At 37.4% G+C, this 288,358-nt stretch overlaps 5 protein-coding genes and 3 long non-coding RNA genes across 27 annotated transcripts in view; 5 read left to right on the top strand and 3 right to left on the bottom strand.

Moving 5' to 3' along the window:
- The window catches only part of TRAPPC13 (trafficking protein particle complex subunit 13), a 26,022-nt gene extending 18,442 nt beyond the window's left edge, over nt 1-7,580 (top strand). For 2 of the 3 annotated variants that reach the window (XM_067315488.1, XM_067315485.1), the window contains 4 exons: nt 2,426-2,624; nt 6,020-6,120; nt 7,015-7,162; nt 7,260-7,580. In XM_067315488.1, coding sequence (XP_067171589.1) covers nt 2,426-2,624; nt 6,020-6,120; nt 7,015-7,162; nt 7,260-7,367 — 556 coding nt within the window. In that variant the 3' untranslated portion in view covers nt 7,368-7,580. The remainder of the gene's footprint in view (nt 1-2,425; nt 2,625-6,019; nt 6,121-7,014; nt 7,163-7,259) is intronic. The other variant, XM_067315489.1, reaches the window with a different exon arrangement.
- SGTB (small glutamine rich tetratricopeptide repeat co-chaperone beta) overlaps nt 1-33,127 on the bottom strand; it is a 47,775-nt gene extending 14,648 nt beyond the window's left edge. The window contains exons 1-11 of one of the 2 annotated variants that reach the window (XM_067315491.1): nt 33,043-33,127; nt 31,818-31,944; nt 26,439-26,542; nt 25,565-25,634; nt 21,700-21,799; nt 19,088-19,192; nt 16,455-16,593; nt 16,305-16,367; nt 14,207-14,244; nt 13,897-13,980; nt 8,792-12,379 (exon numbers count right to left, since the gene is read on the bottom strand). In XM_067315491.1, coding sequence (XP_067171592.1) covers nt 12,268-12,379; nt 13,897-13,980; nt 14,207-14,244; nt 16,305-16,367; nt 16,455-16,593; nt 19,088-19,192; nt 21,700-21,799; nt 25,565-25,634; nt 26,439-26,542; nt 31,818-31,917 — 915 coding nt within the window. In that variant the 5' untranslated portion in view covers nt 31,918-31,944; nt 33,043-33,127 and the 3' untranslated portion in view covers nt 8,792-12,267. Of the gene's footprint in view, nt 1-8,791; nt 12,380-13,896; nt 13,981-14,206; nt 14,245-16,304; nt 16,368-16,454; nt 16,594-19,087; nt 19,193-21,699; nt 21,800-25,564; nt 25,635-26,438; nt 26,543-31,817; nt 31,945-33,042 lie in introns of those variants that run through there. The other variant, XM_067315490.1, reaches the window with a different exon arrangement.
- Nucleotides 33,128-33,266: 139 nt separating this feature from the next.
- NLN (neurolysin) lies at nt 33,267-77,013 on the top strand. Of its 2 annotated transcripts, none has more exons than XM_067315870.1 (13): nt 33,267-33,362; nt 46,936-47,192; nt 49,682-49,830; nt 55,945-56,052; nt 57,539-57,641; nt 58,375-58,535; nt 59,965-60,100; nt 63,236-63,602; nt 64,986-65,187; nt 68,341-68,527; nt 69,970-70,098; nt 72,024-72,160; nt 75,632-77,013. In XM_067315870.1, the coding sequence occupies exons 1-13, from the start codon at nt 33,331-33,333 to the stop codon at nt 75,764-75,766; spliced, it is 2,103 nt and encodes a 700-aa protein (XP_067171971.1). In that variant the 5' UTR covers nt 33,267-33,330; the 3' UTR covers nt 75,767-77,013. The 2 variants fall into 2 exon arrangements, with proteins under 2 accessions (XP_067171971.1, XP_067171973.1); XM_067315872.1 differs by lacking the exon at nt 33,267-33,362 and adding an exon at nt 45,935-45,986.
- Nucleotides 77,014-84,315: 7,302 nt separating this feature from the next.
- Nucleotides 84,316-99,144, top strand: LOC136995273 (uncharacterized). Of its 3 annotated transcripts, XR_010886818.1 has the most exons (4): nt 84,316-84,470; nt 96,562-96,791; nt 96,907-97,243; nt 98,358-99,144. It is a non-coding gene; the product is annotated as an uncharacterized lncRNA (long non-coding RNA). The 3 variants fall into 3 exon arrangements; XR_010886819.1 differs by lacking the exon at nt 96,562-96,791; XR_010886817.1 differs by having other exon boundaries at nt 96,562-97,243.
- Nucleotides 99,145-105,774: 6,630 nt separating this feature from the next.
- On the bottom strand, nt 105,775-110,644 carry LOC136995274 (uncharacterized). The gene is made up of 2 exons (XR_010886820.1): nt 110,231-110,644; nt 105,775-108,568 (listed from the first exon to the last, which is right to left on the bottom strand). It is a non-coding gene; the product is annotated as an uncharacterized lncRNA (long non-coding RNA).
- A 253-nt stretch (nt 110,645-110,897) lies between these two features.
- LOC136995272 (uncharacterized) lies at nt 110,898-116,296 on the bottom strand. Its single transcript, XR_010886816.1, has 3 exons — nt 116,050-116,296; nt 112,330-112,788; nt 110,898-111,566 (listed from the first exon to the last, which is right to left on the bottom strand). It is a non-coding gene; the product is annotated as an uncharacterized lncRNA (long non-coding RNA).
- Nucleotides 116,297-117,026: 730 nt separating this feature from the next.
- On the top strand, nt 117,027-235,039 carry ERBIN (erbb2 interacting protein). Of its 12 annotated transcripts, XM_067315208.1 has the most exons (30): nt 117,027-117,078; nt 117,475-117,559; nt 137,144-137,257; nt 158,728-158,784; nt 167,317-167,514; nt 171,841-171,958; nt 185,057-185,135; nt 185,956-186,045; nt 195,138-195,194; nt 199,938-200,001; nt 201,873-201,947; nt 203,266-203,410; nt 203,878-203,950; nt 205,020-205,149; nt 205,562-205,677; nt 206,792-206,861; nt 207,929-208,028; nt 210,088-210,209; nt 210,417-210,587; nt 211,311-211,493; nt 211,785-211,913; nt 214,024-214,141; nt 214,969-215,152; nt 216,002-217,526; nt 225,614-225,757; nt 226,609-226,740; nt 228,477-228,683; nt 229,611-229,703; nt 230,293-230,367; nt 231,782-235,039. In XM_067315208.1, exons 5-30 carry the CDS (start codon nt 167,326-167,328, stop codon nt 231,890-231,892), a joined length of 4,500 nt encoding a protein of 1,499 aa, XP_067171309.1. In that variant the 5' UTR covers nt 117,027-117,078; nt 117,475-117,559; nt 137,144-137,257; nt 158,728-158,784; nt 167,317-167,325; the 3' UTR covers nt 231,893-235,039. The 12 variants fall into 12 exon arrangements, with proteins under 12 accessions (XP_067171309.1, XP_067171315.1, XP_067171316.1 ...); XM_067315214.1 differs by lacking the exon at nt 117,027-117,078 and having other exon boundaries at nt 117,373-117,559; nt 214,027-214,141; XM_067315215.1 differs by lacking the exon at nt 117,027-117,078 and having other exon boundaries at nt 117,373-117,559; nt 228,477-228,563.
- Nucleotides 235,040-251,577: 16,538 nt separating this feature from the next.
- On the top strand, nt 251,578-283,201 carry SREK1 (splicing regulatory glutamic acid and lysine rich protein 1). Of its 3 annotated transcripts, none has more exons than XM_067316041.1 (12): nt 251,578-251,887; nt 256,897-257,030; nt 264,705-264,820; nt 269,840-270,004; nt 271,046-271,224; nt 271,859-271,989; nt 273,417-273,531; nt 276,073-276,186; nt 276,899-277,465; nt 278,785-278,880; nt 279,588-279,723; nt 280,916-283,201. In XM_067316041.1, the coding sequence occupies exons 1-12, from the start codon at nt 251,727-251,729 to the stop codon at nt 281,066-281,068; spliced, it is 2,067 nt and encodes a 688-aa protein (XP_067172142.1). In that variant the 5' UTR covers nt 251,578-251,726; the 3' UTR covers nt 281,069-283,201. The 3 variants fall into 3 exon arrangements, with proteins under 3 accessions (XP_067172142.1, XP_067172141.1, XP_067172143.1); XM_067316040.1 differs by having other exon boundaries at nt 279,585-279,723; XM_067316042.1 differs by lacking the exon at nt 251,578-251,887 and adding an exon at nt 264,290-264,413 and having other exon boundaries at nt 257,013-257,030; nt 279,585-279,723.
- The last annotated feature ends 5,157 nt before the right edge of the window (nt 283,202-288,358 follow it).

Raw genomic sequence — 288,358 nt, 5'->3', positions numbered from 1 at the left:
CATACTAGTTTTATAAAATTTAGCCCACACCTGTTTCTGACTTGTTCGTTTATACATCTTTGTCCTTACAGGACCCATCTGACTTGTCCCTACTTCCTTCTAAGAGCCTCTTGCTAATTTTCACTTGTTCTGATTAAGACCCAGCATGCCAGCAGTCCAGGTGGAGCAGTGGTGTGCCCTTACAGGATCTTAGAATATAAAAATTTGTCACACAGGGAAATAAATTAAAATACCATTTATCATTGATCAGTAAAGCACAAAATACCAGAAGAATTGTCTACCACGCTCAGTAAACCGTTATGGATGCAGAAGCTTGTGATGTCTCGATAAAGGATAACTTAAGCTGTTTGTGCTTTGCAGTTTCCTGTTTTTTCAGAGGAGGTGTAGTTTTGGTGCTGCTCTAATGGGCTATAGTGGAAATTCTCTCCTCTCCCTGCCTGTCCGTGCTTTCAGCTCCAGCATAGCGGAGTGTTGTTCTTATGACATGTCAAATATGCATTTGCTGTAATGTTTCTTGTCCTGAATCAGAATCATGGGCTGGTGAGATTGAGAGAGATTCTCTGAGATTTACTGGGAAGGAACCAAACAGCATTTTGCATAGCAGAAGTATTTAGAGAGTTTTAGAATGAGTTGGTATTGTATATTGAGAATTAACGAATGCAGTGTATAAGATGCCTTTCTGCACCAGTGGATCAAATTCCACTTGGTGATCACTGCCACAGTGTGCAATCTAAGCAGCTGAGAAAGCCTTCTCAAGGCTGGCGAGAATGGTGAAGAGGAGATTAAAGAACAATGTGGTGGAAAAAAGCCCCAAACTACGGGTTGCTGAAGATACTGGGTGAACTGTTAGTCTTGAAGGCAAAAACTTAAAGGTCTGTGCTTTGATCTAATGGAAAAGGCTATAGTGATTTTAGAAAATTGTAATACAGTAGTTCTTGTCAAAAGTAGTTGGAGATAAACTGGACTTTAAAGCCAAACTGTGTTCTATAGCTCCTGGCAGTCATTAATGAAAACTTTGTACTAAAATATTAAAAAGCTGCTAGTGTTAGGTATATTTGTGGTTTATGGGAGGGATTGGATTTTTAAGTGTACCATCCCTATATGCCAACTTTCCTCATGCTCTGAAACATACTGTTGGTTCTTAGTATCTGAAATAGCTTCGAGAAAATGGTTAAACTAGTGTTGGAGAACTCAGTTGTAATAACTCTTGAAAAAGAGGAAAATGAAAATGAGTTTAATCCATATTTACTGTTGTCCTTGCCTTCTCATTATTATGTGATACTATCTTAATTTGTTCCTGAATTTGTTAAGTAATATTTCAGCACCTGTTGTTTCAGGCAGTAACACTTAATCTTATTAGTAGCTCCATTAAGTTACTGGCCTTTTTACGCAACTTCTTCGGCATTTTATTAGCAAATTAATGATTGTGTTCAGTTTTGTAAAACAGACCATTTCCCTTTGCTGTAATATCTGTCTCACAAGTTGCGGAATAGTAGTTTGGTAGGTACTATATAGGCACCTCCTAAGTGTTTATTTCCTGGATTATTTCATTCCATGAATAAGGCTTTAAAACCTTGTCAAATACATTGTTAGCATGAAGAACTCTTTGCTTCAAAATGCTAGTAATTCTTAGGTAGCATTAACTCTAGCAATTGCTTTTTCCTACCCTCCTCTGACTGGGTAGTCTTCAAACTGATCTGAAAAATCAAAGCAGGCATCTGGATCCGTTTTTGTTCCAATATTGGTGTTTGCCCCTCCCAAAATCAGATACCTGACTTAAGTATAGCTGTGTTTTCTTATTTGTATCTGCTTCTTCATACTGTTAGGGTAAAAGATATATATTGAAGTTATTTTGCATGTTGTTTTACATCTACTCAATCTATGAATATCTCAGGCAGAATGCAGTACAAGTTAAATTTAATTTATATATTTGTGGTAGATGGAACATTGCTACGATTGGTTTGGGTTTTTTTTTTGAATTGTAAATAAATCAGTATTTGAATATACTATTCTAAAATATATTTTGCTTTACTTTTATCAGAGCTGTATGCAAGCCTTGACTAATGAGATTAGATTGTCTTCTCAAAATTACCAGCACTGTTTTCCAAATGCTAAGAGGCTAGATAATAAATTATAATTCAACAAAGCTGATTTCTGCTTCTGTTCTTTCTACCTCAGTTGCATCAGCTGTCTTGTTGTGGTCTAAACATGCTCCTTTACAGGCATTACAGATCAAGTATTCTACATAAATTCTAGAGTTGTTTTCTGTTGTGAAAGCACAGAAATATAAAGTGTGTTTTATCATGAAGAAAACATCACAAATGTAGTAAAAGTGCGGAGGGATGGGGAGAAAGGTTGGATTCTTTAAGTCCTCTTAAAAATAACTTTAAATCAAGGCACTTTTTTTTTTTTTTTTTTTTTTAAGAGCTTCTACTTTTGGTGCAAGGACTTATTTACAGCCTATGGATACACGTCAATATTTATACTGCCTAAAGCCAAAGCAGGAATTTGCAGAGAAAGCTGGAGTAATAAAAGGTGTAACAGTGATTGGGAAACTAGACATTGTATGGAAAACGAATCTGGGTGAACGGGGAAGGTTGCAAACTAGCCAACTCCAAAGAATGGTAAGTCTTTAACTTAGACATCCATTTAAGTTAGTCTCTGTTTTAAGGTAACTAAATGAACAATTGAATAATGACTTGAAGGAGAAGTCCAGGCTGCTTACTTTCTGGATCTTATTCTGAATTCACATGCCTTTATACTTTGTACAAATTTGGGAAAGTTATTTAATACAGATACTGAGTACACACTGCTGTGTGAAATGTGAAAAAACAGTATTCTGAGAGACAGTGTAGCTGAGAAAAAAGATTCTTATCCCTTTTGATGGCGTGAATGGCAACATTTTGGGGGGCTTTCTTGAGGATTTTTTTTTCTGGCACATAACATGCCTTTTTCTTTTTTCACAGCACAGAACAACATAACTTAATAGATTGTACACTTGAGTGCCAGAATCAAGAAACCTATGTAACAAAATACGTTGGTTAGAGTAAAATTAGCTTGTTGAATGCCATCTGGCAGCAAACTACAGAGCACTGACAAAAGAACTTCTTTAAGTATGCCAGCTGTTGACACAAAACTCTGCTCCCTAATTCATATGGATTTACATGAGCTTCTTTGAATAACAATATTTATGTATAGTATGATAATATTTATCTTTCAGATCCACAGTTTTCAGTTCAATCTATTCACTTCTGGTTGATTTATAAATTGTTCATGGATTGTAAGTTGTAATTACTGGGCCGATTAAATCACCTGCCCAACCTGTCTACTTTTATGCCTAAACTTGACTTACACCATCTTTTGAATTGATGGTGGAAGCGAGGAAAGAAGTAAAACTGTTTTGATGATTGCATCTTTGTTTACAAAACTTGCAATTGGGTTCTCTCTCTCACGTGCATGCTCTCTCTCGCTTGCTTGCTTGCTCTCGTTCTCTTTCTCACTCACTCTTCCCCTTCCAAATCATCTAGTAAATTGAGCAATTCTGTAGGGAAATCAATCACATGAAGTTGGAACCAGGCAAGGAAATTTTGGATCACGGAAATTCACAGCTAAGTCACTAAAATTTGTTTTTAATTTAGATATCAGGCATCTCTTTATAACCACATCAGATTAGAAACTGGCCTTCAAGTACTTCTGTTACTTAAAACTTCTGGTACTTAAAACTCATTTCCAACTGACCTTTTCTATCATCCCTCTTAAGACAGATTTTCTCTCCCTAAGTCAGTATTCTGTCACTCTGAATCCCTTCTTGTTGAACCTTTGGGAATTGCACTTGAAATCCACTGGTGATTAGTAAACTCCACATTCGAGTATTAGTTTTATTTACTCACCCATCATTGTTGTGTGCTAGTGATTAACTGAGAGCTATATTTTGTACTTTGAGCAACACCTACTTTTGAAAAAGCAGCATAGAATTGTTCTTTTCCTTTGAGGTGCAATGCAGCTCCCTCTTCTCTTCCCCTGATATTTTAAGTGCTATGCCATTATTTCATTTCTAGACTCTTTTCATCTACCGTCATTCTTCTTTTCCACTTACTAGTTCTATAACCGGTTTCCCTCAGCAGGCCCAGAATTTTACCTGTACTGTGCCTCTACATCATCATTTGAGTTCAGATCAGGAATGCATTTTTGAAACAAAAAATTGGATCATCCCTACTTACCATGCTTTGGTTTGCTTTGTGGAGTGGTCTTGGAATTCACAAACTACATTCTTCTTGGATGACATTAAACTGGATGACCTATGTCCACAGTAGGCCAAGGGTGCTCCGCCTGCGAATGGGCATTCAGCTCAGGACTAGACTAGAGTTTGTCCAAAGTAAAAATCCCAGAACACATATGGAATGGATGTCAGGTCGTGAGCATCAACTGTTCTGCTGTATGGCCTGCCTCCTGCATTACTTGTTAACATAGATGTAGTCTTAGTGAATTAAGGAGGATAAACTATCACCAGTGCATGGCATTCCTTTTTGTCAAAATTTCCTTGACTTTGCCATGTTTACCTTGTAACAATTTTTTGCTGAACACAGCTGTAGGAGAGATGGTGTTCTCATCCCTCTGCCAGCTTCTCCTAGAATAGCTGGCTTTGTGCCTTGTCATACTACTGAGGCTGTCCTTCCTCATTGTTGCTTTCTTATAAGGCTTTCCCCTAGCCATCTATTCTTCCACTGTATCTCATTGTTAAGGCCAACAGAGATGCACTGTTTTAGACTTTTAACTCTTTTTCATCTGCTCTGATCTTATCTTGATTTTGCCAATTGCTGCTAAATTATTCTATAAAATACTGCTTTTATTGTATTTTTTCTTAATCTCTCTCTTAATAGAATATTATGGCAAGCTACCTCTTGTTTAGAGAATCGGATATTAGTTTTTCCTGTAGATTCCTTCCTGTCATCTAATACAGCTGAAAATGTCTGTCCTTTTCCAGTGCTGAATAGTTAGATGTCTTCCTTGCCAGTCTCTAAAGTTATTTTGCTCCACTGGTGTGAAATCCCTCTTCTAATCAGTTCAACACCCCTCTGCTCGCTCTAGTGTCCAAGTTAAGATTTCCTTGCATTTGTCTTCATTCTGTAATGAAGTGTGTATGAGTGAAAACTGTTTCCAACTTGTCAGTCACTGGCTTTCTGTGCTTCTTTAGGGAAATCTTTTTAAATGGGTTGTAAATGTAACTCTTCCTGACTTTTCCTACAGCACCCTTCCATCAGCAGCATTTGAATATATCCCACAATTAAGCCTTGTCAGGCAGACAAATTTTCCCCGTTTTTTCCTTCTGATCTATCATTTGTGGGTATTGAAAATGTAAGGCTTTTTATCTGCAGGTTACTGGCTTGAATCAGTGTGAATTGGTAGTAACTAGAGCTTTTTCTCATAGGTTCATTAGTAAATCATATGAAATGCGTTTGGCTCTTGGCAAAATTTGATAGTTGACAAGTGTTCATATCGTGCACCATTTTAACAGGTGGCGATTAACAACTATTTTGGCAGAGGCTTGGAGGACTGAAATGGCAAGGAGAAGGAACAGTCATTTCTTGGGAACAGTGCCTTTTCTAAGGATGTGGAACAATGGTGGACTAATGCAGGAAAATTACACTTACATTGTTATCCATGTACTATCTTTAATAGAGAGCTCTTAGAATGAAATTTGATCTTTTCAGGCACCATTTGTGGGTATGCAAACTTTTAAGAACTTGGACTATCTGGAAAACCTAGTAATAAAGAGCATATTGTTCCCTGCACAGATCATCCTTGCCTAACGAATTGTTGAACATATCAAAATGATGGTATTCAGTAGTGGATGGAGCACTGCTGTGATCTGAGTACAGATAAAAAGCATGAAGAGTCAATCTTCTTTCTTTAAATTCCTCTTATATCAAGGTTGTTGCAGTAAACAAAAACCTGAGTAGTAAAAATTTCAACTTTGTTGGCCAGCATTTGAGAAGTATGCATTCTTGTACGTTCTCAGGCTCCTGGTTATGGCGATGTAAGGCTTTCTCTGGAGACAATACCAGACACTGTAAATTTGGAAGAACCTTTTGACATTACATGTAAAATAACAAATTGCAGGTAATGATGTCAGGTGATTCTTGTGCTTTTTCCTGAGCGGGTAAGTTGTGGCTATTTTGTTTAATTTTTCAATGCTTTCTCCTGAAACAACTCAAACCTGCTCTTTACTATGAGTTGTAGCAGTACCAAACTGATGATTTTTGGAGTAAATCTTTTTAGAACCTATGGAATAAAATGATATCTTTTGGAGTAAAGTGATTTTTAAAAGTTTTTCCATCATTATCTGCCATTACCATTTGGCTTAGGAAACTACAAAAATATGTAATTGGAAGTTCATGGAACTGGCTGCAGTATCACATAAGATTCACCCCACACTTAAATCACATATCATCTTAATTCTTAAACAAAATTAGTGCTTATACATCTATTTTAAACTACAACTAACTTTATAAGAATAAATGATGCTATTTGTACCTGTTCTGACCTTACTGCTAATTCTGCAGCACTGCTAGAATGCCTGCTAAACATTGTCTAGGTAGTCTTTTGTAACATCTTTATCTGTATTTTGATCTACAATAGTACTTTATAAAGGGCTTGTAGAGGGAAATTTATGTAATGTAATTATAAATAGTATTTGAAGCTAGGGACTAAAGGTAAAGTATTTGGCACACCTTTGCTTCTTGTGAAAGTCTTGTAGCCTATAGTCCAAAATATGAGCAGTATTATGCCATCAAGTGTAGTTAAATCCCTGACAAGAACACTCATGTATTGGATGAAACTGTGTCCAACTGAATTACTGTACATCACAGTAACTCTTAACTTCTTATAAATTAATTATAAATGCTTGATTAACAATAACCTGAGTAATAATCAAGCTGTTTTATGTCTGCAGTCCCTGAATGCTTAAAAAAAACCTCCTAGGTTTATTCTTGTTTTTCCAATTTCCCCTCACAGTGAAAGGACTATGGACCTGGTTTTAGAGATGTGCAATACTAACTCCATCCACTGGTGTGGAGTTTCAGGAAGGCAGCTTGGAAAGCTACACCCAGGTTCATCCCTCCATCTTGCACTTACATTATTGTCTTCAGTGCAGGGACTGCAAGTAAGGCTTCATAGCACAGCTTTGTTATAAAATACCCATTTTATAAACTTAGTAATTCTTTTTAATAATGACTTGTATAAACACTTTTCCTTTCTAGAGTGTCTCCGGCTTAAGACTTACAGACACATTTTTGAAGAGAACATACGAGTATGATGACATTGCACAAGTCTGTGTAGTTTCTTCAGAAGTCAAAAAAGAAAGCTGAAGAAAAAAGTTCTATAAATACTTCTGCTGGGCTTTTTTGGACCAACCTTCTATGGTTTTGCAGCTGAATCCTATTAAAACATGTAAAAACAAAACCCTGATATATCCATAAACATAAGCATGTTTATTTAATTTCTCTGAGCATTTTTGGAATGTTTTAAAATCTTTTAAAAAGATGTGTTTACATTTTATCTATTGAAAATAAAGCCTTTGAAAAAGAGCAGCTCTGGCAAATTATATTACAATAACGTCACCTTGCAGGGGGAAAGATATTCATACGCAGTTTCTCTGAGATAGTAGTACTTCGTGTTACTTTTGTTAGTCATTTTAAATATTCTTAAATTATTCAAACATTTAAAAACTAAAAGTTGTGGGTCTGACAGAACTGTTTCAGATGAAGGAATTGGTCTTTTACAGACAAGTTTCTAGAATCCAGCCCCCTAAAGAAACACTTCTGGGCAGCTGGAGCGTCAGGGTATTTGCATGGTACATGCATAGCCATGAGGACTAGGGCAGCATAAAGGCATGAGATGAGAGAGGTGTAGCAGCTGGCACTGTTGCAGTGCTAGTAGCAAGAAAGCAGTGTATCCACCAAAGCACTTGCTGCCTGTGGCTCAGTCATTGGGAAGGGCAATACAGCAAATCTGTCCCAATTAGGTGCAGTCTTGTGCACAGGTAAGTGAAGAAACTTTACGTGGGTTGTGCATCCTTGGGATATAGGGCATGCTGTAAAAGGGCACACTATTCACAAGTATTTGAGAATTAAAGTATGAGAACTCATATTTTTAATTGTTAAACTGAGGTGGTGCAAACTGCTCCTCCCACTCCAGAGGCATTGGGGGCATTTCCTTGAGGGAAACAAGGAGGAAAACCCTATGTATGTGCCTTAGATCAAGTTTCTTCCCCAAAGCAAATGCAGGAAGGAATTCAGGAGTTTTAATTAAGCACTGAAATGTACTCTGCCCTAGCTTTGTTTTGACAAAAGACTGAAATATTTTGGCTGAAGTATCCAAGGTCACCCAAAGGTAGCCACTTAATACAGAAAACTAGAAAAGTTGGTCACTTTTAAGTAGCATTTACAAACATCCAATAATAAAGATTCTACTCATTAGCCTGTCAAATTTTTCAACTGCCATATTGGCATTTAGCAACCTCAGTTTTGAAAGTATTTACTTTAAAGATTTTTTTTTTTACCTGGGAAAATTAAGTGTAGAACCCATTTTTAAAATATTGGATAAATAAAGGAAATGTGCGCATATAAAACAAAAAGAAAAGAACTAAAACTATATCCTACATATCTAATAAAATACATAGCAACTAACATAAGCAGGTATTTAAAAAAAACTGATGTAAACCTGTTAAAACGTGTATTAAAAGCTGGTTGTAGATACACCAATAGACTAGAACAGAGCAAAACCACAACTATCCACACAAAAAATGTAAATAACTTTATTTATAATCTGTTTTCAAGTTAAATGACAAGTTAAAGGAGATTAGCCATATGGTGGTAAGAGGTAGGAGAGAGACAAAGGGCAGACAAACTGCATTTTGCCAGTATGACTTATGACTAGCTGTAGCCCTCAAGCAGTGTGGGAAGTTTCCTTCAGAAGTTAGACAAATTCTTTCTCAGTATGAATGAGTGATTTTTCAGGCAAACTACTATGCAAAAATTACAGTAATTAATTACAGTTAACATAGGTTTTTATGAACAAAAACAATTGCAACCTTGACTATGGAGAAGTTAACTTTTTAATTATTACAAAACCAAAAGTACAACTGAAACTATTTCTATGCTGAATATTTAATTAGATGTTTTTCTGATCAGGTACAGTTAGAAGAATATATTTCCATGCAAGCTAGTTACAGGAGTTTACAATTCATGAGTGCAAAACATTTTCTTCTCTAAACATTTATCACACTTATTTGCTGATGGAACAGTAACAATACAAAAATTTAAATGCTTATTTATTCAGTTAAATGATAAACTGCAATTGGCCTCAAATTAAAACAGTGTTTACTTGGATTGTTGTTTACCACTTGATCTACCAGGATGAAAAACTTTAGTGCAAAATAAGGTGCAGTTATTACACAGGAAAAGATTCCTTCCTTGCCCTGCGATTAAGACGTGTTGCATGACATTGTGAAACAAACTAGCCTATTCAAGGCAAAATAGATTTTAGCATAAATGGTCCCTCTGTTCCTGGCTTCAGATGGAAAAGCATGTAATGACAGCTACTGTTACTAGTTTTCTTCCACTTTTTTTTTTTTTTTTTAAATTCAGGCTATAAAGCCCTTTCTGTTACTATACAGAAAACAGGATGTTTACAAGTTAAGTATTGTGTCAATTGTAGCATATTCCTAAGGATTAGCTAATGCCATCAAAGTTGTGGTAAATATTCTGGTTGCATATAATCTGTACCGGAGTAAAATGTAAACTTGACAATATTATAGTATGTGAAATGGAAATTACCATTTTATAAAGATGATCTCAAGAGTAGTTTGCAGCATAATTAACCAATATTTCCATTTTACCTTGGGGATAAGTTCTCCCATAAATCCATCAAGCTAATAGGGCTGTATGTATGAACAACAAAAATCAAAGGAGGAAAAAGTATATTTACCCAAGACAGAACAACCTCTACAGACAGTTGTTTATTCTCATATTTTGCAATTCTTAAGGAACTGTCAAGGGGTTCTTGACAGTGCTGCTAGTTTGAAGTAGAAAGATAACCAGCTACATGAAGATTACTTTCAGAAAGAAAGGGTAAAGTGAGTGTGATAGCTCAAGTGCTGTCCAGTCCACCCTGTGTTCATTGGTTCCCCTTATCCAAGTTAGAATTCACTTTAAGCAGTTGAAAATATAAAGGAGAAGTAAGAGGAAAAAATGAAATTTAACAGGATTCATGTGATAGGAGTGATGCTGCTCTCTCCTGACAGAACACACTCCTCCAAGCTATGTTTATACAATAGTTGTAGCTCACTTACAGCCTCCAAAGTTCGTTCTTATTAAGGGTATCCTGTCTATTGAGTGTAACCAAACAGGCTGAAACTGAATTAATTTTTCAAGTAGCAGTTTTCTTGAAGAGATTACATACAGAGTCTGAAATACCTCTGAAAAAGGATTAGGGTTTAGGGATTCTCTTCTTTGTCATATGTGAAGTCAGAAGTTGTTATCTGGAAATGCATTTAATCTTTACATAACTATTTCTACAGCATCAAAAATGCAGCTACAGCAATTTTTATAGAGAGTAAAAGAGAGGAGCATTTTAATGAGAATTTAATAGTTTAGGCAAACTATGGAGTAAAGTGTCTTAAATTTAAGTCATTTTATTAAGATTTAAATCTTTATTCAACAGATGTTATTATGGATTTCCTATTTTTCTTGTTTTCCCCCTGGATCCAGTTCCATTTTTTTTCCTGTCTTAATAGCTGCAGACTCATACAATAGATGCAACAACTAGCATCTGTTAGAGTCAAGTGTCTGACTTAGCCTCAAATATTGCATTTGCTTCTACTCTATATGCTCTTTTTTTGACTGCGAGATGAATCAGATAAAATGTATGAGGTCCGGGAGTTCCTGGGTATTTCTCCACTTGGGAGTCTCTTGCTGTCACTCCTCCCCATACTCCTTTCAGGCTGGCTAGCCAGCAGAGGTCACTTTGTCTTAGGCTCCTCAAATTAGTTTTGATATACAAAAAGGAAATGGTGCATGCTGAGAAGCTCCCTGAAGTAAAAACAAATGTACCTTGCAGCAGAAAGCAATGTGAACAGCAAGTAGAATAAAAATAGGTAATGAAATAAAAATACAGAAAAGCAGTAGTATCTGAAAGAGTAAGATTAGGCAAGCAAGAAACGCCAGGGTGGAGACAGAAATACCAACCATAACCATCACTTAAGATACACATGTATAATGAAACTAAAAATCCTTAATTTTTTTTTAAGTCCGTGATTTACCACATGAGATTATATAGAGAATCATTCATAAATTTCAATATTAATTATTTGTACAGTCGTGGGACCAGTTTTAGCTCATTACAGTTAAAGATTTTAAGCTTATGTTAAATACTGCATACATATAGAATGTACTACAGTTTGCCCTGCCTATGCAAATAGTGCCATAACGCTGACCTCCAGGGCTATCATGATGATTTAAGCATATACATGGCAGTAAAAAATCCTAGAACTTCTCAACACTCCTCCCTTTTCCCAAGCAAGTTCCCTTTTGGTTTCTGTGCATTATCCTACCTAAGATTAGTATCTTCTCTTTCTGTACATTTTGTGGTACTCATCTGTATGCAATCATCTCCCTCCCTCCTGCCAAATGAAGTCAAAAAGTATTTCATGTTACCATTTTCAGCCCCGCCACGGTCTTAAAGAAACAAGCTTCCCAAGCATTAATTTTTACACTCCTTACTCCAACACTGATTTATGCTTGTTATATGGGGCATGTCAGATGTATATCAGAAGGGCTGATTAATGTATTGTTTCAATAGCACATTTGGCAGGGAATACAGCCATAAAAATTTTCACTATCAGGATAATATGGCATTTACACTAGGATTTTAGAATTATGCTATTATGCAAGCTTATCAGTCCACCACAAAACTGCTTCACTCAAAAGCCCTGGAGATCAATCTAATGCACATACTGAAAATGACATGTATGTTGGGATTTTAATAAACCACTCAGTCTATTTAGTGTATTAATTTTCAGAAGAGTAACTATACATAAACGATATGTTCCAAGTTATCTGTTTAACAGATTTATTCTTGTTTGCAGAACACGCACAAAGAATTTTCTTTCTTCTATTCAAGCAGAAGAGTTACAATGGTGCTTTTGCTACTAACTATGGTATGCATTTTGGGGTTCTACACCATTCCAATTTATAGGCCTCCTTTAAGTCAGGAATGCTCTTCAGTGCTGCCACTGAATGATCTGCTCCGGACATGATTTCTCAGTTGCTCTATGAGCTCAGGGTTCTGCTGCTGTATCTGTTGTGCAAACTGCTGCCCCCTGTGTTGAACAGTTTTATGTAAAACAGCAGGTGAAAAAAACCCTGACAAGCAGCATTTGTAAGAAAATATGATATCCTAATATAACTGAAAGCTGCATTATAAGAAAGCTACGACTAAAGATAAAGACTAAAGATTAATACTATATACTAAGATGACATTCGTGGTATTTGGGGTTTATCTAATCAAAATCTCTCCAAACAAGATCATCGTCAGGTCTTCATTTTCATTTTTTAGGACTATTACTTATAGTTGATAATACTGAGGAAGAAGTATTATCTTATTTGCTAAGACTAAAATTTAGCAAAACTGTTCCAGTCATTTGCTCCCTTCTTTTCAAGGGGCTCCATTATAGTTGTTTAAGGAAAATACTCTTCTAGCTGAAGGGCAACCTTTTATAAGCTTTTGCAGAGGTAAAGTATGCTGCTGCCAACTTGTGCTTGTGGGCAGGTCATTAGTAAAAAGCATTCCACCTGTGTGCCTCATAAGGCTGCAGTTAGGCCAGATCCACCTCTACAACAATTGCAACTTAGAGTAAAATGAATAGGTATGATTAAGTCTATGTAAAAGATAAGCATGACACTAATTTATTAGGAAAAGCAAGTGAGTAGTAGACTCCATTACTTCCTGAACAGCCTGGCATGGGATTCTCTGCAACTTCTGCATTTTGCTCAAGTAGCAGAGGTTATCAAGACACCTTTAAAGCACAGTGCAGGTTGAAGAAAAGCCACCATTTTTAGAGGTAAATGCATAGCAGACAATTTTTGTCAGAACAGCCCTTGGTTTGGTGGGGGTGGATTCCTTCCCATAATGTGAATTATAAATTACTTTTGCCCTGGAGGGGCAAAACTTAAAACATGGTTTGAAACAGGCTAGAATTCTGGAATAAAGTAAAACTGTATAACTGGTAAGAGGACTTGCCATATAAGCAAATTGTACATGTTTTTGTGCACTGTGTTCCAGATGGATTACCATTATCGTATTATAAATGAGCTGGGTCCTGGCTTTTGTAAAAGCTGCTCCCCTCCTTATTAGATACTGAGTTCCCTGAAAGATCAGCCCTCCCACTCTCAATGTAAGGATGCCAGAGCATGGTCAGTCAGAAGTCAACTTTGGACCGTGTTGCAACCTGTGCTCAGTAATTTGTAGCTTTTCAAAATAGTATCTGGGATACTAGGTAGTAATTTGATCAATGCAATATGAAAGCAAGATGCAGAAGCACCTGAAGGTTTAAAGTAGCATTTTTAGTAAGTGGCATTTAGAAAGTAAACAGTGCATGAAAACCAGGAAGTGAAACTGGGCGCACAGTTCTGCCATTGGCATTGAAATGTACAAAGCAAGCAAACAAGATAATAGAAAGTAAGTCTTGGACTTGTCAGTTTTAATAATAATCAGGCATACAATGGAGAGAGTCCACAGTATATTTGGCTTGACACTAACTCTTTTAAATAGATGGCATAAAATGCTGCTTCTAAAAAAATGTAATAGAGTTAAAACTATGTGATTCATAACACTTACGCGTGGATCAGGCTGGACAAATCTGACAGGCCACCAACACCTGCAGCAGGGCCACCGATGGCATTTGACATCATCCCCGACATCCTGGAACAGTTAGCACAGGGTTGGCATTGGGGTATGTAGGGACCTTTAGAGTAAGCAATAAACTGCTAGGAGGAAATAAGATGCAAGAAGAAGAAACTGCAGTAGTTCTACTTACAGTATGAAAAATAAAATTACATTTTCAGAAAAACAGCACTATCTACTTTTTCTCTGTTAATTCAACCCCCTAAAGACATTTGTTTCAATGATAATCCATATTAATACTTACAATTGTTGAACTTGAGGATTCTGCATTAAGCTTGCTGCCTAGAATAGACAACACACAGCTGAAATTATAATACATTTACTACTTAGGTATCATTGAGGAAGATGTGAAAAAAACACAAGGTGTATCTTATGTTTTGTTACAAATTATAAGCTAAGTTTATGTGCATAGGGACATAGGATCCCGAGCAAAAAAATCATTACAGGAAAGTATTTCTAGGATATGAAGCTGACACAATTTGTTATACTTTAGACAACAAATACCAATTACAATTTATTACAGTTATTCGGAATCAGACATGAAAAACAGAATATCAAGACATGAAACATAAAAACCCAGTACCTTAAAACCAAAAAATTAACTTAAGACTTCTAGGGTCTAAAGTTTGCTTTTGGGCTTTATTGGGAAAGGTCTGTATTTTATTGGTTCCCAGATTATATAAATTAGTTTTACAGCTATTATTACTAGAGGGGGCACAAGCTGTTAAGGCTATGGCCACATGAACAAAATACTGCAGAGTAAACCAGGTTGTGGATTTACTTTGTATCATGGTTTTGCAGTACCGTATATCTTCTGTGGTAACTTAAATATTTTCTTACTTTGTAGTAAGAATAAAGCTATTAAATTTCTTATTAATAAGATACCTCAAAAATCACACTGTATTTACCACAGGGTAAGAGTGCATATGGACAGATACTACAGAATAAACCAGATGATGCTTTAAAGTTAGTATTGTAATTCCCACAGAAATCAATGGCTGTATGAACACAAGACTAATAGGCACAATGGAGTATCTGCTCATTCACTGATCTTGTCAAATGTAAAAATAGAAATGCACACTATTTATTTTATTGATCAAAATATATTTCCACGAAACATCTCCAAAGTAAATCGGCTGTTTTCTCTAGTCTACAGTTGAATATAAAATGCCAAATTCAGCTTTTGTTCTCTCTCTAGCATCAGCAACAACTCTGATCTAGGTTTCGGCACAAAACGGCAGTCAGAAATAATTTTCTCAAGGTCAGACAGTGAGTCAGTTAAAACAACAACAACCACCACCACCACCCCACCACATTCATTCTTGACTGAATGCCCTCTGTTCTACTTACTTTGCCATGCATCTTCTGGAAATGATAGAAAAAATTCTTGCCCCAGTTAGCTCCATATTGAAGAATACATTTTTGACTCTAAACAGATGCAGACTGACTAAGTAAGTCACGTGGCCAGCAAAGCGCTACATGGAGTTCCAGTGCTATTTAATCACTAATGCCATTGGAGAACTCACTCACTCACTTCTTCCTTGCTTACCATGTCTATTATCTAGAATGCAGTATTAGACCAGATCTATTGATCTCTCTCTCATGCAGTGCTTTTCCATGCTGAAGCACTGGTTGAAATGCTCTGTCCTATAGGAGGTGCCAGAGAGGTAGTAACTTTTAACTGGGTCCTCAAAGGGAACAAATATTTTTTGATTTTTTTTTCTCCCAATCCCATTCTTCAAAGTTAATCCATAACATTTTGCTGAGAAAGCCATGCATGGAGAAAGACTGAGGGAGAAAACCACAACTTTTCAGTGTATTGGAAGTAAAGGAAAGCCGTTTTATATTCACTGTCTGCACATCTCAAAGTTTTGCACACTTAGGAAAGTCAGGGATAACTTGAAAGGGTAAGAAAAAAAGGTGTATTGGGTTATTTTCATCTTGGATAGGTTGCATCTGAATCAACTGCTATTCATTTAAGAGGCAAATTTTTTGTATTCATTGCTAACTGCTTATGTGGGGAACAAAAAAGACAGATGTTTTCACCATGCTGTTGACAGTGTTTTGCTATTCATGCCATCTATAAAAACAGCATAGCTAATCTATGCATATTTTTGTTCATAAGTAGTAGAGGATCAATTGGAACTCAGTCAAGCATTAGACTAGATGTAAGTTTCACTTACTGGTATGAGTGTAAAAGCACTTAGAAGAAAAGTTTAAATTCAGTATAATGAAACAATTGCCCATTATAATAAGCACTAAGATCACTTGTCTTATTGAACAAGAGTTCTTAGAATTTCAGTCATAAAAACAACATAATGCAAAGCTTAAAATACACTCACCATACTAATGAAGGCAGGATTGTTTATCAAGCTTGCCATGTCAAAACTCAGTCCAGTTCCAATCTAAAAACAAATTACATTTGAAAATTAATTTACCTACAAAATCCCAGTTAAAACCACTGTAAATAAATAAATGCAGAGCTAACTTACAGGACTGGACATGTCTCTTAGTTTCTGTTCTGCTATTTTCAAATTTGACTTGTAAGAGTCGTTTTCTGGATCAAGATCGAGTGCTTTTTGGTAACTGGTAATTGCTTCTTCATATTTATTCACTGAAGTCAGAGCCAACCTAATGTGAAATAAAAAAATCCTGGCTGGAACATAAATCAGCATCAAAAGATAATGATATTGACATTTTCTGCTCTAAGTAAAACACTATCTCACAACTAATTTTTATCTTCAGCACAAAGTTAAAGCAAGATTTTCTATCATACTACTACTGCTTAGTGTAAGCATTTATTTTTGCAGAGTAGAGGATCCCTGAAGAACTCATCTTGCATTGTCTGTTTCACAAACTTGCAAGATTCTTTAAAAACTCTTTGGCATACCGTGATTTAATCTGAGAGCACAAGCCAGATCCAGCATCTCTGACTGCTCACATGAGCTCTGAATTCCTCTAAACATTTCCTCCAGTTGTTTTGATCCAAGAGATGATTCAGAAGGACGCACTGGTAAGTAAGGTGAATGATACTCTTCACATTAGTTCTGCAGCTTCAAGGAACCAAATATTGGAACCACAAGTTTCAGCCTGCCAGATCTTTTGTCTCAGGCAGGAGAGCTCAGTGTGTTACTTGCATCAGTCCCAGTCATTACTTCCAGTGATTACAAACTCTGTCATGAGATTTATTGATAATAGTTTGAAACTCACTGTGCTCCTGAAGGAACCCATGCAATTTTCATGTTTCCTCCCTTAACATAGTTGCTCTCAAACAACATTCTCCCTTTTGGCCCATTAATTTGCCAAAGTAGTTGTTTCTGATCGGGGAGAAATACAAACAGGTATTTCTGAGCTGCAATTATGCTTATTTACAAAGAAAATATGTAAAATCCTGCTTCTTGGAACACAGTATGAGTCAGAACAGCGGACAACAGTTTCTTTGTTCACAGTTCCAGGCCCACCTCCTAACTAGACAAGTGCTTTCTCTGGGTCATGCTGGAGGCATCTCTGTCTACATGGCTCTCGCCTCTGCATTTTTCTGTGGCACCTGTTTTTTTCTGTGACACACATACAGCTTCTGTCAAATCCTCAGAAAAACTGATGCACCTGTGTAATGCAGTAGGAAAACATAACTTTTTCACAGGATTTTTTGTTGAGATGGTGGCTTCTGCACTTGTTTCTTTTTAGATAATACGAAACAAGCACTGTTTCCTCATTCAGCTTATGCAAATTATAGTATTATATCCCTCTACTGAGTTAAGCAACAGCCTGTAGCTCAAAATATATCCTCTATCATAACAACAATATATCAGCCTATCAAATAAGAGAAACTTGATCCCAAGAATGATTCCACTTACACTGTATATCAACAAGCACACTGGTCTTACATCCAAAACTCTAAAATAACCTCCAACTTCCAATTAAATCAGCCTGTGTTTTCCCTCCATCTCACTGAAATTTGGGGATCTCTAGATCACGTCTCCATATAGCAAAACCAAAGAGTGTTAAACAAGACAAAACTAATTCAACAGTCCCTAAAATTTCAAAGTGAATTAACTATGGGTTAGACCACCTCAAAAGCCAATCAGGCTACACCAGTACTAGTAAAATAAACTCTGTCAGGGAAGATTTTCAGGTAATAGAATTCCATTATCTTTACTCTTAGATAAATGGGCCCTGCCACAGTTTTGTCCCAAGCCAGCTAGCATTATCCCAAACAATTCTGGGGCATGGTTCAGAGGTTAACACAGGTCAAGGCAATTTAGCAATAGGCAGTTTGAATTTGGCCACTCCATAATGCAGACTAGCAGAGTTTAATAATATGAACATAGACCATTTTGTGCCAGCTGACCCCCAAGAATAATCCCAAGCATTTTTTAATTTACTAGTATAGACTTAACCTCAAAAGCCAAGAGTCTAAGGCAGTGTTCAGCCCAGACCCTCACAATATCTCTGATTATTGAAAATGCAAAACTACATGTCTCCAGACAGAACGGCCCTTCACTCAAGTAGATATTCAATTCAGGAGAATATTCCTGGCATTATTGTTTGAGACAACACTCAATCAGATCCACCGCCTAAAGGGATAATACCGTTAATCTCTCACACATGATTCAGAAAAGTTACTAACGAGATATAGCATAGTCTTACTAAAAAATCTGCTTCATGAGAGTTATTGAACAGAAAAATTAAGTCGCTACTCCTGTTAGCACTAAAGCCCCAATACTTTTAGGATTTTGTTCTCTAACAGCATCATTAGCAGAGTAGACTCACTGTTCCAACTGCAGAATTCTTATTACTCATAATGAGGTAGGAGGTAAAAAAAATATAAATATAAATATAAATATAAATATATCTTGACTTCCTAAAATAAATTTGCAAAGTTGGTAAACTAAATGAAAAAAAAGAAAAAGCAAACCGACTAGAACTGATACGAAATTGCTGAGATCAACAGGCTCTATAAAGCTTAAAGCTGACAGCTCAATAGTATCATTTTCAGAGAATTGCAACACTTTCAGGCTAAGACTGCCAGCTGAAGTAGAACAGCATAGCTCCATTGATTTCAGAAAATCTATAGTGATTTACACTTGGTCTTCAGTGTCTACTCAGATTTGTATTAGCTTACCCCATTCTCCCATATGCTTTGCTGTATTTTGGATCTATTGCTATGGCTCTCTCACAATCCTTTATTGCTTCACTGTAGTTGCTGAGCTTACTTTGAGCTGCGGCCCTAAAAGAAATTAGAGAGGGAAGAGAGAGAACTTTGTCAAAAAGCAACACTAAGAAAAAAAGCTCAGAGATTTACAATTCCATCACTAACTTCAGATGTGTTTAATTTTACTGACTTTTTATTCATTACATAGAAAATGCCTCAGCTCTCTAATTCAGTGGGACACGCAAATGTTCTGAATTAAATATGTGCTTAAGTGAATTGCTAGACTAGGGTTTTGGAGGACACAGGCTCACCTCTAAGGACACAAAGGATAAGTAATTCTAAGAAATTGTTTTAGAATCAGCACATGATTATGCACAAAATACATCACAAAACCTATTGTAAGAACTGAAACTCTCACATAGTAGAATGTTTACAAAGAATCATTGTTTAAACAGAAATATTTTATACAATTGCCCTTTTCCAGTAAGAAGTATATTTTCACTGCCATTTCATAACATTCAAAGGATACCCTCATTTTTCACTGCTCTTTTCTCTTTCTGAAACATCAGAACTGCTAAAATTTCCTTTCAGTAAGGGCTGCTTCACTTGCTTGCAGAAATTGGCTTCAGGATAATGATTATAAAGGAACTAGCAACTTTCCACTGAAAACCATATTTCTGTTACAGAAACATGGTTGTACCGAAGAGGCAACTCATGCTTACAGCTAAATGAGGATAGCATCTCTTAGTAATCTCTGAATTACTAAATTATAATTGTGTCTCTACACCAGAGAGACACAACTAAATGTTGTGGACATTTATACTTTAAGATTAAAGACTTGCCCAAACTAAATAGGAGATTGGAACAGATTAACCCTCAAAATTTTACCAGCTTGAAAGGTCTCAAAAACATTCTAATTTATGTTTTTCCTTAAAGAACTATAGTAAAAATGACCATTTCCATTGCATGAAGCATTTTTCTCTTTTATTAGGGATGCTAAATATGACAAAGATCATTCTATTTCATCCTTTCTCCTGTGATGCCCTCTGAATTGCATGTTTTGTCTGATTGATTAAAATCTCTTCTGAACAGGACTATTTACAGTATATCTTTCAAATACCTGTCCAGCTTCACAGACATCAGTGAAGATGTATGGATAAAATCAGGGACAATGCTTAGTCTTGCATTGTTTGAACGGAAAATGTTTATCCATGTTGGCAGACAATTTATATGGCCAGTTAAAACTTTGAGTGATTACAGCTTTGTCTTCTTCTCAGTGCTATGAATAAAAAGCAATACTGTTGGAGGCAGTAACTCTCCACTGATTCCAAACTAGCATAAGAACAAGGTCTATGTTTATTTGCACACTGCATCACCCTCAAAATTCCAAGCAACTGCCTGTCCTTCTTTTAAATAACTTTGCACAATACTGTGCTCACTGACATCAAGATGCATTTTGGTCCCCACCCATTTAACGTGTGATGATGTTGCACATACAGTGAAGTATTTCTTCTCATTTGACCACTACAGATTTGGTGCCTAAGCACAATCTAATGAGGAAACTTCTGATTTGGGGAGGTTTTGGAATCACATACAGCCACTGAAAACCTAAAATCACTTCTGTGACCAGTTTTCTCAAGGAAAATAGATGATTTACATTCTGAACTGTCTTGAATATTTAATGTAATATTAGTAAACTGTGAATTCCCTGCCTCTTTATGCTTGTCACTAAACACTGAATCATCCACTTGTATTTATCGCAAACAACTTGAGTAATGGAAGCATAGCTCAGAAAACAGAAAAATCCACTAGGTACAGTGCCACAAGGCCAGATTAACTGCACTCAAGTTGTCAAGTCCTTCTGGTAACAGATGCACTGAACAGTATAGAGCAGAGAGGCTCTACACTGACTGTCTAGAGACAGGTCACTTCCAGGAGGGCTCATAGGCTATACTGCTTATCTTCCTATACTGGCCTTCAGGACAGTATAGCTGAATATTTATGCTCCTGGCTCTTGGGATAACATACTCTGTCAGACTTCATCTGGTCCCATATCAGTAGCATGGTGAAGAATTGATTACACTATGAAACTACAATAACATAGTCTTGTTACTTTTTCAACAGGTCCTACATAAAGATGCTGAGTACTTAAACAATGCTTGAAGTCCCCCCAAATGCTATACTCATGTTAATGACACTTTTTCCAGGGAAAGTCAATACTGTGAGAGAAAGAGATGGCAGATGATCCACTGGAACACCAGGGGGGGAAAAAAAAAAGTTCTTATTTCTAACAGACTTGGAATCACGATTTAATATAGAGATTCTAACTCACAAAAACCTGATCTCAAGTGTTATGAATGGCTTTAAAGTCCATATTACACATGTATCTAATACATATAGACTCGATCAGCTCATTTCTGATATTCATATTTTTAGATAGATTTGTTTACAAATTTAACACGTTAGTTCCTGAACAGCAGCTACTTTTAACCTCATGTTGTTTTCATCTACTTCATAATTTATCTTTAAAATTATGTTCATTAAGTCTGAGGAAGGAAAAGGGTGTGTTATTTTGTTTTTACCTGTTGCAATAATAGACTGCATTGTTTGGATCCAGTTCTATAGCTCTAGTATAACAATCCACTGCAGCACCATAATTTTCTTCTTTCATGTGATTGTTACCTGAAATAAATTACAGAAAACTCTTAAGTAGTTAAAAGATATGGTGCTATGTATGAAAGCAAAACAGTCACACTATAACATCCATAAGACAGCTATGATTTCTCTTTTTCAGGATATATTCTTTTAAATAGAATTGGCATGAAATAATTCAAATAAAAGTACCTACTATGTATGTAAAAGTTTGTTATGTACAGTGTAGTCCACCACTTTCTAGGTAGTTTCTGCTGTTAAGCAAAGACCAGTTTGTTGAGAAGTGGTTCTAAAGCAATTCAACCACAACACCTCCATTGTAATTTAGATTCATCAGTCTAAATATCTTTGCAAACCTCATACTGCAGTAGGCTATATGTTAAATCCCTTTTGGTCTCATCTTCTCACATCTCCCAACCACTTGCCTCTAGCTACCCATATAACATGGTAATGTTAAACAAAACCAAAACCCAAGCAGCATGTAAGCCCCACTTCTGTGCAACTCTCACATAGTTTAGTCATTAAGATAATGTAAGAGCATGTATAGCACAGACAGCCTAAAATGATTCAGATGTAAAATTTCTCACCATAAGAAGCCATCAAAACTCAAAATTTCTGGTCCATAAGAAAGTTTGCCATTTCTCAACCTTTGTAGCCTAGTACAGTAAAAAACTAGAAACATATTTGCCTCTTCTATGGGAAGAAAATTCGGGAGTGAGTTCATTCAAAAGAAAATACATCTTAGTTGCATTCTTTCTGTCCTGACACAAGGCAGTGCAGGTAGCTTCTTTCTTTCCCCATGACAAAATAATAGAAAAATGAAGCCCTAATTCTGAGTTCCCAAAGCCTAAGGTTGTCCCTGGTCTCTAGACCCCTGAAGCCCTGGCTCTCCAGCAACGTCAAGAAATAAGCTGGCAGGAGAGTGACAGACTTGATTGTATTTTGGCAAATTATTTCATCCCTCTCCCAAAATAAACAAGAGAAGGAAAGTGTCAATAGGTTGCTACAGATGTAAATAATTGCATAAGCAAAGGCTGAAGCTTTCAGTCAGTGCAGCATGCTATCTCTGATGCAAGAGACTGTGCAGCAAGCAGCCCTAGATGCCAGTACTAACTGAAAACAACTATGCTTGCAATTTGTGAGCGTTGGAGAGCTTAAAAACACAACCAAATTTAGGTAACTAAGTATCACCAGTGTAGTACAAAATTACCTCTATTCAAGAGTGATATAACAGAGACTGTAACTATATTCAGCAATCTCTGGCAGTGAGAAGGTAAACTGAAACTGTAATCACACATACACCTGCAATATGTACACAGAATGTAACTACGCCTGTACCATATTTTAGAAGCCCATCTTTGATTCAAGGTAAAGGTCTGCTGCACACTATATCTTCTTGTGAGTTGCAAGATTCACAAGTTAAAAGATAACAACTGATTTTTTTAGCCCAACTAAAATTCCAACTGCAACCAGTAAGATTGAAGTAGTTAACATTTTTGTAGAACAAAACTGCTATCAATGACCACTAAAGTTGGAATTTCTGATACTGCTCTGAAACAGCAATGACCTGAGATCCAGGACTAAGTTGGAGCTAGTATAAATAGGTACCAACCTTGCTCTCTCCAGCTCAGAATTTGGCTAAAGGAAAACAGGAAAATAGCGAGACCAACCATTTCTGCTGAGACTATGCAATTTGGGACAAAAGGAAAAGTAACTGTAATATTTTATTCTAATGCCAGGCACAAATTCTTAAAATGAAAAAAGAAACAAAATAGTTTTAATTTAGGAATGAATGTGTGTCTTTTTATAGTGAAAATACTAACTATTATTAGTATGTATACTGTGGTAATACCTGGAAGCTCTATTTAGGATCAACCCACTGTTATACTATACAAACCCACACACATTCTCTACATAGCTTACATTAACACAAAGCATCAAGAGATACACAAGATTAGGGAAACAGAATCAAGCATTTACTAGTCTGGAGATTATATTACTTCCTGGTTTTCATAAATAACGACCAAGAAAGAAAATGAGCTATCTGATTTTGTTTCACCGTTCATCAGCCAATTTCTACAGGTAACAAGAAAGATTTGAGAGCAGAGGAGGAGCAAGCTGGTGGCAGAAAAAGTGAAAGGAGTTATTCACAGGTAAGGGATCACACAGATAAAAGCCAGGAAGTGACAGAATTATAAAAGATATGGCTCAGATGGACTTTAACAAGTCATCTAATTCATCTCCCTAAGCCCAGGGCAGAAAAGTACTCAAAACTGAAAACATGATACTGGTGACAGATAATACATGTGTGAAAATCAGGATTGATAGGACAAAAGCAACATTATAAAACAGGACAGGAAGCTCTAACTTTATTAAGGGAAATCAAGCAAAGCATTTTAAGCACTTCTGAACTCCTTACTAATGCCTCTAATGGCTGACCTATTAAGTGGCCTTTTGTTGAAGCACCCACTCCTTCAAATTCTTCAGTGGAGACATGAATTGCTTTAGTAACAACACACAAAGACTAACACATAGCATACACTAACTTCATTTTCTTAGTCGAGTTCACAAATCCACAAAGGTTCACAGATGACAAGACAGAAGTCACTGACTTAGATCATCCATTGTTACGGATTGGACTAGAAAGTCCAATAATTGTACTGAGTGCTGCAGGTATTCTTCACTGCACGAGGTGGCAGTAGCAGACAGTAAAATGAAAAGCTAGCATGCACAAAAGGTAGGTTACTACTTCTTTTCACTTGTGAACTAACCTGGTTTAAACTCATATCCTCAGAAGTAAAGAGGTAATGACCAACTTCAACAACACGCACAAGCAAAAGGTTGTTTGGTGTTTTTTTTTCTTTAGAACCAGTAATGGAGTCTGCATTCTTTTTGCCATTCATAATGACTGTAGATGGCCAATTTTAAGACAAGAGAGTGAATTCATTCTAAAATACGGTCTGATTTTTTCCAAGTCATTATCCTGACTTTTTTTTTTTCCAAGAGGATTACATCTGCCTTGCAAGTAAAAACATATTTATTTTTTCCTATAAAACCCAAATAAGTGTCAGGAAAACCAAAAGGTCATTAAAAAGGTGATTTGCAAAGCATCAATCCATCTGACACCAATTCATATCAGTAATCAGTTCTATTTTCTTTTTTTTCTGAATGAGGAAATAAAATGGATTCCTTCTCGGTCTCAGTGAAGACTTCTTCTATACAGCTGTCTTTCTTATGTTCACTGCAGTAAAACTTATCAAAGGGAAAATAAACAACTGTCTTGTCTGCGATTTTTATAAAGTATACAAATTTGCTTTAAAAACCATGTGAAATACTATACTGACGCTAGTAACCTGAGAGTAACCTTACCAATGTTATAATATTCAACTAGCATATAATGCTTGATATCAGATAAACCTTTTCAACATGAAGCAGAAACTGTATAGAAATTATGTGGACAGAGAAAGCCATTATATTCTGAACAATAATTGTTCATTCTTTAAAGCTTCTACTAAAGAATGTTGACCAGGACTTCATGTGTTATCTGCTAGTTTTTAGCAATCTCCTGAGCAAAAAGCAGCAAGGTAGAGAATAGACTGTATTTTATTAAATCCCATATAGAGCACATCATTTATCCCTCTTACAACATGACAGTCAAAGAAAATAAGCTCAAGTTTTTGTGTGGGATGTACTGCCCAGCTGCTATACTATCACAATCCATGATAAACCAAAAATCTTAATATCCCCAGAAGCCAGTAAGAGTGTAACATGTTTATTTCTTTATTAATTACAAACCTTCATCCTTCAGCTGGTCAGCCTTTTCAACATCCTCTGGTAAAGAATCTGAGAGAGGCAGCATGTCATTCTGCACATTAAAAAAAAAAAAAAAAAAAAAGGTTTTCTTCATTAAAATATAAGTCCCGATTATATTAAAAAACTTCTTTCATCCTGGGAAGAATTATTTCACCATTATACCAACAATCAACCAGATTTTCTGTAGTGCACAGAAAGCATGAAAGAACTAAAACATCCTTAAAAGAGAAAGATAGCTTTCTTTCCACTACTAAAGAAACCTTATAGCTCACCACACATTTTAAGGAATTCAAGGGGAAGAGAGGTAATTGATTTGTTTCTACAGTCTTGGTTTTCCTACTTCTGACTCTCTTCTTTGCCACCTGGTGGTTCGTCTGCTTCCTGTACTGGAGACTGCTATATAATGTGAATTATTAGTCTGCATTTTAAAAGTTCACATTTTAAGGGTAGTGTTCATGGGGCCTTTTTTGAAACTGAATGACTCTATTTCCACATGGGAATCAGGAGCATTAGAAAACTGTGGATGACCTCAAGCACTTTCCAGACAATTATCTCTGGGAAGGGCAAAATGCTTAACTTCAAGTGAGAATGAGACATCCACTGTTTAGTAATATTCTATATGGAATTGTCCTTGCCTGACTGAAATTAATTCCTCCTACCATCCCAAAAGATTCTCATTCTGCCAGCTTTTATGGTAATTTCACTTTTTTTCATTTTTTCCGAAAGTTTCCACATTGTTTTGACCTACATAGCACTTTAAGGTTGTGAATACAATATGAAATCTTATCACGTATTGGCAGAGTAACTCTAGAGTAGTAATTCTAGAGTAACTCTAGAATCTAAATTCAATGCTTACCTTGTGAAAAGAATTTGTGAACATCTCTATCAAATGCTGTGGAGGTGCAAGATGAGTATCTTCCAGGTTAATCTTAAAAACAGTCTCCAAACATTGAATTGCAACTTACAAGAGAGAAAAGAGAGAAAAAAAAAATTAAGTTAAAGTGTAATTTCATTAATTTATTTATAAAGCTGTGATTCACTTCCTTTTTGAGCTAGTAAGGGCAGCTCTTTGGAACACATCATGAAATAAACAGAGGCTACCTGATCCCCACAGAACTGACTTGCTAGATAATAGTATAAGCTATACAAAATCTATACATAGTTCTGCCATTATTCTTGAATCAGTTAAAAGCTTTTATTTCAATTCTCTCAATCATTTGATATGTCTTTTTTTACATAAAAATATGAGTATTTAACAAAAGCATCACAATACATAATACAACTACGCATACATACCCCACTCCCAAACACCACAACCAAACTGCAATCCATTTGTGTGGCATAACAATAGAAGAAAATGGCTCATCTTTATTGTAAAGAATAAATGCAAGATATACACAAATACTTACTATTTCTCTCTTTTCTGAAGTAAAATATATTCATTTGAAGTCATTGTTCATTAATAAAATGCTTCATCAATCACAAGACTTTATAGTACAAAGAAATATATTTGCAATACCCTCTTGCATGTTCTGTTGCTAAAGGATTAAACAGCCCTCCCAATCCTGCAATAAGTACATTCACAACTTTTCTTAAGTGAGCAATTCTAAAAGGAAGCGGAGACAAATGCCTAAGTGAAGTTTTAATTGTCATTTATCAACTTTTATGTAAAAATGTGAGAGACTATCTATTATACAAAACTGTATGTATATATATATATATATATATACACACACACACACATATATATTCTGTTAATTATAATATCTTGAGATTATAGGAACAATACTGATATAATTGGAGTATCTAGTAGTATGCTTTCATTAAGGTATATCACCTAGACTGAAAACTGAGAAGTAAAGATTCTTCTCTGTTACAAAGTCTGGTTTGCATTCAGCAAAATGAATTTTATGTTACATTTTATTTTATAGATATGACTTTTTTAACCTGAACTAGAGATAACCAGGAGTAGGTGAATTCAAATTAAATATCATTAAAAACTGAATGTTGAAATTTAGTTTGAATTACATATAATTTGAATATTTATTTGCATTATAATGAACCTGAATACTGACCCAAAATTAGAAATGTAAAATTATTGAGCATTAACAACATAAAGACAAACATGAGGAGCCTGTTTTCCATGTCATAGCTGGGAAAAAGGCAAAAAAGTATACTTGTAAAATAAATAGTAAAACCTGGAAAATGTATTTTTTTTAAATCTTTGATCACCTACAATAGAAATGATTCAGAAAAAGACAAGTACGATAAAAAATTTATGTTAATAGTTTGTAACACTGATTGAAAACACAACTAAATATACATATAACTTGCTCCTGTAAGTGTTAAAAATTTATCATTTTGCCAGGTTCTAAATTACCGAGTAAGAACACTGGGGGACCTGGGTTAAACTTCCTTGTCTCCTGGCACTAAACTGTTAGCAGGAAAACTTAATTATAGTAAAGTGAGCATTGATTATTCTGAATTCTGAATTATATATTAATAGCACTTCTTATAAAGCCTACCATAAAATCAGTGAAATTAGATATCTAGTTTTTCCTTACATTACTTAACAGGAAGGCAGTGCCCATCATATACTTACCAATTGTTCCCTCAAACTTATTTTCACCTGAAGGTGTTCCCTTTCCTGAATGCCTCACCTCATTTTTAATTTTGTATACAGTTAAAATATAACCTCCTCCCTTTTCTTTCTCTAGGCATTAAGTCTGTTACACCAACTCTTTATCATCAAGGAGATTTCTGCAAAGTGCAATAGTGATTAAATTTTGCTTAAACAAAGTAATTCTGAATATATCATTATTACTGGTAGACATTTCCGTTAAATAATTAGTTGTTAAAGTGAACTCCTACTTTTCTCCTTTAACTGAAAAATGGAACACTGACTCCTTGCAGTCTCTCTATCACAGGTATAACAAAACTAAGAGCCCTTATAGGATAAATCAGTAGGTTAAAACTATTTTACAGCATAGTAGTCACTGGTTAATATGCAAGACAACAATGTAAAAATAAAAACGCAGACAAAGCTCAAACTTTTTCAAATCAGAAGATGTTTCAGGTTGTCAAAAGATCAGTAACTTCCTTGTTTTCATGTATTGCAGTAAAATCCTGGCCCCAGTAAGGTCAGTGGAGTGAAGACTTGTTTTTGTCTGAAAAGCATCTCAAGAGACTAGACTGCCAGTCTCTCACCACCCCAAAGTACAGCACTGTTAACCATGCCATAACTTCTAGCTGTGCAAGCTAGAAGTAATCAGAAAGATGGGAGAGACTTGCTGCACCGCTCGAGCTATTAATGCAAAATTTTTCCTGTGTCTGATCTCAAGAAACCAAATTTATCTGTTCCTCCTATTCCTTCCACTGTCACACACACTTTCCAAGGCCTAGGCAGCTGCTGAAGCTTGTACTGACCACCTTGCCAATCGGTGCAGGCACCCACCTCCCTTCTGAACTGCTGGGGCTCACACCAACACCTACTACCTGGAAACAGAAGCACATGGGCTACGGTGGAGTCCAGCTCAGCATCCCCAGCGCCACACAGCTCCAGGATCTTCTGCTGTCCAAGCACAAGCTGTGAGCAACGTCAAAGTCATCACAGCACATATGCAGGCTGTGGATCACTGAACGATGAAGAGTGATTGGGCTGCAGATGCCGCTTTAGTACCCAATGTCATCTTGCTTCATCTTACACATAACATTTCCCCATCCCAAGAATTACATGCATCCCTTGCCTGAAGGGTACATCCCACCGTTTTGGAAATACTGCCTTAGGGAAATTCATTGCAGTACATAGATCTCAGAAGAAAGAAAGAATCACACCCCTGTGCACTTTGTAGGGAGTTTCTGCTTTGATCCCAAAGCAATAGGTGCTATAGACATAAAAAAATTTAGAAGCTGTAAAAAGGGAAGGGAAACAACTGGCATTTAAATACACTGCCTAAAATACAGCATGAAAGTAAATTTGCTAATTCATACAACAGGGTTGAGAATTAAACACCAGAGATCTTTACGCCTATTCTAGATCCTGGATTGTAGGGGAATATATTATTTCTCCAGTCTACCTTCTGGTTACTCTGCTTTCTCAAATTAATGCATTTTTACTCATCATGTAAGTACAAAATTCCTAGAAATTTATCCTATCATTGACATAATTTTATATGTCAAACATGCAGAATGAAGGTTATCAATATAAATAAAGTTCAAATGCATGGCAGACTTCCCTTTTGATAAAGTCTCAGTTTTAGTTTGTAATGTTCTAGTCCTTTTTGTTGTTTCTTAGGGAATGGTAACAATTTAAATTACCTCTTAGCACAGACATTTAATCATATAGTGTTTTATCCTTCCACAGAAACCAGGAAGGTACATAAGGTAACAATGAATAACATCAGTCAAATTCTTTCATCCTATATGTCTCCACCTGACACTGACCACTTCAGTGAGTGGGATTTAGGCTATGGTTATTCCATATGCAGTAAAGATATTTTGCACAACTAAAATGAGTCAATTATTTAGAATGCCTGCCTCTGATCCTCTAACACACAGCATATGGTACCATACTTTTGGCAGGATGAAGCTCTAAAATTAGGATTTCATATCTGTATTAAAATGCTAAATTTTACATCAGTATTTAAGCACAACTGAAGTGTTATAATGTCTTTTTGTTCAGAAAATAGAATCTTAAAATTGTTGATTCCTTTGTGCAGACACTGGCTAAAGCTGCTCTGAGACAAATAATCACAACCCATCAATGTTTATCAGTTTTATAAAAACAAAAGGAATATACTTCAACTCTTATATGATTTCTAAAAACATTGCTTTCTTTCACAGCTGAACAGAAATTCCTCATTAAATACTGATATAGGTTAAATTCATAACTGACTATCACTTTTCAAATGTACAAATATTCCAGATTGTGATGTAAAACCAAATCTGTGGAATATTCTTTGAATAGCACCCTACACGTTCTTCTTTCTTGCTTATATTAGTGAGCAACTGCACTGTAAAACCAAAAGACACTGGAAGGAAAAACATTTCAGGTTTATCTTTTAAAGTGTATGCCTCTGAGAAGCAGGACTTGCTTCTGTACTTGTGGAAGGTCCACTCCCCATTCCTCAAATTTCACATAACTCAATGTTCATCTGCCTGGATATTGTTTATTGCACTGCTGGTCCTAGGCTTCCTCCTTTTACTTCCAATTCCTCCTCCATACAACCAAAGACTGCTTGAAACAGTGCACAGGTCTTTCAAACAGATGATATGAAAAGCTAACTGAAATTAAAAATCTTTTTGTTCTTCTTTTGCTTAATTCCACATTGTGGTCACCAGTTCCCAAGAAGTCTCTAGGAATCAGGGAAAAGGAAGGAGAGCAATGAGAAGGAAAAAGATAGACACTACAAAATTACGAAGGCTAATGAATGAATGTCTTCACCTATTCTGTTGGCCCCTATTCTGCATGTATTCCAAAAGGAATGAATGTCTTCACCTATTCTGCTGGCACCTATTCTGCACGTATTCCAAAATACATGCAGAAGTCCATCTTGCTGTGGCTATGTCTTCTGTTAATAGAAACTATACCATGCTGAAAATATTCACTGTTATGGCTCTTTGGAATCACTATTCATGTGAAAAAGCACTGCAAAGCATTTATTTTTCTTATTCTAAGGGTCTCTTAGCTTTCCCTCACGAATTACATGGAATTCTTTTAAGTGTGAAACTGCAGTTCTTTCCATATACCAAAAACAATATATGGCTGTTCATGTTTTACTCCTTACCCCTTCTCCCTGGCCAACATCACTGTTGACAGAAATGCTCTTCTCCTGTGTTTTGTTCACAGATGCCAACACGCACAAAATGCAGAAAGAAACCAAACATAAAAGTAAAATGAAACAAGAATCAGCTGGCAAAAAGTTGGGGGAGACATATCTGAATCATTCCCATAGTTTATATTTCAGCATTACCTACCTTAACATGATTCAAAATATCTGTTGCTCAGAAATAAGGTAGTACAAATTTTATAACTTTATAACATTTTTTAAGAGAGAGATGTTTTAGAACTTATAATCTCAGAAATATCAATGTCTTGATCGTATTTGCAGATAATATTTGGTGGCAGTTTCAAATAGGTCATTCCAGTTACTTTCTTTCATAACATACACCAAACATTTTAATGTCTGTATGTATAGTGCATACGTGTGTACGTACTATCACCTTTATCACTTACCTTCCAAGCTTTCTTGTTCATCTGGAGTAAAAGTATCCATCTGACTCTGCTCTCTCAAGAAATGGATGACTGCATAAACCAAGCGTTTGACTGATGACATTTTGAAATTGATGAATTTCACCTCTGCCTTAAAAAAGAATAAAATCTATTACTTCAAAAAATGAACAAAAGCTTTAGAATATGACAGGACATGTGCTTTGGGCCCAGTCCTGAATTTCTAGAGTATTCCAGCCTCTCAACCCTTCACTAGAAAGCCCAATAAAGTGATGGGGAACTCCTGTGATCATCTATTCTAATTATCAGCAAAAGAGCACAGATTTCCTCAGATTCATTCCTGTGTGAGAGCTCACTGAGAATAACTTAAGCCATTTACTTTTCTGAAAGATATCACTTTGGTTTTATTTCTAAGGCATGTGCACTTGGAAGCAGGAACACCTACTGAAATCATAATCAGTTAAAAAGCTATGTTGAAAAAATACCCCACTGCTAACATAACAAAATACACTTTAATAAAAGCTATTCTATTTTCTGACATGTTGCTGAATGGCTTATATTCACTTTGGACAGAAAACTGGAACACGGTGACCTCAATGCACACTTGTGATTAGTGACACGCTACAGGCTCAGTCTGATTTGCATTCAGCATCAACCGGGAGTTACATAACTTTGAGGAAAATTTTAGTTCCCAACTTTTATTTTTTCCTTAAACCGCTTCGATTATTTTTTTTTAAGCGCAGCCTTTACCCGGTTTTCTGAGGTAGAGGGTTAATCCGGAGCTTTCCACCACGAGCGGTGCCGGTGCCAGCCCTCACAGGATCGCCCGCCCCCCCAGCCCCCGGCACACCAACCGCCGCGCAACCCAACCGCCGCCGAGCAACGGCCGCCGCGGCGCCGCGCAGAGGCGGCTCCCGGCGGGGCGCAGGGCCCGCCCGCCGGGGGCACCGCCGCAGCCCTCCGCAGCGCAGGGCGGCGGGAGCGGCTGCCGAGCCCCCCCCGGCGGGCGGGCGGCCACGGCCGCGGGCCGCGGTCCCGCCCCTGCCCAGCGCCGCGGCGGGCCCGGGCGCGGGGCCTCCCCGGGGCCCGCGGCGACCCCCCCCGCACCCGCCCCAGCGGGGCGCCCCAACGCCCGCCCGCCGCGCCCCCCACTCCCGCCCCACCCCGGTGGCGGCGGGAGCTGCGCGGACGAGGGGCTGCGGGGAGCCGGCGCGGCGGGCGCCCCCCTTACCGTGCGAGAGGGGCGAGCCCCGCGGCCAGCGCCGCCGCCGGGAGACAGAGACAAGGGGCGCGAGGGCGGGCGCGCAGCTGCGGCGGGCAGGGGGCGGCGGAAGTGGAGGCGCGCGCCGCGGCGGCGGGAAGGGCGTGAGGCGGCGGCGGAAGTGGAGGCGCCGCGCGGCGGCCTGGGGCTGCCCTCGCCGCGCCGGGGTCCGGCGGCAGCGGCGGCGGCAGCAGCAGCGGCGGCGGCGGCGGCGGCGGCCCGTGCTCCCCCGTCCCGCCCCCTCGCGCCGCCCTCCTCATGCTGGCCCTGTGCGCGGGCGCGGCTCGCAGGTAGGCGCGACGCGGCGGGCGGGAGGGGGCCGGGGGCGCCTCACGGCGGCTCGCAGGGAGGTCCTGCCCCCCCCCCCCCACACACACACACCCGGGGCCGGGCCGGGCCGGGCCTGGCGGAGCGGAGCGGAGCGCGGCGCGGCGGCGGCTCCGGGGCTGCGCGGGCAGCGCTGGCGTTTCCTCCGCTTTGTCAGGCTCGCCGCGGCAGATACAATAGAGCGAGGCTAAGGCCATATACATATATATGTATAAAAAATATAGCAGCGAGGCTTTCTAGCTCGGTGCATGTGAAGCGAGGTGGAGCTTGTCTTCAACAGCATTATGAGGAGAGCGTGCCACTGCTGCGCGTTACGTGAAGGGTGAAGCGAGTACAAATACGCTACCAGAGTGTTTTAGATTAAGAGACTAGTTGTTTTCTCTGTAGTGAATGTAAATGCTGCAAATGGGCCCCCAGAGCCGCGGTGTGGAGGAAAACGTGTGGGCAGTCCTCGGTGAACTGCAGAAGCAGGGAGCTGAAGTTAGCGTCCCTGGGGAAACCGAGGGGAAGGCGTCGGGCATCGTAGGGTATAGAAGGAAAACAGGTGTTTGAAGGATGGAGGGACTACTGAAACGTAGTTGCCAACTTCCTGTTTCTCAACTCTTTCTATTATTAAGCATAGATTTTACTTTTTCAGCACGTCTTTGTTGTAAATACACGTGGGAATGGTTACTGCAGTTTCTTAATTTATAATTCTTTTGTCAGTCTTCATTTGAGTGTACCCAAATAATTGTTTCACAAAAAAGGAGTTATTTCCAATGCCAGATAGAGACCTGATAACTTGAAGAAGTTAAACAAATGATCATGGAAATGTTGATACATTCTGTTTCTCCCCATGATGTTTTAAAGTGAGACTATTTTCAAACTGTCATTTAAAAATGACAGTTTTCAGCAAGTTTCAAGCAACATGTCTTATGCTGAATAAAACATTCAGGATTTGATTCTTTTGGTTAAAATAGGCAGATTTGGGGAAAGAAGTTATTTCCAATTAAATACCATTCATATTAGAATCAAAAATATTCAAAGATTAAAATATATTTCAATGAAATGTGTGGAAAAAAGTAAGCTAAAATGCAGATTAATTAAATTAGCGCAATAGTGTGTTTACTTTTTGAGGATATTCTCAATAATGGAAAAGAATCTGACTAAAAGTAGGCACTGACATAATTTCAGTGTCATAAAATAATTTTCTAGGATTCAAGGGTTATGGAATCTTTCCTTCAAAATCAGATTTTGAATAGGAAATAAATGTATTTGGACTGTGGAAAAACTAGAATTTAGATTTAAGAGCTATAAAATTTCTCATCATCAGAAAGATGCTCTGAACACTGTTTGGCTTTTCTCTAAATGGGGAGGTAAGCCAGCAAGAAACTGGGGAAGGAGGGAAGGATGAAGAAACAAGGGGAGAACTTTTATAGTCATGTTTTCATATCATGCTTATCACCATAGTGTGTGTGCTTACTTTCATTAAACTACTAGCCCCAACACCTCAGCACTGACAAAGGCAGGCAGGACACTTGGAACGTTTTTCCCTTTCTCTGGACTCTGTGGACTGCGCAACCTCCTCTGTGTACCACAGCAGCAATTTTCTGTGGTCGGAAGCAGCAGCTGCCACTTTGCTAAACACAGCAGGCTGTAGACAAACAAACTGGCTATTAGGCAGAGTTTACGGATCCAAAAACCGTTCTCCAGACTGGCTGGGGCAAAGAGCGTCAGGCTCAGAAGCGTTTCATGGACTCAATTTGAACCCTGAGGCAGCAGATGGACCGCACTAGGTTATGCAATGCAATTAATGTCTTTTGGGGAGGTAACTGTTCTGTCGTTCTCTACAACGGAAGAAATCCCTAGCTTGGAAAGATTTATTTTAAATGGTTAGGGTTAGATCAAGAGTTTGTCTTCAGAACAGTCCCCTGCTATGTGACAGTCCAGGGCTTGGGGACTTCTCAAAACAAAGTCGTTTGATACAGTTGTTTGATATGATTTTTTTCCAACAATTTGTCCAGTAATACCTTTCTATATTGAACCTGTGGCCCAATATTGTATTTGATCTCCTCCTGACACTTGTGTTGGAAGAGACAGGGAAAAATTGATCCCTCTTCACCCTCTCTGTGCTTTTCATGATTGTATAGATTTCTTAAATACTTGTTCTGTTGTTTGTTTTTGTCCAGGCTGAAGAATCCTGGTCTAGTTAGTTGTTGTCTGAATGTAATCTGTTCTGTGCTGCAGCTGGTCATTAGTAACACATACATGACTTGGTAGAAAAGGAAAAGGTTTGGGGCAGGTGGGAGAAGAGAGGACAAGAGAGTTTATATGTGTTGGGAGGAGCAGAACTGCACAAAGTATTCTGTATGTGCATGCTTCCCATATTTTGGAGTGGTATAATGAATATTTCTGTTTTGTTCTCTGTTCCTCATTTCACTCCTATCGTCTGCTTCTTTTCAGCTGCCTCTTGGCTGATGTTTTCATGGAACTGTTTTAACTCCAGAATCTCTTTCCAAATAATTAGATTAATTCAGAGCTCATTATTGTGTATGTAAAGTTAGAATTTTCCCCCCAATTATGATACTTCACATTTATTAAGACTGAAATTCATTTTTAGTGATTTTAATGTTTACTCAGTGTTATGAGATCCTTTCACGCCTTCATGTGGCTGCTTTTGGTACACTGCATTTATCTTATCATCAGTAGGTTTTGTCACTTCATTAATCCTACCTTTTTCTAGATGAGGTATAAATATGTTAAAGAACCTAGCGTGGAACCCTGTGGGGCTCCACTAGTCGCCTACTTCCATTCAGAAAAATGAACAGCTATTTCTCTGTTTCTTTCCTATCTTTTAATCACTTATCCATAAGAGGATCTTCCTTCTTGTCTCACAGCAGCTTAGTTTCTTTAGCAGACTTTGGTCAAAAGTCTTTGGAAATCAAATAGACAGTATTGACTGGTCTCTGTCTGTTGCGACTCCTTCAAAGAATTCTGATAGATTTGTGAGTCATGACTTCCCTCAGTAGAAGAGGCTCTTTTCTAGTACATATTGTATGTATTTAGAAGAGGTAAGGTTAGGAGGAGTACATTTTTCTTTTTGGGTGAAATATGGCTTGGTGGGGTGTGTTCATCATACCATCTAAGAAAGTTCCATCTTTAATACAGACACCTTTTATGTCTGCTGTGGAGTGTGAACTCAGTGAAGTTCTTGGCCGTAGTTATCATGCTGAAACAATCTTTTAGATAGCCTGGGAAGCATTTAATGTTGTTAAATCACTGTTCACTCAAAAGCTGGAGCAGAAAACAGGCTTCATTTGCTCAAGTAATTTGTGTTGTTGAGCAGATGCACTGTAGTATTGAGCGCTGGTTGGAATTTTGCAAGCGTTGAAATAATAATGGCCCAGTATAATTCACTGTCTTCCCAGAGGAGAACAGTGACTTAAAAAGGTGCAAGTAAGTGAGACTAGGTCATCGTCTGCCATGAAGGCACAGAGTTTTCCAACCAACTAGTGATGCCAAAAAGCATTACTCTTCACTTTGACTGTATGAGACTTAACATCAATAGGAAGTCAAAGGACATTCCCATGGTACAGGCTGAATTGATTAACTGTGGCTGTAAATCAGAAAAAATCTCTGTGTTTACAAACCTTCCTCCATAGTTTTCTCTGTCCAGCAGTACTGCTTTTTTCTTAACTAGGGTCAGCCAGCATTCATGCATTAGCTGATTGCATTCAAGTGCTGGGCTGTCTTAGTGGTGACAGCGTGTGGTGTTTGCACTACATAATATGCGCTTTACCTGTTGTTTATGTTACTGCCATGATAGTCGTGTGATAGATGCTTATTTACAGCCACACCTGAGAGCGTTGTAGGGCCTTAAAAGCAATATTTTTTTCCACTGTATATTGTATGGTTCACCTGGTGGTAGAACCAAACAATAAGATAGCCCTAATGAGCACATCCTGTGTCAAATGCTGTGTAAATTAAGCAGTTCACTTGCTAGCTGTGCGCAAGGGCTGAAAAGGAATAGGAAGAGAACAGGCCTTTCTAACAACCCCTAAATGAGGTGTGCAGTGATGGAGGTCTGCTGTGACATGATACAGATTCAGTTCACAGAATGGGGTTTGAAGCCCAGCTGAGTAGTCCTAGTGAGCTCTTATTTTAGAGCCATAGGTACCATAATTTTAGGAGTGGGGATGGAGGAGATCAGATACTCTGCAGAAACAGTACCATGGCTCCTCCATAGAGTCAGCTCCAGACTACTGTGTGGAAATCACCTCCTTTTATGAAAGTCAGTCAGACCAGTTTCCAAATTTCTTTTGTTTAAAGACTATGGGGGAAGAAAAAGAGAATGCAAGTACAGTGGAAGACTGCCTAGAGATTTGTGCCATATATAACATGTCACACACATGTATAGGTTCCCACCTAAGGTCTGCATTTTCCATCGGTTACCGCAGAGTGCCATCTTCAATTACTTTGCTGTTGTTGATGTTAATTCTATCAGAGAAACCAGTAAACATTTGTTGCCAGATAAGATCATAAAAGTAGCACTGCCAGGATTAAATTTTATCAATAAAGATTTTAAAGTGTTCTTATAACCTACAGCTTTTCTGACTAGCTCAAACTGATTCTAAGAACTAAAACTACATCTATTATAGAAATACGATCAACATAGAGCTTGCAGTGAACTGAGATACAGGGAACTGACAAAATTAATGATTTAGTGTTAAATGGTACTATATTTTCTTTTATTTCCTCAAATGCAGCTTCAGGAAAAAAGTTTCTAAAGGCAGTTATAGAACTTTAAATTAGGAAGTACTAAACATGCTATCCTTTGCCATAGTGAGATCTGTCTGTGCCAAACACAGTCATGACACAAAGCCAAGTACTTTTCTAAGGAAAATGGCCCAAGAATTCAAAGCATGTATGTGCTGTTCCAGGCACTGTCAAGAGCCAAACAGATGAAAGAAAAGAGAGGCGAAGTGTAACAAGGACTTCAAATGTGTTTGTCCAGCAGGAAAAAAATGATGACTTCAATTTTGGGGCTGTGGTCCCATTCCTTCAGCTCAACTGAATTAATGCTGCCCTGTCCTTACCTTCGAGTGATATATCTGTATTTTGCTAGTTCTGTCTTGGACTTCTCTGGGGTTTTTTATTCTTTTTTTTTTTTTTTCCCCATGTTACTCAGGCCTCTGCTGACTTCTCTTGATTTTACTCTTGCTTTGCTATAAAATGAACAATTACTTCTTATCTGAGGCTGTGAGTCAAAACTGAAATGTGGTGATATATTTCAAATTCAAGCAAAAAAATAGTTTTTTTAAATTACACAGACTTTAGTGTATATAATTTCTGTCTTAAAATCCATTCCTGAGAACACAGAACACAGTGTATCTTACACTGTATTAGAAGCTGCTGAATACTCAGTGTTTTCTCTCTGAAATACTTTTTAACTTCTGCAGAAGGTCTTAATTAAAAAAAAAATGCTGCTTGGCTGTTATAAAGCTTTACTTAAACCATGCCTGTCCGCTATTATTTATGTATATTTGGTGGCACTTCAGTCTTACTTTCAGAAAAATGCCAACATATGGCATAGTATTCAAGCATGAAATAATTGGTCCTGAGGCAAACTGTCAGTTTTGCCTTAATGGGACTTTTTTTTAACAAGCCCGCTAGGTGGAGTCAAACCGTTGAGGCCATGTGAATGTTGACTGCAGTTACCTGGTGGATGTGTTCTTTGTGTGTATAATGCTGGCTTCCAGCACGCAGCACTATTCCTACTGCAGCCCATAAGACTTGCAAGTGTTTATTAACTCAGATCTGCTATTTCAAAAGATAGAAAGATCAAAATGGTCGTCTTGTTGTTCATGTTCTTAAAATTAACAGTTTTGCAAAGCTTCATACAGTAAATTGCTACTTGAAAAATGAATTGCTTGTGTTCATTGTGGTTTTCAAATCTGTTCTTATTTATATATCATTAGGAATGGCCCCCCATGCACACACACGTGTATATGAGGTGCAGCTAAAGAAATGTTCACAAACTAAAAAATAGAAGATGCCAAAGTACCTTGGTGGTTTTGTGTTTGAAAGAAATTTTCACATTTTGATATATTTTTTAAGATAAGAATAGTCTTTTTGACTTCTGGAAATGCGCAAAAAGCATAAGATTGTGTTTTATTTAAACTCAATAGGCACAAAGCTTGGAAGAATAAATGTTCAGTGCTGAATCATCTGAGACTAGACTTTTTTCTTTCTTTTTTAATCTTCTGTCTTGGCTCCCACTTTACCCCCGAAGCCATTGTCCCAGACCTTTTATGTGAGCAGGGAATACAGTTTTCTATCCTACACAAATCCGATATACTTTGATTTTTGCATGGCTATATGGAGCTGTCATATTTATGAGCAAGTACAATAAAACTGACTGTATGTATGTTTCCCAAAAATCGATATGTAAATAACATCTTAATTATTCTGTAAAGTCTTACTTGCCATTGTAAGTAATTCTGTTCGGGTGAAGATTAATTTGAAAACTAATAAGGCCATTAAAGCATCTTGGATGGAATTATAGTTATCAGTATGTAATCAGAGTTAAATGATATGGTAGACTTGAGTCTTGACATTGTTATAAAGTGAATATCAGTAGTAGGAGCACCTTGTGAACAAGCTTGCAGGTTTTTGTGTTTGCGTTTTCTAAAGCCAGTATTACCCTTTGCTGATTCTGCTTCATAGGTTGTAGTTTTTTAGCTTTATTTTCACAGTGGCCTATTAAAAAGGATTGTTTGGCACGTTCTTATCATGGAACATTGTTCTGAAACAAAACCAGACTTACATAAATGTTTAAAATATTTAATGTATGAGTTAAAAATCAGCTGGTAAATTTAATTGCTTTGCTTGTTTGCAGCAGTTATGTTTGCCATTGTATTGCTCTAATAAAGTATTACAAAGGTCCCTCTGCTTTCTGAAATCAAATCAAATTTATATTTTCCAGAAGCAACAAGTAATCAAATTGTAGATTTGTTGGCAAAATAAATTGTCTGGCATTGTGGCAAAAATAGCAATCTCTCATATACCTGATTGCAGTCTGTAACTTAGAAACTTTGTTTTCTGCTTAAAAATCCTCTTGTAAAAGCTCAGCAGCTATTTCTAAGTTATTATTCAATGTACACTGCTTTTGGTAGAAATTCTCGTTATTACTGCTTTTGGAGTTGGTAACTTAGTGCCGTAATTTGTTGCTTTGGTGAGTGACAGCTGCTTCTAGCTTCTTTGAAGTGGCTTGAAAGTCCAAAGAAAAGCTCCTGTGTTCTTGCTTCCCAACACCTCGTTGATTGATGGCGCAGTGCACGATGTGTAGCGTGTTCCAGTCTGCCCTGTATGTCACTTCATTGACAGTATTAGACCCCATAGGACTCATTTAAATTAAAAAAAGGGGGGGGTGGAGGCAGTGCAAGTCTCTTAACAGAGGCCAATTAAACATTCATAGTAAAAATGTAAGGTAAATAAAGGTGCTGTAATTTTGAAGAACCTCACAGGAACACAGACACTGGAAGGGGCAACTGGGGAGATCAGGTCTAGTCCTGTGCTACCTTAGGCAACCGAGTGATATCCCTTTTATAAGTTCATCAAACTCCACCTAAAATTAGTCAGGAAGTTTTTATTTCCCTGGTGCTTCTTGGGCAGCTATTTCAGAATCTCACTGCCCTGCTTGTTACAAATGTCTCTTTAGATTCTAGTTTCAAAGTATTCCTGACCGTTTTGTACTTGTTGCCTCTTAGCATCAATTGTTCTTTTAACTTCCTTGTGTTTAACCTTATATATAGTTAATGATAGCAGTCATTCTGAATCTCTTTTTTTTGCTAGACTAAACCCATGCATTTCCTAGCAGTAGTTCTGGCTTAAATGACTGTTGTTACTCTTCTGATCCTTCCTTTATGCCAGCACAACTGTTTTGAAGCCACACATCAAACAGATGTTGTCACTGATTGCCTGCAATCCCTTCCCCCTCCCCCTTTTTTTTGGTTCAGATCATTTTTTGCCTGAATGCTGCTCTGGCTCTTTTTGAAGTGTGGCCCTGCAGATAGCTCTGGTATCATCATTGATGGAGGGGTGGACAGGGACAGAAATGAGCGGCAGAGGGAGCAACAGGAGAGAAGAGGAATACCATAAGCCAATCCTGCTGCTGTACATGGTACTTATCCTTAATCCAGGCTTCTTTAGATATGTCAACAGTTGTGCACTGCGAAAAATCTTGAGTGTCATGTCTGAAACAGTGTGAACTAGTCAGTTCACAGGACAGTTTTGCCTTGATTTTGGTGACAGCAGTATCCATGTAACCTTAGTTACAGATCTACATTTGTTTATCCTTCCGTCCAATTTAAACTGAACCAACTTCAGATTGTTTGGCCCAAGGTAATGTCTGGCTCTTCTATAACATTGCTGCCATTTACCGAATGTGAGTCTAAAATAATAATTGCCTCTTGTTGGTTCAGTTACTGTTTGGTGAAGAATGTTGTTGCTATTATATTCAGAAGTATCTGGTTCCTACCATTATTAATAGAATTTATTTTCCAGTTTATATCTGGGAAGTTAGTTTCCCTTGGTGTATGATTTGCCACAATATTTTTCTAACACCAACGCAAGCGTAGTCCCAGAGCAGTTTTGACACAGTCGCATTGTCTTAGCTATGCTCTTTTCTTTATACTCATTCATTAATTTTGCATTTGTCTCTTCCTTTCTTCCTTTCTTCCTTTCTTCCTTTCTTCCTTTCTTCCTTTCTTCCTTTCTTCCTTTCTTCCTTTCTTCCTTTCTTCCTTTCTTCCTTTCTTCCTTTCTTCCTTTCTTCCTTTCTTCCTTTCTTCCTTTCTTCCTTTCTTCCTTTCTTCCTTTCTTCCTTTCTTCCTCAAATAAGATAAAGTTAGTGAACGGAGGCAATATGTTTCATTAGGCTAACTAGCATAATTGGAAAAAGAAGAACAACTTTTGGTCACAGAAGCCCAGTTTCAGGTCTGCAATGAATACAGATAACCATAAACATAATCAAAGCTAAACACAAGAGCAGTTGCTTGGAGTGAGTTATTTAGTTCATATTTAAATTAAATACAAGGAAAATATATAAAGATAATATTATTATAAATAAAGAGATTCTCTTAGCTCAGGTGGTAATGATAAGTATTGGTGGTTTTTGGGAACTCAAGGACCAGGATTTCAGTCCCAACACAATATTAGAGGATAAACCATGAGTAGATGCCTGCCTTACTATGGTAATGTATTATTACACTGTATGGTAGAGAGAAGTATTAGCATAGTATTATCAGTTTTATTATAGTATGGCACTTGAAGTTTGGGGAATTTATTTGTTTACAATTTTATGTAGACAAAAAATATGAAATACTAAGCCATGAAAGAAATGGTCAAGACTGCACCTGTGCATGTATTTTTGCTTGCTTGTAGTTTTTCATTAATCTGCTGTGGGTTACCTTGGCACAAAGTATCATCTGATTGACCGATGGCAATGTAACAACTTGTCTTCAAATGGTTACAGGTGGTGATTGTTTTACTTGAAATGTTGTGCTACGGTTTTTGAGAGCAATTTCAAAAGGTAATTGCACTGTGAATTGGTTAGTTAGAAAGGCTAACAGGTCTTTCTCAGTTGGTACAACCTGTATTAATCTACATAAATGACTGATTCCTTGTTTCAGAAGGAGGAGAACAGGCTATCTGCATTTCAAAAATAGGCAATTTCTGTTCTGTATCAATTTTCCATCTCTAACAGATATAGACAACCACTTGCTGGCATTTATGGCAATTATTTATGAAGCTATCAAATTTGTATGTATATTCCTCAGTGCAGCTAGCCAACATATTAATAAAATCAGATGACTCATTCTTTTTTTGGTACTTAAAAGCAGTGCTCTAGAGCCATCTGGACCCTGCATTCAAGTTCTTGAAATCAGTCCAACTTTAATTGTTTTTTAGACTTGTTTGACAGGCTGAAATTAATATAATCAGTAGGCGCTGCGACTGTTTCTGTGTTTGTTTCTGATAATATGTTGTTGGTGGTCAGTGACAGAGCTGTGCTCTGTATCTGCATTTCTAAAGCATGTAGCACCATACCAGGTGAACATAATGAATTACAGAAAGTGGTAGGTTGCCTTCAAAAAAGAATATCTGCTTCATGTGCTGCACTATAGCGTAGCTGTCAGCCTTTACTTTTTCCAGGTTCTTGTTTTCCTGTACTTCTGCCTCATTTATATGTGAAACCTTGACACACAGAGAGAGCTTATATTTTAACCTTAATTTGGCATGATTTGGCACACTCTGATTTTATCTGAGGCCTTGAACCTAGTCTTGAGGAGGTTCAGCTTCAGATTGTACCAGGACTGTATTAACATTGCATGGAAGACTAGACATAGCACAGCCTGGAGGGAAGCAGCTCGTGACTTAATGAAGTACTGTCCTGTAACAGATTTGTAAATTCGGGGTACTAATCAGTGGCTTTTGGAATGGGAAACAAAGGTGTTCTCAGAATGCTTGTGCTTTTTCTGTATCCTTTTGTTTTCGTGAAAGCAGCTTCATTTCTCATAAACTTCTAAATGAGGTTCAAAGTTTCAGTAGTCCAGTGGAGAAGCTACTAAGCCATTAGTATCAGATCTCATTTGGTATCAGGGAGAGAGAGAGAATAGGGGTGGAAGGAATTTTCTTTATTCAGGCTTCATTTTCAAAGTTTGCAAATTGTCAATATGCTGGTCATTGATGTTTCTGTATGCCTGCAAAAGGGAAAAGTAAATGTCTTGTCTAGACTGGTATAGGAGGATTTGAAGAAACTGTGGTAACAAGAAAAAAAATCTCATAATTAAATGTAAATAGGAATGTTGTCTTTCATTTATTCCTTCATTTATGTCTTGTATAAAAATAATCTTGACAAGGCTATTTCTAGAAAATTTCTCATATAGAAGAGGAGACTTCCAACAAAAAGGCTTGCCTTTAAACAGAAGCTCTGCATGCAGCCGTTCTCAGTTTGTTGGCATTTTACTCTTGCTTTGTTTTTCCTTTAGGCCAAAAATGCCTGTTGGTTTATGTATGCTCCCTGCATTGTATGCCAAAACCTATCTGAGCATTTATGCGCATACCAGACTGATTTTGCAATAAAACTTATACAGTCACAGTGGCTAGTGTTAACAAAAATAGATAACTAACATTAAATGATGTTAAGTAAATGTCTCTCTTAATAGTGAGCTCTCTGTGTGTGTTCTTAACGTATTTTTAGCTATAGCTGAAGATCTTAAGTTACCATGCTTTACCATACCAACACATGCTGTTCTTTAAACTTATGCAGCTGAAATGGAGAGGCAGATAGTAAATCTCTGCCAGAGTTGTTTTTAGTAACTCAAAGGTTTAAAATCTCCCTGTTGCTTTTGTGAAGATGCGAGTTGACCCTTCTGTGGTACTAAACACTATCAAGCAAATTTTACTCCTCAAATGCAAGCTCTCTTTTAATTATTGTAAAATTATTTTCTCTGTCAGCTACTATTTTACATATAACTGAGGTACTATTGTGTTCTCCAGCTGGACATTTTGACTATGTGGGTTTCTGCTGGTCCCGCTTCAGTCAGCCGCCTGAGTCTATATCCTTCTCCTTCATACAACTAAGTTAAGGTTTGTCTGAGCAGATGGGGAGGTAGCGATGCCAGTAATTCCAAAGCCGGTATCTTCCTGCCTTTGGTTTGGGTTCATTCCTCCAAAATATAATCTTTTTATCAAGTCCTATTCTCTAATTTTTCCACCCCCATATCTTCAGGACTGGTTTCTTTGGTTATGCTTATTTTATATATGTGAATCCAGAGGCTTGTACACAGTATGCAGCCATGTCTTCCTTTATAGACCGAGAAATAATAACTGTGTTCAAACAGGGTATACAAATTTGGAGTACAGTTTACCAGTTGAATATAACAAGAAGTTTAGGAGCACCTCTTTAATGGAATTGGAAATAGCCACAAATTAAACTGATGAAACTTGCCTAACTTCTTCCCTAAGCAGGATGATCATCTGATGCTGCTGGGGATAAACATAGGTGTGATTCTGCATTATTCTGGAGATTCTTTTGCTGCTGAAAACAGATTAACATGGAAGGGAGAAGGGGCTATGGAGGGGAAAAAGGGAACAGAGCAAGCATACAAAGGGAGAAAAGATGAGTAAAGAAGAGTAGTCTGGACCAGAGGTGACAGGAAAAAAGGCAAATCACTCCCTTCTTTCATGGAAAAAAAAGAGTTTGGGAAAAAGGACTGGTAAGTTATAGGTTGTATTCTAGTCTCAACTTTGCATGTTGCCGTACCCATTCCGCTCTGGCATCGTCTTATAAGTAGACCATAGCTTTCAAAATGTTTTAGCAGGGAGGTGATCAGCAGGGAGAAGGATCTTGTGTCACCTCAATTGTATGTGGAGGCTTTGAAGGGATGATGGTAGGGACGAAGAGCAACTGCGTAGTGGTTGAAAAGTGTGACCTCTTGAGTGGATGATCCCCACAAAATGAATGGGGAAAAAAAAACAGGATAAAGAGTGGGAAAAGGCTGGAGAAGACTGGAAAAGAGAAGACAGGACAGTGTATGGCAGAAATGGTAAGACAAGACACTGAATGAAGAAAAAGATATGAAATCCTGGGGAAAAATGCAAGCAGAGGAAAGTCAGTATAATTTTATGTCTAGCATTTTCTTTCTTCTGGTATTGCAGTGAATTGAAAGAAAATCAGGTATACTTTTCTCATATTGGGAATTCCTCCTTTCTTAAAACACCTGAAAAAAAGCTGAATTGCAGTTTGTTTGTTTGTTTTATATTGTCATAAAGATTAGTGAAAGGGCAGCCTTTGCTTGCACAGCAGCAGAACTAAGACAACCTTTGCATGTAAACCCTTCCGTCTAACTAAAGCTGAAATATAGGTGATTTATATAACCAGGATTATTAGTACATAAATTATAGTAAACTTTTCTCCCTTTTCTGGCTATAGAGTGAAACTATCTGTATAAAATCTGCAACAGTTAAAGGAGTAAATTTTCAAGGGAGTAACAACTACAGGTTTTCCTCCCATGATCCATTACACTGCAAACATTCAATACAAATATAACATTATTTTTTTCCAAGGAACACTAGCAAACTATTTTTTTTTTCTTGTGCATATATTGTTTGCAGTTCTTAGTCTTTATAATCTGCAAATTACTGTGTGGATTTTATTCTTTATTTCAAAAATGCAAAGTACTCTCTGTTTTTGTAGCGCTTCAGTAATTATCATTATGATTTTCTCTTTTGTCTGCAAATGTATTAGTGGTAGTTGGTTATCCTCTGAATGGAATAGGTGGAAGACAAACCTTGGATTTATTTTAAAATGAGATTTATTTGATAAGGGTAAAAGCTGTGTATAGTCCTGCTGGCCAAATGGTGGCTCTAAAAAGGACTTTCATCTTGCTTTTAAAAATATCCTTTAATTATTGTCTGTTGCCTGTTTTTAATTTATTATAAACTATCTTTTTGAACTAGAATCTCAGTATGCAAAATTCATTTTTATACTTTCAGGGCTTTTGGGCCACAGCTTATATTGAGGATGACGTTAGGAGCCGAAATTACTAGCCAGCTCAAAGCCTCTTCCTATATCACATCACACCAAAACCTTTTGAGATGGGACCTGTCACCAGAGCAAATTACAACAAGAACAGAAGAACTGATCAGGAAGACAAAGCACGTATATGACACTGTTGGGATGCTTAATACTGAAGAAGTAACGCATGAGAATACTGTGCAGGCTTTGACAGATATAGAAGTGGAATATGCAGGTCAGTGTACCTTTTATGTGATTCTTTACTTAGCACATTTTGTCCACCCATGAAAAAACATTGAGGAACAATTTTTATCTCTTCTGATTCTGATCCATGCTGCTCCTGTGTAGAAGATGTAGAGGTTTCATAAGGGTCCTCCAGTCATTGTCATTTTTCTGAGCGTCTCAACAGTATGTAATTTCATCATACATGAAATTCTGCTACGTTGTTGTAGAGGCAAAATTTAGGATTAGTAAAACCGTTTTGTTGATCTTGACACATCCAGAGAACTGCACTGGGCACCTGTTTTCTTTTTGCATGTGAAGCTCTACAGAGTTGTATTTTCTTTTCCAACTGTGTACAACCACTAGGGGACAATGTGCAACTGCATAGACTACAGTGTCTGTGGTACATGTAATACATTCAACTCTGTTAAGTACATTTCTTCAGACACTGTAGAACCTGACTGAGAGAAGCAAGTCAAATTGAATAATGGAAAGTTTGGTAAACTCTTAAGGGAGAAAAGGTCATGGATGAGTATGGAGGAATTTTTGTATGCTCTTTTTTAAAAGCATTCTTTACCTGCTCACTATTTTATTATGGCTTGCAAGTACCTGAAGAAACTAGGGAAAGGTACTCATGTCTAGATTGTTCTGAATGAATTATTAGGACATGCCAGCATGTAAATGGAGTTTAATGGCTGAACACAGGTCATTCAGTTAACTTTTGTCAGTCAGGTGAAATAGAAACATAAAATGTGATTGTGGTGCCTTTGTTTGGAAAAAAAACCTGTCATACTATATGGCTCCCAAAAAAGTAGTGTCCCTAACAAAATGTCAGGTTCTCTTAAACCTTTCAAAAATCCACAGTGGCAACAGAAGTGCTGAAAGCAGGCACCTTGGCTTCAAGCGCTGAGTCTTCACCTTGAAAAAAGAGCAGCCTGCAGCACAAATGATTGTACTGTAATATTAGTTTGTGGCATTCACATTCCTTAGAATTACAGTTTGGGCACATCTAGTGAATTGACTGGAGTTGTTGCTGGCAGGAAGACTGAATAATCTTCATCCAAGCAGCTTCCTCTCAGATTCAGTTTTCATTGTACCAGTGTATTTGGTACAATTATTTGCAAGCCTTTTCACCAAAGTAAAAAACTTTCTGCTTTAAATTAAAAAGAAAATCTCTTTGATTCAGAAAATAGTGGCTATCAACTTCTCAGTATAACCATCAAGATTACATCTTCCAAGTGTGCTTTCTTCTCTACATGCCATTGCAATAGTAGGTCATATCTAATCTTTTAATGCTAATCTTTAAAGCTGTATGTGAAATTAGCATTACTTAACTCTGAAACACCCCATGGTATGTGATAAGAACATATTACCACAACAGTGGACTTCCATTAGAATCTCAAATTTAAGTCCTGCGTGGCCCTTTCACATGTGCATGAAAGTGAGAGTGCCACCCCAGTAACTGGATTTCATTATCAGAAAAGACACAGATGACAAAAGACCTTACATTTCACTTGAAAGCTGCCAAAACTCACTTCATCAATTTGAACCATCTTGGCTTGCTGACAGGAGGAAAAAAAGAAGTTTCCTGCAGACTTCAGGAAGAACTGTATGCCCATGCTTGCATTCTATAGGTTTCTAAAGGGAATATCTGAGAAGATCTCAGTGTTTGCTTTTTTAAAAAACAAACAAACATAGGTTACCTAAAATTACAATGCTTTACAACTTCACCCTAGGATTATTGTTACTCTAAATTTCTTTTCTTTTTTTTTTTGAGAGGGAAAAAGTTAAATTATAATTGGCTTGAAATAAGTTAATTCAGCTCATCATGGCAATTCATTTTTATTTTAGCACCTCTATTCAGTGTCTTAGAGGTGCAATATACCTTTGCAAAATAAGGATTCATCTCATCTCAGACGTACATTTAAAAACAATAGTCTTACTCAGCTTCTGACCTCTAGAAGTTCAAAATACATAGACAGCATCCTTTGCGGTTGCCTTATTGTTTCCCCATAAATAAATAAGGAAAGAGAGGGGCTTTGACAGTGTTTTGTCATGCCAATGTAAAAATAATTTCAGGACAGATGGGCACATTTGAAAGATTCAGAGCTTTTCAGTTTAAATACTGAAAGGGAAGCATCTGTGCCAGCTGTGAAACAATATCAGTCTTCTCTGCTTACAAATGGTTCATCTTTCAAAAATCATAGATCACGTTTATATACATTTCAGTTGACTTCCTAGAAGTGTTGCAAGGATGAGACAATTAGACTTTGGTAATGGATGGTTTCTGTAAAATATTTGTTATAATGATATGCAGTTTTATCCCTTTACCCATTCATTTTTGCTTTACCTGTAATCACTTCCTTAGCTTCAGGTCTGATCTGAAGCTTCAGGTTGCTTTGGGTACTTGTTTCTTATGGTTTCTATTAATATTAATAGAACAGTTCATTTGTAAGTACAAGTTCCTTATCCTTAAAGTGTCATTGCTTTTTATTTAAACAGTGGAAAGAAGCATGTTGGATTTTCCACAGCACGTCTCACCTGACAAAGAGGTGCGCTTAGCAAGCACAGAAGCTGATAAAAAACTTTCTAATTTTGATGTGGAGATGAGCATGAGAGAAGATGTATTTCAGAAGATTGTTTATTTGCAGGTAAATCACAATGACATTGCTGTTCATAACTTGTGGAAACGTAGATAAAATTCCAGCAGTGAAAAAAATTTATCTAAAGAAGTTAGTATGTGCTATGCTTTTCAAAACACCCATCACTGTGTTTGCTTCACCTGTTCCTGTGCCAGTCAAATCTTTCCAGTGGGACACAGCTATCCAAGCTGGGACTGCGGTTCCTCAGAAACTTAAGCTGCTCTAGCCTGGTGTTCCTGCTGTTTGCCTCCCATCTCTAGGCGTGTGTTTCCTTCTCTCTCTATTGCAATAGCTTTGACATTTGTTTAATTTTCCAGTGAGCTGATTCAGGAAGCTAGACCAGCAGAAGGAAACCCAGTAGGAAAAATAAAGTGAATTGTTTTCTGCTGGCTAAACTTCCTGAACTGGTTTGCCCAGAGCATCACCAAGTAGGGAAGGAAAGAAAGGGGCAATATAGCAATCTCTGTTTAGATTGGCTTATGCTGCTTTTGAATTTGAATCCAAGGTTATGCTTTATCTCTGAAGCTGTTGAGAATTTAAAATTTTTTAAATTTTAAAAGTTATTGCTAATAACATACAACTGGAAGTGATCTCCACAGTCTTCTGTTCTGATCTGCTACTTATAAGACAGCCACATTGTATTCTCCTTCTTATATGTTGCTTAAGCCTCAAAATAATACTAAAACTAAATTGAAAGATATGTTTACTGTTTGAACAATTTCTATCCCTTTGCATTTTTGTTGTGTAGTTTCTCTTCTAACTGAGCACCTGCATGGATCTTGTATTCTTCACCTGTGCTGTTTATTTTGTTGCTCAAAGAGGAAGAATGTTTTTTGGGATTTTGTTTTTGTTTTTGTTTTTCCCAAATGCATCTAGTAACATTTAATTATAATTTTTCAGAAGGGTAATTTAAAAATAGTACCAGGAAGCTATTTAATGTGAACACCTGAAGTACCTGCATTTGTCCATGCTCCAAACTTGAGTCTTTCCTTCCATCTCACCTACTTTTAAACTTCTTGTGGTGCTAATAATACATTGGAGCACTTTTTCTTGGAGTCATTGTGCTTTTTGCAGTGTTGACTGGGAACCAGAGTTACATTTGCAATATCATATTAAAGAACCTTTCAACACCATTATCTTCTATTGTGATGTTTTCTAGGTGCATTTTCAAGTGTTTTCCTCTCACTCAATATTGTTGTTTACATGTACATGTAGGTATTTCACAGTCTCATTTTGAGGACCTTTTGATGTGTGTTGACAGATAGTGCCTTATGTTGAGTTTTTTTTTTCCCCCCTAATCTGTTGCTATTAATTAAATTTTGATATGCATTTATTATTTGCTGCGATTTTTCCCACTCTCAGTATAATGCACCCAGATACATTTAGGGCTAAACTGTAATATCTGCGTATCTATCTGTTTTTTAACTTACAGAAATTTCTAATAGTACTGGTAGTGAAAGTAGTTCTAGTAGTGAAAACCAATTGCAGTATTACTTTGTATTAACCTTTTTTTATTTTTTTATTTAATGCTTTTCTACTTCATTTTCCTTTGCAGCAATATCTGTCTTTTATAACAATTACAGTTGTTACTTAAATCTTCATTTAATTTTTTTAGATATCTTTTTTTTGGCTTAACTGCAGTATGCAGGCATGTTTTAGTCTTAGCTTTCCAGAGATACGACCTGCACTAAGATCTGAGCATTCACCAACTTCATAATAGCTAAGAAAGTAGTAACACTTTTTGCTGTAGGAAGGCAGATGTGAAATTGCCAACAGTGCAAGACTGAGCGAGTCTTGCTATTTCCAGATCACAATACAAAATTCTTGCCAATTCATCTTCTCCTGTTAGAAACTCATAGTTGAAATGTCAGGTGCCAGGAGCAGATGAAGAAAGCTCCTCCACAAACAGAAATGTTCTGTTGAAATCATTTTATCATTTTAAACAAACCAGTAAAACATTTTGATTAAATCAGTTTTTCTTGTAGCCTTGTCAAGGATATAACAGTTGAGATACATGAGTTCAGTTTTGCGATCCTACGGGGGGGCAGATTGAAATACAATGGAGAGAATGAAGCCCCTCATGCTCCGAGCTTATTTATAATGGAGATAATCCACTACCTGATGACTAAATCTCCTAGCTCTCAGTGACTTCTTGAATGTTTTTGCTCCCTTTATCCAGGACTAAACTTATAAAAGTTATTAACTGTTTATGATTCTTCTTGGATTCTGCTTTATTTAAGAACAGTTCATGATGGAAAATGTGTGACATATTTGTATTTAGTTTAAAAAATGTGGAAATAATGTGGTTTTTTTATTTTCCCAACACATTGAGGGGAAAATGCCACTTAGGTTTGTTATTGAATATATTCCAGATCTTATTCTTCAGGAAACTTTTACTTTGGGGTCTGAAATTTTGAATAAAGGTGAATTTGGTAGTGAAACTATCATTTTCAATTTTCTTACTCCTAGTGTCTGCACATGGCGGCTAGCAGAGGCATGTTTAAGAATGCTGCCAATCCTCTCCACCCACATGCCCTCGGGCAACGCCGCCTGATGTAAACAGCTGCTGTGGTTTTTCCTCCTGATATTCTAAATAGGTTTCTTTTCTTATTCTGCCTCAAGATTTCCTCGTGGAATGGGGTAGCATAGTTGTTCAAAACCAAATATAAATGGTATTTAAAATCATCAACCATGACCGCTTGAAAATTCTGTGAAGTTCCAAAATTTCAGGTGTAGTTATATACTCACAAGTAGCCCTTCTGGTGCCGTTGTTGTTCATCAGAGGAACAGCGAACGGCGCAGAGCATCCTGAACAGACACAGGATGACTGCAGAGTGTGCTTAGTTCCTCTGCCTGTGAGAGTTTATACAGTTGCTTATCCTTAAAGTCCTGACTAGTCCTCTTGAATGTGACTGTCCTTGCCTTGAGCATGTCCGTGATGGAGATAAGCTTCCCAAAGGCTACTGTTAAGATGAGAAGCTACTTGCTATTGCTGCCTTGTAAAGTTTATGCAGAGATGCATAGTAATCAAGAGGAGGATGAAGAACACAAAATTAGTTTTCTCCTCCTTTCTTCCAGAAGACTCTCTTTCTCTTTCTTAGCTCTAGAAGGAGCCAATGTTCACTGGCTGTAAGAGCTTACAAGTATTTGTGAATTCCTCCTTCCGTCTAAAGTCTCTACTGGGTTCAGGCCCAAGAGATTTTCGGAAGTGTGACAGTTTCATTTTCAAATATGTCTGATGAGGATGGGGGAATCCCTCACAAGACCTAAGTAACTCGGTGAGACTTTTCACAATCCTCTGTCCTTATTTGTTACTTCAGTAAAAGAAGTGTCTCTTTAGAGATCAGATTATTCACATTTTTTCAGACCCTTTCTGTGTCTGAGCCTTGAAGCACAGTTAGCACAGTAAAAATGTTAATGCAATGACAATATCTACATTTTTCACCTCTGTTATGGTGAAGTCATGCTTTTCCTATCATACTTTTCCTATCATACTAATCTTAGCCGGGGGGGGGGGGGAATGAATTGTGAGTTGTCTAGTGGAAAAACAATACATCAAAATTCTAATTATTTCAAATATCAAATGCTGTTTTACTCAATATCACAACATTACTTGAGTGCTTGGTAGCATATGAACTTTATGAAGCTGCAGAATATTGGGGAGTATTTTTTGTCAGAAGCAGAACAGGAAGTCTGAAGGTCACAGGGAATAGGATAAGAGCATTCCTATTATTTCTTTGTGTTGGGAAGTACTCTGTATGGCTTATCTTATGCATTTATCACAAATGAGGGTTGAAAATGTGAGATTTGGCTTGAGGGGGAGACAGGTTACTCCCAAAAGGAAAGATCTATCTTTTTACATCATTTTATGAGAGCAAAACAGCAGAGGCCCAGTGCTGCAAAAAAATTATCACCACGGTGAAGAGTGCACCATGTAACCACACTACTCATACATCATCGACTTCGGCTGTGTGCTGACCTACACTAGTATGATCATCCAGCTTTAAAAAATAATCTTTAAAATTACCTGCAAACAGATAATATTAAAAAGAAAATGTATTCTTCATCATTTGACTGTGGTATTATCAGTAAACCAAGTTATATCTGCCTAATGCTTTAGAAAAGTTGGTTTATCACAAAGTGAAGTGATTGTTGTCAGTCCTTTTTTAACTGGACTTAAAAACTCTTGTGTATAGACTGCAGGTATATGCATAAGTGTATAGTGCACAACTGTACTAATGCTTAGCAGTTCTGACCTTCTGCCCTTCCTCACTGCATGTTGAGCAGAAGTGAAGACTTGTGACTATCTTCTTTGAAGAGCAAAAAGAAAGCTAAACTCATTCTGAATTCTTCCATGATTCTAAAAACCCATCTCCACTAATTTTTTTATCCTATACCCAGTGGGAATTTCCCAAAGAGTATCTTCAGAGTAATAGGAGATCTTGCCACTGAAGAACAGTGCTGAAGAACAGGACAATACCAGTGGTTATGATCACAGAAATACTGTTTAAAATAGGAAGTATCTAGTTTTCCTCAGTCTCTACCAAATTGTATTTGCACCTGAGCAGTTTTCTTGTGCCTATTCCAGTTGACCACTTGAGAGAGAGGTTTTGAGAGAGCAGGTCAGTCCCTGTGTGATTATTTAGTCACTTGTATGTTGAGCTTTGCTCTTCAGTGGTTGCAGTTCCATTGAGCTTATCCTGTGTTTCTTGTCTGTAGATACTTTTGGCTCCCAGCCTACAGAATGGCAGTGTATCAGCTTTCATCAAAAAAGGAGGTGGTAAGAAGCCACTTTAGTATAGACTGTGTATTAAATACATATCTAATTGTTTTTCTTCTTCAGAAAAAAATAGGATAAATTTTTCATCAGTTGTCATCATTGTACTTCTGTACTCACTCAGGCTGAGTCTGCTTTGGCTGGACATTACATCAGACTTTGTTGTAAATTATGGAAAATCTGTGCGATCGCATTCATTCTGTTGTCAGAACCTTTGCTGCACTTCACCAATAGATTTTATCACATCAGTGAGGGCGCTGGTCAGAATAGACATCGTTCATGTGTTGTCGTTGTGGGAATTGTTTTTAAATCAGAGTTGGGAAACTACCTGTTTCAGAGTTTTTATTGTTATTGATTTTCTCCTGGGGTACAACTGGGTTCTTGTTGCTCATCCTTTCTGTTTAAGGGAGAGGTAATTTGCACTGACAGGTCATTAGTTGACAGTTATGTAACTCCTTCATAAAATTTGCATGTTTCAACATCATTACCTTTCAGAGATGCCAGTCAAGAATTAATTGTAGGTAGGTAAGCTGATGAGAAGGTTGTTAAGACAAGTCAGAGCTGATTCCAACAGCTTCCAACCTTTAAGGTGAACTTTAATAAAATATGTCTTTTTTAACAAGTACTAATACCATTTTTAAATGTTCACTTTATGATGGTGGAAGATGAGGTTAAAATGTTTAGAGCATTATTTTCAATTTAGGACAAAAATGGTAAGTTTCTGAATTAAATTGTTATGGTCTAGTCAGTTTGAATGGATGTTTCTTTATAAGTTAGACTCTCACAGGATTGTTTTAGTGATCTGTTCCAACCAGTATCTTGTCTTTTAATGTCAGTTGCTTTAGAAAATGGTCATTCAAGAATCTTCATAATGGCACAACCGGCCTTAGAAATACTGATTATTTGTTGTCACTGATTTGTTCTGAAAGAGGAAGATTTATATGCTTGAATTTTATCCCATCTGATACTTTCAGTGAGCCTGAAAGAGTGTTTCCTTATAGCACTTACTTCTGCAAGTTAGTGTTTTAAGAAAGCTACAGAAAGAGTTTAGGGGCACTGTACTACAAACATAAAGGACTTGTCATTATGACAGCATGTAAATGATTCTGTTTTCGTTTCTGACTGTGATACCTAGTAAAAGAAAATTGCTTTAAAATTTTTCTACATCAATGAAAGAATACTATTGTGCAGGGTAACTGTTTTTTAAAAGCACTAAAATCCAGGATGCTGCACTGTTTCTATACTGCTATTCTAAAGAACAGGTCTGCTCAGACCCTCCTTTGGTAGGTATGTTTCTCATACCATGTTATGAAAAAAATTCTCATTATCCTCTAATGTCATTTCAGCAAACTTGCAATCTTGAAAATGTAAAGCCTGAAACTAAGCGATATCTAGAGAAATCAGTTCAAGTTGGAAAAAGGAATGGACTCCATCTTCCTAAAGAAGTGCAGAATGTAAGTATGGGTTCTTCGATTGTAAAGAGCGAAAAAATTGTAGAATGGACAAAATTATGGTTCTGTAACTAAACTGTTAAGCATATATTTGAACTTCGTTCTTTTGGAGCTTGCTTAATTACTGCTCTAATCTTAACTGTCTGTTCTTAGTCCCAGATCCATCCTTTAAACTTCAATCATTTAAAGGTTTTTAAATTAGTTAGATTCCCACAGTACTCAGTGGATAGACAAGGTATCACCTCTCTTAGGTTTATTTTAATCTGGAAGACTATCTGGAAGAAGTTTGATGTATCTTCTGATCAGAGAGGAAGCCTAAATTACTGGATTCCTTGGATTCCTAACCAAGAGGCCTCTTAACCAAGAGCCTCTTGGTTTCTTAACCAAGAGGCCTTGCAAAAATGTTAACTGTGAGTCCAAACTTCAAAGTGTATATGTCACTGTTACAAAGACACAGCTATTTTAATTTCAAATATTAGTCAATGTTGTAAAGTAAGTCCAGGATTTTCAAAGATGCTAGTGATTTTGAATAACAAGCTTGAGGTAGCTTCAAGGGAGCTCAGGCAGCACTGAGAATCTTGGCCCTATGAAGGGAGGATTTGCTCAAGCATATAAAAGCCCTTGTCACTCCCAAAAATCATGAAGTAAAGTTTTCAGCATTTGAGATGCTGAAATAATTCTCCTTAAATTCTGACCTGTTATGTAACAGTCTAGATTTATGACTCTTGGATAGATTTCCCTTTGCTGAAAATAATCATTCATCATGATCCTTCAGCTAGTGGGACCACTGTCTTATATATATTTACATTCCAAAAAGGCAACTGATTCTTCTAGAAGAACTTTTAAATACTGTGTAAGGAGACACTAGTTGAATTACATTTAGGTAAAATCTTGAATAATGATAGCCTATGCCAAATTTGTGTTTGTGTAATGTTGTTACTGGTAAATACTGTTTATGTGAACTTGACAGTAAGGGGCAGACACATGCTGTAAAATATATGAGAAAATGTTTCAGAGAAGTGAAACGCTTTAGAAAAGGTTTTGGAATCCTCTTCTACACTATGGCTCTATTCTCTTCCTTTAGTCTTACCTTCACAATCCCAAAGGAGTGTTTTTCAACTGGTTGCATGCTTTTTATTCCCTTGACTCCCTTTGATTTTAGTGGATATTTTTATAATTAAATTTAGGCTTTTCAAATATGAGAAAATAACTAAATGAAGGCACAGAATGCTATTCAGAGAAGTTCTTTACGTGGTCAGTACCCTCCGGGTTGAATTTTTTGAAATGTTTTGAAATGATATTGGAATGATAGCCCCACCCAGGATTCATTGGCAACAGTATTGCTCAGGACCACAAGAAAATAAAAAGGTAAAAATGAGCCTGAGAGTACCTTTCTGGAAAAAATGAAATGGTATTCATGTGTAGGTTAGTAATTGCCAAGCATTTGGAATTTTTTTTTCAACTAAGCTTCGGTTTATGTTTGATTTAGGAAATAAAGACAATGAAGAAAAAATTGAGTGAGCTGTGTATAGATTTTAACAAAAATCTGAATGAGGAAAACACGTTTCTTGTATTTTCTAAGCAAGAACTTGGTGAGTATTACACTTGCTTTTTTCATTTCTTCAGCTCTCCAGTTTCATTTGAGTAATCTTTTTTGGCCCACTGAGTGATGGTTAGATAAAATGGCATCCTGGCTGCATTCTAGTCTTCTCTATTTCCTTGTCAATCCTTCCCCAAAGTTAGTTTAGAATTACCCTTTGTAGAGATAAGTTCTTCATAGACTGCTGCTTCCTGGACTGTTTGCCTTGCATAAGTTTAGCGTATCTGGCCTGCTTTTTTTTCATAACTTTACTTTTCTCTGCCTCTTTTTGTCTATTCTTTGCCATCAGGCAACCCAGTGTGTATTTTGTTCATTACAATTATATGAAAAACTTTTCTATCCTACAAGATAGTTAAGCTACTTCAATCATTTAAATACTGGTTTAAAGATTTCATGGGATAGGGGATTTGGGGATTCATTATCTGGAGGGCATGGTATAAAATGTTCTTTGATAACACTAGAGAAGATATTTTAAAAGTCATATTCAATTTTACTAGCCCTACATTTATTTCTCTTTTGCTCACAAGTAAAATGTTACCAATTTTCATTTTGCTTGGTTTTGATTTGAAAAAGTATTGGCAAATAGTTGTAAAAAGAAGAGTTGTTTTTCTATGGAGACTCCTGATGTCAAATTGGGTTGTAGCAAAACAAATGCAATATTCTCACAAAATGAGAGGGGGGTAGCTAATTCTGGTGAACATCATTTATTAAATTGTGTTCCACAGAAGGCCTTCCCGATGACTTTATTAAGAGTTTAGAGAAGACTGCGGAAGGCGAGTATAAAATTACTTTAAAGTATCCCCACTATTTTCCTGTCATGAAGAAGTGCTGCATTTCAGAAACCAGGAGAAAATTGGAATCTGCCTTTAACACAAGATGCAAAGAGGTACATTGTATATTAACTGTTCTGCCATAGGGTAATGACAGAGTGGAAACATGGAGCAAGCCATTCAGGTGCTAGCTTTGAATTCTCTATATTGTCTAGCACTACTAAATCAAAACCTCTCAGTGCAGTCTTTAACATTTCCTCCTTACGGTTTATTCTTACAGAAAAAGACTTTAGAAGCTGATGATATGCGTGTGTGTGTCAAAGTCTCAGTGGTGCTGTTAATAGAAGTAGGATCTTGTTCTGTTGCCAAATTTCCCTACAGTCTGTTCTGCAGCTACTTGTTGGCACTTTCCTCCCAGAAAAGGTTTTCTGAACGTAGTTTCTGAAGTGGGATTCTTCAGAATGAAAGGGGTTGTCTGAGTGCTCATTTTAATTATGAAATTCAGGTGAAATGTGAAAAATATATATTATATATATATTTAACAAAAGAGTCATTTAATTATCTGAAAAATAGCTGGAAACATGTCTTATAAAGAGGAGAAATCATTTCACAAATAATTTGTTTGAAACTGATGAGAGCAGACACCTAGATAGGTACAAAAATAATGAAAAGGGTAGGAAGACTGGAAGCAGTGTCATTCAGGCAGTTGTAGCAACCATTCGCTAGAGAACAATAGCAGCTTTGAGCTTTTATACTTAAGTGCTGGGAAATGTGAAGAGTACAAGATAAGATAACGTGGCACCAAGAACTGAGCACTGTGTAAGCTAGCACATTTAAAGGGATATGTTGTTAAAGCTGTGGGACCATCTTCAAACCTGGTGTTCTCTACGTGCCTTGTAAAAAGGTTTTTCCCAGTGAAATTACACTTTTCCAGAAACTGAGAACACCACAGCTATACTTTCAGCTTCTCAGGGATCCTGCTCTACATTTAGGCCAGGGCCTGGTTTTTTTGTGTTTCAGATGAATGTTATCCCTTACTCTGACTGCTGATGTCAGAGTGAGCAAAATAAGGAAACTTGTAAACAAGCTTTGCGTGTTGGCCTAATGGTCTGTCTTTACCGTTAGTCTTTGCAGTCTGTCTTCAACAGGAACTAGCAATTTAAGCCTCCTCTAAGTTGTGTCCCTGTTATCTTTCATATGTTTAAATGATTGATAAAGGAAATAAACTCTTTGTAACACTCGATTATTTGTTACCTTAAAAGGAAACTGTATATCTTTTAATTTACTTGAAATAGATTTACTATAATAGGGAGAATAATGACCCAGACTGATTAGAAAATGAGATTTTTAGCTGTCTGTAATCAAATGCTGCAACAAAAAATTACAAGAATCAAGCTAAACTTATATTTTTATATATGTAAGTCTTAATGTGTTTCATTTTAAATATTTGCTATTCTTTATGATTACAGATGTTATTCAGATAATTTTTTTCATAATGTGCATTGGCTGGTTTGAGTTCACAAAATTGCCTTTTTTCTGTTTTAGGAGAACACAAAAATTCTTCAGCAGTTGCTTCCACTAAGGGCAAAAGTAGCAGAGCTTCTTGGATATAATACTCATGCCAACTTTGTCCTGGAAGTGAACACTGCAAAGAGCACAGACAACGTAACAGCCTTCTTAGGTTTGTTTTTATTTATAAATAATACTTTTATATTTAGAGTGGCAACATGACTTCTCAGCCAAGATAAATTTAAATACATAATTGGGTCACAGCATGCATCATGTTCAGATAGAAAAGGAGCTCTCTGTTGCCTCTGTTCTGGCATATTGAAAATAACTGCTTTGGGACAGCCAGTACAGATAAACTGCTATGTCTTTCTCTGCCCCAGAATGTAATGATCCTAATTTGGAACCAGAATAACATGCAGCATAAGCATACGTTATCAGTTCAAGAGGCTGTGTCACAGTTACAGCTTTTTATTCCCTTAAGTTAGCTGCAGGTTTTTTGTGTCTGTAGCCTTAGCATCTCTTTCTGTACACTGATAGAACTGCATTAAGTATAATAAAAGATGCAAGTCTGCTTGGAGAGAAAAGATAATTCTTATGTCATAAAAGGTTTTAGAGGAGCAGTTTGTAACTCATTAAGGCACAGAGTGCCCTTTTTAGTAATCCACTTCTGTATTTGCCTTTTTATGCAAGTGTTTTCTGTTCTGGTTAAAACAGAAAGAAACTTTCGTTAGAGATACAAAGGAATTCTGATCAATGAAGCTCAATGATTTTTCCACAACAGCTGCTTCCGATAGATGCTTTTGTAGGAAGCAGAAATTTTTACAGAGTACTTACATCCGTTATTTAAAAGTGAAATGGCCCTGCATGATCTTTTGATGAGTGCCATAGGACTGTGGGGCTGGAATAGTTACTTATGCCATGATGGCTTATGTGCCTGGGTATGATTGTTGCGACACCTGTGCGTTCTGTGTTATTTTAAAATATCTGTAACTTCTAGCTGTTTTTAAATATCTATGTGTAAGTGGATGAATGAGGTAGTTATACCTGAACTGATGTCACTGAGCATCTTACGTGCTGGCAGGTGAACTCCTGAGCTGACTGAGAGGTTAATAGAAAGCAGGTATGTACTCAGCATCTATATAATTGTAATGCAGAGTGCTTAGTTAATGAACACAACTTATTGAGTTTCCTCTCTCTATTCAAGACAAAAAGGATTTCTGAAAATAAACACTTTATAATTAATTTGACAGCTATACTGCTCTAATTTTTTTCAGTTATTTCAATTTGGGAAAGGAATAGTAAAGCAAAAGCTCTTTGCAATATGCAAAACAGTGCATAATACTTGACGCTTTAAAAAAATGTGCTTCTGTAGAAGCTGTCTTTCACATATAACTAGTCCTGAAGTCACTGTGACAGGACAGCCTTCCACACATTCATATGATTTTTCTTTTATACTGTAGTAAGGTAAAATTATTTTAACTTTTCTTTTTTTTAAACAACATCCGAGTGTTATTTCAGTTTAGATCTTTGGGGTTTTTTGATGATGCGATCTCCACAGGCTGGGAAAAAAAGTCTGGAATGACCTGAATCCTCTCTGAAGATAAAGGCCCTCTAATGGATTTTGATCTGAAAAGAGAGAGATTTTGAAAATTTTGAACTGCACAGTTTATGGCTTCATGTGTAGTCATCCTGTTGACTTCAGTGGGTAAATTTACATGCATAGAGTTAACTTTTACTTTCTGGAATTATGCAGTTCCACATAATAATTAACGCTTCTTTATTAGTGTGTCTTAAGACTGCTTAGTCTTTTTAACCAAGAGAATCATGTATTTATATTTCATATATTTATATGTAATAAAAAATTACTTAGAGCAGCAGTGAGGTGTGTGGTGGTGGTGGTATTCTGTGTTTGCACAGCAGTCAAGAGGTTCAAATGTGTCTCCTTCTTCAGCTGTAATTCTGTCTTGTCTCATATGGTGTTAGTTTGGCAGTGCCAGTGATCTGTATATTTGTCAATGAACTTATTTTTAGTTTTCGTTTATAATTGAAATGTTAGAATTACCTAATTTTAAGTGCATTTAAAATAGGTTGAACTTTTTTCTACCCAGTATATTTTTTTGTTATTCTAAATGGGCTTCTGCAATAGTGTGCTGTTTTCATTTGTTTTGAAACTGACACAATTCAAAACTTAATCGCAATTGTAGTTACTCTAATTTTTTACAATATAAGCTCATATATTTTTATATTCACAAGGATCATGTTTCATAGTAATTACTGTAAAGGGAGAATGTTCATCAAATTAATAATCAGCTTTGATTTAGTTCTTTTGATATGAATGAAAGTATTATTTGCTCTGATTTTTTTCATATGTATTTGTGTTTTAAATTGATGTTCATAAGTTGATCTTATGGCTAGGAGAAAAAGCATTCTGTCTTATGCATGCGAGCTGTAAACTGTTAGCATTTATTAGTCGTGTAAATGCATATAGTGTTTTATAGCCTTCCTAGAAACAGGATGGTAATATCTGAAGTTTGTACTCCAAATACAAATATTGAACATCAGCCTGAATTCTTAAGGAACAAAAAAAGTGTTTGGCCATTCGAAAATACTCAGCATAGAAGGTAGGTATAGTATGTACTTTACAGAAGCTTCAGTAAGCTTAAATATTTTGTATCTGATGTACTGCTTTCATAGTGCTGTGACCCTTTCTTGTACAAGAAAAGCGACGCTGAAAAAATTGGGATTGTGGGAATTAGTATCCTGTGGCTTTGCTAGTCCAGAAGCTAGCTATAATATAAGCAAGAACTCTTCGGTTACTTGTTCTTTTATAAGACTTCAGCTGGGACAAGATCAGAAGCTACTTTGAAAGGTCCTGGAAGAAAACATAGTGGTTGAATTTTGTTTTACGCTTCCAGGAACTAACAGTATTTTGCAGTCTTGAGCTGCTTCTACAGAAGCACATCAAGAGAATTGAGATCACATGAAGTAGAATCAAAGGTTTTAAGTGAATGTGTCAAGTGTTACTTTTCATTTCTGATGTCTTTGAAAAAGTCTGAGCTTACCAAAACCCTTCCCAGCATTGCTAGGCCTATGTGCATTCCTGTGCTATTTGGAGCATGCCTACAACTAAAACTCATTGAAACAGAAAGCAGACAGTTGGCTTGCTGTTAACCAACAAATGGAAAACTCTAACATCCTCTTTTGGGACACATGCTTAAAGTTATACAGTGTAAATGTGAATGCATTTTGTAGGAATACATATTACTAAGGAAAAAACAAGTTGATTTAAAGGCAATCTTTGTTTTAGATGATTTGAGTAAGAAGCTAAAGCCATTGGCTGAGGAAGAAAGAAAGTTCATTCTAGATTTGAAGAAAAAGGAGTGTAAAGAAAGAAATTTTGATTATGATGGAAGAATCAATGCGTGGGATCTTCATTATTATATGAACAAAACACAAGAGCTGAAGTACTCCATAGATCAAGAGAAGCTGAAGGAATACTTCCCAATTGAGGCTGTTACAGAAGGCTTATTGAATATCTACCAGGAGCTGCTTGGACTTGTATTTGAGCAAGTAGAGAGTGCTCATGTTTGGCATGACAGCGTCACTCTTTATACAGTAAAGGACAATTCAACAGGAGAAACTTTAGGGCAGTTCTATTTGGACCTTTACCCCAGGTAATTATGACTTACTATTTTACTTATGTGTTTAAAATGGAATTGGTCTGAGCAGGTTGCTGGAGTGAGTGGGATTAAATGCATTTGGAAGTAAATACTTGTCCCACTGGCAAGACCATTACTGTGTTCATTAAGTTGTCCCCTGGACTGTTTTCAGTTTGCTTACACTTCCTTAGAGTTCAATATCACTGAATTTTTAAGCTGAGGCCTCAGTTTTACTGAGTAAAATAGTTGATTCTTTATTTTTGTTAGGTAATATTGCATTCCTTCCTCACGCTCAGTTTATGAAGCATTATAACTCTGTTCATTTTCTGTAATATTGCTGTCTAGCTAGTTGTCCATCATTTTGTCTCCGCAACTTTTCTCCTTCCTAACTGTAATACCTTGTTTGACTTTGTTACTTTCATTTGTGTTGAACCGTTACTTCAAGCTGTTCAGATTGATTATAGTCCAGTCTGCCAAGTGTTTCTAGCTTCTTCCTGTTCATCTGTAAACTTTATAGGTGTATTTTGTACCCCATTGTCCAGATTGCTAAAGAAAATATCAAATAGGTTGGGGCCAAGAAGAGATTCCTGTTGAACAAACCTTGAAATGTACTTCCAGGTTCATCTCTATAGCTCTTCCTCAGCTATCAGAGTCATCTGTGCTCTGTCAAGGGAGGAGACTGGACTGATCTGACATGATTTGCTCTCAGCTAGACCTTGTTGGCTGTTTCTTTAGCAATTTATAAATTGATTGATACCTTTTTTTAATATGAACTGATGTAAGGCTTCTCTGGGCAAAAGGAAATTAGGTTGGTTGCTATAAAAGTACATAAATTGTTCTTTTAAGACAGGCACTGGTTTTCTTCTTCACCTGTTTCTCTGCTCTCCCTTTTCTCCATATCCCACATGAATTGCTGAAGATACTTGTTAATAGGATTTTTCTGATTTAACTACTCAAGTTTAGTAGTAAGAATTTCCAGATCATTTCTCTTTAAACTTTTGGATGTCACTGAAAATGCAGTAAACTGTATTTTTTTATGTCCTGTAATGAAAGAAAAGCTACTGCTTCAGAGGATAGAACCTAGTCCTTCCTGTTACAGTGTTCATGAGTAGTTTAAAAATAGAATTGACTTTCAGAAGTGTATATACTTGTGTTATCTAAATAAGAATCAGATGCTTGTAAATGCTGCTGTCAATCTTAAACTGATGTGATTTAAGTATTGTTTTTCCCCTGTGTGTTCTTAACATCATATGTGATCATTCCAATGAAAAGGTTTCATTTCTTCATGTAAACCTTTAAAGAGACACTGACTCATCATGCCTGTCCTTGAATAGGCTGCTTATTCTGGTGAGCAGGCTTATGGTTTAAAGATAGTTTCTGATATATTTTCTTTTACAGAGAGGGAAAGTATGGGCATGCAGCATGCTTTGGTCTCCAGCCTGGCTGCCTTCTCTCTGATGGCAGCAGAATGATGTCTGTAGCTGCTCTGGTAACCAACTTTACGCAACCAGCATCAGATCGCCCATCATTACTGAGACATGATGAAGTGAAGACTTACTTCCATGAATTTGGTCATGTAATGCATCAGATATGTGCACAGGTTAGTGATGTTTCTATTCTAGTGTAAGACCTATTTCTTTTACCACTTGTCTCAAAGCAAGGTAAAAGTCTATTTTAGTGGTTTCTAATTTCAGTAAAGTATGTGTGCATTTTTTGGTAATTCTTCGAAGTAGAAGCTTGATTTTGTTTTTAATTTTCATTTAAAACTACAGCAGTGAATACAGCTTCTGAAAAAGTTTCATAAGAGCGTATCCTTTTGCATTTGTAGTTGAGAATACCTGTGACTAGTGAATAGATCCACGTATAAGGTAAAGAAGGTGCTCAGTGGTGGCTCCTGTTACAGCTGTCAGAAGGCTTTTTATTGTTCCTAGTCATGTGCTATGTACCTGTCAGAAACAAGCAAACAAAAAAAAAGGCTGCTGTCCACAGGAATGCAAACAATTTGTGAATCCAGATAGTTATACTTTCACCTCCAGCATTTTGGCATTTAGTACTCCTTTTGAGTTATCATTCTTGGTATCAAAAGCATAAAACAGGTCTTGCCTGAGCTATCTTACTTTCTGCTCTCCCATCTGGCACTTGGGATTTGCACTGTTGGCAGGAAGAACTGAAGCTAGGCTGCAGATTTCACATCAAGACCTCAAAAAAGTTTTAAACTTCCTGTTTTCATTTTTACTTACATTTAAGATTGATTCTTCCAGATGATGATAAATCTATTATAGGCCTAATGACAATTTTATGTTTCAGAGAGGGAGACAAGTCTCAATATTCTTTCACCAAAACTATAAATTTGCATCATTATCCACAAGTCCAGCCTTTGTGTGGTGCTGCTGTGATCTCCTTTAGAAATAAATACCAAATCATAAAATTTGGGGGAGGTATAGCACCTGTTAGATTTTAATTCATGACCCAGATCCTAGACACTGTGACCAAAGGGTAAAGAAATAGGGACATGGAAGATCCTACGTTAAATCTAGAATTAAATAAACAATTCTCAATTAAAGTCCAGAGCAAAAAGCTAGACTTCTTTATATAATTTTGCATTATTTCAAAGGTAGAAATGTAATGATAGTTTGATCATCTTCACCCCAAGACAGTCATTTCAGAGCTCAGAAATTAAGAAGTCTGTTCTCTTTCCTCAGCTACATAAAAGCTCTTGATAAATGTGACACATTCAGCTTTCATGCAAAATTGACCACAGAATTTAGGTAACCAGTGAAAATGTGCACGTGTTGCAGAGCCTCTTCAGGGCAGCCCAGCCATCGCCTCTGATAACTTATGTATTTCTTCACTGGCTGGGGGACTGCACATCGGTCAGGGAGGCCTGCTTTCAACTGCCTGTCTTGCTGCTGAAGTGCTCTGTGTCTGTAGCTGCCATGCTTGGTGCTGCTGTACTTCATGTAAATCATTTAATGGACTAATAAACACACCTGCAAATAACTTCCCTGCCCCACATAAGCACACATCTTGTCCTCTCTCAGATTAGTGTGTGCAAAACAGTGTCTCGTTTGGGGTTTTTTTCGTTTTTGTTTTTTTGAACATGTTAAAACTTACCCTGGAGGGCCTGTCCTTAAATGTTATGGGGGGGGATCTAACTGGGTGGGAATGTGTGAACAGCAGATGAAGGTCAGCTTTTGGAGAATGGTACAACTTGTAAGGTAGTGGGAGCTGCTGGGAAGTGAGATATCAGGGCAAGGCAGAGATCTGTTTATGGCACTGGGGAAGGGGAGCTGTCCAAGTACCTGAAACAAATGTCTTAATATTTATGGTTAGCATGGTGCAGTTATGGATAGGTAGATGAGTATATCTGGAGGCCAAGACACTCTTGCACTCCTCCTGTCTTTTCCTCTAGCCATTTCTATCACCATTGCTTCCCAGTTGTTTCTTCCCAGCTTTTTTTCCTACCTGGGATTCAGCAAGAATAATAAGAAGGGCCAGCCTGTTCCAGCCACGGATTTGAGTGACTAACAAGTGCATATGAAGGCAAATGTTTTTCTGCCTTTCTGCTGCTCATGAGATGGAGATATATGCACGTGGCATAGCTGCCAGTTCAGTGGGTATCCTATATGATGCATGATTTTTGGTAGCCCTTCAAGAAAATAAATTCAAAAGCCAGTCCTCCTCTGGTCATCTATTCTCAGTGGAGGAAGGAACCTAAGAAGATCTACAGCTCTTTCAGAGGGCATTTGGTTAATTGGGATTTTTTTTTTATTTTAGTACCTGAAATTTTTTGCTTAAAAAGTTGCTGGGAAGGGAAAAGAAAAAAAATTGGGTTGGCAGGAGGAGGTGGAAGCTATTAGAAGACAAGTCTAGAGTGAGACCAAATAATTTATGTTTGTATTTGAACATCTGGCTTTCAAAAGTGACCAGTTCTTTTCAGAAATATTTTAGTTTCAGAACATAATCTCATAAAGATTTTTAACTGCACAAAATTTTCTTCAAAATTAGTATCTAGGGGGCCTTCTAAACCTGAAGGAATTAACAATAGTAAAGTGAAGTAAAACAAAAAGCTCTGATGTGATTAGCTTACAGAAGGAAGATTGTCATATCAGTGATTGAATATCAGATTTGGGGATCTTTCATTCCTAAAGCTGCATGTATTCCCTGGTTCAAAAAATGGTGCAGTATGTTTGTTCCCTCTCTCACGTGCACTCTCTCTCTCACGTGTACACACACACACACACACACACACACACTTTGTGAATGAAGAAAGCTGTTAGAGCTTAACAGGTTAAGCTGGTCAAGTAAAATCTTTGAATCAATGCATTAGACCTGTAATACAATGAACAGTTTTGAGTGTATAATTAGAGTTTATTTTTTACTTTGATGGGGTAATATAACAAAATTCTGTAACAATTTATATCATTGTAATAAAACAGCATTAAAACATTCATATTGCTGTCATAGCCTAAGAGGTGAAAGGATTATTATTAAGAAAAATGGAAGTATCATTTTACCCTGATGGAGAATGCACTAAATAATGACTGAATAATCCATTTTGTTGTTTGGTAATAGCCTAAATATCTGAATTTATGCCCTCTTTTCTTCAAAGTTCAATATTTTTTTCTTACTATTGACCTATTGAAATGATTCCTTCTGCTGTGATTAACACTGAAGTTTTGGCATCTGAAAGTTTATATTCTGCTAGAAATCCTATTCTATTTTCATTTAATACAATGACTTTCTCTTTTAGACTGATTTTGCTAGGTTTAGCGGAACTAATGTGGAAACAGACTTTGTAGAGGTACCCTCACAAATGTTTGAGAACTGGGTATGGGAAAAAGAACCACTACAACAAATGTCAAGACATTATAAAGATGAGAGCCATGTTGCAGACACTCTCCTTGAAAAACTTGCTGCCTCTAGACTGGCTAATACAGGTATCTTTCTCCTCCCTTCCTCCCCCAGTGTATATCTATATGTATATATAGATAAATAAAAAATTGTAGGAAATGGTCAAGATAATATCCTTTGTAAAATGTGACAGGCCAATTACACTTCTTTGTGTGTATATTATCACTGTCAGTGCCATGAAGAATTAAGTGTGCACTACAATAAAATAAGTTAATTGGATGAATAATTCCTGGATTTATTAGCCTGGGTGCAACCATTAGTAAAGGCTGTGATGACAGATACTGCTATATGTAGGAATGGTAGCAGCTCTGGTTTTCCAGCCTATCCATGGGGCTAACATACTTTTATATTTCTCTCCATGTGATTTCTTTGCTTTTTTTCACCCAGCAACTTTGCTCATATAAGATTGGGGGGGCAGGGGTGTTACCTTTTTTTTGTTTGTTTTTCTTTTTCTTTCTTTCTTTCCCCCCTCCTCGTTTTTTCAGTTTTCTGGTAGCCCAGGGCAGACACTGTGCATCAGTACAGAAGCATCAGATTTTCTGCACGGTGTGTTCTGCATTTGATTTGCCCATGACACTTCACAGACGTGGAAGTTGTTTGCAAGTTTACTGAGCATGCGTAACATGGCTCATAAACCCCCTAACTTCTCAAACCAGAACCTTAAGTCCATGTTTTCCACCTTCCTGTAGATAGATACACTGCCTCCCCAGTCTAAGGTCCCAATTCCATCCTCTTTCCACATCTCATACCATCTTACCTGTATCTCCACACCAAGACTGTAATCCCATGCCATTTCCCCTCATCCCATTTTTAATCTCTCTCTCTCTCACTCCTCTGACCCTGTAATCAAGACTCCCCCAAACTCATAGTCTTACCCATTTATGGTACAATTTATCTCATCAGCCCACAGCTGTTTGCCTCATTCTGTTTCCCTGTCCTGAAATGAGAAGTGCCTGTTCTGGCTGGCTTGTACAGGCATTGTAGCTGCATAAGCATCTTATCTGGGCAAAGATTCATATCTTGTAGCTTCTTCAAAAAGCGGAGCCAAAAGCAGCAGCAGCAGCAGCAGTAGTTGCTGCTTTTTGAAGTGTCTCAGGTAATAGCAGTAGATATACTACCACCGTCTGTGTAAGCCTGGAATTAAATGGAATACTGAAAATAAGGACAACTGAGAGCATCATTTTAAATACTGAAATTTTATTTTAAAGTGTCTACTTTAATTTGATTTTAATCCATGAGGAAAATAACGAAAAGATGGAGTTTGCAATGGTAATTTCTTTATTAAAAATATGCTCCTCTAAATTTTTGTAACTGAAGAATTCAAAAGAGAATAATAACACAACTCCAAGTTTTTTCCACAATTAAAATTCTAATAATTCAGGATGTGAGTTGAGATCTTTGAATAAAAGGCACTAAAGAAACTCCAGCTACTTTGATGGTAATTAACTGAATGCTGTTATCCAACTAGGTCTTTTAACTCTCCGTCAGATTGTTTTGAGCAAGGTTGATCAGGCACTACATACCAAGCCATCTGTTGACCCAGCAGATGAATATGCCAAAAACTGCATGGAGATTCTAGGAATACCTGCAACCCCAGGTATGTTACCATGAAACTTTTGTATGGCGTGTCCGAATGCTTTGATTGAACATACTTTACTTTTCCAATAAGGCTTGTCATAGGGAGGGGGGAAAAAAAAGAAAAAAAGTTTTCATAGAAGAATCTAGTTCATGAAACTGAAATAATTACTTTGAAATTTGGGATGATCTTAATGATCTTTTTATTCTAAGGAAGGTGAAGGTAAATGTAAAACTTAACCTTTTGCAGATTATATTTTGGAGTGATGTGACATGAATACCGCAACAGGGTCTACTTTAAATATTCTGTCACATCTGCGTCAGATGTGGAAACTGGGAAAATGGGAAACTGGGTTTCCTTTATAGGCAGTGGAGTATAGCTGACACTTTTAGAGGCATACTCAGACTCTTTTGTTAGAATCACAGAATCACAGAATCGCTGAGGTTGGAAGGGACCTCTGGAGATCATGTAGTCCAACCCCCCTGCTCAAGCAGGGTCACCTAGAGCACATTGCACAGGATTGCATCCAGGCGGCTTTTGAATATCTCCAGAGAAGGAGACTCCACCACCTCTCGGGGCAACCTGTTCCAGTGCTCTGTCACCCTCACAGTGAAAAAGTTTTTCCTCATGTTCAGATGGAATTGTCTGTGTTTCAGTTTGTGCCCATTGCCTCGCGTCCTGTCGCTCGGCACCACTGAAAAGAGTCTGGTCCCATCCTCTCGACACCCTCCCTTCAGATACTTGTACACGTTGATAAGATCTCCTCTCAGCCTTCTCTTCTCCAAGCTAAACAGGCCCAGCTCTCTCAGCCTTTCCTCATAAGAGAGATGCTCCAGTCCCCTAACCATCTTTGTGGCCCTTCGCTGGACTTGCTCCAGTAGTGCCACATCCCTCTTGTACAGGGGAGCCCAGAACTGGACGCAGTGCTCCAGATGTGGCCTCAGCAGGGCTGAGTAGAGGGGGAGAATCACCTCCCTCGACCTGCTGGCAACACTCTTCCTGATGCACCCCAGCATACCATTGGCCTTCTTGGCCACAAGGGCACATTGCTGCCTCATGGTTAACGTGGTGTCCACCAGCACTCCCAGGTCCTTCTCGGCAGAGCTGCTTTCCAGCAGGTCAACCCCCAACCTGTACTGGTGCATGGGGTTATTCCTCCCCAGGTGCAGGACCCTGCACTTGCCTTTGTTGAACTTCATGAGGTTCCTCTCTGCCCACCTCTCCAGCCTGTCCAGGTCTCTTTGAATGGCAGCACAGCCCTCTGGTGTATCTGCCACTCCTCCAAGTTTTGTATCATCAGCAAACTTGCTGAGGGTGCACTCTATCCCTTCCTCCAGGTCCTTGATGAAGAAGTTGAACAAGACTGGACCCAGTACTGACCCCTGGGGGACACCGCTAGCTACAGGCCTCCAACTAGACTCTGTGCCGCTGATCACAACTCTCTGAGCTCTGCCATTCAGCCAGTTCTCAATCCACCTCACTGTCCACTCATCTAAGCCACACTTCCTGAGCTTGTCTATGAGGATGCTATGGGAGACAGTGTCGAAAGCCTTGCTGAAGTCAAGGTAGACAACATCCACTGCTCTCCCCTCATCTACCCAGGCAGTCATTCCATCATAGAAGGCTATCAGATTGGTTAGGCATGATTTCCCCTTGGTGAAGCCATGCTGACTACTCCTGATCACCTTCTTGTCCTCCACATGCGTGGAGATGGCTTCCAGGATGAGCTGCTCCATCACCTTTCCAGGGATGGAGGTGAGGCTGACTGGCCTGTAGTTCCCTGGGTCCTCCTTCTTGCCCTTTTTGAAGACTGGGGTGACATTGGCTTTCTTCCAGTCCTTTATATAGATGCATTATTAATTTTTTTCTATAGCTGAAGTACTATATTCATCAAAGAAATTACTGTATTTGATTTAAATACATTAATGTTAATATACTTTTTTAAGGAACGAGCATGCCAGCTACTTTTGGTCATCTGGCAGGTGGTTATGATGGCCAGTACTATGGATACCTGTGGAGTGAAGTGTTTTCCATGGACATTTTTTATAGCTGCTTTAAACAAGAGGGAATAATGAATCCAAAGGTAGGTGCTGAATAATTTTTACATAAGAATTTAGTTGAACTTTATCTCTAAAACCAGATTTATTGCAATCAGCATGATCCATAGGTTTAATGTTGCAAGTGCTTCTGCTGCATCTCTCAAATTCAGCAGAACAAAAAAAGATGGTGTATAAGTAACTTTACTGCTTTAGAAAACCATCTGGAAATTTCCAAGAGCATTTGGATTTTAATGTAATTCTTACATAAGATCAAATATTTACAATTATTTTATGACTCTTGATACATATTTTCTGTGTTACTTTGACCAATGCCACTGCCTTTAATTTTGTGCCGAGAACCATACTCTTCCACTGCAAGAGCAGATGCTTGTTATTCTGCTGTGAAAGCTGTATGATAATAGTGCCCTATTTCCAAATAGTACCTCGAGTGTATGATGTTTTTATGTAGTTATTATTTAGAAAACTCAATTTATTTTGAGCTTCCTCTTTCACAGCACAGCATAACTCACTAATTTTTGCTTCTTTAATTTTTCTCCCAAATGCCTTTCAAAGTTTAAATTGTTGATGGGTTCTAGATTTACTGGTCTTTTTACCCCTGTGTAATCCTTTGACCTCTCTTTTCCCCCCAGCAGAAAGGAAGGTCAGTTAGTGGTGTAGTTAGTAGCCCTGCCAGTTCTGGTGATCTTTTTTGTTTTTCAGAGATGATAGTATTAGACCTGTGACTGGGGATGCTGCAGCTCTATCATGGGGAAGATCTTTTGGTGCTCCTGCTCCCCTCACCTGTCTTCTGGAGTTCAGCAGCCAGCCCTAGCTCTTCCTTCCCTCTATCCAGTATCTGTGTACAGGGAGAGGTAGAGGAGAGAGTAGAAAGTGCTTGACTTCCCTGTTACTCTCCTGGAATTTGCCTTCATTCCCTCTTTCTTTATCACAGCAACCAAAATTGCTAGAAACAAAACAAGATTAAACCTTGACCTGGACAAAGAGAGGAATCCCAAGAGGAGATGGGTAGGGGCCAGATAACTGAGGTAGTGATTAGGCCAATGAGTGTTATGGGAAAAGGGGTTTTATGAGGAAGGAAGTAAACGGAAGAGTTTGAGTAGAGGTGACACAACATTTGGAGGTCAAGGTTGATTTTTGAAGTTCGAGGGATTCATGACAGGTACATGTGAGGGTAAAGCACTCTTGCTTGTTAGACCAAACTATTGTATCCCAGTGATTTTGGGAATGTTGTCACTCACAGAGAAGGAAAGAAGAAATGGCAAGTTAAATAAGAGAATAAAATAACTTTTAAGAAAAGATGCTGTTGGTATGGATCTTAAAAAAAAGTATTTTAGGAGGAGTTAGACTTAATATCTTTTGAGCTGCTTGCAGTTGGGAGAAATGGAGTAGGGTGTGTGTGCTGGACCTGTGGGACTTTGTGTCACTTTTCTCTTCTGGCGCGTGCGTGCACACGCACACACACACACACACACACACCCCTCCAGTGTCATCACAGACCTTTTTTCTGTTATCTTTACTCCCTTCCCTCAAAACTCTTTTCTGAATGATTGTGTAGTCAAAACCCTAAGCTACATTTTCCAGAATTGCTCTGTGACCTTTACTTCTCCCTAGGGGTTAAAGTGCCCTTTGTTCTGATTTTTCTGTAAGTTTCTGTCTTTGTGCAGGAAGCTTTGAGAATAATTTAATTATGCTAGGAGCAGGTGGATGTTTACTGTGCCTCAGCTAAAAGGCCGCTGGTGCCCTTAATGTGAAGCCTGCTGTCCCAGCTAAGAAGTGAGGAAGAAAAATGGTTATTCTAGTGTGTATGCCATGTATGTATGTGTGTGTGTGTGTCTATTTCACAGACAGACACACACGCGCACACACACTCTCTTGCTCTCACCCTTGCTCTCTGCTCAGGTGCTCATTAAGTCCCTCTTCAGAGCCATACAATCTTCTCAAATCAGTTATCTTTTAACTTGTTGTTCTTTACTTCTATTCCCTGTAAGCATAATAGAGTTCCCCAAGATGGGTCAAATAATCTTTTATAAACAAATACTAGATACCAGTATGATGGCACAAGTAATTTTTTATAAAAAATACTAGATACCAGTATGTTTTTTGTATTTATTCATATTTCATTGCATTTAGATTTTAACTAGTTTTCAGAACAGCAGGAAAGAAAAACAATTACAGTATCATCACTAGGGTTTTTAGAAACTTGGCTTACCTCTTCCTGTTAGAATAAAACCTCTCTTCCTGTTTTGAGCAACAGATATAGAAACTAGTTTGAGACTGTGTCCGTAACAATTCTTCAGCAAACAGTTACCTCTGTAACTTCCTTAACTGTCAAACCCCTCAATTCAAGTGCATTGTCTGAAGTTGCCTCTGGTCTCCCTAGAACTGGGTGATATGCTGTCTCGGTGGAGAAAGACTTGTTTTACCAACACCAAAGATTCAGTTTTACTCAGATAATTAAAAGGAACAATTTCTTCATTTGTGCTAATGTTCAGGCAACTAACACAATCAGCAAAATATAAGCAACACTTAAGTGATCTTTGTTTCATTTTAGTTTTTCCAGCTTTTCATTGTGATGATGCAACTGGTAATGCAATTAAGTCTTGGAAGTCCATTAGTTAAAAGGACCTACACTTATTTTGCAGTACAGCTATCAGGAAGCCGTGTAGTCCTATAATCTCTTAGCTTTGATTTGGGGGAAGTATATATGTGTATATACAATGACTAAAAGAAAGAACCTTGTTTTCTTCAATGTAAAAAATAAAAGTATATAGGACTTCAAAATAATATTTTCTTATCGATATTCATGTCTTAGAGGCCCAAAATACTTCAGGTACATTCCTTGAAGTATGACTTCTTAAGAAAGCCCTCATATTTTACTGTTGTCTCAGAAGCTCTTGATTCATTCTTTTTAAAGACACTCATTCCTTCTGAAGTAATGTTTCTTCCTGAAAATATAAAATATTCCATTACTTTAAGATACTTTAATAGGGAAGTTAGATATGTTTATGCATATTATATGCGTATACATGCCATGTTATTCCACAGTGCTATAGATGGAAGAACTATCATCTGTCCAAAGAGAGAATAGAAAAAGAGAAATTATGAAATTGTTAAGAGAGTATGGATGTTAGGTTCCCTTTTGCTGACTGTCAGTCATGGGGATGATCCATTACTGAAGATTGTGTGGAGACTGTGTATGTGAGCTACACCTGGAACATCTGCCAGAAACTGGGAACATTGTGCGATTATAACTTCCAAAACTGTAGAACCAGAAGAAAAAGGATTCCTCTTAGAGAATAGGTTAAATTTCTGCTGTCTTGAGCCTTCCAACGGCTCTAAATTATACTTGTGGTATATTCTGGATTTGGTTTTAAGTAAATCTGGAAGGAGAAAAGCTGTTTTATCTTCTGTAAGTTTTTAAATACACAACAAATACAGAGAAGAGGCAATTTGCAAGATAAGAAACACTAACATTCTGCTTTACCTTTTATCAGGCTGGGATGAAATACAGAAACCTTATTTTGAAACCTGGAGGATCTTTGGATGGGATGGATATGCTTCAAAATTTCTTGGAGCGTAAACCAAGCCAGAGAGCTTTCCTACTGAGTAAGGGATTGTGTGTTCAGTAAAATTATGGTTTCTTTGTAATGGCATATGATTACAAAATGAGCTGGAAATGTCAGTGTATTTCACACCTTACTGTGTATCATTTTGGGTCACTTGGGTCACATTTTGATGATTTTTTAAATTGTATAAATAATGTGACTTTTTAATTGCAAAGGTCTACAAAATTCAGCACATTGGAAAAAATTCTGAGATGTGCAGAAGCTGAGAAATTTGGTGAATTGTTATGAAATAATACTGCAGTTGCTGCCCTGTATCTCTTTTAATAGATGCATTTAAACTATGTCTTGTGATCAAATTTTAAACTTGGGGGGACGAGGAGGAAGGGCACTACCAGCAATAAAAGAAACATGCATTTTTATTCTGTGTTCTTCTATGATATTGATGGCTCACAAATGTGTGTGTGGAAGAGAAGGTGTTTGCTTTCATCATGATTTGGACTTAGTCTAGCTTCCTGACAAATTTCAAGACTGAGAGCCTTCTCCCAAACAACTTTACAAATACTTGAGATACTTGTGTGATACCTTTTTATATTTTGTTCTGATGCATGTTAAATTATTGTATTGTTTATGAAATTATACTATATAACTAAAACCAAAAAAAGATTAAGGTGAACTACCCTTTTATTTCCTTCGTTGAGGAGAAACAGGCAAAATCTATGAGCCTGGCAGTTCTTCCACTACCTTTTTATTTTTTGTTGATGATCACTAGTCAGATCTTTGTTTTCCAAATTATACCAATGGTGGCAATTGCTAACAAGTCATACTTGAACAATAATAATGGTTTCAGTTGGTCTGTGAAGTATTCTGAAAAAAAAATACACACACGCACACATAAAGGAGAAGAGGAAGAATATGTCCCCTGTGTGAATGGTAAAAGTCAGTCCAGGATTTTTACTGGTCCTTTCCAGTGTGGTATGCTGAGGTGTCACAAAAATAGCTTCAGAGATTTCATGATTTCAGCTGTTTGTGTGAAAGTAACCCAGGAATTATTTTGCAGCTTTTCTGAAAGATCAGGGAAAATGTCTTACAAGCGAATTCTACATCCCAAATAAAACTGCTGATCCAAGTGCACTATTTTTGTCTTTAGATATCATATCTTGTTTTGGTATTACAGCATTCATATGAACAAAACTTTAATTTGGTTACTAATTAGCATTTCTTAGACATTTCAGCCATAGCTGTAAATATGGTTGGTATTTTATTTGTTGGTTCAACCACAAAATAATAAAATGTACCTGGTCAACTCGAAAGACTTCTTCCTCTTTTGCTAGCAGAAGAAAACCGAAAGCATTTACTTGAGGTCAAATCTCCGTGTTTGAGGGGAAAAAAACCCTGTGAATCTTAGGTTGGAACTTTTTTTTTCTTTAAAGCATTTCAACTGAAAAAATAAGAATTGTATTCGTTTCCACTTGGGTTTTTGTTCCAAAGTGGAAAATTTGACAGGACTTATTTTTGAACTACACTGGTTACAAATGTGAGGAAACTTAGAAGTTTAGAGCCAAAATATATAAACTATTTAGTTTTATCACAGCACATAAGTAAATGAATTCTAACTCTCATAGTCAGTTACAGATTTAGACCCCAGTTTTGCTGGGGTCATGAAAATATGATACATGAAAGTCACATAAGTGAGAACCTCTTGAACAATAAGTATTCAAAAGAACAACTGTAGAGGAAGGGTTAGGAGACTGATTCTTTGTACAGAATGGATGCAAGATTATCATAAAACCTGTGAATTTTGCCTACATTATTTTCTGTTACATTCTGATTGGATTTGGAAGTATTTTGCTTTCTTTCTTTTTAAACAGCTATTTAAATTATTGTGATCCTGTCTTATCAAAGGGTTTTTTTTCTATTCGCACTGTGATGGTAGTTTTGGTGAGCTAAAATGTTGCAAAAAGCTGCTAAGCGATACTTTACAGAAATGAATCTTCAAATTTAAGCAATGGAAGTTTTATCAAGAAGCAAAATGTAGTATTTCTTTTACAGTTGCTAGGTAGATTTCCACATGAGGGAGACCTTTCTCTGCATAAACCAGAAGTCTCAGGTTAAACCAGATAACTGCAAATGCAGTAATCGTAAACAAAAATATGTCATGATAATATTTAAAAGTTAGGCTTCAGACAGTACTGATGGTAATGATTATAATTTAATTGACTGGCTCTTTATTTTCCTGCTCTTTAGAGTATGCATGTTATGCAGTAAATTGTAACTGAGATAAACTGCAGGAAAATGCCTACTATTACATGTATGTGAAAGTGCCTACATGAATGTATAGACTTGCATTATCATCAGCTGGATATCCTTGTGTGTAGGGAGAAGAGAAACATAAATCATGCTGTGCCCCACAAATATGTGTTATGATCTATACCTGTCCCAAAGAATAGGATTTTTTTGCAATTGGTTTTTATCGAAGCCAGCTCCCTCAGTCTGCATCAGACAGGAGCTAAGTTGGATCATTTATGCCTAAAGCTGCACTCAGGGCAGAAGGTTAATGGGTAACATTGTGAGGTGCTTTGAAAACATCTAATGTAGTAACACATCAAACTTGTCTGCTGATTTTTATATCAGCTTCTTGGAGGCTATGAATCAACTTCAAGTTCTCATTTCTTATTGCAAAGACCTGATCTTGTAATGAAAAAGATAACCTGGATAAAGACATCTTTTCTGTTCTTGCAGTGAAACTTTCCATTGTAGGCATGAAGCTTGTCTATATAGGAAACAAGCTTATTCTGACACTGCTCCAAGGCTGTGAAATAAAATCCCCCAAGAAAATAGGGAAACGTGATCATAATCTTATGTTTTAGAAACAAGAGCTAATTGCCTTGACACTGCACAGGAAAAATCATATTCATTCAGACATGCCAAAAGGTAGGTACCTGGCAAAAGCAGCCTATTTCAGAGTTTTTAAACCCATGCTTCAATTCAAATTCAAAACTTTAAAACTTCTTTTTATTCCAGCTCAACTTTATGTTCACTGTAATAAAGAAATGAAAAAGTTGTTTTAATTTGTAATCTTAATCTGTAGCAAACTGTTGCCGTCTCGAGTTAGTAATGTATTATTTCTTTATAATTTCATTGTATTTAGGATTAATTTTTTCCTGCACCAGAAACTCAAACTGGACTTTGGCTGACTTCACAACAAAGCTTCAAATGAAAGGAAACAGATAAAATTGGAGACTCAACAGAGGGGTAACTCGGAAAGTGGTTAATGGCTTTCCAGGCATTCTGCTGCTCCACTGCAGAAGATAGAATGGGTTGGGCATGCAACTGGGTCATGAGAAGGCTAGATGATGGCTGTTATGGAAAATCAGGCTCGCCGGCCTCCATAGCAGTCCGACCCTAGGTTCCTGCTGAGGCAGAAGTTTGAAGTCAGATTGGAGAGAAATAAAATTTAATGATATGCGTGTGGTAATTACAGCTCGAGCTGGGTGCCTCCGAAGAGGGACCCCAAACAAAGAAATCCCTGGGCAATTATACCCTTACAATCTAAATTCCCCACCCCTTAAGCGACAGTTTGGACCAATAGTAATAGTTAGGTCTGGGGTCTTCCCCTTCTTCATTGGGCCCCTTCATTGTCCCTAGGCAGGCTGCTGCTTTTCTTATCTTCAAGGTTGGGTACTCCTGCTGTCCGTGTAACTTCTTTATCCCTCCAGCTTGAGCCGGCTCTGGGGCCCCCTTTTACTTATCTAGGTAATAATTCACAGCTTGAGGCCTAAGGCTTCAGCAAATTTAGCTACTAATGCTAAGCAAGTTATGCTAAGCAATTAATTCTAGACAGCTTCAGTCCGATATTCTCTAACAACGGCCTCAGCAGTCTCTGCTGCTGGTCATCCAATGTAGGTCCAACGCATAGGCTGCCTCTGGATTGCTTGCAAGCCATATGACCAAACCTGAATGGTAAAAAGGCTGAAGGAAAGGTTTAAATTTTGTTGTAACTGAAGAAAGTCTTGAACTTCTCTGAGCCTTGGAGACTCTCAGTTAATATGCTGACTCAATAAAGGCAACTGTAAGGTTTAGAGTCCACGTCTGTAGAGATCAAATGGAATATTTACTCTGACACTTGAGCTTCTAATGCTGTTACAGTTAGTTTTCCTGTGCATAGTTCTGTTGTGTATTAGAGTGTAATATAGCATGCACTTTGTGTGTGTGTGTTGGGGGGGAACCCAAACCTTACTCTTTTTAATCAGTAATCGGGGTCAACCAACTGCTGATCTTGTTTGTCACACAATTGTAACCCTGTTTTAATAGATCATCAGGCAGCAAATAATTCTAATGTTTACAGTCATTTGGTATGGGAGAAGTAAAATTACTGCAAGAAGAAGTGAATCACAAGGTCAAGATCTCTGCTTCCCCTCTGAAAAATGAAACCATTTCCAAATGCATTTAGAAATGGTGGGTAGTAGTTGAGTTAAATGGAGATTCCTGGAGGGGTTTTTCCAGAGCTGGTTGCACAGGGAGTGGTAAGGATAGAGCTGGCAGCTGGAGATGTGGTGAGTGGGAGTTGTGTGTCTGGAGGTGTGGAGGACTGAACCAATTACTGGAGGGATTAGAGAGGTTAGATGTCAGGAGTAAGGTTATGTGGTAGCTCATGTCAAAGGAAAAGGGAGGAAAGCAGTAGGTGGAAGGATGAAATTGGAGTGGGGTATTTTCACAATGGTTGTAGAAGGGTTGAGGTGAGTGTCAGGGTTAAAAATAGCAGGAAAAAAGACAGTAGCTCCGTGCATATTGATTTATGAAAAGCTACTGAATGCTTTTTATTATTTTACAAATCAAAAACAACACATGCTCATATTTATCTCTGGATAGATATAGATCCTTATCTTTTCATTAACATGCCAAGGAACATGAGATTATGCACAGCATATTGCTTGAATACTTCTGCTTCTTCCTGGCATCTGTATATTATTTCTTATTTCACCATCATTTGCTCCATGAATATATGTTAAATAATATTTTCCCATTGTGGAAAGAAAAAATGTGATGTTACGGGGCAATTCTGATTTATGGGGCTGGCAGTCCTATATACCTAATCATCATTGCCAATTGTAAAAAGTATAGATGATAGAAAAGAAATGGCACCAAGCAACAAATAATCTATTTTAGACCTGATTAGGATAGATAAAGATGAATTAATTACTGGATTGGAAGTTGGTGGTTGCCTAGAAACCAATACTCATGACCTAATTTTGTTCAGTATTGATTAACAGAACAGACTCAAACAATACTTGCTCACACTGTACTGCCAATGGATTAAAAGGGCTAAATATATCATTGCTAAGGAGGCCAATGAGTAAATTAATTGGAAGAAAAAATGTGAATGAGAAGTGGTAGGACTTCAGAAATTAATTGTCCAAAAAAACCCACAATTTCACAACTTAAAAAGAGAACAGTTCTGCCTAAGAACCAATCTGTTTATCAGTAAAATAGCTTTTAGAAATAAATGAAACAGAAATGGAGAGTCAGGAGTAGGAAATAGATATAAAATGAAGAATTGTAAAGTGTTAAAAGATGATAAAGGTAAGGGCATCAAGAAAAAAACTGAGAATGAAAGTTTTATGGTCAATAAGATGCAGAAATTAATACAAGAATCAAGGAAATCCCATTTGTCTTACAGACCCTGTAGTAGAGGGAGATGCTAATATTGTTAATGACAAAAAAGACATTTTTTCATTTACTGTTTCTCTTCTGCATTTAGAAAGAAGCAGCATGATGTAATCATATCATATGAGAACAGTCGGGTACTTTCCAGTCCATTATGAAGTGAGGAGGATATTAAGCAATATCTACTAAGAATAAACATTTTTAAATGAGTAGGATTGGATAACTTGCACTCTACAAACCTACAAGAATTGGTAGGGGTTTTTTTTCCTCCCCACTGCTGTTAATTTTGGGTTACCAGGTATATGCCACTGTAGTAGAACAGCGCTAATGAGTTCCATTGTTCAGAAAGGGCAAGTAGGTGACTATTGGTCAGAGAGACTGAAATCAGTCTTCAGCAAACCAGTGAGAAAATAAATATTGTTCTGCTACTAAAGAATTAAATGATGAGCATAATTAATTCAGTGTAAGTAGTTTTACGGAAAACGAGTTTTGGCAGACAAGTCTGATTTAATCATTTATGGTCATTACAAGCCTGACAAAGGTGATTGTAGAAAGGCTGATGTAAGGGCCATTTGACTTAGTGCTCTATGTTTTCTTTCAAAATAACACTATATGGTATCAATAGAGAATACATTTAACAGATTAAGAACTAGCTAACTGTTCTCAGAGAGTACTTGCTGGTGTAAAATTATCATTGAACAGGGTCTACACGGTCTACAGTGATCTAAGTTCCTCAGGGATCAGTAGAAGACCTGGCAGAATTCAATACTTTACTCAAAGATCTGAAAGTAATGCAACATCACCAGTGATAAAATTTGCAAATAACCCAGAAAAGCAGTCACATAGATTTCTCTATATTGTTTGAGAGCTTGAGGCATTAAATCTAAAAATTTCTGTAACAAAAGTTATACATCTGGTAACTAAAAATATAGGCCATGACTACAGCTTGGTGGACTGTATTCCAAAAAGTACAGACTTTTGAAAGTAACTAAAGGCTGGTTATAGTAGTCAGTTTGATGTGAATTGTTATGAGGCTATGGGAAAAATGGTTAAAACAATCTCATGATGGATGAGTGCAAGAGTATTGCATAAAAGCAGGTTATTGATACAACTTCTGTGTATAGCAGTGGTAAAATGGGTACAGCAATTGCATGTGGTTTTGGTGTTCATATTTTTAAGTGAAGGTAGTTAGGAGTTCATAGGTGGCTCTGTATGTAGCATATAGTTAAGCTGTGGAAATCCTTACCAAGGCTGCTGTGGATGCTCTAAGTTTACATGTTTTCAGAATAAGACTCAACAAGTTCCAGTCTTGGAAAAGAAATCCATGGAGGGTAACTAAATACCCCCTATTCAGGAAGTCCCCAAAAAGTAAAGGGTGATCAGAAGAGTATAGAAGGAAATATCACATATGCTGGCCCTATTTGTGTACTCATCTTAGGCATCTGCTTTTAGCTGCTGTTGGAGATAGGATACTGTTTAGATCAACCTTCTGTTTGATCCAGAGCCCCAGAATTTATTGAGAGCTGGAGAAAACAACATTCAAAGAGAGACTTAAAAAGCTTTATCTATTCAGCTTAGCAAAAAAAAGAAGATTCTGTGATGACTTAATTATAGTCTCTAGGTGTTGTCATTATATATTAAAAAGTTCTTTAGTAGGAGAATGTCAGCTGGAGGCTGAGACCAGTCAATGCAAAGAGAAAAGGAAATATCATTTTTAATAGTGAATGAGATTAACCATTGCAACAAACTGCTCAGAAAAATGCTAGAGTTGTCAGCTTTTGATGTCTTCAAATCAAGACATGTGAAAGCCCCACCAGAAGATATGCTTTCGCCAAACATAACTTATTGGACTTTATCTACAATAACTGGGTGAAATGAAGTGGCCAATGAAGTGCAGATCAGTTTGATCTCACAGGCCTTTTCCCTTTAAAACTCTACAATTCCATAAATCTTACCTTAGCAAAAAAAATTGTTGCATTTTTCTGTAGGACAGCAGTGTAAAACTATCCGATGTAATTCACTGCTGAGGAGTTCTAGCCTTTTAAGGCACTTACTGAAAGTAAAAGCAAATGTAGAGCTTACTTCTAAATTAAGGGAAATTTTAAACCTGAGATGTTTTCCTTTAAATGCATAATTGTGAGACCTGTTAACTTTTATAAGCAAGCTGAGCAGACAAATGTTTTTCACGTAATAAAGGGTAACTTCATGCTTTGTGTTTTTGTTGCAGAAGGCAGTATTTTTCTCTGTAGAAGTAGAAGGTGGTAAGTAATATTCCCAAGTTATTGTTACAAATAGTCTTTTTAACCAAGGTTAGTTGTGTTTTCTTCATTGAGTTGTCCTCTTCTGATTTCCAGACTTTAGTTAGGCTTTAACAGATGATGTCTTTCTGCAGAGCTAATACTTTCTGATTTCAGTCACTACCAGGCCAAAAACTGGTCTTCTCCCTCTCCCTCTCCTTTCTTCTCCATTAAAGTGCTGGTCTCTTCAGAAATTCAGTCAATGCATTATCTGAAACATATGCTTTTAACTTAGGAGAATGCACTTGGCAAAGAATCGAGTAATTTATATTTCTCCCTTTTCTTTTACTAAACCCTTTATTTGCTAACAGCCAGCCATGGCCCAACCTCCAAAATAAGTTGCAGCGAAAATCTGGCAGAAGATCTGAAATACAATCGGTTTTATAAAACCAGATACTGCATGAAACATTAATAAAACCAGGCCTTGCCCAGGTTGGACTGATGGCGATTACCTTTGCTGTATCGTATATTGTCTTCCTGAGCACCCAGAAATTAGAAGATATCTAACTAGGCTCCAAGAGACAGATTTGTTCTGCAGCAGAAGGGATTCTATCTCTTGTTGGTGTTCAAAGCTGATAGGGTGATAGCTAATCCTGAATAGGTGACAGAGTAGCTCTGTTTTCAATTTTTTTTCTTTGGTGGTCAGCAGGGATTGAGACTGCCCGTCTGAAAAGGAAGAGAGGAAAAGAGCCAACTCAAGCCTCTTCAGATGCTTTCTGGGCTGGGGAAGTCTTCAAGAATGGAGATTGTGCCTCATGCAGATACTTGATTAATGTGATCTCAGTTCTGTTTTGCAAGCTACACAGGTATGACTTATTATGCCACTGCAGAATGATTTGGCAAATAAATCCATAATGTTTCTATTGGAATAGAAGCTGTTTAGTTATCAAGAAAGTTCCTAAAATATTAAAAATTGATATTGAAACTTTCTTATTATTATTGCTGGCCAACATCCATGGCAAAAGTGATACTCTAGATGATTTCCTCAAGATAACCAAAGATGTTTCAGGTGCTGATATAATATTCCTGTCATTTAATTATGTGATACATTCATTTCATTAAAAGGGAAAGCTGCATCAAAAGTGTAAAGATATTGCTGACTTCATTTAAAAAAAAAAGCACTTTGGGGTTTGTTCAGAAGCATCATGATAAATAGTTAGACTTTAACATAAAAAAAATAAGGGACGTATGAAATTTCAGGCAGCAGCAGAATGGGAGTTTTCAGAACGAAAATTTTACATGTAGGAACATAAATTTCTCCGTCATTACCTCTAGTCTCACTCAGGATTTTATCCCAGAAGCTCAGCATCTAACTGGTATCATGATACTTAATTTTGAGGCATTACACATTTTATATTGGCTTTTTCTGTCTTTTGATTTAGGCTAGTTATCTTCAAAGGAAAAACTTTGTCTGAGGGAGGTTGTGTGTTTTGTTACACACAAAAAATAATGACTTTATTTGTAAAACACTGCTGTATGTCAGGGATACAAATCAACAAGATCTCTAAGAAAATAAAAGACTTTTCTTATATAGATTTAATGAAAATGAATTGCTTTGTTTTAAAAGAAAGTATGACAGAGTATCATTTTATTCTTGACTTTCAATTAGATTTGGATGTTGTACATGGTTTTTTCAATAACTGGATAATATTATGAGTTATGGCTAAGAATTCTTAAATGGTTCATCCTGTGTTTGAAAACTGTTTCTGTACATGACTTGCAATTGACATCTTAGTGTAAGCAACAGCACACCTTTAAAAAGTATGAGAGTCCTTTCTTATGTCTTCAAGACATCTAAAAGAGCCTTCAGAATGGAGAGTAGTTTAAAGTAATATTTCTGAATTCACTTGTAATCAGATTGTCATTAAGGAATCTGAATCTTAAACTACAAATGCAGGTTGAGCATGAACGTTACTGTTCCCTCCATGTCATCTCACTGGTACTGGCAGTGCCTTGTGCTCTGATAACAGTTTTGCCTCTGTGGAGCTTCTTTACCTGTGCTGTGGCTGCTTCCACCTTGAAATGTTTGATGTTTGTAAGTACTGTGTTCATTCTGCTGGCAGTAAAGGGAGAGGGTGGTCTAAATAACCAGTTGATTTTTCCTCAAGCCCAAAGTATAACTCCTATATGTGTAAGCTGTATTTTATTAACAGCATTTTATGGCTACAATTTTAAAATTTATGTTAAAATACAGAGCCCAAGATTACTTATTTAAGTAAAGATGATTTTCAGAGAATGAGTAACTGTTGAGCTCAATGACAGTGGCTGTTAAAGGAGCTGGAAAATTAAGCTATGGTAACTTGCCTGACACTATATAAAAATTTTAATCTCCCTCTTACTGACAATTTTTTATCTTAAAGCATTTTACAAAATGCATAACAGTATCCCTTTTTATATGTAAGAAAAATGAGACCTGGAGAAAGTGAATATTTTGAGAAGCGTCAAGCAATGAGTCTCTCAGAGTTGCAAATGTAAGCAAGAATGCCTACCTCCTTGTGCCATACATATTGGGGGTTGTAGCATCCCCATTTTCTTTAGAGAACCTGTGTTCCAGTGCTCTGAACGATTTAATTTTGAAAAGGGGGAATGATTTTCAGACAGAAAAGTGGAAGATGTGTGGAAGGAATGCAGGAGATCTATAATTGAATAGGGAGAGACTGGTAGCGATAGTAAAACTGCCCTTTGCTGAAAGAATTGTATAGCCATAACTCTCCACCACAAGTCACAAATATGAATGCATCAAATATTATATAATTAAAAATAAAAAATTAATGGTCAGTATTTAGTATCTATTAAACACAGAGGCATATAAAACTTCAGGGTAATTTTTGTATGGGCAAACAGCAATATTTCAGATTCTTTGATGGTGACTAATATAATTTGTTGACTGAAATGGCCAAAAAGGAATTGCTATGAAAAGCATGATTTACTTTGCATACTCTCTGCCTGATTCAGCACACACACCAACATGTGTTGGAGTCCACCCCTACTCAACAAGCCCTTGAGCAAATCCTTTGCTGATTAAAGAACCTTAATTTCTAAGCCTTGTAATTCATTAATGTTGCTTCTGGCACTGAATTTTCTTATAATAGAGGCTGATGAGCCTGGGCTAAGAAAGTTGGGGCCCTTTAGGCTGGGCATTACAGACACTAATGCTATTAGTTCCACAGATCTTAGGTGCTGGTGCTGTTGCCGGTGACCCCCACACAAAGGGAATAAAACATCAACAGTTTTGGAAAAAAATGTCCCTGGCATGGAAAGAAATAATATCTGTTTCAAATACATTTCACAAGGACATGATGATTAAGTTACATTATGAAACACAGGGCACAAAGTACATTTTGTTTTTAATTATACATGCACAGTCCATTGAGAACATGAAGGAAATAATGAGATACTATCTGGATAATCTTTTCTACAACACTGATTTATGTACAACAACTTACTGTAGCTCACAATCTACTTGTGTTTTAGATTTAAGATCTAGAAAAATTGTTCGGTCAGTTCCCTTGCAGCTTCTTCCCTCTGCATGTGAATCAGGTAGCTCCCTCCCGCCACCGTGTCTGTTGCCAGGAGATGGGTCACTGAGGGCGCAGGAGGGACAAGCTGCACCTTCTTGGTTCTGCTGGCTGATCTTGCTGTAGCCTGAACTGGTTAGCAGCTGTTATTATAGGCTGCCCGGCTTCAACCCTGTGGTTGTGGCCTGGAGGGAACACAGTTACTTGGGAGAAATGGCTCATTTGCAGTTGAGCCAACTTGAGAGCTGTGGGAGGCTCAAGCATTTCAAGGGATTTCAGACACTTTCAGGTATATAATTGCAGCAAGTCGCTACTGAAGATGTGTGAACTGCATGTTTTCAGAGGCATATAATCTGGATAAATGTAGGTGTATTTTCATGAGAACAGCAAAAAGGACATTTTCAAAACAAAAGTCACTCTGCCAGATTTCAGATCTTTGCTCTAAAACATGGGTACTAAATATATTTAATTATTGAAATAAAATAATAACTTGCTTTGATTTCAGAAGCATCCAGAATAATTCAGCTGGATTTTTCTCATTTCTTCAAAACCAGCCTGGGAAATATATCTGGCATGGAGAATTTCAGATCAAACAGTTACGGTTTGGCAAATTTAAAAGCAATTGAAAACAGGTTATTATAATAGAAAGTATTGGGCAACATAAATTGCAGGCAGGTCTACAAGCCCAGCCTGTAATTTACTGCATGTAGACAGTAACTTGTAGGTGTAAGAATATAATTTGTAAGAGCAGGTAGGGGAAAGAGTTCCTTGGTATGGTTTGGCAGTCAGAGTTGGTACTGGTTAAAATGTTTTAACATTTTTTATTTTGGCATATATTTTTAATTGAAGCTCTGTATTTCAGCTCAACAGAATGATTTTTATGGCATTTTTATTTCATCTAATGTTTTTGTTTTGTTTAGAATTCAGTCAGCTGTAGGACCTGTTGAAAAATTCCCTAAGACTTTTCACTGAAATCTTAGTGGAGAAAATTATTAAAATTTTAATTGAAATGCTCACAGAAATACTCATTTTCATAAAAAGCAGAAGACCATAAAAAGAATGGTCAAACTTAGTGTTAAGGTTTAATTAAATATGTATTAGATGTGTTTTCAGGTGGCTATTGTTTGGGATGATCTCCACCTGAGATTCAGTGACACAGCTGTACTGAAAGGCAGTGGAGCTATGTTATCCGAGCTGTCTAGTCAGCTTGCATTGACAGAATATATGAACTGTGAGGGTAATCAAATATTTAAGAATCTGCTAAGGTAACTTAGTGGTTAACTTTAAAAAGAGAATATATTGTGTTTTGTATAGGGCTAGATTTACTTTAGCAACCATATTATTTAACTGATATGTGTTAGTACTATCTCCAGGTTCTCAATTGGCCTTGGAATCCTGCACTGTGGCTGGTGCTGTAAAACAAAAACCTAAAAGATCTCTAGATACCGTTTCTCAGTTAAGAAAACTATCAAGACAATTATTTCAAACAACTCTATGCTCAGGATTGAATGAAGAAGCAAAAACTGTCTCCCAGAAACAAACCCACAAAGTCAGAGTTGACAATTATTGGTGAGAGCAATTACTGACCAGGCTGCTGCTGCAAGAAATTTGTATGGTAGATATCCATGTGGCTTCTTGTCTGTGTGCAGTACTTGGAGATGTGGATAAAAGGCTGTCAGGCTGACAGATGCAAATGTAGATGTCACACACTAAGAAGGGAGCATCATATTTAATGCCAAGGGCAGGAAAGCAGCTTCCCAAATGATCACAGTGTGTGCTTCATCGCAAGATGTGTTGAAACTAAAAGCAGGGTGACACTTGAGTGGGTAGTAATTATAGGAGTAAACAGTAAGGTGAATGTAATCTGCAGCTTTAGAGGTGAGATAATCCTTCCTTGATAGTAAAATCTGATTGACTGTGATTTTATGACTGCAGCATGATGTTTAACTTTTAAAAGTGGAAGCATGAAAAGATGCCACCAGTAGTATGAACTAGAGTAAATGAGATATTAGTAACAAAATGTCTAGTTTTGTGTGTTTATGAACAGGATATAAGTATGAGATTGAGGTTAAAAATATGTATTGCTGTGGGAGAGCAGAGGAAGGGAATACCGCTTTACTAAAACACTTGTTTTGTTTCCAGATATATAATAAGATCTTTAATCTTATTTATCCGGGTGTAATGTAATATATCAGATAACCTTCTCCAGTTGTTCCAGGGGCAGTGAGTCATGACAGATCTGTGTTGTCCAGTGTGATTAAATGAGGGTAGAAATAGTTCCATTCCTGCTGCCAATAATCTTGCTAAGATTTTATTGATGGAATTTGTGGTACTGCATAAGAAGGCCATGCCAAGTGGTCTACTGCAGGGAGGCAAGTATCCTCACTGAATTATTTTATAGAATGGTTTCCAAGTTAGTCATAGCAAATTAAAAACCAATTAATTCTGAAATCTGTCATCTCTTCTTGTTTGGACTTCTTTAGTAAGTCTGTACCTCCTTTTGTGTACAGCATATCTGTTTGATAGACAGATGCATGTTTTAAATTTGTTTTTTCATTTCTTCAGATTTCAGAAACCAAATACTTATACTGTCATGTAAACCAAACCAAGATCTTCACGTCCTTCACCCAGTTAACTTAATCTTCTTGAATTTTCAAGTACACTTATACTATAGACCAATCCCATGATTTAGTAGTTGTCCAGTGTTACATGATAAAGAGTTTTTTAATTTAATGGTGCCTTTTTAAAAATCAGACTTAGGTTAGCTTGTCATTTGGGACTGTGTTTTAGTATCACCAGTGTAATTGCTATATAGATTATTTACGCTTGCTTCAGACAAACAGCCTAAGATTATCAATAACTACATTTCTGTATTGCCATTCATTAGTTATTTCAGAAGTATCACTGAAAGTATGATTCTACCATGCTTCAAAAGTATGGAGATGTTAATGAGAAGCAATTATGAAAGATTGTTATTAGCTGCTCACAATATAAATATTGTTACTTCATGGTGCTGACATGTGGGTGTCTGTAAAAGATGAGTGCTCCATTCTGCTGTACAGTATACACACAAAGATTTTCCAGGTATCTGAAAAAATGGCTCATTTTTTCTGTGTAAGCAACAGTAATAGCTTTTCAGTCTGTCATGCTGTGTGTGTATATTTGTGGTATGAATTGAAAAATAAGGTAAGTGCAACTCTTGCAGATGGCTTGGCTGAACTGAACAGTGCTTTGCTGGGACAGTAGAGGTACCAGAGACATGATCGTTCTCCTGTTTAAGTCAATGAAAATTTTATTCAGAAATAAGGCCTTTTGTGTAAAAAATTTCAGTTCCGGTAAGTGGCTTTCTATCCTGTAGTTCAGAAAGCAGCTCATAAAGATACTGCATATCAGCAGAGGTTTATAATATGTACAGGCTTTAATAATATGCAAGCCAGACATGCAAATCTGTAAATTTTTGCAAATCTGCATGAGAACATTTTAAGTGGTGAACCTTAAGACTTGTCATGCCTCAGACTTCTCTATTGCCAGCCTGATTTCACACAAAGGCTATTGTCCTGGACAGAGTGCAATGCAAATGCTACTGCTCTTTCCAGTGTCCTAAACAACATGTTTAATGGCAACTTGGGAAATTCTGCAGCACTGTGCCCTGAGGACAGTCCTGACACAGGCAAAGATCCCATAGGGAAAAGAAGAAAGGAGGTGGTCATGTAATTGAAGACTATATCATAAAGCAGATGCACCAGTGGGTGTAATTATGGTTGAATGTAATTATGCACCTCCTAACCTTATGTACCCTAATTATAGCACCTCCTAGCTCTTTGAGTGCTTGCCTTGGAACTCAGTCTGGCGTAGCTCTGCTGGCCTACAAAATACACCATGTTTGCAGCAACCTCTCTACCAACCGTGACCCTCTTACTGCCAAAGACAGTTACTTGGTTAACGCAAAAATCAGTGCATGTTTTTAGTATGTGTTTAACTTTTTTAAATGAGTGATGTTATTGAAGAAATTTGGCAGTAGACTTTGAAGAAAGTAAAGCCGTTACTGAGCACTTTGACTGTCCTATTTTTCTGGGGAAGGAGAAGTGTTCAGGAAGGCTCAGGGTAGCAGTTACAAAGCCCAGGAATCTTGGAAGCTTCTCAGAGCGTACATTGCAGATACAGTCCTTTAGAGATTGTTCAAGCTGAGTGTAAGAGCAAAACAGTCCCCAGGATCTACAGTAACTCCTTCTGGAGTCATGGGGCATGACAGTTCCCTCCAGCACCCTCTGCTTGGAGGTCTTCACCACTCTTGCACTACCTACCTTTGTGGGGAAAAAACCCTCAGCCTTCTCCGAAACTAGCTATGATAAAATGTGTACATCTCAAGTGTGCAAATGTCTCAAGGGCTCCCTATTGGAAGGAAGCTGTCCAGCCTGTTAGGTGTGTCGTCATCATGAAAGCAGAGAAGTGTTCCACCCACGGCGATGTTTTGCCCTGAATGGAAGAACTTAGCCTAACCCTCGCAGTCTTTTGAAAACACTTAACAGTGGTAGATAGGGAGACAGACTATGACAAATGCATCTGGATGATATAATCTTTCCTTTCAACTGTATTTCTACAAAGAATAACAACAATAATGAGTAAAATGAACCCTTTGGATTTCAGTGCCTCTAAGAGAAACTCCTGCACTGAGTAAGTAACGGAGGCAATGTTCTAGCTCCCTTAGAAAATTATCTTAAAGAGTCCTGAAAATCCAGATGCACGAGAAACAGCAGTACAACAATACATAGCTTAAAGTAAAAAAAAATTGTCTGGTAAAGTGAAAAGCCACCTAGTGCTGCTGAGCCTTGTTACCTCCTGATGGGGGGAGGTACAAAGAAGCTTTATTTGCTCTGCTGTGCAGTGGCTAGGCTGTGTGACAACCCTGAAGTAGCAAGACACTCCAAAGACAACGGGTAGGAGGGCATTTACGCGGTAGCAAGTAGGACTGTGCACTTACACAAGACATCTCCAGGAACACAGCATAGGTTCAGATAGCTCTGCCTGGAGCTCAGCTCTGTTGTCTTGCCCTGCGCATGTGTAGCCCACAGTTGCTAAGATCTCATGAGGCTCTGAAAGAGTAGCTGAACAGGGGAAATTAATATCTATGGGTTCTTCATTGCATGTTTCAATATGTATTTAGAGACTGTTAAAATCCACTAGTAAATGAAGAGCTCTACTACAAAACTATGCACAACTTGCCCTGACTTTCTGAAATGCATCTACTTTCTGCTGAATAATTATAGCACTTACCTTTCTGGCTGTATCCAGCCAAATGTTAACGTTTTTAAAAGCAGTAATGATTATGAGGACAAACACTTTACTGGTCACTGAAGGTGAGTGCCACATCCAACCTGAATACAAGCAGGCTACTGTGTTTTTAGCAAAGTGTGAAATTATGTATCAGAAATTAAAATTCCCTTTCAAATCCTATATAGGTAAAGGGGAGGTTGCTGGGAAATGTGAGGGACCTTTGATAGCTTTTGAAACGTTGCAGAAACCAATGCAGATCAAAATGTACTAACTGATGCACTTCCTGCCTGGATGAAAGATTCATAATGTGTAATGGCTGTGCAGTGCTATTCGGACTAGGATTTCATCATCTGAAGCATTTCATTCAGACAGTTGCAGTGTAATAAGCAAACCCCTGGTACTTAGGTTTCCCCGAATGGCTGCTGGACAGCCTGTTTAGGTTTCTTCCTATTATCTTGAGATTTGCTGCTGTAATGACATCTTTCCCCTCCCCCTCTTCCGTTCCTTCTGCAAACTTTATTGAGCCATCGCTGGGAGCTCCACTCCACGTTTATGCCCTCTCTCTCGGCTCTGAATTAATTAAGGGTGAAACTGCAACAGTGACTCAAGCAAAGGAGGAGAGTTTCTTATTAGTAATAAGTAAAGAAGGCCACAGGAATCCAGCGCTTCGCAGCTCCAACAATGCTTCCTTTCTTGTGGCATTCCCGCATTGATCATGTCGGCTCATGCCTCTTTAGACACTAACTGCTATATTGATGAGTCTGAATTGGCCGGTTTCACTATTTGGGGGGTTTGGGGGAAGCCAATGCTCCCAAGGGGTAAAAATGCTAATTATATTGGTAATTACTTTAAAGCTCCTCTCCTACTTTTGCCAATGTCCATTTCCATGGCAACGGGAGCAGGTACAGCAGCATTCAGCAGAGCTGCTCGGAGCCCTTGGCTGCGTCAGTGGTGGCTGAGGGTGGAAAGATATTATGCCATCAGCACCTACAGATTTTATAAGACTCAAGAGATTTCCTTGCCACAGAGCTCACTTAAAACATCAGAAATCTATCCTAAAGATGAGGTTCCCTCTTCATGAGCTGTATAGGCCTTTTTAAAGCCTCGATTTTACGCCTAGGTGAGCTGGCAGGTCTTCTAAAGGCTGGGCTGCGGCCAGAGCCCTCGGGGGAAACTCGGTCTGACTCAGCAGCTATTTCTTGCTGCAGCTTCTTGGGCTGGAGCGGCAGCGCTGCCACTTCCTGGCTCGCGGGCCTTGTCTGCTAGGCGAGCTTTGAAAGGAGAAAAACCACCACCACCAATGCTTCGAGCGTGTCTGAAATTGTAAACAGGCTGCGTTTGCAATGTTTTATGTCATTGACCTCTAGTCAGTGTTAAACTTCTGTAGGCTGCCATCAGCCGCGGAAGCTTCCTAGATATTTAAACTTGTAGTACGTAACTGTGTCTTTTTTCAAATATTGTAAAAATGAATTGCTTACATTTTCTTTATGAAGCAGAAGTGAACGGAGATTGTCGTGACACGTTATTCGCTCGCTGGCCGAGCCCACGTTCTTTTGACCTTTCTGCGTTCTGGAATTCAACTTCTGAAGTGATTTTAGGGGAGTTGTGACCAAGAGAAGCTGATAAGGTATCCTGCTTTCTGCTCACCTGAGCTTCAGGCAAACAAGAGCGCACCACCAGCGACAGTAAAACATTTGACTAGCTGTATAAGATGTATTAAAAATATGAAATAAAGAAATAAGGTTCCAAAGGATTATATAACATAGATTTCTTTCCCAGGTTTTTAGAAATATTAAGGTATTCATTTTTATGTGTGATTAATACTGATACATTTTTAAAAGGAAGTGCTTAATACATCTCTGTGTTTAATTAAAGTTTATTAAATTTGGGCATTAATATTAAATTTCATTCTTGAGCAAGTCTGATAGCTACAGTAAGATCATACAAACCCTGTTTATTTAAAAGAAATAAATAATACTATATAAGTGGTAGATAAAAAATATATATGGTGCCTGAGAATTTACAGAGGAACTGGATCTCATCAATTTTGAAAATCAGGCCACTTAATTATTTAAGTCAGAATTTAGGAGCTTAAATATTTGCATCCATTTTATTTATTTCCTTTTAATTTTGGTCTTTCTTTTATGATACAGCATTAGTTTCCTAATTCCAGATATCTGAAATAATTGACAGTTAATATTTGGGAATATTATACCTTCCTTAAGGACATTCAGGAAAAGAAAGATTGATTTAATTTTATAGGGCTTTTCCATGCTAAGAGAAACCACAAGACTTTATGACCTATCCTGTCCTCTGCCCAGCAAAGCCCTTAATATATTAGCAAGGGATGAAACTTGGCTGGTGGGTCTACCTTTTCTAGAAAACAAAAAAAAAGAAAAAAGAAAAAAAAAAGGCAGCCTTGCTGGCTAGCAAGCTTGGGAGCAGGAGAAAGCGAAAGGATTGTCAATAATAACCTTTATATAGAGTTCTTTTTGTTTTACTGACAAATTCCATGTTTACTAATTTCAGCCAGCCCCTGTCCTGGGACAGGGCAAGTCCTGCTCTGTCTTGGAGGATGGCTCTTCTGCAGAGCCAGCCTGCTGTGCTTGGAACAGGACTTCCTTCGCTTAGTGAAACAAGCCTTGCGATTAAACACCAAAGTCTGATAGTGTGTGGATGGGGAGACAAGGGTTTCAGGCTAGGATACCTTCTGCCATCTCCTTGCCCTCCTTCCACTTTTTATTATTTTATAAATGTTCTTATACACTGGATCAAAGGGCCATCATGTTACTCCTGTTTTTTCTGTGTAGTTGCACATTAGCTACCAACTGCTTTGTCAGACAGGACATGTCTGACTGACAGATATTCCAGCTGTATAGGAGTTGGAATAAAGCAGAGGAGGTTTCTCCCTCACTTGTCGCGGTCACAGTGCTTTAAAGTTTTCTGGAAAGAGAAACATGGGAAAATTGATTCTTTTTAAATCTCCGCAATTGCAAAAATAAAAAGGCTCCTGTGCATCTGAGCAGTCCAGCTGCAGAGCCTGACGTTCCATCTCCTGAAAACTCAGAAAGTTTCTTGCAGCTGGAAAACAAGCAGGCTAAATAAGAGCTTATGATGTTATTTTACGTCCTGGCAGAAAGATGGCTGTCACCCAAATTTCCCTCACCGAGAAATTTAGCAGAGCTTTTGGACCTGGAGTCTATGGCAAGCCAGGGATAACATGCTTAAAAATGACTACATTAAGAAATAGTAGGGTTAAGGATGTTTATCTTAATTGGGTTATACAGGAAAAACAGTGATCTGAAACTGAAAAACTGAAGGAAAAGCTGTTCTGAATATACAATAATATATGTATGTTATAATGTTATATCATATGTGATATGTTAATTTTCAGTTGTATTCTGCAAGCAGGCAAACAATTACTCTCTGAAGATATGGAATCTAACAAAACAAGCTTGTAGACTATTGGGTCGGGGAAATGGATGGTTGATCTGGTTTGTCTGATGCTTAAAATTATTTATGTGCAGAATATTTAATAATCTGACAATTCTAAATCCTTGGATTTGAAAACAGAGCTCATTAAACAGAAGTAAAGATGAGACTGAAGGAAAATCATGGTGAAGCAGGAGGGAGTGGAGAATAATGTGAAAAGCAAAAAAGGATTTGTGTTACTGACGAGGAAAAGCTTCTGGGGTTGGGGGGATGGGAGAAGGTAGGACTATTCTTAGTGTATGGTGCAAATGCTTTGGGTCAGCACTTCAGAGAACCATTTCTTTATATTGACAGTAATGTTTAAGTTCACTTTAAGAAACAAACCAATAAATTCTATTAAGACTAATCACAAATCAGTGAGATCCTGGTCTGCCCCCCTATAGCTTCTGTCTGACTGAAATATGATTCCCATGTTTGTATTTGCCTTCATTTGTGATTTCAGTAATAAGGCCTTGGAGCGGTATTGTGCTGATGACAAAAACGTTCACCTGAGCTGCTTCTGCCCTTGAATTTGTCCCCATAGAATTGTATTTATTTCCTTCTTGCCTCCTTGGATGTGTGGCTTTTTATACCTTTTAGAGAAAGCTGTGCAACCACCTGTTCTTTTTGGCAGGGTAAACTGGCAAAATATCTTTCCTCGTATACCTGAGACTGGCTTACATGGAAGAAAACAGCAAAACACAGCCATGTTGTGCCCTTAACCACCCCTGAGCAATGAAGTGCAGTATTAAAAGCTTTTTGCAAGCGAGGTGGAATGCCAAACTCCATGCAAGGGCTGTGGCAGGCTTGCGAGTTTTGAATGGCTGAAGAAAAAGTGAATGATAATATTTTGCAGTTCTGCTGGTAAGCTATTATCATAATGGTTAGATGTTGTCAGCCTGCAAGTATGGAAACTTACCCGATTTATCAAGCTGAACTGCCTTTTTGTTTGATTTATCTCTTCTTGTTTCTCTGCTAGGTGTATGCAGTTTGTGGTTTGTCTGTGGCCTTCAGAAGCGAGGAGGGAAGCAGCACGGGAACTTTGATGTCAGCCAGCAATTCTGCATGACTTGCTCCTCTGATGTTCCAAAAACTAAAGATACTGCTATTCCTGTCCCCTGAGGCCAGGCACACTCTGCTGGTCACATCACTGTGGCCACCAGACAGCACCACTGACAGAAGCTATGGCTGGACTTGATTTGCTGCTGCAGCTTAAGCCCATGCTGGGGAACCAAGCTGTTTCTGTCAGTCATGTTTCCTGCAGTGTTTCATCAGATATTGGCACATGATCAAGAGGAGTTCAACAGCTTTGACAGGTTAGCTGTTACACTACAGTTTTTATTATTTCTATTACAATGGCATATTGAGTTCTGCTGTGCTACAAATACTAAATAAGGGAGGTTCCCTGTCCCAGATTGTGTGCAGTCTAAAACTGCAGGGATTACTGTTTTCCGATGTTGCAAATGGTCTATGGCAGACTGGGATGCAGGGTTCAGAGCTTCTAAATCCCAGATCAGTGAAGTAACAAGATTATCCTTTCACTCTGAAACAAGATTGAGAGATTTTGATAACAGCAGGCCACCCAAAAACTAAGTTAGATTAAACTGCCTGAAACTGTGAAACATTTAGATTTTAAACTGCATATCTACTTACTAAAAAAACCCCACCTCTGATGGTAGAGGTGCTTCTGTTTGAAAAAGCCACCTTGATTGTGCAGATACAATCACATTTCAGTTGTGAGGCTGTTTGAAAGTTATACTCCTGACATGTCTTTATTTTTAATAGCTCCCATGACATTATGAATACCTTCATAATTAAAATAACTTGTTCTGTGAAAGAGCAGATGTCCTGGTACTTAAATACACAGTGCTGCCACACTGAACTCTTCTGCTTAAAGGCATTAGAAGCAGTGGTTTGTTCTGATCAACAGCTCTGCTGACGTCCTAGAGGCCATCGAGAGCCAGAACAGGTGGAACTTCTATAAACAAGAGTTTTAATGGGATAGGGTTCTTACAAAGGGCTGTGCAAATACAGTCTTGCAGAGCAGTTCCCTGCCTTGGGCACTTAAGCAAGTCTCAGAATTTCTATTATAAACTCTTTTCTGACATTTATGACCTCTCTACATGAAAGATTGTTTTACACACAAGCAGTACTAGATGAAGGCAGGCCAAAATAAGGAACTGTGTAAGGGAGAGAAGAAGTCACAGACAAACCCTATGTTTAAAATATATCTTTGGCAAAGAAATCCAGAACTCAACTGAGTCTTTAGCTGATCTCCAACAAGAATACAACCATCAACTTTTCCCTAGCTTCTCTTGCAGTAGGGACTGTCCTCCCCTGTTGCTTCCCCTTCACCACCTTTCCCAACAAGCCTGTGTCTTTCTTCCTTACAGTATTCCCAAATACACTTGCAGCCTCTGTATTTTTTAGGATATGTCAAGGATGGAGCAACAGAGTGGCCTCTCTGAGGCTTTAGATGTTGCTGACCTGTCGGAGCAAGTGATGCACTGCAGATGATGCATGTCTTTGAGTGGATATGGGGACACCGTAGGATCTGGCCTCCATCCTGCTCCTTCCCACACGCTTCCCTCGCAGGCTGGCAGCATTTCTGTGCTGTGACAGAGTCATCAAGGCTAGCAAGGGCCTCAACTACACTGCTCCCCTCCTGGCCCCCAGAACACAGCAAATGGACATATGTTGACATCATATGACAGGGTACCCTCCTGGTGGCCTGATGTGTTTGGGGGGAACATATTCTGCCATGTGACTACTTGTGTACCTCTTGTTGAGACCGAATCCCACTGTCCCCTATCATATGGCCGAATGAGTACTCAGCATGTGGTGGAGACTATGAAAGGTTTGGTCATGTGTCGGATTAAAGATCAATGAATGATGTGGAAGGAGCTTTGGCCATGTGTCCCTCCAGTGACTTCTTAAAAGGCTCTGTGGCCTGACCTGGTCACAGAGTGCTTCATCTCAGCTCTAGACACTGATTTCTGAGTACAACAGTGGCTGTGTGCAGAAGTTGTCAGGAATACATAGCACAGCTCTGGAGAGGGGAGGAGAGAAAATGACCTGACTGTAGATGGGTTTGCTTGAAATTCCTATGTTAAGAATATAAGCTGTGGAAAAAACACTTTGAAGATGTTTGTAGGACTGGATCTGTGCTCCCTGTATTCGTCATATCGAAAAAGAACATCTATGCTAGCTAGTGAAATAAAATAATAATAATAATCCATCTTAGCTGAGCTCTTTAGTACTGCATTGCTGGATCATTTAGCTTATTAGCACAACTTGCATTTACAGCAAAGCACAGGCAGACCATGAAGATGAGGGAAAGCAGAGCCATACTGATGGTTAATAGCTATCTCCCAGTAGTACGAAGTAAGGACTCCCTCCTTCCATTGAAATCCATTTCCAGGTATTTAAATTCAAGTTTATATTGTATTATTCCATTATTTTTTCCTGGTGTTTATGATTTGCCTATATGAAATTCACAGTGGCTTGAAGTCAGAAATATACAATATCTAGACTGCCTTAAAAATACCCTTACTCCTAGGAGGGATTTTGTAGATATGCAAATCATCCTATTGCCGTTAGCCTATTGCTGCATATGCTGGGCTCTAGCAGAGTAACTGTCAAACATCATCACTCCCCCTGGGTTGTAGGCTAACAACAAGAATAAATGTCACTTGTGTGCTGTGTGGCAGCTGAAGTCTCAAGCAGGGTCAAAGTGCAAACCCCATCGCAGGGGCTATGAGTGGGTATGAAATGCCTGTTGCCTTCCTTACCTCGTGACGCCAGCAGTTCTGAATGTTCAGTGGCGCTGACTCACATGCTGCCCCACAGCCCGCACGGGGCTGCCGGCTCAATTCCAGCAACGCGATTAACATTTCGTAGGAATTGCTGTGATTTCCCAGTGACAGGGCTATCTTCCTTCAGCTTTAGAATCGGGAGGCTGCTCTTCTCATCCCAGTTACAATTCTATTTGCATAAAGCCTGCCTGTTTTGGAGGATTGGGAAAGTGCCTTTTTTCACAGACAGATTTGGCTTCATAGACTGAGCCTGTAAAGAAGAAAGTGTGCATTCTGCTGCTCTAGCCAAGTCTTTTTGCCAAATTTTCTGATACAGCACATATACTTTCAGAGTCTTGCCTCATTATGCTAATTATTGAACTATTTTCATGGGGAGACTGATTTTGCATGACTGGATAAACTGTTGGCATGAACCTTCCTTTCTTCTTTTCCAAACTATTGTTATATATGGTATTAACACTGAATCTTAAATTACCCTACATATTTGTCTGACAATTCTGTATAGTGTTTTGGTCTAAACATGCCTTAGTGCCGGTCCTTTTTTGTTTTCAGTTCAGTTATTAAAAGCTCTCTGCTTGGAAAATTACATTTGAACACTGGGAGAAAAGCCTTAGTTATTTTAAAGATATAAGTGATTTAAAAATGGAAGATTTTCAGATCCGAATGCTTATATAGTGTTATAACTGCCATGACCAAAATTCAGTGGGAATTTTATAAGCTATTATTGTTAGCTATCAAGTTAAAATAAGTTCAAAATATATTTCTGAAATTATCTAGTACATGTACATGCAATAGAGATTTCTTTCAATAAATTGCCACACCAATAATGTTAGTAACTTAAGTTAGCAAGCAACATGTAGGTGTACTATAAAAAAGAGACAGAGCTGTAAAAATATGTTTACCAGTTTGATTTTTGTTTAATTCACATTCTCCTTCTGAAAAAAAATCCAAGTGCCTAAGAATTCTATGAACTCAAGAAAACTGTTGAGCTACCTTAGTTCAGTCCATTTGAATTATATGCAAACTATCCTGCTTATCTGATTGACTACTTGCTTATTTAACCTTACTTTTTATGAAGGCTTTCCACAAAGTCTTTTCCTCCTCAAAAACAACAAAATATGCTTGTAATATTAAGGATATTCCAAAGATCAAAGAAGACACAAGACTGGGATGAAGGAGAACTTTGACCATGCTAAAAATTCATTTGAGGTTTTCATTTGTTTGTCCAATTAGTTCCACATGTAAGCAGTGTTCACATGGAATATGGTTAAAATGTGGTCAATAATCCTTGTAATTAATGGTATCCCCCTTTACTGTGTTTTGCTTAATTTCTAAGCTTCTGCAAAAGTCTCTTATTTTTCTTGAAGACTAAGTGCAGCATCATTGGTGTAGGTAAGTGGAATCTATACAATGACAGCAATTAATAAAACATAAAAGTGGTTTAGGAAAAAAATAGTTCTCAGCACATAAAGACACAAGAGCGATAAAAGTGATGATAACCTGTTTAGCTTAGTACTCCAGTCCTTCCTGAATTGAAGGCTAAGAGAAGTCAATATATATTAAAATATATTTGTAAGTCAACTTTTAGTATTTTAATAGAGCAAGAAAAATATTCTAGTATCTCTTTGAAATCTGTGATAGTGCCATAGCATAATAATGTTATTCCTTACAGCATTTTCTACAAGTGGTACACGGAACTACTACTGTATAGACTTCAGAGCTGGAACAGAATTGCATCTGTTCATTGTAATCTTAAAACCTGCTTTCCTGTACTCTAAACAGTTCTTTCTGAATAACCTAAGAAATTAGATTACTTGTAATTACAGAACAACTTAAGTATTTGATCTGCTTTCTTTCTTCTAATGATTAAAAAAGGAATACCTGTTCTTATCATATTAGACAAGTTACATTAACATGTATGCCATAAACATACATATTAACCAGTGCAAAAGTATTTATTTTGGAATTTCTTCACACAAAATATTGCTAAAATATGCAATGCATATGCATCTAGAAAAATATTTTACTGGATAAAATAGTGCTGAATCTTGGGTAACAAAACAAATGGAATGGAATAGATGAGTTGACTCTACTTTTTAGCTTATCATTTAGTACCTCTAACTTCTGAATGTTTACACAGTACATTAAAGTCAAAATGCACCACACAAAAGAACTCTAAACAAATGTAATTATACTTTCACCTTACTATTCTTAGCTTTATTAAGCTAAAAAAGCACATTCCTTCTCCTTCCTACATTAAAGAAAATCAGTTCTTTACAGTCTAAATATCCATTTTCTATAAGAGATTTAAATGAGTCTATTTTCTTCCAACTAGCAATAGGGTTTACAGATTCTTATTATTTATTGCATACATTCTTATTACTACAATTCTTAATTTAATTTGAGGTCTAAATCAGCAGGAAGTTCCCAGCACTAATGGGTGCTGCTGAGAACCTCAGGAGCATGGGCTGAATGAAAAAATCCAGCATACATTTCTGGAAACAAAATCTTAAAATCCGGAAGACTTACGATAAAACTATTTAAATTTCATTTTTGATATAAAATGCTATGTTAATGATAGTTGAAGGCATAATGATTTTGAGTGTTCTGGATGAAGACTAATGTAATTAGAGATCATATTTTGTAACTGATAATATTTTAACTGGAATTTTGAAAAATAAGAGAATCTTATCATTTTATGGTGGTCAGAGAGTAGGCTAGTCTGTGACCTTTCCCTTATGAAGCTGTCTGAGTCAGACGGATAATTGTTTCCTAATGAGATCTGGCTGCCATTTTTAGAACATTTGGGGGGTTTTTTAGAGGCTTACAACAAAAGTTCATCTTTGACCTCTGCTCTAGTGTGTTTCCCGGAACTGGTAGCTTTTAAACTTCTGCCTTTTCTTCTCTATCCCTGCACTGTCCAAATGCTGTGAGGCAGTAACCACTTTTGCATACCCCCTTGACACATATAAAGCTTGCTCTTTCTCTTTTTTTCAATACAACAGTCTATATTGCAGATAAATAAACAGAAAATTGATCTCACACAATAGGTAATCTTAGAAACTCAAGCTAGTTTAGTATATTCTAGAAATATACAGATAGGAAGTTTTTTCTTGTATTTCTTTATATTGGAACATCCCATCTGGAAAATAATGGTTGCTTATCGTAGAAACATTAAGAGGAAAAGCTATATTTAAGTGTGATTAAATCAAGCTCATTTTTTCACTGCTGTGTTTACTTGATGCATTTGTAACTGAAATCTGAAATCTATGCAAAAATATCTGAGTGTGGGAGAGGGAAACAAGAAAGGATTTCTGTGTGGTATTATTTCCAGAAAAACACAAGAAATTCATTTTAACTTAGATTTATATTATATAAATTCCCATCAGTGGAAATGAGTGGAAATGGGAAACTTATAAAACAGACCATTTCAGGGAGATTTCAGGGAGCCTTTTTTTTTTTTTTTTAACTACAGTGTCACTTGTCCACTTTTTCACTATTTTTATCAACAAAGATTAAAAAGTAGCATTTTTTCAGAACAGAGTATGCACAGAAGATGGATTTTACAATTTTGTCACCTACATAGCATTAGTAACCTTGTTCAAAAAGATATTTTCTTCTTTTAAAAAAGCTAACAGCATCAGCTTCAGTATTTATGAAGATGTTCTTTAACAACCAAACCAGCTTTTGCAAAATTTAGAACAGAGAGGAATATTTCCACACTGTTTTCTTTAAATACATCCAATGGATAAATGCCCCTTTAAATAAATATTTATTTGCTATGTTTAAAATTTAAATAATCAGATAACAAGGCTCACATGAACTGAAACTCAATTTGTTATTATTCAGTTTTCAAGTAAGGAGAATGACAAAAAGTGTACAAACATAAAAATCTATCTATCTATATACATATAGATATTTTTATAATATGTTCAATACTTTAGTCACCTATAGGGCTTCAAGTTACATGAAGAAATATGGTTCTGTGTAATGTGACTAATTTGCCTGCCCAACTTTATACTTTCAGCAAATAAAAATTATACATCACACCTAACTAATTAATTTTAAGCATCAGAGAACAATTAACATATATTCCAGTTTAATTCTTTAAGAAAGGCACTTGATTAACAAAGCATACTCTGAGTTATATCCTATTAATTTCATGCAAAATATCATTAATTTAAATGAGTTGTGTTTGCTACACTATGACATTGACACAATTGTTTTTTACTGCAGTTGTGATGAGACTTATCAAGTAGGATAAATTAGCAGCATTCTAGGACGTCCATTGTAACTATCCTTTTTGTGGGCAAGGAAGCCAGCCCACAACAGAAGAGGTATTTAGGAATCTTACTTCCCCTGAAACAAATGGAGTTAAATGCCAAAACCCTTTTTGTGGATCTAGGTTCTAGCCTTTTTTCAAAAGTCTCTAATACAGATTCAATCTTTAATCCTCAAGTGGCTGTAAGCAACTGCAAGGCTCTGACAAAGCCCTGACAGATGTGTATCAAGCCAAAGATGGGAAAGTACTAAAATGTCATTTAAATCTTTTGCCAGAAGTTCCAGAGACTTGATTTTATGTATTTATTTATTTTCTTAAGTAGAGTATGATATTTGCATAGGTTTGGGGGTTTTTTTGGAGTCAAGTGCTAGGCTGACAGTGGGTATTACCTCTCCATCTCCTTCCTCCTCTCCTTACCCTTCCCTCCTCTTTACTCCTGCATTTACTGATCTCCCTCTCCTTTGTAGTCTTTGCTTACACACAGACTTAATGACTTCTCCCTTCTCCCACTCATTTGTTTGTCTACACCTCCTCTTCTATTGAACCATTGCTCCTGTTCTTGAAAGGGGAAAAACTACCTAAAGGGAGAGAGAGAGCATAGTTGATGAAGGGCTTGTATGATGACTGCCATTATAGTAAGAAAATAGGGCAGCTTCTGTCTGGCACGGTGTTCACTCTGATTGCATTTCCCATGTGTTACTGAATGACTTTGCAAAATGCCTGTATTTTCCCAGTTGCTGTGCTATGAATTAGTTCTCCCTTTCATTTTTTGCATTTCCCTTTTCAACTGCTCTGTGGTTCTCCCAAGGGTTTGAGAAGACCACTGATCATCCTTCTGGTCTATTTTATATAATTTATTTCCACTTATCTTCTTCATCTTCGCCCAGATGTAAATTAATTTGAGAATGCATGCTAACTGTTCACATTCATTTCCTCTCCAGTCACCAACAGGTCTTAAGTATTATTTCTTAGGTATTGCTCATCATATTTCTCAGCGTCAGCAACTCCTCCCTACCTTGTAGCCTCCTTATCATATTTTACTTTCATTTCTTTTCTAAGGAATTACTCCACAGTATTCAGAATGCCTACTCTTCCTTTACAAGAGCACTAACATCTGCTTTTTGCTCTTCATTTCCAGAAGCCTGTATATACAGACAGCATGACTGGAATTTGCTAGTCGTTTTATCTAGTTCACACACGGGAAAGTAAAACAACTATTGCAGCATCTTTATGATATTTGAATGTGGTAGAATTGGCCTCTTCTCCAGCTGGACCCGCTATGGTCTACCTGGAATTCCTTTCTTCTTCCTGAGGCAGCACTTGTCTTCACGCAGGACCAAAGCTCTTCCACTTACCTGTCTGTTTCTCATCTTTCAAGCCCTGGGTCCTACTCTGAAGGCCAGTCCTGAACTACTTCATTCAGCTACCAGATAAGAGAAAGGTCCTCAGTATTTAGTAGTGGCTAAACCCTCCTCTTTTATCGTAGTCCTATAAACAGGAGAGAGAATACAGAATGGTCCCCCAGTAGATTTCCTTCTTTGTGCCATCATTATAGGAAGAAAAAATTCATAGGAAAAGAATGGTTTGCATGTCTGTATGTGGGCATGTGTGTGAGTTGTGACAGAAAGTGCAGTAAGAAGCCTTAGATGAAAAGAAGAGGAAAAGGTGGGAAAAAAGGTGATGAAGATAAAAGTTTTGAAAGCTTTGAATGTTAACAACTGAAATAATAAAAAGCACAGAGCTGCGCACATAATAAATACACAGTCTTTATTATGTTTCACGTTAATCTCTTCATTCTTACTGTCCACATCCTCCCTGCACATTTGGTAAATGCTCTAGGAGGTCTTATCATTTACTCTCTTAAGTTAATTTGTCCAACAGTCTTCCCTCCTTGAAACACCCCATCTGTCCTTACTCCTAAAAATTTTCATAGCATAATGTTGATCAATGTAATCCATCAAAATTAAAATGCCTTCCATATGAAACAGTTCACAATGAAGATGTTTCCTATACATGATGGGACAGAAGCAGTTTAATCTCCTTTGGAAGAATGGCCCAGGAGGGCATGGCTTTGTATGTTAGAATGAGTGACAAAACAGCTAAAAAAGAGTAATTTTTGGCATCTTAAATTCCATTTTTTATTCCCTAAAGAAATGCTTAGTTTCCAGTGAATCAAGTAGAATTCTGCAATGGTTATTCAGAACCTCAGTTGGTAATAGTGGCTTGTGCCTCTTTCCTTGTTTTTGCATTACTATATTCCCTTAATTTTCCTGTGCTTCCTAAATGTAATTTAACTACTGTTGATGCTATCAGCTGTTCAGGAAAAACACCTAACACCACCTCATAAAGTTTTGTGAAAAACTGATTTTAGCTATAGCTTATATCATACCCTGAAAAAAGTAGTCTTATGGATATTGGTCAAACTAGGAGACACTCTAAATTATAAACTCTCTTTTTCATCATACTCATGAACACATTCATTGTATTTATTTACTTTAAAGCTGGCCTACCCAGAGGGCCATGGGCAGAGAGTACAAAATCATCTCTCAAGCCTGTGGGGTGGGGGAGAAGGTTTCCTGTGGATCATAACTAGAAAAGTGTAGGATGGTCTTTAGATGGGTGGTGACAAAGAGTTTTTACCTGTTTGCTGCAACACTGAGGTTTTCAACAGTTCTACCTTCTAAGCACCAGAAGTTGAAGGGGGTGAGGAAAGAGAAAATGTTTGTGGTGGGGGAGGACATCAGGGAAAGGAAAAGGAGTGTTTCCCCTTGAGCACCAGAGAGTGAGTAAACTGTAACAGTTGCTGAGATATCGTTATTTTCAACTAGTTCTTGGAACCTCTGGCATGGTCACTGCTTGGAACGTACAAATGGAGGCAAACAAGGTGAGCAGTTAGGGAAATAAGAGAGATCTGTGGTTGTGTTAGGCTCCCTCATCCAAGACCTGAATGCTGCCTCTTGTGTGACCTTTCATATACTGGAAACAGCATATTAACGAGGCAGAAGAAGGAGATTTACTGGCTGATGTCCCTTCTCAGGGTTGCCAGCCTGAGCAGTCTGTAAGGTGGGCAAACTGACTATCTGTCCTGATACCCTCGGAGGTATCCAGCCACCTCTCAGGCTCTTGGTCAGGCACTCAGGCAAAGATGTCCTGGCTTTCAGGCAAATCTTCTCCACAAAAGTCTGTGTCAGCCTCATTCAGCACTGTCTAGAGTGAACTGACACGAATATGTCTTTCCATGACAAATCTAGTCAGGCTCTTCCTAGCACATGCTGGTGTTAGGAGAATTGCCAGACATCTAGTTTTTGTTCTACTGTGGTAGACTGTGGTACTTTATTTGGCATTGCAACAGAGCAGAAGAACATGTGTGGCGAGCTGTCTGTGGCAGCCAGAGATAGATATTGTCCTCGTTTCATAAGGGTCTGAGCTCCCTCCCCATTGCACTGTATGTGGGGTGCGTGTGCCATGAGGGTGCAGACAGCGCGAGGCTGTCCTTCCCAGGCTCTGCAGAGGCTCATAAACCTTCTCTGAATCCCTGTGTCTGATTTCTGGGGACAAAGGAGATGAAAAGAACTTGCAGTGCTGTGCTATGAGTTCCCAATGTTGTAACGAGGAATCAGGTTTCAGGGGCTAATAGGGGCTTTCTTACCTTCCTAACCCCTCCACGACATTCACAGCTGAGGAAGGGTGGGAGGACAGTAACTTAGTAAAACATTACATGTGTCTCATTTCATAAACTTCAAATGGGAATATAGGCTATACATTAGCTCAGCAGCTAACGTACTGGAAACTGAATCACATTAAATTGTTTCAATGTACACAAATTTAGTGTACATTTCTGACTCAATGTACAGTCAGGTGTACTACTCTACCTCTACTAACAATCTAAATGAAGTCAACAGGCTTACTCCTGTAAAAAATTACATTTCTGCATTTGAAAAAGCAGGTCCTTAGATTTTAAATCTCTTTGGCAGCACACACCCTAATTTTGTGGGATCTTACTCATTTTTTCCAAATTTACATGTGATTCACATAGCTTTCATGTCCATACATTTTTACTGACATTTATTTGCCTTACAAGTAAAGAGTAATTAAACTTATGCTATAGGAGTTTTACACTGTAAGGGTGAATGCCTATCACTTAAATATTTGTGTGTGTGTATGCCACATTGATGTATATATGAATATATATAAATAATACATATTTCAGACTTAGGCTTTAGCAGGTTGATATATACATATATATGTATCTCCAGAACTCTGTTTATTAATAACTGTATTGAAACATAAATACACACCTGAACTGCATGCAAAACAGTTCATATAGTAAATATGGATATGTCACAGAAAAGGACACAACCGTCCTCTAGCAATTTCCTATTTCTTCAGAGGCAGCATGGGAAAATGTCTCTGCAGATCTAAAATGCTGAATATCCTGACAAGGACAGTATCCTTCAATATGTGAATATCTTAATAAGTAGTTTAAGAATCTGAGGATTTCTCTCCCAAAGGCTTCCTAGTGGATGATTTCAAGATGGTTTTTGCTGATGATGGAGGAAGAATGGAAAAAGAGTAAAACTGTTTTTCTCCTTTAATAGAATGTTGATACCCATTAATCAGTGGTTTTCAGATGGAGATGGCTACTGCTTCTAATGAATTGTGCAAATCAGTAGGGAAGGGGTAACCAAAGTTTGAAAAAGCACCCTAAAATGTCTCCCTTGCACCGGTATGCCAGCCTGTATATGAACAACTCATGGGAAGGTATTGAGAAAATGGTGCCACCAAACCTACTCAGTATCTCAAATATACACATCCCTATACACATTAATCTGAAATTCTCCATTGATTTCCATTGCAAATTCAGTATTTACTACCCCTCCTATACTGGAATATGAACATCATCTTTCTAGATAATGTGGCCGACAAAAAAAGGCAATACAAATTACCATATATTAAAAAAAACACAAGTCAGCATACACTTCACAAGATCAGCCACCATCCAAAACACACTAGAATAACCTATAATATACAGCCAGACCCTTGTGTATTACTACATCTGTTCTCACAACACCTACTTCACCAATCTAAAGAACTGCCTTGAAAGAAACAGGCTGTGTATTTGAATTAGCCACCTGAATACCATCTATGAACCTAATAATGCAAAAAGGAAACCCTCACTGACAGTATGTTCCTGTCTATTACATGCTACCTGACATGTATGTACATGAAAATTGTTAAACAATTACAGCATCTACTAAAACACATCCTGGAAGACTTCTTCCTGGAACCATTTTCCACTTCTATTTTCAAATAACCCTTCCAGTTTTGCCAAACTCATAACCCAAAGCAAATTCCCCATGTACTAACAAACACCCATCAGGACCAAACCTTGCCAGCACAGCAAATGCAAAATTCATAAATACCAACAAATATAACATAATCAATGTAAGTGCCCAAAAGAACTATTAATTTCCATGGGTCCTGCTCATACACTTTTTCAAATGTGATATATTACATCAAACACATCAAATACACTCATGAGAAGGATGTGTGTGAAACTATCAACCATTATGCATCACAGTGAGCTCGCACAGATAACTCACCACGGACACAACACAGCAAAAGTTAGGAGAGTACTTTTTCCTAAACAATCCACTCCATTTCTTGCACAGCCCAAATACTCACAGGGGATCTACAAATCATTAAAAAAAAAAGATCCTGGGAACTAAATTCTTAACTGTGGATAAAAAAATCATAGACTCAGTACCAACACTGTTTTTAAAGCTTACAGTTTTCTTTCTGACTCATCCCTGTACATTCATGTTAGCAACTGTTTTCTCTCCAGGGGTTTAATTGCTTAAAATAATTTTATTATACAAGAACAATCATGTCCAGCTTGGATTTTGCTACTTGTCAGCCCTGATTAACAAATTTCAGTCAAGTCTAAGAGCCTGTTCGTTTTCACCAGTTGTATCAGTTGGTCTAATCAAAGCTACTACCTTTTCTACAAACCTTGTCAAACCTTCTACAAACCTTGCTTGTACCAGAGTATCGTAGCCACAGTGTCATCACTACACTCTCAAAATACACAAAAGTTAGATAAACTTATAACTGAAACACTTTTTACTCCCGCTTTTATAGAAAATGGAAGGGGTGTGGGAGGAAAAGGGAAGTACAATAAATTTTAACTTCAGATAAAGACTCACCATCACACAAAGGTTGAGAAGCAGTGCCCTAAGGGCCTCATAACAGCCACTATAGTTTACACGGATTTTTCTTCCACAAATTGATGGGGTTCTGTGCCACCTACATTTATATTTAAGTGGATCTGTCTCACCAACAGTAAAGAGCAAGGCTATTTTTTTCATTTAAATCTCCTCTGTGCAGATTCGAAAGGGGGCCTTCTTGCCAAAAGTATTTCTGTTTCATCTGAAGGTACGCTGTGTAATCGGAATGCTTTGAAACGTCATGAAAATGTGTTGAGCTGATGCTGTCATGATGTTCAGTTGTAACCTCTGCTGTGTTGCTCTAGCATGGTTAATCAGAATGTATGCATTTTCTCAACCTCAGTTTAATAAAATAAAATATTTAAAAGATTTTATTTATAGAAATCATGATAAAGATTACTTACAGCTCTAGGCTAAGGTGTTCTTCTCAAAGCACCTGGTAAAGCCACTCTCCCTGTTGAGAGTTTTTGCTTGCTTGCAGGTATGGAAATGAGTTAATACAAAACTCTTTCAACTTTGTGGCCTGGAAAGTCAATATTTCCTTACTGACCTAGCATATTACTCACATCTGCTATGTAAGACAGTATCAAAATATCTTTTGATGGAGGAAACTAGTGGATGATACCTGTGAATAAAAACATTTAAAATACTACTTTAGTTTTATTGTTTTGGCAGCTCTCATGCCTTAGAACTTAGGAGAGGTATAACTGAAAAAACATCTATTTCAGATTTAAAAAAATCACTCTCTCAAACCATTTTTCCCCACAGGAAAATGAAAAAAAAATCTATAATGTTTTTTAGTTATGCTACTCAAACAAGGGCAATGTTTTATATTTTGTTTGTTCAGAAGAGAAAAGGTAAATACTAAAAAAAGATTTCTTAGCACTTAAGACTATGTTGTTTATATTTGCCAGGTGGAAAGGAGAAAAGGAAAACACAAGAAAGTCAGCTGAAGATTCATAAAGAAGAGAAATGGGAAAGACACAGTGATTCTTGTTTAATTACAGTTAAAATTGAATTTCTTTTATGATGAAGAAATTCCGTAAATATTTTAACATATTCTGAAAAAAGTCAGTATTTTCCCCAAAGTAAAGTTCCCTCTTACCATGAACCCTATTTTGCAAATTGACAAAAATCAAAAAGATTATTTTTAAGTCCTCATAAAAATGTTTCAAGGTAGCTTTTCTACAAATCAAAGTACTTAAAGCACAATATATTAGTCTAATAGGTCTAGAAATAGGATAGTTCATCTCACTGGAACATGTGGATCTCCTTGCTTCAATGGGATTAGACCTGTGTTTCCAAACATGGCAGTCTGTAAGACATTCAATGGTAAATATCATTAAGCCAACACTGAATCCAGAAATTCACATATTTTTTGTCCTCATTTTTACATGATTGAGATTACTGACAGAAAACAAGATGAATAGGTTGACAGTGAAAAAGTAATGAATTTTTTATGTGTGCACATATATACAACAGTGTTGATAAAAACTACTTAGAGATTTGGATTGTAGTGTTAGCCCTTTGTGCAAAATATTAATGCTCAGAATAGAGATAAGGAAGCCATAAAATGTAAAATAAATGAAATTCATTTGACAATTACAGAAATATGGATTCATTCAATGGTTAGCATGATGGTTATCATAAATGTGCCTATATAGAATATTTCTGGAATGATAATTGCGATACATTTACAGTGTCTATTTCCACATCATTTATTCACCAATTCATTACTTCAGAAGGGATTCTTATGGGTTTTCATCAGCTTAAAAAATCCACCACCATTAATTTTAAATAAACTTGCCACAGAACTTCTTCCTTCCTACCACGGGAGAGAGAGGAGTGATAGTTTTCCTACAGAGGGATGCAACATTAATTAGCAGCCTTCAAAGAACAACGTAACTAGTGTACAGCTCCTATAAAGCTACTATAAAGCTAATGTAATTCATTTCCTATAGAAAAGTTATTTCAGGTTTGATTAAAATTTGGTACAGTCCTCTTTCAGGATTGCTTTTTTGGACACAAAGATCCTCAACAACATTAGATGTTACCCTTTTTGGATCCGAGAAGCTTACCAAAGGCAATTGTTCAAAATCATCACTGGGGCATAGGCAAAATACTGAGCAAAAGTGTATTTTGGGCAATTTCATATTTTGCTCTTTCTGCCAACTTCACATTTAACTCTGTCTTCAGTGTGGCCAGAAGCAGCTCTGCAGGCTCTCGTGAGCAAGGGATTGATGGTTATGATCCACAGATGTCAGCGTCCTCACTCGGCATGGCTCTAGTTTTCGTTCCGTTCCATTTGTTTTGACCAGTGCAAGATTTATGTGCTGGCATCAGCTGTCAAAACAGACTCTTAGGCTAAGAGGCTGCATCATAGCTCAAAGTCAGTGTTGAGGAGACTGTCCAGGAGCAAAGCAGTCCAAATCAGGGGAGTAAAGGTGCCTTAACATCACCTTTATGCCTTTTCTCCTCCATGAGGAATGCCATGCCAAGTGTTCCTCAGTCAGAATTCAGAAGCTCACCCATGGTAACTAAGGAAGAGAAATACAAACAAAAAGTCACAATAAAATGTTTAAAAATAACTGTAAAACATTCCTAACCATTTCTGGAACACAGCATATACAAAATAGGTTGCGGTGTTACAAAGTTTTTTATTGGTACTTGCATAATAATCCAAATCATAGTCACACAATACATTTATGTTCATCACTATATTTAATTACAATTTGAAAAATAATGTAACCAAATATAGAGAAAACCTCTTTGTATGGTGTAATGTAATATTTAATCAGTGTAAATTTGGGATTGTCACAAAGTTAAACTGAGTACAGACTGTTTACTTAGCTTCCCTTCACATACAGTAGATAGGAACCTACACGCTTAAGAAGTCATAACAATATACTTCCAGGCCTTATTCACCACTAAACTATACCAGTTTTGTGTTGATGTAACTCAGACTTTCATCAGCATAGAAGTGGTGTAACCCAGTTGTGAATCAGATCAATTCAGAAAATGTTACATTAAGACTTTTTGTATGAACCATGGACATATTTAAGTTAAGGACTATCCAAAATAAATAACAAAACTACAATGTACACTTGTTAAAATAATTGCCTATTGTCTCTTTATGTCTTTCAGGCAGTTATTATTTCTATTAATTATCATTTAATACTTATATTGCAATTATGTCCAGAACCCCCAATTAACTCAAGTTAAAATCCATTGTTCAAGTCATTATCGAAACATTTAATGAGAAAAACTGCTTATGCTGAAGGCCTTTCAATATAACTCTTAGAAAAGCTGAAACACATGAATATAACTAGCCACAGTGGTAAGAATAGGGAAAAGCAGCACTAAAACATCATTACTCTGAATGACAACATATACATTGTTCAGACCATTTGAAGTCTGGAAAGGGACAAATATAGATGTGGCTGTTTCACCAATTGTTCTTTCAGTTTAGCTGCATGCTGTTGCAATATTTACTAATGTCACTGTTCAAATATAAAAATAGAAATCTGAATGAGAGAAGTTTAGGCTTAGTGTCTAATGTGAAACTGTGTATAAAAAATTTGTTTAAACTTTCACTGGGATCACTTGCATAGTCTCACTTGAAAGTGTCTCATTATGTAACTTTATATTTTGTACTTTGTGCACTTAATCTGTAATTATATGGTAACTGGGATACCAACTCTGGGAATTAATGTTGCTGGGGACTCCGTTGTAGCTGTAATCTAAATACTGTCTTGATATTTATAGCACTTTTAAATCCCTTGGGTAATTCTTGGTATTTCTTAATTTGTATAGAGAGTTGTATCTTGTCTATGTAAAATGTCTTCAGGAGCTGTGGTCTAGCTATCTGTAGTTTCAGTAATCTTTGGCTAGGCTTTTATTTTTGATGGCTAAAACTGTAAGTGAAATAAAATCTTACATTGAAACTAACATTGCAACTACAGTAGATCCTCCATGGGAACAACAGTTCCTATAAATTTCCCACACCCATCTATTATCCAGCTGCATTAATAAATGCATTGGGCAATGTACAATAAACATTGCCAAAGAACAATTTCACATTAAAAAAAGTTATGGTAATCTCATGCATAAAGTAGGTGCCTTGAAGAGTTCATGAAAAGAAGAAGGACATCAGTTACAGACAGGCATTTGTATTAATTACGATAAGGATACTTTATTGGGAATTTGACAGGAATGATCAATTGTTCACATGAGATAAAATATTAGTAACTTTATTACAGCATCACTGTAGTGCATTATACTGAGAAATTTTAGATCTCTTGGCAGTGCTTTTTACTTTAGAGGCTGAAGTTCTCATACTTGGCCTTAGTCCGAAAGTGACTCATCTGAAGAAAATGGCTTATCTGAGCACAAAAAAAATTGGAGGGATTTAATGCTTTGGGAAATATATATATATATATATAAATCTTTTTTACAGATGCTGATGGTTATAGTAATTTAGTTTAAAGGCTTGAAACTAGGCATAGATGTAGTTCCCAAAGAGGATTATATGCTCTGTTAAGATGGAGACAGGAGTCACTGAAAAGTAAAGAAATAATAAACAAATATTTATTATTATCTTAATAGAAGTGTATCCTTACTTTCTATATCTGAATAGATACATATTAGGTACTCAAATATACGAATCCCATACATAGACAAGAAGTTTTAAATAAATAATAGTACTGTTAAACATTGTGGACTTACATACATGTGATCAACAGTACATCTTGTTGCTAATGATTAAACTACCTTCATCCAAAGCCCCACAAGAAACTGAATGAAGCGATTAATGATCCTGAACAGGAAACATTAATTGGAGTCATTTTCAAGGACTGGTAATAGTTTAAACAACTTTTCACTTCTAGATGCATGCTAAAATCAGGGGCAGATTGATACTAACTTGACATACTGTTTTCCATTGCTGTTTTGTGGCTCATGTAAAATGGCTTTTTTTAGCATTTTGTCCATTTCTCAGTAAATGCATATTATCATAATAAAACACTATTCCAGCTAAGTTGGTGGTAGTCCCAGTAGAGAAGCCAGAGATTAAATGGGCATGAAAATGAAACTAGCTCTGTCCTTAGACATGGTCTCTGCAGAACACAATTAAGGAACATAAGGTGAGCAGCATGTGTAAATCTGACCCGCTGTCATCTTTGCTCTCTGTTTTGTGGCTGAACAGAACTTCAGACTCCAGGACTGTTAAAATGGCATATTGCATACACAATAGGTTATCAAATATCTGTGTCAGACAATCAAGGAAATTAAATACATTTCCATCAATACATTTGAGATCTAACACACACAAATGAGTATCAGTCATATGACCTACAATAAATATGACCTACATTGGCTGCTTTTCAAATATACTTGCACACTGCTAGATACTATAGTTAACATCATTTCAGTAACATCATATTGTTGTATTGAGGGAGTCGAAATACTTAAAGAGAAAACACAACTTTGTATGCCAGGGTTTCTGTGAAAGCGTAACTATATATGTAACATTATTGTAATTGCTGTTATTTGCCTCTAAGTTTGATACAACATATCCAAACATCATGTTTGGCTGGAGGCTGTTTCCCCCCCCCCCCCCGATTGGTTCCTTCTCCCAAATTCTTGATTACTAAAAGTTATTGGAGCAGAAGGCACAGTGAAGTGACAGCTGCCGGGACTGCTGCCAGCGTAAGACAGCAAATGTCCGATACATGATCGATTGTTTCGGCGATTTTGATATAATATGCGCAATTATTAAATTAGGAAGCTGAGCTGCTTACGCCCAAGGAAACACTTGTCATTCCGGCCTGAATCTGTCTCAACAACTGACGCGTCCCTTCAGCAGGAAAGCGAGCCGCCCCCTCAGCCGCTTCAGTGACTCCGCCAAAAGCACGAAAATAGCTGCACCTTCCTCCTGGATACGGGATCGCTCGCCCGTGCGTGCTCAGGGGGCGAGAACGGGCACCAGCAGCCGGGCCCGTCCCCCGGCGCCGCTGCGGCCCGGGCCGGCGCGGGCCCCGCCGGCTCCCCCCGCCCGCCCCTTTGCCCTTTGACCCCCGGCCCGCGCCACCGCCCCCCGCCGCCGCCGCCGCGCCCCATTCCTCCGTGGCGCGGCGCGGCCCGGCCCGCCGGCTGCCGCGCTCCCGCCCCCCGAGCGGCGCCATTGGCTGCGCCGAGCCGTCCCTCACGACGCCCCTTGCTCGGGATTGGCTGCCCCGCCGCCGCCCGCACTCGGCCCCGCACTGCCCGGGTGGGGGAGGGGAGGCCGGTGAGGCCCGGCGCGGCGGCGGCGGCAGCGGCGTTGCTCCCCTCCCGCCGCGGCCAGTGAGGGCGCGAGCGGCGCGCCCGCCCGCGGCCCGCTCCCGCCGCTCCCGCCCCCGCCCGCCCGCCGCGGCGCCGCTCCGCCCCGCCCCCTCCCCCGCTGCAGTGCCTCCCGCGGCCTGGGCGGCGGCGGCGGCGGCGCGGCAGCCGCAGGGGCACGCGCGGCGCGCGGGCGTTTCACCGTTTTGCCCCCCCCTCCCCGCCGGGCATTTCCCGGGCCCCCGCCCCCTTCCCAGCCGCCGTCCCGTCTCCCGGGGCTCCCCCTGCCGCCGCCGCAGCCAGGAGAAGGCGGGTGGGGGGGGCTGAGAAGGAGAGAAAGAAGGGGGAAGTGCAAGAAAGGAGGCGGGGAGAGAGGGCGGCGGCGGCGCGGCGGCCGGGGAGGCGGGCGGGCGGGCGGGCGGGCAGGTGAGGAAGGCGGTTGGCCGCTCCCCTCGTGCCCTTGGCGGCGGCGGCGGCGGCGGCCGGGGGAGGGCAGGAAGGCGCCCGGGGTGAGGAGCCGTTGGCGCGGCGCGGCGGGGCGCAGCGCCGGCGGAGGGCAGGCGGGCAGGCGAGGAGGGGCGGTGGCGGCGGCCGGGCCGGGCCGGGCCCCGAGAGAGGGCGGCCGGCTGCGGGGCGGGGGGCGCCGCGGGCTCGCCGCCGGGTGCCGTTTCTGCGAGGCGGCCGCGGCGCCGGGCGGGGCCGGCGCGGCTCGGTGCCGCCCGCGGGGCAGAGCCCGGCGCCGCCGCCGGCAGGGGCCGGGAGAAGCCCGGCGCCGCCGCCACCCTCCCCCCGTGCACACTCACATCGCACGCTCCGCTCTGCAAACGCCTCCGTCCTCGTCGAAAGCTGTTGCATCTCTTTTTTTTTCCTTCCCCCTCTTGCCCCCCTCCCCCTTCTACGAGAAGAAAACTTGATTGGATTTAATATATTTCCTTGGGATCGGAAGGAACTCCTGCCTGCTGGATCTGGTTTAGACACCCGACAGACAAGGTAAATTAAATGGAGAAGGTTTGGGGAGCAGCAGCAGCAACAACAACAACAGAAAAATCCTTCCTCTGCCGAAGGGGGTGGGGAAAAAGGAAAGAGTTCACGCTTCATCTTGATATCCTGTTTTTGGCCTTTATTTTCTGATCGGCTTGTGTTTTCCGCCTCCCATAGTTTGACTGTCCTTTGTGTTTCCCCCCGTCTCTCGCTAAAATGCTGTTTGTATGGCCGTAACCGCTGTTTTCATGGAGGTCGAGGAAACAATCTGGGGAGACCGAAAGTTTTTAAGCTCCTCAGACACAGAAGTTTCTTTGTTCAGTGGAAGAAGGTACCGAACTGAAACTGCCCGACTCTGTGGCTGTGCTTCTTCAGCTCCTTCCCTTTGAAAACAATTGCTAACCCTGAAAGTATAATTATCAGGAAATAAGAAAGTCCTAAAGGGGATAATCTCTTTTATTTAATCGAAAGATCTTGGCGTTTGGAGCTCCCTGTATTTGCCGTTTGTCTTTAATCTTGTCTTCTGGAATATCAGTTAGTGTGTAGCCCGCCTTCTTAAAAGTAACTGTTAAATTCCTTTTATAAAAATCTGTCCTCGTAGTCCTCTGTAAATACTGTTGCAGTTTTTCCCCTCGACTCCTGTCGCCACCTCTCTTCCTCCCCTCCGCCCCTTTTCTCCCCCCTCAAGATGACGAGTTTGGCTGCATATTTTTCAGCTTGTATGGGAGAGGTCTGCATTGCATTTTGATCCCTGCACAAGTTCATCTCGAGAGCCTCCATTAAAAAAAGACACCCCCCCCCCAGCAACTAGTTGTCTGGCTTCTTAAAAGTGCATTTGAACCTCTGGATTAACATAGCCTTGTTTGGTTTTGGTGGCCACTTTCTCCTTTATCATTTTTTAAGACTCCTGTCTGAAGCTGTTGGAGGGTAAACTAAATGCGTAGTTCTGGTGGAAGGTTTTTGTAGTGCTGGTGATTACTGCTTGTTATGTCAAATAGTTGCGTTTATTGAAAGCAATATTGCTAACCACAGATTGATTTCACATGCCTCTAAGAGGTAATTATTGGTTAGCTTCTTCATGGAGGCAAGAAATTTCATGTCCTGTGAATGTTTAAAATGAACTATAAGCCAGCTCTGTACTACCTTATTTTTCTAAATTATTATTGCTATTTGACAAACTCAAAAGCAGTGTGCTTGTCAGACAGGATGCGCATGCTTCAGTCTTTGAAGTATCTGAGATGGATGTGTTGGTATTTATGAGAACTGGACAAAGTAATTTCTATGCAAACATTTTAAAACTATGATATTTGTAGTCCTTCAACAGCACCAAGTAGTCTAGTGCATGAGAAGACATTATTAAGCCTGCTCAGGCTGTTTCATTAAATGATATAGTGCAAGGAAAAATATTTAACTGACCTAAAGTGGCTTCTATTGCTGATAAGAAGTGATTTAGTTTGCAATTTATAGACTTACCTTTCTAGGCAGCGGTAAAGGTTATTCTTAGGCGTCTGAAAGGGCTGAACAAAATAAATGGCAGTGAACTTCAGTTTCCTTATATGGCTGATGCTTGGCAGAAAAGCAATGAAGTCTAAATAGAGTAATCCTTTTACAAAGAACGATCACTTTCCAAAGCAGTGTTTCAGCCCCAATAATGGGGGGGAGGAGGGAGGAGGAATTATAGCAATGCATGACAAATTTAGATGTAAACCCCTGTGTTCCTAATGGATGCAATTTTGTTTCTTTTCAGACCTTTTGTGTTTCTCATGATGCACTTAATATTTTTCAATGCCATGCAGAAGAATAGATCCTTGTAGTGGAGCCACAACTTTTTACACTAGCGTTTTGTCACCATGGTAGCTATGGATAAGGCCCTTTTTAATGATGAAAGTGTAATTCACTACTGCTTACAGCTAATGATTATATCATAGAATGCCATTCATGTCATTAACATAGTTTAGTAGTAATGAAGGACTGTATTCTTTCTCAAGACCAACTGTGTCTCAGCTAAAAATTAGGTTGACACTGATATTCGTTTTGTGAATAAAATGATTTAGGTATACACATGGCAGCTCATGTTGTTTGAAACGGCACTTTCATAGGTATGTGTTGATGGCTTAGGGAAACATTCTTCCTGCCTGGCTGTTCCTTGCTCATGAATTGAACTAAGTTCATGTAAACATTGGTAACTTTAAGTAGGTATGCTTACAGTCAGAGCTAGAAGTTGCATATACAGCATGCTATCATGAGGACCACAGTGTATTTTTTCAACAATTTTAGTGAAAATATGAATAATTTGTCTTATAAATGGGCAAGTTGATAATGTGCAGTATAAATGCAGTGCTCTGTATGATACCCATTTGCACATCACGTTCATACAGAATAGATTGGGGGGCTCTGTGGAGAAAGTATTACTCACTGAAAATTGCCTAGTGTCTTAAGCTGCAGTGGCATAAGAAAACGAGATTATGATTTGTCTTCAGTGGAATTCATTTAGAGTCTGTACCCCTAGGTGTAAAGAAGCATACTTGAAACACCTAAATTAAGGGAGGGGATGCATGCATGCGCGCACACACATACACACACATATATGCATATATGTTTATATATATAGATAAATATCATATATGTAATACATATATATATATATTAAAGTTACCATGTTAGCAGTAGGTTCTAGAAATAAAAGGGGATTAGAGCAGAATTCAACTCAGCTTTCCCGTAGGAGTGTAATGGATTTTTGGCTGACTGCTTTGTTTTTTGTTTTGTTTTTGTCCTTCCTGCTCCCAAACAAAAAGGAAGATCTTTCAGGGAAAATGTTACATAAAGATCAAGTGTTTGATATTTTTTCTTAACAGTATATTCTTCCTATGAAATAACCTGATCTGCTAAAGGAGGGTCTGACATTTACTCCACATAGTGGAATTACGAACTTAAACTTTTCCAAAAGAGTGGCTAGTTGACTTGAAGAAAAAGCTACTCTTGCTGATATGGAAACAGTAGATTATATCCCTATGTGAGCATGCAAATGTTGATTATGACAGTTGATGTAGGTAGTTAAACATGAACTAGCTGCAAAATAAAGATTTGGATATATTAGCTGTCAGCTATCGAATAAGTAAAGCAACTCATCAGACAACTCCCCTTTTCACGTCAGAATGAAAACATTGAACATGAGTAACATATATATCATTTTCTTTAGTAAAAAGTCTATAAATTACTATTTATGTTTTTTAGTTTTAAAATTTAAAATGCACAATTTTTGCGGTAACCTATTAAATTACTAGCTTAGTGTCTTTGGAGCATCTTATAAACTCCAGTGCACACTTGTGAAGTATGGATTACTTTTTCTACAACTTCTGAAAGTTTAACTGGTTTTGAGAGATTTGCTTAATTTTTTGAATGCATAGGGGATATCCCTTTGTATGTATTGTGGGGAGCTTGTGAACAGTTCCGTTGCTAGTTGCGTGGCAGGCTCTGGTCCAATTCTGGACAAGGAGTACATTTTTTTTGACTTGTCAGAGCTTCAAATGTGCGATGGTTTCCCACCATCCTTACAGTTCTCGTCTCTTGGGGGATCAGCTGCAGTATGCCACTGCAATTTCCAACTGTGAGGGTGGCATGCAGAGCCCACTGCATCAGCACAGCTGGCACACTGCTGAGTAGGTATCAGCAAAAATTAGTGGGCCTCAATAATATTGCCTAGTGTACTTCAGTAACAATTGATAAACCCAGAGCTATTCTATGCAGCTTTTTAAGATTATAAGGATGATCCAAAGATTAACATGACTGCTTTAATGACAAGATGGGTGGGTTTTTGTTTGTTTGAAAGATTTTTGGCTGTAAAACAATTGCTTATTTAAGTAATCTTCTTCACTTCCAATTAAGAATACAGTGTTCGTGTACTGTGAGTAGAAGGTTTTAAATATAAAGTTTTGAGAGTGAGGATGCTGATTTAGGAGAAAGCATGTAAATATCATGTTCTGGCAGCATAAGAAAAATGGAAAAAGTGAGTATTAGTATGTTGAAATTGGTAGGATTTTTATTATATAATAATCTCGGGATAATTCGTCCTTTTCTGTTGTTCTTGATCTGTAGTACTTGGCCTTTGTAAGACACTATTTTTTGATGCTTAAATTTATGTACAGATGTTTGACCTATTTGTTTAGTTTCATCTGTGCTTCCCCTGAGGGTGATATAGAAGCATGGTGTTTCAACACTAAATTGCCCCTTCCGCCTTTAAAAATGCATCAGAATTTTGTGTAATTGAAAGATAAAGTTAAGCAGATCTCTTAGCTTGGCTTCATCTAGACCAAATGGAAGTGCACTTACACTGGAAAATGTCAGCATTGTGACAAGCTTCTCCTGAGTAGCTTAAATTGAAAAGCAGATTACTTCTTTCTATATCTGGAGCTAATTTGTAGATACTTGCTACAAAACAATCATTATACATAGGAACAAAGAGTGATGATTAAGCGGAGTCTGAAGACAATGTGAACTATCTCTGCTGCTGTGGCTGTCCTGGGGGTTGTAATACCATGAGAAGGTACCATGCCTCTGGAGCTTCTTGTGTTTGATGACTGAATCTTGTCAGATAAGATAGTACATACTCTCCTCTCCACTTTATCCATTTCAGTAGCTAATGAATGATTTGGCCTTATTCTTCCATCCCATTTTTTGGTGTGGCCAAGGGCCAAGAAAATGTTAGGTAACAACACTTGTGCACAACCTTTATTGTACGCAACTTTGTTGCTTAAGGAGGGAGGAGGAACGTTTTGTGCTTGTCCTTTGTTCTGTATCTGTGCAATGATTAGACACAGTCTAGACCTTAAAGATTACTTGTGATAGTAAGGAGAACTTGTTTTTCTGTAAAAGCAAAGCTACCAAAGGGAAGGTAAGTGATTCCAAAGTGTACAACTTTTTTTCATCATTTCTAAATTTTTAAATATCCAGTATTATATGTCCTTGCATCTTCTGTAAATAAAACTGGTTTCTTGAACTTTTATGTTTCACATTGCTGTACAAATGAATCCTGCAAGCGTAAAGCTGTATTATATATGCATAGTAAAACAACTGCTAAAAGCAAATGTTCTTTCTGATTCTCTTTTATAGATGTGTATTGTGAGAATAATAATTGGAAGAAACTGTAGATCAGTATCCTCAGACTGGTTAGTTCAGAATTCACAAGGTGTGTGAGCTCCCTTTCCAAACAAAAAGTCTTCTAAGCATACATTAACCTCCAAGCTGGTATAGAGCAATAAGTACAGTGCTATGCTTCTTGTCTTGTAGCCCCTGTCATGAAGGTAGCTGGGGTGGAATGAGCAGAAATAAATATATGTGGTCCAAGAAGTTAATGATCTGTCTATTTTGGATTATCCCACAGTACCAGTGGGAGATTTTGCAGCTATATGAGTAGAATTTCTTTTCTAGAAACAGATAGGTGGATAATACTTGTTCCAAGTGTTGAGCTTTGTGTTCTCTTCAAGTTATAATTGCACTTTGGAAGTAGATGCTTGGCTTATAGTTGTTTTCCTGTGAACTGTTAATGCCCAGTGTTGACTACTTGTGCCACTTACCTAGTTCTAGCTTTACAAGGAACTCTTAGGTTTGAAGTCCCAATGAAAGTTGCAGGTACTTGAAATGAAAAATTTCTTAGGCAACTATAATTTGGAATGGGTGGTATCTCCTTCTGAAGTGGCCAGGGCCTTATTCTTGTTGGCAGGATAAACTCCAATATTAATAACTGAATTCAAAGTATTTGAAGTTCTGTTAGTTTGCTAAAGGTAGCTGCAGAAGAATATGTGAAAAACAGTATCTGTCTTGGTTTCTGAAGTACCGTGCTTTGAGTTCTACTGCTGCCTTTGGAACCTTTTAATCGTTTTTTTACTCTAGTTGGCATGGGAAGTTCCTGTAGCAGCTGTACAGAGGTCTGACTCTTCCCAGACAGTTCTGGAAGAAAAGTTTCATGTTCTTCAGTAGTTCCATCTCATAATGTGGAGTCTAAGTTTAATACAGTTGCAGAAGTATTCTTTTCAGCTTCCCTGGCCCTCCTTCTCTTTGGAGTCTTTCAATACATATATTTAATTCTTCTGGCCCTGCTTTTCTTAACAGCAGCTGTTAAGAGCTTATGTTCTGTGTATATGATCAGCATTGTTCAGTTTCTCTTTTTCCTGATGCTTTGGTGCTTCTGCTTGATACTTTAGAATTCACTTATTTTTCAGGAAGACTTCAACTTCCGAAGCCTCCTAAGAAGGAAAGGAGAAGGGTGTAGATGCTTCAGGCTACGTCAGTACATCTGAGTAATATCTGAAATGCAATGCCAGATGCCTGTGAATGTCAGTCACAGGTTCAGCAAAAATCAGATTTTTGCTATGGATGTTATTCTGAGAGTTTGGATACTGGAGAGTTTCCAGACTCTTCTGGAAGACATTTGGTAGGCTGCTAAGAAATGTTTTGAGAACTACTGTTCCCCCCCCACACACACATGTGACTTGGAGCCTTCTTGGAATTAATCTTCTTGAAGAGAGAAGTGATAGTTTAGAAGATGAACCCTATTATCAGCAACTTAGTCAAATTACTGCGGGTCTTCTGTCTTCGCTTACAGATAACCCAGAAGATAGGATGGAGTTTTATATCTGAAACTGGATATCGGGGAACTCTTAAATTTAAATAATGATGCTAATGTAAATTATAAATGTCGTCTTCCTCTGTGGAAATGTTATACTTAATATTCTGCATGTGCTTGTGCATGCCTGTGGTTGAAACAAACAAAAAGCTTGACTGTGTAAGTACAGGATTGAGGCCTGTATTTTCAGTGAAAGTAAACTGAAAAGTATGTCAGCATAGCAATTTAAGTCTTTCGTGTGAAAACAGCATACACTACAGTGTATAACATGCAGGTGCTGAATTTACTTTATTGCTTCCACTTTGGCCTACTAAATAGGTGTTCTTGAATGAGGGGATGGGTGTGTAGACAGCCTTTAATATGCAGCGATAGCCTGCTGCTGCTACATTTGTTTGCTGTGGCAAATTAGCTTGTGGTGATCCAGAATGTCAGCATGGTAGTTAGCTCCTTTTAGGAGAAAGTACTCATTTTGGGTTACTTTTGGTCACATAATCATATATGATGTTAACCCTGGAGTTGCAGGTCATTTAAATTCTGAGGTGCTCTATAATTGTGTGTGGGGTTTTTTTTTTTCTTTTTTTCTTGGGAGTAGAATCTTCACCGAGGGAGAAAATTCAAAAGTTCACACATCTCTGTGTAGCTATCTAGCCTTTATACCATTTATTTCAGTTGTGCTTTGATCAACTTGTGTAGGATGATTTATTCTAAATAATGGAGAATATTCATGAGTGTTTCAGCAGATCTCCTTTTTGGGGAAGAACTGGAAGAAGAGGGAATGAAGTAAAGAATGCCAGATGAGAGTATTTGGAGCAAACCTGGAATTTTTTTTTAAGGTCGCTTTTATTGATTCACATATGGGTATTTCAAAAGTTGTTTAAAAACACAGTAAAATTAGCTTAAAAACTCAGTGCTAAGTAAAAGCAGGCGAAAAGATGTTTAAACCTATGAGTTCCCCTGCTCCCTGGGAATGTGACAGGGAGGGGAAAATCATCTGGAACTCTGAATTTGGCAAACCATCTGACTTTAATTTTGATAGCAAAGATCAGAAATGTTAATATGGGAGAAGGAAACTCATGGAGCTTTACTATTTTATTATTTAACTATAATGCCTTTTTTTTTTTTTTTTTTTAACTTTTCTGAATGGTGTTTGGTAGGGAAGGGAGTTTTTTGTGACCATTAAAGTCCTGCTCTTCCAGTGTGTTATTCCTAATTAAGATTTTCATGTTTTGGATCTAGTACCAGAAATCTAATCTAAAGAAATAATGTAAACAATACAAATATTAGAAAAGCAAGATAAACTGAAAATACATTTAGACTTTAACAGACTTAGGCAAGAGTAACTTTCTCTTCTATTTGTATTTGTCTGGGAGAGATCCTCTACCTTTCAAGGAACACTTATTTTGCCTTGCTTTACTGAAGCATAGCAGAAGTGCTGAGAGTCATACCATTCCTGGGTGCTTTCTGCAGTGCTGGTCTTGCTAGAGAAAGACAGTGAAGCAGGCAAGCTTTTCTGTAGGATTCTCCTGCTTAGTACTAATAAAAGGGAAGAAAAGAGAGGTATTGCCAGGATTTCAAAAGTCCTTTAGTATTTCAGGAAACTGAACTGGTTTTACAATAGCAGTCTATGACACCTCAAGGGAAAGATTATGGCCCTATTGGTGAAGCAAGTTAAAAGAAAGCTATATAATAGAAGAAAAATGCATCTTTAATCACTCCTTTCTTCAAGTCCCTCCCTCTCTGTAAAATAACTGGTCAAGAACCAACAAATACTGTTACTTGGATTAAAAAAAAAAAAAAGACACTCTCTCTTTTCTCTTTCCCAAATGGAGAGAGTCCTTGTCTCTTTTCATTGAATTCAAATATATATTGGCTCATTCTAAATTCATAGATCACCCATCATACCATTTGTGTTAAATCTTGATGAAGTTTTAAATTTTGACTTCTAAATATGAAATATTGAGGAATAACCTTCACTCAAAATTCAGATGTTACTCATTTTCCCCCATACTTGTATTAATTTGTTTTTAATGTTTCAAAAGTCTGAAAGGAACTACCCCCTGGGCAATTAAAGTTTTTCTAGATCAGAGTTATAGAATTTTCGTAAGTTCATACATTGTGCTGTTCAGTTCCCTTATCCTGAGAAAAGGAGGCTGACATGCTAATAGCAAATCAGTACGACACTGTGCCACTTTTTACTTCAGTAGTGTCAAAGTCGTTTTGAAACTTTCTTCTCTTGCTATGAAGCACAGGATGTCAGGAAGTTAAGTAACGCTTTAAGCTGAGTTATTATTAAATCAACTTTGAATTCAGTTTTCGATCCTATAATTTCCAGAGTGATAGGAAGGAAGAATCTTAGTTCTACTTAGACCTCCTGTCAGGTGAAAAACTCGTTTTTGACTTTTGATAGTGAGATCTTATCTATGTTAATAGCAGTACTTTAAGAGAAACTGTACTTCAATGTAATTGTCTAAATTCCAAATAATTCTTAATTTTTTTCATGTAAGCAGTAGCCATCATTCTTCCCTATCTGAAGAGGCAAAAATTCTTTGGAAACCATTCAAGAATATCCTTCTGTTAATTTTGTGATAACAGTTGCTTATTTGATCTCCCAAATGCCTGATGTAGTGAAATGAAATTAACATAACAGCTTTTTTTTTAATCACAATATTCTGTTCATTTAGACATAAAACTAAGTGAAGAGAAAAATAATATATTATCAAAAGCATTAGCTTGAATGCTTGTTTTTTGTGTTGAGGGTGAAAGGAGATTGTAGGTTGGCAAAAATCAAATGTGCACTATGAGACTGAAGTTGAGTAAATGGAGGACAAGAAAAATGGGAGTAAGTGCTCAGCTACATGTGATATGTGAAGAGTCTGGCTGGAACCACAGTTCAGGCAGAGAAGTAGTTCTTGTATATCAAGAAGGATGATTGGGATGGATCAGGATTTATATACTAGCTGTAAAATGAATGTCGAAAAAACAAAATAAAGCAAGGTACAATTCAGGGATTCTTTATTCATCCAAGATAATGACCTTTAAAAAACTGCTGAGAATATTATTAAGGTAATATGTCTTAATTATTGTATAAATTAGATGGAGAAGATTCTTGGAATTGGGAAAATATTATTTTTTAAACTTATGCTCTTTAAAGATTTAGACAGTGGTTGCTTTCCTTATTGCAGTAGTGATGAAGGTGTGTTAAAGAAAACTGTCTTTTAAGTTTCACTGTAAATAGAAGCTTTTGGTCTATAGTATTGCATTTTATACTAAAAAATGTAAAAGCAAAAAGGAAGCTGTCTTGTTGAAGTGGGTGACATTTATGAGGCAGGGACAGAAGATTTCTTTAAGGGGGAAGATTTCTGAAGTTAAACTGAAGTCTAGTTGTATGTGTTGTTTCCTTGAGTAGTGACTTTCATTAGGGTACTGTGTAGTATTTTGTGTGTCAGGATATGTCTTTATTTTTGTTTTTGGTAGGGTTTAATTTTTGAAATCTAACTACCAAATAGGCAGTTAAAATGTGTGCGCACAGCTCCTGCATGCGTACAACTTTCACATCCTTCTCTTTACACTGCGTTCTAGGAATGTGTCTCCATTTGTGTGCCTCAGCACAGATCGGATTGTGTAACCTATCTAGATCTGGTGCAGCAATTCTTCTGCACAATTGATACATTTTGGTATTAGCTAGAGGGTTTTGAGGGTTTTTGGTGTCGTTCCTCCTCTTCCCATGTACCCAACCTTTGATTTCTTTGTGTTTCTCTGTCTTGTACTGTTTTGGGTCCACTATGTTCTTCTGATCTCCGTTGTTTGGTCATCTGAGTTTTAGCTAGGAATTCTTGCAACTACTTTTTGGGAGGAATGCATGTAAAGCGGGGCATCAGGGACTGTTTTGTTTTAATATATGGACAACACAATTTAGAAGAAAAACAAAGTAACCAGATATCTTTTGATAGCTGTTGATATGAAATAGTGGTTGGTTTTTTTTTTTCCACTTCAGTTTGTGCTGAACTGTTGTTCATTGCAGATTGCCTAAATTTACGTGCAGGCAATTAGAGGGAAAGTCTGCTTTATGGGTTAGAACTTTTCTTATGTATTGAAATACTGCATCTTTACAACAGTGCAGCTTGCTTGTTTGAAAACCTTTGGTATCTGCTGCAGATGGCTGCATAGTCTAAGGAGTGGTTTCCTGGCTGCATTGTACATGGAGTGCCAAACATGAGAGCAGTTTTGTTCTGGAATGCCAAAATATATAAAATCCATTCAGGAAGCAGCATATGTCAAATGAATAAAAATATCACATTCTCATGCAAGACAGAATATGGTAGATATGTTTTTTAAAACTGACTTTTTTTCCTGAATTATGGATTAAGAGAAGACATTAAATAAAGCACTTCTTGTATTAAGTACTGAGGATAGCGTTTAATGTCAATTGCTGTTTTACACTTTCAGCACTTTTGCTTTACTATTGTTCATTTCCCCATACCCTATTTTTTTCTTTTTGTTAACGTATGCAATATATTGAAATTGAAATATCCATAAATTATCAAAAGGAGGTGCTGTGTAGGGAAAGAAGTATTATTTTTCTTCCTTGGATATCTAGCATCTGCAGCATACAGGGTGTTTTGTTTTTTTTTTTTTTTTTTAAGGATTGTAACTTACGTTTTTCTTTACATTGTTAGAAGAGATGTAAATGATTTCTTGACATTGCAGGTAGAAAAACAGGGTTGTTAGGAATAAAAATGAACAGTGAAGGATGTTGATTTGGCCCAAAGTCTGTAATTCCAACAAGTTCTCAAGGCAGAAAGTGGAAACATGTATGAATAATAGCTCCAAATATTGCAGGATTTTATTATGATAAAGAACCAAGCCCAGGGCAGAGGGTGTCTTGTTGCATTTTACTTCCTTCCTTGTCAGTAAAGTGGTAGTCATTTTGATTCCTCTTAGTTGGAAGGCAAAGATATTAAAACTGCATTGACAAGGAAATACAGGTTGTCTCTTTAGAATTACGATTCCATCACAAATCAGATCAATTTCTAAGTGATTTTTTTTGCATGTATTTTTCCTTTAATCTGAAGTAATATGAAACCTTTGATTTCATAACTTTCCTGAAAAAAAACAAAAGGAGTGAAGTGTGTATCTTTAAAGCAATTTTGTTTGTCATTTCTGAATGTTTTGCCTCTCATTAGTTTTCTCTTTCATCACTATGATTAGGCATACAATTATAAATTAACTTCAGTGAATTATCTTACATAAGGTCCCTAGTGCTATTTTGTCTTCTGTAAGAAGCGATAGATCCCTGAAAAAGGAGGAAGTGAGAGCAGGTTTTTTCTTTTCCTAGCTGTGGAAGGTAGGGATTTCTTTAAATCCAAACGTTATTAAATGCTAATTAAAAAATAATGTAACTTCATCTGAAGACTAGCCATAGCAGAGACCATAGCTATCAGCATTTCTATACTTTCTTTTTTTTTGGGGAGGGAGGGGAGCAATGCTAAGAGTTCAGATTTGAAACAGTGAGAAAGCTTGCCATGTGGTCTTGTCTCCTGGATTGAAAGGGGAGATGCTAGTGTTTCTTTTTTTGTTTTAAACTCTGCCCTTCCTGCTTTCTGAAAATTTTAAGTGTTTCATGGTAATGATGCAGTCAACTAAGGATGTGTTCGCATGCTGAGAGAGGAGACATACAAAAGAACTTCTGCAGTTGCTTGTTTGTGTCTAGGTCCTCATTAGCTGGGTTCTCATGTGCCTTCGCATTTGTTCTGGCAGTCCACCTCTCTTCCCTGCTTGAGATGTATTTTAGTTTGTCTGGTCTCAGCCTTTTTGGAATAGCTTTGGGAAGATCTGTAGAAAATTATGTTGGAGATGTCAAAAATGTGTTGGAGTATAAAGAAGCCCTTCCTCCTCCCCTTCCTCCTCCCCTTCCTCCTCCCCTTCCTCCTCCCCTTCCTCCTCCCCTTCCTCCTCCCCTTCCTCCTCCCCTTCCTCCTCCCCTTCCTCCTCCCCTTCCTCCTCCCCTTCCTCCTCCCCTTCCTCCTCCCCTTCCTCCTCCCCTTCCTCCTCCCCTTCCTCCTCCCCTTCCTCCTCCCCTTCCTCCTCCCCTTCCTCCTCCCCTTCCTCCTCCCCTTCCTCCTCCCCTTCCTCCTCCCCTTCCTCCTCCCCTTCCTCCTCCCCTTCCTCCTCCCCTTCCTCCTCCCCTTCCTCCTCCCCTTCCTCCTCCCCTTCCTCCTCCCCCCATCTATTCAGTATTTAAAAGAAGATTTTAAGTTATAGTTGATGCTCATTTAAGATTTTGTACAAAAAAAATTAACCTTAAAATTATAGCTACCTCCCTTCCCTCAACTGAACAACTAAAACTCTTTACCAGGAATACTTCTTAACAAGACAGCTTCTTGTATTAGTTGTTTTGATTTTTTTTTTTCAGACTTCTTTTGGTAAAATGAACTTAAGTGTAAACAGATATTTAAATTACCATATTGAGGATGACAATCTGTTTTGTAAAGTGTAGTTCCATTCCCTCAAGCCTTCTCTAAATGTAAAGCATTGCTTTGTAGGCAAGTAACTGCCTTCTTATTGCAAAAATATGTGTAGCACTTTCTGAGCAAGGATATCTTCCAGTTAAGAAGACCACATCCTGTAAACACTTCTTTCAGTTCTGAAATCCGAATGTAGAACATTAACTGCTGACCTATCACTGCCTGAACTGTAACTCTTTACTGATCTGTCGTAGCTTCTTCTGGCTGCCTGAAGTATCTGTAGGACCAAGATATTTGCTGTGGTTAGAAAATGTCCTTAAAAAAATTAGTTGTTTTAAAATTATTTTTCTCATCTTCTTTCAAAAAAAACTATGAATCCAAGGCTGACCAAATCATTAGATTATAAGAAGTCAAATTTTATAAACTGTCAAACTGTGTTGTCTTCTAAGGTTGTACTAAACCATCTTTTACTATGTGAATGTGCTGTTGTGAGCACTAAATTATTTTTGCAAACATAAGGACCTTTCCATCTCTTTCATACTAAGAGAAAAATATTTAAAAATAATGAAATTAAAATCTTTGCTTTGAAGGAATCTTAATTTAGAAAGCCTGTGACTAGAGGTTTAGTTTTACCTGCTCAATCTCCTCCAACAGTAGGCACTAAGTTTCATGTTCCCTTATTCCTATGCAGGTCCTTTGCTTCAGCAAAGATTTTCTATTCAAGGTCAATAAGTATGAGTTGATCAGCAAGCTAATCTTATTAAAAAAAAATTCCCCCAATATTTTGTAGGGTCTTTTTTGGGTCACTTTGCTGATCTTGTTAGTGGTGTGGTTGTGCAAACCCTAGATTTGAGAGAAAAGGTAGGTGGAAGTAGGGGAAAGCAGGGCTTGTCCTTTCTTTAGCAGACTGTAGTTTGTATTAAGCACAGTGTGAATTGACTTCTTAGTTGAGCTCCAGTTGCTGGTTTGGAATGTTCTTTCATTTCATTACAGTAAATCTAATTTTCATTCTTTTAAATCAACCTCTGATTTGTTCCTCAATAAATCTTCCATAGTAGTCAGGAGTGCAGTTTAAAAACTGGGATATTTACCAGTTGTGCTTCTTTCAGGGAAGTTTTAATTGTTTAGGCATACACAGATTGACTTTCAGACTCTGGACTGTAGGCTGGGAATTTCATGCCTATCTTCCACAGAGCTGAAGATAGTTTGGTCTCTAAGAACAGGTCTGAAAATACATTGTGTTTAGTCAATTTCCAGAATATTTTGACAAATGACAATATGTTTGATCTTCTATGAAATATGTTGTAATTACTGTGATAGTTGGAAATAATTAACCCTGGTAAGAACTGAAGCTTGAAAAACACAGAGGGGAAATGAAGAGCTGTTCAGTCCTTCATTGCTGTGGGACATCAAGTCCTTTTTCCTGAAGACTATCTACCACTTGCTCTTGAGACTTTCACACCTAGTTTTTTTACTTCCTAGGGATTCCTGGTGGGTCTGTATTTTCATCATCTGGAGGATCTCTTGATCAAAATGTATAATTCACCAGAGTTTGAATGTGGGATGCTTTGCTTTCAAGCTGGACTCTAAGACTCTAAGTGAACAGAGGACTGAGAGGTGATGGACTGCCAGAAGATTAGTAAGCAAGTTCATATGCACTATCACTGGCAGAATGATGCTATTAGAAATATTTGTCACTGATAACTTGGGGTGCCCTTCTTAGTTTACCTTTTCATCTCAGATGAGCAATGCATATCCATGCTAATTCATTGAGGAACTGAAGGTGCAACATAGTTTAGGGGCGTGGGGCTGGATGAATAAAAGGCATTGCATCTTCGTAACTCTGAAATCTTCAGGGAAAGTTGCAGCCCTGGTTTGAAGGGGCCTAGTGACTCTGGAGTGCAGCCATGCAGGCTATGGCAGTCTCGCTGGGCTGTCCTCTACCCAAGAAGTGCAGGTAACAGTCCTTCTGATCTTTTTCCCATCTCTGCCTTTTTCCCCAAAGTGCCAAGCCTGTACAGAAGAGAGGAGGTGGCATAGATTGGCATAAGCACTGTAGACAGAAACAGATTTTCCCTGTTTTGATGCCAGTTTTTTAAGACTCTTTAATACTCTGCTTCTCTCTTTTACTCTCTGAAGAGATTAGAGTGGGAATGAGATTTTTGGCCAAGATATCTGTGCTTTTTTGGAAAAGCACTAGTAAGTTTTTGTCACCTTCTTAATGGGTGGGGGGAGGGGGGAATATCCAGCTTCCTGTAGTCTCAAGTAAAATTCTTTTCTTGATCTGAGTTTTCATTGCTGTTCCCTGCAAAGTATTTCTTAGAGCCACTGCATGAAAAACGTTTGAGTTGTGTGGAGTTTTTCCTTCTTCAGTCATACTAGTATTAACAGCAACTACTTTTGCAAGAGAAGCTTTGCTGGAGGATGCCTGCTTACTGAAGTAGTACTGTGTGTCAAATGGATAGTTTTGAAAACACCCTCAAGGAGATGAAATAAGCTATTTCTTATGCCAGTTGGGATTCTGGTTCCCCCTCCCTACCCCCCCATTTCTCTATTTATTTCTTGCTCTTTAATTTAAAAAATAACTGCTTATCCTTTGGTTGACTGGTAAGTCTATTGCATGTTGTGCATCGGAGGAAATACAGTGATTGCTGGAAGAGAATTTCTTTTCTTAGGATACAAAGATGACAACAAAGTCCTCAGAAAATATTAAATCAAGCCTCAAATAATTTTGAGTGGTGCATTGGAGAACATACCTAATGTGTTTGTTTTTCTTTCAAAATTGTGTAGTACAAGAATTAACCTAAGCAGGATTTGGAGACAGTGAATTTTTTCCTTAAGGAAGTTTCTTAATGGTGTCCTTTTGCATGCTTCAGAGGAACTAGTGTAATGATATTAAATTCTCTAGAACTGAAATTTTAATATTGTGGAAACAAAGATAATGTGATGCTGAGTCTCTCTTACACCCCCCCCCCCCCCCCGAGTCAAAATGTACTAGGTTTCCTTTTAAATGCATTCACAATCTATTTAGGAAATAAAAAAAAGTGTCTGTTGAACTTGCAGACAAGCATGAAACAACTATATGTACATTTTTGTCACACTTTCATGTGTACACTGCATTTGTGAGCTGACAGTCTCTGTGTAATAAGAATTTAGAACATGGTAAATTGGAATTGACTCCGAACCTGGGGGCACGTGTGTCTTTTGGTGTAACTTCCTTTATGTATTTTTTCTCCCAATAGTGAATATTTGATAAAAAATACTGTGAACAGCATTCAGGTTTTCCTATTTTTTAGTTATCTTCCCACTGCGTTTTTCACTTTAAACATGAAGTAGAAATTCTCTGTATTTTTTTTGGATGCTGTAGATATTCTTCTCTTTTTTGGAGGAAGAAGCAGAGTGGTACTACTCCTCGTTCAAGAGACTGGATTCTAGCAGAGGTTCAGCGTGTGTGTCATGTCTTAAAACCCTGGGCAGAAAAGGTTCCTGAAAGACTGTGGCGTAGTATACATGCTTTTGCATTTGTTTATTCTGCTGTATGGTTAGAATATGAGATGGAGACTACTTTGTGTGTGTACACATGTGCATACATGCACACATGCGCATGCACACACACGCCTTAAAATAAGGGGGAAAATATATATTTTAAGGTCCCCCAAAGTTCCTATTTTTTCCAGATACCTAATACCATAAACCACGTACAGTGAAAACAGTTTCTTCTGCTTTTTAATTTGCAACTTTTCTCAAATGGAGCCTGACTTTCAAAAGTGTGGCAGTGGAGTAAAATCCAAGTTGATTTTTCTCATACTTGGCTTTAGAGCCATAAATGTACTTGTTCTCCATCAGATGTTGCTTGCAAGGGATGATACTGTGCATTCAACAGAACAAATTATCTAGTTCTGAAAAGTCATGGTTGTCCATAACTCTTCTGAAATAAGAATTTATAACTCAAATGTAGTATGAGTGCTTTTTTAGTGATCTGCCCATCAGGGCTTTGAGTTGGAATCTGTTCTTGGTGTTGATTAGGCAGAATGTGTTTTAATTAAAAATAAGAGTATGTGATAGTGAAAAAGCTAGGATTAAGCTGTAGTGTAGTTCTGCTTAAAATTTATCATGTTACCATGTTGTGAGGAAAAGCTTAATTAGATAAAGAGGTGCCAGAGCAAAAGATTTTTCTTTTCAAAAGTGTGTAAAATGCTTATTTCCCTCCTCCTTCTCCCCAACCCTTAACTTTTGGGGACTAGCTTAGCACTGAGAGCTCATGTAGCATGTATTCCAGAATATACATGTCAGCAAGTCACAGCTGGGGATGTGTGTGTTTGGGTGTGGTGGTTTTTTAAGTTTTTTTTGTTTGTTTCATTTCATTGATTTGTTTATTGGTAACAAGAAGGTGATTAACAGTCACAGGAAATATATTGCATTTGATAGTGAAATTAAATTAATGCCTTAGCTTGTGTAATGACATTTTATTTGTCAGCAGAGGGGGAGAAAGGAAGATTGGAGGAGTGTTCCAATCTTTTTTAGGACAAACTTCAAAAAAATTTTTTTTTAGGATAAATCTTCTGGACTTTTTTCAAATGGTGTTGATCTTTCTTTCTGGACACACAGATACTTAGATAATAATCTTTCATGTAACGATCTGCACAACTGTTCATTGTTTATGTAGTTCTCCAGTTGCTGTTTTCTTGCTGCCGGGGAGTACAGTGAAGGGGTCAGTGATCGAAGCACTAATGGAGGCTGCCAGGGAATGGAGACTTTCTAGAGGCAGCCCCAAGCTGGAACACGTGTTCTGGAGGAGCTGGCACATCCAACATAGTCTGCTCTCTGCCTGTAAGGATGCCATTTTGATCTCAAATGGAAGTGGAAGTTTAACCTTCTGTGGAAGACAGCAATACAAGGGAGAAGACATCTATTTTGTTCTTGTCAGTTCAGAGCCAAGAAAGCTGTTTCAATCTTTACGTCATAGAGCAGCAATTCCTAAATGGACTGTATATGAATGGAGTTGCTAGCCGGATGTAAACTTGGTTTAGTCCAGTACTTACGTGTTTTTAGTAATACAAACTTTTTGGCTGTAGGTGGGAAAGCAGTAGGAAAATTTCAGAAGGAAATTTCCAGAGCCACTGCCTTAAGGGTTAGCAACCCAAATTTCGCATTCTCCAGCAAGCCAGGGAAGTTGCAGGACAGTCATGGAACCCTGGCATCCTTCAGCAGCTCTAGCTAGCCTGGCCATGGCAGCCTGGCCAGCTGAGACCAGCAGTGTTTTTGGAAATGGTAGCTGAGATGCAAAGCAGCTGTTAAACAATTATATTAGTGTGAGGAGTCTGGGGTTTGCTAAATCACTGGGTGTTCTGGAATTGGTAAAAACAGTTACTTTAATGATTATTCTGTTGCTCTCAGTTTAATAATTCCTAAAGTTTCCCCATTTTGCACCTGTACATAGAATGCCATGTGAAAACAGTATGTTAGTCAGAATCTGATATCCTGAAGAACCTTCATATTATTTTTAAAAAAGATTTTGGCTAGCAGCCTGCCTAGGTATTTTATGCATAATTCTTTTTTTTGGTGTGGGATGTTTGCTGTTTTGAAAGCAGATGACAAAACCCTCCTTCTGTAATTCATCGTGCTCCCTTTCGTTTTTATTTTGTCACCTTATTTGAACTGGCCCCAACACATGTCATCAAGATGAGGTTATGGGTGTTTTCCATATACATCTTAGACTTACTGTATTATTCCAGCATACTAGCCAGGACCACATAATAAAACTTTGTATCCTCAACATATAGAGTATATGGCAATACTCCACAAAAGCTCTCCAGGCAGAATTAGCTTCTCAGAAATAGATCCAACTACTTGTGAGCAACTGTCTCCACTCTTGCCAATGGCTGTGGCTGCAGACTTTCGATAAATCTCATGTTAAGCTAAATGAAAGGCAGCTGGCAGGTCCAATTAAAATAATTGCAGCTTTTTTAAAGCCTCATCTGTTGCTAGGAGTTGTATTTCCCCATGAGGGCTGTGGGAGTATTTGTGACACGGTGTGGGTGGTATAGATTCTCTTTCAGAGAATGTGCTTCAGATTCACTGGAATAGCAGTGTTTTAAGAAGTTACCTAGTTTAGGTCCTGCATGTAACTTGCTACATTTTGTTAAGCTTGGACATTAAAAATCCCTTTCTGTTACTTGTATGGATGGCATTGGTTTGAACTCAAACTTATTAGCAATCCGTATGTTTTGGTTTTGGCTGGTATAGAAGGAACAGATGATAATACACCTCTTCTGTGTTTTGGCACATTGTCTCTGGTGTTTTTATCACTTTGAGATTTGGCAGAGACAAAAATGAATAATTGCAGAATGTTTGTTTGTTGTGGTGGTAAGTTTTATAGTACAACTTCTGTGTCTATGTTCAAGTTTGAAGTTAAACAAAGGTCATGTGTGGCTTTCGAACTGTCTTACATTTCTATAAGACTCCTGATAGCCATCATCTTGAAAACGTTGTAATTATTTTTCACAGTTCCATGTGGATGGTTTAATAAACTCCATTCTGCATCCTGGTGATTCTGTGGTCCAAGTTCAGAAACTGATTCAAACTCCTATGGTGTGAATTGGAAGAGGTGCAGTGATTCGGGTAGGTGACTGTCCAGATATGTTGAAGGAGATAAGGGGAAGGATATGTCTTGAGTGCATTTATTGTTGTTGATGATTATTATTGTTCCAGTTACTCTTCAATGTGCTAATAGGTGATCTTCTCTTACCCTTATATGTAAGAATATGTATGTAAGAACTTTGGTTTTTTTTATTGCTGAATATGTATTACAGTAGCTTGTAGAGAAGGTGTGTAAGAACTGATGATTGTGGCTGCTTTCTGGCAAAAGGTGCCATGGAGAGTCAGCATTTATATTGTAGCTAAATATACACTTACTCAGGGACAAGCTCCACACATGGATCACAGACTGTATTCTATGTATCTGTGGTTTTAACATGTTCATATTCTTCTATATAAGCACTTGTGTATAGGCAATCTGTATTCCATTGTTTCTGGTACGATTTTCTGCGTTGCTTACTTGGAATGTTCTGTAACACATGCAGGACAGTCATTTTATGACAATGTGTTCAGGTGGTTCTGTGCAAAAAATGAAAATAATTTCAAACAAATATTTCTGCCTTGGGTAAGCTAACTTAAATGCTACTATTGTATCCAAAGAGACCTTAATATGAATGCTTTTTTTCCCCAGTTGCAAACGTTCTTTTTTGTATACTTGTTACATTTACATAAAGTTAATGTTGGTTAGTGATAGGTTTTTGGTTTTTTTTTTTTTTAAGAGATGAGACTAAATTTTTTGTTTAAACTTATTTTTTTGTCTCATAATTGAAGAGCAGATGCACTTAGTTCCTCCCAAAGAATTAACAGGGTAACATAACCAGAATGATACGGAAGGTTTTTTTAATGTAAATGTATGCCTAGTTGAAGTGTTGAAAAAATTCTTTAATAGATCACAGTACATTTCAATCTTAGTATACTGGACTAGGAATCATTGTACTAGTCCTTATTAGGACCATTGAGCAAACACATTTTTCACCCTGTTCTTTTCTTGCCCTGATGCAAGAATGTAGAGAGAATACACTCACAAATATTTGTAACTATGCACAGAAAATGCTTGATTTTTGGAAAGAAAAAATATATTTTAATAGCAAAAATACTGTTGTAAATGCTTAATAGCATTGTAGAAATGATGCACGTGAAAATGCAGGTGCATTATGAGATTTAAATTTATAACCATTTTGAAAGGTAGTACAGGTGCTAGGGAAAGTGATTTAAAAAGAAAAAAGGATAGTAAAGAGAAAAGACAATTTTGTTTTGAGATTCAGATTTTATCTTTTTGAGAGGAAAATCTTAATTAGGTTTATAAAAATATTTGAAGCTATTCTGTATGAGTGCTTCAGATTATCCGGTCCTCTGTAACCAAGGATCTATAGAAGCAATAAAGTGTTGTTTTTCTCTATTACATTTCTGAGGTTTCTTTCGCTGTTCTCCGAACAGTGAGTGGTACTGTGAAACAAAATCGTGTCACAAGAGGGATGCAGTTTTGTGATTTGGATAGGCTGAGACTTTTAATAAGCTATGATTCTTACATTTACTAGTTAGCTAACAGAATAACAAAGCAAGGAGCAGTGCAAAGCTTTGATTTAGATGTGGTCCTTTTCTTTGTTGTTATGCTATTCATATTGTTCAGTAATTTCCCTTAATGTGCATAACAGTAGACTGATAATATTCAAACATCTGTAAGAATAATTCTGTTTTGAATTAGATTCTTCTTTTATAATCCTAGTTTCATTGTAGATCTGCTTGTTTTGGCATTGAAATGCTTGTTAAGTCTGCTTAAGATAATTCAAATAGAATGGTTAATCAATAGTTTATTTTTAGTTGCTTTACATTAGTTTGCTCTCACTTTATATGTAGCCCTTCATTCATTCCTAAGTGTTGATTCATGGGACAGACTTGATTAATGAGCCTTTTGCGGGGGGGGGAAGAAGTCTCTACTGACTAAAAAAGACCAGGACTGGGAAGCAAATGATGCCTTTGCAATAGGCTTATCTCAAATAGCTGAATTGTACAGCACAATGTGATGAAGTATTTACTGTAGTATTGCAAGGGACATAATCTGTGTTTATGATGTTTTCTGATCCTCTTGGATAGAGGTTTCCTGCTGCCAATTGAGCATGTGTTCTCCAAATTCTTCTCAAAGTTTTGAAATGCATAGTTTTCTGGAAAAGATGCCGTAACTTGTCGTGGTGCTAAATTCACAGTTAGCACACTGCTAAATGATTAGATCTAGAATGAAGATAATGGTATTTACAGGTACTAAAAATACACAGTGAAAATAGAGATCATGCGTGAATTCTTACTTGAGTATAGCTGAAATATGTGAAAGAAATTTTAAAATCAAATATTAAATGCTAGAATTTATCAGATCTTTATTTCCCTTTTTGTAATTCATGTTCTACCTAGTAAGTGAACTTGACAAGTCCCTGAAATCTTCAATTGTCCAGAGTACTGCAGTCTCCTTTGCAGTGGAGTAATATTGTATATTTGGTGTTTTAACTACATTTTATTTAAGGATGCAACTTTTGAAGCTGCATTTGATTAGAATAAGCTAAGGAAAATCCTATTCCACTGTCTTGCCATAAAGACTTCCATCTGAGTAAATAAATAAAAAGTTGGCTAGAGAGGAGCCCTATCTCTCTCCCATCCCTTCAGTATTCTTATGGCTTTATTTTGAGTTTTTGGATATGCTCCAAGCTTCTTATATAAGCCTTGGTCTGCGTATTTACTCTGTGAGCCCTCTTGACTTGCTGATTCATTTGCCCTTGTAGCAGTAAATGTTGGCCCAGTTCTCCTCCTTCCTAGTTCTATTGACAAGTTTTGGCATGAAGTGCCTACTCAAACCGATCTCAGGTGGCTGAGTTACGAAGGTTAATTAAGTCAGTGCAAGACTTGTTTTGTCTTGGCAGTCTGTATTGGGAACTCTTTCTGTCAGCTTGGTGTCCTCTGTAATGCAGAGGTGGTATGAACAAGCTATGTTGATAGGTAGGTAAAACAATTCTCAGCTTTGTGGACATTGAACACTAAAATATTTTAGACTGCTGCTTTGACTGTTATTTCAGTTCAAGACTTTATGGAGGACAGCAGTTAGTTTGTTACTTAAAAATGTGCGTGCTACTAGTGGAGCCTGTCTATAACAAGATTAGGTTATCAGAGGGTTGGCTTGTGCGATAAGCTTCCTGGTTGAGATGTTGCCAAAATTGGATATTTGAAGGATAATCACATTCATCTTGAATATATCTAGGCAAATTTGCTTAATTCTATGCAAAGACTAGGAATTAGGAAGCTCCCTTTTGCATTGTGTAAGTAGTTTTTGGATACTATTTCTCAATTCAGCAACTAGCAAATAAAGAACACTTATTATACAATGTTATAAATATACATGGCGGTTTCAGAGGGGAAGTATGGAGAGAACACTTCTGTCCAACTTATTTAAATAGTATGACACATTCTGGCTTCCTCCTCCCCTTTCCTCTCTCCTCTCCTATTCCAGCTACATTGTTCAGTGGAGACAGAGAATTAAGTGCCAGCAAATTTATACAAGAAAATCTCTTTTTGATAGTTGTCTTTGAACTCCTGGCTGACTGCAGTTTACTGGTTTAGGAATATGTGTGCCTATTTCTTCAGTTTAGATGTAGCTTCTCTGTCATTCACAGAGATTGAGTGTTTCCTCCTCCTCTTCTGTTTTCCATGGAAGAATTTATCTTAAGGATTTATTAGCATCAGTCATAATACAGCGGTATATTTTTCTGTTAATGGAATAAATGACGATGAGGCAGAAATGTCTAGTGATATGCATTACTTTAAAGGATGTCATAGGTAGTCATGGGAAGATGTAGGGGATGTGCCATAGTTTGCTTTTCCTGCAAAAATGCTTTCTTTTATATAAAGTACGAATAGAATTATTTCTTGCATTACTATTATCATGTCTGGAGGGCTGTACAACACTTGTGTGGAGAGTTGGAAAGACTGATGTGCTAGAAAACTCCACATCACTATAAGAAATACTGCCTATCACTGAAGAAGAGTGGAAAATGAAGCAGGCTAGTTTACCGCTAGCTGTTTTGCAGTCAGTTCAGACGTCATACACAGAAAGCATGAAGAATAAATTTCCTTTCCTTAATAGGAAAGGGGTAGTACAGGAAGAATGCTTTGTATCTAGGAACATCTAATTACTGCCAAGTTGTCAGCCTGCAAATTTCAGAGAGCCATTGAATGGAGAATGTCTTGAAGTCCAAGCTGCCTGGCTGTCAAGCATGTCCTTTTGCAATTCAGCATTCGATAGCTTGCTTCCAAAACAGTGAAGAGGATTCAGGTGATCTTCAGACTTTCCTCCTGCCAGTGAGCCAATGAAGTCAAAAGAAAAGGATCTCTTAAGTGAGCTAGCTGGTTAGATGAGTGATGGAAAAGCGAATAGTGTTGATCTTATGAAATATTGGCTTTTTTTTAGGGCAAAAAATGGTGGATTTTTCTAAGAAGAGAGAGGAAATTTGAGGTAAACATTGATTGTAGAGGATAAGCAAATAGAGTAAAGCATGTACGGGAAGGAAAAAGCCTTTATTCTTTTAATGCAAAACCAAGATATTGGAAATAGAGTTGATTAAGGATTCTGAATAATTTAAGGATCTATAGAAAAAAAAAGTGTTAGGTACTCAGTTAAGAAAAAAAAAGTTTATTTAAAAGCATAAGCTTGTTCTGTTTAATATCACTCGTCCTTGGTAGGAAGAATCATGTGTTTAGATGGTTAAAATAGCTGCCTATAACTTAGGAAGGACCAAATGAGGAAAAGGGAAGGAGATGGTGTTATTTTGGTTAAAATAACTTTGTCTATTTTTATCTTCAGACAACTGAAGAATATAAAAGAACATTAATACTTGTTAACCAGTATTTTCTCAGGTAAGCCACAGAATAAATGCCTAGCTACTGCAAGCCACCAAATTGTAGTCGCATTCAGGATAGTGAACTCTGTAAGTACAGGAAATTTCATTTTTATGTGTAAGTGGTCTTACATTGATCATACTAAAATGTTCATAAAAAAAAGATGACAGACACAATATTCTTAGAAGCCAGTGCAGAAGGATTCAGAATAGCACCTGACCTGAAAGGTGCCAAGTGAGTGAGTGCATAATTTAAAATGTCTCTGTGTTTGCTAAAGTATAAATGACTATGAATTGATTTTAATTTTCCATAATAAATATAAAGTTTAATCAGTAGCATTTATTTGTTCCCTTTTCTAAAGACCACTTGAAAGCCCTTTAGCTAAGTCATCTGTATAGAAATTCCGTTTCTCCTCCAATTTTAAAGGGAAATCAGTTAAGGGTGTTTTATTAGATGCTTAGAAAGCTACAATTTTAAAACAAAATAATGTAGGAGTGAAAAGTGTCTGTCTGTTAATTAAATGAAGAAAAAAGACACAGCAATGACTATGGGTTAGAAGCTAAAGATTGAAGTGAAGGTAACAGGAAATCCACCTAAAATATGTTGTATGCTATGTTAGGCCCACTGAGGTGCTTGAGAAGGTGATTAAAAAAAATCCAATCCTTTTTTTTAATATACTCAGCAGATATGATTGAGTTACTTGATGTATTTCATAACTTAGAGAATCCAGGAAGACTTGATGATCAAACTCTTAAGAATCAGACTCCTTTGTAGGCTTGTTCAACAGACAAGTGGCTCACTTTTTTTTTTTTAAACTTCCTGATCACTCACTATACTTACATCTGTGTCTTCAATTTATATTTAGGTTGTAGGATTCATAATTTCCCTAGTCTATCATGTGAAAAAATGCTTTCTTCTTATGTTCCCCTTCTCTGTGCCTTGAATTAATTGCTTCTGTGAGAACAGACCACTATTCGTCTTTTGCATGTTACTATTGGTATTTGAGGATATAAAGCTGCTGGATCTGCCTCTCATCCTGGGTTAGATGAAGAAGCCTCTGTGGTCTTTTGGCTACTACCAGGCTATTTAGAACTCAAGCCATTCTCTTGCTTAATATAGATGCTTTTATGGCTGCTGATGATCCTTCATTCCTTCCCTACCCTCTGTGCTGAAATACAGGCTTCAAGTAAAAATTATTCCAGACTTACTCTATCTCTATTCACAGTTATAAATGTGTTCATATTTATTTAGGAGCTGAAATATCTCCTCTCTAATTCAGAGACAAAACTCTCTGAAAGCACAAAGGTAATTTCTTCAGCTGTAATTGAGTTAATGAGAGCACAAGAAAAAAAAAAATCTTTCAGAGGTCAGAGAAATTGCTTGAATACTCTTTCATCATTTGCTCTCAGTACAGATCAAGTTAGAGTTGAGGGCTGGTTCCCACAGATCATTCATTTCCCTGTTATATGGGAATACAGTTGTCAGGACATAGTATATTTCTTCTTTTGAATCTTATGTTCATATCAAACTTTATTTGCGTTTTTGCTAGCTCCTGGTTGGGACAGCAGGGAAGCAGATCCTGTAAACATTTCTGATTTAAGTTTTCTGGTTAAAAAGCCTGAATGCTTTTACCAATGTAACTCTGGTCTTGTTATGCATATGCTTGTACAAATGTAATGTATGTAATGCATTTTAATAAATGCCTGAAATCAGTTTTTTTTCCAAATAGTATGATTGCCCTTTGTGGGCATGTAACCCGAAGGAGTTGTAGACAAGCAACTGGAATCACCTATCATGATTCAATAGAAGTGTGGCATAAAAAACAGATTGCATGCCCCCTAGGATGGGCAGAGATGACCTAGATGTATAGCGGAGCACATTGAAATGATGTGGGGGTGGGGGGAAGTATCGGTGAACTTGATGTACAATGATATTTCCACATCAGCAGCCTAGTCATTGTCAGGATTTTGTTTTTGAGCATTGTTTTGAAGGCAAGAGGTAAGGAATGATGAAGGAATGCACAGTGAGCTAATTTTATAGATCGGTCTGGGGATGGTTTCAAATGCTGCTTTGAAAACTTGAGAATGGTGATAGAATTGAACTTCATTGATTGATCAGGAGTTTACCTCTTGATTCTGAATGAGATAACAGTATGGAAAATAGAGTGAAAAGGAGCTGCTTATCTGTAATAGAAAACTGGAAATGAAAAGAGGGGTCCTTGGAACAGCAACACAGTCAAGGATTTTAGTAGAAATTATTTTTATAGTAAGATTTTGTTTTGGATATATGGGGAAGGGGGGAAATGGGACTACAGGAATATGATGGAGGAATGACTGAGAAGAATCGTGGGTATGAGTAAGTAACAGGTGGGATAGTGGTGATTTCCACTAGCCGATGAATCACCACTAGCTAGTGGTAGTTTCCAAAGCTGTGGGAACAGCTGCTGATGGTGGCTGAGACCAGAGTTCTGGTTTTATATGTGTTGAATTTTTAAGTAGGCAATCCACAGAGGTGCTCATCATCTAGAACTCTCCCGTGAAATGGAAGAGTGTCAGGGAAACCCTAGTATTAGAAAGACAGGGGAAAACAACTCTGGGTGGCAAAGAACATATGGAAGAGGAAGAGGAACAGGCGGAAGAGGGGAGAGGAATGAGTTAACCAACAGAGCAGGAAATCTCAATGGAATGAATGAGGAAGCAAAAGAGATGGTTCTTTTGGGGCTCTCACTTTGGAGAGAGTCTCATTGAAGACTTTATCATTGGAAGGATCTCCTGTATAGTATACTAGGTCTTTGAGAAACCTTGGGCTGATAGAAGCTATGTTAGTAAACAGTCTTTCTTTTCTATGTTTTTTTTATTATTTTCTTATTTCCACACTTCTCTTAAGAGAGAAATTTTTGACTGAGAGTAAAGGCTCCTCTTTAAATTTCACTACTTCTGAAGCTTACCAGCTGTAGTTTTCTTTAAATATGTATTTAAAACAAACAAAAAACATTTCAGTGGCGATAAAGATGTGTTTTATGTGGAGAATGATTGCCCAGACATTTTTGCGTCAAGCAAGAAGGCCTACTTCTTAAAGTGAAGGCTGTTAAATAAATTGGTCAAGCTCTGTCTTAATGTCTGCTATTTTTGGTTTAGATAGTGGCCTGCCAGGTCTAATTAAAGCTGTTCAGACTGTTTCTTTCTTTTTAACTGGTGTAATGATAGCACTAGTGTTACCTAACTGTTAGTGCGCATTCTGGTCTCTCTAAAAGCATAGATCATGCTGTAAGCATTTATTCTCAGTCCACCTTCTCATTGGTGTAAAACACCAGACTACTATTAACCTTAAATGCTTTCTTTTCTATATCTGAATAGTTTTGCAGGAACAGTGGACCACATGCTTAATCTCCGAGTAAATGCATTAAAACTGTGTTGAATTATTTTATCACTGATGCTATCAGTCTGTCTCAGTTTTGATCCCTTAATGGTATTAAAATGAAAGCTGGTATCTAGAGTGGAATTAGTCCATTAATCTTGCTACTGATCTTTACTGAAATTTTTCCCCACTAGAAAGAAATCTAGTGCTTTTTCAGCTGTTAATACACATGATTGATCTGTTAAAAATCAGTCTGTTGGGAAAAGTTGAAGTTTTGTTCCAAAGTATCTTAGTGCTAGACAGAAAATTGCATAGAGGTGCCATCTAATGCAGCTTAATAAGTGGCTAATTTTCCTCTGCAAAAGGCTAGAATTCACTAATCTGCAAGTGATATGCTTTATTGTTAAGAAAATTGGGAAGAATTGATTGAGATTAGAACACAACAGGTATCAGGTGGTTTTTAGAGCTCCCACCTTGTTTCCTCTTTCACTCAGAAGTGAGAATAGAGCTGCATGTCAATGTTTGGCTATTAGATCTAATATTGCATTTCATATATTACTAGAAGATATTGTGAACTGGAATGGGCAACTCCAGTAAAAAGGTTTTGGAAAAATGCATTAATACAATCTTCAAAATGCAGTTCAGGGCATGCAGTTTGAGAGTGCTTTCATCAGTTTGTGAAGGTCTCACATTCCTCCAGACAGTAAATTTCTCTGAGAAGACTCTTCAGACTGTGTCAGAGATTGGGAATGAGAAACTTAGGGGTGACTTGCATCCTATGTGTAACCAGTGGTTTCTGCATGTTATACTGTGCTATATTAGTTTAGATCAAGTTCTGTAATTAAACCATTAAGAATTGAGGCAAAAGCAACCCTCACTATAACCTCATTAACAGAGCAAAAATGGCAAACTCATATCCTGTTCTTTTCCAGACACTGTCATCTTCTACCCAGGGTTTAAAACAACAATTGTATTCTTGTTTTTTCAGATTCTAAAAGTATCACTTCTAAAATCCTTTGGTTGCTTCACGTTCTATCTGCGGAGGATTTTTTTATCAGGCAAAAAAGGACCATTTTCCAATCAGTTGAATTCAGCATATTAATTTCCTTAAACTTTCTTATAAAGTTGGGGATTATTTACCTTGCAGCTATGCAATTTCAAATGACAGAAGTCTTTATTACGTTCATGAACTGTTTGTCTTAAAGTTCAGATGACTTGTGGTCCTGGATTGCTTTTGTGTGTCAGACAAGGATTGTCATCCTGTTGCACAGTAAAAATCCAAGGGGACTGTAAAGCTTTGTTTCATCCATAAAGCAGATCACATCTAGAATAGTCTTTCTGGAAATGTAAATTAGCTTTGCAATGGGGTTTGGTAGCTTTAAATTATATGGTAAAAGGTGACAATCCACACACTTCATCCTGGCTTCTCAGACAGGTAGTGAGGAGATCCGACAACATGCCAAGCCTTAATGTTTATAAATTGGCTCAAACATTGAGATTAAGCAGCAGCATTAGTTTTCTTAAGAGTAATGTGATAATGTCACAGAAAAACAAATAGTACCTCAATGGCAGATGGTACATGCCTGTATGAAATGTAATAGACTGAAAATACGTTTTGGAATGATGTTGCATATGGTTAGTCATGATCATGTAGCCGTTGCACTTAATGATGAATTTAATGAGTTCCTACAAACCGGAACTTCAGCTTCCAGAAAGACACCTGTTCAATTGTTCACCATTTACTAAAAAGTTTTAAGACTGGACGCTTGCCTTGAGAGCATCTCCCTACTTCAGATAGGGGCATTTTTAAAATTCTGCGTGTGATTCTGTTTTGTTCCTGTCCTACTATCTAATTCCTGTTTTGAATATAGAAGTGTATTATTTCTCGTGGGTTCTTCCTTTGCTATTGTTTATAGAGAACACTGACATTCAAGAATCAATCTTCATAATGTACGTATGGGATGAGTTAATGATATGCTGTTGTGACAGGGAATTGATACACAGATTAATTGACAGTTGTAAAAAGTATCTGACAGTTCTTTTTCTGTTCTTTAAACCCACCCAAGCAAGCAAAACCATCCTTTATTTTTGTGTCATTCTTTATGTTCAGAGAGCAGCTGAGTTTGATTGCATTTGCAGATATGAGTATTCAGCAGTTTTGCAAGCAAGTTCTGAGATTGCTAATTATATCTGTAATCAAAACCGGTCAGTGATATCTCCTAATAGACTTTTATAAAGTAGAGCGGAACACAATAAATGCAGAAGGAAGCAAAAAGCTCATAATAGCAATTTCAATTAGAAAGTTATGCCCATTCACAGGTGGGGGAAAACGACATCTAAATATAGATCTCAGGGTTGCTTAACTAGCACTGCTCACCTCTGCCCTGGAAGGAAAGGAAACTCAGGAATTTACGTGTCCTAACAATGACTTGGCTGGTAGCGTGAGATCTATAATTAAGTGTACAATTATAGCAACTGTTTGCTGTTACTTTATTTTTTTAACAATTTAGATTTGAAAAGTTCTATTATGCTATAAAATAGTGTTTCTGAAATATGGGAAATGCCACAAATAAGGAAGTAAAAGATTTATTGTGTTCTTAATATCTTTTTTCTAATCTAATTTCAGACAATAACTAGATGGTTATTGGTTCTGACAACTTATTCCAGTGTATTTCATGCATAACTTAATAAACTTAAAATAAAGCTTTTAGATGGTTCGGATAATAGCACTTGAAAATATGTTGTATAATTTCATGGAGCAGCCAGTAGCAATACTTCTGCAAAAGGTCACAGACACAAGGTATGCATTTAGAGTGCCACTAGCACTCTTCAACAAAGTCTGTAAAACTTGCTATCTGAATTCTGTGTGTGCCTAAGGTTCTGCTGCCGAGTCTATCCACAGCCTTCTGTGTCTTAATAGACTTAAACAGCTCTAGGATCCAAAATTGTGCATAAGCTGTTGTAGAAGTGACAAAGTATCTACCTGATGCAATAGGTGTGTTCAGAGTACTTCTGCCTGAGCAGGTTTTAAACGGAGGGGAATATATTACCTTTATAGTTCTCATTAATGGTGTATAAGCAATAGGTTATTCATCTGGGATGCTGGAGACCAGCACATTCTAGATCATTTGTTTTTTTGGGACAGGAGTGCACACTGTGACAATCTTTTGGTCATTCAGATGAATGACTTGCCCTGGGATTTGTTTGATCAAATCTCACAAGCTGGTATTGGAAAGTTCAATACGCAAAATTTTAAATTTTGTGCCCAAAACCTTTGCCAAATGTGCATATTCACTGTGCTTTCTCCTCTCATGCTTAGTAGTCATATTCACTTTATTATCTAGATTGCTTCTATCTCCTTACCAAGTAGTTAACAAATTACCTGTGTTAGTGAGTCAGCATCCATTTAATGCAGTATTTAGCCAATCACAGAGGTGTGGGTGTTGGGTGCCACCAGCTTTTTATACCCACCTGTGGTCCCTGTAAGACATGGTGCCATATTTCTTAAGTACTGAGCAAATAAAATAAGAAGTGTCCCTCCCTGAAGTAATTCAGTGTTTAATAAAAGATAAGAAACAACATGTAAATGTAATGAAGTAGAGGAAGGAAAAAAAGGGTTTGCATGAGTGGGGAAGAAGGGGTGTGAGGGTCATGATGATAACATCGTGTAGGTTAATCACCTACTTTGCTTAGATTAAATATATCCTATTCTTTCCAGTTCTGGTGGTAGGCATTCGGGTGTAATTCAGTGTCTGTGTAATAACTCAGTTTATTTAATGTTTATAATTATAAATCTTACTACTGAAGTTCATTAAATGGGTATATTCAGTCTCTTAAGTATTCCTATTCTCTCTTAGTCATTCATTCTGAAACTGTCTGCTTTCCTCCTCTTCCTTAGCCCAAGAGAGACTGATGACGTGAAGGAAGGCTGAGGTCTGAGCACATTTCCTGTGACTAACAGTAGTAGGCATGGAGAAGCTCTGGCTATTTGGAGCTGTCACTGTCTGTCTAGGGTTCTTGTGCTGGCAGGAAACTTTTACAAATGAAGGGGGATAAAAAGGTGAGAAGGAAGGGGAGTGGCATAGGAGCAAAGAGTGAGGGCACCAGATGTAAATAGTTTTCTCATGGATTTGCAACCCCTCTTGTTATCCTGAGCTCTCTTGCCGCATTCTGTTTGTGGCATTAGTCAGCCTCCTGATATGAAGTAGGTATGTCCAGTCCTTTCTAGAGTTGTTGCCAATTCTGCAGATCCTGGGGAGAACTTTGAAAATGCTGAAACTTGGGTAAGAGTTGTCATAACTTACAAAGAATGTGGGTGTTTTGCTTTATATTTTAATCCCTAGATTGAGTCAAGTTTGATTCTGTGCATTACCACTAGAAATAAAGCTTCCTTAGGCAGAACTGAGGCCTTGGTGTAGCTTGCAAACCTACTCATTTCCAATCAATGAATTAGTACAAATGTCACTTAGAAAAGTAAATAATTCCGATGATGCCCGAGATGTAGACTGTAGCTGTTCTGAGTTCTGCTGGTTCAGTGGTCCCTAAGCATGGTTTGTGAGGTGGAGGTAAGTGACTCATGAAGCTTTGTCTCCTTGACTGAAGATCTCAGGTGGCTTTCTGTTGTGTATGGCTTCTTTCTTGTTTTTCAAAGTTTGAGTGCTACTATTTTGTGTACTTCAGAGACAAGAAACAAATTGATGTCAAAATAGATCAGTAGACATTTTTTTGTGTAAAAAGCCTACATTAAATGAATGCAGTGTTTAAGGATGTTGAGTACATTACTATTTCAAATGCTTGGTTTTAAAACCTCGCTAAAATACTTTATTTTTAAAACTAAGTTTTGAATATAAAATCAAAGTGTCATGTCTTTGTATTTTCTACTTTTTCATTCTCACCTTGGTCTCTGGTTGTTTGAGTTGATGCAGTGGCATTGCAGTGACAACACCAGGTGATATCAGTAAAGCCTAAGCAGGATTGTTATATCTGAGAAGGATTAAATTGTTACTATATACTGTGCTGTTACTGTTTTGCAAAGCAACCCTGATTTGCAGAAATTAATAGTTTACAAGTCTGAACACTTGCTGTACTTTGGTGAATGTATTCGTTACCTCCTGTAAATTAGTAATGACTTTCAATTAAATAGTGATTTCTCTAGTCTGATTTCTGTCCACTGATATGAAATGTCTTGGTTCTGTAGACAGATTCTCCTGATAACTTTTTTTTTTTTTAAGTATAGGAAATGATACCAGAATTAATGTGGGATGGAGCATTGTGTATCATTAATTCATGAATGCCTGAATCAACGTATGATTATTCATCTGCTTTAGTAAGACTTGAACAGAGTATCTTGGATGCTAGTTATGTCAGCTTGGTAGTTTTGCTAGAATGGAGGCAAGGAAGCATATCTCTCTTCATGGTTTATGAAAAACACTACATTTCAGCTTTCTCTACTAGAAATTTTTCCAAATAAGCCAACAGACCTCCTTCCTGTCATACATACCAACATTGAACCAACATTGATTACATTCAGCTGTACTGTTCGATTCTGTGCTAATTGCACTATTTTAAAGGAGGTTTTTTTGCACCTCTGGTGCTTTTTCTAAACCTACGTATGTTTATTTTGTTGTGAAACCACACTTTGTACTCATAGCATTTACACAGTGTGGGTTTTTGCTGCTCTATCCACAGATGTGAGAGAAATACTTTGAAAACAATTTGTTAAGAAAATTTAGTTCAAATTTGCTATCTTTGTTTATGCCTCAGAAATCAGTTTCGAGACCTTTCTTTGTTGACCAACTTCCCCAAGAAAAAGTAATTGACAACAAAATTCAATAGACCTGTTTGTCTTGCATACATGAATATATGAATGTGTGTTATTTTCTTAACCATCTTGTCCAAAAGTGCTCTTACAGTATTGTAAATATTGAATAAAATTTCATTATGCTGGACACTAAGCATTTCATTCAGTTTTAAGATAATTAATAATACCTCTCACAGTATTCTAGATGGCCTGGCAAAACAGTCAAGCTCTAAAATAATAATTCATATAGCAGTTCAGCCAGGCAGCATCCTGCAGAAGTTTCTTTCATTCCATTATTATAGAGAAGCATACCACATCCCTTGGCAGAACACTTCTCAAATGGATGTCCCCTGTAGCATACCAACCATGTTGCTAAATGCAGGTTATTTTGCGCCATGCTGGAAGCAAATGTGAATCTTGGTGTACTCATGGAGAAGGCTCTGTTAGCTGTCCGCTTCCAGCAATGAAGGATTCTGTCTGTCGACAGCTGTGAGAGCATGGTACAAGGAGGGACCAAATCTTCAAGTAGGTCAGTCTCATGCTGCTTAAGGCAACATATAATAGATGTCTTAGGCTCCTCCAACCAAGACTAGGAGAAGGACAGTGCAGCTTCTGGAGCTTGTGTTGGATGTTTCCAATCAGATAATCTGCTCAGCAGAGATTGTTTCCCCACTCTACAGACTCTAAATGTCTGGCCTTGATTCAAACACCAAAGTAACAAGAAACGGTAAGGGACAGTGACATCTGCTTCCAGAAAGAACATGATGTACTCTTTCTTGATAATGGTCTCTGAAACCTCCCCATCTCCCTGCTCTTCCTTCCTTCCTCTTCCTCTCCCCACCACCCAAATGTAGGAATCTGACATTAACTAAGCTGACTTTGGTCTACAGACCCTTCTGTTTTAAGTGTGAAAAGTCTGTTTGATTTCAAAAGGCATATTATGTAGAGATAAATATTTTGCCAGCTATATTTATCTTGTATTTCCTCACTGAAGATCATGTTTTGTTTTGTTTTTTTTCTACACCACTAACTCACTGTATGGCAAAAATTTCCCGCCTATGTATCATGTTATGTGATTGAATAAAAATCTTGCCAGTAACCATTAACAACAAAACTTTAGGATTGGAGTACATGAAATGATTACGTGCATCTCTGTATATACTCTCCTGTCATTTATTAAAAATATTCTGTCAGTTTTAATCTGACCTGATGTAGTGCATAAATCACCTAAGTTTATAAATTTATCCTTCTGTGGTACTTCAGATAATTTGCTCAAGTCCTAGAAATGGGTTTTTACTTTGGTAGAGATTATTATGATTAGTATATGGAAACTTATTGTAGTGTAGCAAGAAATTTGCCAGCAATTTTTTTTTAAACTATTACTTGGTTATAGGTATTCTTGTGCAGATGAAACTCGATTCATTGAGGATAGAGATACTAATAGAGCATTCAGCTGCCCTTTCTTGGTGGTCTTTGGAACCTCTCATCTTCCTGGTCCCTACTCCAAAAGTTCATGTGTGTGCTTCTGTGTAGTGGTTTGCAGTGTTAGCAAGAACTGCTGCACTTGATCAGATCTCTGAAGTCTTGTTAGGCAGACATACTGTCTTTGTCATTGAATATGAGTGTATATTTAAGGGCAAGCATAGATGATCCTGGTCCCAGAATATTCACATGGAATTACTTAATGAAACAAATTGTTCTGACTGCTTAAAATGGGGAGTGATCGTTGGGGCTGCAGGCTGACTGAAATTACTCCCAAACTAGCAATTTTTAAGGTGTTTCTTCCAGCTGTTCCTTAGATGAACAGCATAAATGATGTGTGACCTCCTTAACCCCCTCTTTTTTTTTTTTTTTTTTTTTTTTTTTGAAGTAGAAATGGAGAAAGGAAAAGTGCCTGGTGGTTATTCATTGTCATTTAGCTTACTGAAATATTATCCTATTTCCTGATCTGTTGTGTGCAAGTTTGCCACTAGTGTTCTGAGTGCATCAATATCTCATCAAAGTTCTCCAGTGTGCAGTTCAAAGAATGACCAAGATTTGAGGTGAAATACATCCATGTGAAAATTTTAGTAAGAAAGATGTTGTTTTATTGCTAAAACTTAGGTTAGTGCTGAATTATCCTCATTATACAAACTTTAATTTTCTAGATAAGATGCAGTTTCTTGTACTCTGTGGTAGCTTTGCTTGAACATTTTTATGCAGAAACTGTCAGTTGTGCAAGATTACGTGTTCCAGTTTTCAGTTACAGTAGTTTAGAAATTCATCCAAGACTGAGGTTGTGACCTCCCACCCTAAGCTAAAGCTGAAACAAAATCCTGGGGAAGCCAGTGTTCCAGTTATCCCAAATGTGTTCTGTTTTGTACTTGACTTCTGTGTTTTCACAGAATCACAGAATCACTGAGGTTGGAAGGGACCTCTGGAGATCATCTAGTCCAACCCCTCTGCTCAAGCAGGGTCACCTAGAGCATATTGCACAGGATTGCATCCAGGCGCATTTTGAATATCTCCAGAGAAGGAGACTCCACAACCTCTCGGGGCAACCTGTTCCAGTGCTCTGTCACCCTCACAGTGAAAAAGTTTTTCCTCATGTTCAGATGGAAGCGTCTGTGTTTCAGTTTGTGCCCGTTGCCTCGCGTCCTGTCGCTCGGCACCACTGAAAAGAGTCTGGTCCCATCCTCTCGACACCCTCCCTTCAGATACTTGTACACAGTGATAAGATCCCCTCTCAGCCTTCTCTTCCCCAGGCTAAACAGGCCAAGCTCTCTCAGCCTTTCCTCATAAGAGAGATGCTCCAGTCCCCTAATCATCTTTGTAGCCCTTGGCTGGACTTGCTCCAGCAGTGCCACATCCCTCTTGTACTGGGGAGCCCAGAACTGAACGCAGTACTCTAGATGTGGCCTCACCAGGGCTGAGTAGAGGGGGAGAATCACCTCCCTCGACCTGCTGGCAACACTCTTCCTGATGCACCCCAGCATACCGTTGGCCTTCTTGGCCACAAGGGCACATTGCTGCCTCATGGTTAACTTGGTGTCCACCAGCACTCCCAGGTCCTTCTCGGCAGAGCTGCTTTCCAGCAGGTCAGCGCCCAGCCTGTCCTGGTGCATGGGGTTATTCCTCCCTAGGTGCAGGACCCTGCACTTGCCTTTGTTGAACTTCATGAGGTTCCTCTCTGCCCACCTCTCCAGCCTGTCCAGGTCTCTCTGAATGGCAGCACAGCCCTCTGGGGTATCCGCCATTCCTCCCAGTTTTGTATCGTCAGCAAACTTGCTGAGGGTGCACTCTGTGCCTTCATCCAGGTCCTTGATGAAGAAGTTGAACAAGACTGGACCCAGTACTGACCCCTGGGGGACACCGCTAGCTACAGGCCTCCAACTAGACTCTGTGCCACTGATCACAACTCTCTGAGCTCTGCCATTCAGCCAGTTCTCAAGCCACCTCACTGTCCACTCATCTAACTCACACTTCCTGAGCTTCCCTATGAGGATGCTATGGGAGACAGTGTCAAAAGCCTTGCTGAAGTCAAGGTAGACGACATCCACTGCTCTCCCCTCATCTACCCAGCCAGTCATTCCATCATAGAAGGCTATCAGATTGGTTAGGCATGATTTCCCCTTGGTGAAGCCATGTTGACTACTCCTGATCACCTTCTTTTCCTCCACATGCTTGGAGATGGCCTCCAGGATGAGCTGCTCCATCACCTTTCCAGGGATGGAGGTGAGGCTGACTGGCCTGTAGTTCCCTGGGTCCTCCTTCTTGCCCTTTTTGAAGACTGGGGTGACATTGGCTTTCTTCCAGTCCTCAGGCACCTCTCCTGTTCTCCATGACCTTTCAAAGATGATGGAGAGTGGCCTAGCAATAATGTCTGCCAGCTCCCTCAGCACTCGTGGGTGCATCCCATCAGGGCCCATGGATTTGTGGGTGTCAAGTTTGCTTAAATGATCTCTAACCCACTCCTCCTCGACCAAGGGAAAGTCTTCCTTTCTCCAGACTTTCTCTCTTGCCTCCAGGATCTGGGGTTCCTGAGGGCTGGCCTGAGCAGTAAAGACTGAAGCAAAGAAGGCATTCAGTAACTCTGCCTTCTCTGCATCCTTTGTCACCAGGGCACCCACCCCATTCAGCAAAGGCCCCACATTTTCCCTAGTCTTCCTCTTGCTACTGATGTATTTGAAGAAGCCCTTCTTCTTGTCCTTGACATCTCTTGCCAGATTTAATTCCAAACGGGCCTTAGCCTTCCTCGTCGCATCCCTGCATACTCTGACAACGTTCCTATATTCCTCCCAAGTGGCCTGTCCCCCTTTCCGCTTTCTGTATACTTCCTTCTTCTGGTTGAGTTTTGCCAGGAGCTCCTTGCTCATCCATGCAGGTCTCCTACCTCCTTTTCTTGACTTCCTGCTCATAGGGATGCACCGCTCTTGAGCCTGGAGGAGGTGATGTTTTAATATTAACCAGCTCTCTTGAACGCCCCTTCCTTCTAGGGCCCTAACCCATGGGATTCCTCCAAGCAGGTCCCTGAAGAGGCCAAAGTTTGCTCTCCTGAAGTCCAGGGTTGCGATCCTACTTGGTGCCCTGCTGCCTCTTCGCAGGATCCTGAACTCCACGATCTCATGGTCACTGCAGCCAAGGCTGCCCCCGACCTTCACATCTTCCACCAGTCCTTCTTTGTTTGTTAGTACGAGGTCCAGCAGCACACCTCTCCTTGTTGGCTCCTCCACCACCTGTGTCAAGAAGTTGTCACCAATGCTCTGCAGGAACCTCCAGGACTGTTTGTGCCTAGCTGTGTTGTCTTTCCAGCAGATATCAGGGTGGTTGAAGTCCCCCATGAGAACCAGGGCCTGGGATTGTGAGGCTACTTCCAGCTGTCTGTAGAAGGCCTCATCGACTTCCTCATCCTGATCAGGTGGCCTGTAGTAAACACCCACAACAGTGTCACCCATGCTAGCCTGCCCTTTAATCCTTACCCATAAGCTCTCGACTCGCTCTTCATCCACCCCTAGGCACAGCTCAATACATTCCAGTTGCTCTCTCACATAAAGAGCAACTCCACCACCTCGCTTTCCTGGCCTGTCTTTCCTAAAAAGCACGTAGCCATCCATGACAGCACTCCAGTCATGCGAGCTATCCCACCATGTCTCTGTAATGGTAATGAGATCATGGCCCTGCGACCGCACACAGATCTCTAGTTCTTCCTGTTTGTTCCCCATGCTGCGTGCATTGGTGTACAGGTTTTTGATGCATCTTTTAATTACTCAGTTTTAAAACATGAGTTTTTATGATATAAAAATGTAAAAATTTTTTTTTTTTAAAGAAAATTCTCAGGGCTATTTTTAATGAAATTTGAAGAATGGAGGGTAATAGATCTCTGTAGATATCAAGCTGATTGAAATTCTACTCTTGACCTGCACATCACTAGTTCAAGGCAAGCTAGAACTCCTCTGTGTTGTCATTTTGTGCTCTGTGAAATATAGACTTGACGATAGCGTCCCAATTGCTGTATTATCTTCTCTGGACAGTTGGAACCAAATGTGTTTCTTCTGCTTGATTTTGAAGTCTGTAAACATTTCATAATTTGGTAATGGCTCCTACCACTGAAATTTATTCTCCTGGGCATTTCAACAGAGCAGGCTTAACAGGTGTCAGGAAATGATGCAAGAATAATCTCTTTTGTTTATTGTTTTTTTGTAATCATTACAGGGCTACCTATTTCTTTGATCCTTTTTCTAGTGTGAAAGCTCTGCCTGCACAGTCTTGACTGTGCACCTTTCTCTCTCCGGAGGCAGAATCCTCTGACTTTCCCACTGCTACGTCAGGCCCTGCACTACAGTATTCTCTGGATTAATTCTGTTTATCATAGCAGAGCTATTGCAAACCTGCAGTTCTTCCATTTGTGATCTTGTGTACAAAGCCTCTAAATAACTTTTATTAGGATTAAGTAATATTTTGGTAGTAGCAAAGCATAATGTGAAAGTAAAGAAGCATGCAGCCATGGCGGTTCGACATAGACTCAGATTCGACATAGATCCCAGATTTCAGACTCAGGTTTGATCCTTGCTGTCTTTCTTTATATATATGATGGGTGTGGTGAGTGTGTGATGGGTGTGTGATAGATATATATGAGATATATGTGAGATATATATAAATTGTTTTGACTGCTGCTGTTCGGTATTTCTGGACTGGCTAAACTGATAGAAGCTTTTCAGCAGGAAACACCAAAGACTTGAGGCTTTACCTTTATTGCTTTTTTCCCTTGCCACTTGCATATTCTGGTTGTCCTCCTATTGAAAATAACTGAATATGTTTATCCAGTAGAGTGTATTGGAATCTCTTTGGTATGAATGTACAAATTGGCACCAGTACCTGCTGAAATTAGGAACAAACATGCAACATGTGAAAGTTGGCTCCAGTGCAGTCCTGTTGTGTTAATCCTGCCCTCCAAAAGAGTTTATTCTTCTGTGATAGTAGTCTCTTGCTCCTTACCCCAAACCAAGTAACTTTCACTGCTTCTGGAACTATTTTTGAAGTCTGTCTCAGAAATATTTTTATTTTTATTTTGAGGACACATTTATGATTCCTTTTATGATAGGCTGGTTCCGCTTTTGAAGGCTCTTTATTGGAAATGGATATTATTATATTCATGGGTAAATCTTTTCTTTGAATGACATTACTACCTGCTCTCCCACCAACTATATTTTTGTCTAGGTACTACAAATTTGACAAATTATACTCCATCTGACTTGACTCCTTAACTCTTGTATGTGAATTTCTGCTCAGTTAGATGATCTGTCTGACCATAATGATATTTGATCCCCCTGAAGATATGTGTTACATTTTTGTTGTAGATAAAATTCATCCTTTCCTACAGGCCCAGCCAATAATTCTGAATGTGTCCAGTTGAGATCTGTTGAATTTTTTTTGTTTAATTGATTTAATTCAGTAAAGATAGCATTATCTGATATGCTTTATTAAAGGTGTTGTGACTTTCTAAATAATTCCTTAACTTAATGATAAGTGCATGGGTGAAGTGTGCTCTTGTAATGTTTTGTTAATTTCTGAGGTCTTTTTTCCTTAAATGTCTTCAGAATTCTATGCAGAATTGCTTGATATAAATGAGATTTAATAAATACAGCAGTTAAATGTGGAGTGGAAACAAAATAACTGGGTAGACAGAATGCTATAAAATCAAAACTGAAGTAGGGTAAAAAGTGATGTTGCTCTGTACTGTATATTACACACACAATAGTTTCCCCCCAAATATATTTTTTGTTTACGGTTTTCAAAAAGTCTTCTGAGTTCTCTGAAATTGTCATACTACTATTCACACATGTTGCATCTCTAAAAAACAAAAAACAAAAACAAAAAACTATATCTATATATATATATATCTAACACAACAAATTATGAGTTTATTCTTGTCCAGTAGGGATAGCACTGACTAAAATTTTTGTGCCTTTTTCTTAAACAGAATGTTGGGTTTGAAAGCTCAGGGAAGAAGCAGCAGGGAAAAAAAAGTAACACAGTGGTAAGTACCATATTTTCTTCTTTTGGACTAGCTGAACAATATATTAAAATATAAATCCTCTTTAGATTCATATGTTACAATAATAAACTCAGATACTTGGATTTTATTCTACATAAGCTCTCATGTTGTTCTGAAGCCAACTTTTATAAATTGCAAATATCTGTTGATATGAGCCAAGTGAATGGCTGCATATTTATATGTAATTGTACATGTATAGAAAGGGGAATACATAGGAAACTAACTTGCAGGATAACTGGAAAATAACTGTTTGTTTTAAAGCTTTACGTCCATTATTAAATGTTTTGACTTGTGAAGCATTGATGTTTTATACTGCTTTTTAAAATAAACATGTTTCTTTAGTTCCTAGGGAAGATAAGCACACTTTCAAAAAACAAGGATAAAAGATGTTTGAAAGAATGCTTTGAATACTTGTTGGGCCTCTTAGTGTCCTTCTTTCTGTTTTGTAGATCTAAAGCCCAGGGGGACCTGATACCATGTCATTTCGCTGCTCTTTTTGGTATATAAATGTTCTTTAGTTTAAGATCATACTTAAGAGCCTCAAAAGTATTAAGAAGCCAAATAAATTTCAATTTTCTTTTCAAAGCTTTATGGAAAAGCAATACATTTTGAGAATCAGCCTTTTTTTTTTTTTTTTTTTTAAGATGCCAGTGCAGATGTAGCTTTTGCCTCATATTGTAAGGAATTCTAGAAAAAGTATTTCTCATGAATAAAAAGAATGCCCAAAAGAATATTTTGTCTTCTATTAAAATTTCTGTGGAGTGTCTTCCAAAAAACAACAACAAAAAAAAAGGAGCTAAAGGAACTATGACAGCAGCTTCCATCTGCTCTGAGGTTATTAATAGTGCTGTTCAGATTGTGGAAAAGCTAATAAATATTGACACATCAGTCGCTGTAATTTAAAGACTAATTATAAAATATCAGTTTAAAACATACAAAATCTTCTGAATCTTTTATCTGGCCTTGCTACAACCGCTGCGTAACACTGCTAGTTTAAGGAGATGTAAGTATGTACATATGCTCACTCTGCTGCCTTTGATGGAGCCCACAGTGCTGCAGGCTTGTGTGTCCTTTGGCATGCTCTGCTGAGTTAAACTGCTGCGTTGCCTCCGCTGTGCTTACTGCTCCATAAGGATTGTAGCTTCCTATGGGCAAATTACTGCTAGCGCCTCTTTCCTTTTCCTTTCCCTTTACTGGTTCATCTGTTTTGACTATGTTGTAATAACTGGTGGAATTAACACAGCGTTTCTTCCTTTCTGCTTGAATACATGTTAACAGTATGTGATACACAGCATTTACTCATGCAGTAGCTGCAGACATAATCTCTCAAAGGACCAAAGCATAAGCATAAGCGGTTTAATAAGGTTTTATAGCTTATCATCTCTTAGTCTGGTTTCTCTGTGTATTTAATTTTCATCATTTTCTTTGTATAGAAAGTCAGGACTTGTCCTGTTTGCTTCCATGGATCCCTTCCACAGCAGCAATGAAAGAAAATGGAGTTATTTTATATAGAAATGAGTGGATAGATGCAAAGCAGTTCTGCAGTGGCTGTGATTATTTGTGCTGCATGTTTAAAAAAAAAAAAAAGGTGGTGAATGGGGATCAGAGTTCACTTCAGTATCCTAGTGGGATAATGAGACTATTTCATATTCCTGGCTGTTCTGTATAAATTCAAAAGTAAGAAATCCAAAACCAAACAAACATCTGTCAGTTCCATATTGTAAAGAAAATATTTATCCATTAAAAAGAAACATCAATATCATGGCTTTTAAAAAAGCTCAGGTTTTTGAATATTACCCTGAAGTGTGAGGGGTTCCTACAGTTTCCTTCAAATGTCAGATTGTGATAGAAGGTATGCTTGAATTTATACAACTTTTTTGATTTTTTTTTTTTTTGAAGGGAGGGAAAAAACCCTCAAGCACAATGATTTTTTTTAATCAATTCATTCATCTTAATGTTCTCTTAGTAACACTACAAGTGCTTATCCAGAGAATATGCAATCAAGTCAAACATCAGAAATGAATCTCAGATCTAATGCTAATCTCAGCAGCATTGTTGATGGTATGCAATTAGAGACCATTCTTCAGACAAGATATTATAGTAGCACTTACTTTGATAGTTTGGCTGTCCAGATGGAAGCTAGTTTCCAGAGCTGCCTTCAGGAAAAAAAGCAAAAGGAAATGTGTGAGAACTAAGTTATAACTACCGGGGGGGGGGGGGGGGGGTGCTGTGTAGTGTCAATGGGGGGAGAAAAATAATATGCTTCTTAAATGAGAGCAATTTGGCCATACGAGTGCCAATAAGCATTGTATGTTATTGTGTAGTATTAGTATAAAAATCAGAATTACAGTTGTTTGGGTATATGAACATATTTTTATTTATTAAAAGTATAAACTTAAACTGTAATTTTTCTTACCCTCGTTTTTAAAGAATATTTCTGTAGTAGATCTTACCTTAAATTACAGATCTGTGCTCTTGTAGCTCTGCCTTACTGATTTCTTGGTCTAAGAATATAATAGAGTACTGAATATTACTCCATTTCAGTAAAAACCTGTGCTTAAAATACAGTATCTTCTTATTATGCAGGTGTTTATCAAGCATTTTCTGCTTCTTATCCCAGTTTAAAAATATTTTTGTTGCTAATTTCTTTCTACAAAGATAATCTGTTCTTTTGTTGTTAATTTTGGGGTATGATAAGGCCAAGACTTCATTGTTATATTATTGCCTTGTTATAATTATGAAAATAAATAGAAATAAGTGCTCCAAAGATTCCTTTTGATATACTTACGGTGCGTTTGACTTGTCATAATAACTCCTCAGGTTTTTTTAGCATAGTTATTTTCCAGTTTAGATAAACTAACTTGCAACAAATCTGGTTAGATAGTTTCTATTTTTAATAAAGCAAGGAAACACTATTGTTGAACCAAGAAAATACCAATAGCATCAACACTATTATAAATAAGAGGTTTTATAATTAGTTTCATCAAGAACCTCAGATCTTTAAAATAAAACGAAGTAGTAAATTCAAGTGTGGTTGGAATTTACTTCATAGAATACAAGAAACCGGTGAGTTCAGCAAATGCTGTCTACAGAATTCACACTCAGCATTGCTCTTCTGTAAGTTACTGAAATTGTCTTGCCAGCCTGCCCCTTGGAGTTCGGTGTGGTGGTGGTCTGCTGCTTGTTGTTGTTGCGGGTTACATACATACATATGTGTGTGTATGTATATAAATATGCCTACATATATATGTAATGAGATTCCTTTTAATTTTTGTATTAAACAATTGATTCTATTTACTGTATTTACTAAAATATATCATGTTCCTCCTCCTGTTGTTACCATTCACCATTGTTGTTTCGTGAGGATCGGCCTTTACTTCATTTGCTGTGAATATTGCATGTGACTGAGTGCAATGTTTGTTTTGGTGTTCCCTGTCTGCATGACGGCATCCAGCCACCAAACAGTTGAGCATTGTTTTCATATCAGGTGCAGGGCGACTCAGGCTGTAGTTTCACCTTAAAATGGTATTGTTCCCAAAAATCCTTTTCAGAAGTCTTTCATTTCTGGTTACTTGTTCTCTCCTCAAATTGCAGCCCTTTGATTCATTGGTTTGTACTAGCCTGCGTGTTTGCTGGTCTCTTTTGTAAAATGAATGACATGACCAATCCATTTTTCAAAATGTTTTTGATGTTTCTAGAAGAGACAAACAAATAGCTTGGATGGGAGGCAGGAGGAGGTGGAAAAGCCTTAGTTTAGTAGTGTCACCAAATGAGGTCTTGGAAGCACAACCAGAGAATCCCAGTGGCATTTATAAAGAGAGAGTCTCTTCCCAGTGTACGCTTCCTTCTGATGTTTCAGTTTCTTTGCCAAGTCCTTCAGGTTTGAGAGCCATACTTAGCCTTCAAAAAGAAGACAAGAAGAAGGGTTATGGTGAAACAAACTTCCAAGTCAGGGCTTGCTGGATACTGGCTGCTGGCTGTTAAACTAGAATCTTGCCATTCCTTGCTGAGAGGAGTGGATTGTTTTTAGAGGAAACCTGAACCAAACCTTAAAAAATAAACAAAAGAAACCCAAAAAACCTTTTAGCTTTAGTACATGATTTGATGATGAGCAGGAGATGCCAAGCCATTTTTGAGATTAAAGAATGAAGATGAAGGATAATTCTGTCATTGCTTTCCTGTAAGAGCAGGGGATGTTGGAGTTTCTTGAGGTAAAAGACATTTATTTCTCCAAATTCAAAGGAACTAGTGGTGTCATTTGTTGGAGGAGATTCTTTTATAATGTCCTAGGAGTTTTCAGTTTGCTTTAACAGCAAACCAAATATCCAGTATATGATCATTTTCCATAGCTGTAAGAAAAACCTCGTATGTCTTTAAAGACCTATTGACATCTCTAAAGACAGACTGACACATTTTTATTTCCAGTATAGGAACCTTAATTTGTTATTAACTTTTTTAATATAGAAGAATAGAAGTGATTAACTGTTTTGTTTTTAGTGTATTACATAAGATTCTTAATAAACAGTATATTTTTCTTCTCTCCATAATTCTGTTTCAACAGGAGTATGTTGGGACTTCTCTCACCTGGCCATATAAACAACTTTGTGTTTGTTAGGCTGCAGTACATGCTTTTTTCCCCCCTACACTGTTCCCTTTCATGTGTTTACACATCCACAACTCTGAAATTGTAGATACTGAAGTGGGCTGAAAGGAACCTGACCAGATACTTTTGTGCGTAGTTCTTCTTTCCCTTCTGTATAAACATCTGATAGCTGGTTTCATTTTCAGCTTTGCTGCAGGTGTGACAGGTAAACACGCTTTTGAGGGGCGGGGGAAAAGTGCGTTCACCAGCATAGAGCATGAGTGGTCACATCCTGTTAGCATCAGACAGGAAATTCAAGTGACTAATGGTACACTGAAACTAACTCTATTCAGAAGTATGCTGCTTTTATAGCCAACTAACAGAGGCTAGGCAAAAAAATTATTGCAATCTTAGATTTTACTTGTAACAAGGAGAGTTCAGGAAAAAAAAATTTTTCTTTTTAATGTTCATCAAAACATAGCTAGACATGCAGTTCAGCAGGGGTTTTGGTAGATCTGCTTTTGGGCTGCCAGGTACTTGGATGATGGGAGTGTGCAGGGAATCATCCACATGTTCCAGGGAAGAGTGGTATTTCTGGACAACACTTCTGAATTAACGCTTAGTCTGTATCCAAGCTTGTTGTTGGTCTTGCTTTCTTTCATTGGTCATGATCTTTCAAACTGATCCTTTACTTTTCTGCTTCTAGAGATTTTTTTTTTTTCTATTCAGTAAAGATGTCTCAACACTTATAGGTACTATCCATTGCTGTTACAACATCAGTCTGGTAGAATTATGGTATTTATTTTGCCCTAGATTCTTCAGTAATGTTGTCTGGATAGTGTAATAGTTACATGGAAGTTGTTACTTCAGTATCTTTTAACTGACATCACCAGTGAAATTCAGTCTCAACAAGGCTGATAAATGGCTTTCTGTTATCAGCAACATAACATATGGGTTTGTTCCAAATACCATTGAACAATTTCCAATAGAGCAAAATACTTTTTGCTAATAAAATTAAATGTACAAAGAGTTTAACAATTGAAGCATTTGATGAAAGCAGAGTTTATCTTTTTTTTGTTGTTGTTGTAAAATAGCATGAAGTCTGTAAAAACAGACGTGTCAAGTTTAGAGATGATTAGCTGGCCAGCACCTGCCAATTAGCACTGGAAAATAGTGAAATAATGGTTAGGAAAAGGTAGACTATAACTGCAAGTGAGTGAGACTCAGACCAATCTTCATTTTGAATTTTTACTTGTACCTCTTTCACTTCCTACCTGTTGGCTGCCTTGCAGGTTTGTTTACATAATAACTAGAGCATTTGCAATGATGCTCTGACAATAAATATAGCATGTACGGTGTTTTGAAGGCATACCTATTTGAAAGACCTCTTCAGGAATACTGGTGTGGGAAATATGGGAGATAACAGAAAAGGGGGGGGAGGGAGAACTGAACTGAAAACTTTAAAACTCTGAAAGATTTAATTATAGGCTTATGAATCTTTTCAAACTACACTGGCAAGTCACAAATAGCAATGAAACTTCAAGCTTTTTATAAATTCTTGCTGAAGTAGTTGAATGGTTGCTTGTGCTAACAGCTACAACCTAATCAGAGGCTGGTAACAGATGCTTCCGGCGCTGTTTGATCAGTTGTGCGTGTCCGGGGGAGTTTCTGACAAGTAGTGAACCCTCATTTTCAAAATTGAGGGAGTGTGTGTGTGCGCGTAATTGGCATTTTGGCCTGCTTGAACAAAAAGTGCTATAAGACTACCCTTTGATCAGTTTTGGCCCTGCTTATCACTTTGGAAATTTTAAAGTGCTCTTAAGTTGTTCACAGTCTTAAAAACATATTCTAATATATGGACTGATATATATGTAAAACATAAGGTAAAGATTTGACGTAGGTTATATTAAAAAAAACAAAACTGTGTTCAGTTTGCAGCAAAGCATCTTTCAGTTGCACTCTCTTATCTCCCTCTTTTTCAAATCATCATGGTTAAGCGCTGCCATTTCTTTATGTGAGGAAAAAAATCTTAATTCTTCTCAGAAATTAGAGACTTTCCAGAATAATTAGCCTTCACCACTATGGAATACATAGAGGAAAACCCATCCACATAATCATCATTACCTTTACAGTTCAGGATATAGATGAGTAAATAGATTGTTGTTGTTGTTGTTTTTAGTCCCATTTTATATAATTGTTATGGAATTAGTTTCCTACCTAGTAGTATCACAGTTAAAGTATATGAATGATTGAAGACTATATTTGACTGAAATAGACATCTGTATAGTTTAAACCACCTATATATTTTTGAATTTCTTAGAGGTGCCAGGCATCTTCGGTTAGGTGTGATCCTCAGATAAACTTGGGGGAGAAGGAGGAGGTATGAAATGTCTTATGTAAATGGTGAAAATGGTGCAATTAAGTAGAAATCTGATTGTTTGTAATTAGCAGGCATATCAATCTAACCACTGGGTATTTTTTAACGTTGAATTTTGTAACATGGTAGACTAAGTCTTTACAAGCAGAACACAACCAATTCCTGCCTTAGGCCTTCCAACATTTGAGCCTTTAATGATTACAAAGAAAAGCTTCTGACTACAGAGAATGATCCCCCACCCCACCTCCGGAAGTAAGAAACTTGTATCAGTACCCTGATTTTCCTCTTTTGGCTGCTAACACTGAACATGAGGTAAATTCGTGTCAAGGCTTTAATGGTTTGGGGGATGTGGTGGTTTGGTTTCTGTTTTTCTCCTCTGAATTCTTTAGTAGATCTAGTTCTTAAAAATTTGGGTCTATTCAGTGATAGAGAAAGACAAACCATAAGTGTTGTACATCTGCAAAGCTATTTTGCATCATTTCATTTAATACTTTCAGATTGTCCATCTGATGCTGTGATACAGTATGAAACTAAGATTTTTCTCCTTGCTAGAGTTCCTTGTTTTGTGGGAAGAGAAGCAATGCTATACTGTGCTTTCCCTTCCATCTTTTCTATATTTATCAAACTATCTATGGGGAAGCTCTTGTTTTAAACAATGTAAGAAAAGCTTATATTCTGTGGAACCTCACCTTTTCCTGCCTCTGGTTATAATACTAGGCTCTCTTCTTTAGTACATCCTTTCTTTACCTCATTAGGACTTTTCTGCTTGAGGCAACTGACCAGAAGAAGATATAGATGTGTGTGTCTCTGCCTGTATGTTTAGCCATGCTCTGTCTGTGTTCAAGTGTAGTCTGCCAAATGTGTCTGAAAGGTCTCTTTGGTGCTCAGAGAGGAACATTTCCTGTCACTAATCTCAAAGATGAAATATGAATTTTGAATTTCCAAAAATGTGGGGGTTTTTTGTTGTTGTTTTGTTGAAGTTTGTAGAAACCATGTTGGTTCTCTGTGTTATATTCTGTCTTTAAATGAGGGATTTAAAATTAAGATATATGAATTTTATCTTATTCATTACTTAAATTTAACTTTTTTCCAGCTAAACTGTAATGCTCCTTAGAAGGTGGATTTTATTACATTAAGCAAAAATATCATCTGATAACCTTCATAAAGGTAGAAATAAGAAGATACCTCAAACACACAGGACTGACATTTCAGTCAAAACTCTCTGCTTCTGTGCAATCTAGTGCTATGCTGGCAGATGACAAGTTACAGGCTAAATTTTGACTGAATCCACTAGAGTTTGTAGGTGTGTTAAACCTCGTTTAATGCAATTGTGAAGATTTGTTGTGTTTAAAAGTGTTTACACACACACGTATATACTTTTATATGTATATAATGTATATGCATATGTGTGTATACACTGTGTACATGCACGTGCACATGCACACTTTTTTCTTTTTAAATACTTACCCGCCATGGGAAGTTTGAGAAAATGCCCAGTTAGGTATTTCTGAAACTGTCTTGTAGGTTTTTAAATTCACCAATTTCTGCTTTACAGTGCCTGAAAATGACAACAAAGCGGAATTTGTTTGTGCGGCTGGTGCCATGCCGCTGTCTGCGTGGAGAGGAAGAAACGGTCACTACACTTGATTATTCTCACTGCAGCCTGGAACAGGTGCCTAAGGAGATTTTCACTTTTGAAAAGACCTTGGAGGAGCTCTATTTAGATGCTAATCAGATTGAAGAGCTTCCAAAGGTGTGTTGCATGGTTTTCGTTTTTGTGATGCGTATTAACTGTTACTTCATCAGCACTGGTAGGACCTGATAGCGTCCAGCTTCCCATTTCAGCTTGCAGGCTGCAATTTGCCAAATGCTTTTAAGTTGATTTTGGTCCCAGAAGAAGCAGTCCTGGGAGAAAGAATATTTATGCATTTTAGCTGGACCAGTTCCCTCTACTGGTTTGGAAAGAAACTGCTCAAATAACTGATCCACCCCAAGAGGAGAAGATGGTGCAAAGCAGAAGAGGCAGGATAACTTATTTCTGTAGCAGTGTCTGCTGATACTGACTAACCGTATGCAACAAACTGTGGCATTATTTTGAATCTCCAATAACATGTGAAGATAAAATAAGGAAGATTAATGTCTTGTTCAGATCTTTGTGCCCACAAAAGTCATCTACATTCCAAAGCATTTATGCACTTGAAGTCCCAGTTTCTGCTCTGGTACAGTGAATTTTTGAAGTAATCTCAATATACTTAAGTTCATAAGCTGGAGAGCTGGAATATCAGTTTGATTACATCTTAAATCAGTATTTATTGTTAGTTCTGAAACTGGAAGACAAACTGCACTAAATTAACAGTATACTAGAGAAAAAGAATGAAAATTTGTGTCAGGGAGACTGAGACTTATAAAGTGATCATTGCAATAGATGTTACATTACTAGATCCTATCTTGATAGAATTAGGTTAGTAATTAATATTTAAAATTGATTTGTCATAATTGCCTACAAATCTTCACCGCCATGCAGGATGACTGTAGAATGCTTTGTTAGATTTTTAGAATGTCTGTTATAACCATGTCAGTCTTTGCTGTTCTAGATTTTTTGGAAGTAAAGATAATTTAAACTAATAAGGAAATAAAGCAATTTCAGTGCAGTAACTTAATTGATCAAAGACCTGGATTTCAGTGAAGATGAGTTAAACCAACTGAGTGCTTTTGAAAATCCATCCTTATTTGCGCCTGAAAAGCCATCTATGAAAATCCATACCCTTACAGTGAATAGGGCTAAACACGTACAAGTGGAAACTGGATGTTGTTGACAAAGTCAGTTATAGTTTAGAGTTTTCATCACTTTATCCATGTATCTTCCCAAACAGCATGTTTCTTTGCACTAGGTTTAGACACTTTAGTTTTTAATAGTTTGCTTGTGAGGCCTTATATTAGTTTTGTATTCTTTTTCAGATGATTACAGAACTTCATTCCTGTTTTTTTTTTGCATTATCTTTATAACAAAGAATATTGCATGCATAAAAAGCAGTATAAAGTACTGCATTTGTTAGCCAAAACCAAAATAGCCCAATTTAAATCTTCTGAACGCTTCCTGTGGTAAATTTCTAATTTACTGCCCAAATAACAAGAATTAAGAAAATGATGTCTTTCCAAACAGAAAATTCTGTTTAAAAAAAAAAAAAAGTTTTATTAAAAGAGGACATGGACTATGCTGTCATGAACAAATGAATGTATGTTGGAATTTTAGATGAGAAAAGGCTGTTAAATAGTTTGCTTGGTCTTCCTTTTCTGCTATGTGCCACGCGACTTCGTTAGTCAGCTCCTGTATGAAATCCAGTTTTGATATGTGAATAAACTGAGAGGTGGGCAGTCTTACTTGCCTTGGCCTATTCCAAGATTAAATTCTCCTCCCTAGTAAAAAGCCTGCTTCAACATTTTGGATTTTATTCTCTTTTGCTTTTTTTCTGCTGGACTGAAGGGACCTATAATACTGTACACTCACTTCATATTAATGTATTTGTATGTTATAATAAGGCATCTTTAAGGTCTTATTTTTGAGAAGTTAATATTTAAATATTTTTGGTAAAGCATCGTTTTCAGCTTTTGGGTCATTTTGGTAGTTATTTTTGCTACCCTTCCCATTTTCAACCATCCTGAGAAAGCAAAAGCAGAGGAATTCAGACACTGTAAAGAAAATGAGCAGAGAGATTAGGGAGTAGCAAAGAGACAGTAAAACTATATATATATTTTTTAATAGTTGGTTGATAGAAATTGTAATCTTAAAACTAGTTGGAAGCAGAAGATCTACCAGAGAATTCTGTAATGCTTAAAAAAAGATTCCAGTAGATTTGGAACCAGAGTTTCAAGCTGTGGATGCCTTTCCCCTAACCCCGGCATGTTCAGTCTTTCAGCTCTGAAGCAGGCTTCTAATTAAGCTGCCCTCTTGGGGGGGGGGGGGGCAGTACTTATTAGGCTGTCTCCAGCCTTCTGGGGCCAGGTGAAGACATTTCCACTCTTCCCCTTTCCTGTTTGCCCCTGGTGGTGTGTTCTTGCCTGTTTTGCAATTTGGTACCCTTTGTATGTGACAACATAACTGTTTATTGGGCTGTCTTGTCAGCCTGATCACTGAAATGGCCTGTGGGTTTTTAATCACCCCCAATCTCTTCTGAAAAGCTCACCCCAGAATACCACAAAGATTGGTTTTTACGGTTCCTCAATTAAGTTTACCAGCTGGAGGTGCAGCATGAGTAACCTGTGATGGGGAGAATGATGGTGGTAGAGAAGGACTTGGCTTTACCAGAAATGCTGGTGTCAAAAGTGACTGGGTATTTGAAACACTTACCTTGTGTGCCTAAATCACTTCTGAAAACGTACCCTGTTTACTCCAAGTGCTACAATATGCGTTTGAGATGAAAAGCTCAAACTGTAGCTGCATTTGTTTTCCTACTTACTTTGTTATTGGGAAAAAATTGGTATCAGTTAGTAAAATAGACTTTAATATCTCTGGAGTTGAGCACCAGTAATGATGATCTACTTAATCACTGAATATGCAAGCATTAAAAAACAAAAACAAAAAAGAAAGAAAAAAAACACCCCTCTGCCACCACCACCCTCCAAACCTTTCCTCTCCCCTTTTATTCTTCAAGGGTGTTGCAAGGATGTTCCTTGTGCTGCATTTGTTCTTACCTGACTAATTAAAGAAAATCCTAATAATTCCAAGAATCTAGATTATTGTTTTCAGGGATGAGTTTTAAGTATATGTTCTTCCTTGAAGTACTAAAACAAAGAAATGGCTCCAAAACATATGAGCTCATCAAAGTTCTCATTCCCGTATAATATCCTAAGATGGCTTTAACTCTTCAAAGCCTTAATGATATCGACTAGTTCTAACAGCTGCACATTTCTGAGGGATTGGAAACATCACTAGGCAAGTTAAAGCTCGTTCTTTGAACTGTCCATCTCGCTAATTTATATCTGCTTTTGTTCTGAGGTATATGCAAACAGTAGATTAATGGGGCCAGTTCAGTTGTTTGTGGTTAAAATAATGGGCTGTTTATTGAGAAAGACCCAAGAAATTGCAGTTAAGCTAAGCCCATTTCTGTATCCTTAAGAGTTGGGATAAATTTTTTTTAGTCAAACAGCACTTTCAGTTTGTGTCTGATCTTTTCTCAAAATTCCGTAAGAAAAGAATGCTAAACATGAATATTTATGAATGATCTTATTCAGAATTGTTGGGGAAAGAAACTTTGTGTACCCACAACTATTTGATCATAAATTACTCAGGTTAAGCTTTTCAACCACTTTCTTGCAGATATTTATTATGTGTTTTCTGGAAACTTCTTATTTTTTCTTCTGTTCCACTAATATTACTGGTCTTATACTGTCAATTTGTAAAGCTTTTGGGTAGGAATTTCGAGATAGCTTAGGGCAGATCTCTTCCTATATGCAAGGTAATACCTATATAAATTATTTTAATAAATATGTACATAAGCTATTGTGTACAGTTTTCTGTCTCCTTAGATAAAACTTGCACTAGTTTTCATCGGAATTTTGTTGGATTTTAGTATACTTGAGTTAGGAACTATGGCAGGGTAATAGAAACTTTTTGGAAGATAAAATGGAATAAAAATAACTTCTGTTAGAAAAGATCAGTCCCTACTCAAATGCTGTGTTCCAGAATGTTTTGACTTTTAAAAATGGGTTTATTCATCTTTTTTTTTTTCCCCCCCCAGTAAAATTAACTTCTGGGTATCATTTAAAGTATTTTTTATGGAAAATACTTTGTACTATGTATAACTGCAGTTCAGTTTCTGCAATAGTGGAAGGAATTTGTAGGAAGTGCTAAACATAGCTACTGGTTTGCTGTGGCCATTTGCAGTTTTTTGCTTTCCTAAGCATTGTAAACTTGGTTCATTTTGAGTAAACCAATTGTCAAATGAAGTTTCTGTAGTGAAAGACTCTGAACAGTCTGGCCTTCAAGCTTTGAGGTCAGAAGTTTGAGGGGATTAATAACAAAAGATATATAGAGGAAACTAGGAGTAAGTCGCATTCACTTTTTTCTTTGTTTCAATAGCAACTTTTTAACTGTCAGTCTCTGCACAAGCTGAGTTTGCCAGACAATGATCTAACCACATTGCCAGCATCCATCGCAAATCTCATTAATCTCAGGGAACTGGATGTCAGCAAGAATGGTAAGTCACTTCACTTATTATATTGGGGTTGCTAAAAGGCAAATCAACATGACTGTATAAAGGTACAAGTGAAAGTATTATTTTTAGAAACTCTAGTAAATTTTAAATTGCTGGTCTAAATCATTGCTTCACATAAAAGGTTCTCTTTTATGATCTGTTTGTAGTATTTGTTGTTTGTTGTACTGACCAAATTAATTGGTTTGTACTTTGAGATTTCATTACTGAAAAACTGATGTGGTGAAGTACTGTCATATTCTCTCAAATATGCATATGTGCAAATTTGCTACTTTTAGTGGCTCTTCTGCTGTTCCACTATACTGGAGGAAAGTTGTGTTTGCAAAAGCATTTGTAGAGTTTTTTAGGATTCTCTCCTCTGCTTGGTTTCAGATGAGTTGTTTGTTTATAGTATACAGTCTAAAAACTGTAGTGAGACTAGAGTGCTTTGCTATCTCTGCTGTGGGGACAGTAACCTCTGTTGTGTGGGGAGAGTAAGTGGCTTCAGACAATGACTGGTTCACTTGTCTGACTTTTTAAAAATCTATCATTCTGTGCAATTCAGAGTGCTTGATAGATTATGAAAAGTTGTCAGCCAAGAACTGTGCATATGGGGTTTTCTAATGGTACTATCTTGTCAAGTTGGCAGCTCTGTGCCACTGTGAGGAAATTGAAATAACTTATATTGTCATCAGACTTGTTTTTGTGGTTTGTTTTTAAAAAAGCACGTTCAATCATATGCTGAATTAATGAGAATGTGGTAGGCTTGCCTTGCTGATTCAGAGTGAAGTTAGAGGACCTGTTGCAGAGTAAGACTAAAAGTTTTCTTGATTTAGATAGTTGTATTTACTTCCCATGGACGAAATGTCCACAGCCCAAGCAGAGCTCTGGATATTCATATAGGGATGAATTGTTGAATGAGTTCTCCATAACTTGCTGTAAAATTTTTAGGTCTTTACAAATGTTTGCTGTTGTGTTTTTTTTTTCCATTTCTGATAAAATTTCAATTTTGCATAGAGACCAAAACATCTGCTTAACCTGATGCTTGAAAATAAGAGTTGTATAAATACACAAAATATCTTCTTATATCAAATTCATTATTTTTTCAGACAACTAGCTAATTATGACTCCATAAAATTAAAAGTTCTGCTTTTTATAAAAAAGTATTCCAGTCGTTGAGGTATTGTCATTCTCCTTCATTGTCCGTGCTTAAACTTTATTTTATTATTTCTGTATAATGAATATAGCATTTACAGTGTGATAAAGTGACTTGATTGTTATTGCTCTGTTCCTGGTACAAGTGGATTAGTCTTTGTTCTTTCCTAAAGAACACTGTCCTTACACTTTCACAATTAAGTAAGAATCATCTTTTTGTCCTAATCTAAACTATTAAAAGGGTTAACTGTTTCCAGCACAGAAGCTCTCAAGGAATAAGATTTGAAAGCAGCAAAAGGGTTTTTGAGTTCTAGTATTGGCAAATTCCTCAGCTTATATGTACAAGTAGGCAGCTTGTCAGTCACTGCCTAGAGAGTTGGTTGTCCCTCCAAAACAATGTAAGCTTTAGCTGAACCTTCGAAGGGCTGCTGAAAGAACACTTGTTACTCTGAGGCATATCAAGTGTTTAAGAAGGCAATAGCTCAATGACTTGCTATCCCAATAAACCGTGAAGCAGTGTTTTTGGGGGTTGTCTTCCCTTTAACATCTTGCAGGACAAACAATTGATGGGGCATTAATTTAAACTATTATCATGTGCCTGTTGTCAGTCTTGCTACATTCTGGATAGCGTCTCTGCCTAGTGTTGCACATGGAAAATAGCCCCGAGATCACACATTCACTTTTCTTTGGACATCTTGTTCTCCTCAAGCCCACCACTCCTGAAAGCTTTGTAAACTCGAGAAACAAGTTGGGGTCCCTGTTTGTCCCTGCTTGGTGAGGAAAGGAGTGGTGTAACTTTTTTTTTTCCTGGTTTCTGATAAACTTGATACTATTTGAGACTTCACTTTACCAAGATGGGTGCCTTTTCCTTTCTCTTCCCTATTCACTGTTGCAACCATGGAAATTCTCTCTTTGTTCTGTCTGACAGCTGGAATGCTCTTCTCTTTCCTTGCGTCCCCTTCTCTCTTGATAAAAACTTACATCTCAGTTTCACACTCCCCAGGACTGTGTTGCTTTTTCTAACATGACTAAATACAAATCTCTACAGTTTTCCAAGAACCAGTAAAGCTGATCAAGCATCTCTGATCCCCCTCCCCCCCCAACTCCCCGCACCCCTGATAGATATTGAAAGAATATGGTATGGAAGCAATGGGTTTTGTGGGAAGCACAACAGTTGCTTTCTCTAATCTATCAAAAAAGTGATTGGGGAGTAACCAGCAGTCTTAGTGAAGAATGTTGAGAGATGCCAAACTCTAAAATAATTTTGCGTTTGTCATTTTGCTGCAGTTATGGCAATTATGAAGGTGATAGTCCTGTATTTTTCTTCTAGTGTTAATATGCTGTAATCTTTTGCCATAGATGGAGCTAAAGTATGGAGTGCAGATGCTTTTGGATCAAATATGCATTTAGTTATAAAGATTATGGTTTTAGAAAGGTAGTTACAAAGGTAGACTTTAATTTTCAAATACTAATGCAAGTGAAATATGATAGGGTTTTCATGTAGGACAGTTGAGCTGTTTATGGCACAGGCATACTGGGATGTATTGACCAAAGACATGCATGTCACTTTTTTTTAAAGAGCTGATAGAAAAATGAAGAATGAAGCTTCAGTTTTGAAATGTGGTCAGGTTACTTCATGAATTGCAGAATCTAGCTATGTAGCCAGCCCACACAGGACAGAGGAGACCTTTTGCACAGGATAGCATCCAAATTTTCAAGTAAAACTGTGTGTGTGTGTGTGCGTGCGTGCATAATATTTATTTTCTCATTCAGATGAGAAATCAAAATTGCAGAAATTTATCAAGACAGCAGATGCTATTATTTAAAGAAGTATTAGTCTGAAAAAGCAATTTTGTTGGAAAATATTTTAATAGATCATAAATGTCTTGCCTTTTTCATTTCAGGTTTAAATGTGTCTGATTCATATATATAATATATAAAATTGTATGACAGAGGTGTGGCAGATGTGCATATTTGGATACTTAAGAGTGTCCATATTTAATCAACACAAATTTTCACCTAGTCTAGTGGCCAAAAGCAGAAGCCTAGGCAAGAGTTACTAAAGCACTGAAAGCCAGTACGCATGCATGGGTCCCATGTATGCTTCCAGTCTCCAGCAGCTTGTGCTTTTGGGCCTTCTTGAGCCAGACACGGTGGGTTTTTTTATTTAATCTCTGTCACTGGATTTCTTCTCCATTTAATTTATCTCGATGTGACGATGTACATCTTGAGGTGTGTGCTGAATTAGAGCGCAAGCCTGTAACAGTTGCATGTTCTGGAGCACACAGAAGTTTTAGTATAAACATTTGGTTTGGAATATACTATTTGTGGCTGCTGAAGAGGTCATGGCTACATGAAGATGTAGCCTAAAATATCAATTTGCTGCTATGTGTGCAGCAAGCAGGGAACAGAGTTTATTTTAACTCTGTCTTTAGTCTTGGCAAGAGCCAATAACTTCTGTATCTTTTTGAAGTACTGAGTACTTCAGTTGTCCTCTATGGCATTTTAATCTGATTCCCAAGGCTATTGTGAGCCCTTAATATCAAAGATGTCCCATTACTTCTCTCCAAGTACACTTCAGCTTTGGAGCTTTTCCCTGGAAGCTTGATACTGTCCTATTCACAAAGATGAAATGGTACTTGAACAAATGGTACAATAAATAAGCTACATGCATATGTCAGAAATTACATCCTGCATTGTGTAAAGCATAAGAGATGTCCTTCTCTGTCCTACTCGGTTGCATCCTAAAAAGAAATTGCAACATACTTGCAAATCCGGAGTTAAAGGCCTAAGTAGAAAAATGAGTGTTTTATTTATTAAACTAAAGGAAAATTTCACTTTTATTCCTCTGTGGCAAAGGTATTATTTATCAGTAGTGGTACAAAAAAAACCCAGCAACAAAAACCAAACCCTCTTCTTCCCTAATTCTGTCTCGTTCTGGGTTTTTGAGCCAACATTTTTCTGTAGAGTGGAAAGCCATTTCCTTCTGGCTCCTGGATACCAGGTTTAGTCAGCCTCTAGAAGGTTGTGGAGGACTGTCCTGGAAATATTTTTTGCCTCTTCCTTGAAGAAGGGGAAAGCGTTTATGTTCACTGTATGATGGCACGTATATGTGGTTCATGTGGACAGAAGAGTTAGCTTCACAGGTTACTAGAACCAAGTGATATGAAAGGCTGAGGCATATGACGAGGTGACTGCCAGGGAAATTAGGCTTCCCTGGAAGCCTGGGAAATAGGCTTGAAATCCCTGTGCCACTGAAGTTACATTGGGGGGGAAATGGAGTGAGAGAGTCTGTTAACTCCTTACTAACAGGCGATGAAAGAAAAAGATTTGGATTTTTAAGTTCTATATTATTAGGGCTTTTGAAAGACTAAAATAGCCAGATTAAAAAATAACAAGTAGGGCCAAAAGATGCATGGTGTTTTGGAAATTAAGGTATACTTGATAGTCTCTTAGATATTACGAAGTGGTTCTTTTTCACTGTAATGTTACAGCAAATTTAAACATGTCATCTTGCCAGTCTGTATTGCAGTATATTTTCTTGAAGGAAAAAAACCCACCACATCTGTCTATAAAATTGAAGTAATGATAAAGATTTTTGTATTATTAAGAAATGCAAATCTAGATCAAATATTTTTGTTTAATGTTTTAAAATCATCTGCTGACTTGGCAAGCTAACTTTTGTATGCCATGTGCCAAAAGTGAGGGAGTTGGAGGAGGAGGAGAATATCTGCTCCAGTGTGGCCCATCTGGTGGATTTAGAATTTGTCAATGAAGTGAGACTTTCTCATAGTTGGCAGGGACACTGAACCAAATTTTACTCTCCACAGGGAGAAGTAAGAGAGGAAGATCCTGCGTACATAAATAACTTGCTGTAATTTGCCTTTCCCTCCCTGTAGGAAGGTGGTACCGCCTGTGATAATGAAATAAAAGAAATGATATTAAATCTGCTGATGACTCCTGAGTCTATAGCTTTAATATAATACATCATCATATAGAGGTTATAAATTTGAACTTTATCCTAAACGTAGGCAGCTCTTCTATTTACAATTATTTTTTCAAGTATTTTTAGTAATTTCTTTCTTAAATATTTTGTCTGTCTTGTGAAAGACACTGAATAGAATGTTTCCACAAAATAAAATTAAATTCTGTATAAAATATATATATATATAAGATAGGATGTGAACAAAATGGAATCCCAATGCAGTTAAGGCATAAATTGGGTCTTGAATATGGAATTTGAGTGTACTTATTTGAAATTCTGAGATAAGTTTAATACAAATCTGTTTCTGGACTCAAATTTCCATAACACAGAAACGGCATTGTTGTAGAAATAATTATGTTGGTTTTTTAGATGTGAATTGCATGTTATGGTAGACTCTGTCCTTTTTTGTAAAGGGACATTTTGAGTCACTCTTCACTAAAGTCACATTAATATACTGTTATCAACCAAAGTGGCTGATGAGACAACACTGAATTTTCAGCCGAGGATGGTAGGAGAGGGGAAACGAGCAACGTGCAGCTTTAGACCCTCATGTTACCCTTTGGTTTCAGGTTACTCTGGGCACTTGACAAGGCTAACAGTAAATTAGATGTTGTTTAGAACCAGCTGAAGCTTGGTAATCTTCCAAGACAGTGTTAGGAACAAAACAGCTGCCTGCAACCTTCCTAGTATCCCATGTTTTGCAATTTTGCCCTGCCCTGGCATGTTTGGTGTTACGGAAATGTGTCAGGCGTGTCTTCAAGGAGCAGCATTCTTGGTTATCCTTGTTTCCCAGGCGAGAGGCATTTAGGAATCTGTCTTGCTTCTCAAACCCTTTTACATTGTGTAAGGAACCGAGAGTTGGCCTGGAGAGATCTTGCCCTAAAAATTGAAGCTCTTTCAACTGGTCTGAGGATGAATGCTTGAAAAACTCTGTTTGCTTTGCTGAAGTCTTCTAGCTGTGCTGGGACATGCTTATACAAGGAATAAAGAAGAAAAAGTGTGATTGTAGTCTTGGTTACCCCCATATCAGCTCAGACAGTTTAGCAGCACAAGTTATTTGTAGTTGGAGAAAGTGATTAGGAGGCATTATCCATTTAAGCTGATCAGGAGTCTAACATACAGCATAAACAGAGAACTCATCACCTTCTGAAGTTCTTAAAAATGGCATGAGTTTTTAGCTTTCAAAATAATATTTTAAAATTTTGAATTTCACCAACTGTCTCAAAACAAAAATTTTAGAAATACTAAACTTGACTCAGACTTCTAATGGGTTCAAAGCAGTTTGAAGATGAGAAGGAAAAGCTTATTTTTGAGAGCCAGCTTTGTAATATGGTGTACACAAATGTAAGCATGGAATCTTTATTTTAAAGCTGTGAAGTGCTATAAAAAAGTACTTTGCATCTTTAATGTGGCTGCTTTTTCCAAAAGTGGGCACTTATTCTGCAAAAAAGCCTTTTGTCTTAATTGTGAGTAAACATATTTTGTTATTGTATAAATGAGAAAATATATTTAGTTAAGTACCCACCTCACTAACAAAATGAACACCAAATATATTGCCAATATTTTTTTTGTTGTAAATCACATTGTAATAGTTATAACAGCCAATAAGAATAAATTTTTGCTTAAATCTCATTAGCAAAGCTTAAAAATCATGCTATGGAAATATTTACTAGTTTTTAAATAAAAACACTAATTTGCTTCTGTCAAGTTTGTAGCTTGACTGACATTTTTTCATTGATGTTTGGAAAGTCAGTGTAATGACTGTTTCTTTTCCCTTCCAACCTTCCCCCCTCCCCAGCAACCCTCCAAGTAAAGATCCAACATCCATTTTTTTGTTGCCTGAACTTAAGACAGGAGCGTAGTGGTAGCTTAAGCCTACGAACCTGCAAGTGAGCATAATTAAAGGGAGGACAAATAGGAAAGGAAACTTCAAAATTTTCATAGTGTGGAGAAGTGGAGAAAAGTACTTTGTAAAGTAAGGATGGAGAGGTGAATCTGTTTACCAAGCTATTAGCAGGCACTTGTGAAGCAAAGTTGCTTCAAATAAAAATGGGTAAATGCAGTGGAGTTCTTGTGAATTTTGTTAACTTTTTGTAAGATTTTTAAGTAAATGATTTTGTTGATTAAAAACAAAAGTTTTTCAAATAAAGGAGCCATTCTGTGTAAACAAAGTGGGGGAGAGAATGAAAGGCATATAAATTTAGTCTGTGTTTTGTTAAATCCGTAGCAAGTTTAATAATAGCTTAAATCTATGACAGGTTTGCATTTGAGTTGTACTCCTTGAGAAAGGTAGGCTGCTCGCACAGGTCTCAAAGATTGTATTTTTGCCCTTAGTAAGGGACAGAAAGCAAGCCGTATATTCTGTAACACTAATACAAGTACAGAAGAACCAAGCTGCAAGGTGTTTTACTAGTCTTAGTGCTGCAGCAGTTGGCAGTGTTTTCTTCGTGAGACAGCAAGAGGAGCAGCTGCTGGGATATACAGCAGGCGTCAAAAGCTTTGGGATAGTTGTTTCAGAACTAGATGAGCATATAGTTGCCACAGTCCGTCCTTACTCTTGGAACTGTGATTTGATTCAGAATAGGTTTCATTAGGGATAAAAGCTAGCATACTGAGACCCACCTTTTTCCACAGGTACGCAACTCTGCCTTGTGCAGAGCTGTAACTCAGCTCTGAGCAGGGAGCTGTTACTGCTGCCCTACAGCCTGGTCAAGCATCTCATGGAAACATGAGATCCTGGATCATCTGAAACCAGCTGGGGCAGTGGATCCTCTAGGAATTTTGGAAAGAAGAATGAGCATTAAAAAGGAAGGATGAATGAGTCAACATTATGCAGTGAATTGACGGGGATCTAAGACACTGCTTACTTTGTCAATAATGAAAAATGATGCTTTTAATACAAAAAAGTTTGCAGAAATCCCTAAGTAAAGCAAACTGTAAATATATAAGAATATAGATCATGACCAATACTGTATCTTCAGTTTTTGGATTAAACTTTGAGCTTTTACAAAAACTTTTCATTATCTTTAGGACAGATGTGGCACATTTTCTAGAGCTCTGAAAATATTTGTCTTGATTACCATGTTTGATTCATATTGGCTCCAGTTGCAGCAAAGAGGACTGAGTGGAGAACATACCAAAGCTGCTCTTTTTATGGTGGAGCTTCTTTCAGGCAGGTCCTAGCAGCTGTTTGCCCAGGAGTTCAGACCAGGGTGAATAGATTTGTTGTGGGAGGAACCTACATAATTAAGGTTGCTTTTGTATTCATGCAAACTGAGCGTATATGTTTGACTCCGAGTCATCCCCACTTGTAAGGATGCAGCCTGGGAAGGGTGCACAGAGGGCATTTGTTCTTGCAGCAAGAGGGCTTTTTGGTGTGTGTGTCTGTCTGCCTGTCGTTTGGAGGAAGAAAACGTGTTTTTCTCACATTTCCCAGAAACTGAGAGACCCAGCTGTAAACTCTTTCCTTTGGGAGCGTTACCCATATAGTTTTCACAGGTCTCATCTCTGTTACTGAATTTTTTTTTCCTGTGCTTTTTAGGAATTGAATGAATAAATCTCTTGGCAAGCCTCTGTTTTAAAACATTTCTGTGTGAAAAGAGGTGGAAGTTGATTTGGAGGTACTGCCACTGCTGTCTCTAGAGATAATAGTTTGAATAATTGAAATTTAGGAATACTAGTTTTAGCATTTGACTGCAAAGAAAAATATAAGGCTATGACTGGAGTATGAACAACATAGCAAAATCCTATCTTCAGTATAGCTGAAACGATAGCACATGTCAGCTCTGAGATCCATCGCAGTACAGGGTCCTGCCAGCGATGGATCCGATTTGCACAATTTTCTGCAAACCCAGAACTGCTGATATTTCTGAGTGCAAAGTCCTTTTTTTTTTTTTAAAGGAGAGAAAAGATGGTTCCAGTTTTCTCTCTTGCCCTGCAAGTAGAGAGAGAAAAGGGTCTGCTATCCAGGGGAGAAGATCACTGCAACTCCAGATGGTGGATGAGACCCCAATTATACTTACAATTGCCTTAATCCAGCCCTAACAATGAGGGGGATGTTAGCACACATTTGTTTTATCAGCTGTGCCAAAACACTTATTGCTCTCTGGGGAGAGAGAGACCAGGTGAAATTCCTTATTTCAGCAGTGCTGTGTGATGCAGAACCGAGGTTGCTTACCTACAGACTTGTGGCCATTGACCCTAACTCCCTGTGTGACCTTTTTGGTGTCTTTGCGCATGTGCTGCAGCTGCTCTGGAGATCTTGATTAACCATCACCAGTCTGTAGGCTGTGCTGGTTGGCTGGGGAGTTTTTGCCAAATGGAATTTATAAATGATGAATGATTTCTGCTTTTTGGCTCAGCCCAGACAGGAATTTAGTTTTCCCTTCTTTACCCAATTGCCAAATTCTCTGCAACTATCTTCCAGTTCTATTCCCTTTTTCCAGTGTCAGCTATGATAGAAATTGGCCAGTGAGTTTAAAATTCCTGGTATTTGGGAAAACGGGGAGGAAGAGACAGACAAGTAACAACTAAATGCTATTATTTAAATCTCACTTCTGTGGGAAACTGCACTACAAAAAAAACTTTGCTCCCAGTTTAGTTTGTGGATCCAATGGTTAGAATTAAAGATTACCAGCAAGCTATATTTTCTCTTTGTGCTTTGCAAAAGATCATAGTCCATAGGTGTGATGGGTTTGTTTACTGTGAGACAGTAAGCATGATCTGTAAATCAACTACAGCACTGCAGTAGGATGGGAGTTGTCCTGTAAAGTAGGAAACAGCAGGATAAAGATCCATATCTGTATGATGCTTCTCGAGGAAAGTGGGATAAGGCTGCGACAGACTGGATAACCCAGAAGTAATCTGTTGTAGCGTGTTCCTCTTCTATAATCCTTGAGTATCAGTAGATAAAGGAGGTGATAGAAGATCCTGAAGGAAAACAGGCTTTAGAAAGCAATGTGGATCTCTCTCAGAATTTGCAGTGTTCATTTGATCCAGATGTTCGTGGACGCTGAAGCTTTTTGCAGAACCAGTTAGTAAATGCTACTTCCTGTCACCTGACAGAGAGGAACAATCTCTTCATGTTCTTCTGCCTTCTGAATATGTACTGCAAACACTGGGTACATTGCTTCGTGCTGTCATTGCCAATTTACTGCTGTTTTGAATGATAGCTCCCATTTATCTATAGTTAAGTGTTAAATGAGGTTGGTAAGATAGTGTGTACTGTGACAATCCTGGCTCTAAGATCAAAGCAAAAATTAATTCACGGCCTACCTCATTGCTAGCTTTCCCATATCAGTTGAATTTCAGTTGTTAGTTTGTTTTTAAAACTCTTGCTACCTTTTGCCTAAGGCATAGTCAAACAAGAGACTACTGTAGAGTCTTCTGATTAAGTACAGAAGCATGCTGATTTAATATGTCTGTATTTGGTTAGCTAATATTTTATTTGGCTCGTCTGTTGAGAGCAAGTTTATATTGGTATTCTTTTCCTCTCTAGTGGAAGAGCCTTGTTTTTGTTTTCTAGATGTTCATCACAGGTTTAAGTCTTCTGTGCTTTAATAAATTCTTGATGTAGGTAGTGGACATGATATTAATATTAAAAACATGAGTTTTTACATGTTATACCAGAGTATCTGACATTCAGACCCCAAACTGTGGTCAGTATTGTGATCATCTTTGCTCTGACTTTTTTCACTCTGACTCAAGAAAACTTAGGAGTCATATACTGTGGTTGTTGTAGACTTCATTTATTTTAAGGAGGAAAAGGATAATATCTCTTCCTCATTATCTATTGCAGGTAAGGTACATTTCTCTTGTTTCTGTGTAGTTTTCTTACCATCAAAACTCTCTCTGGAGCTGAAAATATCCCTGCTGCTTCCCAGAAATAAAGCTTCATTACGTTATAGATGCTGTCTTTTTTAGTTTTGACTTTTGAACTGTGAGAGTGACAAAGTGAATTGAATCAGTAGCTCCGTCTTCTTCTCCTGCTTCCACACGATCCCACTCTCAGTAAAATTCACATGGCTAAAGCTGTATATCTATTTACACACCCACACAGGGAAACAAGAATTATCAGAAGGTTTGGCCTGTGCTACAGCTGATAGTTCAATCCTCCTGGCCCCCTTCACTTCTATTCTTAATTGTCCTTGAATTCAATGAGCTATTTCCTAAAAGGATCCATGATACTTAAGTATTTAAACATCTGAATTAACTGTGTGGCTTAGTGTGCTTTTCTTGCCTTTTATCTCTAAATAACAGAGTACAACACCTGATATGAGTCAAAAGTAAGAGCTTCAGCCATTTGGTATGATAAACAAATTTTGGTCAAGAAAGACCTAAAGTCAGCTTTAACAGAATCAGAGTTTCTTTTTAAATAGAATTTATGCATATAGTGACTTTTCCCCCTCAACATCATTCATTGATTTAATGTAAAAGTATATATTTTGTGGCTAATTTTCTTGTCAGGTGGTATCATGATTTCTTATGTTATTATTTACAAGGTCAACCTTGTTACTGCACAAACATAAAAAGAATCAAAGGCTAAGCTAGTGTGAGAAATGGTACGTTTCTTATTTTAGTAAAAACGTTACAGTTGATGCTTCACTTTTTTCTTTTTTTTCTTCTTCCTGTTTCGGTATTCTCAGAAACATGCGCAAGGAGAGATACGAAATCCCCCCTGCCAATCTCGATCAGAAGACACACTGCCCTTGCAGTGTGCAGCGCAGCCCTGCAGCTGCACTGTAAGAGAGTTAATGATGCTGGGAGTAGCATGGAACTTCACTATCACGGGAGTAAAAAAGAGCATCTGCAGAGTACAGTTGCTTCTTAGCTGTCTTGCTCCATAGGTTCAGACTGCCCTACCCACACACCTGTTCAACATTATAAAAGTAGATAAAATTACATGCATTAATTGCAAGATAAATAGCTAAGATTTGTTACAATTGTTTTAAACTAACTTTTCTTCTGCTAGCTTTTTCTTAAAGAAGTTGTGATTGAACATGTGTTCTTAATCCAGGCTGAAGTATCGCAGTATGAATGTTTGTTATACTTATGACTTTATGACTTTAGGATAGAGCAACAATGTAGTGGTATATTGCAAAAGGAAATATAGTTGTGATACTATCATTTTATTTGTTTTTCATGGGTTAGGAAAGATTAAGTTGAAACTCTGGGTAGCAAAATGGTTTAGTGCTGATTTCCTACTGATGTGGTTGATGCTTGTTTTCTGTTTTCAAAGTGTGTTTTGTCATCTACTGACAGATATGAATTTTGGCAGATGTGTTGGCTGCAAATTTACTCTCTGACATTTCTGGAGCTAACCTTAGTAAAAAAGAAAAGATTTCTTAATGTTTTGATCTTCTGACAAAGGTGTCTGCAGCATGTTTTACTTTCTCTACAAATAGTTTGAAGCTAATAATGTATCAAATGTGTTACATTTTGGGAGATCTCTTCAGAACCTTTGAGTGCTGTAAATTTACTTTAAGAGGTGAAGCCTTTCCATTTAAACTGAATGTCATACAAACCATGCATATGACTAACAAATCCTGTTTGAAACTTTGCTCCATGTATATGAAAGACTCTTTATTAAAAAAAAAGAAAAAAAAAAGGCATTTGATGTAATTAGGACTGAGGGCCTGATTTAACGACAAACAAGTAGATTAATATTTGGTCGTGAGCAGTGGGAATTGTAAGTGCACTGTGTCTCTAATGCTGTTTGAACTGCTGCTAAGTTGCAATCTGAAATGCTTTAAGAATAGAATGGTAAAGAAATTGCATAAGAGGGTGTGTGTGGTTTTTTTTGTTTGTTTGTTTTATGAAAATGGTATCTAAACGAAACATCAGAGAACCAGTTCTCTGGTTGTTAAGTTTTTATGGTTAGCGGCTTTATGTGCATCCTGATGCGCATCCTGTGACGGAGTCTCATATTTTAACACTGTTTCCCTACCTCTCTTTGTATTTTACAGGCATACAGGAGTTTCCAGAAAATATAAAAAACTGTAAAGTCTTGACAGTTGTTGAGGCCAGCGTAAATCCAATTTCAAAGTAAGTTTGTCATTTTTGTGATATTTTATGTTTTATTGCAAACACTGCTGAGTCTCAAACATGCCCCAGACGACTTTTTTGAGAGCCAACCTTTGGAACTGGAGGCAAGGAGCAGAGTTACCCGAGTCATTTGACCTGAGTTACAGGTGTCTTCATTTACCTCGTTGCACTGGGATACAGTATGGGTATGTCAGTGAAGTATTTTGCCCAGATAAATAGGCTGTGTGAAGAGTACTGCTTTATACCATGTGGCTTTTCCAGCTCTTTTTTTTCTTTTGTCTGTCACTTCTCAGTAAAGGTAAAACAAATACACTAAGAGTGTTGTTTCTTAATAAAAGTAATTTTATTCTTAAGCCTATACAGCTGTTTTTCAAACTCAGCTTGTAGGAAGAGACTTGCCTGTCACCTTCTATAGTGACAAAATTAACTTGCCAGAAGTAGCACTTGCAGAGATAAAAACTTTGCTTAAAGTAACTCCCTTGGGGAAAAACAGTATTGTATAGGTTTTAATTTATCTGATCATCTCTAGCAAATGCATCTTCCACCTTAGGTGTCAGAAGGATCACAAAAATATAGCAAGATGGTATTTGTTCTTATTGCCTGTAGATATTGCCCTCAATGTTTAAAAGTTAATTTTGAAACTATTCTTACAGCAAACAGATATCTCGTGCATTTTTATAGAAATTCTGATACCACTTTAAATTTAAATGTTATCAATATATTATAATCAGACTCAATACTATGCCATTGCTTAAGAAAGGATGACAATGCACTGAATATGATTGAAACATAAGTACTACATTACTTTATTTCTGTATAGACTTCCAGATGGATTTTCCCAACTGTTAAACCTAACACAGCTATACCTGAATGATGCTTTTCTTGAGTTTTTGCCAGCCAACTTCGGCAGGTAAGCTGACTTTGAGGCTTAGGATCTACATTTAATTTTAAATTATGCAGAGCAGTTTCTGCTGCTTCTCAGGCAAAGTGGGAAGTGGAGGGAAGGAGATAAGGTGTACATTACTAATACATTTATTTCAAATATTAGTTAAAAAAAAAACAAATCCTTATCACCATTGTTTTCATTGGGGTTTTGAAAGACAAGCAATTTTTATAAAGAGCCAAGAAGTAACTCATTTGGATACTTGCTTTATTTACTACTCAAATCTAAGTATGGGAGACTAATATTTCTGAAATAGTTTGGTCATCATTTAGGAGCTGGAGAGGAGCAGAGAGTGACATCTGTCATTGTACTTGTCCTTTCTGAGATGCACAGATTTCTTATGTAAATCTATAATTCATGCCTTGTCAGGAATCTGTCTGAGAGCCATAGCGTTTTCATGGTATGCAGGACTAAGTAAAATTGTTGCAAGTAATAGTTTAAATGAGACAGATACTAAACCACTTACCTTTTTAAAATGAATTTATTCTTGGGAGGAAAAATATTGCTGAAAGGAAGGGCTCCCAGATAAGCATAATTCTTCCTGTTCTCCTTACAGTACTGCTATTTCTGCTTTTTTCTTCTCTTCATTCTTATTTTCTGCTTTCTCTTTTCCTAGTGTATGCAACTCTCCTATGCTATCCAATGTCCACCAAGCCTCTCTTTTAGGAAATATGGCCATTACTTAACTAGGCATATGGCTGTGTAAAAGCAGTTGCTTTAGGCTGTGTACTAGTTGGGTCAGCTTAGTTTATGAGAGGTCAGAAAAGCCTCCAGACTGAATGCTGTGGAAGTTTGGCATCTTTTTTATCTTTTGGCGTTTTAATAATTGCGTACACATTGTTCTGTCTTTTTTAAATAGTCTAACCAAAAGGACAGGATTTTTTTCAGTACAAAACATGTAGTAGAGCTAAAAAATGAAGACTTCAGATTGACACAGTTGGTCTTCTAAGAAGTTAATCTTAAACATAGTTTAAAAAAAGCCAAAACTTTCATTGTTATTTTTCTTCAAAACTGTCCTCTTCTGTATCACCTCTGGTGTACTATAACTTGATTAATGATTAGGCAAATGGTGAAGTCGTTAATTAAAAGTCACTATCTGAAGAATAAATCAGTTACTGAAAGTAACCTGAAAGCCAGTTCTCTAATGTTGTGTTTATCCTTAATAGCTCTGAAGATTTCAGCCTTGTTTTAAAAAAATATAAGTAGTGACTTGCAATACCTAGTTTTTAGCCAGGAGAATGAAACCGAAATTAAGACTTTTCTCATCAATTTTGTTTAAATTGGTTCAAAGTATTTATGTAAGTTTACCTACTTAGTAATGGTACAGAATGAATACTATTCTATAGGAAGAGTATTTTTAGATTACATAAATTAGAAAATGATGAATCTGATAGAACATATTGCACCTTTGTTAGATACTTGAAAATATTAGAACTCTAGAATAAGGTAGAACTATAATAAAACTCCAAAAGTTATTTCAAAAGAACTCTGTGCTTTCAACTTATCCCCGTTGTGTATAAATGTTGAGGCTTTGTGGAAGAGTTTTGACTGAAGTTGAAGTTCTGTAAATATAACTAAGCTATAGCTGGCAATTAATCCTAATGTCAGGACAAAATAATACATACTTGATTACTGCTCAGAATTAGGTGAGCTGGAAGAAGGAGGGTTGCTGTCTTTCTGACCTATACATCAAAAATATCCTTTCATTTAGAGGATTTCTGTTCTCCATCTTGATGATTCTTTTTTTTTTTTTCCTTAAAGCTCTGTAAAATGTTTTTCTCTAGCATATTAGTTATATCCTTTCTTCTCTCCTCCTTCTCCTCCTCCTTCCTGAAGTCTTCTACTGAAGCTGAGCTATGTCCTGTAGAATTGGGAGTCAAATTGGGGCAAGTCTTTCTGATCTCTCCTTCCTATAGGATATAGACCATCTTTCCTGTAGAATGCAGACAATCTGCCTGACAATTTGTATGCAGAGGAATTTTCCCCCCCTCTAGGGCTTCTGCAGGAGTAAATCTAACTAGTCAACCAAGCTCTTGCTGCTTCTGTGATCTTCAGAATTTCATTTAATTCCAGGATACGTTATGTCTCCTGAAGAAAAGTGATGGGGGCTAAATACTTTCATACATTTGAACTGAAATAGCGTGCCAAGGTGATGAATGTGGCTTGTTTGTGGGTTGCCATATAAGAAATGATCAAAGTAAAAATGCAGTGTTAAAGGGTGCTAACTGCTCTGTTTCTACTCAGCAGATAGAAATTAATTCAACATGTTTCAGTTTCTAATGCAATCAGTCTTAAATACATGTATTGTACAGCTGTACCATATCCTACATACACTGTCTTTCCTCATTCATAAGAGAACTGTAAACTGCCTTGTCACTGAAAAATATAGAAAAATTTAGAAAAGGAAAAATGTTTTCCTGTTTCAAATCTTATCTGAAAAACAAGTCCCAACTTTGGAAATACACTTTATATTATTGAAATTGATTAATATTTGGCATTTGGTGAAAATGCCTTTAATTTGGGGGTCTGTGAGTAAGAATTGACTGTTGATGTCACTGTTCCCTTTTTTGTCATGCATATATATGAAGGGGAAATAGTGATTTAATGCTTGCTGCAGCTGATCTTGTATTAAGCATTATTTTTTTTCCAAGTAAAGTTCGGCCCCTTCTGGCACTGAGTACTTCTGTTGTGTGAATGATGATCAGACTGTGTTACTAACCCACAGCTTTGCAACTAAATACAAATACTTTCTATTGAATTTGGTCTGGGATACAACTTTGTACTTTGGAATACAGGAATGCATTTGCAAAAATAACTGGTAGAAGCTTGTGAGATATTGAGAACTTTGGTTATTTCTGTCCAGGACAAGCCTTCAGTTTCTAATTTGGTGTATCTGCTGTTCTGTCTATGCTCTTAGAGCTATAGCTCTTCTTTACGTGAGAACATGTGAAGTCCTAAAGCATAGTAAATGAATACTGCTTCCTGCTCTTACAGGCAACTACAGAAAATAATGCCTCTTAGAAACTAAGCCAACTCCATCTTAAAACCACATAGACTTTTCTGTTCCATGTGTCTGGGTCTCTGTTCCACCAGCTCAGGTTTAGAAAACTTCTGGTTTCCCATATCAATTTCTCTCTGATTGTTCGTATTCATTTGTTTTACAGTTTAATTCTTGTCCTCTCTCCTATGGGTAGTTGTTCCCTATCATCTTTCCTGTTGGTTTTATAGAGCTACCGTATCCCTCTCTTAATCCATTTGTTACACTAAACAAGTTCTTCTTTTTCCCTCTGATATGGCAGATTTTCCTTTTTCTCTGATTTTATTAATAGATCTTCTTGAATTACTTTCAATTTGAATCTGTCTGTCTCTCCCCACCCCCCCACCCCCCCAAAGATGACAGCATACAGAGCTATATTTAGAGTTCAAACTGAGATCTCTTCATGGCCTTGCACAATGTCATGATTATCAACTTGTTTCTCTTGGAAATGTCTGTGGCTACACTCTAGGGTTCCACTAACCCTTTTTGCAGCTGCCTAATATAATTTCCCCCATGATCAACTAATGCCCTGAACAGCTGAGTTAGTGACCAAAGACTCCTTAAGGAAATCATAAGCATACAACTTTACACTGTGGCATGTCAGTCCTCTTCTATTTTTCTAGTCCTCAAGGCTATGCTTTTTGTGTTTTTTGTGTGGTTTTGTTTTTTTCCTCTTGTGTCCTAATAATTCATTGTATTGATTGACTCCTGGTTTTTGTTGCATCAGCCAACTTGGTTAACACATTTTTCCTAGGCTTTGTGTTAAGATTGCTATTTAAAAAATACTGAACAGGATCAGTCCCCAAATAGGTCTTTGAGCACCTCTGTCAGTAATCTTCAGCTTAATGCATAGCAAAGAAAGCTTTGTTTTTTGTGATGCAAACTACTGTTGGCAAAATCCGTGCAGCATGTTACTATGTTTGCTGCCGTGTTTGATTCTCTCCTTCAGAATTTGTGCTAAAGCTTTGTATAATACTGAGCTTAGGTTAAAGACATCAAATTATCTGATCTTTTTTCCCCTTCTTTGAGTATTATATATTTGCTGTCTTTCAGTGATGTTGTACTAGTCCAGCCTGTTAGACTTATTAAAAATCACCAGACTTGTGATTAAATGTGCCAGTTCCTTTGGAATTCTGAGGTGATAAAAATGCTTTTTCTCCATGCCTAAATTCTGATTTGCGTACATTAATATTGGCCAGGATCCCAGAGGTGGCCAGTATGCCAATGCATAGAAGTTTGAGAACTGCTGGTGTTATGGTTACGTAAGAAAAACCATATCTGTTGTCTCTAAATACATCATACATAGTTAAATTTAAATATACAAATGTAAGAGTAGAGTGTTCAAACTTGAAGCTCACCTGATGCTAATGTTGAGACATGGTTTTAAGAGGATAATATTTTGAGGGTTAGATACTAGTTTTGTTTGTCCAGCAGGAAACATGAGCCAATAGCAGTACATTAAACAGAGAATACAGTAGATAATCTTGGTAGCTAAACTGTAACTTTTCTATAAAGTATGTTCTGGTTTCTTAGCAAAATAATGATTGTTGGATCTGTCTACACAGCTGTCATAAATGCAGCTTTTTGGGGTCATTTTGTAGAGCACTTTGTATATTTGAAATGAGATAGAGGAAAGTTATACTAGCTTGTTTTATGCTTTTGGTGAAGAATGGAAGGTTTCAACAACAGTTTTACTTTTTCTTTTATTGATTATAGCACACAGAAGTATATGGGAGGGGAAATAGTAGAGAAGGATTAAATTTTATTGATGAATAAGCAAGGAGTTTATTTTCAGCCCGTGGCATCATTTAAAAAGCTCTGAAAATGTTGTCTATAGTGGGGTAATTGCTTTTGCTTTCAGAAACTTTTTTTATTGTGATGTTGCTGTGAATTTATTTGCAATCTTGTTTCCTGAAAATTTGCAGGGCATAAGCAAAGAAAATTTTTAGTAGTATCTATTTTGGGCTTGCATAAATGAACAATGATGATACAGTTGGGGGCTTAATTTATCCAATTTTACTGAAATTGTTTTGCAAAGCACAGCCTGCTTTAGGATGCATTTATGTCAGTCGTCTTGCCTTTATATTTTACTTATGATTTAAAAACTTTATTTCTGCATTACCAAAAGTGCAGAGGAGAAGAAAAAACAAGAACCTCTCTCCCCGAAACTTTTTTGTTGTCCAAGGAGTCATTGCTGTTCTGAGTTTTTAAGTATATCTGCTGTATATTTCTCCTGTATTTTTACAGGTTGTCTAATTAACAGAAAAGAATTCAGATTTATGAAAATATTGAACTTACCCTGGGCAAGGTATTCGTATAGATTTTTTTTGTAAATCAGCCACATTTTAAAAGTTGTTTGCATAAAACAACAATCCTGAAATAATAATTTTATTGAGATCATTACTCCAAGTATACTTAAAATTAATTATATCTCCTTTAGCTTTGTTTTAAGGTGATTTGTAAACATTTCTGAGGTTCAAGGTTTTTACAATTGAGAAATGAAATGTTTTCCTACAAGTTCAACAAATATTTGATAAAATGGTACAGGAAATATATATTCTACCATTATGATTTTTATTTTCATTTAGTATTGGTGAACTAGTTATCTGTGCATCTCTCTTCCAAATTAAAACCTGTTTTTTCAGTTCCATTATAGTGATACGGATGCTTAGCATGGGTATGTTCGCACCAGCTAATAGAAGTGGTGCTGGGCTGAGTATTTGATGTGTATTACTGTATTAAACTTGAATTAACCCTTCCAGACATAATGGAAGAAGCAACAACTGCTTCAGGCCAAAACTTCTTGTTAAATACTGCAAGAAAATTGCTAGTTCAGACACTGCCTGTAGCTCCGAGGCAGCAGAGGTTGAAAATGTTTCCCTAGTAGCTTCTTTGCCCTACACATAAGGAATTAGATATTTATATCTCCAGTCTTTTAGGATGAGACAGTAGAACATGAAACAAAGTCACAAAGCTGTGAAGATTTCTAAACTCTATCACCAAAGGCAGCCTTTAAATTCACAGAAGTAGCTTATTAAAAGAGCGTAATACAGTGGGTTCAGGCTAAAGCCAATGAAATGTGGGTTTGCATATATATAGTTTAGCATATGAATGGAGGTTAGCTTTTACTGCTTTCAACTGAGAAATTTGACTGCATACACGTGTTGCAAAGAAAAACTAGCAATTGTCTAGCTATTTTTCTTGTCCTCAAAGAAAAACATTAACTGGGGCCTAATGCAGTGTTTGATTGTTGAAGACTTCTCAAAAGAAAGGATTCTGGAGTTGCTCATATGTGCAACTTCGTTTTTAGATCAATATTTAAAAACAGCCCTGTTGCAAAACTGTTAAAAACTGAGCAGGTATGTAGAGCTGATGAGCTGCATCAGAAGGATGGGTGGAGGACATAACTTTTCCTAGTGTGTGAAGAATTGGTATCTTAGTGGGAAAATCATGTTTCTCTTGTTCTCTAATATTTGTAAACAGTCTGCATTTTCAGAGGCTAGTCTCATTCTGAGGTGGGAATGGGGTGGTCTAATACCAAAAGAGATTACGACCTGTGATTCTGCTATTGATGTGTTAAGTTTGTCAATAGGAATATAAAGTGGAACATCTGCAGTCTCCAAAGGGAAAGGACTACTATTCTTTCTTCCTGGAGAAGATTGTTCTTTGTCTGTCGTATTTTGAGAATCCTTTATATTGAAGACCTGGATCTAATAATAAACCTCCTGCTGTTGCATATTATCCAAGACCACAATGAATTTGGGAGGGAGAAGATTTATAGTGGGTAACGTGAACATTTAAAGTTTTGGGAAACAGAAGATAATGTTTAGGAGGACCTTTAAACTGAAAGTGTAAAAGTCAGTAGAATCTGTTTTGAAACATCTAATGAAATACAGGCTCCCAGTTCCTGCCTGTGTATCAGTAAGTGCACCTGCTGGCAGGGCTGGCGCTCCTCAATATGAAAAAAGAATTACCCTGATGTTAAAACTATGAGCTGCTGCTAGGCAAGATCTGGTTTGGAGGGAAGATGCAGAGAATACAGGGAATTGAAGTGCTGCGGCAGATGGGGATAGCAAATAATACTGAGAAAACATTTCTTATATGTACCATGTACTCTTGAGCAAAATCAAAGTGCCGTACAAGCCACAAGATGCCACCTAAATACCTTCTAGTGAAGGTATTCACTTGAAGTACGAGGCTTCTCCCTGTATAATCCAATTCTTGGATTCAGAAGCTTAAGCCCCAAACGACTGTTCAAATCTGAGGAAGCTACAACAAACACACAGATTTATTGTTTTGTCACAGATTCATATCTCAGGATGCAGATGGGGTCAGAAGGCTAGGAAATCCTTTGCAGTTATGCTCTAAATTAACAGCACTGGTATTACTGTTAACTGGATTTAAAGCCCTTGAAGTTAGGTAAAAACGAAGAGATAGCTGAGCAGCTTCAAGAAGGTTTTGAGGAAGCATGCAGAAATGTTCTTATGCTTGCTTTGTTTTTGTAGTTATGTTTTCTGGTCATAACAGGCAAAACTCCAAACAGTATGATTTTGTTGTCATGAATAAAGGTACTGATATGCAATGGACCAATAGAAGGACCCATCATTTTCCTAGTATTGGAAGACGAGATCAAGCAAATACAAATTTTGCAATAATCCCAGTTTGCCTGGGCTGATGATGCGAGTATGAGACTTTTTTCTCCTTGTGCTAGAGAAGAGGCATAACTGGTTCCAGAATACGCCTTTGAAGGCGGGCTATTTTGTTGTCCTATTTTAGAGCATGTTTTTCTTTGAGTACAAGAGTACAAAATGAGGTCCCTAGTGCTTTGTAGTTCTGGACACTTGCAGTTCCCTGAAGCCTACTCTGGACTGGATTTGATAAGGGCTTGTTGTACAGCTATCATAGTGTAAACACAAATGGGGAGAATATCCCAAAGGATAGTAGGGTATTCTTTTGGCATTGTTAAAGATTGTTTTTTTTTGAGAAGGTGGGGAGAGGAGGTTCCCCTCTAACAGGTGTTGCAATTCTGGGCTAGGTTGCCCTCTGCTCTGCTTCAAGGTGACTGTTAAGTTGTTCATAGGTGCAGCAGATCACTACTTTTGAATGTATCCATAAATAAGAGAATGTTTTGAGAAAAAAAAAAAAGGAAAGACTAGTCTGTTCACTCCTTCCTGAGTCAGGGAGTTTACTGCCCTATTTTGTGGTGTACGAGGGCTGCTAGGTGGGTCATATGAAGAATTTTTGTCCTTATGACCCTGTCTGTGTTTAAGCCAAACTCTGTTACTGTATTGCATTTAATGAAGAGATAGTCTTGTCACTTCTGTCCTAATCAACAAAATTCTATTGGGGACTGTACACTGCCTGAATGCCAAGACTTCTTTCAACTTATCTTGGCCAAGCAGTCAAGTTCAGAGATTTAGAGGTTGTTTTATCTTGCACAAAAGTTTACTGAAAGAGAGGCCAAACTACCTTCTAATAGAAAATATCAAAATGAATTAAGAAGCTGACTAGAAAGAGAATGTGAAAGGAAATCTAGGAGGAATTTAAAGGTCATCTTTACCTTATGGAAGACCACAGATATTCTTCTGAGGCTTTTTGTAAGAATATGATATTGTTCGATCTGTAGGCCTGTATTAGAAATTCAGCATCTTAACTTTTGTGTACTAATCTTGCCTTTCTTCATTTCCTGTGTACTTTTGTATATGAGGCTGATATATACTCATTATGAATCCAATTAAATGCTTTAAAATCTATAGGATGCAGGAAAAAAGCATGTTCAAGCAGGTGCAGAAAAGCAGATGCATCCTGTTTGTTAGCTACTTCACCAAAACCAAACCTCAGTGATTAAGAGCATAACATACTGATTTCTGGATGAAACATTTGTATTCTTGAACAAAAATTATTCCAAACTTGTAGATCCCTTTTTATAAAATAGAAGCTTAGCAATATAAACAAATACTGAGATCGTGTTTGCCATAAAATACTGTATATTGTGATAATCTGTTATTCCTTTCTGTTACAGATTAACTAAACTCCAGATATTGGAACTTAGAGAAAACCAGTTAAAAATATTGCCAAAGTAAGTACAGATGAAATTGATTTTAAATACTTTCTAGATTTTTTCCTCAGTTTTACTAATAATACTTTACTAATAATTTGGTGCTTGGTGATTCTGTAACAAGAAACTCTTTCCCTTCAGACTGCTGAAATTACATTTCCCTTCATACTGACTGATCTTCTTATCCAGAGATTTGCCTGAATTTTTTCTGGTACCCCATGCTGTCCACCAAGATGTCTGTCTCTATCCAGCTCTGTGGCTTTCGAGTCAGCACATGGGCATTTCAGGATGATCATTTTGAGATGTCCGATGTTTTCCACATAATGCACTGTATTGGTGCCCAGATACCCGTCTGGGTACTGTTGTGGTGGCTGGGTGCCTGAAACTTAGACATTGCTAGTTTTAAGTACCAAGTTCTCTAAATGAGATGTGGGATTTGAGATGCTCATTCAGAATGACTGACGGAGTGTGATTCACACCACGTAAACAATTTTTTTATTAGTGTATTTCACTGCTGAAAAAGTAATATTTTTGTGTTGTGTTGCATGGGATCTGTTTATGCAGTATGTATTCTGTAATGTTCCAGGCATGTTTATCACAATGGAAGCATTTTCCTCAGCCATGTTTTCTGTAATTGTAAAATAGTTCTAGAAATTGTTGTAGGATTTGTTTTAGCAGTAAAATTGAATTGTGTCTATCTCTTAAAATGTTTCTAAGACCTACCTTGCACAACTCTCTCATTTCACCAAACAAACCCAGGGTGACAATGTTATATCTCCTCTGTGTCTATGAGGTAGAGCAGTGCTCTGAATCTTCTGACTTGGACCTAGAGGTCTAAGTACATACCAGAGGTCTGAAGGTCAGTAAGGAGAAGGACAGAGATCCCAACAATGGGGCATGAATAACCAGCTCTGTAGTCCTGGATATGTTGTGATGTGCAGTAAGAGGGGCCCTCCTTTAGCACCAGGAAACTGATAAAAGGAGGTACTGCTGTCAGATGTTTGGGGTAGAAGAGAAGGAGCTAACAAGTGAGTATTCACACTGCCCAGCTCATGTGCTAGCAGAGACTTGCATGCAGTAGGCTGTAGTGTGAATTGCTGGCCCTTCAAGTACAAAAACAAGTTTTCCTAGTGACTCCGGTTAACTATGCACTTGAGAAACAAGCAAGCGTGTTTAGTCGGACATCTGTTCTGATGGCATTGTGCACGACTTCTTGTATTGTGTCTAGATACCATACTATGTCTGCTATATAAAAATGCCAAAACTCAAATCTGGAATAAAATGTAGTACCAGCAAGAATAAATTTAAATCTTTCAAATGTGAGATGTTCTGTTACTTGTTCCTGTGATGTAAATACTTCTTCATCCTTCTTTATTCTTTGTGATATCATTAATTTTCAGTAGCAAAATTAGAGGACATGTAATCTGGGATACTGGCTGTGTAAATCAAGTTACTCCTAACTGAGGAACAGTAGCTACGATTAAAACAAACATATAGCTAACACAGGTTTTGTTTACGAAATTACCCTGACCTTAATTGCTATAATTAATGCTAACAGCATGAATTACATACAGTGTTTTTTATTTTTTATTTTTTAAGTAGTTTACAGAGGACTCTTGTACTGATAAGAGACATTTACAGGAATGCTGTAATGTATTCTAGGCTAAATGCGACTACTGTTGAAGTTGCTGGGAATTTTTTCCTGTTGACTTCAGTGTTTCCAGGATTTCACCCTAGCTGCATAACTAAACTCAGCTGTTGTGAAGATGTCCTCTGGGGTATCTCCATAATGATCTACAGTACAGGCTGAACTGCCACCTTAATTGTTCTCTTCTGGTACTCTTATGGTTTTTAATTAAGTGAGATTAAAGTTATTGAGACTACTTATTTTTAATTTAAACACATAATTAAACATTCTGCTACACTGAGGCACTAGAAAAATACTTTGTTTATGTATGATGTACACTGGGGAGAAAAATTTATTGTGGTGTGAATAGTATGCAAGAGGTGAATCTGCCTTTCAGCAAAATACATCTGTTCAGCAATTGACCTAACCAACCAAGTGGTCTATGGCCATGCTTTTAGCTATTAAGTCAAAACAGAAACTGATGTGAAATTCTGACTTGCAGTTTTCAAAACCTGAATATGCGTTCCAAAAGGAACACGGTCTACAGCTTTGAACAGTGTAGCTTTAAACTGTAGCTCAGAAAATCAAGTGTGTTGTTGAAGCTAATGACATGTAGCAGTACATGCTAATATTTTTACTATAAAATACAAAAAAAAAAATCTTGTTTCATGGCCACTCTTTCCTTTTTCAATATTTTCATAATTAGGGCTGCTTCTTCTTTCGTTTTTGTAATCATAGGTATATTTGGACAAACTTCTGCAACATCAGCTAGCCTTCCTGCTAAATTCAACATGCACATAATTTTTAACACTGAAGCATAAAGCACTTGAAAGGCTGTTAACCAAAATGGGTAATCAATGCCAACATACTAAATCAACCTTTTTTGTGCCAAGCGCATCATTTTGCTTGGTGCTTATCCATAGCCAGAGACTGCAAAACTGGCAGTATTATAATGCAGACCAGCTCAGTAAAAATATTTCTACAGAAAGGAGAGCAAAACTGTGCAAAAAATATTTGAGAGGCAGTTCATCTGATATGTAGCTGAAAGTTGAGAATGTAGTTTAACACAAATAGAATACGTTGAACTTAGAAAGCTTCTTTCTGTTTTTTTTAAGCATATGTCTGTTGTCCAACTGTCAATAAAAAGAGTAGCTTTTTTAAAAGAAGCAAATTATTTGAGAGGGTAATTATGATGATTCAGGGCCCAATCTTGCTATCACTCATACCTCTTGAATTTTATGCTATTTGAAGTAAGCAGCATTGTTAGCGTTAGTGAAGTTGTCTATTTACAGCCTTAGAATGTGAGGCATAATTAGAGTACCTGTTCTGTTAGTGCTAGATTGATTTGACAGCAATTTCAGTAATACGAATTATGAAACAGTGTTATAAGTTTATGAAAGTGCTTACATAATGCTATGCCTGAGGTAGAAATAGGTGTGGTGACTCAGTGATCTAGCAGATCTCTCCCCCCCCACCCCCCAAGCTTGTATTCCCCCTCTCCTGTAGTATTATGTTTTCCTATTAACACTTTCACCATTTTGGAAGTTTTGTTTGCTCTTTGGCTGAAGGAATAGTGGCTCTATAAACAATATGGGAAAAGTAAAGAGGTGTTAGTTGTAGGAAACATTTTGATAAAAGAGCTGGAATAAATGTAAACTAGGTAAACAGTTGGGGGAGGGAAGGGAAATAAGGGATCTTGCAGACGTGTTTTACACACACATTTTCAACATAATTTCTGAACTGTGTATTCAGAAAAACTATAATATTTAGTGTGAGATCTTTGAAGAACAATTGAGTCTGAAATTCTGCATAGAGCATCTTATGCTCACATAGATTTAACAAAATACTTTTTCACATTTATATTCTGATAATATTGAAAACTCTCCAAATTAGAAGCTACATATTTAGGGGTTTTTTTGAGATTTTGTCCACACTTAAGATTTGTATTTGAATGTTTTGTATGTTTTTAATTGTCATATGGAAAGCTGTTATCAAACAAATACAGAACTTAATGCCATATGAGGGATTCACAGCCTCTTTGAAAATATTTTCAGCTAGTACTGCTGTTGGCTAGGGTGGTAATGGTGTGTATCACTGTGGGCAGTGATAGATGCAAAGTTGCAAGTCACTTAGCAGTGACTTGTCTTACTGGTAGTGGTATAGCCCCTTGTTTGGGAATCCTTGCACTATCATGTTGGCAACTTGTAATGTTTCCTAAGGCCTTTTTGTAAGCTTAAAATAAAACAAATTGATGATAAACTGTCCTTAATGGTGTGTGAATTTTACTTGCATGATAATTCCCCAAAATTTTGATGCACAAGTGTAGAGAATGATCTCACGCATTGAAGTGGAACAGAAAAAGTCCAGCTCTGACCAGTAAGGACATAAAATATGAATGAATTATCTGTAGAGAAATTTTGAGCAGATACTCTCTATGGAGTCCCCAAAGTAAACTTAAATAGGAGGAAAATTTTGCTGAAGCACAGCCTGGAAGAAGGAATTTTATTGTATTTCAGTCATTCATTTAGTCTTTGACAGAAGTTGGCTTAAAGAGTATTGATCTGTCATGAAATCCAATTTAGTAATCTGGTTTGTTTTAAGACTAGAGAAATAATGAAGATTCCAGATCATAGCATACAGAAGCAACTTTTTGGGAGCAGCATGCAGAGGGGGAAAGGTGTTGGTTGTTATAGTGATTCAACGGTGTTCTTTTCTGCTTTAGTTAACTATTACGCAGTGGTTTTTCCTGGGGAGGAAATTATATTGTTAACCGGCTTGTGGCTATTGAGAGAACTCTGTGGTGATTATGACCTTGGGAGGAAAGTTGAGGCAGTCAAAGAAGAGAGTAACTTCACTGAGATACTCTTTATGATAAAGGTGACTGTAGTGTTCTTTAATTTTTTGTGAATTAATCTGTAGATGATTTGCACAAGACTCTTAGTTTGTCAGCATGATCATTAACGTTGGTTGGTTGAATGATGTATGAAAATTTGACCTTATTTAGATATCAGTCTGGTTACAGAACAGCATCACAATTTAATACTAATTAAAATAATATGTCAGTATGAATACAGCAAGATCGGACATAACTGGTATTTTCTTAAATCTAACTCCTTATTAATCCCCTTCCTTTGCAGAACCATGTCCAGACTAACTCAGCTGGAGAGACTGGACTTAGGAAGTAACGAATTCACAGAAGTGGTGAGTTTTACTGAAGTAACAGAGCTTTGAATCCTTTTGATATCTCTTTATCCTTCAATCTATTTTTAATCAACATCAAATTGTAAAAATCAGCTTAAGAGCTCTGCTACTGAACAAATATTCTATATACCTTATACTATTTTATGGAGCCTTTTTTAAAAATTATGTGTATATACTTATGAATATAAGTATATATCATTCCTCACTTTGAAAATAAAACACTGTGGTATAGTGGGGCTAAAGTATTGGCAAGAGGTTAATTTTTATACATCTAAGTTATAGGCAGAATGGTTTGGCTTATAATAAATTTTAAATGCTTACTGGTCATTGTGTACTTAAATGTTGCCAGCTCTCTATAAGCTGTACAAAACATGCTTTTGTTAGAGTTGGCAAACTATTTAGATGCAAGGGAAATTTTATTAATTTGCTACAAGTTTGTCTTGAGTATTGTTCAAGTAGTATTTTCAGTTGTGCCCAGATTTTTCCTTCAGCACAGATCAGCTTGTTTCCTGTTCATGGTGTCACAGGCAAATACATCCCCTTCCATTTATAGTCACATAACATCCCTCTGCCTCTACAAACACTTTCATGTGTAAGGGAATTTTGACAGTTAAAAATACAGTCAAGTATTCTGATCGGCCATGTGATAAAGTCAAGCCTTTGTGTGCCACCAGTAGATACTTCGTTAGCCACAGATCATGCTGTGCTTGACACACTTAACCATGCAGCTGGGCAAGTGTTTGGTAGTTAGGGAAGCAGACTTCAGGATTTGTTCATTAGTATTACAGTTACTGCTGTAGTCTCGTTACAGTGTAGATATCTCTGTTGGAGCCTTAAACTGACATGCTCAGGCTCCAGTAACTGTTAGGTCCTAACAGCTAGGAACTAAGTGTAGGCTGTTAAATCACTTGCTTGGGTGTGTTTTGAGCTTCATCTCTCCTAGCCTTTTATCTAGAAAAGTCAAGTACTGGGAACTTAGTTCATTAAGATATTTTGGTAAAAGCACAAGAAAGTTTGAAACACCTTTATTTGGTAAGGATCTGTCTGAAGTGTAGTTTTCATTCATAGAAAAGTTCAGATTTACTCTTGGAAAATAAATTATTAGGAGCCAGGACTGCAACTTATGCACAAATACTAATACACTTGCATAAAAAGAAGTTGAGCTGTGCATTTAGTTGAACTCGGTTGTGGTTGTTCAGCTGCAGGTAGCACCTGTTTTTATAGTGCTTTCTCAGGAGGGAAATTTAAATAGGAAAGCATGTGCAATATTGGTCTTTATCAAGAAGTATGGTCTTTCCCTAATACAGAACATACTTGTATTAATTTGGAGGAGGGGAAAAAAAAAAAGCTTTTATAAGCACAGAATAACTATAAGTTGTAATGGGATCACATCCTGTACTTCACTTCATGGATAGAATGGTTTGGTTTTATCATACAGATGCATCTTTTGCTTGTTGCTACAAAACTCAAATCTGTTTTTCAGTTTTCTAGTTCAATATCTTGTCAACTTTGTGGCTGTCAAAAAACAGCTTTTCCAAATCCATGGAATTTATGGGTTTTTGAGCTCCTGCATGAGAGAGGGACTTGCACACATAAGAATTATTGTGTGTTTCAGCTGGAAAATAATCCTTTCTACTAAGGATCCTTTAGTGCTGTGATCAAGTTCTTACCAGATTTTTGTATATCTAGTATAAATTTACATTTCAGAAAGTAAAATAGCTGAGTTTTATTTGATGAGCCAATGAAACAAGCATATACAACAGCTATAGAAAGACATTACTTAAAGTTGCAAATATATGCATCATTGAACTTATTTTGTCTTTTGACTTTTTTTTTGCATGAAGATTTAAAAAAAAATTTCCCTTTTACAGCCTGAAGTACTTGAACAACTGAGTGGGTTAAAGGAATTTTGGATGGATGGTAATAGACTAACACTTATCCCAGGGGTAAGTCCTTTTATTGATTTAAATATTTTTGTATGCAGTTTTACAGTGGTATTTGCTTTTTCAGCTAGCTTTTATGTAGGATTTATTGCATATTTTTAATGTTACCCTAAGTCAAAAGGTTAAGTGCTCCTGCTTAACTAGCCCACTAGTTGTCACTGATCTTGTGAGAGATGGGTACATGGCTTTTCTTTCACTGAAGGTTATAAATCTCTCATTTAAAAACTGTGTTCCAACCCAGCAAAGGGACATGTAAAAACCATAGATCAAATTTAGGGTTGCCCAGCTTTCCTTCTGGGAAGGAAATATTTTGTGTTAGAGAGCAAGCTGGAATTTACAGGATAAAAATGTTGCATGAATTTTGACTGGTAATCGCTGTAGAGCAAGCAGTTATTGTTCTTATTTTTATACCATGTATCTACAGACCTTAGCTAAATTCCTGAAAAAATGTTCTGTTGCCTTGATCTAGGTTCCTGACATCTCTTAGATTTATGTGGGGTCCAGGATAGCCTATTATTGCAGTACTTGTGAACCTGTGTTTATGTTGTAGTAAACAGCATTTGAAATTCGGTAAACAGCTGGTCTGTTTTCAGATTTAAAAAGCAATGAGGTTTTCTGTCTGACCTGTAGTCTTCCCTACTGCCTTTCATCACTTCAGCTGATTCTTCCTTGAGCAGAGCTGAATGGGTGTGTGTACTAAACCTTTCAACTTTACAGTAAAACTTTATTTGTAAAAGTAATTGCATCTTTTCTGTGAAGATTTCAGTAGACTAATGTGTATAGATCTTGAAGCTTATTTTTGGATTGTATGGAGATGTAATGCAAGCTTAGATTTTTTGCCTTTTGTTCTTCAATTTAGTTATTCATCATAGTTGTTTTTGAGGTTAAGTAGAATGCAGTTTTACACAAAATGCAAAAATAAGCATTTGAGAGACTTTACTTGAACCTGATTATGTCCCTGTGTTATACTAGATGAATTTCTGCCTTAAATCTCTTCTTAAGCTTTAGTCTTCTGATGGGGAGTCATTTGATTCCACAGTAACTGATCCAGCAGTTGAATTTATAGCGAGCTGACTTTAGTGAGACCTATGGAATAACTGTAGTGTGTCTGTATGTGTAGAAAAACATTAACTGTGCATATCTGCACAAAAAATTGCATGATAAAGTTTGAATATTTATCATAAAATTGTATTTCAGTCCTATAAATGTTTCATCTTTCACTGTGACATGATGTTTTAGAGGAAGTTTTGTTGTCAAAACTACTGGCTTTTTTTTGAACTTACACTTCCTAGAACCCTTTTTTTTTTCCTTTTCCTTTTAGTTTATAGGTACTTTGAAACAGCTGACCTACTTGGATGTTTCTAAAAACAACATTGAAGTAGTTGAAGAAGGTATTTCAGGTTGTGAAAGCCTACAAGACCTACTGTTATCCAGTAATTCACTTCAGCAACTGCCAGAGTCCATTGGTTTGTATTTTTGCTTAATTCATGTTTATGGTTTAGACACAGAGCATTTGAAACTTAGATTTTAAAATAAAATTTGTCTATTTTCAGTTGATTAAAAAATTCCAGTTTTGGATAAAGCTGTAATATATAGTTGATAATAACATTTACATTTGGTTTGGCATGTTCTTGATTTTATTTGGGAGTTTGTAAATGAGAAATTGTTAACTGTACCATAGAGTGTAAAAAAAAAAAATAAAAAAAATTTTTTTCTTTCTCCTATGGCTGATATGTGGTAAGCTGGCAAGTGAGTTCTGTAAGCTCATGTTCTTATTTTTGTAGTAGGTTTATAGCACTATAGTTGTGCCAGTATTTCAGGGAATACAGATGTGGTGACTTGCCCATAGTGTTTTTCCCTTTTTTTAAATTCAGTTCTATTTTTAAATTAACTCTAATATTCATTTTGATTTAATTGTTGTTTTTTACCACAGGTTCCCTGAAGAAGGTAACAACACTTAAAATTGATGAAAACCAATTAATTTATTTGCCAGACTCCATAGGAGGGTAAGTATTTCACTTGAATAAAACGTTGCCTAACCTTTCTGCAAGCTTTTCTGTAACAACAGCTGCTCTTTTGAATGGTTTTACACCTCTCTGCTTGACATATCTGCTACATATTACAGTAATGAATTTGAAGGCAATTGCTTTCATATATTCTAGTTAGCTGCTGCATGTATGTTCTTTATATATTAATATCAAAAGATCTTAGTTTCTCATGCATTAATGTGAGCGTAAATCTATAAGTGAAAATTTGAATGTGAAAGAAAACAATGCAAGTATGTTTATGAAGGCCTGCAGTTCGTGCAAGTGTTTTGTGGCATACTGCAAGAAGAAAGTCCCAGTATCCTAGTTGCAGCTGTGTTAGTTAAATACTGCAAATTACAGAACCTGTATCAGCTGGTTGTAAAAAGTGAATCTGAAAGGCACATGTAATAAGGTGATTTTTTTCCCCAGTTAAATGGAATCAGCAGGATTTTTAAAATTGTAATTTGGTATTCAGCAATTAATTAATTAAGCAAACTTAAAACCCACAAATGACAGCAAAAATAAGTGCTCAGAATGTTCTTCTATCAAAATCAAGTGTATTTGTTCCAATTTTTTTCTCCTACTATATTTTCTATAACAAATGTAGGCTACACTGTTCTATTGTCAGAATTTACAATATACTGCTTCACTGCAAATGCCTTATTCTAACTAATTCCTTAAATTCTTTCCTTGTTCACAAACTGAGCTCAGCTCCTATTTGTCTTATCTGTCCCATTCTGATTGTTTATAATACCTTGTGCTACTACAGTTACATGTAGTACACAAAAATTTAATGTGCTGGCCCTCTGCTGTTTATACTGAAAGCTCTCTTACGAGGACAGTGTAAAGGAGATTTTAAAAAAGAAGAATTTAGGTAATTGGTTAAAAAAAAGTTTTCCTGGATTTGAATTTTATTCGGGTTTCTGAATTTCATTTGGAATGTAATTTGAGATTTGTAATTAGGAGTGGTATGTATTTCTTGTAAATTTAAGAAGTATCAGATTGGATTAATTAAGCTGTGTAGAGGAGTAATTTTTTATTTGTTCAGGTTAATATCAGTAGAAGAACTGGACTGTAGTTTTAATGAGATTGAAACATTGCCTTCATCTGTTGGGCAACTCTCTAACATAAGGACATTTGCTGCAGATCATAACTTTTTAACACAGCTGCCACCAGAGGTATGTATGTAGTTATGAAACTGTAAATTGAATTTTTTATTAACGGATTTTAAACTATATACTCTGTACAAACTGATTTGGCTACCAAGTTAATGAATTTTGAGCAGATTTTTTGAGTGCATGCTTTTAAAGACGAGTGTATATACATATACAATTTTTCAAGTAAATGAAATAACCTGTGAACATTTTTTGAAGCAAGCAGGAGAAATTAGTTGCTAATGTATTGAAACTAAAAGGGGAAAGAACAAATTTTGATATAGCATGTGTTTATTCAGTTTTTCATATGTAAAAATAAATCTAATTACAACTTACAGACAAAAATAGCTTTAATAGTAGTTATTTTTAAAACTGCAAAAATTTGTGTATTTAGAGCTGTGAAGATGAACTAACTCTTTTTTTTTTTTTTTTATAGATAGGAAACTGGAAGCATGTAACAGTGCTGTTTCTGCATTCTAATAAGCTTGAATTTCTCCCCGAAGAAATGGGTGATATGCAGAAATTAAAAGTCATCAATCTGAGTGACAATAGGTTTGCAAATTATATTCATTCATGTAGAAGTTGCGTAAAATGCAGTAGCGTTGCATATATTGTACTGTAACTGTCTATCCTCCAAATTTAGATAGAGATATTTTTATGAATATATTTTTCTCTCTTTCCTTATCTCACCCACAGTGTTCCAGTCTCTGGGTTTCTTCATCTGCTCTTTGCAATGTATTATAGTATGGTGGTAATATGCACTTTCTTGATGTCATTATTTTGTAAAAGCTTCCAGAGTTCTTTCCGCTTACTGCAGAAACTGAGATGCATGTACTTATTTTATTATTGTTGTATTCTGAAGCTTGCCATTCCACTGTATGAAGCTGCATTATTTTAATGACTTTCATGTCATAGCTTCATGATTCTTCATGATTCATGATTGTTAGGATGTATTTTTATAGAAAATTAATTCAATTATTTTCTAAAAACTTAATTTTTTAGCTAAGAATCAAATATAAAACTGCCTTTATTGTGTGCAAAGACAAAAAATACTGTCAGTTTGTTGTAAAATAATCTGAGTGTGCTAGGGAAGGGGGGGAAAAGAGCGGGTTTTGTTAGAGCTGGTCATTTCAAACTGACAAAACATTTCTCTTTTGGGAACTGCCAGTTTTATAAATTAAAATAAATTAAAATATATTGGGAGAGATGAATCTAACCGAGCTCTCCCTCTAGTTTTTCCAAGTCTGCTTGATCCATGAATGCCAGAGCTTCTGTTATCAAGGGCAACCCTTTCATGGTAAATTTTTCTTGGAAAAAATCAGTAGTTTTTCAGGTGTAGCTTTTTTTTTTTTTCCTCAGCTGGAGTACATATCTATTCTGTCCTATTCAAGTTGCTATACTAAGTTAAATTGAAGTTACATTGTCTCAATTCTTTTAAGGTGCCTGCTAAACAGGGTAGAAAATACACATTTTTTTTAATAATTCCAGGTATAGCTTTGAAATTAAATTAAATGCTATTGCCTTTCAACTGTTAATAGTTATGTATTTAACAGTATCTTTAAAAGTCTTTTGCAAGCTTTTTTTACAGACTAATGCAGCATTGTTTCTTAACATTCTTAGCACTGGTAAGCATGCTTACATAAAATCTTCCTGTTATAAATTGCAGACTGAAGAATTTGCCCTTTACCTTTACAAAACTGCAGCAACTCACTGCTATGTGGCTGTCAGACAATCAGGTGAACTTTTTTTTTTTATTATGAATGAATAGAATATTGTTGAATTTATTCCTAATGGAACTTAAAAGTACAGAGCCATCTGTTGAATGATGAAAAGTGGTACTGTGTGTATGCACCAGCACTTCCTTGACATGAGTTTGTCGATTCCGTTTAAACTAAACAATGCTGACCCTACCCACCTTGGAGACTTTCATATTTTTGGCAAAGTTCTGTGCATTAGGAAATGCAATTTAACAGATGTTGTTGGGTTTTTTGTTTTTTTGCTTTTTTTGTTTTTTTCTTGGTTGGGGCTTGTTTACACAGGAAAAGTAGTGCTTGATAAACTAGTATTCTGATATGTAGTGCACTGTTTCTTCCACAATGCATACCACTGAGGAAACTTGGCATGCTCACTTTTACGCTAGACTGCTTGCCCCACCTTTGGACTCTCTGACTGTCCAAGTTTCAAGCTACTGCAAAGTAACTCATGCTCATAGCATGTGTCTTTTCTGTGTATCAAAGCCCTCTGTACTATACCAATTTCCTGATGGCATTAAGGTGTACAGTGCTACCAGATATCCATTAACCTCAGGTGGTCTGTTAAAAGCGCTTTGACTGATCCAGTAATTTAAGATCTTCTGCCCTTTTTTGTAAGGGGTGGAGAATGCTTAATCTGGTATCAATATCAAACTCTTAAGTACAAAATTTTTCTCCTTACATGATTGTCTGCAGCTTTAAATGGCTAAATATATCTGTGTATTCCAGATCAGTGTGTTCTGGGAGAGTAATATGTCCTAGCAAGAAACTGGGTTATTTCTCAAATATCCAGTGTTTGCCTGTCTTCTAAGAAGCTGTTACTAAGTTTGTTTACAAAACCAGTGGTCCGTCAAAGACATACATGTTAAAAACTTTATTTTGTAAAAATTATTCAGAGGAGTTAATATAAGGCAGAGCAGTCTTCAAAGTAAAATGGAAAGAGCATGCCCTGTTACATGTAGATAAGTAGCAGGAATTTAAATATATAGGTCCTATTTAGTTATTACACATGTATATTCTCATAATGTATCCTTCTTTCATTTCCTTCTCAGTCTAAACCACTTATCCCTCTTCAAAAAGAAGCTGATCCTGACACACAGAAAACCGTGCTTACCAATTACATGTTCCCCCAGCAACCGAGGACTGAGGATGGTAAGAATTTCTGAAATAACCCTGTCAGAACGCTGACTTCTGAAAACAGAAATGGGAAGACAGTCCAGCTAACATGCTTTTCACTAGATAATACTACGTAGATACAAGTTTGAAGTAAACTTGTAATTGATGAAAAGTTATACTCAAAAAAAAAAAGAGAATGATAACTTAAAAATGTGGACTACTTATTAATAAATTCCAGGAGAAGATTCATTTGAGTGGGAAGTGTGCTTGTGTGGGGAGCGGCACGGATGCCACTTCTCAGTGTGACAACCTGTTTCTTTCCAGCAAAGTTTAATGGTTTGCTGGCTTCAGACTTCTGTCTTAGATAAAATGTTTCATCCATTAGTGAGGAAAACAGTTAAATACAGATCATTGTTCATTTAAAAAAAAAAAAAATCAGTCGGCAGTGGGGGGACTGCATTTTGCTTTCATTTAATCTGAACTGTTTTACTAAAGGTTAAGTACAGAATATCAAGACCTTGCTAGAAAGTTACTTCTGCACACTTGTGAGGTAGTTGCAAAAATGAGTGACCCGTGAGTAACCCATCAGGAGTGAGGGAAAGACAGTAAAGGTTTCTGCATTTCTCCTCTCCCCTTTGCCATGCAGGTGAAAGCAAGAAGTTTGTATCTGTTTAACAGAAATCAGACAGAGACTATTTTTGTGATAAAGTACGGTACAGTAAGCATGTATGTGTAGCCGTGGTGGGGGGGAACAACGGGAATCTTTGAACTGAGAGGTGGCTACATTTTCTGCTCTGTAGCACAAGCCTCTAGTACACTGAGAGAAGTCATCAGAAAAGTGTCTGGAAATGCAGTAAATTGTATGTCACTTTGAGCTCTCTAATGTAGATAATGCAGATGCATTATCTGTGTTAGAATGTAAGAATTAGAAAAGCATTGGGAAATTGTTAGTGAAGTATAAGGTAGTTCCTGAAAGGGTTGTGTCTCCATTTTAGTTTCCCTGAACCCCATTACAGGGATATCTTTCTGTAGACAAGGAAAGGGCTAATTGTTTAACTTAGTTTGACAGAAGACCTCCCTCTGAGGTGGTCATCCCAAAAGGAAGGCTTTAAGTTCAATAGCTAATTTGATATTCTTTGTGAAGTTTTTCGGGCACTTGGGGTTTTGTTGTTGTTGTTGTTGTTGTTATTGTTGGGAACTGCTTCAGCAATAGTGAAATTCATTAAAATATCAATAGCAAATTTATTTAATAAATTCAAAATAATGAATATTACAATGAATATTCCAATTTGGCTAGCTCTATAATTAAGCATTTTTCCTATTTCAGGTATTAAAATGTCTAGAAATAGTATGAACAGTCTCTTCATTGCTAGTGAAGTATATAGGATTGCTGGGGGTGGCGGTGGGAGATTTATTAGACTGTTTGGGTTGTTACCTGACCAATGAATGGAAATATGTTAGAATAAGAGACAGTGGGTAACTAAAGATTTCTTTCTTCTTGAAAAATTAAGCAAAAGTACTCTGTAAAGTTTCTGTCATTTGTATAACTTCTGCTAAGAAGCTTTTGCTTTGTTTTGTTTTTAAGGATTAGTAATAATGCAGGTTTTTATCAGTAAATTATTCTTATTCTTCCTTTTTATTTTCATGAAATGAAATCAGCTGAATGCTCTTTTACATTCTTTAATAAGACCCCATCAGAAGGTCAGGCTATATAGGTATTTTTGTGTACAAACACACACACACATATACCTCCCATCTATCTATCTATCTAAATATTGTTATATATATTTTACAGCTGAGAGGTTTCTGCTGAAGAGTCGCGACTATGAGAGTGTTCACACTAGCTTACAGCTGTATGTAAGAAGCCTTTTTCTACTTTACAGATGGAGATTTTACTATTATGAAAATATGGCCAAGTTCTTAGAGCTGTGACAGCACAGTTATTCTTCAACTTCTGGCACTGCTAGTCTCTTATCTTTTTGAGCACAGATATAAAAGCACATAAATCCCATCCAAGGAAAAGAAAGAAAAAGAAGATTCTTATCTTGTATAATTTGCATATTCTCACTAGAGTCTGTTTGTTTTTTTTTTTTAGTTATGTTCATATCTGATAATGAAAGCTTCAATCCATCTTTGTGGGAGGAACAGAGGAAACAACGTGCTCAGGTGGCTTTTGAATGTGATGAAGACAAAGATGAAAGGGAGGCACCACCTCGGGTTAGTACTGAATGTATTTTTGAATCCTTGGTGCTTCCCTGCCTCCTCTTCCCCCCATCCTTTTCCTCACTCTGGCTGTGGATTTCACTCTCCCGGAAAATCAAGTCTTCAGTTATTAGTTTAAGAGTATCTAAGAGGGTTAATCTCCCCCCCCCCCCTTTTGGGGGGAGCCAGATAGTTAGAATATTATTGTTTTTTTTAATGCAGGAGGGCAATCTGAAGAGATATCCAACTCCATATCCTGATGAACTGAAGAATATGGTCAAAACAGTCCAGACAATTGTACATAGACTAAAGGATGAAGAATCTACTGAAGATATTGCCAAGGAGTCAAAACGAGAAGGCCAAGCAGTTTCTGTGAAAGATGTGGGGGTAAAGGTTAGAGACAATATTCTCTTCTGACTTTCCAGAACTTCCAAAGATCTAGAGTATCACTGATGCCTTTTAATTCTCTTCTCCTTCCCACTACTGCTTTAGGAAGAAAAAATGTCAAATTAAAGAATAGAATTTACCTCTTCAACATCTTTAAAAGTTTGTAATAAATGGCTGTTTTCTGGCAGTGATTTTTCCTCTGACACTAAGAACAAGGGAAGTGATTTGCTTCAGGCAAATACAAAATTCAGCTGTCTTCTTTGGTTTCTGAAAGATGCCATCTGTCATGTTTTGATCTTCCTTTATCTGCCAAACTTCAAAATGAAAATCAGGATGATCTCTAAGGATCTTGCCACTACCCTCGTGCCTGGAGGATTTACAGGATGAATTAGAAGTGCAACAGTAGTGAGTTGGCACAGGAGTCACTAACAAGTTGATGTTAGCACGATAGCGAGGTGTTGGGACTGCTGGTTGGTGCTGACATGTCTCATTGTAGATATTCCTATGCCCTCTGCCCTCTCCCCTTGGAAAGCAGATTCGTGAGGGTTAGGGAACTGTACCTCAGTAATCTACAAAAATCTTTCTCTACCGGGTGCATTTCATAGTTCATGATTTAAAAGGTCAGATTTTCCATTTCAATTTCCCCAAATATATAATGTTGACTCTACATAGCATATCTTACTGAAAACCTTTCAGGATGTTTTTCTGCTAATATTTTTAATCCTGTAGACTTCAGAAATTGCTCCAGTAAAAAACAAAGCAGATGAGAGAAAACAATATTCAGCAGCAAACTCTGTGCAGAAGCCTACTGAACCAGAAGCTGAGCACAGCACTGCAAATTCACAGATGACTGCGCTTGTTAAAACCTTAAAAAACACAAAAACAATTGTCAACCATGAAGACACGCTTGAGGTATGGCATTGCAATGAAAATCATAGCAATCAGAGAATTGTGCTGGTGTTGAACTAAATTTGTTACTCTGAGAGATAGCAATGAAAATTTATGTTGACAATAGCAGAAAATTGCCATTCATAAGTGCTGGAAGTACAGATGGTTGGTAAAGCAACATTTTTCTCACTTCAGACTGTTATAAGTAAAGGCTGAAGTATCTAATAAAAAGTTCATAATGAAATAATGTATGGATTTAAAGAAAAAACAAATCAGTCGTGAATATGTAAAAAATATATATATTTTTTTATTTAGGACGTGTTTGAGACTTGTGGCAAATCCTGGAACTTGTCAGTTAACCAGTTGCCAGTCATAAGTAAAATACTTCTTCTCAGTTTCACCAGCAGATCTTTTTGCCCGTGTTGCGTAAGCAGTGGAGCGTGGGTATGTCGTGCTTGCGCTGAGGAGGCTTTGTGACACGCAGTTGTACTTGCTGCTGGCTCTTTCTCCACTAGCGTGTTCCTACTTCTAAATATGTTATGAAAAATTTGGTTTTGACATTTTTCTTTAGATAAAAACAAGATTTCAGAAGATCGTATTAGTTACTTAACTATTGTGGCAGCAATTCTATGAAGCTGGCTGTATGCCAGTAAGTAAAGGCGACAGCAGTGCATAGTCCATCAGGGAGAGGTACTGAATTCCTTACTTTCATGTGATAACCTGCTGGTAACTCTGTTACAGTTGAATCTAAATACCTAAACTTTGCATGCATGTAAGTTCTTCATTTCAACACTGATATAAAATCTAGGGGAAAAGGAAGTGTGATAGAGAAGAGCAAACAGGCTGCATATTCTGATTGCAAAGAATAGTGTGTGGGGGGGGGTTGTTTGTTTGTTTGTTTTGTTTTGTTTTGTTTTTAAAGGAGGGTTATCATACTGTGTTTGCTATTTTGGTTAAGTTTGTCCTTCTCTGCTGCAGTCCAAAGAACTGGCCAGGTAGTTAGTATCATGGAAAAGCTGGTGCTCCAACAGGTTCTGCATGTTAAACCTTCTGAAACTCGTAAGAAAAATGAACATCAAAAGACTTTTGCCATCTGTGACATAGGTTTTGTAGCATTTGTGAAAGGAAGCATGCTTACTAGAATTAAATTTTTACTCTAGGAAAGGAATATATATATTATTTTCCCTTCAAAATCTTACTGAAAATAATGGTTTTATGAAGATAATAGGAATACAGGCCTGGCAATAGATACTGAATTCAGTCACATGTTTGCTCTTGCAGGCAGCTTTGTCAGTTAATCTCTCTCATAAATGCACTGAGCTCCATCTTATGGTTAGAAGCTTGCTGATTTTTAGTTTAAACATATTCAGCATTGCTTTATTCCTGCACCATAGTTGCTTTTGAAGTTAAATAATTTCTCGTCTTCTTGGTAAAAGGTTGGTAAGGTAAACTTAAAGACAGCAACCTAAGCTGTACTTGATCTTTGTTTGCTGAACTACACAAGCCAAGCTTATTCAGTCCTTTCTCATAACATACCTCTCCCTTCTTAAGATCATATTGGTAATGCTGCTGTGTAGCTGTTCAGTTTGAGTTCCTCTTTCTTTTCTGCAAAACCAATATCCAGCTAATCAACATATGGGGTGTTCCCTTGTTCAGTGATTAATAACGTAATGGGAGTCAGCACTGTAGGCAGCTGGGAGGAGAGGAGAAGCAAACTTCACTGATATGTCTTAGCAGGAGTAAACTGGTGATTCCTTTAAGACCTCAGCTAGAGTAGTATGTCCAGTTGTGGGCACTGAAATTCCATAAAGATGGGGACCAGTTGGATAGAGTCCAAAGGAAAAATAATAAAGTAACATTAGTAATCAAAAGTCTAGAGAATTATAAAGAAAACTGAAAATATTCTTGTCCTTTAGTCTAAAAATCTGACACCTTTGGGGCAGAAGGCAAGGGAGCAGATGCACAATAGCAGTCTTATAACATATGAAAAGCACCTGCAGAGGGAAAAGGAGTAAACTACACCCCATTTCCACTCTTAGCAGAACAGAAAAATGTTGTTATGCCATAACACAAATACTTCCCCATCTGTTACAGGAAATATGTTCTAAGTCTGTATTTACCACTTTTTTGTTAATAGCTGGACAGTAGATCTAGTCTTGTGTCATTGTATGATGATGATAAATGCTGGGTACTGCTTTCTGACTTGAATTTAGTCAAGGAGTCTCTCCTAGGTGGTGAAACGGAGGCTGCATCTGCCTGCTCCAAGTAGTTCTTGTAGCTGAAGTTAACACCAACTTGACAGTCATTCCTGTGAAGTTCGTCAGAAACGGCATAATTCTGCATTTGCTGTTTCTTAAAGAAAACTCAGTGGCAAAAGTTAATAAATTCAGTTGATTTGCACTACAAATAAGTACAGTTGCTGTAAGAAGTAAGCCTACATTATGTTGCTTGTTTGTACTTTTACACTTCATAGTTTGGTGGGTGACAGTTTAGACAGCGCTTGACCTTTAAGCAGTTCTGTAAAATGCACAGCATAAAGCTGTTTTTCCTTTAGCAGGAGTCAGAAGAACTCTCCTCTGATGAAGAGATGAAAATGGCAGAAATGCGGCCACCGCTGATAGAAACCTCCATGAACCAACCAAAAGTGGTAGCTCTTAGCAATAACAAAAAAGGTTAGATACCGTAAAAAAACAATAGAAATGTTGTATGTTTCTGATAATTTCTTGACCTAAAATGGCTATTTTTCCGATTAAATTATATAAAAGTAGATTTGATTTGTGCATTTTAAGACAGATGATCAATTCTCTAATTAAGCAATGGAAGCAGAAAAAAGTTCTGTAATATCTTATACTTAAGTGTACGTTAGGGAAAGCACTTGTGTTAATGAACCAAATTTTCTTGGATTCTTGCCCTCAGTTTAAAAAGCAGAGGGGGAGAGGAGAGGCTTGTGTTTTGGGGGATTGTTAGCTTGAACACACCCTTGAAGAAACCTTTAAGAAAAGGATTGCAGAAAGTAGTTTTTATCTTAACTAAATTCCCTATTTCCTCCCTCTCCCAGTTTTTGTTTGTGGATTATGGCTGCTGTTGGCTACAATATTCCTGTTTAAATTCTTTCAGAGATGATGCTGTCACTTCCTAAGGTTTAAGAATAAACTTCTCTGTGGCAACTCTTTCTCCAAAATCACTTTACTCTTCATGCGCCCTTGCGCTCTGTCTGGCACGCCCTTGTGCTCCCCCTCCCCGTCCCCCTATCTGTTCCGCACTCTGTTCCCCCCCCCCCCCCCCCCCCACCGTCGCTCTGTCTGGCTGTCGCGCTCTCTGTCTCTCTCTTGTCAGTTTATACGAAGTTTGCAAATGCGTTAGGTTATATGTTAGTTTCCTGTAATAAGTATTAATCAAAAACAAGATATGATTTCTGAACACCCTAACATATACACATTAAACATTTATTTTTAAAAAGGTATGTGTTTATAACTAAAGTGGCAAGTTTTTCTTTCAGATGACTTAAAAGATGCTGATTCCTTATCAGATGAAGCTACCCACAATAGCAATCAAAATAACAGCAACTGTTCCTCTCCTTCTCGAATGTCGGATTCTGTTTCCTTAAATACTGATAGTAGCCAAGATATTTCTCTCTGTTCTCCAGACAAAGAAACGCATGCAGCTGTTTTATCCAAAATCAGGTTTGTAAAATACTGTATGCCACTGAACAAGTGCAGTAGAGAAGTATGTTACTTAAAATTTCATATTGCATGTCTGTCCCTTTAATTATTAATTTATCAATCATTATTTTAATATTAACATATTTAAAATATTTATTTAATGTAAAATAATGAATAGTTCTTTTTGAATTTTGTTGTCCTAAGTTTTAAAAAGGCAAATTTTAGTGTACAAAACATGGTTCCCGTCTCTTCTAATAATCAGTTATAATCATTTCATCCTTCTGATATTTTATATGCTTCCAATACACCATTTAAAAAACTTTGTGTTTTTATTTTCTATAAAGTTGGAGATCAATTTGATTGCTAACACAAGTTTCTGAAAATTTTTTATAGTTATTATAAACCATGGACTTAAAGATTGCTGCTGTCTGTAGTTTTAGTTAAAATATGCTATTTAGTTAAGAAGTGCCAACAGAAACAAAGTTGTCTAAAAATTGTCCTGGAGCTTGGAAGAATCTGATAAGAAATCTGAGTGACTTAGTTCACTTAGTGACTGAGTCACTTAGTTCTTTCTGTGGCTTTTTATCTGTCTTTAATCAGTAGTGCTGAATTTAATTAACCTTCTGAAATCACAACATGATCTCATAATTAATGACCTAAAAAAGAATTGTCAAACTGAATGTATAATATTTTTATGATGGTTAGATAGCAAATCATAAATTGGTTGTATATTGGTCTCTGTCCTGTATTTTGTATGCAGTATGGCTGTTGTGTGTGATATTGACTAATTTTGCTAAAACCATTCTTAATACAGGAATATATTCCTTCCATTTTGAATTTATTTCAAGAGTTGCTTTTTTTTTTTTCCAGACGAGAAGATGAAAATTTGAATAATCTTTTGCAAAATGGAGGTGAATTAAGCATTACAGTAGAAGAAAAAATAAATGTGCAAGACAAGGTTACAAATTTGTCTCAATATGAATTAAGCATTGAAGAAAGATTAGGCCTGATAGGAAAAGGTGTTGATCTAAACACTCCCACTGAGGAGCCTCACAAATTAGACCAAATAAACATGAATATCAATAAGCTGGCTAGTGAAGAGGCAGTGCCAGTTCCCGTAGAAAGATTAAAACCACAGGAAATAACATCAGTAAAGGGGTTTTTGAATAACAATATGAGAGAAGAAAATGAGCACTTGGAAAATGGAAATAAATATCCTATAAATAAAGTAAATGGACATCCTGAGGAAGCAGTACAGTCTCCTATCAAAGATGAGGTAATGCGAAGCACTACAGTTGATGCTGATTCTTCTGCTGAGCTGCCTATTTCAAAGAGCACTGAAGATCTGTCCCCACAGAGAAGTGGTCCTGTGGTAAAATCTCACAGCATCACCAGTATGGATACTGGTGGTCTGAAAATCTATGATATTGTCAATGACAATGGACCTCAGCAGCCAAACACAGTGGTTAAATCTGCATCTGGTAGTGCAGGTGGAAAAAACATAGTCAGAAGTAAATCTGCTACTCTTCTGTATGATCAGCCTTTGCAAGTTTTTCCTGGATCGTCGTCATCATCTGATTTAATATCTTCTACAAAAACTGTGTTCAAGTTTGACTCAAATCACAATCCTGAAGGTGCTAATGTGGTGAGAGGGTCAGTGGCAAGTGGTGCACAAATGTTCTGCACTCCCCGGTATAATATTCAGTACAGCAGCAGTGCAACAGCCAAAGACACCCTGTGGCCCCAGAAACAAAGCACCCAAGTAGAACAAGGCAACTTACCGCCTTCGCGTCTGCTTAGGTCTGACAGCACAGAAACCCCTAGCTATGTAAAGCATTCTGCCAATATGAATTTCTCCAATCATAACAATGTTCGAGCCAGTTCCACGTATAACACTCATCAACGGATGTCTGGGAGACATATAGATATGTGGGCTGTTCCACCAAATGATAGACTGCTCCCAGGAGCAACCAGAAACACTCTTCAAAGGCAGAACAGTGTAACCTCGACAGCTTCTGTAAATGTTGGTGATACTGGACCCTCAAGGCGGGCTCAGCTTCCTGAAGGGGACTACTTAACGTACAGAGATTTGCATTCAATGGGAAGAGCTCCACCAGTAATGTCTGGGCATCAGAGACCTCTTTCTGCCAGGACATATAGCATTGATGGTCCAAATGTACCCCGACCACAGAGTGCTCGACCTTCAGTGAATGAAATACCAGAAAGAACTATGTCAGTTAGTGACTTTAATTACTCACGGACTAGTCCTTCAAAGAGATCAAACCCAAGGGTTAACTCTGAGCATTCTTTGTTAGACCCTCCAGGAAAGAGTAAAGTCCCTCATGACTGGAGGGAACAGGTGCTGCGACACATCGAAGCTAAAAAACTAGAAAAGGTAAAAATAATAATTTAAAATTTTTTTCCACCTTTCTGTCATCTGGATATGAAAGAAGTTAAATAATCCATGTTTTGAATTGCTTTTAATTACTAGTGCTGCCTTAAAAAGGATAAATACAAGTTTGTACTGCATATCTGAGAAGCAGTCAAATGGCGGACTTTAAATGAACTTTTCCCCCAACGAGAAGAAAAGGTCCATGTTGTTTTCACATCATATTTGCCAGCTTAGTCCACTTACTTTAGAATAAATTAAAGGCCAGCTCTTTTAGACCAGGTAAATTTTGTTGGTTTCGTAGCAGCAGTGTATTCATGTTATACTAAAATATTCCCTTATACCTTTTGGTTTTTCTGTTCTGCCTTTTTTTCCTGTTTCTTCACTTTAAGAATAAGGAAAAGAAATTGAGTAAAATCTAGTTGGAAGCATAGGTTTACAGCATCAGTTGCTGAAGAATGCAACAAAAATGTAATTAGCATATATTGGCCTTCAAGCCACTTGTCTTTTGAAGTTGGATATTTGACAGATTGCTGAATGAATATTTATTGCTGTGAGATGAGAACACTTAAAAATCTTGTTCATTCCAGGAAATCACAGGATACAGCTATATATGATGAACAGGATTTTTTATGTACTTTAAACGCTATCAAGAATTTGATCTGATTTGTAGAGTTCAACAATTATGCATCTTCAAAGGATTTGAGCAGAGACTGGAAGACTGAAATCTTCTATGCTGTCTAGCTAAATCTGTTTAAAATATCACTAAATACAGGGCAGTGTCACTAGTCTGAACCTTTTTTTTCTCCTTGGAGGGGAAGGGAGTAAACTAGCCAAATTACCTCCAACATTTTGATTATGCCAGCTAGATAGATCATTCTGTTTTAGTTTCTTTTGGAAGAAGATAGTTGCTGGCTTGTGATTATGTTAAACACTTCAATAGCCTTGTTAGCTAAAGAGATATATTTAGTGGTGGTTAAAAAAATGACTTTCGACCCTGCTTTTTCCTTTGGAAATCCAAGTATTTGGAGGGATGGGTTTGTTTTAAATTGTGTAACTTCTGGTGACAAAGTTTTTTTTTAATACCTGACGCCTGCACAACAGCAGCACCTGTTCTTGTGATCAAGTTTCAGTGAAATCTGACAAAATATTTTAAGACTTTCATTTTTAAGGTGTTGTGCTGTAGTGTGGGGGACCCTTACGTGTCCCACAAGACTACGACAAACCTCACCGTGTTCCAGCCATAGTAAAAGATGCACTTCTCTGATCTTTCATTCTCTGTGTGTGTGTCTGTGTGTATGTATGTGTGTATATATGTGTGTGTGTGTATATATATATAAATTATTACATGAAACAAAAAAAAGCAAAAATCCCAGCAATCCTTGAATGCACAATGGAGATAACTTCAGTGCACTGCTAATGTCGTTCGTCTATAGTTTATTCTCATATCATCTGCATCTGACACATTAAGAGTGATGGTAAATACGTTACTGCAATCTGCAGCTACTGTAGATCCCATAGCAGTGTTGTCACCTTGAATGAAATGAAACTTGGTTCCCTTTATATCTGTCCATACTTTCTTTCATGGTTTTTATGTAAACCTTAATTTTGGTTTCGTTCTAGAGAGGTATGGTATAGCTGCTATGGGGTTCCTAACTGTGAATCTAATTTTATGTATCTTAGAAATCTTTATCTATCTGTCTGTGTGTGTTTATCTTTCTATCTACATCTCAGTCACTTAGAAGGTGTTTCTTTTGTTCTGGCCTTGAAGTATTTAGATTCAGAGTAGCTTTTAGTTAGCAATCTGAGATTTACTTATGGGATAAAAAGTGAGTATGTGTCTGAGTGTCTATTTTATATTCTCTGGGATATGACTGACTTAATCTATGAAATGTGAGGAAATGCGAATATGATCCTGAATGGCAGCTGGCAAATATGATAACATGGAAATTCTAGGAATTCATTGGATATTTCTTTCTTCTCTTAAAGTAATGGTTTCAGATGTTTCTACTTGTAATTGAAAAATAGCTTTTTTGTGTGGGCTTTCTCTATAAACCAGACTTCAAATGTGTTTGAAGTCTGAAAGAAATTTCAGTATTTACTTGAACTCTTATTTAAAGAACAAGGAAAATGCTTTAACAGAAAACTTCCACAGATGTAAAATGACATTTCTTTTTTAACTTGTAAGTCATAGCATTGGCAAAAGCAGGTGTACAAAACGAGGCTTTGTGATGCATACTTAATTCATACCTTGCTTGTGGTTATACACAGCAGTATAGGCTAATAGTATTTACTTTTGCTGTGACACTTATGAGTCCGTTACTGAATTAATCACATACTTATTTCTATCCTGTGCTTTTTAGGAAATAGTATATTATTTGTTTGGTTTTTTTAAAGTGATGCTCCTGAAGTTCTAGTTCGTTTGTTTTTTTTCATAAAATCTAGTAACTGAGGAGGAAGAGGGGAGAAGCCGTTTAAATAAGCAAAGTCTGCTTGTCAGCCACAGCTGGAGAAGCTAGTTGGTGTTTTATTTATTAGACCTTTTCACCCGCTGCAGGGTGGAGAAAGCATTTCAGGAATTTAATTTGCACAAAAAGAGATATAGGAAGGGTTGATGTCCAGCAGAAATGATTCACAGTGGAGTCCAGCCAAGTAACTGGTATTTGTAATCCATTTGACCAGATGCACAGGGGCTTGCTTTGGTGAGCTACAACTATCCGTTTGGTGGAGGGAAAATGAAAATGGTACATGAGACCATTTGTAAATAGCAATTTTGCATATTTTCAGGAGAAACAACTTGCTTATCTGTTGCAAAGCATATTTTATTGTGGGAGAGAGAAAAGGGTTTCTTTAAATGCCAAGCTGCTCTCTAGTGGTTATATATGTAAGCTGTTGGAAAGTATGCAATCCTCCCCAACCTCTTAAATGTAGTGCATGGATGAGCTTTCAAGAACAATAATATTTTTCATCAGATTTTCTTTCAAAGTATGCGAATTTCTAAATTTAATATGCAATATGTCACAGTAGTGTTCTATCATAGTCTTGTTGAAAGCTTTCATTTTAGGAATTTAACTGAAATACTATTTAAAGCATTAGGATTGCACATGTTTTGTTGTGTGGTAGAAGAATTTTTCATCTATAAGCTGCAGTAATAAATACCTGCAACAGTTATCTGCAAATATCTATCAGGTTTACTTGTGCTAAGTAAGCAGAAATAGTTGTTGGGCCTGACTGTCCTTTCCTTACATGCAAATACTTTCTTTTTTTGTTGTGGATCTCTTGGGAGTTCATCAGGTGCGTGCTTGCTTTCAATTCTAATTTCATCTGGAATTAAGTGCTCTATTTCTTATCTACCCATGCTGCTAGAGGACTGCTTAAAGGAACTCTTCAAACAATCTGCAATGCCATTTTGTAAATTATCTCCTTCGTATTTGGCCATGACATTGGATAATGCCTTCTCAATTAAAAAAAAAAAAAAAAAAGTTATGTGGGCTTTCACATGCTTAATAAAAGTTGATGCTGACAAACTAATTGAATAAGATCAACAGTTGATCCCCCCTCCCCCTGCAAGAAATCTCCCCTTCTATTTAAGAAAGAACTCTCAGAGATGAGGTCATAAAATTAATTCCTACTTTCTATTCAGACATCAAAATAAGTTTAAAATTAAAAAAAATACAAATTTTTTATTTTTTTTTTCCTCTACATGTCTGATATGGAAAATATTTTAATTGGTATGGCCTCAGATTTTTTCCAAGTTTGTTTAAATATGTTAAGAAAAGTAACTTCAGCGGGTCTGTGTGCACATTAAAAAAAGAGTGTTTAAAGGTTCTTAAGATCATAGCCTGAAGAATATTTTGACAAGGATAAATTAGGGGAATGCTACCTGTTCAGTAGCTGTTAATTTTAAATGTTGATTTTGGTTTTCTTTTGTTTCTCCATTTGTGAATGGACTACTGAAGCATCATTGTGTTGTAATGATATTTTACGGAGTCCAGAAATCGATGCGTCACTCTTTCAAAACAGTGAAATTCTTGTGCATCTTGAATGTAAACAACAAAGTCCTGACCCTTCAAACATTTTATGAGAGTAGAATTTAAATTGTATGAAATTCTCCATATATAATTCTTCAACAGGAATGCTGTTGCCTAATGAAGGTAACATATTTGCAGGATCAGGAACTTAAATTAGTGCCTGCCCCTCTTAAGGTTCCTTTTCTTTGGGATAAATTGGTGTTTTATTAGAATTCCATAAGATTTCAAACAAAGCTTTTTTTTTTTTTTTGCTTTAATGCTTGAAGTATTTCTAAATAAAAGCATGCATTTTAAGCATTTCAAGTGTTTCAAAATACTTTGAGCAAACTACTTCTGTCCAAAATTTAACTAAAGAATTTTAGATAGTAGAGGTGGGAATCACGAGTCTCTCCCCTCCCTTACCCCCCAAAAGCACTTAGAGGATGTTGATATAAAAATAAGAAGCGTGTGCTAAAACATAACTTGTCGTGAACTACAGTTATATTAAACTAGTGTCGGTGGCACTTGGAGCTCACTGAAGATTCAGGATAAGCTTTTCGTTGTACACGTACGGTAGATCTAGGAACTGCAGCGATGGTATGTATTGTGCAAACACACAACGGGCCGTGAAGAATCGGCAATAAAGGTGCCGGTTGCAGAACTGTGGAGCATATAGAAAAATGAAGGGAAAAGGAAAAAGCAAAAGTGCCGTTGTTGCTGTAATGAGAGTCTCAACCCAGTAAGAGTCTCAACTGTAACTTGAGAGATGAGATTTATTTTTGTTTAACAGAATTACTGCAAAATGCAGAGACTACAACTAGTTAAGACTGTTAAGTAAGAGTTACTCCAATATTATCCAGTGGGAGTTCTCCTAGGTATATTTTGCTGTTTATTCTCTTGCTCCTAAGTAGATGCTTTTGGTAAGCTCAGTCACAGAAGACACCTTTCTTTGGACTCTGAAATTGTTAATTCTCTCATAAGCCAAAAAATACAGAATATGTTCTGACTCCTAGCGCTCGAAAAGGGTGTAAATAAGCCCCAAAACTATGTCACTAGCTGCCTGTGTCTAAACTGACTCCACTAGAGGCTGATTTTTGACTGAGTCCTGATCTGTATGCAGAACATTTTGTTCCTTTGTACATAGCCATTTTTGCATGATATATTATAGCTTTTAAAACATATTCTTTGCCACTAATGAGTAACTGATTTCTAGTAAACACACAATTTTGACAAAAAATGTAGTGGAACATGGCATGTATATTGGTTAGTGTATATTAGTTTAGAAGTGAGTTTTCAAGCCTCAAATATCTGAATTTGTAGAATTCTTGATTTGCAGGCCATTATGCTCTAAGGCACCGTAGCAAAGCAGGTGGGCAGTGCAGTTGGTGTTTAGAATTAATACGGTATTTAATTTGAAGTTTAGAAAAAACACTTAATTTTTAATAAATTGGAGTAAAAATCTATGTTTTTTGTGGCATCTGCTTATTCACATTTCTGGAAGTGTCTTCTCTGATGCAGCAGTCTCCAGAAAGCTCCTTAAAAATGTTCAACCTTCACTGTGCTCATGATGAGATGCAAAGTTAGTGGATACCGTTCTGTGTCAAATGTCTCAGTTGCTCCCATCCATTATTTTTAGCTAAAATAGGTAGAGGATGAGTATTTCTAGATTTATCGCTGGGAATATCTTCTTGTGTTGAAGTTATAAGAAAGCTTTTGTTTACATAATTTCTAACAGTATTTGTTATGTCCAGTTCATGCTTGTGGGGTACTTCTAATGTAGAAATGCCCATTCTGAGGCACCGTGCCCAGTATAGAGAAGGAGAAAAATGGTGTTTTCAGTACTTTTCATGTCTTCCCTACTTCATTTGCACATGCCACTGTTTGTATCTGGGGAAAGAAAATCTTTACCAAGACAGGAGATTTTATAAACCCTTGAATAAAACTGCTCTCAGACTATCACTGAAGGACAGAGTCAGTGAAATTACCTTAAAGCTCGCTAACCTGAGTTAAGTGAAACCTTAATCCCTGATGGATCAGTTCACATACCTACAAACTATGGCGAAGTTCGGTGTCCTATTTCAGATCAACCTCAATGCAGAAATGAAAGTGTTTCTGTTGTGTGTCTTTTGGTGGTCAGACTTCCTTTGTGCAAAGGATTTAAATTGTCACTGTTCACTGAACATGTCTGGCGTGGTTTTCTCGTTGCCTCTGACAAAGTGAATTCTCTTTAGATGTGGACTTCCCTTTGGGTCATCTCTAGAGAAGAGCAGATCTGATGGATTTCTAGGGGTCTTTTTAGTAGAACGGGCTTCTGGAGAGACTTTCAGAAAATAACTTTTAGTCTGACTATGCATTCCTTGTATTTTTGTCTGTCTTGTTGCCGTTAACAGAAAATTCAGAGATACAGGAGCCCCTGAAAAGAGCTTACTGTAAGACGACTTCAGGGAGTTGCTTGTGCAAGTGAGGAAGTAGGCTACCGGGCTAGGTATATAGGAGACTTTGAGAAGATGTAGGAAGATGCCTTGAGGCAGTAAGGAAAAGTGGCTTTAGCAGTTTCACCTGGGTGTTTTGAACTGAAACTCAGAGTAGCAGTAAGCTCAGACTGAACGTTCAGTAAAGAGATTTGAATGCTGAGTACAGTTTTTCCCTCCCCCACCCCTAAGAGGGGAAAAGCTTCTAGAGCCTCACCTGGACACTTGAAAAACTCATTGACTGGAGAACAGTGTAGGTTTATAGAAGGGGAGAATGAAGCCTCTCGCTCAATGTTTGGTGAGTGCTATCCAAAGTAAAGGTAACCTTGACCAAGAACAGCCAAGTAGCATCAGTAAATACTGTTCCTTGAGGGGGTTTCCAGTGACTGGTACCAGGGCATCTGAGAAGTATGAATATGCAGAGGCATGTGATTTTGATTATTGAACTAGTTGCTTTAGTTTCACAGGATAAAGCTAGTCGGAAAGAGCAAAAGTCTGCCAGGTGACTAGTGAATATTTTGAAAATGAGAATTGTATATGTGGTCAACAGCCAAACCCCAAAATGCATTTATTCATGTAAAAGTTGTTGAAATATATTAGTCAAATGATGTGTGTTCTGAATTTTTCTGATTTTTTTTTAACTTGGAAAAAATTAGAAACTTTATAAAAAGAAAAAGCTTTGGATTTGCTGGGTTTTGATGTTTCGTGGTGTATCTTTTAATATTAATATACCCCTGTCACCATGGGTCTTGTCACCGTTTTAAGATAGGTCTACTTCATTTGTCAGGTGGGATATAGGGGATTTTCCTTTACTTCTGTACCATCTTTTGCTTTGTCCATACAACTACAAAAGTGCAGGGTGGCAAGATAGTAATGTGTCTACTGCTGTTCTTTCTAATGCTCTCACCAATATTGCAGATGTCAGTTTTGCAAGGTAATGTAGCTCAAAATCAAACCGATATCACATCTGTTCTTGAGCTTAGGTTACCCTTTTGGTTGCCTACAGTCACCGAGGAATGGCCTCCAAGGCTTCTACAAGCCTCTCTGTTTAAATGAGGCTTGTTCACTTTCTTGAATGGGATGTTACTGAAATGCCTGGTAGACATTGACAACATTGTATTAATAACAAGAAAACCCAGCTAACCCCCCAAATTCCTATTTCCAGATAAATTTTTATTTGTACTGTACAAGTAGTAGAGAAAAATGAGGCAAAATAGTAACAGAAAATCAAATAGTTTTCCACAGGTGAGCGTCTTGACTGTCAGCTTCTGCTTCTGCCAACATCTCTGATATGTTGGAAATTCAGTGAAAACCTAGAAATTTAGATAAGCCATGCACCTATGTTGTTTTTCCAGATACACATACATGTGAATGGCTTTATTTACATGTAACTCTATATGTAAACTGTTGGTCGCATGCTGATTTACAGTAAATAAAGGTAAATAGGGGTCACTGAGTTGCTTTTTATACATCACAGTGGCACTGTTCTTTGTTTGCATGGTATTTATCTTGCATGACAATGGAATATGTCTGTATTAGTCTATGTATAACATGTCTTGTGGTTTATGCATGCTGCACTAATCTCTGTTAAATCTGTCCCCTCTTTATTCAGAGCATGCTGTCTAGGTCCTTTAATTCCAATTACGCTGCAGTTAGCAGCTTTCACTATGGCAGCTCTAGGGATCTGCATGGCAGCCAGGGTAGTGTTGCCTTGAGTGTTGCAGACGGAAGAGGTTCTGGTGTGCACGTTGTTCGAGTGAGTACCTACAGGAGGCTATTGCAATACGTAGAGGGGGAATGAGTAAACTGTGAGAGATCTCCTTTAAATTGGTGAAGCCTTATCTTTATGTATAGACAATGGTTCTAATAAAAAGAGTATAGTTGTGCTGGATGTTTTTTATAGGCACCAAATCAAATACTTTGAACTGTTTTCACTTCATATGCCTTACCCTTACTACAAGGCTTTTCAGCTTAATGCCATGAAATAGTTTGCTAATTGGCTCTTGTGTATGGTTGAACACATATGTAGGAGGACAAAACCAGACATTTTTATATTGTGAACAAGAGATTATCATTCTGAATTTAACTTAGGTTGATACAGGTTTGAACAAAAATTGTATTATGCTTTTTTCCCCCAAACAAATTCTGATGATGTAATCTATATTGTAAGATATTTTGGGCATTCAAGAAAATGGATATTTTGATTTGTAAGAAAATATTAGGAAACAATTCCTTAATCCTAAGCATCCTGAGTGATGTTATGGTATCCATAGTGAGCAGCATAAAGTCAATGGAAGAATTCTGTTAACCCTGTGGATCCTTGAATGGGCAATCTTTCACATTTATTAGCTTTTCTTAACAACGTATTGGTAATCAAAGGCCTCTCTGCAGTTGCAAATTTTTGTAAATGTCCAGCAACATTTTATGGGTGTGAGGTCTTGGCTGGCAAGGTTTACATTTTCTATATAAACACTATGCTAGTCATTCATATAAGAGAGAACAATAAAGTCCTTAAAATGTCTTATTATTGGCTTTTTTCTTTAGAAAAATTTTTAGTTGTTTGACAGTATGAAGACATTCTTCTTTACTTCTTCATTCTGTTTAAAGCATCCCCAGGCTTCTACTCCAGGAGAACAGTGCCAAGATGAGGTATTCATTTCGGGACAGCAGAATTACTCATCTGCCACACTTAGCCTCAAAGATGTTCCTCCAGACAGCATGAAGAAAGTAGCTGTGCAGGTAATTAGCTACGTGACACCATAGATAGGATATATTGCCATTTATAGAAACGTTTGCTGGAAAGACAGCAGTTGGAACTGGGGCTTATTTAAAACATAAAGCAGGATTTGACTTTCACACCAGTATTTAGAGGTGGCATAAATGAAATGGCATTCTCTTTCTGGAAAACAAAGTTGTTAACTATATGGGGGGTGGTTTTCATTTTTCCTCAGCAAAGACTTTGAAAGAAGAAATTTACAGCATAAGACACTGCTGTAAGTGGAAATCAGAATATGGCAAATGGTTTTAGGAAAGCAAATCAAAAGTTGATGAAACCTTTTAAAAAAAAACTTTAAATTTGTTGTGATGAAATTCATGTGATAAGCTAGATTTGGTAGGATGACATTCTGTATGCATCTTTAAGGACTATCTATACAGCCAGCACTTATTACAGTAAAAATAAATGGGTGTTTGTAATTTATTATGGTGCAGCAATAGATTTGTTTTAACATTTATTAACTTCATTTGCATTTCTACAAACATACTGGATAGTGGGAAATTGCGTAGTTGTTGATATATGTGGCCTGTGTAAACTTTCTATCTTTGACCATGCAACAAACAGTAGTTACTCTCCCATCATGTTTTAGATTTTTCAGAAAAGGCAGTGGAAAATCTTGTAATTTTAATACATCTGATTTGTAAATAAGGTCAGAAAAATATTTCCACTCTCCCATTTTTCAGAATCACTTTGATACAGAAACTCATGTTAATGAGTAGGTTCTGATATATGTCTGTTCACATAGCATAGTTAAAGGTTGAAATTTGCATGCAGTTATTTATCATATTGAAAATTAGAGTATTTTAAGATCTTTTTATCCTATAACTAGTGAGATAATGGTGGTAGGCAGAAAAATGTGTAACTTGGAATTCTAGCGTTTTTGGAATGTGGGAATTCTAGGGGGAAGATGAACTGTTTGAACTGGGTAAGTGCGTGAGGCCTTCAGGTGAGGAGGGAAAAAGCTGCCCATTTCAACACAGAGCTCCGGTGCCAAACAGTAAATTGGAGGCTTCAGTAAAAAATGTTGCCTGCAGCATCATTCTTAGCGAAATGATTCAAATGCACTGTATGTCTTTACAGTTGTGAATTTTACTGCTATTTGCTGTCAGTGTACCAAATCTAAGTGGCATGTTCTAACAAAAGAATAACATTTGTTGGAAATATCCTTATTACAGTTTCGACATTAAAATCTTGAACTTCGTTATGAATTTGCTTAGAAGGTTTTCTTGTGGTCACCCAAAGATGCTCCGTGAGCATATAATTTCTGTTTATTAGTTGTGTGGGATTTTAAAGTTATGTATGATCTTCTGAAATTGTCACAAAAATTTCTGAAAACTCACGCACTAAAAGTGAAAGCTATAGTTATATCAACTAAATAGCAATACTGTCAGTTGCACTGCCAGAAAAAAATGGTTGAGATAACTCAGTTAAACATGCTAAAAGCAAAGAAGAGTTTGTCTAGTCTGTTCTAGCAGATGAGTGCTCAAAGTTCTTGTTCTTCAGATTTGCTCTCAGGTGGTCAGAACTGATGACTATAATAAAAGTTGAGTGCAACTGTACATGATCCAGAATAGTAATTCTAGTAATGCTCCTAAAATTAAAAGTGGTCAAGCATGAGAAATATTGAAATAATTAAGGAAGAATTGAGGCTTACTGCTCATAAAATATATGATTTAAAGGGCATTCATGTTTTATTCAGATACCTTTGACAAATGGACAGATGTGCCAGCCTCAAAGACCGCAGGCAAACTACAGCCAAGTCCATCATCTCCCTCAATCATCAGTGGTGAGACATCCATCTAGAGAACAATTAATTGACTATCTGATGTTGAAAGTTGCCCACCAACCTCCCTATGCACAATCCCAGTGTTCTCCCAGACAAAGCCATGAAATGGTAAAGCAAGAGGTAAGAATAAAATGTAACTTGGATGTATGACTTCTGTCTATTAGTAGCAGCAAATGATTACATTGTTTTTTGTTCATTACTGCTGCTCTGTAGATGGTGACCGAAATTGTTTAGGAATTTAACTCCAGCAGCAGACAATGCTAGCTCAGTGCAGTTCTGCTGTTGAAATCACATTCCTTCTGGTTTTGAGCTCTTTTCCTGTTCACGTGCACATTGTTAAAGAGATTTAAATGTGGTAGATTTTTGTGAGAACGTACCAGAAATCTACGCTTCCCTGTCTTTACAGAGATAGAAATTGTTTCTTCACTACATTTATTGATCACCAACTCACTATTTATGTAATAACTGAAAAATGCAAAGTAGCAAAGCAGTTCAGAGTACTTTGCATCTATTCAATGCTGCCCAGAATGGTTCAATAGCAAACAGAGTAGTATGCAACCCTAAATAAAAGCCAGGATTAAAACAATCTGAGCGCCTGATGTGTGCCTGAAAATTACCAATTTTGTCTGTGGCAGACAGATGAGGGTAAGAAATTCACATACCTCTTAATGGTCCTTGCACTGTGAGCACCATTCTTTCTGTTCTTGGAGATGGGCTGTTTCCTCTGTAATTCTTTTGCCTTACAGAAAATGTTGAGCTCTTTGTTTTCATTCCGTACTAGAATGAGAATCTCCAAGTTTTGTGCAAAATAGGTTTACTAGTGTGCTCTTCTGGCAAGAGAAAAGGGGGACAATGTTAGCTGTGTGGAACTTAAAGTGAAACAGGAGCCAGATTTGATAAAATTCAGCTGCAAGGAACAAGGGAAGAGAAAGAACAAGTTTTTGCATAATTCTCTCTTTAAAAGTTTTTCTTCATCTGAATACTTAGTTTCATCAGCTTTGGGTGTAAGTTTTCAGCCAGTTCTTCTAACTTTGGTTGTAACATCAGATTCGAGTGAGAATTGACAAGGATCCTGAGCTTGGATTTAGTATATCAGGAGGAGTTGGCGGTAGAGGGAATCCGTTCAGACCTGAAGATGATGTGAGTATTTTATACTAATGCATGTTTTTAAAATCATTATGATCAGCAGATGTTTTCAGTGTTTAAAAACAAAACTGGTAGCTGGTAGGAGAGAAGTGAAGACATATGACTATGGCAAATCAAGAGGGTAGGTGAGCACTGCGGCTATGTGACAATCCAGACAATGACTCTAGCTGAGTGGTTTTTATAGTCTTCAGACATCAGGCAACAGATTCCAGATAAGTGAATTATGGGGCTTACAATTAGGAAGCCTCTAAAAGAGAATATGATTTAGCCTGCAACCTTATTTCCAGAGGTTGATAATTCATCTTGATGTATACATCTGCTTTAAAAAAAAAAAAAAAGGCTTGAGTTAAACATCAGGCAGATCAAAATTTGCCCTTCAGTACTTCTTTAAAAGCAGTTCTCCAGGATTTAATGTCAGAAAAGCATGGCAGTCACAAAAGCAAATAGATCTGTAAAATAGTGTTACATGCTCTTCTACTTGAAATGGAAAATTGAAATAATGTTTTGAATTATATCAGTTTCATGCTACCATACTATTTGTGAAGTAAACTGTCAAAAATGTTTTCCACCTCTGTTTTTCAAGGGTATATTTGTAACCAGAGTGCAACCAGAAGGACCAGCATCTAAGCTATTGCAGCCTGGAGATAAAATAATTCAGGTATTGTTGTCATCTAATTAAAAAGCCTGTCTAATATACCAGTTCATTTTTAGTTTGCTTTTTTTCCAAGAGCAGAATGCTTAAGTTCTCTATAGATTGCCAGTATCTTTTTCAGAAGCATTTTTGTACACTGGGATGATGCTTTGGGTTTCCTTCCCACTAACATTAGGATAGGTGATACAGACTGAAGCATTAATCAGTTGGCTCATCTTTCAAATTGTGACCAGTTTTCACACTTATAAAGACAAAAATAGTCCTAAAGTTGTTGTTCAAGATGGAATGTGAGCATGTCCATGAGGATTTTGCAGTCACTCAGTTACTGAACTTGTCATTCCTGTGCAGTATTCTGAATATTGTGTTGTCTGAGCGCCAGACATTGCCCCTCACAACCCCTTTCCCCAGCTGCACCTTGTTGTTACACCCCTCCATCCCGCAGTTCCTGTCCCTCTTCGCTGCCTCTCCCCAAGCTGATGGGCTGCACGTGGGCAGGCACTGGCAGAAGCTGCCTGTTTGCTGAGCCAGAGCCCCCAGCCTTCTCGGGGCAGGAGAGCAAACAGACTGTTTCAGGAGCCGCGGCTTCCAGGCTGCAGCCTTGCAGTTCTTCTCGAGGCAGTCGGTACCTTTCAGACCTCTTCTGAGTCAGATTCGTTTGAAATTGTCTAAAGAGTTCAGAAGTTATTTGGGGAGGGATCAAGGAAAAGGACAGTGTGATTGTATAAGCCTTCGTTGTCTTGTGGAAGCTGGTTAACAGGACATTCAAACGGTGCTGTAGCCAACCTTCAAGTTGGAGAGCTAGTCTTATCATAAAATTATTCACCACATTCCTAGTTAGAGAATGTTTATAGAGTTAGACTTACTGCATTTCAGTTTTTCTCAAAAAAATACATTAGTATCTCAAATTGCAACCTAGCATGAAGAGTTTCTAAAACAAAAGCAGGTTGGAAACACAGCATAATCCCTCCAACATAAGAAAAAGCCAGCTAGCATACAAAAAACTGAATTAAGGTCAAGTTGTTCCAACTAAAAGATTGTATTTTTCAGGATAATTAAATAATTCTGCGCGTGTTTTTCTTTCTCACTAGTGGAATGAGAAAGCCAGCTTCAGGTCCTAGTTCTCTTATTGGTGTAGACATCTGGTGGGGGGAAACTTCCAGACCTCCATACAGTAACAGGAATTAGACGGAAGTTATTTGCACGTGTATTTCATATCTTTGAGGCAAAATTATTCCAAGGCTAACAGAATAGTTTCATTTCTTGTAGCCTGCAGCATGTTCTACTCATCAATAGCATCATACTGTGCAAATCTGCAGTATTTTATTGCCTACATTCATTAACAAATTGGTTATTTTAATCGTAGTTTAAGCTTCAGTAAACTACTGTGAAATATGAAACTGCTATTTTCAATTCTTTTTAGGCTAATGGATACAGCTTCATCAATATCGATCATGGACAAGCAGTATCTTTGCTAAAGACTTTTCAGAATGCAGTGGAACTCATCGTTGTACGAGAGGTTTCTTCTTCATAAATACTGTGGATATGGGGGAAAAAGCCAACAAGATTCATCGAAGGACTTATGGGGAACTGAATATTTTGACTATTTTTATATATGAAAGGGACTGGAACTATGATCAAAATTTGTACAGGAGATGAAATATTGAACTTGTGGTTAAAGGGGGAAAAACCACTGTACAGAATGTGCAGGAAATCATTTTGGAAATGCATATGGTGAATAAACTTGTTTTTAAGCATTATAGCAATCTAAGGATCACTCCTCCAAGAACAAACCTGTGTTGTTTTTTGTACAGATGGTAGGTTTATTTTTGGAAATTCATACACATTACTAAACTTTGTGCAAGGCTTTGAGAAGCCTACGTTGTAGCCAGTGGACAGATGGCAGGGCTGTCTGTCCTGTAGCTGTTTATTGCCTTTATTTTTATTCACCAGATATTAATGCATTAGTGAAACCACTTCTGTAGATGTGGACAGGAGATATGAAACGTTGGCTTTGCTATGTGCTTGTTGTATAGATGAATGGGTAGATGGAAGGTGGTGCTGGTTGGACAGAATAAAGGCCAGGTGAAACAACTATTTGCTATCTAAATCTGGAATCAAGAGTGATGAAAGTGTGTTTAGTTTTGGAGTGTACGTCTACCAATAGAAAATGCAATAAAAGCTTACGGTGTTTTTTAGGAAGACTATAATTACAAATTTGTGATCTTCTACAGGATTTGTTCTTAATGTAGTCATTGAATATTCATTTGCCATATGCAATTCAAGTTTAGGGTCTCTTTTTTTTTTTTTTTTTTTTTGCATACATAATTTTTTCAACTGTACTGTGGAAATGTGCCCAGAGGTTTTTCTCTGCCATGGAAATCCCCAATTTTGTGCAAATGGTGATGCTTTTATCTTTATAAAAAGTACTCCATTTTAATCTTACAGATTTTAAAAATGAAACTGAAATGGCCAGTTTTTAAGATTGTTGCCTGTAATATACATCTAAAAACACACAAAGTGAAAGATGCAGGAAGGGTTATGAATGTCATCTTGATTTTGTTTGGCCTTTGCATTACCTTGTTAATCAAAAAGGAGACCATATGTGTGGAGCTAGGTAACCAAAGCAAGTTTGTGAAACTTTGAATAGTGATGGAGAATTGCTGTGGGGAGCCAAGGAGCAAAGGGAGAGCGTTCTTGCAACCCACCAGTTCATAAGGATGTTTCTTAAAGGGCTGTTCCTACAGGTAACTTTAAATGTGAACTAGACACTTCAGAGTCATTAAAGGGTTTCTAACTATATTAATATAATAGTGATTTACCACAGGCTGCCTTTGTTCCTTATTACTGTATAAAATATTCAATTATGCTTTTATTAATTTTGTTTACCAGAAACATTAACTTTATTTTTCTCTTTCTCCTTTGTAATTGAATAGAGACTGCATAATCTGCAGTGATAATTAACACACGGTTGTTATGGACCAGGGAAAAGTGCCATAGAAGACCAATAACTGTTTTTAATCAGGGCTAATGATTAGCCTGTCATTGGAGCAATATTTAGTTATTGCAGTTCATTTTTAATTACATATAAGTTGGTAGTTTGAAACTGGTATAAGTTGCTTTTTTTCAACCCTTATGTACAAAAATGAATGCTTTTAATAAAGCTAGCAAAAACACCAGCCTCCTTTAGTTTTGGGAAAATGAGCTGGAAGGGAAAGGAATTATACATAGCTAGCGGTAAAAAACAGGCAGTACTTTTTAAGTAAGTGAACTCCAATATTATTGCACTTCTTTCAAAGATGTTAACTATTGCTTATTGTACTGTGTATAGTTCTAATTTTAACTGAAACCCTTTAACAACTCTTTGTATATTTTAATTCTTTTTAGTTGATTTTCAGTAATATTTACATAGGAAATGATTTTTTTGATATATTAGCAGAAATGTGCTGTATTTTGATAAACTTCACTTATTTTGTGTGCTGTTAATCTCTAAAGAAAAGAATGAGAAATATAGCTATATAATGGCAGGCTTCAGTATTCCCCTTCTAAGATGTCTGTTGTTGTTGTTTAGTTTATATTTTTTTACTGAAAATGCAAAATGTTCACATCACATCTTCATTACTTCTGATCATGTTGTTTTTATCACACGCTGCCTTTTAAAGGGAATGCATACAGACAAGTCCTGAATTAACTTGGTCTTATACATAACCTGTACCTTCGGGAAGGGAAAAGTTCAAAAAGCAGAACTGATTCTTTACTGATCTTGGATGGACTTTATATAAATTTTGCAGTATATTTTAAATATCACTGAGGAATTATACTGTGTTCTACTTTGCTTTAATGTTAACAGAAGTTTTAAACTATATTGTGTCACTTAGTTTGCAGAGTTATGTATTGCAGGAAAATGCTACCAAAACCCGTTTGGCTATGGTAGAAGTGTAGGAGTAGAGATTTACAGCAAGAAGTTTAGTACTTCTTGTGGAAGTACTTGGCCAAAGTTTGTCTTCAGTAAATGAGCAAATTAACCATCAAATAAAACATTGATTATGCTGATTTTACTCAGTAAACCTTGGAGTTTTTAATGGGTTGAAATGTGTTTGTTCCTTCAGTGTCTGTGTGTAAAGGTAAATAAATAAATGTCAATCTATGTGATTTTGCAGAGAGTGGGAGGAAGATGTCTCCTGAATTAGTACAGCCAGGATTCAGCAGGAGGAGAAACCATATCAGCACTTTTCATTTTGAATGCATCTTAAACTACATTTTGAATAGAATAAAATCTGTCAGCAGCATAAGTTACTCAGCATGGCAATGAGTTGATGCAAACTCTGTTAATTCTTTCTAAATAGTTCATTAAAGAATCAGTTCAACTGATATAGTGAAAAGATGAAATCTCCCACATATTTATTGTGTAAATATTTTTCTGAGTTTCTTTTTTGGACTGGAGTTAAAAAAAAAAGTGTATATACTTGAAAGCATTCTATGAACACAAACATAGCAATAAGCAACACACAGTTAAACCTTTATGATTATTTTGTTTTTGTTTAGAAATATTCCCTTGTCAACAGCTATGAAATGATGTTTTTATTGATCAGCATTTATTCAACATTCCAAATTTTTGTATATAATTAGACTGTTTCTGAGTAACACATGGAGAATAGATAATAAACTAATGCTCTTTAAAGTTGTGTGTAACTGATTTATTTAATATATAGGAAATTCCCCATAACACAGTTTTATTTTTCTATAGTTTCTGCAGGACCTTATCCTCTATCAGTATCTATTAGTAAAAGCTTACTTGTGTTTCCTGGCTCCCTGCATCTCGGTGCCCAGAGGTCTGCTCTAGTGGATTGTGTTGCAGGACTGGTTTATTCATAAAGGTATTTGAAATAAGAGCTTTAGGCTAAGACATTAGACTTTAGGCTAAGTATTTGTACAAAGGATTAAAATGCTGTATTGCTTTGGCTCTGCTCTGTGTGGCTGTCAGTTATTCTACTTTTCATTCACTGAGAGAACAGAAATGAGGACAGAAGGAGACTTGCTGCTGTGTAAAATAATTGGGAAAACTGCTTTTAGTTTTAAATAATCATATAAATGTGCTCTTGGTTCACTTCTTGGATTGTTTGTATGGCTAGGGTGTATCCAAGAAATCCCAAAAGGCTATGGGTAGTTAGTGGCTCCTTCCTAAAAAGATAAGTAGTCTTTTTGTCTGATGTAAATTAACTTGTTTCAATAGCTGAGAAGGCATGACTAAGTTAAGGAGCAGGGTTAAAATCAAGTGTCTTGGGAGTGCTCTTTGAGAGGATACAAGGGTTACGTGGTAAAGAAGGTGAAGAGCTGGGCGCAAAACTTCCAGGGAAAGGTAATGCAGACTTGCACTCAGTTTTCCTGGAAACCACCTGACAATGTATTAATGCAATTAAATTGTATAGTCTTTTTTTTTTTTTCCTTTTTATATATGCATCTGGCATATCAGTCTGACTAACTTACTACTAGAGTTTTCTCTACAGAAAAAAACGGATTCTGAATTACAGCCCTGATGACCCTGGAGCCCTGGGCCCCTCCTGACAACTCTTTGTACCTGTACTCCACTGCTCTGAGGGAATTTCCCCTCTCCCGCCCCCTCATTTTGTCCTTGTGGACTCTTTCGGAGTCTTTGTTGTCTTTTCTGCCTTTTATGCATCAGATTTCAGATTTATTCCCTTTCTCATTTCAGGGGTACTTGTAGGTGTGCCTCATTACTGTGCAAATGAGCCTTTGATCTGCCTATTTATTTCATTAGTCAACAGTTTACCTTTTCATCAGACTCCTAAGGCTGGATCCAACTCAGATGGATCCTATAGGCTGGATTCAACTTCTGCTTTTCTGACTGGAAGCCCTTTTTCAGAGAGCAAATGTATTTTGGCATGTTATTTCCACTGATTTGGGTTAAATCAGATTTCAGAATGTGCCCAGAAGATTCTGCTGCAGCATCTGTGAGCCTCTCTTGATACTGGGCTCCCACTATGCCATACACACGAATGCAGTATAAGATTGTCCCTGTCTCAATGTATACTATATGACAAACAAGTAGCCCGAGGAAGAGAAGTGAAAATTTCTGTGTAAGATGATACACTGGTCAACTGAAGTGAGTTGAAAAACTCATTTTAGATCTAATGATTGTCACTTCAATGCATTGTTCAGGCAATATGCTACCTATCATCCTGCGAAGTTGATGAATTATTGGCCAACATACATAAAATAAGGCTCAAATTTGCTTATTATTTGCTATAGTGCCCAAATCCATCTTAGCCAAAGGAGTGTTTAACCAGGGGGAGTTGTTCTGTATAAAGTGAATTGTTCTATCTGAGCTGTACTGCTGTTTCTACAGCAGAAATTCCTCCCATCTCCACATGGATGTTAGTTTTATGTAGTGCTATGATTCCTCACAGCTTGTTTAACTGGAGCCATATTTTGCCATGAATAAGGACACTATTTTGATATTTTTTCCCTATTGTATGTATAAGAAAGCAAAACAAATATTAGAACAAACATCTTTCTCAATCTTCTTTTATTCAATTTTTTGTATTCAGTTTGGGTCTGGCTGATTTTAGGAAGCTTTTTGTCAAGTCTCGATTATCAAGTCATTTCTGCTCTTCTGGCAGAAAGAATCCTTTCCCAAAGGACCACCTGAGTAAATCAGTTAAAAAGGTTTTGAGAAAGTTCTGAGGCCTCCATTAGAGCAGATCCCTTGTTCTAAATGGTCTTATCTAGAAAATTAAAGAACTACTAGAGCACTTCACAGAGTCTTCATTTAAAAGGACAAATTTGCATTTTTTCTGCCCTCCCCAAAACATAGGTTTTTTTGTCAGCAAGAACAAATACACCTTCGGAAACAAAATTTTCCTCTTGTTGTGGGAATTAGAAGTGTTTTGAAAGATTGTTGTTGTTTCGGGTCAGGGACTTCTTCATGAAGGGCTGATACTGCATCCAAAAAAGCCTATCATTAGTTACATTCTTTGGTTCTTTCTTTGGAAAACTGCTAGTTTAGAAACTATCCTGTGAGATGAAAAAATGAAGACAAATCATGACTGTAATAACTGATATTGTTATACTATAGTGTTTTCATATCAAGCTGATAAAAACTACACTTGCGTCTAGGCTTGGGAACCCACTGTTTTAATTCACGTTCTTACTCATCCTCAACAAGTAAGCGATAAAAAAAAAAAATTAAAATTTTCTGTGACATGACCCCATCTGATGATTTTTATAATTCCTGAAGATTTGTACTTAGACACTAAGCTTTACCCAGCCTTTACTTTGCTGTGCTAAAATTTGCAAAATATATAAAGACAAGAAACTAATAAGCTATGAGAAGGTTCCAATATCAAATGTTCCCTTCCGCTTGCCATTTAAGAGCCTCATTTCAAGTATAGCATTAACACCCCTTGCAATCCCTCTCTCCCTTTCTGATTTCTGGCTTTCTGCATTCCTGCATCCACTATTCCTCATACTATCTGCAAGAAAACAATTTGTATTTCTGTACTGCAATTTGGAATATTGCTTAGCGTTAAGAATAAGAATTAAATATGGAGAAAGGTGAGGCTATTTCAGCTAAAGGAAGGGAAAATAGGGAATAGGCATTACAACATACATATTTTACACTACAGAAATAGTCTGCACAGAATTTTGTGCGCTTAAAGTAGGTTGCAATGCTTATATTGTGTTTAATGGAGAATCTGTTAATAGCTATAGATAAATGTAACTGAGCTATGAAACATTCAGTTAACTTACAGCTGGTGTAATGGCTTAATGGCTGAGAGAGAACATTTTCAGAGATGTAATAAAAAGAGGCAAGAGAATAGTATCATGCAGCTAGGCTGGCAGCGCTTCCAAGATGGCTAAGAACAGCTCTATATGCAAGTGTGTGTTACTGAAATGACATGGCTTTTCTAGCATGTTCTAAACTTTTGAGCATCAAGAATTATAACATTTGCAATCACAGGAATTTAAATATCTATATTGCAGCTGCCTAACATGAAGGGAAATAGGGCTCTGCACTTAATACATTTCATGAGGTACAGTTGGATACTGCAGATTGCTTAGCTATTTGTTTCCTCACTAGCAAAATTAAAAAATGTTGACAGAATATTCACTTTCATTTGCAAGACTTGTAAAAATACTGATTTGGATAAACTCCTTACGGAACGTCTGTTAATAGTGAAACTGGTAGCAGATGCTCTACAGAGAAGTTCTTGTTCAATTGCTGATTTTGCTGATTTGCGAAAGAAACTTTGAGGGGAAAAAAAGGGGGGGAAAGCTTTCTACTGAATTGTAAGTATGCATCAGTAAAACACATGATTGGAAAGTATTGTGCAAAGGCTCCTAACATCGTAACACTTTAGCATATTTGATTTTGTTTGCTATGATTTCCACTCACAATAGAATAATCAACAATTGTTTTTGAATATGGAGAAGATATTTTTGCTGAGAAAGTTTCTGCCAGCAGTACTTCATTGAAAGCCATGGCTCCTCTGCTGAGAAAGTGAGGTTTTCCAGTAAATATTGAATGAAATTTTAACAGCTGGTTAGTTGTCATATTATTAAATCCTGGGAAAAATGAAATAGTTAGCAAGTGAGACAATGTTATATGATTAATTGTAATATAAAATGATTGATGGCTGGTTTAGATGCATGCAAAGGTTAGAAACTATGCTGGAACAGATAAAGCCTCCAAACATTTTTTTTTTTCTATTGCATTTTAACTCTAAAAGCTATGAAAATACACTTGGTGATTTGAATAATGGAAATAACTTTGGAGTAAGTGACTTGTGGTTTATGAATAGTAGACTGTAATTATTCAACTACAGCACTAACACTGATGTGCTTTTTTTTAAAGGTGTCACAAGACACAAATTTTGAAAGACTTTTCAGCTTTAATATTGAGATCAATTTGTTCTGTAACAATATATCTTATACTGGTTTTGCATAAGTTATAAATAAAAAGTTAATATTTGTTTGCAAAACTTAGTTGAGACTTGTAATAATAACAAACAGATAAAACTGCACTCATAATTAAATTTATATGATAATCTTCCTGTTTGATGCTTTGTAAAACAGATTCAAATTATTTTCTTTTAAACCTCTTCATTGTGATTTAAAAAAAAAAAATCCTGTAGCTTTTAGGAGTTTTTTAAAGCTAACCTGTTATTGATTTATTACTTACATAATTAATTCCTAAGAAAGTAAATTATGACTAAAAAATTATTTCAATTTTCCTGTTATTTATTCAAAACTGCTTTATTTGCCCAAAATTTCACTTTGAAATATGGTCACTGGATAAAAGTTTATATGAAGACAAAATGTTTTCTTCTCTATGCTTCTGCCAGCAGCTGTGATGATATGATTAAAGAGAAGTGATAATATAATGTATATTTTACGAATTTATCAGGAAGTAGAAGACTTAGTACTGACTCCTTTGTCTGAGAGGAGCAAGACAGAGAACAAGACCCCATAACGTAGTAATCAGGGCAACTGTGGAAGTGAGGGGACGTCCTGCGGCTTGGGTCCCAGCCTTTCTGCATTTTACATTAAACAGTAAATGGATTAAAATATACCAGCTGCTCCGAGATTAAGGACTTCACCAGCCCAAGCACGAGCAGCAGCCACTGGGCTGTGTTATGGGGCTGTTTGTGCTGTATGCTCTCTGGCCCAGGTGATGCCTACTTACTGCGTCGCGGGGCTGGGGGGAGGGTGTCCTTTCTCCCCCCTTCAACAAGCCCCATTCTGAGCTGTAGGGAGCGGAGGTCGCCTGGGCCGGTCCCCTGCTCGCGCAGGGGCAGCTCGAGCCGGCTGCCCGGGACCGTGCCACTCGGGTTTGGGACACCTCTCAGCGGACTCTCCAAAATAACTAACTAACTAAAGGCAATCAGAGCATCATTAATCGACTGAGTGTAGTATCGGATGAGCAAAGTTCAAGGGAAGATGGCTGCAGGATTTCCATTAGTAGTGTAAGTAGGTAAAAATAAAAAAGCTGCATTTTAAAATACTTTCTTTTCCTCTCCTACACATACATACACTACTGATTTTAAATGTATATTCATCAACCTTCTTGTTTAATAACAGGAACTTAGAAAATGCATGTCTGGAACTTGCATACAGCTTAAAAGAGGGTCTTCTAAAAACCCCTTTTGAAGCAGACATGCTTCTGTAATCCGAGCAGTATTGTCTGGAAAGCAAATACAGATTTCCTAAGTGATTTAGGAAATGCTGGGCTGAAATGATAATTGGATGCAGATTCTCTTTCCAAATCTACCTTTTACTTGCTTTGGCTCACTTTCCCAGTCTGTCAGTGGTGGTGATGCTCTTTTGCTGTTAACATGCACTTAGAGATCCAGAGATAAAAGTACTACCAAATGCCATTGGTTGTCAACTAATTCCATCATCTTATTTTGGAATAACTTTAAAAAGAACTGAAAGCTAAGACACACTATTCCAGCTTTGATTATTTAAGCAATTTTAGAGGGAAAAGGCAATCTTTTTTATAAAACACACTTCCATAGCTGCTAATGTGCATCTTAACTGATATTGCTATGCTAAATGCAACAATCCTAACTTTTTTCATGTGATTGCAATAAACAAACAAACAAAAAAGATGCAAAAATCTACCAACTGTTCCAATTTAACAGTGATGGCTTATATAGATCACTGCCATATTTGAGGCAGGATATTTGAAAAGCTGTCAGCATGACAATTGAGATTTCATCCATTCATTTCAGCATGTTTAGGATTTTAAGGTTTGAGCTAAAATTTCAGTTGGGAGAATAATTCACTAATAGAGAAATTTTATGCTAGAAAAATCTTTCCAAAAAGGTTCTGGGTAGAGATATAAAACTGGTCTTGTCTTTTTAAATGCATTTTATTTCATTTTTGAGATTACAGATGTTGTTGATTAAAGAACTTCATTGAATTAATAGCTTCAGTGTTCTGCAAGATGTTTGCCTCTACTACACAACCACCTCATTAAAAAATCATAGTAAGGCATACCTTACTTGATAAATCTGAAGAGTATAATGGTGGGAAGCAGATGAAAGCATTTTTTGGCATTTGGGAAGAACTGTGGATTGAGAATAAGATCTATAATCTGTGAAATGCTTAAAGTTAACCTTTTCTGGCATGTCTGTACTTGCAAGTTTGTTCAACTTAAACTGAGGTATGGATTCGAATAAAGTAGATATTTCCTAAATTCCTACTTCTATGTGCAGTTTTATTCCAAAATAAAATGCCTCGAAATAACTCTGGATGTTGGTAGGATTTATGCTGCTGTTTTCAGATTTAATGTTAACAACCCACTTTGACGAGAAGCAGTTCATACTATCAGAATTGAGCTTTTGGCCACCTGTAGAACTTGGCAAGCATCTTTGTATGAATTTATACATTGAGTAAAATTCCTGACTGATTACAAGAGGCAGAAAAATATCCTGACCTGGCATGGGTCTGGGCAAAAACTAAGAAAAATAACAGAATTCTCAGAAGTCACTTTGAACAGGCAGTCTACTGTGAGATGTAGTAGGAAACTAGCATTTGAAGATCGTGTGTCTTGTTTAATTCACAAGAGAAATATTATTTTTGTTGTAAGAGGCACATTTGTTCCCTGTGTACTACATCCCCCCCCCATGCAAAACTTTGGAAATTTAGTTGTATTATAAGATATATGGTGTAAAGTTGTTATATATGGAAACAAGCTTATGCAGCAAGAGCTATACAAATGTAAAGACTTTCATTGGCATTTTAATATTTCTTGTGAAAGAGCACTCGGCAAGAAAGGTTTTATTTTCATTTGTATTTCTTCACCAGATTGATATATATTTATTTTTATCACTTTCATATACTGAAAGAGCAAGTTAAGCATAAAGTTCACCGTCTTATAAAAAACAAACAAACAAAACAAACCCTGAACACACTACTTGCGTGCTTTAATGAGAACCATGAGAACCAAAGGTGCTAGCTGTGGTTAAATGACAGCATTATTTTAAACATTTGTACCGTTCACTTGAACTTTTCTTGAAGTCTCAGATGTCAAAAATTCCCTAAACTCAAACTGCTTTATGTAATTGTTGTTTTAATGTTTGGACTTTTTTTTTTTTCCCTCCCATGAAGACTGTTAGTTGTGTTTCGTCTTTTGACTTCAGGGCATAGTTGCAGAATTATGAAAGTCTGACTGAAAAAGAGAACAAAGAATATAGTATCTTTAGCATCCTGCAGAAGTACTAATGTGAGTTGATATGTAAATAGCCTACACTGAAACATCTAGTTATTTGACAACCATACTCAGCTGAAAAATACCTATCAAATGGAATATCAAAGTCAAAGGGCCATCCTAGTGCCACGTGTGCTGTTTTTCCCTGAACAATATACATATTAGTCTTTTTCTTTGTTTAATAGAGTGTTACAGTAAGTTAGATGAGTAACAGACATTACAGAACCACATAAAGAGTAACTGGTGATTGAAGAAAAATATTATGGCAAGTGGAAAAAGCAGTCTGACATATAGGCAAATGCTTTGGGCAGATATAAACCTCTAAGATTAGCCATTTTTGCTGACAGTGATGAAAATTCACTGAGACTTTCATGTACCCAAATAAAATAAGATTTCTCAGACAAAGCTCTTTGCAGATCATCTTATCATTGTGCTTAGCTTGACGATAATATGCTTGATATTGTATGTGCTGATTGGCTAGGAGAAAGTATTACTTTATATGATTTACTGAGCTATTCCAAACATTGTTTGCTGCAACATTAACCAGGCAATTGGCAGCTGGGCTTTCCTTGCCAGAAATGCTGTTTGCTCTTAATCACAGCTTGATGGAAGTCAAGCATTGTTTCTTTCTATTGTAGAAGAACAGAAAAAAACTATGAAATTGCTCATGCTTGTTCTCCTATTTGAATTAGTAACACTAGCCTCACTTGTTGATCACGTTTCCTCAAATACTGTTCAATGAAGTTGTAATCAAAGTGTTGCTGGTTCTCTCCAAGTAACAGTTTTGGCAATGACAGTAAGAATTAAAGTCTGTTAGATTCTCTCACCTTGAAAAAGATAGATGATGATGGAAAACATTACTGAAGTAGCTCAACAATCTTGCAAGGAAGAATATATGTAAAAAAATAATAAAAGGATGAGCCATTCAATCAACTATAATTATTATAATTAGTAGACCTGCATTGACTATATACATTCTGAGCAAGGTAAGAGTAATACAGCAAGCCTGTATTCAATGACTTTCTGAGAATGGCTAAAGAATGTCTCCATTATTACAGAAAGTTAACTGAAAATTATTTTCCTAAGCTTATCAGTTGAGAATGATTGAATAAGTGAACTCAGTTCAGGAAAGCACCTTTTATTCTCCCAGGATAACAGACTAGTTGAGATAGGCAGGGACCTCTGAAGACTGTCTAGTCCAACCCCTGCCCCCACTCAAAGCAAGGTCAATTAGAGCAGGTTGTTCAGACCAGTGTCCTGTCAGGTTTTGAATAGCTCCAAGGACGGGAACTTCACAACATCTCTGGGCAACTAGTTACAGCATTTGGCCACCCTCACAGTGCAGGGAGAGAGGAGTTCTTATGTTTAAATGGAGAAAAACACCTGGGCCCTCATGCCCTTGACCCTCACCCCCAGAACCATGTAGTCACTCTTGATATGCTCCGGGTCTCCCCTGGCTGTACCATTTGCCCCCATGTGGAAGAGCAATGGGGGTGATAGTCGAGGGCTGGCAAAGCCTCAGCAGTCTCTCTGCAATGTCACAGGGCCAAGACCCCAGCAAGCCGCAAACCTCCTACAGCTGGTCAGGTTGGCAGATGGGGGCCTCTGTGCCCTGCAGCAGGGACTCTCCTGCTACTATCACTCACTTCCTCCTGGTGCTCCTGCAGGCTTCAGGCTCGGCTGCTTCCTTGGGCAGAGTTCCCAGCCCCTCCACTGCTACCAGGGCCCTGTACCTTGCCTGTAGCTGCAGATCTGTAGATCATGAGCTTCCAGCCTTTGCCATCATGAGGGTCTCCATTTCCTGACCTGATAAGCACAGACTCTGGCTGTCTCTTCTTTTATACAGTTGGGGGTTCAGGTTCTTGTATCTGCAGTGTCTCAGAGAAGATTTCCATGACACAAGCAGATGCACTTGAACTTTTCTGAAATTAAAAATAAAGAGAGTTTCCATTATGACAGTGAAGGTAATTAGGGTAGGGGAGAGAAAAAACAAAAAAAAACTTCGTTCATATTTTGTAAACATTGTAGTTGGAGTAGAAGAGATGGTGATGCATATAAGATTTCTTAAATTCCTTTTGTAACATCCTTAAATTTAGGATTTAGGAATGTTTAGGATTCTTGAATTTATGTTTAGGATGCTTGAATCTCATGAAGTTCTATTTTGTCAAGGTATCATTGCCTATGCATTTTCTCTTCTGCAACCCTTTTTTTGTAACAAGGCATCCGTACACATTCCATTAAGACTATATATGAGTTTCTGGCAGTGATTTGCACAAATAAGATGTAATTCCAGCCACAGTGTAGTTCCAAAGCCTAGTAATATGAAAGAAAGTCCCTAGTTATTGTGAGATTAAGGAAATAACTTTGTGCATGTAGCACAACCTTAATAATCTAAAAACTTGGAGAGAGAAACTCTATCTGGAGACATATCCATGAATTGTTGCTGAAGTTATACAGAGCTGTACTCACACATCTGAGGGCAGAATGATTCCCAAGAATCTGAGAGTTAAGTTTTTGTGATGCTTTTTATACCTATGGAATTGAAATCATTGTCTATGAAAAATTCCTTTTTCCACTTTTCTTTATTTATCCTTTCCCTCTCAGAATTTTATAAACTGCCATATCATCCCTGATCTACATATACCTCACACTGGAGAATGGTAGATAAAGATTACAAAAAGACTGACTTTATTTTTTCAGAACAGCAGCAGGTAAGAGGGTAGCAGTTAGTCAGCAACTGTACAGCCATGGCCTTTGGATATCCCTGCAAAGTTCTCCATTTCAATATTTTGCATGGATATCACAGAATCCCCATGGATTTACAGGAGAGATTAAGGAAGGTGTAGCTCCTCCAACAGTTTCAAACAACATGTATGCTCCAGGTCATGTAATGGGGTAACTGCTCTACAGTTCCTTCAGCCCTCAGCTCTAATCTAAATCACAGCTGCATTCAGTATTATGCTACTACCTTCTACTGAAGTCAGTTACACTGATGCAACAAACAATGTCAGCTAGTACAGCAGCTTTTAGTCACTTGTATTAAATCAGTGACAAAGTTGACTCAGAAACCTACAGCATGCTTAGTAAATATACCAACAGTACCTAGGCACAGAGCAGCTATAGAGCTTTCTTAAGGGATTCAGCCCATGCTGTTCAGTACTGACAGGATCCCACATCTGTGTAAACCATGCCTGTAAAGTTAGCTTTCCTTGCGTTAGAATAACACAGGCTATAGCGCCCCAGAAGGGACTGGCATTGTCTTTGTGCCTGTTCTCCTTAACAGAACGCTATGGGCAGCTGCCCAGAGTGCTTTCAAAGATGGTTGTGTTTATTCTGTGACAGGTAATTATCACAAGCTAATTACAAATTAAGCCTCCGTTTAGGCTTCACAGCCCTGAGTGCCCCAGTACTGCCCCAGAATCTGAAGTTAAATTCTACCTTATGTAAATTGCTCAAGACTTCCTTGATTCTATATCAAAAACATGTGCTCTGCAGAGAAAATTCTTTTGGAAGTTTTTAAGGTTCAGTTTATGGAAGGCTAAAGAAGACTTACTAAAGTTTCTGTCTGTCCGCCTCCAGCAGCCCACCCACTGTCTGCTTTAAAGGTGACTTCTTAGACAGAAAGTGACTTTTTTTCTGATCATTAAAACAGGTTTCACTGTAACCTGCTTCTGAATTGCAAATGTTTTGCTACTGCCACTTGCAATTAACATTTCCTGGTGTGAAGACCAGAAATACAATTCATGAAAAAAGTATTTGCTCTCTATATTCCCAGATTTGCCTTCTATCACAAAAAAAAAGTTTTTGTTTTCAAGGATTGCTTATTCATCCACATGAACATCCATGTTGTTAGTGTACAGATGGTTTAACATTTATTGTTTGCCTTCACAGTATCTGAAAAGTGTGCTAATCAGGGGACTCTTTTGAACTGCGAAACCCCACTATGTCTAATTTCTGGAGAAACTTTGAAGGAAAGGGAAAGAAGAAAGATTGTATATATTTAGAATACACAATGCAAAGCACTGTGATTGCTGATAAATCAGTTGTCTGTCTTTGAAGCATAGTTTGCACCTGTTTTTACATATCATGAATAGGGATAATTAAAGAATAACTTTCCCCTTCCAGGAAAAGTGTTAATGCATATTTTAAAGAATTTAATGCAATGACTGTAAAACTGTTCTCCAAGCACCTTTATCAATTCTGGGCAGCTCTGCAATTGCAAAGGATTTCCTGAAATCATGGTTAGAGTTCTAGGACTGGAGCTCAGTAAAAATGTATTGTTTGGATTGTCAGGAGACTGATGTTGGCCCATTCTTAATTTCCTTGGATGATAACCTGTCCTGCCACTTTATATCTGGTTCAAACAGAAGCTTGAGGATGTGGCGTTTGTGGTGCAGAGATGTACAAAGACTTCTCCATCTTCCACTCAGAAGACAGAATGTCTGTCTACCTTTCAGCAATGACCGAGGGTTACTATTTAGCTTACCTAAGTGGTGTCGAGAGAGTTTTTGGAAAGGCTCACAGTGTGCAGCCTTGAGGATGCATGCTACTATCCCTCAGAATCTACTTAAGAGAGTTATGACATGCTAGGAAGTTTAACAATCTCCTCACATAAACGTTGAAGAAATGCAATGGGTGATGTATTCAAGCTCAGAAAAGCAATGCGGAGCTGATTCAATCCCTCCAGCTATTTGAGCTTACTGGAGTTTTTTATTATTTTAACTTTTATGAGATCTGTAAGTAGCCTTTTCATGGAGACTGAAAAAACATGTCAAGCAATACATGGTGATGTCTGCACTCTACCCCATGAGCTACAATCCCTTCTCCTCTGTGCCTGCTCCCTCTCCCCCCAGTTTTTACTTCCTTTTAACTCCTACTTTTTGGAGATGGGGTGGAAGGCTGGATGAAGCTGCTGTTCCAGACATTAGACTTAACATGGGTCAAGAAAGAGGAAAAGGAGACAAAAACACTAGCCTGAGACGCTCCAACAGAAGACTACCGTCCTGCTAAGAAGAAAGGTCCAATCTAGAGCCTCAGTGTCCTTCTAAATAGTAGCCAAACCTCCACTGCCAGGTTGTGTGTGGAGATGCCTCTCTTGCCAGCCACTGGGGAAGCTCTGCCTCCTGCCAGTTAATGGTACTGATGATGAGTTGACAAGGGAAGCCAGCTCTGAAGGTCTTGCTACTGGGGGCTCTGGAGAGGAAGTAATGGTGGTAGCACTGTTCATTTCAGCTATCCAGCCTGGACCATCTTGGTATGTGCATGGTAGTGGGCCAAGCCACAGTCTCCAGAATGAAGATCAGATTTTGGAGCTAGGATTTCTAATGGCCTTGCTCACCTTGTCAAAACAAAGCTTTTGGTGTGAACAGCATTGGCCAATATGAACTGCTGGGCTCTGGGAGTCTGGGCAGGAGCAGGTGGGTAATGGCACGCAAAAGGAAAGCCTGGGGGTCACCTCTAGCTGCACCACGGACCCTGTTCAGTTGCTGTTTACTGCTTGGTCAACTGCTGTAGGGTGGCTCCTTCTAGCACCTAAGAAATTATCAGTCAGATAAAGGAGAGGGTATCTAGGAAAGGATATGACTGATATCCTCTCCTTTATCAGAGCCTTAGTTTGAACTCTGCTTCCATGCTCACAGTGGAAACAGAAGGCAGTTTTACTCATTAATGGGTCAGGGACAAGATCATAGGTTTAACACATGGTACAACCATCTTTGTTCCTTACGTGAATGTATATCACTTTATCAATTGAAGACAGAATAAGATTTTTTTTGCCTTCATTTTAACTTTCCTTGTGAAAGAAATCTGTACGCCAATTTGCTCCTTCCTTCTTCAGAAACACTTCCTTGGGAATTTATTTAATAATACATATATGACAAATAGCTCACAAGCCAGATCAGCAGCCTACGGATGGCGTTTCACAAAGAAAATGAACCGATCTCATGGCTCACCATAGCCAAATGGAACAGCCTTCCTGTCCCCCTTCTTGTGATGGTTCTGATAGTATTCTCATACCTTAATGAGCTGATTCAGCTGGCTAAACAGGCAAAAAAACACTCTTTCCAAAAAAAAAAAAAAAAAAATTTTCTGCCCACTTAGCTGTGCCAGCTCATCAGCAGGTCAAACAACTGCAAACACAAAGGAGAAGGTGAAACCACATGCCTGGGAGCATGACTGCTCCCTTGGCATAAGTATCTTCTAGATCAGCTCTGGCATCTCTTAAAACCACATTGTATTTCAGCTGCCACCTACAGATATCTATGTTTTCAACAGTAAAATATTTTCCATTGGAAGGTTTGCCTCTGGGCACATTTAGAACTGCCTCCTGACACTGCAGGTACTGGCTTGGTAGCAAACTTTCATCTAAGCTCTACTGATATTTAGAAATTTGTTGTGGCTAGGGGTCTTGTGTCCAGCCTGTTTTCAGAGCATCAGCCCTTCAGATTAAAGGTTAGAGAACTTGCCCCTGGGGGCCTGAGTTCAATTTCCTCATCCAGTTGAAGGGCTGAGAATTTGCATATCCAGCCTTGGTGCTGAATGCTGACACTCCCAGTTAGTCCACTCAGTGGCTTAAGAAATTTATTTTTACAGCAAACACTGAAACATTCATTTTTCAGGACAACAGAATGAAAGAGAGCAATGCTGACACACAATTGACTGGCACTTCCGAAAAGAAAAGAAAATATCTCATTTCTAGGCCTTATTTGAGTCATCATTAACATAAAATGCTTGCACATTGATTCTCCCTCCTGCAGTTTTACCTATTTTATTTTTTCCCCCCTCTATAATGCTGGGTTTCACTATAGGAGAGGGAGTGGCTCCTCAAATATTTTTAAACTTTGAACATTTGGCTAAAGCAGATTCATTATCTGCTTCTGGCATTTTACTAGCAGCCTCTGTGCACTGAGGCTGCCAACCTTGTTTTTCTTTTTCTTCTTGACATTCTTCTGATATCCAAATTATTTTTTTTTTCATATTTTGCCCAAGCTAATTTCAGCCTGTGGGAACTGAAACATCAAATATAAGTGGTGTTTTGCCTTCTGTTTTATTAAAACTTGAAAAAGGGTATTCCAGTCAGTTCTGACATCACAGAATTTTTCTCTTAGTGAATATTAGAGCTCATTTTTCTGGTACCCTCCACCGAGAGATGCACAGAGAAAGGGCATAAATGTTCAAAGCAATAATAGTTTCTTTTTATAGTAATAGTTTCAAATCTCTGCTGTGTCTTTGGATAGGATGTATTGGTCAAAGCACAGGAAATCTTTATGTAATGTAATGTTCCTATAGGTAGAATAATCATACCAGAGTTTAATTTTGCCTAATATATAGTGAAAGATCTTAACTTTTGTTAAGTTAAACTTATGTTAAGGATTTAAACTTCTTTAAGCTTAGGCTAAGTAAGAAGCTGTAGGGATGTCAGAAAGAAAGGATTTAATTTGGATCTTGATTCTTGTATTTTTGGAATCTGAATTCCATTTAGAAAAAGAATGAGACTGTGCATTAATTAGAATTCTCAAATAAACACCTCCTGAAATATATAGGTAGGTGATTTTAAGTAACTCCAAGCAATTGTCTGAGAATTCTTTTATTTAAAATTCTGTAACAGATCCTTTCTAAAGTACTAGTTCACTGTCAATCTAAATATACAAGCATCAATAAATGAAGCACTACCCTGACTTACCCATGAAGATTCCATAACAACTGACCTACATGCTCAAGGAAGTCTCACAAATTTGTTATCTTTTTCAGCCCACATAGCTTCAAGACTACCTCAGTCTCTTCTCAGTTCAGATTTAGGATATGAAGGTCTTAAAAGCTAAAATGTTCACGTCTGAAACAGAAACCTTATTCTTTCAGTGCCAAGATACACAGAACTTCACCACTTAAGCTAAAGAAAGACTACAGTTAAATTTTAATATACTAATCACACACATGCATAGTGCTCAGTCTCTTTCTCATTGCTCAATTTAATTTCTGAAGAGAATTTGAACTGTAACTCCAAGTAAAATCAATGTAATTGGGACAGATTCCCAGTCAAGTTATAACAAAGTCATTAACAACCTGTTCTATTACTACCCTTCCTGTTTAAATATAGTTAGGATAAAAGCTTTCAAGGGTTCATTCTCCAGCACAATTCAACAGCCTTTTATTGAATCGGGCTACCAAAAGAATATTTAAATGGGAAATTTATCTATGTTTTCTTTAATTTCTTGTGGGCATATTTTAATTTGCCAGCAGAGTGCTTAGATTTCCTGCCAAATCAGTCTTCTGAGCCAAAGCTCACCGATTAAAGGTGGGGGTTTATACTTAGACTCTTAGATATTGCAGGTTTAAAACAGAAAGCCTTTCACTTTGCCAAAGGATAAGAAAACCACCTAACAAGACACTTACGCCTCGTTCATGATTAGCCAGATGCGCTGTCCCTACAGCTGCCCCTTTTACACATGTGATGGAGTTATCTAACGGCCTCTCCTGCCGCAATCGCCCGAACAGCGTGTTGCGTGCGGCTCCTGAGCAGACGTGCTCCTTTTCTCTGCTGTGCGAGTGCCTGCCCCAACCCCCAGGAGCCAGCGGCTGCTCCTTCCCACCCCACCCCGGCCAGGACTGCTGCCCTGGCCTTTTGGGAACCCCGCGCTCCGAGCGGGCAGCGCCTGTGCGAAGGAAGGCCGGGGGTCGCCGTGGGAGGAAGGGGAGAAACGCGGCCGTTAACGGCCCCTCTCTAGGCGGGGCTGAGGCCCGGCGCTGATCCCGCTCGGCCCGGCCGCCGCCCGCCCCACGCAGGGGGGCTCCCCCTCCGACTCCTTCGGAAACCGGACGGATGCGAGGAATTCTCCTCTCGCCTCTTCCAGGAGGACCGTCACGCCCGAGCTCAGAGTCCCGCCGCCAGCCCCACCGAGGCCAGTCTGAGCGAGACAGCGGCGCCCCCTCTCTTAAGAGCCTCAGCCAGCGCGAGGCGAACGGTCGCCCCGGCTACCCGCCGACAAACACCTCCAGAGAGCAGTCGAGTCCGATGCTAGAGCGTCCGCACGCTGGGACGCTCTGGCAGGCGCCGCGCGCTCCGCTCTGTCGTCAGGTCCGCTTCTTTGCCTGTGTGTAGCACCGCCGCGAGCGGAGAGGTTGTGCGGACTCCGCCATGATGAACAGCGGAGGAATTGGGGTGCCGCTCGGCTTCCCTTTGGGCCCCACATCTGTAATCCAGGTCACGAATCTGTCCTCGGCAGTAACCAGTGAGCAGATGCGGACTCTCTTCGGTTTCCTGGGAGATATTGAGGAGCTGCGCCTCTATCCCCCGGAGTAAGTGAGGCCTGTGCCGGCCTCCGGAGCTATAGAGACTTGGGAGGAGGAAGAGGCCTAGAGGGGTCGGGAGGGTGGAGAGAAGGGACAAGAAAGAAGGCCCTGCGTGCCATCTTGGATGTGGGCACGAAGGTCTTCTCCACGGGGAGGAGGTCCCGTGGTCCCGCCCCTTGGAATGGGAAGAGCGTTAGGGGACAGGAGCTTCGCCCGAACTTAAGATGGCGGCCTCGGCCGGAATGGGGGAGCAGCCGCGGCATCTTCCGAGCGGCCTGCGGGAACACGGCGGGTTTTGCGGCCTGGCGATGGCGGCCGGGGCTGCGGCCCGCCGGCGGGAGGGTGGTGACGCGGCGCCGCAGCCCTGCGCCTGGGGACGCGCGTGGCCCCAGACTGCCCCCAGCGCGCTTCCCGGCCAAGGTCTCTTCCCCCGTTGCCTGAAAATCCCCGTGGAGGGGGAAGGCGCTTCTGGGCCCTCCTCTCTCTCCGCTCACGTCCATGCCGAGGGGAGGGAGCCGGGCGGGAGCCCCTCGGTCCGGCCGGCTGCCAGGCCGCGCTGGCGGGACCGTTCCTTTTTGGTTTAAAGTGCTGCTTTCGCCTTCGAGGGGGGCCGCGCAAGTAGCGACCGGCCGAGCTGCCTGAACAGTGACGCTACCCGCGTTGCGCTCAGAAATGCCCTCGGTAGCGTGTGTGCGGTAAATGAAAGTTCATAACGGCCGTAAAACGCTTCTCCAGACTGTAGCTGTGCTCGTGTCAGCTGCATGCGAGCCATCTGCTCGGATGGGAGATGCTATTATTTTATGAACATCAAATAGGTCATGGCCAACAGATCAAGAGACTGACATTTTTTTCTCAACACATCCATCGTACTGGGATGTGATCTTCAGATGACAGACCTTGGAAGCCCTTTGGAAGTATTTATCTTTTTTTTTAATGAAAATTAAATAGGGATAGCATGTGGGGGAAGTCATTCACATTCAAATACTTTAATACAAAGGAAGAGGTTCAGAGGAAGAGAATTTAGATTTTTAAAATTAAGTGGCAGAAAAACTGATATTTCTCTATTTTTATCTGTTAGATTATACTTGGCAAGGATAGTTTGAGGGAGGACCATTCAGAAAAATTTAATTTGCTTTAATATTCATAAAAAGCATATGTAACAAGCTACCATTCATGCAAAGATAGGTGTAAAACAGCCTTAACAAGTTTTAAACAGTCTTTAGTAGATTTATGGTGATTTGTTTACCGTTTTCTCGATTTTTACTTTGGACTTGTTCTGCATTTGCTTCTCAATAAATTTGAGTTTTCTCCTGAATATATTGTTTGATATAGCTGATGCTCTCATTTTTCACTACTCTGTATAGCAGCTTTTAAAATAAATAGCTATATTTTTGACATCCATATGAAAATCATGTTCATGTCTACATATAGATTCTTGAATATGCATATATAAAAATACTAAAATCCAACATCATAGCAGAGAAAATTGTGAGGAATGCATTGCCTCATGTTATTTGAGATCATTCACTTAAACCTGCCAGTAAAGCTCTTGTAAGCATTCAAAATGTGGAGGGGAAGAGGAGAGAGATTTTATTGTAGTTGGTATACAAGTAAATATGAACCAGCTCCTTTTTTAATGCTTTAAATGAAAAGCAGGTTCTTTAAGATGACAATTCAGGATTCCCAGGAAGCTTCCTCAACCCAGTGATTTTTCCCAGAAATATTTTAGGGTTTCAGTTTTAAAGTAGCAGTTTCTGTCAGGGTCATTTGCTTTGTTACCCAAAAGTGATTGGGAGGATTTTCTCCCCCTGTCCCCCCTTTTTTTTTAATGAATGTTCAGTTAAATTGTACTATGCTTTTTGTTAAAATTTGTCACTTCATGTTTTTATTTTCATCTGGTGAAAACTCCTTCAGTATCTTCAGTCACTGCTTATCAGACATGTCTTTAAGAAGAATACTTGTCGTGTTCCTGAAAGAATTGTACTTGGTGGGGAAGTTTCTATCTTATATTGCTGTCTTGTGCATTAAAGACTTTCACACTGCAGATAGCAGTAAATTCCAATGCCATTATTTTCCAAAGAGGCCCATGTAAACTGCGAGTAGTTCACCTTCAGAGTCAGCATTGAGGGCATTGGAAACTCTTGGCACTGAAGAAATTTTTTCCATATAGTCATCATTCTGATTTTAGCTACCTGTCACTGGCACTGACGAGAATCTTTCTTATTATTGAAGAAGCATTGCCATGAATCATCTTTCAGTGGATCAGATATACCTGTTATTGGTGGCTCTTGTTTGTATTTACCTACTTCCTCACAAGAAAATTTCTGATTTGACTTGATCTGTAGAACTGTGTATTGCTCTGCTCTCTTAAAAGATCTCCATTGAAACTTTAAATGTAAAAGCACCTATTTATGGACTTTGGATAACATCAGTGATCAACCACAAGTTATGTGGAAGTGGGAAAAGGGTATTGATTGTTATCCACTCATTTCACTCAAGTAATTTATATTTGATTATTATCAGATGTTAAAGAAACTAGCACATTTTGTCTTTTATCATACTGCATCTGTCTGCTGTCTTGGTTTTAATGCTCTTGGTCAGTGGTGTCAAAACCTTTCCTAAGAAACTTTGACTTCATGGTACAAGATTTCCTTTTAGAGCCTTGCTACAGCAGTGTTCTGATGTTACAGTAGTTTTTAATCTAACTTTCCAAATAGCTTTTGTGATTGAAATCCAGGAAACATAGGGGAAAAAATACTATGAAAAATACACTTGTTATAGCTAGCTCTGTAGCTGTTGAAATTTATAAGGATTACTAATGGGGCCTGAACTGCCTTGTCTACAAAACAGAATTATGTTTTTCAGTTAGCAATGATTTAAAAAAAAAAGAAAGAAAGAAAAAAATCTAAAGATGTTAGAAGTCTTAACTGGTCTGGACCACAGGATCTTTACTGGGGATTTCAGCCATTTAAGTTAAAAACTGGCATGTGTTTACAAGAAGAAGAAGAAGAAGGAAAAAAAAAAAAGGCTCTGTTTGACCATTGCTGTAAAACCCATCTTTGCAGTGAGAAAAGTCTGACTCTTCAGGATATGTAGGATTATAAGATAACAGAACATGTTTTGGTCCAAACCGCTCCAGCACAGGGTGCAGGAAGAGGCACAAGAAAACAGTTTGGAAGTGAAAACAGTGAAAGTTCTTTTTGGGGCAAGACAACTAGTAATCAACAGAATTATCAGAATTGTTTGTCTAAAGAGAACAAAATTTAAGAAAAGGGATTTTCAATTGTATGCAAACAGTTCTGTGGAGGACTGAGAAGGGCATAGCTCCCTGTCAGCTCTGATGTTGGAAAATGCTCTGACTCGAGCAGTTAGACGGTTCAGAAGCCATTCCATACGTGTATTCCTTCCTGGATGTGAAAAATTTAAACTGAAAACATTGACCACTACATATGAAACATATGTGCTAAAGAATTGTAGTCATCTTGCGATTTTTTCTAAATTGTGCAAGTTTGACTGTCATATATATCATTAAACATCCTTCTGCAGAAAGGAATCCAGAAGAGGTAACTTCTGTGTTACATTTTTTAAAGGGATTAAGGAGAAGCATTCTTCTAAGGTCTTGTCTCTCCCACTCCGTGTTTATTTTTCTTCCTAAATGTCTCTAATTTTTCACAGAATTTCCCATCCTAAATGTTTCTGATTGTCGTTCTGAAGTTCTGAAGTCAACTGGCTCTCCTAGATATTTTCCCTAGCTGTTACCTTTCTGGAAATGCCTTACCAGTCTACCTGCCTCAGTCCAAATTCTTGGTTCACTTATGCAATTAACATGATGAATTAATGTATCTAAAACTTTTAAGTTTGTATTTAAATACTAAAGCCTAATTAGTAGATTCCATACAACAACTTTGGGCATACCTGCCTGGAATTTGAGGGATTACAAGATGGAGCTTGTGGGCTAAATTTGAACTGCTTCTAGTATTTCCAGGAATTTTAGGAGTGTGTTTGTGTTTCAGTTGAGGGTGGGTCAGAGTGAGACAGTTCATGCGGCATATTTTCTATTATTTACCGCTTTGCCAGAAGGTGGGTGGCCTTTTCAAATGCAACTTGGCGAGTGCTGCTGCAATATCTAACTGTTTTCTCTCTCTGAAGACGTTACACATGCTTCCTTTGTAAGAAGAAATAAACTGCCTGTATAAAGGATATAAACCTTGACCAGGGAATACTTTACATTTTCTAAAACAAACTTTTTTTGGTTTTTGATCAAGATTACACTATGTTATGTTTTTTGAAATCTCTATTGGTGTGCTTTCTAATGGAAAAGCAAATTAACCAAAATATGTATTTGTAATTTTCTTCCTTATTCTACCCTATTATGAGTGAATTCCTCCTGCTTACCTACCTCCTCAAGTGTCATCCTGTACCAGATTATGCAAAACTAAGGCAGATGATAAAAAAGATTTTTGATACACTCAGTGAGTTAAGACAAACATTTGAAAGAATTCTCAAGAATGATTTTTTTTTTAATTAATAAGAGTGAATAAAACTTCTATGAAAGAAGATGTATGAAAGAGTATCAGTTAATACAGGCAAATGTCTTAAGGACCACTGAAAAATAGGTTTAGTGTTTGAATTTTCTGAACAAGGATTTTTCAGAGGAGAAAAGGTTAACTGTAGACTATTTGTTTGATAAGTGTGGTGTAGTTTGGTTTGTGCTGCTTACAGTAGTAATTTGGAATACACTGATGGATGTTGTATTGCAAGATTTGTAAAGAAAATAAATCTTGCTTATTTGGGCTTTTGGCTTCTCAAATTTTTATTAAGAAGAAGGAGGTGCTGTGCTTTTTTTTTAAAGTGACCTAATAAGCAAGTGAACTAGTAAATTTCTATACTCTTGTCTTTTGGGTACCTTTCCAGGAAGACTAAAAGGTTTTTCTTTTTTTTATTAAGTAATGGTTAAAAATGCATACATACATTTATTTATTATGACTAATTGTTTTTCTCCTTTTATCTTACAGCAACGCACCTCTTGCTTTTTCCTCCAAAGTATGTTATATTAAGTTTCGTGAAGCATCAAGTGTTGGTGTGGCCCAGCATCTAACTAATACGGTTTTTATTGACAGAGCTTTGATAGTTGTGCCCTGTGCAGAAGGTTGGTATTTCAGATGTTCTTCTGTAATGTTGGTCTTTGTCCTGTCTGCTAATTGTTTTAAGCTTACCTCTTGTAAGAAGGTGTTGCTCTGTTATTTTATTTTACTGCTTTTTGAAAAAAAAATTCTTAAAGCAACATTGAAAATTGAATAAAAAAACCTAATTATGTAGATTTAATTGTGGTTAAGCATTAGAAAAAAAACTTGATTTAAATTAGGATAATTCAGTTTTTCATAGTTGTCATACATTTGGGGGAGGTGTAAATTTTTCCCTTTGATTTGATTTACATAGGACTTATTTCCAAACAAAGTTCTCACTGAAGTCAATGAGCACTGAAAGGATGAGGCAGTTTGGATCTTAATGTATCTCTTTTTTTTAACTGATTGTTTTTCCAGTTCTTTTAGGCTGAATCCCAGTTTGTCATGTGTGTCAGGTGTGCAATGTATGCATTTGGCCATTTTAGCTCTATCTAATTAAAAATACTTTGTATTCATGGTGATGCTTACTGTTTGAATGTAAAATGCTTAGCTGCCAGTTTAAGAAAAAGATATCGGTTTTCCCTTCTTGTTAGTGTGTAAAATGCTACTTTGTGTGCAATAAAAAGGCTTTCTGGTGCATACTGGTACTCCTTTTTGATTTTGGGTATCTCTTGAAAAATGCAATAATGCATTTTTCAGAATGCTTCCAGTGTAAAATATTTTTGTCAGTTCTAACAAGATAAAAATACTTGATGAGTACTAAATTTATAGGTGTTCCCTCAACTAGCTTTGAGGCTATACTGTCATAGCTATGTTGAATTCAAGAATAATACCTACTGTTAACGTAATATCCCCAAAGATCTGAATACAGTTCTATGAAGTATAGCTCTAATATTGCTAAAGTGTATGAAGGCAGGAGGTTGGAGTTATTTAGAGCCCCATTGACTTCATTGGGACCATTGTGGAATTAAGTGCCCATTTGGAACTGGGCTTGTTGCCTCTTTGGAGTGGAAACGTTCCAACTGGTGGAGTGAAGCTGACTGCACTTTGAACGTGGTAGCTGTTTTGCCATGAAGAACAATATTTAGAATGATTCAACAATAAACTACAGCAAGTCCAGAAAAATCTGTTAGTAACATGGCTCTTACTGCAAGAATCAGGTTTTGGCTCAAAAAATGCTGTTGACTTGGTCAAGTTTGTTTACAGTGGTCCCAGAATATCTTTTTTGCTTGTTTGCCATGTCATGATCTGGATAGCGTGAGATTAGTGCCTCTGTAATAATAATCTGGGATGTTCCTTGCAAACTCTGACAAGTCTCCAAAATTTCATAGACCCTAAAACTACTTTAACTAAAGGTTATATCGACCTAGAATATACTGTCTGTTCTCACAGCCTTATTAGCATGGGCATATGGCACATGTTTTTGTCTTTGTGAAGTCTAGATTTTTAGTTGTTTTATGCCTTGTTTTGGGGCCTTTTTGTTTTATCTTTTAAACTTACTCATAAGCTACAGAGAGGATATTACTGTATCCACTTGAAGGTTGGAAATGGGATTTGGGTAGGCAAAATGTATCTGACCAGACTCTTTATTATTGAAAAAATGCCCCAAAGTAATTGACTATAAATGATTTGGGATCTTAGTTTTATGTTTCATCCAAAAGACCTTAACACTGGTTCAGTACTGCCAGAGAGGGAAGATTGCCGCCTAATGAATGAACAACACTTCCTGGTGTTTTTCTTGTGATGAGATCACTGCCTGACGTGATATGGCAACAGGCAGGTAAAGCTACATTTTCCTGTGTCTCTTGATAGTAGACGATGACGGGAAGAAGAATAAAATCAAAGTTCTGAGAAATCTTGGCATTCCAGCCCCCTTTGTAGCTGATGTGGGAATTTCTGAGAAAATGTATTACAGAACAATTGTCACTCTGTTCCAAATCATTCTAGATGCCACAGAGATTTATGCATGATTAGGTGAACAAGTGATTGGGTTGTGAGATCAAATTCTTTTTTTTAATGTCAGAGTGCTGTTTCCATGTAACTTTTACAGAATCATTGATTTTAATTTGTAAAGATCTGAATTCACATAGGTTTAAGTTTCTGAGGAATTTGCTGTGTGAAAAAAAGCCTGGTTTTGGAGATCACAGAGCAAAATTTTTGATTCAGTATGCATCATATGATGCATTGTTAATGGGGTTAGTGGAGCTGATCACAGGCTTTAAAAGTAGTAATGGCTGTATTCTACTGGTAGGTTAGATTATGTCCTGGCTAGCAGTGCCAGTACTGAAATGTTTCATGCGTCGAATTGAACATAAAGGAGAGGTAAGATGGAATGCAGAAAACTTGGTTTTAAAATCCATAATAAAATCTGAAGTTTAGAGTGCATTTGAGTAGTGGTACATCAGGGGAGTATGAGGAGGGAATCGTTACACAATGAAAAGTATGTTAATTTTGTGACATTTAACAAACACATTAACAAATAAGTAATTGTAAATGAAGTTTACATTTTCATGCTGTCAAAATGTGACTTTTTTGTGTATCAATGGTTTTTTCTTTAAATGTTATACTTTGAGAAAGCAAAGGTTGAAAAATAACAAAGATGCCACCGTAATCATCATTCTAAACTTTATGTCCACATTATCTGGTAGATGGATTTTGACTATTAATTTGGTTTTGTATGTTTTCTCTGTGTGATATTTGTGCATTATTAGATGACTAGACTGGCCAAGGCAGACCTGTTACACTTGCCTGAGTTAGGCATTGTTTGCCATGCCACTAAACCTGCCGTCAAGTGAAACCTTCATGGGGGAAATGAGATCGAAGTCTGGCCTGCTGAAGATGGACGCCCTGTCTCTGTTTTTATTTTATTTTGCTTTCTTTCCTTTGTTTTTCTTTTTTTCCTTTTTTTTTTTTTGTCCCTTTATTGTTTTGTTAAATCTCTTTCCCTTGTACTTGTGAACTGGTACTTCAGTTCTGTACAAATGGTGTTTTGTAAAGGGTTCACGGTGTTCCATTTTGAAGTTGACCTGAAGCTGCTTATAGAATGGTGGATATTTTAGAATATGATTAACTAAATTTTATGTTGTGAACTGGGGATAAATTTGCTTCGGAGTACATTTAAGCATGTAAGTTCAGCAGATCAGCACACTATGTCAGAAGACTGGAATAGTGAAAAATATTTCAGTTTTAAGTTTTTTTTTCATATGTTGTACTTTATGAGTTTATTTTGGAGAAGGACAGTTTAAACTTTAGTTTCTGGAGAAATTTACCAAAAAAAGTCATGAATCTTACTCTGCCACTTTCTTCTTACCAGCAGAGTGGTTTCATTTCAGATTGAATAGCCTGTTTAAAAGAAGGCTTTGTATTTATATCTAATATGAGGAATTTAAAATAATGATTTCTGAATTGAACTTTCTTCGGTAGTAGGTATCATGAAGTACTTACTTCTGGTAAAATCTTGCTCCAGTGCGGTCAGCAACAGTAAGATTTTATCCTTTTGTCTTGTGTAACTTTCAGAAAAACCCTTTACTGCTCATAAGTACAAATGCAGACTGAGGTTTTGGTTGGAGTGTGTTATGTGAGGCACATTGTCTTTTAACACTTACTTGTGGGAAGATTGATTTGATTCTCCGTGTGTGTATGTGTGTCTATGTATGTATGTGTGTGTTGCACTTTTACGTGCTCCAGTGGTGTCCTCCTGCCCCCCCCACCCCCCCAATCTTCTTGGGCATCTTTCTCACAAGCCCTGGCATTTCCTGCTGGAGTGACTTCAAAGGTTATTATCCCTACATGTCCATCTAGCTTCTCTCTTCGGAGTGCCACCCCTGAAATGGAAGTGGTGGACTAGGGGGGGCGTCTGCTCCTCAGGCATCTCCCAGCCACCTGTGTGAAGATCAGTTGGTTTCACTTTCACAGCACCAGGCTCTGAACTGCAGCTGGGAAGGACTTTGCTTCATGATCTCTGTTGGATTTAGCTGTGGCAGTTGAAGGGATAATTGCCAGTAGCTGTAATCTCTTTAGTCATTGCTGCTAAATCCAATAAGAATCATGAATTGGATCACACAGAAATCATTTAATTCCTAAGTGTGCATTCCACATTGATTTAAAGTAAAAGCAAAATAACAATTCCTATCATTATGTTTGGAATACATGTGAACAGAAAATTTGTATATATATTTTTTTTAAATGAGCAAACTTATTTATTGCTGAAGCAGATTGTGGGGAGGGGAATTAAATATGTAGTTTCAGTACAAACAGTAGGAAATTAATTTCTTTGGAGTATTTGTAGGGGGATAAAAATACTATGTTTAGTACCTGCTTAACACAGACACTTTCTCTGTACAGTATCTAGCAAAATGGATTCTGATACGGACTAAGTTGACTAGGATTCCTAACCACTTTAATAATACAAATAAGTAACAATCATAACTTTCATTTAGGACAACTGTACATTGCCTAAGAAGCATAAGTTGTTTCTAGGCAATGAAGAGAGAATCTACGTTTGCTTCCAGATTCTTTTGCAAAGCAAAAAGTTATATAAATAAATTATCATAGAATTGTTAGTTTAACTAAACACTTAAAAACCGCTGAGAAATATTTCTAAGGATGTGATATATATGGCATATTTATTTTGTCTGTTTTCCCCATTAGAAAATAAATATCTTTCTCATTTCCATTCAACTTTTAAATGAGTTAAAAAAACAAAGCAGTTATCCTTAAGCTGCAGTGTCCTAATTTGTTGTGTCATAACCCACATGTTCTGTTATATATTTTTGTGAGCTTATATTCCTTTTAAAAATGAGTTTATGGAGAGTTACGAACATCCTTTAAGTTTTGTAATAACTGTTGAGGTTATTTCATCTCACATACTAATTTATGGGGTTTTTGAAACTGTCTGAAGATCAGGAAAGTAAATGCGCAGGTTATAGTTCAGGTTTTCTCTCTGTCTTCCTTCCCCCCTCCCCCCCCTTTATTTTTCCTCTAGAATTGTTAAAAAGTTTGACCTGATCTTAAAAGCTAGCGGGAAACTTGTGAAAAGACAGCATCTCTGAGAATACAGGCAGATGTTCAAACAGGTCTGTCTGTAGAAATAGACCCTTTCTCATTCTTGAATAAAATAAACAAGCAAATCTTTGTTTGTGGCATGGCGTTGACCAACTAGGTTTTGTAGTTAAAACAAAAAAATTATGTAGCTGAGAGACCAGAGTATTCTGGAACTAATGTTACCAACTCATAATTTAAATGTGCATATTATTCATTCTTTGAACTGCCATAATAATTTACTTAACTGGACATATTCAACAAATTCCTTAAGCAAAATTTGGGCAAATAAATAATTCCATTTATTTCAGTAAGGTGACCCATATGCTTAAACTTTAGGCTTGTAAGTACCTTTCTGAACTTGACTCACTGTCTGTTTAGTTACATGCCTAATTCAGTTCCTGTTTACAAGGGCATTTAAGCATCTCTTAAGTTCATCTGCTTAAGTGCATACTGAATTTTATGTAAGTGCATACTTTAAATTAGGCATATGCTTATGTACATTATTGAGTACATCTAAATTATAATGCAGCTGTACTGTTTTAGGAGCCATTTCTGTCCTTGCATTTACTTAAGCAATGTCTCTTGCCCATGTGGAATTTTGCATGAGTATCCAGTTAACTGCAAGATGCTATTCAGGATAAGGTCTGCTTGATAATGGTCTGTTCATCAATCGTTCGAAAGCACTTAAGTATTTTGATTTTTCAGAAGAACTAGTATATAATTGTATGCCTAATTTGCATGCACAGTTATTGTAATTGTATATTCAGAAGCCTGTTTAGCTACACAGTAGGCAGGATATGCAGCAAAGTACTTGATTTCTAGTGAGCAGTCAGGCAAACCATGTATACCTGCCACTGCATGCCTGACTTCAAAATGAGACCAGTAAAGAGCTGTATCAGTGCTGAATCTTGTGATGATGACTCAAATTCATGTGTGTTTTTAAGAAAAGCCACGGAAGACATTATTGCACAGTTAATTCTTAAGTGCTAATGATTTTACTATTTTTCTCCCTTAGATAGCAAATGATTTAGTTTGTTACATGTTGATGACCAAGGTGTCTCAAAACTTAAAATAAAATAGCTATCTGTGAATAGATGTCATGAGACAAAAGTTGGTACTGTTATTTTATCTTTTCTATTCCACCCATGTTACATTTAAATTGAGTTTCATTTATTTTGTCCTTTGGGCTTGTCTAACTGTAATCCAGTCCTGGGATTCAGATCTGTAGAACAGGTTTGCAACACTTTTTTTGTTGTTTCGTTTTGTTTAAGTAGTATGATTCCTGTGGGGTTTAGTGGAACTTGTATAGTTAAAAATGGACAGTGTTTTGAAATTTATCTCATATTTTGCTTTTTGATAAGAATATATTCATTTTAGATTCCTGAGGTTAGGGGTTTATGGTGAAAACATTATTTGAATCAAAACACTAGAAGGCACTGGCATAGTATTTGTAGATACTTTGACTTTTAAAACAATGTTTAAATAAAAGCATTGATATTAGTAAAGTGCAAAGGGTAATACCAAAAGCTCGATTAGATAGAATATATACAGTTACGCCTGCAGTTTTGAATATATCTTAGATATCTAGTATAATTAGAATTTTTTCTACAGTTTTTCAGTTCAGTGTTTAGTGTTTGTACCACTTCAAATCCCTTTGCATTTGAAATTTAATATGTATATTTATTAAATTTTTTAACTGTTAGATCACTTAAATCTTGGAGGATTTTTTGGTTAATTTAGCAGTCAGTTGTAACTAACTTTGATTGAAACCAACATTTAGTTCAGATTAGCTACTACTTAAGTTATTGACATGACAAGGAGAGTATAATGTGGTTGAAATAGTAGAAAATTTATATTTTAGAAAAATATCCCTTGCTTAGCTGATCAGTTGTGCTTTCTTCAATCTAAGTAAATTTACAGCTAATTTGTCAAAATTTCACATAAACTGAGATGACCTAAAATGGAAGACAGTACTGGTCTAAACTTTTTTGCCCTTCCCCCCCTCCCCTAGTTCACTTGTAGTATGGATTGTGTGGAATCACAGTAGTTTTTGTTTTATTTTTATTTATTTTTACATCAAAAGTAGGTAGCGTCACAGAAAGAAAAAGCACAGATTTCCATTAGCACGTACCTTTTTTTTTTTTTTTTTTTTTAACTGATTTGGTTATTTGCCATTTCTGGGGATTAAACTTTAAAAAATGTTCTTCTTTTCTGTATCTGATGTTCTGTGTGCTATTAGTGATGCAGCCAACACGAACGGTTGTCATGTGTAAAACAACTTTCGATCACCGCGAAAACACCGTCCTGGGAAAGCGTCCATGCTTGATATCGTTTGGTTCATGAACATTAAGTTTCCAGTACAGGTGACCCATAGCTCAAAGTGTTAAATAATTGTCTACATTATTCAGTTTTTAAAATAATAATCCATTAATGAGATTGCTAGTTTTTGAAGTTTTGCTCACTTTTGTTTTTCCTAGTAGAGCAGGGTAAAAGGAAAAACTTAAGTTCTTATTTATTTCTTTGTAAGGATCTGGTAGATAGATTCATTCTTATTTATTACCATTTTTAAATGAAAGGGTAATTGTAAAATCATAGAAAGAGTAACATCTGTGTAGTATTCCAACTCTCTATAACGCTTTTATTTGCTTCTTCAGGTAAAATCCCAGATGAAGCCAAAGCCCTTTCTTTATTGGCGCCTGCTCCTACTATGACGAGCCTGATGCCTGGTGCAGGGTTGCTCCCTATACCTACACCAACCCCTCTGACTACAGTAAGTGAAATTCGGTTGCTGTTTGGTTTCTGGCTTCCTCTCTACTGAGTAGCCTCTTCTATGTTCAGAGAGCAAGAACTACCTAATCCATAGATGTTGTTTTCTTACATGCTAAATCACTGAGGATGTTACAGCTCTCTACTGTGGCTTGTCTTTCAAGGATGGATCACAATGGGTCTAGCAAGGGACAGTTAATATGGACGTAACCAAAAGCAGTATTTACCTGCTGTTTTGCAAAGCAGGAATATGAAAGAAACACCCAGGAAAGGTACTAAATCACAGAATCACAGAATCGCTGAGGTTGGAAGGGACCTCTGGAGATCATCTAGTCCAACCCCCTGCTCAAGTAGGGTCACCTAGAGCACGTTGCACAGGATTGCATCCAGGCGGGTTTTGAATATCTCCAGAGAAGGAGACTCCACTACCTCTCTGGGCAACCTCTTCCAGCGCTCTGTCACCCTCACAGTGAAAAAGTATTTCCTCATGTTCAGATGGAATTGTCTGTGTTTCAGTTTGTGCCCATTGCCTCGTGTCCTGTCACTGGGCACCACTGAAAAGAGTCTGGTCCCATCCTCTCGACACCCTCCCTTCAGATACTTGTACATGTTGATAAGATCTCCTCTCAGCCTTCTCCTCTCCAAGCTAAACAGGCCCAGCTCTCTCAGCCTTTCCTCAGAAGAGAGATGCTCCAGTCCCCTAATCATCTTTGTGGCCCTTCGCTGGACTTGCTCCAGTAGTGCCACATCCCTCTTGTACTGGGGAGCCCAGAACTGGACGCAGTACTCCAGATGTGGCCTCACCAGGGCTGAGTAGAGGGGGAGAATCACCTCCCTCGACCTGCTGGCAACACTCTTCCTGATGCACCCCAGCATACCATTGGCCTTCTTGGCCACAAGGGCACATTGCTGCCTCATGGTTAACGTGGTGTCCACCAGCACTCCCAGGTCCTTCTCGGCAGAGCTGCTTTCCAGCAGGTCAACCCCCAACCTGTACTGGTGCATGGGGTTATTCCTCCCCAGGTGCAGGACCCTGCACTTGCCTTTGTTGAACTTCATGAGGTTCCTCTCTGCCCACCTCTCCAGCCTGTCCAGGTCTCTCTGAATGGCAGCACAGCCCTCTGGGGTATCCGCCACTCCTCCCAGTTTTGTATCGTCAGCAAACTTGCTGAGGGTGCACTCTGTGCCTTCATCCAGGTCATTGATGAAGAAGTTGAACAAGACTGGACCCAGTACTGACCCCTGGGGGACACCGCTAGCTACAGGCCTCCAACCAGACTCTGCACCGCTGATCACAACCCTCTGAGCTCTGCCATTCAGCCAGTTCTCAATCCACCTCACTGTCCACTCATCTAAGCCACACTTCCTGAGCTTGCCTATGAGGATGTTATGGGAGACAGTGTCGAAAGCCTTGCTGAAGTCTAGGTAGACAACATCCACTGCTCTCCCCTCATCTACCCAGCCAGTCATTCCATCATAGAAGGCTATCAGATTGGTTAGGCATGATTTCCCCTTGGTGAAGCCATGCTGACTACTCCTGATCACCTTCTTGTCCTCCACATGCTTGGAGATGGCCTCCAGCATGAGCTGCTCCATCACCTTTCCAGGGATGCAGGTGAGGCTGACTGGCCTGTAGTTCCCTGGGTCCTCCTTCTTGCCCTTTTTGAAGACTGGGGTGACATTGGCTTTCTTCCAGTCCTCAGGCACCTCTCCTGTTCTCCATGACCTTTCAAAGATGATGGAGAGTGGCCTAGCAATAACGTCTGCCAGCTCCCTCAGCACTCGTGGGTGCATCCCATCAGGGCCCATGGATTTGTGGGTGTCAGGTTTGCTCAAATGATCTCTAACCCACTCCTCCTCGACCAAGGGAAAGTCTTCCTTTCTCCAGACTTTCTCTCTTGCCTCCAGGATCTGGGGTTCCTGAGGGCTGGCCTGAGCAGTAAAGACTGAAGCAAAGAAGGCATTCAGTAACTCTGCCTTCTCTGCATCCTTTGTCACCAGGGCACCCACCCCATTCAGCAAAGGCCCCACATTTTCCCTAGTCTTCCTCTTGCTGCTGATGTATTTGAAGAAGCCCTTCTTGCTGTCCTTGACATCTCTAGCCAGATTTAATTCCAAACGGGCCTTAGCCTTCCTCGTCGCATCCCTGCATACTCTGACAACGTTCCTATATTCCTCCCAAGTGGCCTGTCCCCCTTTCCACTTTCTGTAGACTTCCTTCTTCTGGTTGAGTTTTGCCAGGAGCTCCTTGCTCATCCATACAGGTCTCCTGCCCCCTTTGCTTGACTTCCTGCTCATAGGGATGCACCACTCTTGAGCCTGGAGGAGGTGATGTTTGAATATTAACCAGCTCTCTTGAACGCCCCTTCCTTCTAGGGCCCTAACCCATGGGATTCCTCCAAGTAGGTCCCTGAAGAGGCCAAAATTTGCTCTCCTGAAGTCTGGGGTTGCGATCCTACTTACTGCCCTACCTCCTCCTCGCAGGATCCTGAACTCCACGATCTCATGGTCACTGCAGGCAAGGCTGCCCCCGACCTTCACATCTTCCACCAGTCCTTCTTTGTTTGTTAGTACAAGGTCCAGCAGCACACCTCTCCTTGTTGGCTCCTCCACCACCTGTGTCAGGAAGTTGTCACCAATGCTCTGCAGGAACCTCCGGGACTGTTTGTGCCTAGCTGTGTTGTCTTTCCAGCAGATATCAGGGTGGTTGAAGTCCCCCATGAGAACCAGGGCCTGGGATCGTGAGGCTACTTCCAGCTGTCTGTAGAAGGCCTCATCGACTTCCTCTTCCTGATCAGGTGGCCTGTAGTAAACACCCACAACAGTGTCACCCATGCTAGCCTGCCCTTTAATCCTTACCCATAAGCTCTCGACTCGCTCTTCATCCACCCCTAGGCACAGCTCAATACATTCCAGTTGCTCTCTCACATAAAGAGCAACTCCACCACCTCGCTTTCCTGGCCTGTCTTTCCTAAAAAGCACGTAGCCATCCATGACAGCACTCCAGTCATGCGAGCTATCCCACCATGTCTCTGTAATGGTATGAGATCATGGCCCTGCGACCGCACACAGATCTCTAGTTCTTCCTGTTTGTTCCCCATGCTGCATGCGTTGGTGTACAGGCATTTTAGAGAGGTGATCGAGCATGCAGGTTTCCCAGGAGGGATACAAGAGGATCCTCCATAGCCACATCCCATGCGCACTTCCTGGCTGCATTCACCTGCTGGAGGCATCCTGACTTGAGCTGTCTTTTGCCGACTACCCTGGCACTATAACTCTCCCCTTCCCTCATCTTTCCTAGTTTAAACATCTTAATGGTCTTGAAAATATCTGTTTGTGTACTACTAGAAATACTTCTGGTATACCGCTCATTAGGCAGAAAGTTGGTTTCTCACGTTGACACCATATAAACTCTCCCTGCCTTCCTTCAGTAGGCTTTCTAGCTGCTTTAGCATGTGCTGCTGTTTTGTTTTTTTTTTTTCTTTTTTCTTTTTTGGTAACAATTCTTTGCTTTCTGGCAGTCTGTTCAGATGTTAGGAAGACAGAAAGACAACAATCAGAAACACCTCCCCTCCCCACCCCCCCGCTGTTAATTTTCTGCATGTATTCAGTGTCACGCTAATAATTCTTTCATGTTCTGTGGATGAAAGTTTTAGAAACAAAATCTCAGTAGTTCATTCCATGGATCCAAACTTCAGCTTTCTTTATGAAATGGCATCTTTTTGGTTGAATAAGAACAACTGGTTCTGCTGCTGTCTCACTAGGTACTAGCTATTGTCTTCTTGGACAGGTGGACTCTGGGTACATGTAGTCAACACAAGCAGATGGAAGGCAGAGGCACTACCCTTGGAATTCCCCCTTTCTATCCCACGCAGTATTAATTAACCCTGTCATCATGCCACTATTTCCTTTTCCTTTAGATTTACTTCCCTTCAGCAGAAGCAGTAATTTGCTATGCTTGTGAATGGAATAAGCTGCTCTGGGGTGAGCAATTTATGCCTATTGTATAGCTTTAAAAATTGCTTTCATTCCTTATCTGTCAATAGTGATGACAGATTACTTTTTTTAAACGTTAATGTTGTAAGTGACCCATCAGAAACCACAAGATGAACTAGAAATGTCAGATGCTTGTGTCAGGCATGTAGTAATAACATAGTGTATTCAGATATGGCTTCTCACACTGTCTATAACTAAGGCAGGATCTGTGCTAAGAAGGTTTACTGTCAGACCTACATCAGACAATTATGTGAAAAATCACACTGCCATGATGATACGTAATGATGATGATCTCTTCCTTGGTCTTAAGTACCTGGGGAAAGAAGATGTGTAGCTGGAACTTCCACTGCTAAAAGAATTTAATTTGAAGGCTAAATATCTGCTACAGGGCTTTCTGGTGCAGCAGTACTAGCAAAACATTGTAGAGTGTTCTATTTCTAAGTTACAGGAAGATTTAAGATTTTGTTGGTCATCTGCCAAACAAAGATGTTCATATGCTAGGTTAGATTAACTGTGTGCGTATTTGTGGTGGGCTATATCCAGTGACCATAGCATTTTTAGTGCATGTTTTGTCTTCATGCTTCTTCCTTCCTGGTTCTTACCAGTCTAAAGGCAAGATTGTTTATAACCAAAACTAGATCAGTCCTCAGTAATTCCTCATCCACTCATAAGACTTCCGGCGGCAAAAATAAGGATATTAGCAGTGCCTGAAAGCATCTAAGTCAAGTTGACTGACTGTCAGCACTAGAAATTCAGGCCTGCAGATTATCTAATTAATATGCTACATTTCTGGCCAAACCTTTTTGATAAGGTAGCAAATGATAGCGTATAGAAGATCTTACTATAGAAGGTTAGTTATGGTAGATTTCTTTTAAAAAAATACTTAACTGGGGCCTTACAGTTTAAAGTATTGCCTGTGTTCATTAGATTGATTCTGCAGAAATACGCAAGGCAGGCAAGTATTACCAAGTGAAGTATCTCACACCAATGCACGGTTGAAAGAATATTCTTTTTTTGTGTTTTCTAGCTTGGTGTTTCACTTGGCACTTTGGGGGCTATACCAGCAGCAGCATTGGATCCTAACATTACGGCACTTGGAGAAATACCACAGCCACCAATTATGGGTAATGTGGACCCATCCAAAATTGATGAGATCAGGAGAACAGTCTATGTTGGAAACTTGAATTCACAGGTAGCTTGCTTTTGTTTTATACCGGAAATATTAATGTAGAACTTAAGAACTATAATTTATGAGTTGTAATCTTAAGAATTTTCCCTAGTTGATGACAGTGGGAACTGAAACAAAAAAATACTGGTGTTATTTTGAATTCTGAATGCTGCTGCACCAGTCAGATCAAACCAGACCGTGGAATTAATTCTAGCAGGATGCTGGGAATTCAAGAAACATGCTTATGATTCTGTGTGCTGATCAAATGTCCAACTGGGAAGTGTTAGCTGAGCAATGCCTCAGAAGCCACGAGATTGTGGTAGCTGCCCCTTACAACTCTCTACTATTGCTTAAGTATAGTAAGAAGGAATTCATCTTCTGAAGTATAAGGAATTGGCTGTGGCAGAAGGATAGCAATTTGTCTTAGTGAAAGTAGCAAAACTAGCATAAGCAGCCTTGTGTTTCTACGAAAGGAAAGCTTTAATATGACAGCCATTATTGATTAAGGGTTCGTTGAAAAACTATTTGCTCTTGACTGATGGCAATATAAATATTTGATTTTTGGAGTTTATTTGACTGTTGAAGAAGCTACTAGAGTATTAAGAAGAGTGCTATTGATCCCGATAAAATAAAACTAATTGGAAAATAGTAGAACCACAGAGAAAAGCAAAGCTTTGTAATATTGTTTCAGTGTGTTATTGTATTGATCAAAACCACAGTCAGTAGCAGAAATAGCTTTGATATAGGTACATGAGGAAATTCCTCATCAGTTACTTCCAATGAGTTATGTGAAAAGTACAAAATCCTGTGCAAGTGCATTTATAATCTAAATGTAGGACTTTAGGACTTGTGGTTACACTATTTTAAATCATGGTATACTTTTTAGATTGCTGGAATAAAAAATAGTATGTCTTTCTTAAAGTGTGGTGTTACCAAATTCATGTTGCCTGTGTAATAGTGGTGAAATCTCCTTCCAAAATCTGTAGCTTTTAGATTACCTGATACGTTGGATAAGTGGTTTTGATTATGTATTTTACTTCAGCTGAACTCTTTGACTCTTTTTAGACTACAACAGCAGATCAGCTGCTTGAATTCTTTAAGCAAGTTGGAGAAGTCAAATTTGTGCGAATGGCAGGTGATGAGACACAGCCAACACGATTTGCTTTCGTGGAATTTGCAGACCAAAATTCTGTTCCTCGAGCTCTTGCCTTTAATGGAGTTATGTTTGGAGATAGGCCGTTGAAGTAAGAAATTAATTATCCGTATAAATATTGAATGTGAGATTTCTTAATATCCTTACGCGTTTATGACACTGATCTGCAGGAAACCATGATGAACTTTTTTTAGTATAAAGACTTCCGATTAGCAAACTATATCACTTTTGTAAACTCCAATTTCAAGATTGAAAATAACTTTCTCTATAAAGAATATGGTATAAAGTAAAGTATATCTATATTTAATCATGGGGTAGCGACAGTAGATAACAGTGACGGAATCTGCAAAGTCCTTCATTCTAATTAAGCTTTAAATATGATGGGTATGTGATTAGTAGGCCTTAATGTACAGATTTGATCTGTACTACAGAAATAGATTTCTAGATTCCTACTAGAAAATATTTAAACCTATATTTGTATAAAATTACATAGGAATGGTGTGCAGCATGTACTTAAAATGTGGCAAGATTTGAAGGCAGTAAAAGCCAGACGTTTATATTTGAATACTTAGATAGAACAGTTGAGTGTTAGGAAGAAGTTCTTAGTCATAAGTGGAAGTTCATAAGTGGACGTTAAGGTGTTTGCTTTCTTACTTGGTTTTCATTTTCCCTCTTCAAGTATTTGCAGATTAAAGCTTCCCCCCCCCTTTTGTTCCTTAATTTAGAATAAATCACTCCAATAATGCCATAGTGAAGCCTCCTGAGATGACGCCACAAGCTGCTGCCAAGGAACTTGAAGAAGTGATGAAGAGAGTAAGGGAAGCCCAGTCTTTCATATCTGCTGCTATTGAGCCAGGTAGGTTTATTATGTTCACTACTTAGCAAGCACGTTCTGTGTGTGTCTTGGCACACACTTTTAAGAGCAGTTTCAAACACAGGAGAAGGATACTAAAAGGTGTACAATATGTTTGATAAAAATGTAAATAATCAAAATTGTCTTTATGCAACAATGCAGTGGAATACGGTTTACTTTTTATTTCATTGTGTCTTATTTTCAGATATTTGCTCACTGAATGCATTCAAAAATAAGAAGTCAACGCTAAACCAAATAATACTTAATATTGGTGCTTTTTAAGTTCAAAGTACTTTACAAACATTTAAAAGAAATTGCTTTATGTTTTGTTTTGTTCTCCTCTAGCACACATTAAAGCCATAGTTTTATGATCAGAGGGAGCTAGCATGCTGCTAAAAGCAGCAATGTTATGCTTTCCTTATCTTCACCAGGTTAATTTTGTCCCTGTGCTACACACTTTTTTTTCATGCTGGCTCAAGACTATGTGCATCCTCATAGCAAATGGAATCAGAGAATGAATCTGTGTTAAAACTTCACATAGTTTAATGGACTTTTTTCACCCAGATTGGTTCCCTGATCCCTGTAAACATTGAAATGTCAGGTCAAGGAGGAAGGTGTTGGCGGGTTGAGAGGTTAGACCGCCATGTTAGTGCTGACTTATGCTGACTTAAACTGATTGCAAAACCACAGCATAAAAAATTCTCAACTTGTTAAACTTGAAATTGAGATCATGCTTTTTCTTTCGATCAGTGAGATTTTATTGTTCTTATTAACAAACCTAGACTTTAACTTATGTAAGTTAGGTAGTTCTTTTTTTTAGAGTTGGAAGAAAAATAGCTCTAAACTTTCCTCAATGTTAAGCAGCAGAATAACAGTCTTCTGGCGTCTGAACCAAAGTCTGCCGAGGTCACTGGTAAGCTTTCCATTGACTTCATGGCCTTTGGATCAAACTTCACCCCCTTCTCTCCACCCCTTCCTCCCCCAAAAGAATGTTTCAGTGGTTGGAATATTTAAAAGTCTACAAAGTACTAAGTATTGTTTACATTTTATGCACATTTTCAAAATTACACCTTCTAAATTTACTCTATTCTTCTCAGGGTATTAAAAATAAAAAGCATTTATATTAAATAATATACCAAGAGGAGAACATGTTGTAATCTTGTTCATTGTGGCAGCAACATAAATCCCATTCCTAATAGAGCTAGCTGTTTATAATTATCTGGTTTATGTGTACTGCTGCAGGATGGCTGCACTCAACGAGTATATGCAATGACTTTCTTGGATGTTTCTGAAGGATATTTGCAAAGAAGGAAGATGTGCTGAGAGTAGGCCCCTTACACTATATGTGGTACATTCCACTTGTGCCAGATTGTTAACTGGGATCTTTAAATGTTCTGAGCTTACACTGCAAAGTGGTTTTTTCCTCTCAGAGTCTGGAAAGAGCAGTGAAAGAAAAGGCGGTCGATCTCGTTCCCATTCTCGTTCAGAATCCAGGTCTAGTTCAAAATCCCGATCTAGAAGGAAAAGATCACACTCAAAGCACAGGTAGGTATGTTTTTTCTTTTGAATGAAGAGATCGTGCTATTTCTCTTGCATGGTGGCATTTATTGAGATTTCTTATTTGGTTATGAGACCAGCATCACTGTGGAGAACACTAATTACTTACACTAACCAGATCAGAGTAACTAGGAGCTTTGTCTCTGAACAGATACTCTTTCCCTCAAAATGCTAAATGCATTCAGGATTATTTTTGGTTAAAACAAACTAGAAGGTACAATTTGTGCCATGTAGCATAACCTTATTTCATTTTGTGGCTTCTGTATTTTAAAAAGAAATAATTACCTGTTTTTTGTGGTTGGAGCATTTAGTTTACTGTTAACACCTGGAACAGATAGGTTGGCTGGTTTTGCTGGTAGGAAATTCCTGATGTCCTGAACTTCTAAACATCTAGTTAACAAATGCAGTGTTTCTATTTACTGTACTGTAAATGTAAATCTAATTTTTTTAGAACCTAAAAGAAAATGGTTTTGGAGACAGTTCTTGATTCTTCAGAGTTTATTTGCTTTGTTAAATTTGTTAAGTTCTGAGTAGTTCAGGCTTTGAACATGGGAGGAAAAAAAAGGCTGTATCACCCTTGAAGGTTATCCATTTACTCTTTTCTCAAGAATGAGTCTTGCTATGTGAATCTTAACAAATGCTTCATGAAATCACAGTTTGTAGTCTCTGAATGTGAGGAATGTCTCCTGAGCACTTAAATAGTCAATCTAAAGATATTTAACTACAACAAATAGCAAAAAAAAGAAACTCAGTAAAAACTCAGTATGTGATTGATAATTTACATTTTAAAAAGGTGAGTGTTGTCAGTATTGCAGTGACAGCTCTGTTACATCCTTGTCTTTTAGCCGGGCAGCTAGAATTCTTTTACATACAGAAGAGGTGGCCAGAGGGACACACCGTATCAGTAATATTACCAAAGAAATATGAACTAAGTGCAGGCTTTAGTTTTGTAATATTTGGACCCCTCAGTACATGTTATCTGTTGACAGCAAAACATTGGGTACTTTTTTAATGCTAGAAGAAGGATTTGGTCAATTCCTTATTTCATGCTTCTCTGCTCTTTCTCTAATTCAGGACATATTTGATAAACAATCTTTGTTTTGTGTAATACATAACATTGCAGTAATCTTCATATTATTTTGTATAGATGCAAACCAGATTGAGTTTTAGAAGATAAATTCGCATTTTTCCACTTCCAGAAACCCTATGCTTTAAACAGGTGTTGATAATTATGTTTTGGGGTGGGTTTTTGTTTGTTTTTGTCTTTTAAAGTATTTACTATTGCTACTGTCAGTTTTGAGTACATACTGAAAAAGGGCCACTCTGATTCATTGAGGCAACTTCACCCCTAAGAATAAACTTCCCTTATCACTTGCCTGTTTTAGTGGTTTATAATCCCCCTAAATCCTTTCATTTCCATTATATAAATTTTTATTCAAGAGCTTATTCTGACTAAATTAATTTGCTCTGTAAATAGTTTGTACTTCTGCATCACTTTGTGAAGCAAGCTGTAGGTAAAAATAATGGTTCGCTCTTGGTATATCTTACTCTGTCTGTGCATCTTGAGCTGCAGAAGACAGGTGGAGCTGGTATTTTGTGTATCTTCCTGTCCTTCAGGATTAATTGGGTAATAAACATGTCCTTTCTGTCTGTGGTAAGTTTAATATAATGGTACCTTGGCCTCTTGAACAAGGTCTCTTATGATGTGTCTTTTGAAACTTGGTATTCAAATTCAGCTTTTTATTATTTTTCTAGGGGTTATGATCCTCCCCAAATCAGGAATATTTGGGGAAAAAATACACTGGTTTTTAAAAAAATTTGTTTTCCTCATCAACTCTGAGTCTATACTATGTATGTTTATCAGAAGACTTTTAATAGATTTCTGCTGGAGTATTTCAACATTATTTGCATTCCTTATTTATCAGGTAGTAAACATTCATTCTTTTTTGAGAATTCTGATAATTTAGTTGAACGGGTTAAAGATAATTTGACTAAAGGCAAACCACAGATAGTGGTTTTTTTTAAATTGTGTTAAATTGTAAGGCTGGAGAACCAAGGAAAAAGAGGCCAGTAAAGCCATCTTTCTTCAGAAACAAAGACTTCAGTACGTGACTGGGCTTTGAGAAGAAAAAAATGTAATTAATTATTTTTACAAACTGCTAGAAATTGTTTATAGTAGATTCTATGCAGTGTAATTTATTAAGGAGGGTTATCCTAATATAATTTTAATTTACATTTTCTAGAATATTCATGAAGGTTATATAATTTTTTTAGTATTCTATGCTATGCTTTTGTGATAAAAATAAGTTTTATTTAAGTGGTGTAGTCTTGAAGGAGAGAGTGTGCACCTGGTAAAACTTCAAGTATAGACATTTGTGTAAAAGTTGGTAGGCAGTACAGTACTGAGCTGAAAACTGTGTATTTAATTTCCTTTGAGGCAATATTTATGTATTTTTTTTCCCCTCAGTTGACCTAATTTTTATGAAGTTTCAATATTCAAGTATTTTTCTTCTGATGTTGTTTATGTAGAAGTAGATCTGGCAATAGATCACTCTCAAGACACAAGGACAGACGGAGATCCAGAAGTCCCCTGAAAAAACGGTCTAGATCTAGAGAAAGGCGGAAATCAAGAAGTCGTTCTCGGTGAGTTTCCATTCCTAAGAAATGATATAATTCTTTTTATGAACAGTGTTTTTTTTTTTTTTTTTTAAATCTTTTGATAGTTTGCAAATTCCTAGTAACATTACAGATCGATGGATCGTCTCAATTGAATTTTGACCATATAGTCTGCCTTTTGAGATAATTTGTTAGGTAGAATTTTATTCCTGTTTTTTGTTTCTGTGTATACATTAATGTTGGACTCTCAAGCAGTTCCAGCATACTTATGTGAGTGAACACTGTTGAATTAAGACCTGTTCGGTCAGCTGTCATTTTTCATGTGGGAGTCATTATTCTGCAGTCTATTTTACATGGGCACACTTCCTGTTAGGAAAGTATAAATTTACAAATTGCAGAGTTTGTCTCATTCCTGACAAAATGTAGAAAATCTGTGGATGTATAGTAACTTAACTGCAAAATGACGAAACACATTCTCTCAAAGTGTAATGACATCACTCAGATGATCATGGTTTATTTTGTTTTTGTCCCCCCTTCCCTAATTTGTTTTTCAAATTTTTCTTAGCTATTGAGCCTCTCCCTCATGGCAAACAGGAATGGAAGATTTATATATTGCATAATTATTATTTTTTTAATTTGAGAGCCATATTTTCTGTTGAGAAGTTAGTGTATGTTATAGAAGTAAGTTCTAATTTTTGTTAGAAAATTCAAAGATGGATTTTTATTTGGCTTTTCACAGGGACAAGAAAAGGGACAAAGAAAAGGTCAAGGAAAAAGAAAAGACCAAAGAAAAGGAGAAAGAGAGAGACCGAGACAAGGAGAAGGAGAGAGACCGTGACAGAGATAAAGAAAGAGAGCGAGATAAAGAGAGAAACAGGGATAAGGACAAGGAGAAGGACAGGGATAAAGACAAAGAGAGAAACAAAGATCGAGACAGGGTCAGAGAGAAGGATAGGGAGAGAGACAGGGAAAAGGAGAAGGACAAAGATAGGGACAGGGACAAGGAAAGGGAAAAGGACAAAGATAGGGACAAGGAAAAAGATAGGGAAGAGGTAGACCAGAACAAAGAAAAAGAAGGAGATGCTGAGAAAGAGGGGGAGAAGGACAGAGAGAAGGTGAAGGACAAGGAGGGAGATAAGGACAAAGGAGGGGACAAAGAGAAGGACAGAGACAAGGAAAAGGAAAAAGATGGGGAGAAGGAGCGAGAAAGAGAAAAAGAAAGAGATGATAAAAAGAAGAAAGAGAAGAGATCCAAAACACCTCCAAGAAGCTATAGCTCTTCAAGAAGATCTCGTAGCTCCAGCAGGTTTGTTATTCAGAATTTTTGGCATGCTTGCTTTTTTTTTTTTTTTGACCTATTGGTACAGTGAGGCACTGTGACATACACACATCCTAGTTTTCATGCGTCAATATTAGTCTTACTTATTAATTCAGTTTGTATTTTTTCTGTTCTGCAGATTTCCCTATAAGACAAAATCTGTTGCAAAGAGTTCTGTATGATACCTGATGGCATATAGTTTCTTGTTGGGCTCCTGATGATTGCCTTTCACATAACTGCATACTGTAGTCCTTGAGGACAATAAGTAGCTGGTTCTTGTGCCCTTTCTCTGTGTTAGCGTCAGCCAAAAGTTTTGTGAATTGCAAAAGCTGGAATGCGCAATTGTAGCTTTTGTGCCGTATCTTGAAGTTTAGGTTTTAACTTCCCTATTTTTCTTTGATGTTTCTTCCCGTCTACTTTTCCTGTTCTATAAAGAGGTAGTAGGAAAGGTCATCTTATTTTTACATATATAGGGTCTGCATTTACACTGAGTGAAGCTTTACTTGATCCATTTTTGCTTTCTTTAACACATGCTTCAGTATGTTTGCAACCAGTTATTTAATGTTCAGGCTCCAGAATAGCAACTTCAGCAAATTCTATTTACCTATATAAAATAGCTGTTTAATTAAATATTGAGGGTTCTGATTTGCCTTTTTTGGACTTGAGTGTGTTGTAGAATAATAAATATGCTTGTTGAGCTGGACAGTTAGGAAAATAATAAATATTAACTTATCCATATTGATTTTTTGACAACAGCCTGAGCCTCATTTTGTGCTGTTTGGTTCTAATCCAACAAGCACACTGGTTCATGTATTCAGGAGTTAAGTTTAAGTCATGCTGAACTGGGACTGCAGTGATCTTAAACTTCTAATGTTAAACTTTGAAGTTTGTTTTGTTCAAGTTATGCCTTTGTCTTAGTGTGGTTCCTCATTCAATTGGATTCTTTTCCTGATTGAAGAAACTGTTATTTAATATAATGTTACTGATTCCAGTGTGTTTCCATTGATACCAGATATAAATACAAGCATGTGAGGATAAATATAAAACTCAAATCTGAAAAGGGGGCAACTTTTCTCCTTAACTTTCCACTTCCCTTCTCTCCTTTCCCACCAAACTGAAACATACACAAAGCCTCTCGTGTCTTGCTTTGTACAAATCCTATATTGTTGGTGATACATGATGTTAATCTCCAGGAATATTTGTTTAGTCAGTTGTCATGTCAAATAATTTTAAGAGCTTTCTGGTTTTTATGCAGTTTGAGTTTATTGTTTTCCTAATTGTTGATCTTGAGTTTCTTGGTCCTGCAGAGAAAGGCGTAAAAGGAAGAGCAGAAGTCCCTCCAAGTCTCCTAAAACATCCAAAACAACAAAAAGAAAGTCTTCACGAACTCCGTCTCCAAGAAGGTAGGTTTGATGTAAACATAAAAGTTACTGGGTAGTAAAGGTGGAAAAAGTTGTAATATTAGCATTGTTGAATGAACTGATTCAGTTCGTGTTTCTCCTGGATGTTTTTGTTATGCCAGCAGCTGCTTAATAATCGTCATTCACTTTTCTAAGGAAAAATTTAGTGTTTTTCAATAACAAGAAAAGGTGGATGCAGATACTGTATTGAAAACAGTTCGGGAAATATTTTCATTGGTTTACTGCATTTGCAGTAGTTGTCTTAGATGATTGCAGCTGGTTAGTATGATTAAGTTTTTTTAAAAAAAGCTTCATGGATTTGAGCTTTGGAATGCTTTAAACTAGAACATTTAAAATCTGTCAGTGATGCAAATTGCTTTGCTTCGAATCCATACAAGCCCTTCATCAGATGCAGTTTAGTTTGCTTTTTTCTTTGCAAACACCATGCATTTTGAACACTTGCGTTCTTTAGCTTTACTCAGTTAAAAAAAAAAAACTTTCTTTCTTATGTTTGTTTGTTTATTTGTTTGTTTTGAAAAGACCCACTGATGAGAGAATAATTTGCAACTAAATGGCTTGAAGGTCGCTGAAACTTTGCTGAAAATTTCTGCACTGTGCAACTTACCGTATAGTGCACTTGAAATATGCATTGGTAGTAATTTGTTGTTTTAAATCAAACTTCTGATTTGAGTAAAAATTTTTTTAAGCAGGAACAAGAAGGAAAAAAAAAGAGAAAGGGATACAAATCATGAAAGAAGAGAAGGAGAACGCTCCACCTCCAAGAAGAAAAGTAGCAAAGAGAAGGAGGGAAAGGAAAAATCTGACAAAAGCACCACTACTTTGAAGGTAAGCTCTGTGATCAAGTGATATGCAAAGTGGAGTGTTATAAGTAGAGTGATTATTGGAATTCCTTCCTTTTTTTCCTTTTCCTTCCTCCCCTTTTTTTTCCTTTTTTTTCCTCCTCCCTCTCCTCTTTTTTCCTTTTTCTTCCCTTCCCCCCCCCCTTTTTTTTTCCTTTCTTTCTTTTCTCTACCAAATTATGTCCAGTTGAGACACTTGGTTTTAGCTCTTGCTATCAGGAGACATGAATCATTCTCCAAATGATGTTAGTAGGCCCATTCGATTACATTCCCTGTTTGAACCTTACTGGGCCTATAGGAACTTGTGTGAATAGGTTACAGAAACACTTTGTTTTGGTTTCTGTCTGTCTTTTTCTGTTCTATGCCGTATGTTAGGAGTTGGCTAGCTGCCTATCTGAAAGAGCAGACAGGAAGCAGATTGTGTAGCTAAGCAGCAGAATTCAGGGATAGCTTGGCTGTCAAGCTTAAAAAATTATTCTTATAAATTTTCATTCTGCAGTTCAGCCTCTCCCTGGCTGTTTTGGTCCTGGACTGCATGTAGGACTGTGCAGGAAGTAAAGCTGAAAGGGTAGATTTGGGGAAGAGAAGCATGGAACTTCCCCTTACAAAGTAGAAGTTGATGTGATTAAGAAAAGAAACATCTTCCAATTGCTTAATCTTAAAATTTGAAAAGCAGCCTGTCTTTGAAGAGTAGTTTCTGCTCATAATTATTCAATTTCTATAAAACAGCTGACTCAGGTAATTGTGTCTACTGGATGCTTCAGTAATTCTCTTACCCAAGAACTCTCTTAAAACCTTGTGGTTATCTGACCAAAAATACAAAAGAAAAAAAATTAATCCTGCTTTATTTAGCAAGCATAGTGAAGTCTTGATTTCTGGAGTTATTTCTCATAGGTTCCATGATACTGTTTGTTCTGTTTTATTTCAGTATTGATGATAAAGACATTGTAGATCCCTTTGAGGCAAAGATTTCTGGGGTGACTCGTTGTTCTAAGTGCCTAACTTCAGCCACTTCGAAAGAAAGCAAGCTTTTTAGAAACAAACAAAAAAGCTGACGTCTGTTTTAAAAAATTGCTGACACGAGATAGGCATATAGAAGTTGAGGCAATCAAAATATCAAGAGTTGCTTGCCAGTTATCTCCTGTGATTTCTTGGTAAAATGGTTTTATCTTTGGTAGGACAAAGATCACACTAAGGAGGATCCGAGTGCTGAAACTGACAAGGAAGTAGACAACAGAGAGATACAAAGGACAGACGAAGTCAAGCTACAGCAGAATGGGAACTGTCAACCAAATGAAGAAAACCTCTCAGTTAAAATGGAAGAGGTTTAAAGCAAAGAATGGACCTCTGACTCAACTAAGGAGTGAAATCCAAAGCTTTTTATTTCCCAGAATGAGGAAGAAAATGTCAAAGCAATCAACTTGGACATGTTGATAACGTACTAGTAGCTCTTCCAATTCTTGTGATAGCTTTGTTGTCCTCTTGCTGTAAGCAACAGAGCACGGACCAGTAGTTATACCATGAAAAGGCAGATGCCATCAGAACTATTCATCTCTGAAAATTCGTGCATTTCCGTGATGGCTGTACTTATTTGTAAAATGATTTATGTTAAGTTTTGCCACAAGCTGTTACAAATAAGTAGAAACTGAATGATGTAAACCTGTACTATCCAAAAAAGCTGAAGATATGCATTGAAGGTTGTTTAAAATATTGCTTGTTGATGAATTTTGTATTGTTTTACCTTGTGGGTTAAAAAAGAATCCACAAAAACTTCAACGTGTACTGTTTGATGTGCTTGGAAATGGTGCATAAATATACACACTTTCTTTTGTTGTAAATGACAACTATAGAAAAAGGGTTTTTAAACATAAACAGTTTTACAGTTCTTATGTTAAATGCCCACTGACTAGTACGTTTTTCATTTGCTGACTGCTTGAGATTTTGGGGTTTTATTATTTAAAATAATTTCTTACTAATATCCCTAAAATGAGTATTTCTTTTAAAGTATTTGAACAATGCATGCTATTTTTCTGTTCCTAAAAGGAACATTGCCATGTTATAGACAATAGGTTAGCTTTAGAGGGTTATTTTGGGGTTGTTTGATTTTGTTGTTTCCTTTTGTCCTTCCAAAAGCGAGCACATCTGTATGATATTATCAGAACTTAGAGCTTCGTTTTGAGCCGTACTGCAGTGTGTCTGTTCAGCTGCAAATAGTACAGGTGCCATTATGAAAATAAATTTTCTCATTTGTTTAAAAAAAAATATGGGAGCACAAGCAGAAGCTTTAGTGCCTTCTTAAAATGTGGTATTTTCTAGAAATGTATATGTGCTATTACTCATTTTCAGCTAAATCGTACAGGATCTCTATTGCTATTTTGCCACCACCATACTGTAGATAAGAATGCAAGTGGTATGTCAGAGCAGTTGTTTGATTCACTTGTTAAAATACTAAAGCTCCATTTTTACTTTTATTTTTTAGAAGAGGTTTATAGATGAAAGCAAAAATGCATTTTTGGGACCACCACTGTACAAAAGTAGTAGCTGAATACAAAGCATTCTCTTATCACCTACATCAAAGACAGCCCTTTAAACACTTAATCTACATTTGGATGGCCTTAATTGTTAACCTCTCCATCATTTTCTCTTATACCTGTTGGGTAATATAAAAGGAATTGTATGCAAAGCTTGGAGGGAGAAGTAGTTTGGAAAAAAAGATTATCTAATTTACACAGGAGTTATATGGTAGAGATTCTTTTTTCATTCTTTGGGGAGAAAACATGTTAGAAGAGAATGACACAAAGCAAATATTTTGTCAAGTAAAAACATGGCTTGTGCTCTCTGAACTAACTTCATTAGTTTCATCATTGTGACATTTCTTAAGTCATACCTTTAAAGTTTACTTATACCTAAAATCAAGTAGATTATTTTTAATACAACTTAATACAATCAAATGACTTAATTGCCTTACCTCATGGGAAGAGTTATTTCTGCCAGTTTAAAAAAATTGAATAGCATATTAGCTACTTGCTTTCAATTTGATTTTTTTTTTCCCTTTACATAGTTAGTTCTTATAAAAATGTAAACATATTACAGGGAATGAAAAATTGCCCAGTTCATAAGGTGATGAAACCCAGTTTGATTGTGAAGCTGCTTAATCACTCTTCATTTTTGATAGGATTTAATGTTTCTTGCCACTGTGTACATTTAAGACTATAGAAAATGCTTTACCATGTAAAGTATAGACAGTCATTTTTGTGATGTTTAAGCCACATGCTGTTGGCTGGTAAACAGCTTATTCTGATAAAAGAATGACAAATCTGTATGCTTATAGAAAGACTGTGAAGGATTGTGTCTTGCAACAACAGCTGTCTTATTTATGATGTGTAAGTAGCATAGAGCAAAGAGATTGTTTGTATACTTGTTATCTTTGGTACCATTTCACTAATAAAATTAAGTATTTTAGAGGGAAGTTTCTGCTGATACATACTTATTAAAGGAATATTTTTAGTGGATCATCTGCTCTTATTCAAGAGGTTTTTTTGATTTGCAATGTAGATACCAGTAAAAAAAAAAAGTATTATAGTATCTTTAAAAAGCTCATTTTCTCCTTCTTTGGGAGAAATTATTAGAATTCTTGCAATATATCATGTTTCAGTCAGTATTAGTTTGATTTTGAGTTTTGTTATCCTAAATTGCATAGCTCTATTATACAGTAGTTACAGATTGTGTAAAAGATTTTGCATAGTTAGCTAAGAAAATGCCTTTGAAAACTCGTAGCTAAGGATGGCAGCCTTTCTAGCTAATTTATCACAGATGTAGTTCCAAATGCAGCATATTATTTTGTATTGTGTGTGATTTAATGGTTCTCTTAGAAAAAGTTAGGAAAAAAAAAATCCACAACGCACCCACACCAAGCCCTCTTTTCCTACAAATCCTATATTTTCTGTTTTTGCTTTGTAAATACTGTGGGGAACTGTGAGGTTAGTTAATTTCTGTCTAATCTTAGAAGGTGTTTTTTGGGTCCTTCTTCCTAAAAACCAGCACTAGAGAATGAATGTTCAGCAGTATGCCTATCTCTGCAGAAGGTAGGATAGTGTAGCACAGTAATGACATTCCTGCTTGCTCCACCAGGGTTGTGTGCATCACCCAGTAAATGTGTCTATCATCCCCTGGAAGTCCATTGCCTTTTTCTAACAAGTCTGTTTGCTGAGCTGCCGTATCAGGTTGTTTCTTTTTGAGCTTTATAAATCAGATGAAATTGGGTGAAAATTTTAAGAACAGCATAGTTCATGATAGCTGTATTGATTTAAATGTAGTTTCACTTGAATCAGCCTTTATTTGAAAGTCTTGTGATTCATAATTCCTCAGAAAAGTGACTATATGGTGCCATTTTGTTCAGAACATTTAAAGTGCGTGTGCAGAAGCTTCCATTAGTGACTACAGTTGTTTTACAGCTGTGTTTCTGTACAACAGATAGGACTTTTCTTTGCAATTTAGAAGGAGGTGGGAACAGAAGACAACTTTGGTGGACAAAACAATGGTCCAAGCTCATAATAGAGGAGGCTATTGCTTTTATAAATTGATTGAGGACAGGTGTTATGAGGGATGAAAGTTTGTTTGCAAATTGTGATAACTGATATGGTGGGTAAAGAATCTGTTTTTTTCAGAATTAGAACTAAGGAAAGTTTCAATTGTGTTTCAGTTGTAAACTAGAAACATCTGAGAAGTGCCTGAGATATCAATGAGACAGGGGTTCTGCCTACCCGTTAATCACCAACTAATTTCTTTGATTTGCAATTTCCAATAGATACATCTGAACTGGCTCTAAATTAGCCAGCTGGCTAGTAGCAGCAGCCTGCAAACAGCTTGGATCCCAAAATGAGCTGACAATTTGAGTGTTTGCTGCTCAGAAGGTAAATTCTGCAGTCTGTATCATGCTTTGCATTGCTTGCCATTCATTTGCTAGTGTTCTCCAACCTAGTTACATCTAAGGCAACACCTAAAATTAATTTGAAATTCTGCAAGTCTATTTGTAATGTGGTAGCCTCTCTGTGTTACCCTTAGCTTGTTCTGATATTTTGAAATGGTTCCAGAATTTTAGATTTAGGGATTTGTGAGGTTTTTCTTTTTAGTCTAAGCAAAAGATAACAAGTAATGGCTACTCTGAATAATACAAATACTTATATACTGCATACCTGTTCAGACTACTGTTTTCAGTTTGTTTTTTAATTCATCTTGTGTAACACTTACAGGCAGTTAATGCTACAGTGATGGTGTATATCTTCTACTTTGATTTAGATCTGAAGCGTGTCTGCATGACTTTTAGCTTATAAAGAAATACAATTAGAGTTCATTCATTTTAATTTTGCTAGCTATTCATTTAAAAAACAAAAATCATCTTGAGTTTTGTAAATGTTAGTCTGAAAATTGCATTACAGTGGTAAAACTGGAAGAATTTTTAAATATGTGAATTTTGAACAAGAGTATTGCAAATTGGGTTGTATTATAGGTCTGACTTGCCATTTGGTGATATTTTCAGTGATATATCAATGCATTATTGCCTTTGCTATTAAAATATTAAAAGTGAGAATTGGACTTAGTGGCACATTGTTGAGATGTGTAAATGGCTAAAATCTAAATCGGTAGATACTTAGTTCAGAGAGGTCTGATTTTCTTCTCAGGGGATGGAGTGTGGGCAGTTGAAATTTGTTAGATAACACTAGTGTTATTACTTGAAGAAAATCTAAAACTTAACTTTACTAGATAATACGTAAACAGGAAAATATTTTCAATCTCTACCTTACATTTATTTTTATATGTTGAAAAGTGTAATTAAAATAATATTGAAAACTAAAAGCACTGTATAAAAGGTTTTTTTTTATGTAAGAGAAATACACTTTCAATTGTGGATATTTTATTTTAAACTTTAAAACAGTCTGCATTCAGTATTGAATTTTATTTCAAATTCAAGAATGTTTCATCTGTTATAAGCCCCATTGCAGGACCTGAGCACATTAGTGAGGGGGGAGTTTCCTCTGCACTGTCTTCGATGGAAAACTTAAGAAACTTGTATGTCAATATGAAGAGGCAGCTACCTTCCCCTGGTTTGAGCAGACATTGCTTTCACACTCTGGTTCTTTACTATTTGTTAAGTGAACACTACAGCTGAGAAAGTGTCTATCAACTCCAGTTTTCACAATCTGTTTTTTGCAAACAGGAACTTTTATTATCCAAGAGGGCAAAAAAAATTTTGCTGTGGCATTTACGATTGTTGAGCCTAATACCAAAGTACACTGACCGTAAAAATGAGGTTTTATCTGTTTATCTTTTCTCCTGGGAAATTTCCCCCTTCGTTTATTTTTTGATTAATTACCTTTTTTTTATACTAAGATAATCTAGTGCCAGTTTTGACACAAGACTTAAGATTTTTGGCATACAAAGTATGTTCCATGCTGATCATGGTAATGAAATTACTATTCTCACATTGACAAGGCTGTGACTCATTTTTGACCTGAAGGACTGTTAGCAGTGGTGGAAGAGGAGCCATTTAGCCTTCCCATTCACTCAGTCCTTGGTGGCCTTAATGAGGCTGCCAGTTAAGTAGCTTTTATGATGAAAATATTGGTGTGCTGGGTAACAAATCTGAGACAATTCCTAAAGCAGAAGTCATTTGGTTTTCATCTAATGACTAGAGTCTTTTTTTAAACTGTTGAGTAGAAGGTTTATACATTTATATTACACTCAGAATTGTGATAATTTTGCTGTTTCATCAGATCTGTGTTTATTTACAGCATAATTTTACAATTCTTCTATTTTTGTCCTTATTTTCTTTGCTAACTAAATGCCAAACTTACTTTTTTTTTTTAATTGTTCTACTCAGTAAAACCTGCCTTCGTGCAAAGATTTAGAATTAATTCTGCTGCAGTGATGAGTAAATCATGGGCTACTTACAATTGCTACTTCATAAATACATAATTTTCATAATCAAAGGAATGAATGATCTGCTCTGGAAACATCAAGGGAGTAATTTGACATGAACAATTCAAGTAGTTAATCAGTAGTTTCTTTCTGGCATTTGTCTCTGATACAGGGGCCGTGATTAATTTGTTTTACGCAGCACCTACTGCAGTCTGGGTTTGGATATGACTGGGGATCCTAAGTACTACAAGAGCAAAAATATTGTTTTTGCTTCTCTAAATATGATATTTCTGGTAAAGTAGGCCTTTTAAGTTTAATAAACATCTATTCAAACTTGTTCCATGTTGGTAGAGTGTATTTGTGGTATAATGAAGCAACTATGAAATGGTGCAAGTAAAGAAATGTCAAATGCTGCTATTACGTTGTTGTTATTTTTGTAAATAAATGATGTCCCAAAGGTTTATTCGTGTCATAAACTCTATTCCACTAAAATAAGATGGGATAAGTCAAATGTTTGTGAAACAATACTCTTTCTCTTTTTTAGGCTACATCTGCCCCAGAAAATCAAGTGGTTTCTTCTCCACAGGAACACTATTTAACTATCATAGTTCCAGCAGGGAGAGTCCTCTTAAACAGTAAGTTAATGCATTCAGCTCTGTAGAACTGTTTGTCAAAATTTCTTCTATTTAAGTAGGATCAGGATTTCATGCAGCTTTCAACAGCAACAATACATGTCAATTTATTGTCATGGATATTTTCATGTTAAAATTCACTGTGTGTTCAATGCTTAGGTTTCTCTATCAGTTTGTATAGCTTGTAAGAATCTAAATAGACAGACATATGACCAAGGAGCAAAGGTTTGAGATGTGCTCCTCAGCACATTTTAAACTTTTGCTTGGTCAGTAGGGATCTGACCATGTGATTGTGAGAGCTGTTGTTTGTAATGGATCTTGTGGCTGGTTTAACTCCTCTTAGTGGTCAGATTGATTTAGCCAACAAATCTGTGGTCTGGATAATTGCACCTCAGCATGCTGCTCCTCTGAATATCAAAACGGGAAAAATAGAGATATAAGAAACATATTGAGATGACTTAGCAATGGTTCCAAATCATATGTTGCTTATTTAAATTATATACTTCATAATTTTTGTAAGTAATTACTCACTGAAGCAGTAAGTGTAGAAATAAAAGGATAATATTTTTAGAGCTGGTGGCTGAAAAAAGACTAAAAAGTGTCGGTCTTTTAAAATCAAAAATTTTTTTGTACATGGCTTGTTTTGCCTACTTGTTTTAAGAAAACAGGCAGGCATAAATGTAAGCAGTAGTCTTTTTTTAAATTTGCTGTTTCAGTTTCAGACCTGAGAAAGACTATGCTTCTCCTCTTCCCTTTCTCTCTTTGCCAATCTTAAATTTCTTTTTAAAGATAATCTTTAAATTTAATTGAAGTAACATTTTAAAGGGTTGATTCAGACTACTTGATTTAGAAGTTCACAGCAAACACAGTGGTCCACATGCAATGTGAACATTGAACAAAATGTCTAATCATCTGCTTCCATTAGATTTGTGTATTAGCATGGTGGCCATCAACCTAACATTTCCCATAGCTGCTCCTCCACTTCATTCGATTTTAAAGGATACTCATGTTACTAATATTCATTTAAAAGTCTCCTGAGGTATTAAAATTCTGTTTCTCCAGCAGCTTGGC

The sequence above is a fragment of the Apteryx mantelli genome, chromosome Z (genome assembly GCF_036417845.1).
Source record: "Apteryx mantelli isolate bAptMan1 chromosome Z, bAptMan1.hap1, whole genome shotgun sequence".
Lineage (NCBI taxonomy): Eukaryota > Metazoa > Chordata > Aves > Apterygiformes > Apterygidae > Apteryx > Apteryx mantelli.
This window is presented reverse-complemented; position numbering and strand designations above follow the sequence as displayed.

Bases quoted from the DNA above. Each gene is read 5' to 3' on its own strand.
- NLN (XM_067315870.1), top strand. From the start codon at position 33,331: ATGCTGGCCCTGTGCGCGGGCGCGGCTCGCAG. The intron at 63,603-64,985 runs GTAATTATGACT...TTTCTTTTACAG, and splicing joins TATTTGGACCTTTACCCCAG to AGAGGGAAAGTATGGGCATG. The intron at 68,528-69,969 runs GTATCTTTCTCC...TTATCCAACTAG, and splicing joins CTCTAGACTGGCTAATACAG to GTCTTTTAACTCTCCGTCAG.
- ERBIN (XM_067315208.1), top strand. From the start codon at position 167,326: ATGACAACAAAGCGGAATTTGTTTGTGCGGCTGGTGCCATGCCGCTGT. The intron at 171,959-185,056 runs GTAAGTCACTTC...TGTATTTTACAG, and splicing joins ACTGGATGTCAGCAAGAATG to GCATACAGGAGTTTCCAGAA. The intron at 228,684-229,610 runs GTAAGAATAAAA...TTGTAACATCAG, and splicing joins ATGAAATGGTAAAGCAAGAG to ATTCGAGTGAGAATTGACAA.
- SREK1 (XM_067316040.1), top strand. From the start codon at position 251,727: ATGATGAACAGCGGAGGAATTGGGGTGCCGCTCGGCTTCCCTTTGGGC. The intron at 271,990-273,416 runs GTAGGTTTATTA...TTTTCCTCTCAG, and splicing joins ATCTGCTGCTATTGAGCCAG to AGTCTGGAAAGAGCAGTGAA. The intron at 277,466-278,784 runs GTTTGTTATTCA...TTGGTCCTGCAG, and splicing joins AGATCTCGTAGCTCCAGCAG to AGAAAGGCGTAAAAGGAAGA.